Source organism: Lycorma delicatula, chromosome 9 (assembly GCF_047948215.1).
Source record: "Lycorma delicatula isolate Av1 chromosome 9, ASM4794821v1, whole genome shotgun sequence".
In the NCBI taxonomy this organism is placed as follows: Eukaryota; Metazoa; Arthropoda; class Insecta; order Hemiptera; family Fulgoridae; genus Lycorma; species Lycorma delicatula.
The window spans coordinates 6,789,295-7,077,652 of record NC_134463.1 but is presented as its reverse complement, the minus strand read 5'-3'; the positions used below and the strand labels follow the sequence as shown (position 1 = coordinate 7,077,652).

Genomic DNA, 288,358 nt, shown 5'->3' with positions numbered 1-288,358 from the left:
TATTATATATTTATGTAATGAATTTGGGTACCTTTTTTTTGGAAATAAAATAAAGAAAATAAATTTTAAAATCAATCTTAAAAACAAGTAGGCTTACTAAATTAAAAAATAAGTTAATTAATGAAGTTAAGTTATTGAAAATTATATGGAGATTAATTTCGGATTATTTCTGAAACAAATAATTTAATGAAAATGATCACATCGTATAAATTAAAGGTATGAGAATTGTTTTAATATAGATTTTATAATATCAATAAATATTTTGAAATCCCATATGTAAGATTTATTAAATAATAATAAATATTTTAAAATTTATAAAGTTTTTTGGATTATTTTATTTATTTGACATTAAATTAAAATTTTTATGATAAAAACATTATTTTGTCAAATGTGATCTGACGTGATATTTTTTATTTTGTGATGTGATGTGATTGTAAATGTGATTTTGATTATTTTATTAATATATTTTTTTTATTTCACCGTTAAAACTCTATTTTTAAATAAAACTAAATCATATTTAGTAGGCTAGTTAGGTTAATCAAGCTAACCTATAATTACTTAGTTTGGGAGCTTTTATGGATCAGCTATCAGGTGATTCAAGTAAAAACAACGACGCGTTGATAAATAATTCGAGTATGAGTGTTCTGACAAATAGAAAAAGAGAACCTTTGATATGTTTGGAAAGGAATCCTACAAACATTGCATTTAACACACGCTACAAAATTCTCACTTCATATTCGCACGGCACAAGCTCCTTTCTTATGTTGTGACTTAATCTTTACTTAAAAAATAATAAATAAAAATGTAGTAGAATCTCCGTGCCGTGTTCAAAATGAAAGACAAAACTTCTAATACTGTTGCCTCAAATATATTGTTGTTTTAATTTTTATCCACAACGGAACGGAGACGGTATATGCGTTTCGGGTAAAACGTTGTGTGTGTTAGCATTTTCCTCAAAAACTACTGGACCGATTTCGATACGGTTTTTTGCATTACATAGATATCACCTCATTGCAATAAATAGGTATCTCCTCGGAGCAGGTTCTTGGATTAGTTTTCGGTTATAAGCCGCCAGGGAGCGCTGTAGTAGATATGTTTCTTCAAAACGGCTTTTGAATCTTTCTAAGTCTTTATAACTCCAGCAAGGCTATATTATTGTGTGGATTATTAAATAATTTGCGCCGGTCAAGTATATTAAACTTTCATTATCACCATCAGCCTATAAATGTGAGAAAACCTTAAAAAACGTGAAATAATTACGTAACTGTATTTTTACCTTGTAATGCTCTGTGAAATTATTTTAAAGACAAAAAAATTTAAGATTTTGATCGATCGTCTAGCGTGACCCGTACACTGCATAGAAAAGCTTTAGTTATCATCACAGTCACGCAAGACAGTTAATCAGAATCTTAAATTTTATTGTCTTAAAAACAATATCACAGAGGATTGCAAGGTAATAATACAGTTATTTAATTCACGTTTTTTAAGGTTTTTTCGTCGTGGGATTTTTAAAATTATAATTTAATTTATTATAAATTGCATCGTACCATGCGAATTAAAAAAAAAATAACCGAAAGAAAAAGCAGGTTTAATCTTTTGTCCAGTAAACTCATTTTTAAGCTGAATGAGGAAGTTTTTAAAAAAAATAAAAAATTTACCGCTAAACTCATTGGTCGGTTCAGCGGTAAATACTCTGTTTTAAGATATGACAAACAGATAAGAAGTCAATCATATTAATTGTTATTTTTAGTTTAAATAAATTAATTATGAAAGTGTATTTAACCTTTTTTATAAAACCACATAAAAACAGAAACACAAATACAATTCTAAATAATGAGCAACCAGGGGAGTCCTCTGAAACCAAGCAGAAAACAGGTATCAACTATAAAATCCGCGTAAAAGCTAAAATTTAATTTAGATTTAGTAAATTATTAGCGTAATTTAATAACGAGGTATGACAAAAAATATCAATTGAAATGATTTTCTACAGATGTTTCAAAGAAAGGTACGGTATTACTTTTGGTCACAAGTGGGTTGGAGAGGTGAAAATGAATTTTCTTTACGTTTTGAAGTATGAGAAGTACGAAAATTCCATTTAATTAAATTGGGTTTCCTTGTATATTTATGGGTCTATGTATAAAATCTTCAAACTTACAAGATCAATTCACTAAAATTCAGATATGATGTAGTGGTGTATTTGAAGTTGTGCATGTAAAACTTTGATGAAGATTGGTCACATCGTTCTTGAGCAATGCTCAATTTAAGGACGAAAAAATTTGAGCGGAGCAAGTTAGAAGCGTGGTTTTTTATAACGATGCAAGTTGGAATAATGAGGCCGAGCCTCCGTGGCGCGAGTGGTAGCATATCGACCTTTCACCAGGAGGTCCTAGGTTCGAATCCCGGTCAAGCATGGCATTTATCACACACGCTACAAAACACTCATCTCATCCTCTGCGGAAATAATTGCTTGAGTGCGGACCCGGAGGTTAAACAAACCAAAAAAACAGTTGGAATGATGACGTTCTTTTGTTTGAGCTATCCATTATTAGCAAAATTAGAAAATACTAAATTTTTGTTTAATCTTTAAAAGACTTGCTTTATACTTTTTAGTCGTACTTTAATCAAATTATTATCATACAATGCATGAATTTAATTTGTAGGTTAATTTGGATTTCAAAAAGTAACATCATATATTGAAATTTCTAATACATTTATAAAATATCGAACAAATTTTCTAATATACAAACTAACTATACTATACAAACTAACGAAAGTTACTTTGAAGTTTTTGCATAGTGAAGTTTTACAGTAAAGTTTTTATTTCATTTATGAAGTATGTTAAATTATTTCACCTGTACCCTTGATTTACCTCCACATGGGGGGATAACTGCAAAAGTAATGGTGGAATATCGTATTGCCACCCAACCTTACAACTGTACAAAATTTCATCAATCGGCAATGTCAGGAAGTATGTCAAATTACGGATGCAAGATTTGAGGATAAACATGAAAAAAAAACATTGTGAGTTAAAGAAAAGCAAGTAAAAAAATAATAAATAAATAAAACATTAAACCAAATTAAATTAACGAAAAACCATCTTTAAACGATTTTTTTTTTGTAATGTGTGTGGATAATTTAACCAGTTCTGGTAGATTTTCTATATTTTTTTAACGTGTCTATTATTTAGTTTGGATATGTTAAAGTCTTAAAAAAGTTGTTTTTTTGTTCAAGTTTAGTTAACGAGCAAAAAAAAATTTTAAATGATAATAATTTTAACAATAAACATCACCAAATATAATTTTATTTTCTAAATATTTTTTTCTTTAATATAAGTGGATTCCAGTACCCTCTGATAGACGCAGAATTTTATTACTATTTAATTTTCCTAAAAATCTAGTTTTGTAAAATGATTTTACGTTAGAAAAACGAAAAACCTAACGATGACTTCTCCAATTGCTAAAACTTGTGTTCTAGCGAGGTTTGTTTACTGGTTATTTATAAATGAAGACCCGTCATGTTGAGTTATAAATGTTTCTTAATTAAAAACTCTAAAATTAAAAAAATAACTTTTTATAACTTCAGTTTGTTTTTTTTTTTAATAGAATGTTTGATTAACGCGAACTCCTGAATCAGTTTTAATATTGCTAAAACAGAAACGCAGAAAGGAAGGAATAAAGAAGGGGAATGTAAGAAGGAAAAGGAAGGGGTAAAGACATGATATATAGTCAAAGACTGATGGAAGATACGAAGTGAAGAACTCTTCTTAGATACACGTAGTGTAGAGGCTTTTGCAGAGAAGAAACTTTCTCCCTTTGAAGGATAGGATAATTAATAGCAGCGATGTAATTTCAAAGTAACAACTCTTGCTCGACTGTCTGTCTTTCTGTCGGTCGGTACGTCTGTCTGTCACGGCGAGGACAAGAGAAGAGAAAGATGCCTTATCTGTCAGACAATACAAATCAGCAAGCGTCCGCCCACTCATAAAGCGAAACCGCTAACAAATGATGTTAGATATTTTCTCGGCAATGTACTGTATTATATTAAAATTAGCTAAAAGTTAATATTTATTAGCAAACACGCAGTCATCAGTAATCGCATAAAACAAACAATTCTATAAAGTAATATTACGAATAATTATTTATATGTGTAAAAGACGCTTTGTTAATTTCACAAAAAAAAATTAATTAAGGTTAAAGTCTTACTGTTACTTCTGCACTATAAGTAGTATAACTAATTTCAAATTTTTAAAAACTATTTTCTCAAAAGCAGTTTGTATAATTCTCCTTAAAATGTATTAGTTATCGCTTAAACATTTTCCAAACAATTTTCTTCCTTCTTCTTTCAAGCCTTTGGATATCATTTATACGATCCGAGCCTCTTCCAAGTCCCTCCGTCTTTAATCTTTCAATCGTGCAATATACCTTTCCTGTACCCAATTTTTTTCCTGCGCCGATAGGTCTTCCAAGGACCACGCAAATACCGTTTCATGTAGTTTCCTTTTTTCCAGACGTTCTTCATTCTTTCGGACCATTAGCTCTTCTTTCTTCAGTCCGTTCTCCTCTCCTGAGTTTTGTCTTTTCACTTACAGTAACCTTTAATTCAATTTTTTTTCTGTTTTCTTTTCGATCTAGTTATTTTCTGTAACTTTGAACTTTTTGAGCTCTTCTTTCACCCGTTTAACAAAGCAGTTCCAGAATATATTGGAAATCTGTTTGTTTAGCCTTGATCGGTTCATTCAGACCATTTGTCCATCGAATATCAGTAGTCGTTTTCTTATTGTTTCCAAGTCTTCATAATTTTATCTCTTTATTTGATCTCACTCTGTGGCCTTTTTTTGTTCTTCTTGGGCCATAAATTCCTTCTTAAAATTCTTTTTTCTATCTTGAGCAGATTTTCTATTCCAATTATAGTTGTAGCATTCTTGCCGTACAAGATACCCGTCTTACAACCGCGGTATTATTCCTTAATTTTGTATTTATAGAAAGGTCCGTTTTATTGTAAATATTTTTTGTGTCAAGTTTAGGTGTTCTAATTTTGTTTTTTGTCTCAATCACTAAACTATCTATTCCACTCTACTAAATATTTCTCCGAAATATTTAAAATGGTCCGTCATCTTAATTTTGCCTTTCTTTCTATTTTTTTGTAGGGGGATATCATTTATTTAAAAAAATTATATTTTATTTAATCGAAACCTGTTTTATTTCATAACCAACTCTATTTTTCTGTCACAATTTTACTCTCCTTACTATTATTTTCATCCTTTCTGCTTTCCTCAACTTTTACCCGCTTTCTTTTATTAGTGGCCACATTTCATAGACCTATTTCATTGTTGGTAACATAGTAATTAAATAATTTTTCTTTGTTCTCTTTCCTAGTGCCGTTCCCAATAATCTCAATATTTTCTCTAAATACGGATCGAGTTTAAAACATTTGTTTAATTCATCAAGAAAATTAGGCGTAGATATATTCATACACTTACTTAAAGTACCCGAATACGATTCACAGATTTACATCCCCCAAGACTAACTTTTTTTATTTCACCATTTTCAAAAAAATTAATATTTTTATCTACCCAGAATTTCACATGAGCATTCTACGTTTTCGTCATTTAACTGTGAAATTGTACGCAGGAATTCTTTAAGGCAGATTTTTAAAACCGTATCTCTTTAATGTATTCTTTAAGTAAAATGTACATAGCGTGTCAATACGAAACCTAATCGTAAAAAAAAATTAATCTAATGATGTAAAGTATAATTAAATATTTTAAAACTAATTTTTATGAAAACCGTTAACGTATTTTAAAAACCCTAGAATTTGGTACCGAAATTAAAATTCCTGAACAGATTTTCATATTATAAAATCAGTCACGACGGATGTGACAAGAAAGATATAGTATGCGCGATTCTTTTTTATATATCTTTTAAAGTAATTAAATTTATTTAACTAGCGTACTCTTTTGTCTAAAAGAATTTTCGTTAAAATAATAACCAAAAAACACCGGGTTTTCTTTTAAACCACCTTTTAAATGATAAAAAAAGGTTACGCGTAAATTCAGTTTATTCCGGTGAATATTCCTAACACGATGGATAAAAATAAAAAAAATTCGGCACAGATGCTATGTACAAAAATATACTACGGGATTTTATTTTAAATCCTTAAGAGATAAAGAAGGTCTCTTAAACTGGATAAAGAGGTTTCATATTACCAGTTTGTATTCAAAAGGCGGTAAGAATATTTAACAACAGTTTCATGAGAAGGACAAAATGATAATATTAGATAGACATTTTTACAGCATTCAGTTCACGTTTCGAATTTCATATTCACTTTCTTATACAAATTGAACTGCAGGTAGAAATTTCTTGAGTTTAAAAAGGCAAAAAAAAGAGCTTAATTTTTTTAGTATCTTTCCATGCGATAAATTTATTCGTCAATTAATTGTTTTATGAAGTTCTAAAACTTCCGGTTTATCGTGCTGATCAACGAATGAAATAACTAATTATATTAAAAAATTATATAGAATGTAAAAAAAGAATATTGGAATTTTAAAACTATTTAATACCTCTTAACTTTGACTTCAATAAATTATAAATAAAATGAAGAGCAACTCCTACAGTTTTTCCCAAAAAAATTTCAATGCGAGCACTTCTCGTCACGCCGCACACATCCATCGATAGGAGAATTCATCCCGTACCTTAATCAGCATGTCTGGATTAATGGAAGCGACAGCTGTTTCAATCCTGTGCCTCAAATCAGAAAAATCACTACGTAGCGGAGGTACATACATATGATTCTTTATAAATAGCCAAAGAAAAAATCACATGGGGTCAAATCGGATGACCTTGGAAGTCACCACAAAATCTGTTATCAGGTCGATGCCCGCCGATCCAGACCAGAGGAAAAACGTCAATCAACCGATCTCGTCCAGAGTTATGCCAGTGAGGAGGCGCACATTCTTGTTGAAAAAATAAAATTGTCTGGTTTATCTTGCAAGTGAGAAAAGAGCGGTCTACGTGGGATATCCAAATAACCGATTCCAGTTACTCTTCCTTCAGCGAAGAAGAATGGTCCGTAAATTTACTGTCGACATATTGCACAGAAAACATTAATTTTTGAGAGTCTCTTTCGTATTATAAGAGTTTACAGGGATTTTCTGATTACCAAATACGAACAGTACGCGTGTTAACTTTACCACTAAGATGAAATGTTGACGCATCACTAAACAAAATACGACTGAGGACGTCGTCATCTTCATGCTCCACCATTTTGATTCATAACTCAATACGCTCAGCGTAGTGGTAAGCTTTAAAGCGTGACACAGCTGTAAATGGTATGGACACATATGTAAGCGTTTCCTTAAAACATACCGCACTGACATCATCGGTACTGCTAAATTTTTTCTTCTTTTTCCCCGCCCTCCCAGAAGACGGATCCGCAACTAAACATAAACTCGGCTCCGAGGAGTGCCATAGCCTCTAACTACCTTGTCGAGAACAAAGTTCCCGCCAATTAGCCGGGACTCGGTCTTTTAGGCGCCATGCCTCTAACGAGGGGAACCCAAAGGATCCCCCACCTGGACTAGGTCTTGCTTTCCCCCAACGTGAAAGGGAGTCCCCACATGATCATCGTAACCGGGAGACACCGAGGCCTCCCACCCTCGCCCTTTTGGGGCTGCCCCTTAGAGACATCATGATGTTCCTACGAAGAAGCAGTTCCAGATGTAGATGGAGCCATCTTACATCGTTGACCCCCAGGCGCATGACCGTGTGACTTGCAGGATAAGCACCTAGGGTCCTGGTGGCAGTTCCTGCGTAAATAGCCAGCCTTACCGCATGTAAGACAGTGGCCGCTTTTGTCTGCGCCAGAACTTGGCCCTGGTACTGCTAGTTTGCGGCTAACCTTTCTAACGCGTATTTTAGAATTACACAGGAATGATTCCCTGTGACACGTTCAACATTTTCTTCAGATACCCTCAGTCGTCCAGTACCTTTCCTTTTAGACAGACATCCCACCGTTTTAAATTGATTACGCCATCGACGAATGTTATTGTCATTTGAAGGATTGTGATATTGTCTACTGAACGCGCATTGAACCGTAATTGCAGATTCAGATTCGGCAAACTACACATTCATATTCAGCAAATACAAAAGGTTTTCTGTTCAGGAGTCGCCACTGTTGCTAGTGGCGCGATCAAGCGGAACGATAGAAAATCAATCTACGATCATGCGCGCAAATATAACTGTCTTTTTCTCTGATTCTAGCCTTAAATCAACACGATACACCTCATCCTTGAGATATAAAAAATTAAAACCCCGATACTCTTTTTTATAGCGTTTGTAAGGATTATATTTTTGTTTTGACTCTAACAGGACATTATCTTGTTGCTTCTAACTACAACAAATAAAGTAATTATAAATAAACGTATATAAAATAAACGCAAATGAATATAACGTAAATCTGTTTATAATTTTAGGGCTAAAGAAACTAACCGTTACAAATAATATAATAGTAGTTTTGTTCTCTCTTTTCTTCAATAATAAATAATACAAAAAATAATCCACTTTAGTAAAAATTGACAACAGAGTGAAGTTTTTTCACCTTTAGATTTTTACTTAATTTTTTATCCTATTTATTTGATAGCATAACACATACACCTGGTCTATATATCTGCAATTTTTTGATAACGCTCCAATAATCAAATATTTTTCATCGATCGCTCAATGAATGGAAGCCATACTGTGGCTGCAAGTAATTAGGGGTTAAAGCTTATTATATAGCATCTGAAAAATTAAGAGACCACACAAATTACTTTTTAATTTTATCAAAACAAAATAAAAGGATTGAATGTCATTGAACTTTTCACGATACTTTTATATTTTTCATTTTACATCAAATTAATTTTAATTTATCGCGAAACAAATTATTGAGTGGAAAATTTAAATAATATTTCACTTATATAATTGTTTAAAATTTTTCCGTAAGTGAATATAGAATTGCATTTAATTACTAAATACTTCAGCAAATTTTGATGTTTAGAATTATACTAAACAGAACATTCATTAAAAAGTTATTTAAATTTTGTGGAATTAATCTATCTAATTTGTGTATGTAAATCTAATTTGTAAATACATCCTTTTAAATATATTCGAATCACGATTTTATAAAGTAATCTTAATCGGACTAACCTTTTCTTATTTATCGAACACGGAAATTTTAAATTATATTCACTTACAAAGCTTACCTTTCTGTAAAAAAAAAAATCCTTTCGGCACGCCGGAAGGCGGAGGTAGATTTCACCGGTGGTAAGTAGGGGATAAAAAAGATTTCCACCTTAAAATTAAGAAAAACTTCAAATTTATTCGATACGACAATGGTTGCACGTGAAAAAAGTTTCACATGTTTAGCATAAGACAAGCCAGTCTTCTTATAATTCCAGCAAAATCTTGGTCATCCCTTGCCGTTGATCATATCAAATATTGTTTCAGACAAAGGTCTTAGGTAATGTTTAGAGAACTAATGACCACTTTAAACCGACTCGATACTGTGCCTGTTAAGGGAGATATGATGTTTTTTTCCCTCAAAACCCCATTTTTTCCACCCCTTGGGTTTGTGATACCCAAAAATTTACTTACATAAGTTTTAAGCCCTTATCCAAAAAATATTAGAAGTTTAAACGAATTTGACATTTTAATAGGAACTTTAAACGAATTCGATATTTTACTTAATAAGATAGTTATAGCGACATTTTGTTTTTTTCAAAACAAAAAAAAACAAATCAAAAAAAGTCCCCCATTTCCATTCTTATGGTCCGATTTTTGCCGTTAAACTCGACCGAGATTTTGGGTCGAGTTTTTTTTTAGGGAACAATTTGAAAGTGATTGGTGCAAAATTACAGTAGTTATCGTGTCCACAAGAAAGTGAAATATATATATAAACTTTGAGCTCACGGTGGTTTGGGGTCTGGGGGATGTGAAACGCGAAGATATATTGAAATTTTCCGGAAATCGAATCGTGGTACTTCAGAAATAAATGCAATAATTTAGGTAACGAAACTGGACGATTTTAACGCACAATAATTTCACAAAAGCGCTTAAAAAATATTTTTTTACAATTATGATTAATAATGTCCTAATAAATAGTTTTTAATTTTTTTGTCATTTTAAAGCAAATTAATTCACGCGTGGAATAAATAAAATTATGGACAAATAATAATAATCTATTACTTTTATAAGCTTAGTAAAATCATATGATTATATCGAATATTATTTATTATACATTTTATATTTATATATAAATATAGGCGCGCAGATAGAGAACAGTTTCATGAGAAATTATCGTAGGACAAACTATGAAACTTGGTCTCCGAATCACCATTTCCACCACAACCTCCACTAGATTATTTATTATCATACCGGTTAATTTCTGTGCCCTCATGGAGAAGGAAAATGTGGAAATAAGAGAAAGAGGGAGAGTGAATACAAGCTGTAAAGAAGGGGGAGGGACGCATTGATTTCCAAAACAGCTGGCACACAGCCAACTCCCACAAATTTACCCCTACTACGATGAATTCGAGGTGAAAAACACCATCGCTAACGTGTGGAAAGTCATTTCCTCTCGAGTGGAATACGTCTTCTAGGTTCTTACCTCCTCCTAGACTTATTTATTTCTCGGGGAAATTCCGTTGAGAAACAGCAACGAAATTTAAGTCGCCGGCTAGATTATATATCATTCCTTTATGCCGCCAGTTTTCATGTCATGCCGGATTAAATATCAGTGTAAAGTGAAATTAATAAATCCATACTAACATAGAAATTGTTGTCGGAGAAAAAATATTACACAATTTTATTTACAATATTTAATTTCTTTCCACTTAAGTAATAGTAAAGAAAGAATGTTTCTCTTTCAACATTTATTCTCTAGTTTCTTATAAACGAACGTTTTGTAATTTATTAATCTCACAGCCCCAACTCTTTAATTTCAACAAATCTTTAGCCACACATACACACATATATATATATATATATATATATATATATATATATATATATATTTATATACACAGCTTTTTTTCTTCTTATATTACAATTTAGTATGGGGTACTAAAGTGTAATATACACTTATAGGGGAAATGGTGTCTTTTTTTTTTTTACTATCAAATTTACAATTACATTAGATCTGAGGAAAATTTAACAGATGAACACCTATAAATAAGTATTTAAACACAAAATTCGTTATTTTATTAAGAAACTTTTGAATTTTTTTTTATCAGTAATGGTAAATCTTCTTTTCTTGAGATTTAATTATTAAAAGTAGAATATTTAAAATAAGAATATGTAAAAGAATAACAAAAAGAATAGAATAGAAAAGAAGAACAATAGAATATGTAAAATAAGAAAAATAAAAACCGTCATCAAATTATTTTATTCGACGTTTAAGAATCATTTAATTTTCCTTATTTCTTTAACCGAAAAGAAAAATGGGAAAACTATTTCAGAATAATGGTTTTTGAATTAAGATTCATAATGAGGTGTTGTTTCCGAAAATTTCTTTCACAGGACGAAAAGGAAACGAAATAGCGGGAATGTTAATGACGTGTTCTTTCATTAAATCAGCAGTTGGAAGATAAAATTGGTAGAGTGTGAGCGAGGGGAAATAGGGAAACGGGGGGAGTAAGAAGAATCATCGGAAGGATTTGGATAGGACGCGGGTAGTAACGGCGAAATGGAGGTTGACAAGCTACCAATAAGCTTGCAGCTTCCTGAAGGAATTCCATTTAATCCCCTCTTTCTCTTCCTCTTCTTCCCTCAGGAATAATGAGAGAACAGCATTACCTTTACGCATTCCTTTCTCTCTTCTTTTTCTTTTCGATGTTTTTCTTTTTTCTACAAAAATCTACTAACAAATTCGGTGAGAGGAAAAAAAGGAATAAAAGGAAAAAGAGTAGTCTCTGAATTTTATGAATGCCCGATCTAAATTGTAGAGTTGTTTATTCGTTAACCCTACCCACTTCAGACTCGGTTCAGAATGATTATTTTCAAAGAGAATTCTCAAGTAATAATATATCTGATTCGGTTTAACTTGATTACAGATTAACGGTTTTGCTTTATATTTTTAGCTCGTACAACCGGTGATACTGATACAGCGATTTGTTCAGTTTGTATTCTAATTTAAAAATTTAACTGAACTGTATAATAACTAAAGATCAAAGAATAAAATAAATAAATTTCTTTTGTAAAAGTAAATAAGTGATTTCTTCTACAGATTACTAATGTCAATATTCTAAACATTGACTACGTAAAATAATGATGAAAAAATATAAAAAAACCTGTCTTATTATCTCCAGGAATCAATCGTGTTTAAATCTGATAAAAGTACACGAATAATTTAATAATTAAACTAAATCATCGGTATAATAAAATAAAATAATTATTTGTATCCATTTTTCCGTTCGTTATAAATAACTTAGATAATAATATGAGATAAACTTTTTGTAAATGAATGTACATTCGTGAAAACGAGTTAATATATCGTTATAAAACTATATTATTACTCGTCAAAGTTTAGAAAGCTCAGTGCTAACAAGTGTAGTGGGAATAGATTGCTAGACCACGACTGCTTCCTTGCTGTATACGATGACCTGTAACGGTATATTACAACTTTTACTTTTTACAACTTTTTTAACTCCTTCACTATACTATTAGCAGTCCCAATTTATCGTTTAATTATAAAATAGTTTACTACTAATTAAATACGAATTAAACCCATAATTATATTTTACACTTCTTTTATTCATATTAAAGAAAAATGTCTATCTTTTAATCACACTTATTACATCGAATAACTCTTATTTTTTTTTACAAACATCAAAACAAACCTTATAATAGAATTAAAAAATAAAGAAAATATAAGGTAAATTTCCGTTTTTAGGTTGGCAATAAGGTTTTAATCTTAAGCATTTAGAATTTAACCATTTTACTTAATTATTCCTCGACAATTATTATGGGAACATTTTAACATGAATTGTTTATTATAGATTATAGAATGTTGCTAGGTTTCTGTTTGAAAAATGAATTTTTTTACCAAATATAAATAACAAAATATATAAACATTTTATTCTGATCGGTACATAATAAAATATTATCCGAGAAAAGTAAATATGTTATTCAACGGATAAGAAAAAAGAATTTTACTAACACTTTCCTACCGTCACAAAATATACAATTAATTATAAAATTAAAAAAAAAAAACAGAAGTTGTTAAATATCACATTAATAATTTAATATATAAATAGATGAAATAATAGTAAATTAAACATGTAAAGATATAAAATAACTATAAATAAAGGCGTATATGAAAATTATTTTAACACGTATTTATGTACACGTAAATGGAGATTCAAAACTATCTGGGTTCTTTTTTTATTTTTTAATTAGTATTTAATTAATAACAGTACTGTTTTTTTTTAACCTTTTTTTTATTCCAATCAATTAGTGACAACATGTTTTAAATAAGTTTGTAAAAAAGGTAACGGAAATATTTCACGATGCTTTAAGAAGTATGCTGAAATATTGTGTTGAGTTAACTGAAAAAAATTCTGTTGTTCGGTTTCATAGAATATACTTTACGTCATTCATACTTCAGATTATCAAATTTCATTATCAAAAAGAGGGTAAAAAATAGCATTTATTCAAAAGAATAATATACAAAAAAAAATAATGTAATAATAATAATAATGTACAAAAAAGATACAGCTATTTAAAACAAAATAAGTACTTAAGAATAGAAAATATTTTGTTGCTTTTTTAATGATTACATACGTAGTGTTGGGTGGTTACCAATAAAAATAATTTTTTCTTAGGAGAGGTGAAGATTCCAGAAATGTTTTAAAAATTATAATATCTGAACGACGAAGCGGGAATTTTTAAGGTAATAAAAATTATTATTAAAGAACAAAAGCTCGTTCATTCTTGACAGAATTTCTAATCGTATTGTTAACATAAGTCTTTCTGATTTTTACTGAAATAAAAATACTCTTTTGACCAGAGTTTACTTCTTGAAAAAATAAAACCCGTTTCACATTCTGCACAAAGAAAGACTGCTTAGTTCAATAGAAAATTATGAAATCTCTTTAGCTTTAATCTCAGATTTCAGTAAATTCTTTGACGGTAAAGTTCAAATTCGTGTTGTATTCATTCTTTTCTGATATACAATTTAAAATTTGGAGCGGGAAGTAAACTGTGAACAGCACTAACAATTTTTACAAGTGTCGACTTTTTTACAGACGTGATCTTGATAAATGCTCATCACGATTCTTAGATTTTAACAGTAAAGCTTTTGATAGAGTAAATATTTTCAAATCAGCTCTTTTCGAGTCACGTGACATAATAAATCTCATTAAGAATGGCTCCGCTCTCATCTGATAGATAGGTAATTATGTATTTAAATAGAAGGCATTTCGAATATACCACAGAATTCCATTTAGGAATACTTAATTTTTTTAAAAATGTATGTCAAATAACCTTTGTTGTCTTCAAAATTTATATTGTCAATCTTAACGTGAACTTCTGCCGATACACATATATGATGCGACTTTCGGGATCAATGATGCTATTTTGAATGACCTTGTTCTCAATACGAATCATCTATTAGGACATATATAAAGCGCTTTTAAAAAAAAAATCTACAAATTAATATTAAAAAACCAAAAAATAAAAATTCAATGTTAATAAATAGTTTAGTGAATTTCATCCGAGCAGCAAAATATAATTATTTGGACAAGCGGAGCGAGATACGGCATTGAAACCTAGCGTAATCTTTAGATCTAATGTCAAAAACTTTTACCCAAAATTCATCATAAACCATCTCTCAGTTTGTTTATCAAATATAATATTACCCACAAATTTTTGGACAGAGAAAAGTTTGATAAACGGGGCGTTAAGGCCTCGTTTATATCTTCTATTGAAGACATTATTTATAAAGAGAACTATTAGCCCGCCTGATCAATAACCAAGAGTAGTAGCTGTTCGCTTTGAAAATTATACACATTAAACTTAGCTGTATTTTGTGGGGGTAACAATATATTAGAAAATCGGAAACATTTCGTGCTCAAGAAAACAATTTTCTTAACAACCGGGTTTCGTTATTACTATACATACGAATAAATCGGAAGGACTGACTTTAGAAGATAAAGCTGTAGTATATATTGGCAAAAGAGAAATTTACTTAGGGCTTACACATGTATCCTTATTAAGAATAGTAAAAACACTTAAGGATTGATTTAAAGATAGGTTTTTGAAAGATAGTTTTTGATGATATCAAGTTAAAGACTTGATATCATCAAAAACTAGCATGTTGATAAGCAAAACTAAATAAATACGATTGAGAATAAATTTATGTATCCTAACAATATGTTTTTTTTTTTTTTTTACATAGATTTAATCGACTGCTGTATATTTTACCGTGAAAGACCGATATCTGGAAAACGTCGATATTCTCCGATGAATGTCGACACACACAAAACACGTCGGTGAAAGACCGAAATATTTGCTTATTCGGACCTTCGCCGGTATATGTCGACAAATACAGATAAGCTCTCGTGGGGAGTCGAAACGAAAACTTGACGTAATAACGTGACGTTGATAACATGGACGACATAAAAACAGGCACATAATTACACCAATTTTCTCCCATAACTCGACTATTTGTTAACCGATTTAAAAATATTAATGTCATTTTTTTCAAAATAACAGACTTAATATTTTAGCCATAACATAAATTTTGATAAAACTAATATTTATGGAGATATAACGGATTGAAAAATAAACGTGGCCGCCATTTTGTAATTTGCGAAGATATTTAAGACCTGATTTTTTGCTAATTTTAAAATGTTATTACCAATACGCTTACCATATTTTAATATGATTCGTCTAACCGAACTCGAGATATAAAGTTGTATATAAAAATAACAAAATGACAGACAGGAGAGAGAACGAAGGAGAAATTGCCATCTTTCCTAAAGATATTTTTTTAGTTTTACAAGTAGAATTCGAAAAAGTATAGCCAGTCCACCATTTTAGAAATAATCTGTATTATTAGTAATACCATAACTGTGTTTCTCTAAAAACAATACGCTTTCTTAAAACCAAGACTTTATTACGGAATAATTTTGATAGGTGGTACATCAGAATCCAGATTCTTAATATGTTCTTACAAATAAAAAGCTTGTGCATTTCTGCCCAAGAAACTCGACTTTTCATTTACAACGACCACATTATTTCTTAGTCAAAAACGAACTGATTTTCTCAGTCAACGCACTACATACGTTCGATTAGTGAGTAGACATTGTGATAGCGAGTAGTATATTGTCTGTTGTCAACCTTAAATTGAACGTAAGTGAAGAACCCTCAACCGACCTCATAAAATTCTTACAAGCACAACTTCAGATACACTATTAACAGCATATCAAAATTTCAATTAAAATAATCTAGCAGTTTTGGAGATTTTCGAGTCACAAAATTTTATACATGAATGGTATTTGCTTAATCCTCATACTTCAAAACATAAAGAAAATTCATTTTCATTCCCTAATCCCACCATGCGACTGAAAAATACCTCAAATTGAGATTATTTTGTTTGTTGTCGACCTTAACTTGAACATAACGGAGGAAATATTCAACCAATCTTCATTGAATGTTCACATACACAACTATACTACAGCACCTCTAGATTTCAATGAAATTATCTAGTAGTTTTGGAGGTTATATAAGCAAACAACATTTTAAGTGAATGGTATTTTCATACTCGTACCGTAAAACGTAAAGAAAATTCAATTTCAACCCCCATTCACACCGTGCGACCAAAAGAAATACCGTACTTTTTTTCGAGAAGTCGTTAAAAACAATCAGGATATTCTTCTCTTTATATATGATATTTTTATAAATGTAGGATTATCTTATACACAAAGTAGGATAAGAGTTCTAGAATTCAGAATAGTTATATACACAATGAACTAAACTCAGCGTGACCACAGCAGGATGTTAGTCCATCGGCTATAATAAACATCAGCGAAAGTACTTTACAATGGGGGAGGGGTCAAATTACATAACAATGTAGAACCGGTAATTAGAAATGTATCAGATAAACCCTCGTTTAGCTTTCATCTTACAGTTTTTTAATAAAAAATTCATTTCAACAACAGAATTTATTGCTATTAGCAGCCTATAAGGAATTCCTTGCATATATTAATAATTTTATAAAGAATTAATTAATAAACGTAGTCTATCTCATTTCTTTCTCATTTTACAAATAAAGTCCGTTGATATTGATTTTGTTCTGGTTATTCTTTTAATCTATACTTCTTTTATATATGTGCAGTAAGAATTGTTATTAATTTTTATTGTTTTTAAACTTTGCTGCATTAAATATCAATTAAAGTAGCGTTTAAAGTAAGCATTTAATCTGCCTTTTTTGCATTATATGGTGTCATTTGCTCTCGTCACGTTGTTTAAAAAATTAAATATCAACAGGATCGTCAGATGTAAGGTCCTTACATTTTAATAAAGTAACATGAAACATGTTAAATAAAACGCATACGTAACAGATACAGAGTGTAAAGTGTCCTGACATTTACGTAAAATATAAAAATAAAACTAAAACATTAAACATAGAGAAAATTGAAATGCACGAAAAAACGTTGGAAAATACCGTGTAAATTTGAGAACTCTATGTTTGGATATAACTTGCCTTCACATAAAGGATATCAGTCAAACATAATACATATTGACTTCGTGGAAGGCTTACCATAAACAAGTTAGTAGTCCGCTGGTATGTAGGTAAGCAAATATTTTTTCTTCTTTGCCATTTTCTAAATTAGCAGCAATATTACTTCTTAATCTGTATCATTTTCTAAGGTTTTCATACATTTTACACTCGTAAAAGTAAATACTTCACAGAAAGTGATTTATCACATACACTGAATATCGGTCTTTCTTCCTGGGTTAACAAATATGAATCTATTATTCGTGTGTGACCGATTCTCAGTCTGCCATCGCCACTTGTTCCCGACAAATCAGTTTCGCCGTTTCATTTTTACGGGGTAATTTTAATCTCATCTAATTTCGTATATAGTTTTCTCTATTCACAACTCCAATGTTTCTGTTAGTGTTAGAAGATTTTTATCTTTCTTCAGACCGCTAATTCTCAAACTTATTCGTCCATCGCCCGCACAAAGAATCAAAAATTTTCTAGCATATCCCAACATTTTTAAACTTACCATCTGTTAAAAATAACAACGGCAATTGTTGTTTTTAAGATGAACCCTTAAAAAATAGCAATTTCAATTATTGTTTTTATACGTGGCATATTCTATTTCTGAGTTGAAACTTACATTTTAAATGAGAGCAATTACAACGTATATTTAATCACATTTGGAAGTATTTTTAATAAAATTGCTTTCAAAAAATTTACAGTTATATCTATATAGTTATATAACAAGAACAGTGATAAATTCAACATAACAATACAATAATTAAAAAAAAGCGTTCAGTTGAAAAATTACTCTTAAATGAATGTGTTTTATTTTTTGGATTTTTGGATCGATGATGTGTTTTAACGAGATTGTTAACATCAGGCTTGAATTTACTTAAAAACACCGCGTTTACACAGTCGCCGCGTTCAGTAACACGCAACCGATTTCTCTTTTTGGTTAGCTACGTTGCTACAGCACTTAATCCACGTTCAAACAAATACGACGATGGGAATGATATCAGAAATCGTCGAACAATCGACCATAATCCATGTACAGTTGCGGGATTGGCGTTTGCAGCCAAGATTCTTGGTACCCGTTTTTGAATTTTATTTTTATCTATTCATTAGTTGTCTGTTCTATAAGTTGCTCTTTTAACCGGGATGATTCTGCTGTGATGACATTTGAAAAAGAATCCAACACCCAGTCTGGTATGTGCATATTTAAAATGTCCTGGAATCGTTCTTTGAAATCACCGTGGAAGTCTCCGAGTTTGGAAGTAAACAAGCAAGTCGTCGTCGTTAAAGGATGCTGCTGATAATTTGGGGAAGTTATTAAATTCACGCGTGCCGATATTTCTCTTGTGTAATAGTAGTTTGGCTACCAATGCAGCAATGACATTTTTTGTTTTAATCAAGTACAAGTCGTCGCCTTGAAGCTGGAAGTTAACATCATTAAACAAATTATATATGTCTGTCAAATATAGGTCCGTCCATTGGAGGTGTTGCCTTCGGGTAATATCGGCCTATAGGACGGTTTCAAGAGAAGCGACAGAGGTCCTAGCTGGACTGCCACCCACAGATCTCATCATTACGCAGCGTTGGCTAAAGAAACTGGGCCTGCTGCTTACAGACGAAAAGAAGCGTCGGACCCAGGAAAAACAGAACGAGACGATACAAATGTGGCAGGAGCGATGGGATCAGGCCACGAATGGCAGTTGGACACACCAACTTATAGGAGACATCAACTTATAGGGGCGGTGTCGTAGAGGCCATGGCTCACTAGGATATGAACTAACACAGTTCCTGACGGATCATGGAGGCTTCCAATCATACCTTTATCGATTTAGACGACCACACTGACACCTGCCCGGAATACGAGACCGCGTTACACGTCTTCTTTGTCTGCCGTAGATTTTCTGATGTAAGAAATGAGATGCTGAGCAGACTGAACCGAACGCGTATGTTTCGCCCTGACGAAAAAAGCACTCACGTTTTGTAGAAATGTTCTGTGTAGCGAAGAGCTTGTTGTATAGCAATGAACTCTGCCGTGTAAACATCGGCCATATCTGGCAGTTTCCACGAATGAGCTTCATCATTTATGTATACAGAGCATCCAACACCGTGTTCCGTATTAGAATCATCAGTATAAATTTTTATATATCCTTCATAGCTACTAATAATTGACGATAATTTTTATTAGATGATTACTGCTAGTTTCTCTTTTATTTCTTCATAAGATAGATCTAATCTTGTTTTTACAGTTGGTAAAAGGTCGGTAAAAATGGATAAAAGGTAAAAATAATAATTATTATTATTATCGTACTCTAGCACAATGATCGTAATAGTTACCAAAGGACAGAGCGTTTCATATATAACAGCGTCAGTAGTAAAGATAAATATTGAATTGTAACTGAACTATTGCATTGAAAGTTTACTTTAATGGTTTTTGAACCACAAAGAGCCGTCTAAATGTTAAAGAAATACTAAGCTCTTAGATTATAATTATAAAATCAGCTTACAACAGCTTCCACAACTAAACATTTTAATTATCGTAAAATATATGCAAGATGAGTGCCCAATACGCTAATCATATCACAAATCTGAGTGGATAAAAGTGGTGCGGTTGAAAGTTTGGTCGAAACAGTTATACTTTAACGCTAACAATTCCTAAATGCTGTTCCTAGCCACCATTTTGTTTTTTGATTCTAATTAATCAAACCATCTTAGGTCGGTGATTTCATACACTTAATAGCTTACAGGTGTAATTATAACACAAACAAGTGATGCAGACGCCTATTAGCCTCAAATTAAGAAAGCTGCGCAAAATAAACTACCAAAAATATTACTCAATCAGATAAGAGAAATTTCAAACCGATAAAATTTTAAAAACATTTTATCGAATAACCGAACTGTTGCCTACACTGCATTATTTTGGGAAACAAAACAAAATTTTAATAAAAACCGATAAAATGATCTTAATTTTTTTTTTTTTGTATGGAATTTAAAATATTTATGACTTTCTGGAGAGTAAAAGGACATCGAGCATCTAATTTTATTCGTCTTAAAAAAAATACAATAGAATAAAGAATAAAAAATAAATTTTACTTCACATTTAATATATTAATTCAGTTTTTCTTTAAGCAATAATCATATCATTGAAACGGCAGTGATATGAAATCGTTTGCCAGTTTGATAAAAACAAAAAATGTATGATTATAAAAGTAACCCCAAACAAAATAAATTAATGAAAAAGACGCTAATAATTAAATTCTGCTTCAACACGTTTCTGTACTTCATCGCACCTATTACATAATTAATTAAAATAACCCTGTTCTCCCCGTTTAAATAACCCGTAACTTCATCTTCCAATACATGTTTTATTGAAACATTTCGTTCTAAATTCTTTTAATATAGGATATCATCCGGTAAAATTAAATAATGTTTTCTGTTTCTCCCAACAGAACATAATTCTGCATCGGCTTCTATAGGGGTTTTATTTAGATCCAACCGGCCCGTCCTGATTTCAAGCACGATATTAATACATTTTGAATCTTACTCATTTGTATAACTTTTTTCCCCGAGATCCTGATTCAGCTTTCCACAATTAATCCACCGTGCTCTTTTCAACCGACAGGCTGATCTAAACGTTATCCAAACTAAATGGCTATTTATTTTTCCCGATAATATTCTCATCTACAGATCAAGGGACGTATTAAGCCAAGTTTCAAACCGGTCCAGGTTCTGTTCTTCGAAAGATGTTTTCCACTTTATAAGGGAATCTGGCCTGTGATATTTTAAAAAAGAGAGTCAAGAGATACAACGAGAAAGATTTTAAAGATAATTAAAAGAGATTTTTTAAATAAGATAATGATTATCATGGGAAGATCTCTTGTTAAATTATTGTTTTTATTTTAGTTTTAACATGGTCTTAATTTTGGTCAAACAAAATGAAAAGATGATCGTGTAAAATTAAATTAATAAAATATTTTTTAAAAAAATATCGTAATAGGAGTTTTTTATCCTACTTTTAATGATCAATCACTGATATTGTCAATATTTTTAGCTCATATAAATCAGCGTACAAAATTTACTAATAGTATTCTGTTGTATATAGTTCAATTCTTCACAACATTTTTTGCTGCCTAATCTTTCTATCCGTAGATGGATTGGGTTCACTCTAGGCGTACATTTTGTGTGTGTGTGTGTGTGGGGGGGGGGGGGTATGTGTGTGTGTGCGTGTGTGTGTGGACAACAAATGTAAACTCAGTACAAACTGCCGCATCCAGATCACCTCTAGTGTCCAAATACACGGCATAACTTAGAGTGAAAATTGGAGGTCTAAGTACAAACAGATGATTCAGTAGGAAACGGAAATAATTTGGTAACTGATTCTAGAGCTTGATATAAGGAAAAACGTTCATATACGTTAAAATGTTCATGTATTAAATAAAAATTCATATAAGTTTGGACACATATGTCCGAAAACGCTTCGTTATCGACTTAGGGCTATTAAAAAATTTCGCCCTATTTCAGTTCCCCTGGTTGAGAAGTCACATTGAAATTTTTAAGGCGTTATTAAGGGGGTAAACCGCTGATTTCATAAGGTTTTCGACCTAAAAGCATCTAATGAAATAAATCAGATCCCTGAACTGTATCTCCTATAGTTTTCATGATATCCGGCGTAAACAGAAAAATTCACTGACGAAAAACATTTTTTTTATGTTTTAAGCACAATAACTTTGTTAAACGACTAATAAATGCGTAGATTCTATTATCAAAACTTGTACAGAATTTAATGCTGAGAAAACATATTAATAAAGTCAATGAAAACGACAAAAATCAACTTTTTATTTTTAAAAGAAAACTTAACGAAAGTTACTAGATATGGTAAAAATCGTAACTATTTGAAACAGATTTAAATAAAACATCAGATAACAGTAACAATTGTCAGAAAATAATTTACAGAATAGCCAAACAGAAAATAAAATACGGTTAATTTACAAACAGAAAGACAAGAGTACAATAAAAATAATATATTTCTAAATAAAATTATAATTTTTAAAAGTGAAAACTTAGAACACGAGCCAACAACAGATTTTGTACTCCCGTTTACTTGCAAATTAATTGGTTGTCGTGGCAGTAGAAAAACATTTGAGGTTAACTATTTATATACTGGCGCTAACAAAAATTTCGAATTTATATACTGGGTTTCTACTAATGTAGATAAAATATTATTAAAATTAATTAATTTAAAAAAAAAAACGGAATTTAAAAAAAATAATAGAAGAATTAAAAGAAAAAATAAATAATAAATTAGACGAATTAATTTAAAAAAAAAACCCTTTCGACACGCCGGAAGGCGGAGGTAGATTTCACCGGTTCTAAGTAGGGGATAAAAAGATGTCCACCTTGAAGTTAAGAAAAACTTTAAATTTACTCAATACGACAATGGTTGAATGTAAAAAATGTTTCACATGTTTAGCAAACTGCAAGCCTCATCTTCTTACAAATCCAGCAAAGTTTTGGTCACTCATGTGGTAAGGGGTAGCTTATATCAAAAATTGTTTCAGACAAAAGTTTTAGGTAATGTTTAGAGGACTAACGAGCACTTTAAACCGATCCGATACTGTGCCTATTAAGGGAGATATGATGTTTTTTTGTCCTCAAAACCCCATTTTTTCCACCCCCTGGACCAATGGTTGGTGATATCAAAAAACTTTACTTAGATAGGTTTTAGGCCCTTATTCAAAAAATAGTAGGAAGTTTAAACGAATTCGATATTTTACTTAATAAGAATGTTTTGCGATATTTTGTTTTTTTTTTCGAAAAAGCCCCTCATTTCCATCCCCGTGGTCCGATTTTGCTCATTAACGTTCAGTGTATTGCTAGAGACAAGATGGTGTTTTCGCTAGATGAACGTGTTGTTTTCATTGTTGAGTCGTACTTCAGTACGAAATCAGCGGTTGCAGTGCAAGATTTGTTTCGCCATAAGTACCCAGATAAACCGGCTCCTAACAAAACATCAGTATTCAGGTTAGTTGCAAAATTTAGAGAGACCGGTTCTGTTAATAACAAGGAACACAAAAGATCTGCGTCGGTGTTGAATACAGATACAGTCGCTGAAATCAAAGACCGATTACTCGCCTCGCCAAATAAATCGATCAGACGTTTGTCTGCTGAAATAAATTTGTCTAAATCGACTGTTCATCGGGCGACCAAATGATTACAATTACGACCTTATCGCATTCAAACGGTTCATCGACTTCTTGAGCCCGACAAAGAAAAACGGCTACAATATTGTCAACGGTTCCGTCGATTTCTGCGCGAGGGAATTAACGTTATGGATTCGTTATTTTTCACAGATGAAGCACGGTTTCATTTGGATGGCTACGTAAACAGCCAAAACAGTAGAATTTGGAGCGCTGAAAATTCCCACGTTTATCACGAAAAACAATTACGCCCGCAGAAGTCGGGCGTGTGGTGCGCGATTTCGCGGAAGAAAATAATCGGTCCTATTTTTTTTCGAGTACACCGTTAATGCAGAACGATATCAGGATATTTTATTTCAGTTCATCGCACTCTTGGAAGAGGAAGACAGACACTGCCGGCTACAACATGACGGTGCGACATCCCACTACGCAGGTTCAACTTCTGATTTCGTCGAGAAATTATTTTGTAATCGTGTTATCGGTCGAGGCTTGTGGGCATCAAGATCTCCGGATTTGACTGCGGCGGATTTTTTTCTACGGGGTTACCTCAAAGAAAATGCTTACAGCAACAAACCACGAACACTTGAACGATTGAAAGTCAATATTGAACAAGCTGTATTAAATATCCAGCCACAAACTTTGAAAAAAGTTGCAAGAAACGCTATAAAAAGAATTGAAGCTTGTATTCAAGAAGATGGCGGCCACTTCCAACAGTTACTCTAAATGAAAGGTAATGGATGGTAATAATAAAAATTACATTTACATTTACACATGCCTTTTTATTATTGAAATACCTACCAATATAAGGTTGGGTTGCGTTTTATATGGGACACCCTGTAACATAGTTTGACGTTTAATAGGCTTTTTCTTAACATCTCCCTATTATCCAACATTTTCGCTTATCAGACGCTTTGCCGGCCCTTTTATGTCAGATAAGCGAGAGTCTACTGTAGCATGGAAATATTTAAATAAAAATTGCAGCGTTATATTTTGATTTATTTCATTTTAAATTTTACGGATGAGTTAAGACATTTTATACATAAACGGATTAAATTAAATACGTAAATGAGAAATAGAGTTATTTTTAAATTATATTGATAAAAACTATTTTAATATTTAAAGTTTAAAAAATGTACACTATTGTTTTCCGGTTATCTTAAAGGCATTAATATAAAAATTAAAATCGGTTATTCATATCGAATGATAAATTTTCAGATTCTTTTTTTTGTAGCACCGATATATCCCCTCTTTGCATTAACCACTGAGAATACAAAACCCAAGTTCCATTACATTAAAATTGTATTTCCATCGCTTTACATGTTTGCAAATTATTAATGGATGTGCAAAATATAATATACGGTACTCTTAAACGTCATTGAATCCATCTCTCCCAAAAAGAAAAAATATACATATATGTATACATAAAATATACGTACATTATTTAAAATAATATTTCCTGTTATTTTTAAGCACGTTTTTACAAATTAATGAACTACTACTACAAATAATGAAGATTTTAAGAGAGTTCCAATAAAAATAAAAAATAAAAATAATAATAATTTTGTTTGATTATAAAATCTATGAACATAAAACGAATATTTTCCGAAACAGGCTAAACTTTCATTTTAATTATTTTAATATTCACTAAACTAACCACAAAAATGTAAAGAAAAAATAAGTAAGAATTATATTACACAACACATTCATGCATACCACAGCTTTTTAAAGTTATTTTAAATCTTATAAAAAATAAATACGATCCAATGCGGTAATAATTCTGGAAAAGTGCCAGATTTTTATATAAATGAAACTAGTGGTACACTATTTACAAAAAAATAAATAAAAAAGTTCGATTTTTTTATCGAGAAAAAAATATAAATTTTTTTAAAGTATTAATTATAACAAATACATTTTTTTATATACCTGGAAAAAATGTTTTTGTCATATATATATATATATATATATATATATATAGAAAATACATTTACATCGGTTAAACTGTTCCAGAAACAATAAGTAAATATGATCATATATCACAAGTAGAGAGGCTTCCATCGAAGCTCCTCAAAAATTACATACTAATAATCAATTCAGAGACCAGTACCATCGGTTGCACAACAGAAGACAAAAATAATCATAAGAAATCATAAACAAGAGAAATAATGAAAATAAAATAAAAAATAAAACAAGAATAGAACCAAGTGAAATAGCGAGATGATGCGCAACACTCGATTGATGCAGTTCTATCTCAATTCACATAGTTTCGTAGGTCCAACACATGAAGTCGTTTTAGCTACTGTCTAGAAGGTTCACAGTCAAAATTTTCGCACGGTTGTTTAGCCGCAGCGCAGTTTGTATTTTGTCCGAAACGCTGTATTTCTCTCGGAAGTACGGAAACTCAGATATTCGTGGATCTTACTGATTTTCACGAACCACGGTTCCTCTGTTATCCTCCTCACTAATTTTTTTTTGCTGTATAATTTCAACGGTGCTGTTGCTTGTACCCCAGAGCTAGAACCCACAGATCTAAATCGGTTTCAGAATCTCTGTATTCAACAATTGTATATTAGTTAATGACATATGTGATCTGCTCAGCGACCGTACATTTTCAGGATTGTACATAACTATAAAAGCTTTCTTAACAAAATTTGTGAAATGAAATTATTTTATATATGCGTAGAAATAGCTATTTATACATTTGAAATTTAAGCTGTCCGTAATGTCTTCATTCAAAGTTTTTTCACTAAACCAGCCTCCTGGTAAATTTTTTTTTATCGAAATTCAGGAAATTTATCGAAAGATCAGGAAAGATTTTATTCAAAAAAGAAAGATTTGAAACAAATTTCTTTGGAAATTTTCTTTTTCATTTTGAAATGGGAGCAAGGATTAGTCCTCCTTTTAGTAAAACTGTTTTTTATTATTTAATCGGTGAATATATATTTTATCGAAAATTTTCAGTAGATGAAAATTAAACGGAGCTTCCTTGTTCCATTTTGGGAACAGTTTTTGTGACTAAATCATAAAGGTGAGTGTATTTTAATCAAATATTTCAGGGACATTAATCTATATATATATATATATATATATATAAATATGTCGCATGTGATTCATAATCAACGCCCAGCAAAAACTACAGAAAAAAAATTCATGAAAATTTGTACACAAGTTCTTCTTACGGTGTAAGTGCACACTAAGAAAGAATTTCTTGAAATTACGAGTTTAAAGAGTTAAAACGGAGTAACCATGAAATTTATTTATTTTTTTAATTTCTCGATAAGAAGTTAAGTTATTAATTTGATTTTTGGTGTGTGTAATCTTCATGTGAATATCTAAACACCAATTTCTAAATTCTTTGAAATTCATATTCCAAAGGGTTAAAATGGATTATTGAATTTTTTTTGAAAACCGGCAATTTTTTTAATTTCTCAGTAAAAAAAATGATCAACTTGATTTCAACTCAACTTTTCAAATCAACTTGATTTTTGGTGTGTGTATTCTTCATGTACAGTAAATATCTAAAATCTAATTTCTAAATTTTTCGAAATTAGATCTTGAAAGGGATAAAAAAAAAGTAAAACAATTTGAACAATGATTGCAATTTTCCCCATTTCCGACTATACTAAACGAGATATTAAGTAGATTTGGGTTTGAAAATACTCTTCAGATAAAATTATCTAAAAACCATTCTCCAGTTTTTTAAATTTCGATTTTTTAAGGGGTGCAACGGTATGCGGCGCGGCTGGTCAACCAACACAGCCACTACCACTGTTACTGTACCTGCGACGCGACTGGCTGCACGTGCCTCCGGTTACTTGACTAAAATAGATAAAATAAACAAAATTTACCGCGCTGGGAAACGCAAATAACTACATAACGCGGGCGAAGCTGCAATGGCGATGCTAATTTATACATTTTTTATTTTTATTTTTTTTAAACAATTTTTGAAATTTCGATTGAGGGTTCCACTTTAGATAAAATATGGTATCTGGGTAATTCAGCTTATGTAATTTTTTACGTAGATTTTTTACGTTATTATGGAGAAGTTAATTGCTGTTGGGCTTTTTCTCCTTCAAGTTAATTTTAGACGTGAAATTCATCGATTCTTTGTTCCGAGAGAATAGTCAGTGGATATATAATTAAAAAAAGAAAAAGTGAATAATTTTACATGTTTACTGTAGTGAGTAGAATACAGCGCCTACATATCACAGTCTAAAAATGCCTTTTCAGTTTTTATAATGATTTTAGTGTCGCGGGGGGGGGGTGAAAAAATGATATAATTTTTATAATGTGTCAGAATTATTAATTCTATCTCTAATTATTCTCGGTATCAGTGTTGTTTCGCCCATCTTGAACAGCGGTGCAAAATTTTTATCGCTAACTCTTTTCGTAGTTACGTCCAAAAATAAAACTTATTTAATTTTTTTTAACGTGGGTACACATTTTGTTGACGGAATTTTTAATGAACGTGTCCTAAATGCTCACGGTGAATATCAAGAAGGATTTCCTATTACAAAAAACAAAATTGACGATGCGAATTTTGCAACGCCGGTGAAGTTATTCTGAACAAATCTGAAAGATAAAGCTCTATCTGAGTCATTTTAGATCGTAGAGAGCGTCTTATAAACAGCAACGAAACAAATTTTGAACAATTAGTTTTATACTATGTTATCTTTTTCATTTTCATAATTTATTTTGCGTAGTTAATTATTACTAGTCTTTTCTAACACGTTTTCCTCTGTTTAATTTTAAATAAAGATTCAATATCTCTTAAACTTTTATTTATTTTTCAGTTAATTTCATTTTTATAAATCTTTTCAGCATTAAATTTTCTACTGTTTTTTTTTAATACAAATTTTTACTTATTTTTAGAACATTTATATTTTGTTTTAAGTATTTCGTGGTATATTCTGCTAGTAAAAATAAAGAAAAAATTTGATATAAAAATTAGTCCGAAAAGGCTTCAGTCTCCAGTTGTAGCCTGCAAAATTTCCATTGATTTCTGCTCCAACCGTAAAATGAAGTCGTACATAAATTCTTTGAACTTAAACAAAGAGGTAAATTTGATAATTTCATATGGTACTCGATCAGAAAAATTGAATATAATAGGTCCCAGAACTGTACAAGTAATTTATAAGAAACCTATTATTTGGTATTTTTCTACCACATTTCGATCGGCTTTGTATTTGTTTTTTTTTTTTTAAACAAATTTCTTGAACTCCTCTTCACATTCAGTAACTCACATAGATTTTCTGAAACACAATTCTCTACTAATCTTGTTATAAACAATATTTTATTTGTTTACTGTCAATCTAATACATTTTTTTTGGGGCTTTAAATAATTATTTCAAAAACTACTGAAGTTTTGAAATCCATGTTTTGTTTTGCGTTTTAATTTTCCACGTCAAAAACGAAATAACCATTAAAATTTTCCTTCTTCGGCAATTTATTTTACCGTTGGACCATAAATCGGGATGAAATTTTCCCCTTGTCGTAATTAAAAAACAAATCGTTCTCGACCGACATTTACAACAACGTTGTTCGTCATTTTAAAGAATGTATACGTCTGTAAAGTTTAATATAAAATTATAAAGTTCCTGTATCGTTTACATAATATAAGCATAAACATATACGCGTGTATATGTTTAAAGATTTTATCGTATTTCAGACAAAAAATGTTTCTTACGGTTATTTTAAATACGATTTAAAATAACGCTAAAAACCTTTCGATTCCATCGACTTCAAATATCGGTGGGATGAATTATTCATATTAGATTAATTAACCAAGAAGTACAAAACTAAGCGGTAAATGCAGTATAAATTAATTATTTATAATTAAGCTAAGTTTTAGTAATAACAAGAGTTAGAAACTTTAGATGTATTTATTTTACCCTTGGGAAAGAAATTCTCGATCGCGCCCCGAAACACGCACACAAAACCACAAATCCAGTGCCCTATAAGATAATCAAGAGGGTATTTCAAGAGAGAACTATGACCTCTTTAACCCCCCTCCCCTTCGCAACAGTTGTCCTGTAATAGGCCGCGTGTAATAAGAACACGGTTTAACAAAGAATAAAGGATAGAATCGGTCAAGAGAGGGAGTTCAGCAAAAACTTACGAGATTGGAGATCGGGTCACTCTGTTGATTGCTCGCTCAGATGGCCAGTAATCTGTTAACTTCATCAAACTACGGTACAAACAATTTCTTCAATTTCTTGATTGTAGCCGCTGACCTAACTAAAATCAATACAACATAACCTTACGACAATTTAAACTACATACGCGCAGGCGCGTGAACTACATATATATTTATTTAATACTAGCACCTTTACAAGAAGAGATATTGACTAGTCGCATAATTTTACGAACAATAAGAAAAACATTTATGCAATTTTTACAAGCTGAACATTATGAAAAAAATGAAAAATAGTTTTAACTCCGCTAGTTATATTCTACGATTAGTTTAACGATTGAAGATTAATAATAATAATCGTAAAAATGTCAACTGTTTTACTCTCCAATCACTCTTCATTTGATTTTATTACTGAAATCTGTCTGCAAAAAATTGAAGAAAAGTATACTGTTTGAATATTTCTTACCCTTAAGACAAATTAACGCTTGCGTCAAACGAAAAAAAAATTCTAAAAATATTACCGATTAACATTCTTTATTCTCACCAAATTTAGCGGTTTTTTGTATCGACAATTAAATTTAATATTTATTTCAGTCAGAAATGTTTTTTAACACGCTCATATAAAAAGTGTTTTTTATTTTAGTTTTAAAAAAATGGTGAGTTTTTTACTGCTAAACTGAATAAAAAATAAGCTGGCGAAATATTGTATTACTTTCCCGGCTATAAATATTAAAAATTAAAAGAGTTTAAGTCAAAAAACAAAAAACAGATTTAGGTATATTTTTTAGAGATGAGAAATAAATTTGAAGAAAAAATTTCTAAAACTATTTATACATAGGTTATGGTTAACAAAGTTGCTTAAATAAAATTTTCTCTAATCTAACATGACCTCAAATAAAGGCTAAAATAAGAAAAAGTAAATTTTCAAAAAACCTTTATGCGTTTTATATACAGGATCTATAATTACAAAAAAAAGTATACGTTTCTTGATAGCTCTATTATTCTACGAAGTATAAATTTTTAAAACGTTTTTGAAAAATATTTAAACCGAAGGGAGATTAAAGAAAAAGACAAAAAAAACGCATTTCAATTCTAAAAGGTGAAGATTGATTTTAGAAAATTTTAAAGGTGAGGGTCGATTTCGAATAACTTTTTTTTGATTAAATCGAAATTGGATTTTCGCAATATCCTTCAGCCTCTTATAACGTTTAATATGATCGATTCCCAACGTATAGAAATATTTGAGCCAAATTTGAAGAAAATCGATTACGTTAATCCTGAGATATAACGCAAAAAGCAATGCTACACACCTGCATGCATACATATGTACATATGTTTTTTTGATCTAGATGAACCCTAAAAGTCTAGTTGGACCCTAAAACATAATATTTACAAAAATCCCGATACCTTATTTTTGAGATGATCGCTTTACTTATCCTTTAACATATTCTACCTGTATTCCCCGGGAAAGGCAAATTATCGGGAAAAGAATTACAATTTCTTTATTTTCAGTTAAGGAAAGGTTAAAGATAACTAACTATATTGAAAACTGTTCGTACACTGATTAATCATTTTTTTGCAGACCCTTTACTATAAATTGTTTACACTGACGCGAAATAATCGGTAACATTTTTTTTTTTTTCATTTGTACATACAGTTCCATCCGTAAGATAAAATATTTGTTTTTTTTATTTTTAATTATTATATATATTATCTTAGTCTATCAAACAGATACATCAGAATTTTTTTTATTTTTAGAAACGGGAGTTATTTTAAAAAAATTTCGAAATCGTTAATCGAAAAACGCTGCAATTTCGGAAAAACTATGAGAAAGAATTAGTTATAATAGGGAATAATATTAGATTTTATTTTATCGTGTTTTGCAGGAGCGTAAATCAAAAAAAGGACCTTTTCTCCAGTTTTTGAAACCAGATATTACTCGATAAAAATTTAAATTATATGTTAACAAAAAACTGATTGCTCAATAAAACAAAAACGACAAGCGATTTCTTACAGTGATTATAAAAGGAGTAATTAACCTTCGCCTTATCGGAAAATATATAAAGAAGACTAGTATAGTAGTTACATAATTTTTACAACAAAAATAATAAAAAAATTACATTAACAATTTAATTTTAAATAAAATGTAAATGACATTACTTTAGCCATGTCATAACTGTAAATAAATCAGAGTACTTATATATGGATAATAACGATAATGAATCGACGTACCGAAGCGTCGTAATAGAAATATTTAAAATATCTGAGAATAAATATAACAAAATTAATTGATTCGTAAACGAAAAATTAAAAATATTTCTTTATTTATTCTGTTTCTAACGAGCACAAACTTTTCGCAACATTTTTCACTTGTTTTAAAAGATATGATAAATAGAATTTCTTTATTTTAATCGGTCAATTTATTAAAAAAAAGTTTTTAAAACATTTAAAAGACTTAATTCTATACCCGTTGGAAAAGGTAATACCGCACCGTAATGCAAGCTGATAATTTATTGTATGTTTTTATTTCCTCCACTAAATTTAATAAAAAATACTAAAAATAAGTAATAATAGTAAATTAATAAAAATTATCACCTCGCATTACGGTGCGCAAGCGTACTGCCGGGTTAATTGTCTGCAATAACTCGATTGCTTGTCGACGGATTTTTACGAATGGGGTGTCATTTTGTTAAAAATAAAATGCTTAATAAACTTTGTAAAGATTTGATCAAACAATTAATTACAAAGATATTGAAAACTAAAAAATTAGGGTGGCCGCCATTTTGAAATTTTTGAAGATGACTTCAAAATTCTTTATTTTGTCAAATAAGACACTAGCCTTAGATTTGACAAATTTAATTAAAGTAGGTTTACCCGTTCCTGAGAAATAATTATTTGTTATAAATTACAAAACGGTTTCCGAAAGGAAAACAAACCAAAATAGAACTTATGTCGAAATGAACATTTTTGCTCACTTTGGTGTCCTGAATCAGTTCCTGAAGTTCGGCGAATACGTCCCGGAACACTCCGTATATAAATAAATTGAATAATATAATAAAGACTTTTTTCTTACTGTAAATTAGTAGAGGAAAAACTGTGAGTTGTATTCACATAATTGAAAATAAGGTAAAGGTAACCTCACCCAAGGATGACACCTTTCAGGTATTTAAATTCCATATATAAATTTAGAAACTATAGATAATAAATACAACATGATATATATATATATATATATTATCAAAATGATTGATTTTTTGTTAATCATTGTCAATAATTTGTTTATTGAGTGAATATAATAGCCGAACTATATACTGAAACAAATTAATATTTAATAAGGATAAAGATAAAAATCCCATATTTTAAATACTGTAAACAGATTAGCTATTAGCAGTAAACATATTAGATAGAAAATTGTACAAAAGTTGAAACGGACACTTTTTTTTGTTGTAAAAAAAGAGTTTTTTAATACGTTAATGTAAAACATGAAATCTCTCATTTTTTATACCGGATGATTCAAAAAGGACTTCACAGCTTTAAAGGCATATAAAAATTTATTCAGATAACTTACTGATTCGGCTGAGATCTCATTTCATATCAAAACATCAAGTTTTATCTCACGTTAGTACCGAATTCGGCCACCGGCACTGTCACTATTTTTTTTTTTTTAACCTCCGGGACCAACGTTAGGTACTTCAGCAGATAAGATGAATGATTTGCAGCGTTTGTGAAAATGCCATGCCTGACCGGGATTCGAACACACGATCTCCGGATGAAAGGCCGAGACGCTACTATACGCACCACGGAGGCCGGCATCACCGGTATTATTAAAAATGGATTTTACTGGTGCGGAATGAGCTGCTGTGCGTTCTGGTGAGGTGTCATTTTGATAATAGAATTAAGCAGTCGGCGGAGTTGCGGCCGCTGCCAACGGGTACGGTATTCCTTGTCCCGGGTGGTGCGGTCGCGCTTCGATGGGAGCATTTGTACGAGCACGCGACACTGTCGGCGGGACGTGGCTGTGTGCCGCTTCGGTGGCATGCAGCGGCGTTCCGACGGCGGTTAATGAAGAAGGTGAATGTCACGCGGGACTCCGCGATGGAGCTGAGTGGGAGTAGGCGTTAATTCTCGTCTCCCCGGCAGACCGGAACGGAGTCCGTTAGCTTTGCACTCATGTTGAGTTACTGTTAGCGAGGGGGGTTCTTTAAGGGAACTAGGACCAAATTTCCCTGTGATTAACACTTTTAGTGAGAGAGTTATTGTAGGGGTTAGTTTACCTCGAATCTGAGATATTCAATGAATCGGCTCATTAATGGTTTAAACTAGGCACGGGGTCTTCATTCCGCGGTTAGGCTTCTAGCTTAGTTCCTGAGGGCGACGTGGTAGCTGCAGGTGTCCGTTGTCTTCTTCTGAAGGCATAAACTTAAAACTATCTCGGGGTGAATTTACCGACGCAGATGTCCCTCGGGGCATCTGCATCGGTGGCATCTCTGCGGGGCCTGAACTGAACGCTGTGGTGCGCAATCAGTTTGAGGGCGAGAAGATGTTCTCCGTTAAAGCCACTACTGGCTAGGAACGGAGGGGGTGGTGTAGCGACCGGACACGCTACGAGGCGGGATCTTCTCCCCTCAGGGGGGGGGGGAATCGAAATGTGCGTTCTGGTTTCACTATTTGCAGTTCCACTTAATTTTCGTAGAGAGTTTGGCAGGGAGCCTCGTAGTAGGCGTACAATTTACTCTTGGCACCAAACCTTTGTTGAGACAGGTTGTTCTGTTAACCATACAAAATCTTCAGGACGCCCACGCGTCCCTGAAGCTGCTGTAGAACAACTCAGAGAAAGCCTTACTCGTAGTCCAAAGACATCAATTCGACGTGCGTCGCGTGAGACTGGCATTCCACAAACGATTGTTTGGCGCTTATTACGTAAACTATTGCGCTTGAAAGCCACACAAACTAGCCGTAGTTAGTTCAACGCATTAACAATAACGTTCAACGTTGCTCGGCTCAGTTTTGTGTGGAAATGATTGATAGAATTGCAAACGATACATTTTTAGAACATTAAATTTTTAATTATGTGTCAACGTTTCACAACAGTAACAAGGTAATAGTGACTCATAACTCCCGAAAACGGGTAGCACAAACCCTCGTAAAACTTTCCAACACAATCATAATAGCCCTAAGGTCAATGGTTTTTGTGCCCTAAACAAACAAATACTGTACACCCCGTTCTTCTTCCACGAGACAATTGTAAATAGTATCGTTTATCTGGACGTGTCTGAAAATTTCCTAATCGCTCAATTAGATGATAATAATGACCAAGATGGGTGCCATTACTATCAATAAGTCGGGACACTACCTTACAATCGCCTAGAAGGCCGAGATTTTCTTGACACTTGATTCCCAGGTCGGTGGATCGGTCGTTAAGTTCCAATCGCATGGCCACCTCGCTCCCCAGATTTAATCCGGCTAGATTTTTACTTGTGGGATTTTATTAAAGATCGGATTTAAGTACCACCTTTGCCTGCTGACCTTGTTTGGCCAAGAATTTGAATTAACGCCGCAGTCGCATAGGTAACGCCAGATTTGCTGGCTACAGTATGGAATGAAATCGACTTCAGGCGGGAAGTCGCATTACAAACGGAAGACATATCGAATCAAAGTAAATATTGGTTAACAAACGATGTGTTTTTTTATGAAATTGAGACCATAACCGAATCTGTAAGTCACCTAAATAGATTCTGATATGATTTTATAGTTGTAAGGTCCTTTTTTAATTACCCGGTACATGAACACAGTTTAATTTAATTTTTTAGTTATAGGTAATAATGATTTAAAATATAATAATAATAATGATTTTTTAAAAAATAAACATAAAAAGATCTTTTAAAAATAAGAGGGATGGTAAATTTTACAATAATTCTAACTAAATTTCTGATCTAAAGAGCTATTTTCTATTTTGTTATTACAATTTTCTTCATTTTTATTTTTGATGTTTCAAAAATATGCTGGCGGATGAATATTTAAATTACAGAATAACAATAGCCGCCGCTTTTGAATGGCTTGTCTCTTGCTTTATATTATACATAGACACAAGTTCACATTTTTATTGAATGTATGTATGTATGTGTGTGTGTGTGTGTGTGTGTGTGTGTGTGTGTGTGTGTGTGTGTGTGTGTGTGTGTGTGTGTGTGTGTGTGTGTGTGTGTGTGTGTGTGTGTGTGTGTGTGTGTGTGTGTGTGTGTGTGTGTGTGTGTGTGTGTGTGTGTGTGTGTGTGTGTGTGTGTGTGTGTGTGTGTGTGTGTGTGTGTGTGTGTGTGTGTGTGTGTGTGTGTGTGTGTGTGTGTGTGTGTGTGTGTGTGTGTGTGTGTGTGTGTGTGTGTGTGTGTGTGTGTGTGTGTGTGTGTGTGTGTGTGTGTGACCGTACTTATGCGTGTAAGTGAATAAACAAACACATACCGAATACAGAAAATGAATACATATATATATATATAAATGTATGTATGTACCACTGATACCACTGATAAATCCGCATCATTTAACCATAGTGGAATGCGTTTTACATTGCAAATTTTTGGAGTAACAGATTTTATAGCGCGGTACAAAATACATTAGAATCTCGGCTTGACAAATTTCCTTTTACATTCAACTTCCTCAGAGAATTTCAAAAAGAAAAAATTATATCGGAATATATGTTCCTAATAAAAACGTATAAATCTATATCATTCATAAAATATATTTGTAATATGGTACATCATTTATAAAATTGTAGAATTTTATTGCCCGCGCATATATACATTTTTTTTTTTTTTTGAGAGCGAAAAACATTTTCGCGTCGACATCGTCCGGAATAAAAAGGTTTTATATTTTAAAAAATACCTAACTACAAACGGTCTAAAAATTTAAACAAATAACTCTCAACTAATATCACAGCTAAAAATTGTCTTAAAATACATTTTAAATTAATATCACAGCCGTAAACATAGAATTAGAATAAGCGTAAATATAATAAAGAAGAAAAAAACAAAATATATATATAAAATTTAACCAAAAATAAATAGAATTTTACGAAGTCCGAGAGGGGTGTAAAAGGCCACTTCTCGGATAACAGAAAGACTAAGAACATAAAAACTATCACATAAAAACAAAATATTAAAAAAGAAATAAAACTTAAAACTAATTTCACTAAAAACTTACAAAATAATCACAGTCGGAAACTTTAAAATACGATAAAATTATTTTAAAGAAACATGGAAATAAACACAAAAAACAATATACAATTTACATAAACATAGAATTTAACAAAATCAGAGAGGGGTGTAAAGTCCCCTTTTCGGATAACAGGATAAGATCCAACACAAAAACAGACACATTAAAAACTTTTCCAATACAAAACCTATAACCCAACAATATCAAATTTTATGTATAAGACCAACACGACGAAAAAATAGAAACATCCGGTCTGAAACTTTATTATCATTGCCCAAGATTTGACGGATATTTCTGGACAATTTAAATTTACGACGCAACGCCGCATAACATGCATATATACATAAATAAACACATACTCACACGCATTCTCAAAAGTACGATGCATAAATACATTTTTATCAAATTTTATATACAGTATTAACGTATTTGTAAATTAGAAATAGAACTTTATAAAATTAATTTAAAAAAAAAACACTGTTACTTAATGAATATCTAATAATGTAACTGTTTACTATTTCCCCTCTACTTCTAAACTTAGATATATTCTATGAAAAGGTTTATAAACGGTAAAGAAAGAGGTCTTCAAAATCGAAACGGCATTGGATTTAGCAGATTATCGTTTCAGCTAACAACCCGCTTACCACAAGTCTAAAGGTCAACGGTCGAGGATAGCGTAATTCAGTTAAGTTTATCGCTTCATATGATAGGTTTGCGTGAAAAATTTTGTGAATCCTGTAGGTTAAAACTGTGAAAAGAATGTAAATTTTCGTTATCACAGTTTATTATTTTAAGATAGTGAATCCTTCCAAAGGTTTTTGTACGACCACAATGTTTCACTAAAACCTAAGAAATCTCCGGATTGCGAAAATCAAATGACATTAAATGAAAAGAGGAAAGTGTTTCGTTGTCACAAAAGAATTCATACGGTTGATTCTCACCGGAAAAAATTAAAAAAAAAGGATGACCAAAAAATATCACAAAATAAAAACATTTGGTTTTTCTATCAAAATTATTTTCTTTTTTTATTACAGTAAAACTATTGCACGAAGATGTAACGAAATTGATGTATCTTCTCGTAAATTTGTAGACTGAATTCATACCGTAATGAAGTTTGTGTGTTCACTGTCTTACAGGAGTCTTCAGTGATCGGTGAGCAGGAATAACTGTTGAAATACATGAAGCAAAAACTAGGTCGTAGAAAATATAACAGAGATAGGCTGATTTACGGTATCTGGATTTTCGGAGGTATTGAGCACGGCAGAAAAAAATTATTTTTAATTAACTTTCAACCCGGCGGTAGTGAAACATTATTAGCAATACTAAGTAGTACATTTTGCCTGGCACTACTATCATCAGTCAAAATTAAACATCTTATAGTTTACGGATTGAAAGTTACAACTACCTAACAGCTTATCACTCGGGAAATTTTGTCGATCCGGTCACCGGGAACCGTATGCAAATTATTAAAAAAAAATATGACGTGAAGTTCAAGCAAATATGGCTAGGTACGGTAACCAAAAGCATCATTTAATCGGCAACCGGACCGAACTTTTGTTACGTCGACTCAATCCATACTACAAAACGCGAATTCACGCCTTTTTAAAAGCAATAGAATAGCTTTAGAACGGTTTCGAGCACCAGCAGTAGCCAGACACACTGCCTTCGACAGACGATTCTAAACCTTCTTTTAACATGGTTAATTATGGATTTTTTTTTAAGAGTTTACCACTTAAAATAAATGATTTTTAATTGTTCATATTTGGTTTAGATTAATATATATCAATATCAAAGAGTTTGGAGACGGGGATATTGTAAACAGTTATCTCTAATAAATCATCATAAATTACAAAGTGTTGTTGCAAGGGCTCTGAGAGGAAAATATGAACAAAAGTTAAATATTTATGTATACGATTTATAATGGAAACTTACATGAATTAAATCGAATAACTTTAAGAAAATTAAAAAACTACTACTGATAAAATAATATTTAATATGAAGTAAATTTCCTTTCGTAAAAAACAAAAAACAGAATACGTTTAACTGAACTGTTTTACTGAAGCGTAAACTAAAATATATTTCTCTAGAATTAAAATAAACTTACTTGACATATAAATTGATTCGTGTTAATTAAATTGACTTAAACTATACCTTTAAAAACAATACTCTCCGTTAGTATATTATGAAGTTAATAAAGGTGAGTGGACTTAATTCACTTGTTATGTATGGAAAACCGCACGTTAATCAACACTACACTAAACGACCACGACCGCTTACACGTACTTTCATACACAGCTGGAGTCTACAGACTGACGTTTAAAACCACCGCATGCTCGATCTGATGTCTATTACAAGCAGTCGCTTAACCTAAATGACGGAAACCGACGCATGCGCATATCAAGTAGAGATATCAGATTCCTTGCCGTAGATATCATCTACGGCAATTTAGTGTTTCACTAAATGTGTATTATTATTCATTTATTTCATATTACAACTACACATCGACCGATTTTCATACATTAATATTAACATTTAGGAAAAATAGGCTATAAAATGTAATACAGCAAAAACATTTTTTTATACGTAAATATAATATAAAAAAAATCCCTTTCGGCACACCGAAACGCGGAGGTAGACTTCACCGGTGCTAGGTAAGGAATAAAAAATATTTTCACCTTAAAATTAATAAAAACTACAAATTTACTCAATACAACAATGGCTGCATTTGAAAAAAAGTTTCACATGTTTAGCATACGACAAGCCCCATCTTCTTGCAATTTCTTCTTGTTATTTCTAAGAATTTTTATACCGTTTTAGTGTCGAGTAGTGTTAAATTTTAAGTTAACCGTAACGTTATGGACCTAACATATATACTTGAGTAATTATTATTAATTTTAAAAAAAATTTTTTCATAGCGTCACGAATAATTAACACATCACTCGACTAATTGCAGTCATTCGTACAAATTAAACTGTATATTAAACTATTATTATTATTAAATTTGTTTCCAGAACAATTTTAGTATTATTATGCCTTATCTTAAAATTTTCTTATCTACAAACAAATATCTTTTTTTTAAAATCAGACATTATTAATGTAGAAATAATCTGCAAGCCTTATTAAAGAAATAAGTTGAAAATTTAATTTTTAATTTTAAAAGATTTTTTTAAATTTTAAATAATACTTAAATTTGATTTTAATTTTTACATCCTTGTACGAAGTAAATTGTGATCACGAAAATTTTCGGTTTTCAGGTTTCAACGGAAATATTCATTTTGACCATCCCTGAATCCATTTTCACTAGTTTTGGCGTGACATATGTACGAACGTATGTATCAAAAACGATTAGCCGTAGAACGTTAAACTTTTGGATTTAGGACTGTTGTAACATCTGAATCAAAAGTGTCCAAAAAGCCCAACATCCATAAATATTTGGATTTTGGACTTTTTCTTAACTGCAGTTATAATCATCATTGAAAGCTTTTCAACGATATATCATAGGTGGTACTTATTTTCATTGGTTCCAGAGTTGGAAAAAGTACATTTTTTAAAGTAAAATAAAAATTACAAAACATTTTAGATTTTGGTGACTCCGCATACTGACATCGTACGAATCAACAAAACATAACCTACGCTCCCTTCACACACTAACCTAGTCTAATTAACTCAAGTAGCTTATAATATACATACATAACGTTAATTAGACGAAGTTAGCGAGCGTAGGTTACGTTGATATAACCCACCGGGTTGGTCTAATGGTGAACGCGTCTTCCCAAATCAGCTGATTTGGAAGTCGAGATTTCTAGCTTTCAAGTCCTAGTAAAAGCAATTACTTTTATACGGATTTGAATACTAGATCGTGGATACCGGTGTTCTTTGACGGTTGGGTTTCAATTAACCACTCATCTCAGGAACGGTAGAACTGAGACTGTACAAGACTACACTTCATTTACACTCTTACATATCATCCTCATTCATCCTCTGAAGTAATACCTGAACGGTAATTCCCGGAGGCTAAACAAGATGATTTCAGAACACAAAGTCAACATCATTTAAACAATCAACCTACGCTCGCTAACAGACATAATTTTTGTTTAATACATTGTAATAATCCGTTTAATACCTTGTTTTTTTTTTTATAAAGAACTTGCTCAAAAAAAGTGGAGGTGCGATAAAATAACAAGTACCTTTATTCCTAATGAAACAATCTACAATGATTTTTAAACGATATCATAAAAGGAGAAGGTTTCAAAATCCGCCTCGTATGTTGGTCTTTTTACAAACTTTTCGAAGAAAACTACGGTATTGCTTTTGATCACATAGTTAGAAACGTGGTTCATTATGATAATTTTCCCACCTCTACTCCCCTGGGCCGGACCGACTTGATGGTATTACGCCACCTAGGGGAGTGTCCGTTACTCTAATTAGCCCTCCCCACCTTCCGGCAATATACCGGCATGGCAGGTCGGGCTAACCGGCCTCAATCTTTTGAGGTTTCTTTCATTTTTGTCCTTTATGACACCACACCATACCTCAATGCCGTGGTGTGGCCCGTGGATCTTTTGATATTTTTTATTCCTACCAAACACACCCAAGGAGTCCTCAGCAGATCAGTGAAACCAGCACACCTCAGCATGCTGGCTCTCACTGCTGAAGCTGTCCACCCCACCTAACAAACTAGTACCCCATATTTCTTTCATCTATGTTCTTTTGCTTTAAAACTGTTCTTATGTAACCAGCAACCTTTTTCCATTTTACCTCACTATCTCACTGTTTCCTTCGGCGTTTTCCCTAATACCTGCATACTGCCTTAACTCCTGCCATTTGTGGCACCTCAAAATGGTATGCTCAACATCATCTTGTTCTACACAGTACATACACATAGGCTGATCTCTTTTGGCAATTTTATGAAGATTTGCATTGAAACAACCATGCCCTGTTAAAAATTGTGTAACATAATAATCCATTTCACCGTGACGCCTACTTGTCCAAATTAATATGTCAGGTATTAATAATCTAGTCCGATTAGCTACCCCTGCATCCAGCCATCTTTGCTGCCATAAGTTATATATCTCTTCTTTTACTTCATTATCTGTTCTGCCTAAGTATTTCTCAACTCTGTATTTAGCGATATGATCTATAGGGAAAACTCCAGAAAGGACACAGAGGGCCTCATAAGAGACCGTTCTGTAGGCCGATACAACTCCTAAGAGTACCCCTCTGTGTATCTTCTTCATTCTATCTCTATTCCTTCCAATATTGAATGCTGACCACCGTGCCGGAACGGCATACAACAATGCAGAAGTCACTGTCGACGCAAGAAGTCTTCTCTTCGAAGCCCTTGGTGCTCTCTTCTTTGACATTAACGCATTCAAACTTCTCATCGTTCTTTCTGCACTATCAAATATTTTTAAAACATGTTCTGTAAAACGACAGTACTTCTGCAATGTGACTCCCAAATATTTTAGTATCTGTACGTCCTCTATTCTGTGACCATCGATGTGTATATCAACCGATTCTAGTACCCTACATCCGGTGAACTTGACATATTTACATTTATTCACAGATAATTGTAACCCACTTGTACGCAACCATCTAGCTACTATTTCTAGTGACAGGTTTGTCTTATCTTTAACTTCTTCCATTGTTTTAGCTTGTACGAGCACAGCTAAATCATCAGCATAAGCAATAAGCTGTACCCCTTCTGGATATCTTAAACTAAGTATGCCATCTAAGACCAGGACCCATAGTAATGTGCCCAATTATGATACTGCAAGTTTAAAGGTTGACGTTTCTTTATTTCCGGTATCTATTGTTAACAATATTAAACCAAATTAAACAAAAAAAATTAAAACCAAATTAGATTAGCAAAAAGACGGTTTTCTTCCGTAGGGCCTTGCAAGGTTTTTTTTACTTATTTATATAAATTATTTATTTCTTATTTTAAAAGACTTCACTTTCACCAGAGTTATCAGTAAATTACTACAAGACTATAAGGGAACTTCCCCTACAATTTTATTCTTTTTTAAATTATGGAACTCGGTGTGTTTCATAAAAATGTTACGATTGAATTCTCTACAATAAAAATAAACTACATACAGGTTGGGTAGAAAATATGCTTTTCTATTTTAAGTCACAACAAAAATTATAATATACAGCGATGAAAAGTAAAACCTGTTGTTTTAGCTATAAAAAATGAATAACCATACTGAAAAACTATTATAATTTGTTTTATTAAATATTAAATCGTACAAAAATTCCCTTATAAAGTCAAATTGGATTTTACAACAACAAAAACGTTATCGTTACCAATTATCATTTCAATAAAAAGGAGAAAAAATGAGAAAATAATTTTAAAAATATATAAAGGAATAGGATTGGGGCGGTCGTGTCATTTAAATGAGATTTAAAAATAAAATGAATGATATTAAAATAAACAGAAAAATATATATAATAATCTTTAATCAATGATGAGGTCTTGTGAAAAGATATAAAAATCGTGTGTATGTATATTATATATATATACTTTTATAAAAATAAATCAAAAGGTGTTTTGATATTTCATATTTTATAAAATCACCAAACTGAACTAGTTTCCCAAAAGCCCGTCAGGTAGCTCCCTTATACTCTCTTTCTCTACTATAAGCCTACGGGATTTATTCTCCGTGCGTTAGTAAAGGTGTTAATTTCCTTTGATTTATGCCTCTACCTCTATTTACCAGTCAACTCTCCATAACACATTCACCCCCATGCCTTAACAGCCCTTCTTTATCATCATATTTTTCTTCTTCTCTTTTCATTTTCTACATTTATTTTTACCTTGTACTCAATAACGAACGACTACGGTTTTATATATATATATATATATATATATATATATATATATATCACCGCCAACGCCTTAGTTAATAAACTTCTCATCCAGTAAAATTGCTTGGAAAAATAAACCCTAGAGATTATTACAACATAAATTATACGTTATAACTAAAGAAAAATGTGAAGTTTAATAAAATTAACCGTAAAATATTACTTAAATTATCTGTTTCTTTAATTTTCTCTAAATTAAAGAATTAATGAAGATAACAATTTTATTACTGATTATTTTTGTTAAAAAAAGAAGTATATATATATATATATATATATTTCGTACATTATTATAAGTATTTTTTTTTTTTTCATTAAAATAGAAACTTATTATTAAATGAAGAAGTTTCTCTTATATTGTTTTTCATATATCCGTGTTATTTATTCATCAAGTTTTTAGAATCAACTGTATTCAAATATTAAACTAAATAATTTTTAATTTTCTGTTTAATATGATACATATCCCCCATTAAGTTAAAGCAATACGAATAACTCTGTTTTAAAATATAGATGGTACATCTGTCTCCTCAGACAGATGTACCCCTTATCTATTTTGCTTTATATATATTTGTGTGCTTCTATAGCTATGATTCACGTAAAACATCTGAGATACAAGTGGTGCCTACTTACGTTTGCTTTCTCTCAGTAAACAGTAAAATGATATTTATTAAACAGCCAATTCCTACAACAAACACAGTGAAGTGTCTTTTTTTTATTTTTTATTTTTTATTTTTGTATATCTGAATATCAGCAGCATTTCGGTGGATATATTGATGTGCATTTGTATATTCTGCTCGATGAATAAAATGTCATGAAATCATTTCACTCTTAAGTTTCCCTTAATACAGAATATTCAAAAAGTGACGCGACCTTATGGAAGAATGTTTCCTTCTTTTGTTGCGTGTTTAATTGAGGAAAAACGGGTTACACAATGCAGCAGAGAATATTCATCGTCTCCCGATACATTAAATGTGCCGGTTATGCCCAGACCCGTAATATCTTCACAGAAAGTACGGTGTGGATGCACCAAACAAGTTCTCTATCAAGCGGCTGTACAAGTTTCAAGAGACAGAAAATGTAGCAGATGCAGCCAAAAATGGTCGACCGAAAGACCTCACAACAGAAAAGTTGATTGACGTGCAAGCTGCATAGAAGTCTTTGCTATTCCCTATCTACCCAGTCTGGTCTCTCCGTTGGAACTGCGCAAACAGCACCGCGAAAGTGTTTAAAGATTCATCCGTACAGAATTCGTTTTGTTTACGAGTTGTTACCTGCCTGCAGACACTGGAAAACATGTAGCTTTCTGTTAGCGGTTCATGTCATCTGAAACGTCAGATGAGGAAGAACTCGATGATTGGTTTCTGGTCTCACGAGGCACGGTTAGTTATACCATGACAGATTCGTGAATGCACAGAATTCACGCATTTGGTGTAAGGAAAATCCATATAAGCTGCACGAGTCTACTCTTCACGGAAAAAGTGGATGTTTAGTCTGCAATTTTCATGACGTTCTTTCATGGTACTATGAACAGTGACCGCTAAATACAGATGGTGCAACAGTTTGTTAAACGCTATACCTGCAGACCGGCAAGAGTACACGAGGTTTCAGCAGAACAATGCTACGGCTACTAAACACCCAACAACATTATGACTTTCCGCGATCAGTGTTCTCATAAACAAGTGATTTCGAAGGGGTTGTGGCCCCCTCGGTCTCCTGATTTATCCCCTCCTGACCTTTTACTTGTGGTTATACCTTAAGGATGCCGCTTACAAAACTTATCCTCACACCGTTTCTGAATTGCGAATCAAAACAGAACCAAAGTATCGCTGCAATTTCTCAAAAAACGTGTGTTACAACATGAGCCACAAACGTGGGCCGACGGGATCACAAACGTGTGTGTGTTACATGTATTTAAGATCATGCAACTTTGTATTCGATTATGTGAACCGCATAATAGAGGCCAGTTTCACGAACTAATGTGACTTATTCATTTTTCTATAAGCTTGCATCACTTTTTGAATACTCTGTATGTCTGGCATACGATACTTGTTCTTTACAATAGATATGCTAATTTCGGCAGTAACATGCTTCTGGTAATAGATCATCTTTAATCGTTTCGCTCGGATACTAGAATCGCATCTCTGATTAGTGAATTTGATTACATGAATATTTTCCTATGAAAATTTAACTATATATTTGATCAATTATACTATACTTAAATTAAGATTATATATATATATATATATATATATATATATATATTGGTGGGAGTAGTCGTAAAGATTTTACGCAGGAAGAAAGTAATATAAGATTTAAATTTGACACAGCCTTAAATTTAAGGATTTATTTTATAATTTTAATAACTACGGTATTTAAAGAGAGTTTTTAATTTAATTTATTTTTTTTATAACCATATCCTTTGGCTGGCCCTATCTCATGAAAATATTAACAAAAAAACGGATGAATTAATAAGGCACTTCTTCTAGATATTGTAGAAATTTTAACCTTTATACCGGACTAGTTGATACCTTCAATATCTTAAAATTTCCCAAAACTTGGGAAAAGTATGTCTTGATAAGTAAAAACAAAAATCTACCGGTTAGTTACAATCCACAATACCTTCTGATCCGATTGTCCGATTGCAGTGAAAAAAGTAAATTCAAATAAATTTGAATTTTTATTTAATTTTCTGTTCATAAATCAAACTGTTGCAGAATGGATCGATCCTAAAAATGTTACCAGCAGGAAAACGTCGACTTGTATTTGGTTTAAAACTATAATAAAAATAAAATATTTTATTAAATTTCCAATATTATCGCAAAAAAATGTCAACTGAATGACGTATGGCTGAGATATGACATGTTTAATGACAAATATTATTATAATAGAAACCGATTAATAACCACACATATTATTATTAACAGTTGACAATAATGTTCTAAACGTTACAAAACAGCCGGCCTCCACGGCGTGAGTGGTAGAGTCTCGGCCTTTCATCCGGAGGTGCCGGGTTCCAAATCCGGTCAGGCATGGCATTTTCACACACACACACTACAAAATTGTTCATTACATCCTTTGAAGCAATAGCTAAAAGTGGTCCTGGAGGGTAAACAGGAGAGGAGGAAAAAACCCGTTACAAAACAAAACCAGCGTATTTTTATCGTATAATTTTTTTTTTAAATATTTATAATTAATAAGTTTTTGTAATTTTAAATATATTAATAAAATATGCTTATTAAAAGAATGGAAATGCGATTAATTAAATTAAAAAAATAATTAATTTATAAACTATAAATTTAAGTACAAAAATACTAATGGAACACTTCATTACTAATATTAAATAAACTTTTTGACATTTAAGAAAATAAATATTTCTCTTTATTTATTTATTTATAAATTTTTTTCTTAGTTAACTGAATTGAATTATTTAATTTACATTATTATATAAAGACCGCACTTTCTTACTTATATATCTTACATTAATAATGAACATTCTTTTATTTTCTATAATTAATACGTTTGGCGATCCGTAGAAAATAAAAAAATTAAAGCGACAGATAAATTATTTAAAGAAGATAATATAATAAATTGATAAAAGAGTAAGATTTGTGGATTAATGAAAGAATTTGTTAGAGTAGCGATCTAGATTATAATGAAACCAAGGGATGAATGTTAGGCTTGGCTAATGTTGGAATCTGCATAGCAATTTATCCCTTTGATCTTCTTTTGAAGTAACCCCCAACTTACTCATCATAGTCAACTTACTCATCGCATAGTGAAAGCTTATATAAGCTTAAATACATACACACACACTCAAAATTACACCGTCGCATACATGTACGAACTGCTTAGACTGCAAAATAGTTCGACTAGCAAGTAGACTAGAAACAATAAAATACCATGTCGAGAAGTGCGATGTAACAGTACGCAATAAAAATAAACAAAGAAGTGACGTAGAGAGGATGTAAAGAAAGAAAACAACGTACAATATTAAAATAAAATAAAATAAAAAAAAACAAGTTTCGTTTTGTGCAAACAACATTGATTATCTTTTCTCAACTCTTACAATCTTTCTCTCACCCCCAACATTCTCTTTCTCTTTTCTCTCTCCTTTATCATTTCCCTTCCTTTTTCCGCCAATATATTTATGTTTTTCTTCTTCCTATCACTTTTTTGCTTATTTTTATTAAACCAATTTACAGGTGAAAAATTTGAATCTGAAATCCGTTTTACTTTATATTCGCGTTACTTAATGTTGTACTTTAAAAAATATAAAATTAAAAAACATTCTACTAGGTTTTTTTTATTATAAAAACAACGAAGAGCCTTTTTCTCGGACAAGTGATTAATAAAGGTAAACTAAAAAGAAAAAATAATTTTAAAAAATCTTCATTTAATTATTTTTCTTATTCAAAAAAAACACAAAAATAATAATAAAAAGAAGAAGGAAAAAAGAAACAAAAAAAAATTAAATTAGAACTTTATTTTAATATAAACCAACACTTCCTTTATTTTTTATTTTTTCATTTATTCAACTCATCATTATTATTTAATTTTTTTTTTTTTTTATTTACCAGATAATTTAATTAAAAATATATTCATGTATTAAATAAAGTAAAGAAATTTTAAAATTAATTATATCTACCAATCAGTGTGTTTTTATTTTTAATTTAATAATCGCATATTTAATAATTGAAATTGTTTGAAAAGATAATGAATTTAATTACTTACCAATTATTTAATTTTTATAACACCAAGGCTATCGTGAAAAAAATATTCGTTTATTTTAAAGTCGTTTATTTTAATATAGCTTTTGGTTATATTTTATATATATATATATATTTTTTTTTTTTTAAACTGACTAGAAACGTTAATGGTGAGTTCACCCATTTTCCACTAGGATCGCTATCATGTAGAAAAAATAAAAAATAAATAAAAAAAATATATCGCCGATGAAAATATAAAGTTAATAAACTTTCTTACTCTGTTTACTATTTTAAACGCAACTACATAAACACTTTTACATATAAAATTTCTAGATTAAAAAAATTCATATATATTTATGTTATGCATTTAGTTATATATACATGTACATTAACTTCTTAATACGATTTTTTTTTCAAATCGACTAAATAAGGCGAAAGATTATACATGTACAGAAGTCATATAATACTTGATTTACGTAATTTTTTCTTTACTAAATGAATTAATTTACCACTGAAGCTTGTAACTGGGTATATGGAATTGTAAATTAGTAGTGTATGAAAAATACCGTGTCTGACCGAGATTCGAACCCGGGACCACCACGGATAATTCCTCAATACTGTTTTATTCTGGCTGGCAACCTGTAATAGCTACCATCGGATGATAATGAAATGTATTTCATTGTAATGTGTGAAAAATTGCCGTGCCTGACCGGGATCGAATCCCATACCTCAGGATGAAAGTCAGAGACGCTACCACAACTCTGCCACGGATGTTGGCTGTTAAAAACAATAAAACTTTACCTGCCGTAATAAATGTATTGAAAATATAAAATTAAAATAACAAAATATAACGCGTAATGATATACGATAATACAGAGTCATTCAATAGAATGGAGTGGTAGCGTCTCGGCCTTTCATCCGAAGGTCCCGGGTTCGAATCCCGGTCAGGATCGGTATTTTTCATTTGCTACAACATTCCATTTCCATATCCCATCATCAAACTTCAAGCTTATGTAATAATATTATCGAGAACAAGAATAAGAATAATAAAAGACGCAAATAGCTATGGAGGCAAAACACTTGGTAAGAGGGTATGTTACTTTCAGAACAGTAAGTTGGGTAACCGTGTTGTGAACTTTGATCAACTGTTCGAGTAAAAGTTTATAATCTAAAAATCATTTTACGATGGCGAATCCTCTTGAAGTCTGCGAAATACAGCTGTTCAACAGCTGTATTCCGCAGACTGATTTCTTCAGGCTGTTGAATAGCCTGCAGAAATCCATTTTTTGCTTTCCAAAAGTAAAAAACTGGTTAAAATTTACTTACATATGATGAAATAATATTTAAAATATTGTATGAACTTCAAAATGATTTACAAGCGGGTAAAAAAATTTAAAGACGCTCGAACCTCAATAACTGACTAGCATCGTTGCGGACGCCCGTTTGAAGTTTCAACTCCTGCACGCTTGAAATTCGCATGGGCTCTCTCGATGACCCGACGGAATACAATTCAAATTATATCTGAAAAATTACAAATAACTGTGCGACAGTTCATAACATTATCATCAACAAGTTCAAGTACAGTAAAACAAGCGCAAGATGGGTTTCCAAGAAAACTGTCAGCTCATCGTAAAGAAACGAGAGTTCGCAAGTACGCAGAGAGAAACAACGATATCGCGGGAAGTTATGTTTTTTACACAGTATCTTAACCTGAGTAACCCCAGATATGGATTCATCGTTATGAACCAGAATGAAAAAAAAACAGAGCCTGAATTGAAAGCAAACGAGTTCACTTATCAAGAAAAAATTCCGAACCGTAATATTTTTGGGATCAAAGGCTCGAGTTTTTAGAAGTTTCTAATTTTTTTCAGAATTTAACACCTGCATAAGTTAATACACACACCATTCATTATCTATATACGATTTTATTATTAAATATGAATAATAAACACTAAACATAATTTATTTCGTTTAAAAGTCCATGAAACCTGTTTATAAAAGAAAAATTTAAAAAACTTTTTTCCTGGGGAAATCATCACTTGAAACATTTTTGTTACAACCAATATACTAGGCATTGTATTACGACATGCAGAGTAAGTAGATTACGTTCTAGAAAATAGTATAGAACATAAAACAACCGTAAAGGAAGACAAAATGTACGAAACAATGGCTAGTTTAAAATAAATTGTGTTCAATTTATCATAAAAAATTAATAGTTTTTTATAAGAATAAAAATTAATAGGAATAAAATTCACACGATTATTTTTAAAAAAAATTTTTAAATTCTGAAAGAAAATTCCATTCTTCTCTAGTAAATGTAATTTACCAGCCTTTCCTTTCTCTGAGATTTTCCTTCTCTGCTGTTATTTCTAGCTGAAGATAGAGTTCATTTTATACACAGACTAGTAAAGTGTAGTATAATATATATATATATATATATATAGAATACATAGAAGTATACATAGAATAGTAAATATAAATATATAAGGAAACCCCATTTTAAGTGAACGGTATTTCTGTATGCCTCACACCTCAAAACATAAAGAAAATTCAATTTTAGCCACCATTCCCAAATTAACGAAAATCCAAAAATAAAAGAAATTAATATATTTTTCAATGTAGATTCCAAAAGGCTTTAAAAAAATAAATTTAAATTCTTTAAAATCAAGTTTATAATAAGTTCAGCGAATTTTATTTTCTACTATAAGACTATATAAAAAAATTATCAGATTGTCTCATGAAAAAATGGAGAGAATTTCAAAAAATATTCTTCTACAAACGAAAAGGAAAAAGTTTATATAAATATTCATCCGAAAACGCTTCATTTTCCAATTATATCTTACAAAGAATTTTCCCTTTTCTGTTCCAAGGGTTGAATGAAGCCATACTGAAATTACGGAGTAATTTTGAAGATATCATAAATTTTTTGATCGGCAAAATTATCAAAACAAATCCCAGATCCCAAAACTGTGCAGTAATTTTTTAGAAAATTATTATTATAAATTACTTCGCAATTTTTTACGTTTGATGTGTACAATAAGCTCATTAAATTTCCAATAAATACATAAAATTTGGTAAAAAATTTAATTTTCAGAAAATCTATATCTAAAACAAAAAGTCAACTAAACATGAAGACTGAAACTTGGCAAAAAATACTGCATCATAATTCTAAACCGATTCAAAAATAATTTTAACATCAGAAATCATCTGAAATAAAATAAATTATTCAAAATAAATAAATAAAAATGTATTTCAAACTTACTGATACATAAATGTACGAAAATGTACTGCTTCACTGTTTACACAATATTCTGCTCAATTTAAATTCCTCGGGTAGTTTTCTTAAAGTATTAAGCTTAGTTACGTACGAGTATAAATTGATTATATTTTATATAGACACACATATGAATCATAACTTTTAACCTCAAGTACCTCAACTACAACTAATAAAAAAATATTTTTATTTTTTGGAATTTCAAATACCTCGTTTTAAAATTTTCATTGATTTTCTACTGTTTTTTTTTTTCTGTTATAAAAAACCTTCTGTTTCTTTCTTACTTTCATATATCTAGATTACTATTCTGTCATAAAATGTAAATTTTGTGGTTTACGTTTTACGATTTAAACAATTTTTTTATATAAAAAATAAAAAAATTAAAAACAACTCGCTTCTAAATTCTTTTAAAGACTTTTCGAAGATAATCAGCATCTTTTTTTCTCTTCTCCACCACCACCTCTTCCTATTCTTCACTCTCATCTTATTCTTCTTTCAATAGCATTAACCAATTAGAAACTCAACTAAAGAAGATGCTAATGTAATTAGCTCCGAAAAATCTTTGTAAGAACAAGTTCTATTAATTTAAAAGCGAGTCGTTTAAAATTTTCAAGTATTATTAATGCTACGTCATGCTATTTGAAAAACAGAAATAATTTTTAAATTTAAAATACGTATAATGTTTTATTTAAAGAGATTTTTCTTCATTTTTTTTTCTTTTATTCATAAAAAGATAAAAATATCTTCCTTCTTTAATTACTTTCCCTGAGTTTTTTTTTTCATCTGGGAAAACTAGTTTCGCAATAACGATAGTCTTATAAGATTAACTTTATCTCTAGATAAAATAACAAATTTTATTATTTAATTTACGTATTTTGAAATGTATTTTACAGATAAACGAAACGGTTCTAATTGTTTTCATCTCTCAACAATAAAAAGATTTGCCCTAATAATCGCAAGTTGAATAAGTTAGATCTTTAGGGAACCAAAAATTAGACCGCAGAAAAGTTACATCAAGGAGTTAAAACTTCTTCTCTTTTGCATATTAAATTTATCCCTCGAGTGAAATAAGTTTAAGACAATGTTATAGTCCAAGTTGGACTATTCCCAAGAAGTAAAAAAAAAAAATTAATAAGAGTAAAAAGAAAATGTTCTATTTTTATAAATGTAGTTAGCAGGAGAAAAATATCTTTAAAGAATATATATTGACGTTTAAATTTAAACAGACTATACGGGCCATCTGTAAATTATGTAAGAATAAAATTATGATTTATAAATTCTTATCTCCCTTTCCAAATGTGAGAATTCATGAAATTTCAGAAGATCCCGTTTATTAGTCTGTTCTTAAATAATATATATAGTTTAAGAATAAAATTTTAAATTTCGGTTAAAAAATCTTTTTCAGAGATAGATTAATACATTTTAGAATAGTTACGGTTTATCGTTTACCGTAATGTATATACTCGCATGTTACGTTCCTACAACGCCGATGGTTGCTTATAACGTCGATGGTTATAGGTGACTTTTTTTCTTTTTTTTTTCTCTCAGCTCCCCTGGGCCGGACCTACTTGTTGGTATTACGCCACCCAGGGGAGTGTCTTTATACTCAAATAGGCCTCCCCACCTACCGGCTATATACCGGCATGGCAGGTCGGCCTACCGGTTAACTTTTTTTGAGAGTTCTTTATTATTATTGGCCTTTTGGACACCACGCCATACCTAGTGTGTCGTGACGTGGTGCCGGGTCTTTTCGGTATTCAGCGTGCTGTTACCTGACTGTTACCCACGGAGTCCTTGGTGGCTCATCAGTGCCAACACACCGCAGCATGCTGGACCTCACCAGCAAGGCTGTCCACCCGGTCCTTGTCTTCTGTCCCAACACCTTGTCTTCTCTCATCGGAGTATTTCTGTAGTACGACTTGTCTAACAAAACTAGCAAAATTATTCCGGTTTGACTCGCTTCTTAGCACGTATTCAATTGTTGTCTCTGGAGTTATACCTGTGAGTGCCTTACTATGTCTAAGTGTGTCCCACCTATTAAGGTCACCTAACGGGTGACCTGATTCAAGACGAAGACAAAGCAAGCTAAAATGGCAAGCTACTCTTAACAGTAACAGGAACCCGACCAAGCTTACTAAGGAGAAATGGGTTTCCCTTTCCGTCTTCACCGAGTCAAATACATTGTCAAGCCCGTTGAAATTCAAATAAGATTCAGCCAAACAAATGACACCTTAATTCTATTGACCGCAGAAACTGGCTGTTTTATAAACATCATTACTTCCAGGAAAAAGCAATCCTGTAAAGCAACAATCTAAATTTAACATTAACATATGTAATATTTTTATTTCTAAACATTATTATTTTTCTAATTTACATACTTTCCTGATTTTATCTCACTGCTATATAAGAGATAACGTCTTTTTCGTTCTTTACCGATAACTGTAAAAATTATTGAATCAATCATTACGAAGTTTTAACTATAGCTTTCTTATGACCCATCAGAATGTTTGAAACATTTGAAATCTAACCAATCTCGCAATTATATGAATCATAAATTAATAAAAACCTTTTCAGCACACCGGAAGGCGGATGTAGATCGGTGCTAAATAGGGGATAAAAAAGATTTTCACCCTAAAGTTAAGAAAAACTTTTCAAATTTACTCAATACAATGGTTGCATGTAAAAAAAAATTCACAAGTTTAGCTTAAGACAATCCCCATCTTCTTACAATTCCAGCAACACTTTGGTCATCCCTTGCCGTAAGAGTTGGTTGTATCAAAAACCAACTCTATTAAGGGAGGTATGATTACCTATTAAGGGAGGTATGATTTTTTTGCCTTCGAAACCCCATTATTCCACCCCCTGGACCAGTGGTTGGTGATATCGAAAAACCTTACCGAAATAAGTTTTATTACCTTATCCAAAGAATAGTAGGAACTTTAAACGAATTCGATATTTTACTTAATAAAAAAGTTATAGCGATATTGTTTTTTCGAAAAAGCGCCCCTATTTCCACCCCCATGGTCCGATTTTGGCCGTTAAAAAACTCGACCGAGATTTTGGGACGAGTTATTTTTAAGGAAAAATTTGAAAGTTATTGGCGTAAAATTACGGCAATTATCGTGTCCACAAGAAAGTATAAACGTTTGAGCTGACGGAGTTTTTGGGGTCTGGGAGATGTGTAACGCTAAGATATGTCAAAATTTTCCGGAAGTCGAATCACGGTATCAATACAATAGGTAGTTTTCTTACGAAATCTACCTAAAAAATTGTATAAATAAATAACCTAAAACTTCTTTTACTAAATTTAATGTAACTGTCAATATCGCTAGATATTCTTTATATCGATCATCGTCTATGTAAATATCGACTTCTGTAGAAAGTTAAGTGTTTTACTAAATTTTATGTCGTCTATTCTGGCGCTGACCTTTTTTTTGGTTTGTTTTACCTCCGGGTCCGCGCACTCGAGCAATTCATTCCGCAGAGGATGACATGAATGTTTTTGTAGCGTGTGTGAAAAATGCCATGCCTGACCGGGATTCGAACCCAGGACCTCCGGGTGAAAATCTGGCGCTGACCTGCGAGAACACATCCTCACATGAGTAAAGTAATAATCTGTAGATTTTTATATCCTGAACTAAGAAGTTCGATCGGGTTAAACCATACACATAATCGGCTCGGATCAAATTTCAGTTTGGTATTAATATTTTCATAATTCCTAGGTCAGTGACGTCATAGAAAGGAAGAAGAAGTTTTAGGTCTAGTAGAAACTATGATCATAGACAACGTGAATCTACGTCAAAGCGTTCTCAAACACTTGAAAAGTATCGTATACGCACGGTTCAAAATTAAATTCAACCTTTGAGAAATATAAGTTATAAATAGCGATAACTCTTGAGAACAAGAACCCACAAATAATAAAACTATTTCCAATTTTTGAAATTCTTTACGCGTAAATCCCGGACGAAACCGCGACGGGAGATACTAGAATATATATATATATATATTTGTTTGTTTCTAATAATTACATTGTAAGTTAATTTTTCCAGATGGCAGTTGTTTTGCCCCAATTTTGTGTTATTTCATTAATTTTTCTTCCGCTTATAGATTCCTTTGTAATACCATATTTTTGTTATCGTTTGATGTTTGCGTTCACAAAATTTTTTTTGCGTCTTTTTTATGTCCATTCTATTAAAGCGTTCATAACTTTTCTAAAATAAAATAATAAAACCCACGTTATCTGGAATTAAAAAATATATATATATATAAATTTTAATAATATAATTCAAGTGAAAAATTAGTAAATCAACATCGATATAAAATTCATTTAACTATTTTACGATGGAAGTTTGTAAATATGATCCTATCTACCTACCACGTCATCATTATTACTATCTCTTTTTGGAAAAAAATTAAAATTATCAAATAAATGGTTAATTTTTATTTAATTTATCAAATTATACCTTATCTTAGAATAATTCTTAGAATAAATGTGATTTTTACTGAAATATTTGTTCTGAAAATGAAACAGAATTTACATAAAAAATAATAACATTTAATAATCTAGAAAAAGGACAAAAAAAGTTTAATCTTTTTCGTTTAAAACAAGGGTTGAAATCCCCTATCGATTTCAAAGTGAGAAAAAAATAACGTAGAGATTTTTTTCTACTCTACATCCTCTATAATCTATTTATCTCAAAGTACAGCTCTTGTTTTATTTGTTTTACATGATTTTTTTTTTTTTTTTTTTGTAGGGTTAGAGAAGGTTTTGATTCAATTATTTAATCTTAATTAAAGTCCTAATAAAAGTATTCTAACTTAAGTAATTTATATCGATGTATTATTACACGGCTTATGAATGTTCTTTTTTTTCACTGAACAAAATTCATTAATTATTCTGTTGGAAAAAAAGTCAGTTTTTAACTTTTTTATCATATTAAATAATATAATTTAAAAACTCACTGTTCAGCATTCATCATATATAATAAAGAAGTAAAAATCAGCACTTTTAATACTGTTACCTACAAATATAATAATAATTAGAACTGTTTTTAACACTGAGTTAGGTAACGATAAAAAATCTTTTAAAAGGATTTTGAGTTTAAATGATTAAAAAAAAAGACAAAAATTTAAAAATATAGTAAAATACTAGGCTATTTATTTTTATTCACGTGAAATATTGATTTATTTACCTATACTAGTAATCTTAAATCTTAGTCGATTCGAATCTTAATCTCTTTACTCGTAACACGATTAAATAGCGAAGGGTAATCTTATTCTTCTGTTAACTTAGTAAACGTTTTATAGAATAACATTAATTTATGTAATTTACCAAAAAATAAATAAAAATACGACGTAGATTAGTATTTTTTTTTTTTTTGTCTTCAGTCATTTGACTGGTTTGATGCAGCTCTCCAAGATTCCCTATCTAGTGCTAGACGTTTCATTTCAGTATACCCTCTACATCCTACATCCCTAACAATTTGTTTTACATATTCCAAACGTGGCCTGCCTACACAATTTTTTCCTTCTACCTGTCCTTCCAATATCAAAGCGACTATTCCAGGACGCCTTAGTATGTAGCCTATAAGTCTGTCTCTTCTTTTAACTATATTTTTCCAAACGCTTCTTTCTTCATCTATTTGCCGCAATACCTCTTCATTTGTCGCTTTATCCACCCGTCTGATTTTTAACATTCTCCTACAGCACCGCATTTCAAAAGCTTCTAACCTTTTCTTCTCAGATATTCCGATCGTCCAAGTTTCACTTCCATATAAAGCGACACTCCAAACATACACTTTCAAAAATCTTTTCCTGACATTTAAATTCATTTTTGATGTAAACAAAGTATATTTCTTACTGAAGGCTCGTTTAGCTTGTGCTATTCGGCAATTTATATCGCTCCTGCTTCGTCCATCTTTAGTAATTCTACTTCCCAAATAACAAAATTCTTCTACCTCCATAATCTTTTCTCCTCCTATTTTCACATTCAGCGGTCCATCTTTGTTATTTTTACTACATTTCATTATTTTTGTTTTGTTCTTGTTTATTTTCACGCGATAGTTCTTGTGTAGGACTTCATCTATGCCGTTCATTGTTTCTTCTAAATCCTTTTTATTCTCGGCTAGAATTACTATATCATCGGCAAATCTGATCTTTATTTTTATCTTTTCGCCTTGTACTGTTACTCCGAATCTAAATTGTTCTTTAACATCATTAACTGCTAGTTCCGTGTAAAGATTAAAAAGTAACGGGGATAGGGAACATCCTTGTCGGACTTCCTTTCTTATTACGGCTTCTTTCTTATGTTCTTCAATTGTTACTGTTGCTGTTTGGTTCCTGTACATGTTAGCAATTCTTCTATCTCTATATTTGAACCATAATTTTTTTTAAATGCTGAACATTTTATTCCAGTCTACGTTATCGAATGCCTTTTCTAGGTTTATAAACGCCAAGTATGTCGGTTTGTTTTTCTTTAATCTTCCTTCTACTATTAATCTGAGGCCTAAAATTGCTTCCCTTGTCCCTATACTTTTCCTGAAACCAAATTGGTCTTCTCCTAACACTTCTTCCACTCTCCTCTCAATTCTTCTGTATAAAATTCTAGTTAAGATTTTTGATTCGTGACTAGTTAAACTAATTGTTCTGTATTCTTCACATTTATCTACCCCTGCTTTCTTTGGTATCATGACTATAACACTTTTTTTGAAGTCTGACGGAAATTCCCCTTTTTCATAAATATGATTAGTATATCAAAACAAATTATAAAAAGAAATCGTTTTTAAGAAAATATGTAACCATCTACACGGAAGAATGGCATGTTCCACAGTAAAACTGGCATACGACTCTGTGAATATATCCCAGGTTAGTTTTTCGAAAAAGAAGAAGAATATTTTTATGGAAAATATGTTTTTTTTAATATGACATTATGAGCCGGTAACTCTTTCTATGCGAATACCGTTAGACCTCTCCAAAATAAGATTGTACAGAGATTTCCATCTAAATTTAACATTGAAATAAAACATTGTAGAATTTTAATCAAATTTAACATTGTTGTTTTTTTAAATCCGGCTTTTCTAATTACTATAATTTCTGTTGTTTACTGTTTTGGAAAACCTATTTTGAACGGATAACGGTTTTCAGTAGTATTTTAAATTATTAAAGAAATTTTTAATAAATTTGTAAGCACACAAGATATGATTTAGTTTCTAAAGGCAGAAGATAATTAGGAATGCTTATTATGAACCTAAAAATCCTAAAAAAAAAAAATAATAAAAATTGTTAAACTATCTCATTTTTTCCTGCTTATAACCTTAACATGAATCCAGTACAAATTTTCTTAACATTACTTCAAAATTTCATTAAAAAAATTATAAAATCTAGTATCTATTCTGATGATATTTTAACCGCCAAAATAAATTCCAGCAATATTTTTTTTTTAACTCGATAAAACTACCTATCTCTTTTGACTGTCCGTAAAATTGTGGCTTTCCTTAATCCACCACAACAAATGATTTTTTCTTTAAGTGTAACATAAATAATTCCCGTAACCCGCAAAATATCGAGTCAAATTTAACGTTTTTTTTTCTTTCTTTCATATAAGCTGTGAAAAAGCATTTAGATTATTAGCATTACATAAAACCATTTACAGCGTAGTACATTACTATAGCATAAGAATACGATAAGAAATATTTGTGATTTTTTGAAAAAAAGCCAAGCTCGACCAGAATCGAAACCTTCCAGGTGAAAGGTGAACACACCTATTATTCCGCCTACTACGGAGGTAAGCGGTTTAATAAGACAAATGAAACAAAACCGTATACGTGCCGGTACATAAAGAATTTTACGATTAATTTTATTTCGTATTTTTCAACGCAAGAGATTTCAAAATTTGGAGAAATACAAAAATCCACAGGAAGGGTTTTATGAATTTTTTAGAGTAATTCCTCTATTATTTCTTGTCATTATAGCTCTAGAATCAGTTAAAAAGTAGGATACGGGTTTTTTTGCGTTTTTCGATGTTTCATGACCCAGCGACTCAAAAAAAAAACTGCGTACGAAGTTACGTATGTAGATATCTTTTTCTTTTTCTGTTTAGCCTCCTGAACCGCCGTAAGATATTACCACCTGAACGACGTAAAAGCATGAATGACGTTGTCATGTACGAATATAAATGAAGTGTGATCTTGTACAGTCTCAGGTCGACAATTACTATCCCACCGGACCGGTCTAGTGGATAACTCGTCATCGTAAATCAGCCGATTTCGAAGTCGAGAGTTCTATAGTTCAAATCCTAATAAAGGCGGTTACTTTTCTACGGATTTGAATACTAGATCGTGGATACCGGTGTTCTTCGGGGGTTGGGTTTAAATTAACCACGCATCTCAGGAACGGTCGACCTGAGGTTTTACAACACTACACTTCATTTACATTCATACATATCACCCTTTGAAGTAATATCTTACGGTGGTTCCGGAGGCCAAACAGAAAAAAAGGCCGACCGTTCCTGAGACGTATGTGGTTAATTGAAATCCAACCGCAAAGAACAACGGTATCCACAATCTAGTATTCAGATCCGTATAAAAGTAGCCTTTACTAGGATTTGAACCTTAGAACTTCGCCTTCGAAACGAGTTGATTTGCGTTGACGAATTCACCACTAGACCAACCCGGTGGGTATGTACGCATTTACGTACTTGTAAACGTATCGTACGTGTGCTGACATGTTTGAAGCTCAATAACTTTACACCGGATAAAGTCATTTTGATGAAATTTGGCAAAAGGCTCTTGAATATAAGGCAATTTGTCGATGAAAATTTAGAGTCAATACTTCCGGTGGGGGGATACATAATATTTTGGGGGTCGGTTTTCTCAAAACATTTTGCAAACATAACCTCATTTTATATTAACCTCAATACTTGCGAACATTCAATCTTACCGTTTAAAAAATGTTTTGCCGCTAAATTCTCCCCTTCCCTAAAAATCGAAAAAAGCAATCTTTTTATTTATCGCATATTTTTAATCGAGTTTGTTTGTCTTCTTAAGCATTATAGTAGTACAAGCAACCCAAAAAAAAAAATATTTTCGTGCAATACTGGGGACGCGGGAGCCGATCAAAGTTTACAAATATTGATCTTTTAAATTTTTCCACTATATAAGAATAAATAACCGACACCAGGAAAGTATAACAGCTTTGTTGTCAGATTTTCAGTAAATAAAATAAAATTCCAAATCAAATAAAGACAAACGAAAAGGAATGGCTTGCAACCGATAAATTTTTTGATCGTGACAAGAGATTTCTACTTATATTGGTTTTCTAATAAATATTACAAGAGCCGGGAAATTAAAAATAAAATAAAAGAACTAAATTCAAATTTTTTTTATTTTATTTAATCGACTCAAACGTACATTGCGTTGAATCCTAAGTATTTTAATTACAAAAAGAATTGGAAATGGTTTTACTGTCTGTAAGGAATTTGATGAAAAGGATAGATAGATAGATATATAGTATGTAATTCATTTACCGCAGTCGATACTGTTTAAATGACAGTATTAACTTCAAAAATTATCAGAATAAATTTTTTTAATGTTTATTTTTTATTCTTTAAAATGAAAAAACTTTCAAATATTTTGTTATTAGTTGAATTCAATCTTTTATTTTATCCACAATTTACTCTAAATAAAATAAAAACAATTAAAAAATGTAATTTATTACACAAAAAACAAAACGATCGGGCAGTCGGTTAAACAATTCTGATACAGAGTTCTAAATCGTCTGACCATTATTTTAGCTGCCTAGAATATTTTCATAATTCGTCATCTTCGTAGTAAAATTCCACGTATTAACAACGGTTTGCTAAAATCGTAGTAGCAAAAAAATTTATATTTTAACAAAAATACATAAGAAATAAAGAATTTGTTAAAAATCGTACCCTCAGATAATACCGGGTCTTCAAAAAGAAGGAGTAGGTTTTCGTAGGAAACTTTCATTTGATAATACTCAGGCTAAATATAAACCAAATCCATAGCGATGTATTTTAACAAGTTTCTTAATAACGGGATATGGTATTCATCCGTGAAATATATACCGAGTGTACTTAGAAAGAATACGAAGAACGATTATTATGCCGGGTGATAAACATTCCATTTTAGTCCTACAGATATTACCTAAGGCCAGCATCGCAATTACTTCCCGTGTGACAAATAAGGATGTAATTTTACCAGTCTACAAACCCTATAGTAGAGATCTGCATGAACTTTTTTTGGCATAACTAGACACCTCCGTACAATAACACCGATGATAGATGCAGGATTTTCTTGAGAAAACCCTTCAATCCCGTTATTAAATGGCCGTTTAGTATCTGAAGAAAAAAATTTTATTCCAGCATTTACGTAAACGGGTCTGCCAAAACATTATCCCGTAATGAGTTTCTTCCACCCGTAATAAATAGACGGAAATCATTCGACGAGTTTTGATCGGATGAGGACTCATTTTCTACATAGGTATTTGCTCTTATTTAAAATATTTTTTTTGGTAGATTTCCCTTTTTTCCCCGTCTTATACTCGGGACTTTTTATGGGGTTTTCATCAGACGATTCGTGTGAAGTATTTCCGAACTTGTGCAGTGACTGCTTCCTTAATATTTGTGTGACTTGGTGTGGGCGTTGAATTCTTCCTTTAGTCTTGTCCAGTAGCTGAACAAAAATTCCAGCCAGCATTAAGGTGTTTTACGGTAAAAGAAAAGTTCATAATCTAATACGCATATACATATACTTGAATATAAGAAAACAATAATATATGAGATAATCTAGAATGAATAAAATGTGTGTGTGTATATATATATATATATATATATATATATATATATACTGTTTTCGCTTTCTTTGGCGCATATTCAACTGCTTCTACCCACAGTTTGGTCTGTGGCTTTTAATGATGAATCCATGTTTTATCTACCGTTACAAAACGTCAAGAAACTCAATCGCGTATATACAACATGTCGTTCGAAAAGTTCTCAGCCTAACAAAGAAAACACAAAATTTTTCAGGATTTTTTTCAACGTAGTCAACTTGCAATTCGATACATTTAGACCAACGACTTTCCGACTTTTTATTTCGCTAAGTGTAATTATATTTGTCCCGCTCAATAAAATAAGTGGTTGTTTCAGCTTTGATATCGTTTGAGTTGAATCTTCGTCCGGCCATCATCTTAAGGTTTGGAAAGAAGTCACCGCCAGGAGACAAATCCAGTGATTACATGTTGAAAGATTTCGAAGCGTATATCATGGAGGTTTTTACCGATAACTCAAATTTACCGTCAAAAGCTAAGAAAAAGGATCCTTTAAGTTAGAATTAACTCTTTTTGTGAGTCGATCGATAGTATACCTTTTAAAATAAAATAGTTTATAATACCTCAAACTTCAATTTTATCCATTTTTCAGAAAATGTCAAAACTTATTTGCTTTACTCGATCGCCACAAACAAGCAACCACATGCACGCGTCCACAAAGCCTTCTAAAGGATCATACTTGATAAATATCATAATTAGTTGGTTACCCCTAAGTCTGGCCGATTAATTTTCCAAATGACCCGTATATATATATATATATATATATATATACGCATATACGCATATACGCACAGAATTTGCTGCTGTGCCGAGTCATGTTTACATACAGAAGACGCAGATCTTAACCGATTTTGACGAAACTTGGTGGGGTTGATGTAAACCTACTGGGAATAGATTTACAAGCCAAAAAACGAGGTTTTTTGGTACATTTTCAGCTTTTATCTTTCTACTGCGGACAGTTTTTAACTGATTTTGATGAAATTTTATAGAATGATGTAAATCAGTTAGAAATAGAACCATACTGATTTTCAAGCGAATTAATTCAATTTAAACTTTTCGTGGTTAACTAAACCCGGCAATCCTCCCTTTTGTTGCACTTATTGAGACAGAGATTTTTTTCTAATGCAAAAATTATTTAATTTTTAAGTATTTACCTAATTTAAACTTTAATCAATGTTGATAAAAAAAGTTTTTTACATATTTTGCATAATTTTTATTCCAAGCACACTATAATAACGTAATGAATGTAATGTCATCACAACAATTTTTTTTCTATTTTTTTTTTATTTATAAAGATGATTATCACTTAATCTATGAACAGTAAACCTCGCATATCTTATACTGAATTGTCGACCACAGTTGACTGTGTAGAGTTTACACAGTGCCAAAAATAATTCTTTTTTATAAGCAATATCGTAAATAATCTTTAAAAGGACAGCTGACGCCATTGACATATAACAACAAAAAGGAGATACTTTCGCTGTATCATATATTTGTTTTTTTTTTATTTCTTTCAATTTCTCCTTTTAAATTACAGTATATCTATAAAATATAAACGCTAAATATTTACAAGTATCGACAAAGATCATGAACTAACAATCGATGTTCTTCTCAGCAGGTTTACTAACCGTCATTTTGAACCATAAAATTTTATTAATATTTGAACATACACAACATACCGCCTAATATCAAGGAACCTTACTGGAAAAGATTCATAAAAATCGGAAAATACGTTCAGCTGTCATAAACAGATAAAATGCTTAAAAGTTCGAGTTAAAATAGGACCTACCACCCCTCGATAGAAATTATACACAACCTTTTTAACCTCCTATTTAGTAACACTTCCCTGCTCCTCATAGAGATGCTAGCGCCCCGAGTCAAATAATTACTTTGATCTGTACAGCTCTATACAGAGCGTATACAAAATCTCGTCCAATATTTTGACACTGTTTCCTAACTAAAAAAATCCAATAAATATAGATCCAGAATAATAATAAATATAGGGCCTTTTTGAATGTCTATCCACCAATTTTTACTAGTATTTTAAATAAAATTTTATATCCACAGAACGGATTACTATTTTAATGAATTCTGAAATCTTTTCTACTAAATAAATATGGAAATTATATGTTGGAAAATTTCAAAATGGTAGTCATCTTAATTTTTCAGCCAACAATAATTAAAAAATGACAAATATTAAGAATTAATTATTAGCTAAAATTTTAAGCGTTTCAGAGATTTCATTTTTTTGTGTCCCAAAAGCCGCTTGACCGAGAAATACAATATTTGTATTTATGTCATATGACTAATGTTATTTTAAAAATTTCATATTTTTAGATTGATAACACTGTTTCCATATTATACTGTTTCCATTTTTTTTCACGGTGATTTAGTAGTTCATCGTTCATTTTTACCAGTGTTGATTTGTAAATTAATCGTGAACCGTAAACCAACGACTGAAAAACGTGATTTTTCTCTTACAATGTTGGTGGAAGACCAACAAAAATTGTGATGAAGTCGTTTCGCAGTTTGAAGAAAGATTTTCTCAAACTCCAGCACCATCCAGACAAGAGATCTACGACCTGAATAAATGACTTGAGACAACCGGAAACGTACATGATTTGCCAAGGAATGGAAGGCCTGTAACAACCATTGCCGAATCAATTATTCAGAGTCCAAAGAAATCTTTTTCGTAAAAGATCTTCTAAGCTGGATATTGCTCGAAGTAGTGTGAATCGCATTTTGAAAGCATTGAAACTAAAAGCTTATCGTCCACAATTCCATCAAGGTTTAATAGAAGATGACTTCGATAGACGTCTTGACTTCTGTTAACGGTTTTTAATATGCTGTGAGGCAGAGCCTAACTTTTAAAATCTCATTTTGCAAACGGATAAAGCTTCCTTTAAACTAAACGGTAGTATCAATCGCCATTACTGTGTGTACTGGAGTGACACAAATCCGCACGAAGTACTTGAGCAAAAATTAAATGTTCCAGACATTAATGTGTGGGTTGATGTTTAGAGTAGTGGCAAAAAGTACGGTCCGTACTTTTTCGCTGCATTGAAAGCGGTAATTCTTACCTTTAAATGTTACAAGACAAAATGTACTTAAAATGTACTTTTATCTGAGCGACAAAACAATCTTTTGTTTAAAAATATTAATTTAATTTGGCAACAAGATGGTGTTCCACCGCATTACAGTTTATCGGTAAAAGAATGTACTGGCTGCAACTTTGACGAGTGGAACGGAAGACACGGTAGAATTGAACGACCACCAAGATCGTGTGATCTTACACAGTTAGACTTTTCAGTTTCAGGAATTTTGAAAAATAATGTTTTCTCTGAAAGCCTTGCAAGAAAGATTTGCAACAGTTGAAATAAATAACCGAAGATGAATTTGAAGCGTTAAACGCAAACAAAGATTTGTGTTAAAAAAATTTGTTACAAGTGTAAAAAACCGCTGATAATTGAACCGCATGAAAAGCATTTTGAGCGACTCTTGTAAGGTTTTTAAAAAATGTACAATAAATTTTAGTACGCATAAAAAATTTATTGTTGATTTAATAGCACGTGTATTGTTTTGAACTTTTGAAATATTGTATTTCTCGGTCAAGCGACTTAAGAGGCACTCGATATTTCTGAATTGCAGTAAAGGAGATAAAAATTACACCAAAATTATTTTGTAAGTTTGAGCATAGACGACGTGATAATTTATAATTCTAATTTGGCTATCTGAGATCCGATCTGGAAAAAAAAATGTCATTTTATTCATAATAAAACACTTAAAAACAGAAAATAGCAGAGACGGATGAAAAGCTTTTTCGTATTTATATTTGTAGGAAATGTTTTCTTGTTCTTATGTTTGGAAAATACCGTCAAATCAAATTATTGGACGAACCTTTTTAGACTGAATATAAAAGGTGATTTACGTAGTGTTACCAGCATTTTCTGAGCTCATTTTACTAGCAAAAATAATGGAAAAAAGTTCATATAAACATGCGTCTGGAAACACACCGTCAGCAAGTTATTGATAGCGAAAGATTTCGCTCTGATTCCTGGGAAAAGAGTAAAATAGAACCGTACTAAAATTTTAGAAAACTAAAAGATTACATGGTTTCTTATGGTTTTTGATCTGAAAAATTTAATAAAATAGGTCCCAGAACCATATCTCCAATAGTTTTCATAATATTCGACGTAAAACAGAAAAAAAATGTCTAAAAATACTTTTTTTTAAGTCTGTAATACAAAAACTTTGTTAAATAACTGATAAATGTGTAACATTTATCATCAAAACTTGTAGTGAAATTAATTCTGAGATTGTATGTACGAGTACAGTATATAAAAGCAGTAGCTTATCATTAAAAAGTAAATTATTATAATAATGTTATATCTTAAGACATATAAGAAATATAAATGAAATTTCCTTAAAGAAAGATCGTTTTAATATTTAATTATTTAATATTTGAAACCTCAGACGAAAGTTCTATGTACGTATGCGTGTGAGCGCACGCACACGCACACACATACACATAAAACATAACTGTAATGAGAGCCACAAAAAAGGAAGAAAAGAAAAAATTCCTGAATAAGTAATGAGAAATGATCTTATAAAGAAAGAACATCAGATAGTAATAATATATACCTTCCTTTTATAAAGAGGACTAAAAAAAAGATAAAAAATACTGAAATATTTTGCTGAAAAGAGCAAAAAGGTAAACTACGTTACTTAAGTACCGACATACCATATTTCTCTAACAGTAAGATTATTTGCATTCTTGCTGCATAGAAATTATTCTCGCCATTATATAAACTTTTCATCTTCAATAAAACTCTTTCAAGACAAATATTTAAGACTAAAAACATATTTTAAAACCTTTGAAATGAAAAGCTAAAAGGAAATACTAGGTCTACAGAATTTATCATCACAATCAACTTCTTTTTTTCTTTTTTTTTTAACAACAATCAAAATAATTAATAAGCTTTTAGTATCCGATTCAAGATTCTAATTTTTTTTAATTTTACTTTTTATTAATGTAAATTATTTTTCAGCAAAAAATATATTCAAACATACAAGAAAGAACATTGTTAAACGGTTATTAAATAAATTAAAAATTAAAAAATGCGTAAAAACCGTTTAAAAATATCACATAAAATCTAGATCTAAATGAAAAACAAAATTAATTTTAAAAGTTATAATATGGAGTATTTATATAAAAATGTTTTTAAAATAAAAATACCATCAAATATTGAAGTTTTAGTAAATTTTAGGTAACTTTAAAGCGTAAAGTTAGGTTAAAAACATCTAAAATAATGAAACTTCAATTGAGATTCCCATTAAGGTTGGAGAGGGAATCTGAGTTTAAAGATTTTACGCTTTCGACTGGGATTGCCAATGAGACAATAGTTTTTCTGATTTTTTTTTATATACTACTTTAGTACCTACCGATAAAAGCCTTTTAATAATCGAAATGAAGATCTAAATTTTAAGTACATTCTACGTAAATTTTTTTCGAGTGTTTTCTTTTTTTTCAGTATATACTACATGTTAACCTATGAACCAATGTTCATAAATTGTATAAAAAAGTCCAGACTACATTTAAAACCGCAGGAAAATTTTTATATATCATCAGCTATAACATTAAGTCAATTACATAATTATAAAAATAATAAACTTTTTCATTCCTCAAAGCGTTCAAAATATTCCATTATCACGACAGAAATGAAATTACTTCAAGTCTAATCAGATTTTTAATTAGGCTGGAAAAATATTTCTTTCCCTTTCTTTAAAATGTACGGTGTAATGAAACTTTCTTTAAATTATACGATGACTTTTTTTTTCAAAGTAAATCTTAAAATCACTACATGTAATTTTTTGCACTTTTCACATACGGTGAAATATATCTGTGTATATACATACATATATATTATAAAACGACATGTCCTGGCTGACTCATTTATCAACGCCTAGCAAAAACTACTGAAGGTAAATTGATAAAAGTTCTTATACAGGTTCTTCTTGCGGTGTAACTGCACAATAAGAAAGGATTTTTTGAAATTCCGAGTTTAAAGGGAGTAACAACAAAAATTTGTTTTTAATTTCTTGATAAAAAATGAAGATACAACGTGTAAATCATATGAATATCTAAAAATCAATTTCTAGGTTTTTAGAAATTTAATTTTGAAAGGGGGTAAGGAAAGGTAAAAATATTTCGAACAGTGATTGCAAATTTTACCCGTTTTTGACTAACAAGATATACACTAGATTTGGGCTTTGTTCTTTACTCTTCAGATAAATATCTCTCTTCTTTTTCTGTTTACCCTCCGGAACCACCGTAAGGTATTACTTCAGAGGATGAATAAGGATCAGATAAATATCTAAAAACCATTTTCGGGTTTTTTTAATTGCGATTTTTTTAAGGGGTGCAACAGGGAACGGCGCGGCGGCTCAACCAACACAGCCACTGCCACTGTTACTGTATGTGCGACACGACTGGCTGCACCTACCTCCAGTTACTTGTTTAAAAAGCATAAAATTAAAAAAAACTTTTAATTTAAAAAAAATGAGAAATGAAGTACGGTCATCTCTTTGTGTCGTTTGTCAGGTAACGCTAAGAACCGGGCAAAGCGCATTTTTACCCGTACGAAGGACGGGTAATCGGCTACAACTATTACTTTTAAAATTGAGGCTGACTATTTTGAAATCGGCATTCTTCAGGTCACTCAAAGTTTCGGGTCTAGTATTAACCAAACTGTAGCTCTGAAGAAATTACATTACACCGATAGTTTTTACCGATTGAACAGGCTTTAATTTTTATTTATTATTATTCTCACAAGCACGAGTTTAATGATCACAGGGAGGTCCAGGGAGCAGAGCCCTCATCGACTAAACACGCCTTGACCGCTACGGCAAACGCAAGTAACCATGTAACTTGGGCCAAGCCGCGACGGGAATGCTAATATATCCTTCCAGTATTATAAAATTGTAAATAAAATTCTGGAAATACAAAAATTTCAGTAAACCGAAATCTAATTGATTTCGGTCAATTTTAATTGAGAGTGTAGTTGTCAATTAAAGATATTCATTAAAAAAAAAAAAAAAAAAGATTGATCCTTTTACTTCATTATTACAACAGAAATAGGTTGTGGCGGTTTCCTCGTCAAAGGTCTGTGTATTTTAGTTACCACAGTTACTGCTATTCTGCCTTGTAATTTAGTGTCATTTTTAAGATCTCTGTAAAGCCAAAATACCTTAATTGTTATTTATCAGTATTATCCGCACAACCAAGAAGGTAACGAACAATGCCTCCCACGGCCCGGAGCTTTTGGGAGGCACCGGGATTCGCCAGGACCGACTTGGACCTCGGAGGTCCAGGGAAGCGAGACGGTCAGCCGAACGAAGCGAGTCCCCACTGGATAGTATATATACCTTTTATTTATTATTTCTTTGTCATTCTACGGCATAAACATTACTCGTCTTTTCTTTTGTGTGTAAATGATTTAATAATGTATTCAATAATGAGGAACTCTCCGCAAAAGCGCTCCTTATCTTAAGTATTCTTAAAAATGTTATTTTGTTTTGATCGTTAATTTGCGTTTAATTTGCCCGCGTGTATATTTGTATTCACCACCCCCTATGTATCTAGACCTATAATCACTTTACCTTTGTCGCTTGTACAAAACAGATCGTATTTTTTTATTTTACAAACAGTTTAAATATTTACAAATGTAGTTAAAATGAATCAGAAAAGTTCTCATTAGATTTACGGTAAATACGAAACAAAAATTTATTATGTGATTTGTTAACGATCCAGTGTATGTGTGTGTTTCATAAAATATAAAAATGTCTAGTCTGAAAAAGAATGAAGTCTTTTAATAGTCTTAATACGCGGAATGCGCACAGTTGCATACAATCATTCTTAATCGTAGACCTCCTTAGCGGAATCACAGCATCTCAGTCACAATAAGGTTCCCGAATTCGAATTCTGGTAAGGCGTGAAAATTCAGGTCGTACTCTAAAGCACACGTTTTAAGTTCATGAAGTAAATGAAAAATTATAAAAAGGAAAATACATTTAGAGTATTATTAAATATATATTAATTATTGAAGAACGTTTTTAATAGATAATGCATTATATTCAACTTATAAATTCCTTTCGTCTTAGATTTTAATTAAATCAAACAGCCTTAAGTTGAGTAAAATAACAAAGAAATAATCATAAAATCGTTTACAAAAAAAAAGATCTAAAAGTAAACGCACACCTCTATTGTTAAACGATCGCTTCAATATTATGAAAACAACAGTGAGATATAAAACAACATAAAGAAAACTCTAAGTATATTTGTATAATAAAATAAAAACGGAAAATTAAAAAATTGTCCAACTTTGCTGTAAGTAGTCGCAACAAGATAAAGTTGAGTTTGTACAACTTAATGTAGTCATACTTAATGTATGACTGTAGGCTAGATAAAGTACAAAATTTTTGAATAACAAGATGTAATGTATGCACGAATAGAAATTTAAAAATAACTTTTTAAGCTTCTTCATTCCCTCCTATTTTTATACGGTTCTTGAATTTTGTTTACGAAAACGAATAATAAAAACCAAAAAATTTATTCTTATTAATAATTTTCGATCACGAAAAAATAAAGAAGTGTAATACTTATTATTCCATTTCATTTATTATTTTTCAAATTATACTTCAGAAAATTAAACAGGATAAAAATCGTTGAATTAACTTAAGGAACTTGAAGATTAACCGCTGGATTAATAAAATTAAAAAAAAACACTGCTGATTAAGCAACCGATCTATAATTAAGATATGTAGGGTACTTTTAACCCTCTATCCTTCAGCGATTACACGATAAAATTCTTCATTTTACTTATCCGCTTAAGATTTCAAAGGATATAACCTGAGGATTTTTTTTTCAGATTTCGTTATTCTTAATTTTTCTTTTATTAATATAGCTAAAAGTATTATCAGAAAATATATAAAAAAGATATTTCTGTAAAAAAGAATTACAGTAACATCCGTTAAAATTAAAATAATAATAATAATAATAATGGTGATACAAAAGTAGACGAAACTTTTATGGCCTTCAACTTTAGCCCTTTTAATAAAATGTATAATCAGCGAGTATATGCAAATAAAATTTATTCTTTTAAAAATTGAAACTTTGTTTAATTTTGCATGAAAATATTGAAGTATTTTGAGAAATATTTAGTCAAAAAATCATTTTTATCATTACAAAAAGCAATAAGACGCACGTTGTTTATTTCTACATTATGAACCCGTAATCGTAAAGGTTGTTGTTACACGAGGTAATAATTAAACCAAAAACCGGCAAAACTATTCTGAAAATAACAATTATCTCATGCCAAGCTTACTAAAGAAGGTTTGAAAATTCTTAATGCCTTTTTCATCGAGTCGAAAATACCGTTACATGTCAGTACGACAAGCCACTGAGATGAAAGAGATGCTTAGAGCTTTACAAGCGGTACCGCAACTCTGTTTCCTAAATGAACTGGTTTTTAATATATTTAACATAATAACTCTCAGAAAAAGCAACTCTTTAGACGAAAGTTTATTAGCGTTATGATATTGACAATAAAATCTTGACAAAGGCTCGGTTAATTGCACTGATAATTCCTAAATCGGTATTAATTCTAAATCTCAGATTTGATTCCTTGTTAAATTGTATTTTATAATAAATCTAAATATCTTTTAATAATGGTTTCTCAATCGCAATCAAAATAAGAAGAATAAAAAAAGGTGATAAATAAAAGATAACTGCAATGAATCCATAGAACACTTATGTTTAATAAAAATCATCGTAACTTATGAGATGGTAAATTGCGCATTCAACAAAATATTAATAGTTTATTACATCAGAAACATTTCGGGGAATAAATTATGAAAAATAATAAAAGATAAAATGACAATTTATTCCGAGCTTGAAAGATTAGTTCCCGAAAGTATTAAATTAAACCGCAATAGACCCGATTTCAAACTTTCGGGAAGTTAACTGCTATCGACATTAATAACAAGTAATGATCTTTATAGTAGTCAGTCGTATTAATTACAAACGGTTAAGTAATTGTTAGAATATAAAATAACAATATTATGTAAAATATTTTTTTTTAAGATGAAAATTTTTCATCGGTCTTTAAATTTCGACTTTTTGAAGTTTGTACTAAATTAAAGACCAAATATCCAAGATTTTGAAAATAAGGAATTTAAAGTTAAAAAAGTTTGTTTTATTTTTAATGAGCTTTCTAATTCGGTTTTATTTCTTTTAAGTTTATTTTATTCTTTTATTTCTAAGTACCTATAAAAATAAGCACATAAAAACTATAAAAACATGAAAAAAACTTTTAAAAAAACGTGAAAGGTGAAATCTAAAATAATAAAAATTAAAAAAAAATACAGAAAAATTACCATATAAGAGATTACTACCGATCGTGAAATAAGATTCTCCAGAATTTAAAAACATATATTTTATCTTAAGTTTATACAATCGTAAAAAGTATAAAAGGATTTTCTAGAATCTGTTTTATTTTAAAACTACTTTTACAATTAGAACATGTAAACTCAAATTTTTAAACGATTATTTTTAAGTTTCAAGAGAAAATATTTATATCAGATTATTATTACATTATAACAATCAAATACTATGTAATAATATCGACAAATAAATTAAATTTACAAAAAATTTGCTTTGTAATTTTTTTTTCAAATATTTAGTGAAAGACAAATTAAAGTAACTCCCACAGATGAACTTTCCCAACAATATAAAAAAGTCATCTAAATTGAAGAATCAGGTGAAAAGTAAGAATTAAATAAAATCACTACTTTTTTCTTTAGTAAGTTAAAAATTTGTTTTTTTTTTAGAGATTACGTAAGTATTAAAAGTATTATATCAAATATTTAGCGTCGGTTTACACTGCCTTCTGGTTATTATAAGTAATAGTTTAATTCAAATTTCCCTTCCTTATTTTACTTTAGTTAGATTGTTTAGCGTATTTTTATTTAGAAAAAAGTTTTTAATACCGTAAATAATTTTTTCTAATATTTTGTTTTGTAATGTAATTATATGAAATGAAAATGCAGAAAAGAATTTTAGTTATCGCAATAAAATATATTTACTTTTGATAATGAAATAAATAGATATTATATAATATTATGTATTTATTAAAATTTATGCTCATCTAGCGAAATATAATACGTTACTTACATAATACTTATAAATATAATAAATACCTGTTATAAAATAAACCGAAAACATCCTGTTACATTGTAAAATAATTTTTAATAAAAAACCAAAGTTTAATGTATATCAGAACTAAATAGTTCTATAAAGACACAATATGTAGTAAAGCACGCACCAAATAACCGGTGAAATTTTAAGCGAAGCTTAATAAGAACAAATCTCACGAGATGAATACGGCTAACTTACTGACTGAGCCCAAACATTTGCAACGATTGAAAATTTCCCTACGTATAAAACTGAATTTCCCTTTAGCTTTATGTTTATCCCTTTTTTTTACAATAAACGATGTAAAATTACACACTATTTTTTTTTTTTTTTTTTTTCATTTCATAACAGCTCTTAAGTAACAAAATTAAATCTTTACTGCAGGATTCAGGCACTAACCTTAGCTAAAACAAAGTTTCATTTGTTAAAAAAAAAAAGTTTATTAAAGTTTGTTTGTATAAAATAAAACTTTTTTTTTAATTCTGTATTTTACAATACTCTTTATTACGAACCACTAGTTCTTCCTCGTTGAAAAATCAAGTAGAAAAAAATAAATAAAATGAATATTTTATAACGGTAGTTTTTTCATTAATAATAAAGTAAAAACAAAGTTTAAAAAATAAAAAATTTTATATAAATAAAACGCTAAATTTTTATACATAAACATGTTAATTTGTTTTATATATATATAAACGAAATAATAATAACTTTTAACGAGATATAACTTTTAAAATTAATTTCACCCTTATAAAAACTGCAGTTAATTATTATTACCGTTAATTAATCATCAAAAATAAAAATATGGAATTATACAGTCGGTTTGATGTTTAAGCATGCCTACTTCTGAATTGCAGATCTCAGATTAATTCTAAATAAGTGTTGATAAAAGACATCTGCAGCATGTGTAGAAGATCTTAACTCTTTCAGCTCTAAATACATATTATGCAATAAAAAACTTAATTTATTTTATGGATTTTAAAGAGCGTAAATGATAAATAATAACTTCTTAAATCCTGACTTTTATGTAAAGTTGATATCATCTGGCATCAGTGGAAATTTCAATCACCATCAAAACCAGAAAGCTGCATAAATTTTTTTCTTATATCTTTACTGATTTTTTATTTATATCGGTTTTTGAATTTAAAATAATAAATGTAAATATTATTAACCTGATATTATATTAATTTCAGAGACCTGAAATTACATTGAAGCGGGGTTCCAAAGAAATTTTAAAACCTCTGCTGCGTTCGTTGATTTATCAGCCGCTTACGACACTGTCTGGAGAGAAGGCATGATTTGTAAGGTCCTCCGTGTAATCCCATGCAAACTAGGAGCTCGCCTCCTTAACGACAGAATGTTCCAAGTTATCATGGGATCCGATATAAGGTCACCGAGGAAACTCAAGAATAGCCTGCCACAAAGGTCGGTACTTGCGCCTTTCCTTTTCAGCCTCTATGTTGCGGACATGCCAGAGACAAGATCTAAAAAGCATGGCTCCGCCGATGACTGGGGGCTAACAATAAAATAGAGATCATTTGAAGAGTCGGAGGAGGTCCTGATGGCTGACGTGGAGAAACTGGGGAGGTACTTCCGGAGATGGCGCCTCCAACCGAATGCTAGTAAAACAAGGTGTCATGCTTCCATCTGAGTAACAAGTTTGCTAATAGGGAGCTTAAAATTCTATTCGAGGATAGAACAGTGTGGCTTTTTCACAATAAGACACCGAAATACCTAAGCGTGACACTTGATAGAACGCTTTCATTTAAGGAGCACCTAATAAAAACTGCAGGGAAATTGAGAGCGAGAAACAACATCATACATAAGCTCTGTGGAACGACGTGGGGAGCATCGGTTTTTACTTTGCACACATCGGCTCTGAGCCTGGTCTTCTCGGCTGCTGAATATCGTGCGCCAGTGTGGCTTAACCGTCCTTATGTTCATAGAATTGATGCTCAACTTAATGACACTATGAGAATGATTGCCGGGGTTATCAGGTCTACTCCCGTGGAACGGCTCCCGGTATTGAGCCACATACCATCCCCGAACCTGCGTCGTATGAACGCTCTTGTAAGAGAGTACAAGAAGATTATGGACGATCGAAACCTGCCGATACATGAGGACATTGAGGATGCCAATGCGGTCGCCTTCGGTCTAGAAAGCCACCTATCAAAACAGCAATTGCTGCCACAGACGACGGATTTGACCTAACTGACGCCTGGTGTCGAGAATGGACCGCAAAGCAGAATAACCAAATCCCATGTATTATTCAAAAGCCGCCGGGTTTTGACTTGCCACGTAAGACATGGTCAACGCTAAACAGGATACGCATTCGGCATGGTAGATGCGCCTATTTCCTGCATAAATGGGGTAAAACACCGACGCCCCTTTGTGAGTGGGGTGAAAATCAAACTATCAGACACATCACAGAATTTTACCCAAGGACAGCTTATGAAGGGAATCCTGAAGATTATCTGATGGCGACTACAGAATCGATAGCATATATTAGTTTGTTTATAATTTTGACTGTAATTGGCGTTATGTTTTAGTGCCATACGCTAAATTTGTATATTAATGACTAATTATTTTTATTTTAAGTGACATATTTTATATATATATATATATATTACGTTTCAAAATGAATATCGGGGTTTTAAAGCTAAGTAATATTTCTCAAGTTTCACGTATATTGATTACATGAAATGAAAGATTAATACATGATACATTGATGCATGAAATGAAAGCAACTCAAACAGTTTTAGCTGAACGCAAGCTCATAAATTATTTCCTGTACGTTCCGCTTGAAAGCGCTTGTAGCAAAGATGGCGACCCCCAAGAGAAAGCGTTCTGTGTTTTGCAGTTTGCCAGGCGTAAACCTATTGTCGTATGTTCGCGGCTCGATCAGGATATTGAGAGATTGGCAATTGAAAATGTTTATATAATAACAATTTATTACTTAAGAACATAAGTAAAATAAGAAAAATCAGTAATAACAATGACAATAAGAATAAGGAACGAATATAATAAACAACTCACAATAATAATCAAAATAATAATAATGCCAACAGCAAACAATAATAATAATAATAAATGACAATAATAAACAAATAATAATCATAGTAATCACAACCGCAACAATAATAATGATAGATAGTGATTACATACAAAACAGAATTTAAATTAACCGTCAAGATTTATTGACAGGTAGTCAAATACTGAAAACCAGAATTCAGTCCCACTGATAAAAAATATTAGCAGACCGCTAATCTTAACACTTTTAACAACTAGTCTTGTATTAACAACAATAGTACAATATAGACAAGTATAAGGTTCTTTGACTGCAAATATCTTTGCTGTTCGTAAACAAAACAACCCTAAACAATTTACGAATGAAATTTAGTACATTATATGTTTCACTTATAATCTATCAGTAACTCATCCAACCATTTCTTGTTTTCATTTACTGTTCACACTGGAATTACTTACGACGTCACTTTAATCGCAACTAACGTGTAAGCCTAGAAATTCGCCTCTTCACTGACCCCTCGCAGAATACTCTCGCTTCAAACTCGCCTAACTCCTCGATTAGAACTCTCGCAAAACTCATCGTAGTACTCTCTTCGCAGATTGAGTGTCAATTGATCTTCCCCGGATTATATACTCCTATCCTCTTTACTTACAGGACCGGAACCAACTCCCATGAAATTTCAAACCTGGGTCCGATAACTCTTCCCACGGAACAACCTTTTTTTAGGTGTGTCAGTGGAGAGTATTACAAAGGACGATTGTTAAAGGACCTGTTACCTTTACTAAAATGGTACCTTTTAACCCCTTTTTGATTCCTCCCATTATTATATTTTCTACTACCATCTTTCTAATCGGTAGGAATCCGTTGCTCAGGTCCGTTATATCGGTCTTGTTACACTATAATTTACTGTTCAACGTGCGTTCCGTTTGAAGTTACGTTGTGATTGGGACTGATAATAACATTCGTAGACGGTATAAATATTTTGAAACCACTGGCTGTATTTGTAAAGGGAAGAATACAGGACGACCGGATGTATCCGAAGACAATATCGAACGTGTAAGAGAGTCTTTTGTGCGCAATCCTACCAAAATCCGTTTGCCGCGAATTAACAATTTCAGTATCCTCTGTATGGAGGATTTTAAGGAAACGCTAAAAACTGCGTCCGTATCGTTTACAGTTGTAACCAACTCTACAGATTATGATTTACCGGCTAGCTTCACGATGACGATGAAGACTTCCTTTACCGTATCGTATTCAGTATCGAATCGACATTATATGTTAATAAATACTCATAACGTGCTTATCTGGGAATCAGAAAATCTTATCGAAATATTGCAGTGTAATCGAGACTCCCCTAAGTTGAATGTTTTTTATACCGTATCCCGACGGTAAGTTTACGTTCTTTTTCGCGAAAGCAAGTGTGTCTGGAATGAACTATCTTGATGTGCTACAATTATAGCTTCGCTCAAACGCAATACGAACCACAGAACTTTATTTGGCAACAAGGTTGGTGCGCCTCCTCACTGGCATGACGCTGTACGTGACTGGTTGAATGAAATTCTCTCCGAGGCGCTAAATCAGTCGCCGGGAACCAGATGACAGAGCTTATTTGCCGTGGCCTCCATTTTCGCTCGATCTGACCCTGTGCGATTTTTTTCTTTGGGGGTTTATAAAAGATCAAGTGTATAAGCCACCGTTACCAGCCGACCTACCAAACTTGAGATACAGGATTGAAACTGCTGTCGCATCAATTGTTCCAAGTTACTTGATTAAAGTACGGGATGAACTCTCCTATCGGCTGGCTGTGCGTCGTGTAGCGAACGGTCTTATATTGAATACTTATAGGAAAAACTGTTTCTCTTTCATTTCATGTAAAATTTATCACTGCTAGTAAAACTAAATATTGCATAACTTTAAAACCCCGATATTCATTTTGGAACACACAGTATATCATGCAAATTCATTTCATTATGTATTTTAGATACGAAAAATTATTATTTTTTTTTAAATTACAAAAACTTAACGTTAGTCCTATCTACTAAATACAAACGCTTAAGAAAAAAACAATAAATATGCTATCTTGTATAGATTAACATTATGAAACTGTGGCTGAACCAGAAACATGGACTGCTATAGAATATTTACTACAAAAAAAGAAGACGGAATGAAAATAAATCAAAAGAAAGAGAGGAAACTTTTGTGGAAGATTCTAGGACCAACTAAAATAAATGGAGATATATAATGTAAAATAGAGTATGTAGCATATTACGATCTTCTTACGCCAGTAGAATACTATGAAAACCAGAAAACAACAACAAACTGGTTTAAAAAAGTTAAGGAAGACATGGAAAAGGAAATAACAGAATTGAAGATATTGAAAGTGGGAGTAATTTTAGAAATATAATAAAATGAATGAAGAATCCTCAGGTTGTCTTCATTTGATGTTTTCTTTTGAAACGGAGTGAAAAAAGAAGGAAAGCTCGTGAACTTAGAATACGAAAATATTGGGAAGAAAGGTAAAAAAAAACATCAGAAGAAGTTTCATAATTGTAAGCTTTTGACTGGTCGTATCAAACTACAACGAATTCAAAAAAAAAATTCTGCTCTTACTTCACTTTGTATGTTGTACGTATTTATTTATTACAAAACTAAAAAAAAAAAACCGTAAAAATAACAGTCTTTGTTGACATAAAAGCAAGTAAACATTTTTCACACTGCAATTTAGAATATGGTTTTATTTACGTATTTCTTTTTGTTTCTAAAACTTTAGGCTAGGACCCTCTCGGTTGATCGTAACAATTAACATCTGCGGTTCATGGAGGTTCTTTTCTTAACTGTCGAAGAATAGTGATTACCTGATGAAGATCAAATTCTTTTGTGAGAGAGAAAGTATTTTTCTAGCATTCAAATGTACATGACGTATGTCAGTTCTTAAACCATATGTCTTCTACCGAAGTCGTTTACAATTTCAGCGGAATATTAATCAGTTATTTACACAACCTATATACATCATTTGGAACGCAATACAAAGACGGTATCATTTAGACCTTACATTAATTTTTCATAATTATATTAACATACTATGCAAATCATAATCGTGTACGGTTATAGTCAATAATAACATCCGGACTAGAAACTTGTTTGCTTCTCTTTCCCGCATCTTGATCGGAGCCTACCAAAATATTTTGATATCCTAACAGATTTATTCTCAAACCACTGGACTGTTTTGGCATTGTTAGTAACTTGATACAACGTAAAAGTTTGCGTGAAACTGAGGATAACTTTCACGTAAACATTTCAACTTTTGAAGCAAGCTTACAGAGATAATACTCTGGGTCGTACGCGATGTTACGAACGGTTTTTACGATTTAAAAGTGGTCGTCAGTCGATTGAAGATGACCCTCGACCGGGAAGGCCATCGACTTCAACCGGTGACACCCGCATTCAGAAAATCGACGATTTGGTGCGTGAAAATCGCCGATTGACTGTCAGGGAACTTGCAGAAAGGGTTAGGGTCTCGATTGGATCGTGCCGTGACATTTTGACTGAAAAATTGAACGCGCATCGAGTTGCGGCAAAGTTTGTTCCTCGTTTAATGACCGAACAACAAAAAAAACATCGAGTGGACGTTTGCGGGAAACTTTTTGAACAAGCCGATGACGATGAAACATTCATGCAAAGGATCGTAACTAGAGACGAAAGCTGGATTTACGGCTACGATATCGAGACAAAAGTTCAGTCATCAAAAAATCGCTACTGACACTCAAATAACAATAACACGAAAACTAAACAAGATATCAACAATCCAAGAACATGTGGTTACAGAGAAGGTTATGCGGAATACAATGCTGCCAACCGTACGTTATTAAATATCTCCATCGGTGCGTAATGTTCTGTTTTTTTCTGAACCGACCTCGTATATTTCCAAATTAAAATGATTTCAGAAACACCAGTCCTAGTAATCGCTTTTAAAACCTGTTTGTGAGGATCGATAGTAAATACGATTTTAAAATACACGGCGTCCTCTGAAATAAACCCTCGTTTCATCTACGAATAGTTTTTCTTCAACATCAACTTTAGCAAGGTTAGCGTTAAATTTATTTTTATAAACGATGTAATTTTATATAAGCTGTCGTCCTTTTTGACAGGAAATGGAATACATATAATTTTATCATAAAGATGTAAATAAGTCCTCGGTTTGTCAGATCTGATTCGAACCGTAACACCTGTAACGATTGAAACTGCAATCTTTTCAGTCCAGTACATATTATAAGCCGTCACACGAATAATTTCAAACATAATTTAAATGCCTAGAAGTCTCTCAAAATTGCATTATTATTTTTATTTAACTAAACATCAGCCTGTTGCGGTAACTATAAATTTGTCTGATTAAGACATATTTTCAATCGTACTGTGGACGTAAACACATTTAAAAATATTAGTATACGATGCAGACTTCATTTGAATGATCAGAGAAATAAGATTCACAAACAGGACTTTCTTACCCCATCAAATTTATTTCTGCTGTTTAATTTGGTTTGTTTTCTGCGCGTATAGTAATTTATTGAATACGATTGAGCTCGTTAAATCACTGAAAATTGATCAACTCGAACGGGTGATCGAATTCGTCGAGTAGATTTTGGATCACAGTGAACAGATAAGATTTAATCAGGAGGATAATGAATTTGGTTGAAGTAATTTTTAATTAGGACGATGGACCGATCAAGTTACCATTTAAAGAACCTACATAAAATAAATCTTCAAAACCGTTTTTGTTTATTTCTATTTCGATGTTAGTAGTTATTTTACAAAAGTTAAATTTTCTTAGCATGGCACCGTTGGTATTTTATATAAAATATGTAAATAATATATTGTACATATGTATTATTGTATATTCATCCATCATCAGGAATAATCGATTAATTATAAAATTTATAGTTGCACATTTATCTGATAATATCAACATTTTTAGCATTAGATCTTACATATTAATGAGAATCCCTTCCGGACAAGACTTTTTTATTTAACTTATTTACATTTTTTTAATTATATTTACCTACTTTTAATTACTATTTTACTTTTAATTATATTCTATTTATTTTAATTTTTTAATTAATTTACTTTTAATACTTGGCAATCAACTGTAACGAATATACAAATTTTGATCATTAATTTTGTTTCATTTTAATTTCTATTCTACCATTTAAATTCACAACTATAAATTTTATAATTAATCCATTATTTCTGATGATATCCGATTAAAATCCGAGAGGCACGAATAATTTAACATTCACTATTATTGGCAAATTGAACCTTTATTATTTATATATTTTATATATACCTCAATCCAATTTTTTTTTAATTTGATCTTAAAATTTTCTTCTATCTATATTGTTATATTTATAGACTTCAACTTCCATTTTCACCGATGAGAACCATTAGACAGATTCTCATCAAGTAAATAATATAATATCTTATAAAAATCAAAAGATATTTTTTGTTGGTGCTGCCGTTATTAGCGATTAACATACAGGAAAACAGTTTGTAATAAAGTTTAAAAAGTAAGTTTTTAAATTTTAAAATCTCAGTTTTATCCGCTATAAATATTTCATACGAAGAAAAATAATCATTATATGATTTTATATATATATATATATATATATATATATATATATATATATATATATATATATATAAAATCATTATATATATATATAAAATCATTATATATATATATAAAATCAGAGGAAACTTACTAAATCACCTACCTTCAATACAGAAAATATATAACAAAGATGGAGCTTTGTTCATTTTCACCGTGATGAGAATGATGCCAAATGATGTTATACAGTCAATAATATTTTTTTTTTTAATTAATTAATCTTATTTGTACAGTCTCTAAAATCAGAATTTTTTTTTCTGAGCGAAGAGCGAGCGCTTTTGCGTTATCATCGCCTGGACACGATATATTTGATATAAAGATATATCACATAATACATCTCAAAATAATAAAATTACCATCTGCTTTACGGCAAATGGCATGAACAGCTGAAGCACACTACAGTAATTCAAATATTGATTATAAACGGACGGCCCTAAGAAATCGTAAAACGTATAACATTTCACTATCCCCTAGAATAATTTGCATGTTAGCTCCTAGGTTAAACCTGCGACGCAACGCCGCATAACAAATACAATCCACACGGAAACGGTGTACAGTTAGTTGTCGCAGTGGCAGTGAATACAAACGGGCGCATCGGTGTGAGTCGTTGAGATAACCACGAGCGAGTTTAGTGTGCCCTATTTGCAAACGGCAAATAATAACGTCCTCTAGACGGTTAATCCTGCATGTGGAGCTCCACGGTGATATAATGTTCTTAACAGGATGAAGTCTATTGTTAATATTAGCATCCCGTTCACTTTGCCAGTCATCATGAACCACCCTCTTTAGAAAACAGACGAGATCGTCCGAAGCGACGCGATTGGTGAATGGAGGCTGGAAACAAGCCTCCTTTGCCGCACCATCAGCGCGTTCATCGCCTGGAATTCCAATACGGCTGGTAATCCAGCACACTGCTGTATTACGCGATTCATTTGTGAAATAACACACTGAATCTCTCAGACAACAAGATGTCTTGGAGTACACGTCACTAATCGCCAGTGTAAGCCGCTCGTGAAATCTGAGCAAACAAGAACATGTCGAAATGTTGAGATAATTATATGTAAGGTTATCTCTAAAGTAAAGACCGTTTCATTCTGAAGAAATTTATTGTGAAAACTTTTGTAAATATTTTTTATTTCTCTTAAACTACTTCTCTATATAATCGCCACATGAATTAATACATTTATCGTAGCGATAAATCAGCTTCAATATACCGTCGTCGTATTCTTCTACCGCCAGTCCATTTAGTCACTGATTAACAGCATTTTTAAGTTCATCGTCATCCGCGAATCGCTTACCGCTCACAAATTCTTTCAATTTTCCAAACAAATGGTAATCGGAAGGAGCTAAGTCCGTACTATGCGGTGGGTGATCGTAAATTTCTCATCCAAATGTTCTCAGTAAATCACGTGTCGGACCCGCAACATATGGACGTGCATTATCATGCAGCAGGACGACGCCGTCGGTCAGCTGCCCACGTTGCAGATTTTTAATGGCGCCCCGTAACTCACGTAGAGTTTCGCAGTAGGCTTCTGCATTTATTGTCGTTCCAGGTGGCATGAAATCGATCAGCAGTATGCCAAACCGATCCCAAAAGACTGTGGCCATCAGTTTGCGTCCAAATGGCTATGGCTTGACCTTTTTTTGTCTGGTCGGTGTTGAGGATGACGCCATTCACTTGACTGCCGTTTTCTCTCTGGCGTGTAATAAATATGAAATCCGTTTCATCGTCGGTAACGACTGAATTAAGGAGCTCATCGCCTTTTTCTGTATAGCGCTTCAAACATTCCATAGCAGATCCCATTCGGATTTTTTGTGACGTTCTGTTAAGAAGTGCGGCACCCAACGTTCACAGACCTTTCTGAAGTCTAAATGGTCATGAACAATGCGACCGATAACAGCTCTTGAAACGTCAGGAAAAAGAAGAGCAAGATTGGAAATCGTTGAGCGACGATCTTTTCTGATTTCATCATCGACACGTTTCAACAAGTCCTCGGTGATTATCGAGGGCCTGCCCGAACGTTCTTCATCGCGCACATTAATTCTATTATTTCTAAACCTTTCACACCATTTTCGGACGTTTCTTTCATTCGTTACATTATCACCGTACACAGCAACCAACTGCTTATGAATTCAGCCGGCTTAACGTTTTGATCGTGTAAAAAACGTATGGCTCCACGTATTCACAGTCGGCGGCAACATCGATTTCCCGTATCATTTTATAACGTAATAACTCACACGTAATCAAAGATACTATAACGCAACAACTAACTGACAACAATGCAGCGAGTACATTATTGGCATGGCTATGAACACAGGTTTGTCAACCTTAAAGAGAGAAATTTCCCAGAAGTCTTTAATTTAGAGATATCCCTCGTAGTTCTGTTTTCATTCTCTTTTTTTTTTTGGATTTCATCGACATACTTCTCACTAATTTAAATTCTACGTTTATCCCGTTTTTTCATACTAAGTGCTCAGTTCTTACTTGATTACAAGCCCGACCCCTTGAACATGTCACATTTTGTTTGGTTTCCTTCATTAAATTAACTGACTGCCTCAAACAAACAAAAACCTCAATGTTGTTAGACCCAAAAAATCTGTTTTAGGTACAACTGACCAAAAAGTATTGTTGAGGCTCGCGTTGCGTTTTTCGTTTCTCCTGCAAGACATTTTTCCTTGGAGGAGGATCGGTCAGATCACGGTAAACCTTTTTTACACGTTTCATAGCAATTTCAGGAAGGTGAAAATGTTCAGTATGTATGTATGGTTTATTCTCCGCCTTTGCTTGAACGTCCAGCCAGCCATTAGAAACCACCAGTCGCCAAAAACCGCGTAGGTAGTTATCGTTGTACAAAAGTTTTTTCTTCTGCTTACCCGTTATTTGTAATCAAAACACAATTTTAAAAAGGAATTCCAGAGAACTTTTTAACATAAAAACAAAAATTTGATAAGATTTAATTTTTTTAATGCGGTGTTAAATAACAAAATATAAGTGAATAAAAATTCAGCTGTGGTATCCTCTATTCCACTGTTAGTTCAAATGACGTCAAGCATTATCGATAGGTGTAACAAATTGAAGTCACGTATTTTCAGATTATTGCTTTGAGGTAATTTTCTTTTTGAATCATCTACATAATACCAAAAAAACGTAATTGACATATAGTATTTTCATTAACTCTGCTTCTTATTTTTTAAACGCCAAGGCGCATCATTATGAAACGTAGAAATTTTTATTGGAGTTTTTTAATTAATTTCCTCATAGGATACTAAAATAAACATTTAAAAAAACTGCAATAATCAACAGAAAAAATAAATTCATGCAAGAATTTATAATTTAAAAAAAAAGTTGAGTTCGATAATAGCGGCTAACATCAGTCTTATAGATAATTTCATACCTATGCTACGTCACCATTGTAAAAACGAATCCAACGATACCTTATTTTTCAAAATCTATTCAGTCCTTCTAGAGAACTAATGAACACCATTAAATACGTAGGACACGTGAAACTTATTTTGGCAGGGCAAAAAAAGTAGTAAATAAAATTTTATGAACAATATCGGTTGATAAAAATCTGAAAAATGGGCCTAATGTTTATTTTAAAACGTATTTAATTAGCCAGTAGGACTGCTGTAAATTGTACATAAAAGTGAATCTTCACGCAATATTGTTAAGAAACTGCTCAAAAACTTAATTTTTTGGCTTTTTCAAAATTCCATAAACTTAACTAATCAAAAACATATAAATTTGAAAAAATAATATTTAATTTTCATTTGTATAATCTGAACTAATTAAAACAATTTTGATATCGAAAAATTACAGTCGCCGATTATGATCGGATTAACCGTATAAGACTGTAGCATTTAAGTCGTTCTCATTTTGTCATCAAAATAGCGTTACAGCGCGTAAAATGAAAGATAAAGCTTTTCTTTGAATTCACATATCTCACGCTGAGAAATCATAAAAATTTGACTTTGGAGGCTCGTTTTAAATTTTTTTTCTTAATTAATTAGCGATTATATTAATTAATAAGAAACCTTTTGCACAGATCTTCGCAAAAAGATCGACTTTTCGTTTCCGACGCCCTCACAATTTCGCAGTCAGAAACGCACTGATTTTGTTCAACGCACAACATACATTCGATTAACCGGTAGAACCTACACGCTAGCATCAAGTTTCAACTCCCTACTACTTTTTCGTTTTACTCTCCGCACTTTTTTCACATAAAAATGACTTAACATGGCATGTTTTATAATAATCGATGAATAAAACATTAGAGAAATACCGTAGTAACCCAATACACACTAACGTACCGGTCATTTTAAACATTTTCCATAACATATTAAAAATACAAGCAATGCTTATAATTATAATTTAATCTAACCATACTTAAACTACGCTCGTTAACCTTGAATAATACGTTAATATGTAAAATATGTTTTAAATGTTTAAAATTAACTGTATAAATCAACAAATTTTAGAATAGAAAGTTTTCTCTGTTTTATTCCTCAATTATTATAATTATACAACATGCTACATTAAGTAATTTTCATGTAAAAAATGCGAAAAAAAGTAGGGGGCGTAAAACGAAAACTACCTAACTCACTCACCACTGTGACTCGCTGCATAATTGCGTATGAAAAATATCACTAAAAGTCCACATAACCTCAACAGAGGATACGTTGTTTGTCCATCTTAAATTGATCATAACTCAAGAACTAAACCGATCTTCAAAAAATTTTCACATGCACTACTACAGCACATCTAAATTCCAATGAAATTGATCAAGTAGTTTTGGAGATTTTTAAGCCGTAAAACTTTATACGTGAATGGTATTTTGGACATTTTCGAGCCACTAAATTGTATACATCTTATACTCCTTATATCGCAAAACGTAAAGAAAATCAATTATCACCGCCTCCCCCAATCACCCGTGCGACTGAAAGTAATACCGTACTTTTATTCGAAAAATCGGTATAATCAGAATTCTTCATAGAAGTGAGAAAAATAAAAGTAGTTGTCAAACGTATCTTCGCATTTCAGATTATGAAAAAAATTAATTTCTACAATTTGATCGTAGAATTTAATTGTAGTTCGTTTCTTAATATCAATCGCGGAACGGTTTAAATCTCTAAATTAAGTTATTACGGTTGTTAAAATTTTCTTAAAATATTATTGGTTGCTATCATTTTATTATTGAACACTTTACACATTTTATAGAGCTGATTCTTTGCGAGAAACTAGTTTTTTTTAGAAACTGCTTTTCATTAAAGGCTCGTTCGTCGACTTTAAAAACCGTTCATCATAATCTTTCAAAAATCATCAAATTTTTGAATAAATCTATTTGCTGCTGGAACGATTGCTGATCATTTTTCTCCTCGAACTTAAAGTTGCCAAATTCCATGAAGTTATTTAAAATTACGCAGTACGTACTTAAAATTTTCCCTCGACACGTATATTAACAGCACTACAGTTAATTATATATACGGGACTCTATAAAGATCCGCGAATTTAAAGATCTTTATAGATGTATAAGCTTAAAATTTACCGGCTAGTAAAACTGCGCGCATTATGACGTCATGAAAATTACACAACCTACGCTTGTTTTTTTTGTTTAGCTCAGGAACCACCGTACAGTATTACTTCAGAGGACGCTGTCAGAATGTAACTGACGTGTACTCTACGATAGACAATCGCTTCTCGGCCTCTTGGCTAATACTAAGAAACTTGAACCAATAACTAAGATAGCAAAATGATGTTGCTTATAATATATCACTTTGACAAACAACGATGACAAAGTCTGTAAGAAAGCCATCTTCTAAGAAGTGCATCATCCAACAGTTACGACTAATCGTATTGTTCTATGCCATCGATTCTCGAACCTTTTAGCCCACCACCGACATTGAGAATCAAACATTTTCTAGCAGCACCAAAATTTTTAAGCTTACAATCTGTAAAAGATAATACTTGCAATGGGTGTTTATTTTTAAATGCCGCATATCCTATTTGAGTTGAAACTTATATTTTAGTTTGAAACATCTAGAAAACCTAATTTTTACTTTTTTTTTGTTTTTTGATCAGCCATCACCTTCCTAGACCACCTGAATGCCCTCAATTTACTGTGGGCCTACCCCCCCCCCCCCTCGAAGACCACCAGAGCACACAAGGGGGTGTCATCATCCACTTTGAGAATGAATGTTCTTTAATAACTAACTAATCATTTATAAATGCTTAATCGATACAATTTTTTAATCGTTAATGCATAATACCATAACATCACATTTCCATAATGTATATAACACTAAACAGGGTGTAACTTGAAAACTAAAGTTGATAGAGAAACATTCTATTAACATTTCTGAATTCAAGGGGGAACATATAAACAGAAATCACTTCTACTTGCTTTGAAACAAAAAAATTATCAAATCTTGTTTAATTATTATTATTATTATACCTAAGAGGGTCAAATAGTTAATCTCAGATTTTAATTTTCATCAATAATATTTATAATGCTAATATAAAAATATTAAATTTTAAAGAACAGCAAAAAGACAAGCACGGTTCCAAAAATAAAATCAAGAAAATATTCTCAATACTTAAACTTTCGGTTTATCAGTACCTGAAGCTTTACTTGCCTCTTACAAAGTTTCATATAAAATAGCCTCAGATTTTAAAAATGAGGCAAACATAGAGTGGAAAAATTGCATCAGAATATGCACCAACGGTGCTCATTCAATGTCTGGAGGATTCCAAAGTATACAAGCACTTGTAAAACAAAAATCTCCACAGCGTGTCTGGACACATTGCATGATCCGCAGAGCTCTGGCTTCCAAAGAAATGACTTCTGGTCTGAATATTGTGCTAACGGCGGTTGTAACCGTAGTAAATTATATAAAAGTAAGACCCCTAAAATCAAGAATCTTTTTTTCTGCATTTTGGAAACACATGGATGCAGTACAGTCAGCATTACTATTTTAGTGCAAGGCAAGATGATTATCGCATGGGAATTTTTTGCTGTGTTTAAGAATTATGAGATGAAATCACCATTTTTCTAGAAGAGGAAAACCGACCAGAAAGCAAGAAGTTTCAAGACGGTTTATTTGCGATGCAATTGAGCTACTTGGTAGACATATTCGAGAAATTAAATACCCTGAATCTACAACTCCAGGGAGCAAATACACATATGTTGGATACAAGTAATAAAGTTAATGCTTTTTGCAGAAAATTACATTGTAGAGCAGAAATTTAAAGAAAAACCCCAGAAATATTTGCGATTGCAGATAAATGTATTAAAACTTACAAGGTTGAAAAACTTGTGAAAGTTGTTTTTGTAATCATTGAAAATCATTTAGCCATGCTAGCAAAGAATTCTAACTTGGTAGCAAGCTAAGAGTGGGTTAGGGATCCGATTCAAAATACTACCAAAGGGCTCTCAACTGCCGAAGAAGAAATCTTCATAGATTTCACAAGTGGCGAAATCAAAAGAAAATTTAGTAATAAATCACTCTTCGAATTTTGCAAGGATGGATGATGAGTTTTCTGCGCTGAAAACAAGAGTATTTCATACACTATTACCATTTTCAACATCCTACATTTGCGAAACCAAATTTTCTGCGGTGGCTGCTTTGAAGACAAAATATAGATCTCAGCTAAATATAGAAAAAGAACTCTGAGTAACTATTTCTAATAAAAAGCATCCCTTCAAAAACCTTTGCTCGGCAAGACAGACCAAAGGAGTCGCTAATAATTATTGATAATTATTAAATACATTGTGCAGTACTGATGCAATCCTATTTATAAGTGTATCACATCACTGCAAATGTATATTTTATTATTTATTATGTCAGAACGTATTCCGTTTTGCTTTCCTTTCAGTAAATAATTAATTTTTTTAAATATTTTCTTTTCGATATGCTCACATCCCCCATTTAGTGTTATCACACCCCCCTGGGGAGCACATCCCACAGGTTTTGGAACACTATTTTACAGTAATATTTTTTACTGCTATGATGTAGTAGAGGTTAGTAATTATGGCCAATTTGTGGTTGGGATCAAGACATTGGTTATTCATTACATACCTTTTTTACATTATGATAAAATTTGCATAAAATTATCATGTTTATAGTAAAACAGTTGAAATGCAACAAAATAAATAATGAACAATAATAATAACAATCATTTTCTATGATTTAAATATAATTAGAAATTAATGAATTCACAATAAACTAAGGCTAACATTGGACTACATATATACGCAATTGAGCTATTACTTCTGCAAACCATTATATTTCAGTTTATATGTAAAAATTGGTAATACATATTGAATAAAATCTATAGAAAATGAATGAGGTTAATAAAATACAAATAAGATTTAATAACTTAGAACATTCTGACATTGTACGAGATAATAATTTCCAACCAGTCAGCAGTGGAGGTCAAAATGAGATATAGATATCTTACTGTTTTTCAACATTGCTGATAATTCTTAAGATTTAAATAAATCATTATTATAATACTGAAAATCAAATAATGCAAAATGTAGATTTTTTTTAAGTCCACTATTTATTTGTTATTTTATTTACAATTGACAATTGTATGTATCTTAAAATAATTACTCAAGAACCTTGTTATAAAAGACTAGGGCTATCAAACACAATTTAACACGTTATGAAAAAGTCTTTCCATCTATTAATTTCAGAGGCCTCTCGACGTGTAATAATTATTTTATTTGGCTTTCTTTCAAAATAGTACAATTCCTGCAGCCGGTAGAATATTAATATGGAGTGTGTAAATCAAATATTGATGCTTCTAAATTACCTTGCTATAAATAAGAAAAATTTCAGAGATCTGCAGGTTTTAGCTCTGACGGAATTATTTAGTTATTTGTGTACTTCAACCTCCTTCTTTGTAATGACTACATTGAAATGATGGCCTCAAACTTAATAAGATATGAATGACAGACAGTTAATGGATGATACCTTTAATCTAAAAATCAGAGGGTCTTTTTTTTAACAGAGGTAGTCAGTCTCACTGAGTCCCGTATAATGGAAGAAGTAAAACATTATTTTTTAGATTTGCACTTCTCCACAAACAAGTGATACATTACACGTATATATTCAGATCAGGTTGAAGATAATTCCGATCGAGATTATCTGCTCTTGAATAATGTCTCTGATAAGCTGAGAAAGATTTAATGTGACTAATTACATCACTATCATCTATTTTACTGGCTAAGCCTTTTTTCTGCAATTATTGTTCAACAGCAAACACCTCCATTTTAGTGAGGGCTTTGTATAACCTTTCCCAGGTTACCTGGAAGGTACTTAAAAACAGTTTACACACTTGTGTACTTTCATCCGAACTCCTAATAAAATTTGCAAAAGTATTTGCCTTAGCATTTCTGGAATAGTTAAGTAGGCGGTGTCTCTTACATTTTTTTTCTTTTTGTTCAGCAACCTGAACAAGTCTTAGAAAAGTCACCAAGTCTCTACAAAGATTCAAAACAGTTTTTAACGACATCTTCACTAACATTCTCTTTACACTTTCTGAAGTACTTGCAATCAAACTCTGAATAAACTCCTTCTTGACAACAACAGAATTTTTAGTATTATTATTTGCCTTACCAGAATTACAAAGCTGCTTTTTTATATTTATTTTCCACAAATGTTCCTCGAGTCCTTTTTCTTCCTCGTTGTTCAGTACACTTCGTCTTACTTTTCCTGCAAATGGATCTGAATATGCTGGTACACCCAAAAACAGTTTTTTCCTTTCTTGAAGTTATTTCTTACAGTTTACTACTCTTTGTAGTAACTTAGAGTAATTAACTATAATTGTCAGAAATGGTTTCTTATAAATAAAATTACTCAAAATTCATACGTAATTAAACTACAGTTTTCAAATTAAATTACAGAACTTTCTCTGGAACATTAACCTGCTCCTACACAAAAATATAATTTACATTTGCATAAACATTTTGATAAAATAGTACTGGTACTTAACAATCGTACAATTATTATTAACGTATTTCTTTGTTAACTTAGATCTATCTCTCTTTATGAATATTTGGTTTGTGAAAGCTGCTTCTAAATCTATGATCACTGGTTATTTTATTTTATCGATTGTTAAGAAACATTTTGTTTTTGTACCAATTTCCATAAATAAATAAATTGGTGTAATCCTCTTATACGTAACCTAAATTCTTGATTCTAGTTTATAAACTAAGTAAAAGAGAACTTACCTTCATTTTCATCGTCAGATGTTGAACTCTTCCAGGAAGATATTCATTGTGACTTTCCATTATAATTAACAAAAACAAATTCCAAAAGAACATTTTGTTTTTTACACTTTGTAAACTCCAGAATGGCTACATTAACTTTTAAGTAACAAGTATCTAATAATTTGTCTCGGTTGCATAATAATACTAGTTACACCAAAATTTGAAAAGAATATTATTCACACCCTGACATTCTTTTCAAACAAAAAAAAAAAGGATCATAACTGACTGAATCTCTTCAATCAAAGTGTATTTCACAAACCTCAGAGTTAAAGACGACCATCTAAGCCTTTCATCTGAGCCCATGGGTTCGAATCTTGATCATCTTTGATATTTACTATACAATAAAAAAAACTTCCACATTAGATATCCCAGCATAATTTCAAATAAAAATGGCCAAAAAAAGAAATATATACCAATAGTTGAATTTAATGTAGATTATGTGGTACTTAAAAATACTCTTGTTTAGCCAATTTTGGAAAATTACAAATAACATTACTATTTCAATGTGTTTTTCTTTTTTGGCGTTTTTTAGTGAAGACAGTAATTACAGAATTTCTGTGTAGATATGACATCACACTAAATTTCTGTTCCTCAATTTGGTTATAAGACAGTAGCTCACAAAAAACTTACGATACTGATGAATGAAAAAAAAAGGTATAATGAAAAACAATCCCAGAATACATCACTATGAATACCTAAATTACAAATCCCATTTTGTATTAAAATGTTAGATGTTTCGGACACTGCCAGACTTTTTCTGGTTCCTCCACATTTTGCTGAAGGTGCGTAAGTGGAAAATTTTGTCACAGACTATAACTACGGCATAATTCCAGTTAAGTTAAAATGTCTAGATAAATTTTAGAATTTTTTAACAGGTTTCAACTTTTCTTACTTCTTTCAAAACTCTGATACAAAAATGGCCACTTACCAATAACTATTTAGTCGACAAACTATGATCTACACTTCACAGTTAATCAGAGATGGTGCAATCTAATTGTCCGAAATTTGTAACAATAATTCTAAGGAAGAAAAATCAGAAATATAGGGAAAAAATCCATATGTATGTTATACATTTAATTACAAAAAAAAACCAGTATTTTGGCAAGTCATAATACATTATCAAAATGGATCAGGGCATTTCTTTTCAAGAAACATTGAAATTTTGATATCCATGACATATTGTGTTTAAAACTTATAAATTCATGTAAATTGTTATTATGGACTTATGTTGATCTTCTATATAAGTATAATCGCATCACATCTGAAATATTTTTTTTATACTATTATTGATTAAACATTTAATACACTCTAATACTTCTATCTAAGAACATTTAATTTATCCCTCAATATACTTTATAAAAACATTCAGAGTAACACAAAATAACAAGAGGTCCAACACTGTTATAAACTACAGAAACAGATTACATAACAATGAAATAGGACAATTCAAATGAAGGTCTAGAGAGCCAACACTTCCATCAACAAAAATAAAATATAAATTAATCAACAGCAAATTTCAAAAAAAAAAAGAAGAAAACAGAAGGAAAATATTTTAAAAACAACCAGGAGATATATCATCAAGCTTCCTGGTTAATTGCATCAGAAATATTCAATCATTTGTTCAACAACATAACCATCATTTATTTGTTCTGCTTATCACTTCCAACTTAATAAATGCTGAGCGAGTGCATGCCTGAGGTTTAATAGTAATAAAAACATACGATTAGTTCTGAATTTAATAAGTTATAAATTTATTTCATTATTTTTTTTTTTTATTTATTTTACTGCATCTAAATTTCTGAAAAGATATTTAAATGTAATACTCACTTTTTTTTTTATAATGCCATTTTCAATTTTTTATAAAATCCTCATTGAAATGTTTTAAACTATAAAACAGCATTGCATTTCACAATCTTCCATTACTCTACTTATTATATAATGAAAACAAGTTACAGCCATTTCTCACTCCTTTCTTCTGCAGAGTGCCTTCCTTGGCCGGTTTTCTATTGTCGCAAATGGCTTCGATGGCATGTAGGACTTTAAAACCTTATGATAGCCAAAACCTTATGGTAGCCCTGAAAAGGACTCAGGTTTCTGAAGTGATAACATTAAACAGCCGTTTTTGCATTAGCTCTGAGATCTGTTGGGTCTGGAAACTGGCCTCCGGTTATGTCAACTCGGCTGTAGACAGGGAGTTGGGGGCTTGTCCATTGAAATCAGACTGAGCTTCCCCTCCTCAGTGGCAGTTAGGTCCCCACTGCAGCATGACAGTGGTAGTCCCCAGAGCCCCACAGTGTCAGGTCTAGGTCGACTAGTTGGTAGTCTACCATCGGCCCAGCAAAGGCGATTTTTCCTGAGAAATCTCACACTGAGCTGGCTAATGCAGCTGAGTCTGCCGGTCAGGGCGACTGAAGTAGGAAGGTAGGATCTGCGCCCAGCGGCTCCTATGATAGGCCGACCAGGCCTGCTGTTCCGGCAGGCGGTCCCATGTTGAATGACATGGGCACCAGGGAACTTCTTCTGTCTTCTTGGTCTTCTCCAGAGGTGGTCAACAACAAATTCAAATTCACTCTGGTGTATGCTCTCTTACTGGAGTCTGCAAGTGGTGGGGCCACAGCACTGCTATGATGGGAGATTGTGCAGTCAGCTATATGGTGGAATGACGCATGTGCAAACACATACATATACTGTACTCCCGCTGAAATTTGAGCTGTTAAGTGTTGCACCCACTGATATTAAGCCAGGAATATATGTGCTAACACTATAAATACTGTGCAAAATTGTTTTAACTGCAAATTTGCTCCTTTTTCTACAATTCAATCCTAATATATTTTAATTAAGTTTTTTCTTCATCTTCCTTTAAATTTAATCTATGGGTTACAACTTGCTCATCTACTCTTACTTTTTTCCTGAATTTGTTTTCAGCAGCTTGTATTATTCTATAAATTGTCTAATCAGTACTTGGAAAGGATTATATCTGTATTTAAAACAAAAAATATCCTGGAAATGGATTTAAATAACTGCCAAATTTTTGAATTTTTACAAATCCTGAAATAGTAGAAATGTTTTAATCATTAATGCATTTATTATTTCTACCAAATTGTACCCAATAATTAAAACTTTTTAGCATTTTGCAACAGACAAACTAAACCAACCTTTAAATAACAAAGATGATATTAACAATTAGTCTACATATATAATTATTCCTTCGATAAACATTAATAATCAGACAGCAGCTATTTTTTTATAAAAATTACCATTATTTTTAGTTGTTCTAATGTTGTTATTACCATAAAGAATTGAGTTCTAATACCTACCTATATTTATTTTTCCGTACTTAATTTACGTTACATCTACTACTATGCATAAAGTTTATGCATAAATTTTGTGAAGATGCCACAATGATGTTTATGAAAACAAATTTATCTAAGTGCAAAATGACTTACCTGTTAGGCAAAGTACGAGGTCGGTTCAGAAAATAACTGAACATTTTTAATTACACAACGGAGATATTTATTTAATGACGTGCAGTTGACAGCATTGTGTTCCGCATAAACTCCCCTGTAACCAAATGTCCTTGGATTGTTGATATCTCATTAGTTTTTGTGTTATTGTTATTTGAGTGCAACATGTTTAAGTGCACAATTTTACTAAGTTTACTAATGCACAATTTTCAGGAGCAATTTGCATTAAACTGGGGGGAAACTTTTACAGAAACATTTCAACTTTTGAAACACTTATGATGCTCTGGTCGTACGCAATGTTATGAATGGTTTTCACAATTTAAAAGTGGTCATCAGTCAATCAATGATGACCCTCGACTAGGAAAGCCATCTTCAAATGATGACATACACATATTCAAAAAATAACTATCCGGTGCATGCATATAGTCGATTGACTATCATAGAACTTGCAGAAGGTTAGCATCTCAACTGGATCACGCCATGACATTTTGACTGAAAAATTGAACATGCATTGGGAGTTGCAGCAATGTTTGTTCCTCGTTTAATGACCAAACAGCACAAAGAATATCAACTGGACATTTGTCTGCAACTTCTTGAACAAGCCAATGACGATGAAACATTCATGTAAAAGATCATAACATAGAAAGGGGGGTTTGTCTTTTCTGTTTTTCCCTCACAATTTTTTTTTTTTTTTTTACGTTACATATTAGTAATCACTCATGTTATAATTAAATGCTTATTATTATAAACATAATCTTATAAATTAACCTTAGCTTAAAGCGAGCGTAGGTTAAGTTAGGTTACATTATTTTCTCTGCAAATACCATGTAACTAACATGGGCAAATTACTAATACATAACGTAAAAATAAACCATTGTGGGGAAAAACAGAAAAGACCCAATAAAGGGAAACAAAAGCTGGGTTTACGATTACAAGATCGAGACAAAAGTTCAATCATATTCTCACGTACAGGCATTAAGCTTGCACAATATAAGATAAATCATCTAAAAAGTCAACTAATACCCAGCAAATAATGGTAAGTAGAAAAATTATAATTAACATAAATATTTATTTGTAAATTCTCTTTTATAAATATGCAAACAATTTTTAAATTTCTTTTAAAATGTTTTATATTTTTCAATTTATAATGGTAGTATTTTCTAAATGGGTCTTTCTTATAAAACAGATTTAAAGTAATGTATAGTGCAAAAATTAAAATAAATAGTGAAAATTAAAAAATAACATTCTATGAGTCGGAGCGTGGAATGTTAGAAGTTTAAAAAAGGTTGGTAGGCTAGAAAATTTAAAAACTGAAATGGATAGGATAAATGTGGATGTAGTAGGAATTAATGAGGTTCGGTGGGAAGAGGAAGGCGACTTTTGGTCAGGTGATTTAAGAATAATTAACTCAGCTTCAAATAATGGGCAGGCAGGAGTAGGTTTCATAATGAACAAGAAGATAGGGAAGAGAGTAGAGTATTTCAAAACTCATACCGATAGAATCATTGTAATAAGGATAAAATCAAAACCTAAACAGACAACGATTGTTAACGTCTATATGCCTACAAGCGCCCATGATGATGATGATGAGGTAAAGTGTGTATACGAAGAGATTGATGAAGCAATTAAACACGTAAAAGGAGATGAAAATTTAATAATAGTTGGAGATTGGAATGCAAGCATTGGAAAAGGCAAGGAAGGAAATATAGTGGGTGAATACGGGCTGGGCAAAAGGAATGAAAGCGGGGACCGACTTATAGAGTTTTGCACGAAGTATAATTTAATAATTGCCAATACCCAATCTAAAAATCATAATAGAATATACACTTCGAAAAAGCCAGGTGATACTGCAAAGTATCAGATAGATTATATCATGGTTAAGCAAAGATTTAGAAATCAACTCGTTGACTACAAAACTTACCCTGGAGCAGACATTGATAGCAACCATAATTTGGTGATAATGAAATATAGATTGGGGTTTAAAAACCTGAAGAAAAGGTGTCAGATGAATCTGTGGAATTTAGAGAAGCTTGAGGAAGAGGAGGTAAAGAAGATTTTTGAGGAGGAATTCGCAAGAGGTCTGAGTAAAAAAGATAAGGTAGAAAATGTAGAAGTAGAATGGGAGAATGTTAAAAAGGAAATTCTTAAATCAGCAGAAGCGAACTTGAATAAAGAGAACTGGTAGAAAACCTTGGGTTTCAGACGATATATTGCAGCTGATGGATGAACGTAGAAAATATAAGAATGCTAGTGATGAAGAAAGTAAAAGGAACTATCGGCAATTAAGAAATGCTATAAACAGGAAGTGCAAACTGGCGAAAGAAGAGTGGATTAAAGAAAAGTGTTCAGAAGTGGAAAGAGAAATGAACATTGGTAAAATAGACGGAGCATACAGGAAAGTTAAGGAAAATTTTGGGGTACATAAATTAAAATCTAATAATGTGTTAAACAAAGATGGTACACCTATATATAATACGAAAGGTAAAGTCGATAGATGGGTGGAATATATTGAAGAGTTATACGGAGGAAATGAATTAGAAAATAGTGTTATAGAGGAAGAAGAGGAAGTTGAGGAGGATAAAATGGGAGAAACAATACTGAGATCTGAATTTAAGAGAGCATTAAAAGATTTAAATGGCAGAAAGGCTCCTGGAATAGACTGAATACCTGTAGAATTACTGCGCAGTGCAGGTGGGGAAGCGATTGATAGATTATACAAACTGGTGTGTAATATTTATGAAAAAGGGGAATTTCCATCAGAATTCAAAAAAAGTGTTATAGTCATGATACCAAAGAAAGCAGGGGCAGATAAATGTGAGGAATACAGAACAATTAGTTTAACTAGTCATGCATCAAAAATCTTAACTAGAATTCTATACAGAAGAATTGAGAGGAGAGTGGAAGAAGTGTTAAGAGAAGACCGATTTGGTTTCAGGAAAAGTATAGGGACAAGGAAAGCAATTTTAGGCCTCAGATTAATAGTAGAAAGAAGATTAAAGAAAAACACAAACCGACATACTTGGCGTTTATAGACCTAGAAAAGGCATTCGATAACGTAGACTGTAATAAAATGTTCAGCATTTAAAAAAAATTAGGGTTCAAATACAGAGATAGAAGAGCAATTGCTAACATGTACAGGAACCAAACAGCAACACTAATAATTGAAGAACATAAGAAAGAAGCTGTAATAAGAATAGGAGTCCAACAAGGATGTTCCCTATCTCCTTTACTTTTTAATCTTTACATGGAACTAGCGGTTAATGATGTTAAAGAACAATTTAGATTCGGAGTAACAGTACAAGGTGAAAAGATAAAGATGCTACGATTTGCTGATGATATAGTAATTCTAGCCGAGAATAAAAAGGATTTAGAAGAAACAATGAACGGCATAGATGAAGTCCTACACAAGAACTATCGCCTGAAAATAAACAAGAACAAAACAAAAGTAATGAAATGTAGTAGAAATAACAAAGATGGACCGCTGAATGTGAAAATAGGAGGAGAAAATATTATGGAGGTAGAAGAATTTTGTTATTTGGGAAGTAGAATTACTAAAGATGGACAAAGCAGGAGCGATATAAAATGCTGAATAGCACAAGCTAAACGAGCCTTCAGTAAGAAATATACTTTGTTTACATCAAAAATTAATTTAAATGTCAGGAAAAGATTTTTGAAAGTATATGTTTGGAGTGTCGCTTTATATGGAAGTGGAAACTGGAAGATCGGAGTATCTGAGAAGAAAAGATTAGAAGCTTTTGAAATGCGGTGCTATAGGAGAATGTTTAAAATCAGACGGGTGGATAAAGCGACAAATGAAGAGGTATTGCAGCAAATAGATGAAGAAAGAAGCGTTTGGAAAAATATAGTTAAAAGAAGAGACAGACTTATAGGCCACATACTAAAGCATCCTGGAATATTCGCTTTAATATTGGAAGGACAGATAGAAGGAAAAAATTGTGTAGGCAGGCCACCTTTGGAATATGTAAAACAAATTGTTAGGGATGTAGGATGTAGAGGGTATACTGAAATGAAACGACTAGCACTAGATAAGGAATCTGTCAAATGACTTCAAAAAAAAAAAAATGGAGCAAAACATTTTACCACAATAACAAAAAAGTGAAAAGCAGTGTTTGTAAAACTTCTCTTTCTAAATTAGTTTAAATTTTTTTTAAATATTAATGAAAGAAGACAAACATTCAATAAAAAAATATAAAACTTTTTTTTAATTTTTATATATAAATTTACATTGACTAATGCATCTATTTGAAAAGACTGTTTAATTGAAATGGTGATTTAACTTTTTTTGTTAACTGTCTTTCCAGCATTTTCTCTTTAAAACATTTCAAACTTTTTACAAAAGTAATAAATACTAATCATTTTCTCAAAACCAAAAGAAAAAATTCAAAACATTTTGCAAAGTTTTTTCGTTACAGCAGCATATTTTAAGGCATTACACACTTTAGTTAAAATTTGAAAGTTGTTAAAGCTGTTGTTTTTATTACTTTAGATTAAATAGCAATATTTCTTCCTTGTATATGTAAGCTGTGTTAACAAGCAAAAGTGAGCAAAACACCATACAGAATGTTTTTCAGCCTGGAGTCATGTTCACCTTTCCATAATGATCTGAAACAATTTATATCAACCCACCACCATAATACACATCCAAAAGATTTTAACATCAGCAATATTTTTTGTAGCTTTTATTGAGAAATTTAATATATCAGTTGTACACATTTTATATCAACAATAAGTAATTCTTAGAGTCGTAATAAATCAAACTTGAGTCAAAATTTTTTAAGTTGTTGTAAATCAAGACCACTAGCAAAGCATATGTGACTTGAAAAATAATCTTAACATTTTTGCTGTTGCAAATAGATCTCTTCGTTAAAGGAAGCACACCTATGTTAAGATCATATTTCAATCCTTTGCACAATTATTCTTCATTCTGAGATGTATACATCATTCCAGATTTGTGTGTGTAATTGCAACACTAGCAATCAATTTGATTTATTACTCAGTGTAAAATTTGGTATTTCTTATCCTGACCCCACAGAAGACACCCTCCATGTGACAGTTTTGGTCGCCATGCCACCCTCTCTGTACCAAGACCTTATGGGCTTTACCGGAGGTCATCTTCAGAACCTCGGCAAAAGGCATCTCTCAGCCTTGTTCATGCCTCAGTCAGGATGCCACTGATGCGAATACCACATGTGATATTCTCATTGGTGTACTACTAGAAAATGAACTCTTTAAAAAACAAAACACAAATATGTTGTCTTTAACGAGACTGAGCGACATGAAGAAACTGAAATTAAAAACGCAACTACCTACCTGATGGGTAAACGTAGAGTTCAACACACAATCATAACACAAAATAAGAAATATAAATAAAACTAAATAAACAAACATCAAACCTTGTAACACAAACAAAACCAAAACACAGTTAAGATCAGGCAGAACCCTAAATTCCCTTGGCAATCCATTCTCTTGCCATCTTATGTTGATGACTCTCACAACTCAATTTTGCATTCTGGTGGCTCGGAACCCAACTCCCCCTCCCCAAGCTTCCTTTGTCTAACAGTAACCCATTGTAGGCATAAGCCACAATGAGACATCCGCTGGGCAATCTCAGCCGAAGGAAATCAAACTCCACCACCCACAACATTGGACCCAACATACTGCCCCTGAGGACAATCCTTGGACGTCTTGCCTACTTCATGCCTGCCCTCACAAAGCAGCAATCTCAATGCCTGAACTAACTTAGCATTACTTGCAGTACACTATCAGTAATTGATAAATGACAGAAGGCCACCACAGGTTATTTAATGCAATGGAGATTTCCAGGAAATTTCCCAGGACTTATTTGTCCTACCTAGCTCTTGCCACACTCATCACAATTTAGTGAATGGTAAGTCTGACTATCTAATACTCTGATAGTCAAACTTCTATCACTCGATACCTACGTAGAATCTTTTAAATGTATGAAGGGAAAATACACCAAGAAAATTTATTGCCAATCATTTCACACACACACACCTCTGTTACAAGAGTTAGCATCAATCTTAACCACCCTTTGCTTCTTTCTAACCAATTGTTAACACTAATGCCCAATACTATTTACGGTTTTCTATTTCAGATACTCTACAAACATACCACTAGCTGATTCATTCAATCATTAATGTTACAAAATCCACAGATAAAATTAACTACATCTCAGGAAAATGGTTTCCATAGAATAAAAAATAAAAACACAGAATTTTAAAATATTCAGTTAAGACTTAACATTCCTCTAGTACTTATTTGCATAAAACGTCAACTATTATATCACATCCATTACGCAATCATAATATGAATACTTGGATTCCATTAAATTTCAATCACCATGTTCAATAAAGGACAAGGAAAACCACTTGGCATACTTTTCAGTTATATTACACATTTTAAGTAAATATAGTTCAAGTAAATAAAAACAAGCGACATTTTTCTTCAAAAAAAAAATTTATTATATGAATCTTAAAACATTTTATTAAAATAATTAGTACATTAAAAAAAAAATCACTTTACAATTTTAATTTCCAAAAAAATTACAAATAAAAATATCTTCCAAAAAACACAGAACCATTATTTTATTTTGTAGTAATCTTCAACCAGATGTTAATTAATGATGATTTTTATAATGCATATTAATAATGCATCAAAACCAGTTACCAAACCTATGTAAGGAGAAAATAATATCAACCAAAAACAATGATACAAACATTTTGCTGCATAACCTATACTAAATTAAAAGAAAAAACTTCCATTAAATCAACACCTCTTAAGCCTTTAGAAACAAACTGATATATAGAAAAAAAAAATTAAACAAATGCTTCAATGACAACCAACTGATTACAGATAGTCAGATTGTCATTATAGTTTTTTATGCATCAAACACTTCATTTCAAGAATAATTACATAATTATTTGCTTTTTTGATGAAATATCAGTGAAAAAATGGGTTATGGGAATTTTATATTTCTCAACTTATCACAATCCAGGGACCACAAAAAACAAAAAAAAAGTAGGGCTTACGTTTGTAAATATATATGTTGAAATGTTTGAAGCTTAAAGCTTAAAACTAAGACTAGATAAACCAATTTTGATGAATCTTGGTACAGTGACTCAAGTATGTTGGGCAATTTGTTGGTAAAATTTTGGTTTCAGTCTTCAGCAGGAGATACAATTTTGAGGGCCAATTTTCTGAAAATTTTGCAAACATAGACCCATTTTATATTAAGCTCAGATGAAGCATGCATGCCTCTTAAGTCTTAAAAAAAATTGCCCTAAATTGTTCCCCTTCACCAAAAAAGTTATCTTTTTATTTATTGCAATTTTTCACAACTATTTTGGCTTATTAGAATTTTTGATAATAACATTACAATAAAATTTACTCATAATTTACCCTGACACCTCCAAAAAAGAAGTCTTAGGTATTATTTATTGGTTTACAATTTTTTTGGGTGATTTTGGAGGGGACGTTGAAAGAAAATAAAAAAGTACCTAATTTTTTTAATTTTTTAAACTTCTTTTGTTTATTTAAACAAAATGATAATTTTAAACAAATTTATCATTTTATCATTTTAAATTGACAATACTTATTCAAAGATTACCCCATCCCACAAAAGAAAACTTGGGTAAATCTTTTTCATCTACTATTATTTTTTCACTATATAAGAATAAATACCTAATGTCAGGCACGTATTACAACTTTGTTGTCAACTTTTAAGATAATAACATTACCATTTTCATTCTGTGCAGTGGTAAGACGCATTTTAGGAGAGCAATGGGTTGTAAACTCAAATTGTGAAATTTCATACTATTCTGATTCTAATTTAACAATTATTTAATAATAGCATAGACAGTATAAAATTCAATCACTAACGTCTGAGAAAGACTGAAAAACCTTTTTACTTCAAATTCTAATAAAAAAAAATTTGATTTCAGATTATACGTACTAATATTTTTAAAAAAATTACTTTTTTCATAAAATCTATTCAAATTAGCTGCAAATGAAACAATACATAGAAAACAATTTTCTGATTTCATAAACCTTGACACAAATAGTTGTTTTAAGTTACTAATTGCAATTCAACTTTTTTTTAAACATGTTAAATACAAAACCTAAAGAAATGCATGAAACTGAATCTCAAAACTTGTCTAGTTTTTAGAAAAATTAAAAAAATTTTAGACAAATATCTTAGAATACACATTTCTATATTCACACGCTTCAATTTATTTTCAAAACCCTATTAATACTTCTTACAGTCTTAAGATAAATATTGTTATTCAAAAATAAAAGTGTTAATGCTATCTTAGTACTACCCTAATTAAACTGGTCAATAATGATTTTGCTAAAAGGTCAATTTTTCATAATCTTACGTATTTTTGGGTCCCAACTTTGAATAAGACATCAGAATTTCTCTGTCGCCTCAGTTTTTGTAATTGTCCTTCCCACTTTCTACTAAGTATATTTGCATGAAAAATGCAAGTAAAATATCTATTTATTGCAGCAATTAAGTTACTAAATAAAAGATAATTTATTTGATTTGATAAACAGCAATGAAAAATTAATATATTTACAGTAATTAAATGATTACAAATGGTACACACACGATTCATGCCTCATCTTCTTCTAAATGAAATTAAATAACCCGGTGTGAAGTGTATATGTATTCTGTTTCAAGATTCACTGTTGCATGTTATACGTAAAGAGTTAACAACATACCATGTTGGCTAGGAAAAATCTCAATTACATCAGTTGAATGCAAGCTCTCACGTGCAGCTAATTTTCCTACAAAATTTTATTTTTCCCTGTAGTCAGTGTAAATGACATATGACTGAAGGTTATTAAATCTTGTACTACATGTTAGCAAGTATACTGCAGTGAACTCTATAATATAAATGCCATGTTGCATTAACCATCCATCCAGTTTCTGCTTCAATTATGGTGACATGACATTAGTCTCAGAAAAAATATAACTTCACTGATAAAAAAAATTATATAAATTATATTTTGGATGTAAAGTGATAGGTCCCGAGCTCTTCATATTTACTGCAATTCTTGTCAGTGATCCAGTTGTCGAGATCCATTCAACCAGTTGATTGAATGGTTCAATTAACCACACATCTCATCTTAGGTATGGTCAACCTTCTTTCTTTCTTTCTTTTTCCTGTTTAGCCTCTAGTAATTACCATTCAAATAATACTTCAGAGGATGAATGAGGATGATAGATTTGAGTGTAAATGAAGTGTAGAGTCTTGTACAATCTCAATTCAACCATTCCTGAGATGTGTGGTTAACTGAAACCCAACCACCAAAGAACACCTGTAGTATTCAAATCCATGTAAAAATAACTGACTTTACTAGGAATTGAAGGTTGCAACTCCTGACTTCCAAATCAGCTGATTTGGGAAGACGCATTCGCCATTAGACCAACCCGGCTGGTTAGGTATAGTCAAGAAACTGTACAAGACTGCACTTGATTTACATTCATATTCATCATCCTCATTCATCCTCTGAAGTTATACCTTACAGTGGTTACAAAGACTAAACAGAAAAAGAGTTTGGAGAGAACAGAAGGATTGCTATTAGATACTAAGACTACTATTTTTTATAACGAATATATCTGGGATCACAGCTAAGACTAGACATACAATTAAATATCCAAATTATTTTCTTTCAAATAAATTTGTTCCCTGAATAATTAAAAAAGTGAATGATTTTAAAATAAAAGTAAAGAAGAAATTAAATGTTAATCATTAGTATTTTATGGCTATCATATTGAATGTTATAATTAAGTGAAAGTAGGTAATAAGAATTAGTGGGTAATACAAAACAACCCAGAAGCAGCAGTAAGCTATGTAAAGTTTTGTAGTGGCTATTTCTGAATTCTGGGAAATTCCATTCTTCCACTATTATGAAGTTTATGCAGCTAGTATGGTGATGGGAAGGATGAGTAATTTTTCAGTCTAATTCAGATAATATAACAGATTTTTTGCTGCTACATACAGTTGCATACATGTGAGTTAACTCATGTGTTAAAATCAATTCATTTTCAGCGAGCATGTTGTGGAGATTTTTGAGTAATGTCAGGCTTTAAAAAGAAAATTTTATCCATTTGGGACAAATTAAATATATTGAGGAATTTGAAAATAAGCGATCTAATTCTGACAAGTGTAAAACTCAAGGGCTTTTTACTTCCTCTATCAACGATTTGGAAGAACTGTGATAAATTAGCTTTCAAAAAAAATCTGATGATCTGACGTAAAGATGCCGAGTGACAAATGGCCACTAATAAAACCTGGTTATGAATGGGAAAATATACTTAATGCTGATAAAACAGCCTCATTTATAAATTAACTATGAACAAAAACATTTAAAGGAAAAAAATATTTTTGAGTGTATTAGAAAGTACGGCTAACTTTTCTGTCTTCAAATAAGACGAACTGAAAATAAAAAACTTATCATTGGAAAATCAAGAAACCAGTTTTATTTAAAAAATGTTTAAAAACTTCTGATTAAGTATTTAGCCAATACAAAGACATGGATGACTTATAACTGAGAAAAACAAAGAGAAAAATTTTACTGCTAATTGATAACTATCGAGCACGACCAGTACTGAATTTAATCCAATTTTTTTGAATCTATCAGAGGGTAAGATAATGTATCTTCAAGTACAATTCAAAATAGTTTTAAAAAAATCTGGTCTTGCAATAATTTCAGAAGAAGATTACGAGCCAGAAGATGAACTACAACTCTCAGAATGGATTCAGACCATGGATTCCAAAAATGTATTTAACAGATATAATATGGATGATTAAGTGCATGCTGACAACACTGTATTAATAACCAAAAATTCAGCAGATGAAGAAATGGCAAAGAAGTGAAACACAGGTCAATCGACAATGAAAGTGAAAAGATGACTGAGAATCCAGTCATTCCAACCATGCAGCTCAAGACAGTTTAGAATTGCTTAAGAAATCTTGTGAAACAAATAATGTCAGTGATGAGTTTATAAAATGATTAAATAATATAAAAATAAAAACAAACAACTTTATATTGCAAACATTTTTTTTTTTGTTAGGTTAATAAAATATTTAACATTTACAGTCGCACGTAATAATTCTACTTTTTAAGTATAGTATTAAAGTGTCATTAATATAAATTACTTAATTATTTAAGTACTTAACATGACACACAGTGAATCTGAATGTTTCTTCTTCCAGTAAAAGGGCTTAATTGACTGTAATGATGGAATCTTTACTAGAAGCTTTGGGTCATATGCACAATCCTGATGAATGATATATTGACTCAGGAAAAATAGTTTGAAAGTAATCCTTCATATTAAAAACAATATCCCATAATCCTTTAGTTCAAGAGATCTCACTGGAGTCATATGAATATATGAAACTCACATTGGATGCGATTCAGTATGAGAAACATTTGTGGAAACCTGAAAGTGAACACTGTTAACCTGGTTTACAAATGAGGTATGTTAAACTCTTGTGTGACTGGAAGCAGAGGTAGAATCATTGCATTAAAAAGTATGGCCAAAAAGAAAAAATCAACAGTAGAAGAGAAGTTTGCAAGTCCAATACTAATAAAACCTGAAAGTCTACTTTCCACCACTACACATTAAGCTAGATTTAACGAATAATTTCATTAAAGCAATGGATCATGATAAGACTGGATTTCTCTTTCTAAAGAAGCAAGTTCACTAATATAAATGATGCTAAGATAAAGGAAGATATATTTGATGGCAAATGAACGCTATTGAATTTGAAGTTAGTCTGAATGACTGTGAAGATTGTTACATGAAAATTTTTTAAAAAGGTTGTAACAACTTCCTTGGAACTCATAAAGCAGATAACTACATATAACTGAGCCTAGAAACTACTTGAATGTAATGTCAAAGAACCATTTCTTAAAATTCTTGACTGGTTTTTTCCCTACCAATCTTGAAGCTGTGAGTGACAGACATGGAAAACACTTTCACTAGGAAATATCCACCATGGAAACATGCTACCAGGGGAAATGGAATCCAAGAATGTTGGCTGATAACTGCTGGAATTTCAAGATTCCACATCGTTTGATGTACCTAAAACAAACTACACCAGAAAATCCAAAAGAAGCAAATTTTAGACATGTAGAAATTGCACGTATAATATTGAATTACGATCTTCACAAAGCTTTTTTCTTACAACAAAAATTTATAATTATAAAAACCTATGCATGAAAGACATTTCTATGGTTTAAAAATAATCATTTACATATTTCAAATCAGCCCTCAAAAATAATATAAGATTCAGGTATTAACAATCTTGTAATAAACAAAAAACAAAATTTTATTGTCCAGCATTATGAAACACAAAAATAATTTTAAAAAAAAATCACTGGATCCTGTTTCATTACACGTAAAAAAGCTGCTCAATTGCAACTTCCTATAACAAAATCATAATGATGATGCAATCAAAAAATTTTATTTAATTACAAGTAGATACAGTAAAACTCTGCTTACATTAAGTATATGAATAATAAATCACATTTCATAACTGTACATAGAAAACTAATCACATGTGTTTACAAAATTGGCATTTTAGTATTAAAGCACACTAAGTACTTGCTGATAAGCTGCTGGTTCAAAAACTAGTAGTTTTCAATTTAACCAAGTTTTTAATCTTGAGAAGTTATTTTGAAAATTGTGACAAAATGTACCAATTGTCCATATGTTTCCATATTTTAAAAATTGACAAACGTTTTTAGTCTTAAAATCTTCATACCATAATCATTTTTAATATTTCATATGGCCTAATTTATTTTGTTACCAATTTATTTCCACCTAAAAACTTACAGTTAAAATTTAAATAATCTTCATTTTTTACCCTACTTTTAAACTTGTTTAATATTAATAATTGATGTATAACAGCTATAATTTTCTGAATAAATTAAAATGAAATCTGCATTTCTAGTTATAAAATAAGTCATGTTTTTTCTAACTTAGATTGATAACCTAAATTTTAGCATCTGTTCTTACGAAAAAATAATACTCAGGAAACTTAGTAAAAAAAAATTACAATTAACACTTTAGTACAAGTATTTAAATGTATATATAAGTAAAAACACATTCAAAACATATTGCAACAATTACTAAACCAAGCACAAAGTTAAAACTGCTTTTTAAGAATTAGTAAATGACAGACAATCATTCCAATTATTGAGAAAATTGATACAGAAGCGTTTTTTTAATACTGAAAAAATGAACATATATACTTATGACACCAGTCGTGATTTCAAAGTGCTGCATTTACTTGAAGATTAAGTCACTGGAATCTCGCACAAGAGCAGGGTCATGATATGGACACTAACCATTAAGGGGTTAAAACAGCACATTCTGATATTTTTCTAGATGTGGTAACATTAATAACATTGAACTAACAAAATTACACTACTTTAACTATTAGTTAATGCACTAACCAGGTAAGATAAAATTAATTTTTAATGAGTTAAGAACTTCTGATACATTAATCCTTTGAATATTTCTACTCTTTCTTCCAAAACTCCCTGACTTTTAATTAATAATGATGATCAAATATTCTTAGTACCTTCCATTTCCCCAATTCTATTCTCAACTTAATTCCAGTTATACATTCTAGTATGGAAATTGTATACCCTTAAATAAAATTACAGCAGCTATATCAACTGTCCACTCCACAATCATGTAACAGCATATGTTCATGATCTTACTTATCTGGATAATAATACTTGCTTAGAAGTAAAGTGGCATAAGTAAAAATAATATATTGTTATGTATTGTTAATTACAATACAATTTCAATAAGTTATTACAAATTCAATATAATTTTTAATTAAATAATTAGTTAGGAAACCTTATACAGTTTATCATTAACCTTTTTACTGCATTACTTCTATTTTGTCATAGTTTAAGCAATTTTTCTTGGAAAGAAATCTGAATAAATACAGGTAGACAGTTGCTTCATATTCACCTCATCCATCCCACTAATCAACCAATTTCTCCTCTCTTGTTACTGGTTGTGTTGTAAACAATTCTTCAAATGAATTTACTTCATACTTTATCCTTCTATAATATCTCCCATAAATAATACTTTTTAACACTCTCAACAAAAAGTTTATTAACTCCATAATGTTTGTTTTAGTCATTACACCATGACATTTAATTCAACATTTTTAAGAAAAGGTTCATTAACTTTGTTTATATAAAAAGTCTTGATTTTAATCATTACATCTTGATGTTTAATTCAAAATTATTTTGCTTCACTTGGAGCATTATCAGACAGTTTGTAATCAGAAAATTTGTTATAAAATCCAACTTGAACAAAAAAAGATCCTTATTACTGTTTTCTTTACAATATGTAAACCCAACAATCAGCATCTGTCAATCAATCATGTGTACACCTGCGTGTAAATGTAGGTCAGCACAGTAGCATGCAAATTAATCCAAGCACAGATGTTATTTAATAAAATTAATTTTATTTAGAAAAAAATCATACCTGTACATTTGTGAATATTTAATTAATATGTCATCCTTTATTCTTAAATCACTTCACGTACACAATTTATCAATTCAAAAAGTATCTTTTTTATTTATTCATCATGAAACCATATTGATGCTATAAACTGAGAACAATTTTTGTGGTAAAATTAATTTTTAAACGACTGCTCAAAGATTCTGAATTAGGTTTAAGTCTGGGGGGAGTTGCCTGGCCCAGGAGCACTTTACTGTTTTGTTCTTCAAAAAAGATCCCCTATTTTGGCAGTATGGCATGGCACCAAATTTTGTTAGAATACTCCATTAGTTTTGAAGTTGTATCACAACCCATCCTTTCCTTCAGGATTTTGATATATTCATAAATTTTCAATATAGCAACTGCTGGAAGTAATAAACAAGAGCATTCAAATGTGAAACAACCCTAAACCACTATTTTACCATGTGTTTTCATCTTTTACTTTTCTAATATATGAATGGCCCTGATCATAAAAGTATGACTCATCAGAAAACTTACATTTTTCCAGTCTTCTTAAGTCGAGTTAGCGTTGCTTTAACCTACAAGAGCCTTTTTTTGCACATTGCTGGACTTAAAAGCTGCTTTTTAGCTGGTCAATGAGCTTTCCATCCTACTGTAATAAGTTTACGTCTAACAACTGACAGAGGCAAATCCGTTCCACTGGCTGACAATTCTCTATTTAAGTCCACAGCAGATCAAGTTTTCTTTTTGTTACTAATAAGTGAACCTGTGTTGGAGTAGTTTCTCTTCTATAGCCACATTTGCCTTTGTTTTTAAGATGAAAAAGAACCAGTTTCTTTACATATAGCAATCATTGTTCTAGCCCAACACCACATTCAGATGCTATTTATTTGTCTGTCATATTGGTAAGCTCAGAGAGAAACAATTTTCAAACACTTTCTTGGAGTTACATTCATTATTATATATTCAATCCACACAGAACAGATGATTTTGTAATAAAAAAAATTTAACTTGAAAATTGTTCAAACTGCCAAAATGCAACACCCTCACATTAAACATAAAGAATGGGTGTGGTCAAGCAATGTAGCCACAACAAAAAAATTAATTCCCCATGTTCAGATTAATTTGCACACTACTGTATACATATCTATGTGTGTATGTGTATGCATGTGTGTTAGTATGCATATATGTACATGTGTATGTATCGATTTTAAATATTCATACATCCTGTTCATAGTGAAGATAAAACTGTCTCATTAGTAAAATAAATTTGAGTGTTTTATTATAATACAATACGTATGCTATTTACATGCGTGTACACACACACACGTATTCAATTAGCATCTAGCACTGATAAGGTTTGAATGAGTATTACTATCTGTTCTGTTCAGTTGTTGTTATTATATCTAAGAATCATATTCTGTTTTTACATTCCAGTAAGTCAAAGAATGAAATCTTGTTCCAAAATTTCAAACAATAAATGTAGCTGATGAAATTACACTTTTTACTGACAAATTTTAGAATTTTTTTTGGAAATATGCGTAGGAACACCTACCTGTTCCTGTCAACTCATGATTATAAGTTTTACATTTTTATAATTGTTACTAACAAAATTTTTATGAAATAGAAATTTGTAAACACTCTAAAACAACTGTTCCTAACATGAATTGCTCTATAAAGAATTTGTGTGCTCTAAACCTGATGTGAAAAGAAGTTTTTGACCCAGGGAGTTACTGTGACTGCATATTTTTTTATCACTGCATATAACGCATAGGATTAATACCAAAGGCAAATCAAAATAGTCGCTAGCTTTGAGTCATAGAGGTTGTTTTTTTTTTTTATAAGAGTAATAAACACTGCTCCAATTATAGAAAAAATTTTATTTATGAAATTCTGTATTATAAAACATTTTATATTAATAAATTCATAAAGTAAACGGATATATTATAAATACATTAATGATGACCATAAAAAATTACAGTAAGAATTGGACAGTAGCTCAATATTTTACTCTTGGATGTAGAACACTGTACACGTTCAAAACTTTTCAGGCAACAATTGCAAATTCATGCAATTCATTTCAAGTATATGAAAATTAATTTCATATACTAAATGAATTAATGAATCCATTTCAAGTAAAATTGTGAATTATGAGACTAGCCAGAATATGCATTCCAGAGATGAATGTGCCATTAGACTATAATCAAATTATGCAGAAAGATGGTTAACAAGAAAATTATAAATGTGAAATCAAGGTGTATATAATATCTAATAGTAAATAAATTACATTAAAAAGCTGTCTTGTAAAAAAAAAAAAATATACTAATGCATCAATTTACTGGATCAACCGACTGTTTTTTCAACTGCATCAAATACGTTGTTCAATGAGCACATCTAAAAATAATATGGTGATATTATACAAAGAAACACACAAAAACAGAGAAACTTTACCTCAATGCTACATCCACAGGATTTTGTTACAAGATATGATTACTTAATTTTTACTTTTTTATTACTTACTACTTACAATAAATAAGCCAAAAAAATTATATCCAAAACAACTTAAGGCAAAAGAAATTAATTTATAATAAAAGAAAATTGCAAGTATTATACAAAACTATCTCAATTTTAAATCAAATAATGATCACTAAACCCATAAAATATACTACTAATGTAAATATATCACATCACTTCAAAAATGTAAATTTGTCTTTTTATGCGAGAATATGGCACGTGACATTTCAAAACAGCATTATTAATCCTTAACAACTCTGAATGCAAAGTATTTTTACAATTTTGACATAATGACCACAATCTGAAATATTTTCCCCACGAAATATAAATAATAAACCAATAAAACTAACTCATTTCCACTACCCAAAATGTAATTAATAAAAAAGAAAGTTACCCATAATTATTAGCGTAATTGAACTTTTTTCTTTTTTTTCTTAACTGTTAACCAAAAGTAAAAATGTCTTCGGGACTGAAAAAAAATTACTAATGATCACTTAATATATCGTATCAACTAAACACTGAATTAAGTAATAATAAAGCTTTACCAATGATTTACAGCGAAGATATAGAATCTTGAACAAGTAACAAAGATATCCACCCACAACAAAATAATGGATAGTTTTAAAATCATCTGAAACCCTACCAACTTACCCCTTAACAACTACCAAATTTAATTTATTGTACAGTTTTTCATGCTTTTTCATGGTCATATATTTACTCACGAGTTTAGGTCAAAAATTTAAGCAAAATCTAGTCTAGATTTTATTTAAAAAGAATTAATAATCTCACAAGAAACTTTTCATAAACTTTTTTTGGCTTTTACCTTTTTAACTAAAATTTTAATTGTGTGCAAATAAACAGTTTATTTCATTTACTACTGTTTTTTACAGCTTTCATTATAATGGTGTGGAGATTTTATCCTCAACCAGCTGGGTGATTTTGTTGTTAGATTCATTAACTTTCAAGAATAGCAACTAATAGGTAATATTTATAGTATTTTATTACCTTTTTTTTTAATCTCAACTGTTTTATTCAAAGCAAAAATGAATATCAAACAAAAAAATTAATTAGAAAAGGAGATTAAAGAAAGATAACATTTTACAGTCCTTTTTTTCTAAATGGGACATCTCCCTGCTAGGACTAACTCTTTACAATAAAATCCATTAATAAACAGAATTACAGTTTGCACATAAATTTCTCTATAAAACGTTTCTTGACAACAAAATAAAAAAGTAGAAGAAAGCACGGGCAGAGAAAATAAACAGTACTATACCGTTTTAAAGTAAAATGCCATTACTCAGCAATACTGGTTTTGCTGACAAGTCACACTAGGCAAATATTAACAATGTTTGTAACAAAAATATTGCAACCTTTAACTATGGAAAAGAAGTAGAGAAATTTAATATGCTAATTAACAATAATCCAATTAAGATTATAATACAACTAGTGGTAACTAAGAAGCTAATGCAAAGTGGGGAATGGATAAGTAGGAAAATTCCCATACTTGTTACACAAAACAACTTACCAAAATATAAATATGCTTCATAAAGATATCTGACATTCCATACGAAGTTAACAAACTTAAGACATTTGTTTGCCTCAATATTTCCATATATTTTAATTTCACAAGTTTGTGAAAAATTTTAAGAGTTCAAAATTAACTTACAATTTTTTTTACTTAATTCAAGTTTGTAGTAAATTTCAATTTCTGGAACAGAGAATTTTTATGCCTTTAAGGATCACCAGTATCAGTAACGTCCTTCAAATTTTTCTCCCTGAATTCAATGCAATAGAGAAATTCAATTTATTTTTCTTATAAAATATTACGTTATCCTTAAATAAATGTCATTAAAATCTCAATACATCCACTTCCTCTTTTGAGATAAGTGTGCAAAATCTGTTTTTTCCTAAACTTAAGAAAAATGAAAATTCATGAGTTCAACATTCACACCTTAATATCTGCCATTAAAAGTTTGAATGAAAATATGTTACAAAAAATGCTCTTCTAAACCTGGTTCACTGAATATAAATGGAAAATAAGGGAGTTGTGCAAATTATATATAATTATATATATATATATATATATATATATATATATATATACATATATTTTACATTTGTAATCAAATATTTCCTAATCATGAAGTCAAGAATTGTCAATGTGACAAACAACTTTTTTGAAATTAGTTTTGATCACTTTACATATCCACAAACTTTTAAAAAATATATAAATATATGAGCGACTAGTGTTTGTCATATTTGTAAGGAATGTCAGTCACGTCATGAAAACTATGTATTGACATAATTTCCTTCTCACACAAATAAAAAGAAAAACCAATTAATGAGCAAAAAAAGGTTAATTATCATAACACTAATATATTACCATATCTACTAAATACCACAAACCATGAGAAAAACAGAAACCTTTTATAAGTAATCCAAAGATTTCTTAACATAATCCAGTGTAATATTTTATTCATCCAGTCAACAGATTTCTTCATTCTTCAGTCTTCACATTTTATAACTGTTCATCTTTTATTATATTATTTTTTCTATGTAAAGGATTACATAATTTAATCATTGTTGTTTTAAAAAGATAACCTAAAAAAATTAAAAACTTTTTATTCTAACTTACCTGATACTTCATTATGTCCCTGGAACATTTAATACAATAACAACCCTAATGTAATATGATTACCATTTCTCCCATTGTATGTAAAACAAAACTCAAAAACCTGACATTTTAAAAAAAACCCTAGGATAATATAAACTTTTTTAAATTCAGAAACCCCAGAGAAAATTTATTAAATATTGATTACTCTTTTAATTAAAAAAAAATAAATAAAATAAAAAATACATTTCAATACTCTCCTTAAAGAATGACAAGTTAGAAAAGTGACTGTGAGCACAAATCTGATCATGAATATAAATTGTCCTATTTAACTATTAGATATCCTATAATTTTATTCTTGAATTTAAGTTTGTAAAATATTTTTCTAATAATCACTCTAATCTATTATTAATCTCAAATTTCTAAATTTATTTTCTTTACTTGTCCTTTTTGTGCCCTTTAGAAAAGTACTATCTATGGCAGAACTCCTAATGTTTAACAAGAAAATACAAAAGATAATTTAGAACCAAGATTTATAATAATAATGATATAAAAAATAATAATTAGAAGAATTATTAAGAAATTTAATTCAAGTTTAAAATGAACCCAGAAAAATTTTTTTATCACTAAGATAATTTATTTTTTATTGCTCTGTTTAGGTAATTTGAAATCCATTGTTCATTTTAGTTAACACCGGTATACCACCTGTATTTAAATACTATGTTAAAATAATAAAACTGGATAATGTCATTACAAGAAAATATTCAAATTTCATATATTAGGAAACAATAGATTAACACTTAACTTTCCTACACATGTAATATAGTTTTACATATGAATTTTCCATTTACCTCGCTTTCCCTAACTGAATAAGCATCCTTGGACAGGCATATAGACATCACACTACTAAGGTACAATAAACGTGGTGCCTTGCTGGCCACCCAAGGTGCCCGTGCCACCAAACAGATGGGAGCCACAGCAACTAAACAAATTCCATTCAATGATTTCTATAATGGGCAGTTTAACTGCCTCTGATTAAGGCTGACAATATTACATTTTCAAGCTCCCAAGATAAGTGGTTAATACTTTCATTGCCAGGATCATTTGCTACTACCCAAAACTGCCACTGCAGCTTTAAAAGTATTTATTTTAAGGTTTGAAATACCAACAACATCCACAGAAAATGAAACTAAAATGCATTGAATCAATGTTATAGACTGATAAATATAGATTTTACTAATCCCATTTTATCTGCCTTTTATTTAGCTATTCTATTATTTAGTCCATATTATTCGGTTGAAAATGGTAAATATTTGTAAAACATAAAAACTGATCAAATGAAACTGATGTCAGTATTAATTTCAGGTGTGATCACTATGAAGTTTTTATATTATGAATGAAATAAAAAAAGTTTCAGTTAAATACAACAAAGTTAATATTACGTTGTCAATAATATTAATAAAATATGAATTCACAGGATTCAGTGTTTTATTATATCGATCTTTATTTATTATTTGAGTGTTCATACTTTGTTTTTGTTTTCAGAAACAGGGGGTAATATAAAAAAGAAGCTTTTTAGCTTGCTAATTTTTTTAAAGGCAAGTTCTATAATTTTATTCTTTAAACCCACTCATTAATCAAAGTTTTTGACACCTTTTAATCACAAGCCTAGAGCAGCAGGTACCTCGGTGCACTACACCATGATGTTATAAATGTATGATTTAATCTTATGTAATGAATGCAATTGACCAATTATCAATTCTGAAGTGGGATTTAACTGGGATTTATAATTAAGAAGTTATTACAAACTTAACAAAAACTGCTAAATAATGAAACCTTCACTTAACTAATTAACAAATATAAACCTGTAACAATTAAAACTTTTATTGCTTATTTACGTTGGCACAATTTTTAGAGGTACATACATCAAGAGCATAGCACTCTGCTGGCAACTTTGCAAACATAAAGCAAAAGCCAGTTTCTAATTGCTGGAAAATGTGGGCCACTAATTTTTAAACAGGGGGGTCTAACTGCACAGGAATATTCGTTTTACCAGCGCAAAAGTATTTATTATTTCATTGTTGGCTTATTTTGTCTACTTGTTCATAATTTTATGACAGTTCTGTAAATTTTTAATTAGTAAATATTTAAGTTTATTGATAAATTTTAAAGCAAATTGATTTCATACAAATCTAGTAATTTAAACTGTTTTTAAAAGTTCTGAACAAATAATTTTGTCACTGTAATAAAATAATATTATCAAGGGAGTAATCATATTGTCTAATAATGATATGCTGAAGGGATTAAATGATTAACTCACAAATTACCAGATACATCATCGAAAAAAGTCATCAATTTATATTAAATCTATCCTTACCCTTAGGAAATCCCAATCAAAATTTTAAAAAATGTTTCCTATAAAAGTCTACAATCTAAATATTTTTATATCAACTCTTCTTTACTACAAAGCATCTTTAAGAGTTATGATTTCTGTAAACCTTTTTAAACGCTTATTTTAAACACAAACACTTACTTCCATATTCAACCTCAAAAATAGTCGTAGAAAATATTCTTTTTGAGAGTACTGAAATGATATTTTAATTTTATCAATAATTAAAAAAATTTTGTGTTAAAAAAATTGCCCTCTAGCTGCACTGTAATGTCTGCATACCCCTGCCTGCGTCTACACCCCTTCTATTTTCACTCTCTTTCTGCAGCCTGAAGGCCGCAAAACTCAGGCACAGCTTACAGTTTTCTCATTCCCGCAACCGCAACACCGCTACAAACCGCAATGCTCGGCAACACCCCAACACAGCAAACACCACACTGCTAAACTGCATCCTCTCCTGCCTGCGGCATTAAAACAGACCGTTAGGTTGTTTATGTACTTATTTTTTTAATTCTCAAGTGTTTATTTGCACTGAATAAAACAAAGATAATTATTCATCAATGCAAATCAATCAACCCCCAATATTATTTCCTCTCCAAAACATCCCTCAATACTCAAGAAAAATAAACCAGGGATGCAAACTGGAGTAATAAAATCATCAACTATTGCCCTGCATTCTTTTCTTTTTTTTTTAAATTATATGAACTACTAGAAAAAAATGTTAAGATTAATAAAGCAAAATAGTAATATTATTTCATATGCTAACATAAAAACATAAATTATACAAAACAAATTAAATTAGCTAGCAATTTATCACAGGGCAAATTCCACAACAGCTTAATTTGCTAAAAAAAAAAAAAGATAAGCGTACGCAAATTCTTAAGCAGCATTTTACTCACTTCAATCTGTTGATTTACCTAGATGTAAATAAGCATACCGCCTTCTAACTGAATAATTATAACTTATGGTTAAAATCAACATGAAATTCACTTGTTATCTGCTGAAGTTTTCTCCTTTCATAAAAATTTTTTTAAATTTCAATTGCCTCAAAAGAAATTTAAGTAAATTCTTCTATATCCTACATCCTGTTTAACTTTACACGACAAAATATCAAATATCACCATTTATAATAACCGCTAAAACTACAAGAAGAGGGCAACACACAATGTTTGTCAAATATTTACTTCTTGTCCATTAAAGATCGACCCAATTCAAAATTAAACATTAATAAAATGTGTACAAAAATAAACCCTTTAATACTTATCTTTAAACACATTCAATTTGATTTACTAATATTCCTTAATTGGAAGACATATTCTTTAAAGTACCAATAAAGTAAAACTAGTCTAGTCACATTGTATCTTTACCTATGAATTTGAAATTTATGTAATTAACTTTACAAACGGTAAAAACTCATGAGCAATCTCATATATATCCGAATCAATTTTGTTTTTAACTAAGCAGAATTTCATTTTAGTACTAAAATTTATGTTTAAAAAAAAGAGCATCCTGTTTTTACTAATTTATAGTTAACTAGAAAAATCCCTATAAACTACCTACCTACCTAATCACTATCTTTGTCTTCACCCTGACTGTCACAACCTAATCACCTATCTTTGTCTTCACACAGACTGGTAGTTACCAATCCTTGTCAGAAATTTTCCAATTAACAGCCATTTTCAATCAGTAGCTATTTCAGTCAGGAATGGTATTGAGAAAAACTAAGTTCCTCCTTAATAAGAAAATATGTAAATACAAATTAAACATTACAATGGAGTAAATTGTTTAAATTACATTTAGAAAGTGATAATTAAAAGAAAACTAATATTTTTAAAACTACTAAGGAGAGGAAGCAATTACAGTAACAATTATGTAATAACATGACTACACAACTGAGACTGCTCATAGAAGAATGAGCCAACTAATCATTCCTGTGAGTTTTGCAATGCATCATGCAATAACAGAAAATATTTAATGGCATTTTTTTAATGACAAATATATAAATTCAAGTGAAACAAAATCTTTGGTTTTAATATTGTACATATTTTCTTACATTACTTGATTGAACCCAATAATGTCAAGTTTAAAAATGTAAAAAAAAAATAAGATTGCCAAGGGCAAAAAAAAAGATTAGTTACTATTAGGAAGTTAACAAATTTTTTCAGCAATGAAGTTTTTAGTTAATAGATGTGATGTTTCTCATTAAGATTAATGTGGTTTATTAAAAAAAAATTTTTTTTAATATTTTTGTTTACTGTTCCCTAAGCTGTTATAAATCAAATCTGGGCCAACTTTTAATTCTCAACAAAATGAAATTGAGCAATTAACAGAAAGCTGACTTTAATAAAAAAAGACCACTCTTAATTGTTTTTTTACTTTATTACAAAGATTTTTAGGCTTCAAACTCAATGACAAAGAATAATTGCCAAACATAGGGAAATATTAGATTTTCAATAAACTCTAGATTCATTCCTAGGGAACTGTATGATTTTAAGAAACACTTTTATACTTAAAAATTACATGATAGGTATAAAAGTGACTTAGAAAATTCTGTCTACAAATGGACATTTAGAATAGAATGTGATTCCCATTCAACAGTTTGATATCAAATAGGTAGTTTTTTGTCTGTTGCTTAATATAGGGGAATGGTGAGAGAGTATAGTTAAACACATACTATTCATATCAGATAAACATAAGTTGATTCTGTGAACTACTGTAACAGTGATGATGCAGTTAACCTCAATTCTGCGCAAGGCTAAAAAAAAAATAATTCTGTTTTAATAATTAATTTTAATTTTATTCTTAAGTGTCAAATTGGCTTTCAAAAATGCAAAATCCCTGCTTTTTATTTTGTTTTATTTTTTTAAGAAAAATAAAAACTTTTCTAGGAACAGATTTTCAAATTCAAAAGAAATTCAAATTCTACCTACTTCTACCTCCAGAGTTTTAAGCTTCTCTTAATAAAAACATCACTTAAACCCTTTTCATTTTCTCATTAACAGTAATTAAGTCGGCAGTATTTCAAAGTCTACTGATTTAACTTTTAACGAGGTTAAGTTTAGCTGTCATGGATTCGTAAAAAACCTGTTTATTACAACAAAGAAGAAAGCTATCTTGCTACCCACATGACCTTCATGAGAAAGATAGCAGCACTATGCTGTTACACTACATTTAACGACCTATTTATAAAAGATTTATTAGTTATCTAAATTTATGCACAGAATGAAAAAACAAGAAAGTTGTTTATAAAAGTTTTTCTTTATATACATAAATAAACATGAACCTTTTCTAAATATTACAGAAATAGGCTTCCAGAAGATCTCCCCTGAACTATGATGAAGTTCCTTCCTCAACGGCATTGCTGAAAGATTTAAGTAGTTTGAAAATTTTGCTATTTTGTGAAAAATAGTATATTTGATCTGTTGTGCTTGTTTAGTATGAATTTTTTGTCAATCAAGTTTTTTTTTAAATCATACTGTTCAAATGTATTTGAACACTAATAAAATACTACACGAATACTGACAGTACATCTACAAAAACACACTGACAACATTACTAAGAACAGAATGAATCATCAGAAAACATACTCTGGAAGAAAGTCTTCAACAAACACTTAAGTTATATTCAAAACAAATTTGTTACTAGTTTAAACCCAATACCATGCTTAGTATAATACCTTTTTACATATCTACACATCGGGAAATTAGATAGTCCTCTCCGTTTTAACAATGGTATAGTTTGTCTCTTAATTTTTTATGAGTAGGATTTAGTTATAAAAACTTGTAAATGAAAAATGCAATTCTGTTTAACTGTAACAGGCAATATTCTTACAAGTTATTCTGATTAAATGGGGATCATAATCCTTCAATGATTAAAATTAAATCATTTAATATAAGAAAAAACTAACAGCAGTGAAATAAAAACATATCTCGAGGAACCAAACACATCACGAATGAAAAATGTTCTGGATAAGTGAAGGGTGAAAAAAAAGTTTTTCCTAACATAATTTGTCAGAAATTTTTTTTGACAAATGCTTTGGTATTAATAAGCAATTTGCTATAGACAATATAACAGGCCCTCCTGATCACCTAACCTAGTGACGAAAAGGATGAAATGAAATAAAATGACAGTATGTATACAAATTTTCAGAAAATAGGTCAATAAAATTATTCTAGCACGATATTATTCCACTAACATATGAAAATCCAGTAATTTTTCATTAAAGTAAAATCATCATCACTAAAAAATTATAAGATAAAATAAAAATTTAACATTAATTATATCATCCTACTGTTTCAAAATAATATTTAATTTCTTAGAAACATGTTGACTAACTTTATAATGTACAACACCATTTATATCTTTTAATTTAGAAGAAATCAAACAAATTAGGGACATTCCATTTGAAATCGCCAGAAAATATTCTATTTTAAACTTGACGCTTCCAAGTCCAAATAAAAATTAATAGGAATGTTTTTTAATATAACTGTTTGTTCACTAAAACTCAGAAATGTTATAGCTCTAACTAGTTGCAAGTTTTTTACCAAACCTTAATACCTTTAAAAGCAAACCCTGTTCTACTTGAAATTATAAATTTGGACTTTTTCTAAAATGAAGAAATAACCTTACTCATATAAATGTTAAAATATTGTTATTAAAAAGCTAATTATATTAAATTTAAAATTTTATAAATTTTTATTTTTCAACAAAAAGAATGTTATAGTTGATTGCTATATTATATACATATACAAATTTGAAAATTGGATTAAACTGGAATGACTATTATAAAATTTTATAACTTACTTAGGAAAAGAAATAGTAGTAACGATACTAGACATAAAGCATAATAAGAAAACTGCCAAAGTTAACAATTGCAAGTTGTTAGACAGTGGTAAGAATGCTCATGTTATTATAGGAAACACTCAAACAACATAACTGAGAAACTCACATTATTTACTTGTTAACTAACAACAGTACAGATTATCTCTTACTTTTTTAATCAGCTTTAAAGTAGATAAATATTATTCAATTAAAACTTGCATTAGAAAATAACATAAATTTGTTTACTCCAACAGTCAAACTGAATAAAGGTATAATAGTAATTTTATTGTTCACACATATTTGCATGCGTGCAAAATTATTGCAGCATACATGTTTGGAAAAAGTTTTTTCCATGTTTTCCAAAATTCACGGTCAAAATTAAATCAGAGTATTAGGCAATTTTAAATTTAACAATTCTTTTGTATTTTACTTTAAAATGCATGTCAAAACAAGTGTATTTTCCCAACTTTAAAATGAGTTCAAGATCAACATTTTAGCCAAAACAGGACACAGGAATACCACTTTAGATATGAAAGTTCGTAAAAAAAATGCTTTAGATTTTTATAACAAAAATTAATCAAAGATGTTTATACGGGCCTGAAATTTCAAGTTCCACAATTCCAATTATATGTACAAACTACTATTTCCATCATATTGTTTTTGACATTTACAAATTCAAGATGAAGTTACAAATGATTTAAAAACATTGAATGATACATTAACAAAAATTAGATATAATTGTTAATTTATAATATTTTTAAAACAGGAAATAAACAGGTAACTTTCCATTCACAAAAATCAGATTAGATGATAGACTACTGCAAGTCAGATAATGGAGACTTTATATTAAAAAAATTAACCTTTCTCTAATCTTTCTTTATTGAATGACATCATTATAAAAGAATTTTTCAACAATATATTTATTGATGAGAAATGCAGAACATATTTTTCATTGAAGAAGATACTTACTTTTAATGAATTAATCATTAGAATCCACAAACGTTGTAATTTCTTTCAGAGAAAAATATCAACAAAATAATAGTTATATTATTAAAAATGTGCTAGGATACAAGGAGGTAAGCCAACATTAAATACACTTCCACTTTACTTAATTTAGATCATAATTATACATGTATTAAAAAAAAGTTAAGATACAAACCTAATTTAGATGAAAAAAAAAATTACATTAAGATTAACTTAGATTTAACACTAAAATTATTTTAAACAAATGAACAAAAAAAGATTGTATTACATGGATAAACAAAACATTAACTTCTGTAAACATATAATCCATTTAATGTTTTAAGATAATATTTTCCTATAACTGCCATAGATACTTAAAATTGACAAACAAGCTGTAGTATTTTAGAAAGAAAAAACAATAAATTTAAATAGATAACCCTGTAAATTCATAATTCTATAATCAATTTAAAGATTTTATAAACAGTATGAAAAAAAATTTATTGTGTTAGAGAAAATAAAAGTTATACGCAAAGAAAAAACAACATTAACTATTGTCCAATAAATGTTGAAAGTAACATTTACTCATAATGACAATGATAAATAAGTATACAAATACATTGTTTTAATCTATCAAACCTATTATTTACTAATACAAGCATCAATATTTAAGGCAATCGTCTAATTATACAACAATTAACCATATTAACAGAGGCTGAATGATTGAATCTGTTTTACACCAATTATTGTTACACATCTATTATTAATAACGTAATGAATTAAAAATTATTAGTTTGTCCAATGACCAGAAAATGTTAGAAGTAATTATCACTAAAAAATAATAATAATATCAACAAAGCAATAACATATGTTCATTGATCAATCATTTCAGTCTATCAACTTATAATAATTAATTTATAATACATTAGGTTTAAACACATAAATTACTAATGTTTGAAATAAAGTAGTACCTTTAAAAAAAAAAAAATCAGCAGTTACACTAGTCCAAAAATATGCTCTGCATTGACAATCATTAAGCATCCTTTCTTTCTCCTATAGAAAAAAGTAAAGAAGAAAATTAGACAAGAATTATAATAAAGCCGTACAATATTTATTACTTTTTTTTTTATAAATTTGTAATTTAAAAATGTAAATGAATAGTAAAAAAATAAATTTAATAAGAAACTGGTAGGAATAATTTTGCAGAAGTCATTGGTACCAAATAATCATAAATAACTGTTATCACGTCATACAGATGTTTGTACAACATTTAGACATTATGAAGACCATACCATAAGAAGTGCATGGTTCATGCATCACTACCACAAAACACAGGTCACGTCAAATGATCCTGACCAATTCAAGTTCAGCTGCTTTCAGTAACTTGTTGTCACAATCAATGTACTCCTTGTTTTAAAAACTTGTAAATGTACTCATTTTTTGTTTCTCTCTTTCTGTTTAACCTCAGAACCACCATAAGGTATTACTTAAGAGGATGAATGAGAATGATATGCAAATTAAATGAAGTGTAGTCTTGTACAACAATCTCAGGTCGACCATTCCTGAGATGTATGATTAATTGAAACCAAACTACCAAAGAACAGCAGTATCCACAACCTAGTATGCAACTCCATACAGAAGTAACCTGTCTAAAATTTGAACCTTAAACAAACATGTCCGACTGTCAACAAAAATTATGTGGTGTATCATGCTTATCATGCTGTTGAATTAAGTAGAATCAGCATCACAATAACAGCCATCAGGGATCAAAATGGTTTACTCCTTATCAAACAATGGTAATGAAACAAGTTTTGATGTGCACTGCAAAACACTCAAGTGATTGCAATGGGCAATTCAGAAAAACTGTAAACTGATCAAAACTTCAAATGGAAAGTTTTGGATCATATGCATGTAAGTTTTGGATATGCAATATCCACACCTTCACATACTACTGAAGAACTTGTTTTAAAGTACAAATTTTCTGAGTAACATATGAGCTGAAGGAAATAAGAACATTTTTGAATGGACTAATGGTAGTCAAATATAATAAGGATATTTAACACTCAAAACAAATTACTTTTGCACAGTAAATGTTCAGGCTAATTATATGGATAAATGGTTTATTAAATGGTCAATAATGATATAAAAATTAAGTGTTGTCAAATTTCTGTCCGTACTTTCTTATTCTACAATTATTTTCAGTATGAAGGGAATGATGTCAATGTTGAATTACCACTTGGGAGGCAAAAGGTAATAAACTTACACTTCCACATGTGTAAAAAAAGGTTTTAAGGGCAGCATTACTTGAAAACAATTGATTTTAGGATTTTTCATGTAAACTGTAGTCTGAAATTCTCGCTTTAAAATGATGTCTAAATCACGTTTCTATGTTAACTAGAAATTAATTTATACTTTTTTTTGTACTGTTTATATTATCAACATTAGAATATTCAGTCATGATTTTAATGACCGTTTTACTGTATTTTTTCCATAGCTGTTCACATTTTTTTCTTTATTTCCTAGTATTTTAGGTCGGCATTATAAACAGCTGAGATTCTGCTAACCTCAACTGCTAGCATAAAAAAATTGAAGACCATTCTTTTCAGCCATCAAGTGCTCAGAGAATTCCTGTTTCATCTGGAAATTTAACAAAACAGAGTTCTAGTTTTAAGTTGTAATTACAAGAGCATTTGGATACTTATGATAATAAATCTTTAGAATACAATATTATAAATTTGAAACAGCTGGAAAATATGATGAAAGACATTGCTGTATGTAAGCATTGTAGCAAGCTTGTCATTAGAAAAGAAATCTGTTATTGAGCTGATACAAGATTTTTTTTGTTCTAATTGTAAAGAATTCTTTAATTGTGAAAGCATTGATGTAAAAATGAAAAAGACATCAAAAAGGTATTACATTTAAAACTTGCGACTTGTTTATAGTTTACAAACAATGGGAAAAATATATACTTCAGCACAGTTATTTGTGGTATTATGAATTTAGCACCACCTCCTACACATTATGGTGATCATGAGTTTGTTTTGGGAACTGTTATGCAACAGACCATTCATTCAAAGTCAATGAAAAATAGTGTTGAGGAAGCAGTAGTAATGATTGGGGAAACAGAGATCTGTTTGTTGCTGTTGATGGCTCATGGCAGAGAAGAGGCCTCACCTTGTTAATCGTTGTCATAACTGCGACTTCTGTTTATAGTAGTAAAATCCTGTTGACTGTGGGAAAGTTGACAGTTATCTAAATATTGCAGTTGTTCAGGTAGAAATAATAATGAACATGAAGAATTGTACTGCTAATTATTTGGGCATTAGTGGAGAGATGGAGCATACACATATAAAATATACCTATGCAATTCGAAGGAATTTGCATAGTATTGCTACGATGAAGCAAACTGTACGGGCAGAACTCTTTCACATTGGTTCTTCAAATGAAAACTCATGTATCAGTTGTAGCCCTACAGATGCAAAGACCTGGTGCAAGTATAATCAAATGCTTCAGAAAAAAGAATATGATCACAGGCAGCACTTTCATCTTCCTGCCATAGAAAAGTGTTTGAAAGGGAAATCTCAAAACCAAAATGAATTGTTGAACAATGTTACTTGGACTCTACTCTTGAAACGGACACTTGTTACGTTACCAACATTTCAATTTAGGGGTTTTGATGCTATTCCTTGTTTCAATGATAGCTATATTAGTACATGTAAGGTGGGTCATGGAACTTACAGGACTCAGTGCTGGGAAGTATCTAGTAGAAGCAATGAAAGACCTTGATAGGAGGATATTCCAAGGTAAAAAAGGAGTATCTGACCTCAAATTAAAAGCCTGAGAAGCCCGCATTGTGGTAAAAAAACATCTGGAAGACTTGTATGCAGAAGAGAAAGGTTCAGATGAACCAATATATGAACCTGGTGCTTAATAGAACACTACAGAAAAGATTGCTGATTAACAAACAAAATGAAGGCTCTATCTAAATTATAAGCTGAGAAATCATGCAAATGGTTAACATTACGAAGATAGGAAGAATTACTGCCCTTAAATAGCTGATGATATTTAAAATTTACATTTACTTGGTAAAAAAATTGCATTACATTACTCATATTACTACTAATACCTACTAATACTACTCAGTAAAATAGCAGTATGCAAATTTGTAATTAAACAACATTTCAAAAAGCTATTTCTTTGCCAGTGCACCTTAGTTCTACTTATCAATCTAATGAAGAAAACAAAATCAAAATATTATACAAAAATTACAAGAGACCTGTCACTCACTTTCACTTTGATCGGGAACGAGACTTAGACCCAGACCTTGAACGGCTATGAGATCTTCCCCGTGAACTCTTGCTATCTGAACGAGAACGGCTGTGACTGCGAGAACGTGAACGACTGTAAGAACGACGTCGAGAACGTGACCTTGAACGACTGCGTGAACGACGTCGAGAACGTGACCTTGACCTAATTAAAAACAGAAATTCTACGGTTAAAAAGAAACAAAAAATCATTTTTGGTAACCAGCCAAAAAGTAAATATTTAAATCCACCAAGCTATTTACATAAATTAGCTATTACAATATTTTTTACTTACATAACTTATTAAGATTTAACATCAAACAAAAGCTAGCAAACAAAGAGAATCAAAATTAATAATCTTAACAAGTCACAAAATTTTAAAATAAATACCCACAAAACACAAACTATAAATAAAATAACCACATCACAGAATTTTTCAGTAACTATTAAAAATAAATATCACTTAATTTAAAAAAAAAATCTTATCCTAAAAATACCTAAAAAAAATATTGGTAATCCACGAGAAAATATTACCATTTATAACTTAATATATTAAATAACAAAAGCACGTAGTACACAAACAGTGCAACTACACCAGTAATAACTTCATCAACCCAAAGAAGTTATTTTATTAAACACTAACTGTTAGGTAGCATTTATCGTTACTTTACTTCTCCTACTTTAATTTTCCATTATGTTCTACACCCTGCCACATCTCTGATATTTTGGACCAATCAGGAGATGCAATATGCAACCGCAAACAGGATAACACTAACCTTGTGCAAATAAATATCAGCAATTTCAAACCTTGAAGTTTTTGGATTTCAAATACATCAACACTCTAATAAACCATTTTTTATGCGATTCTAAGGTTTGCTGCTAATGTTTAAGAACAAATAAACTTACTTAAATAAACTAACTGAGATTTAGATTCCACACAAGATTACCAGTGACTGATGTGAGATTATTTTTACCTGGACTGCCACGCAATAATAAGTTTATAAAAAGCTACCCATTTTACTATTATATGAAGAATGGCAGCAAACCACAATCTAAACATTGGAAATCAAAGAAAACTCTTCTAACTCAAGGGGGGCTACTGAAAGTAGAGAAAATTTAAGATGAAGAAAAACAATTTTACATTAACAATAACAATAATTAAATCAAAATGAAGAGATTTTTGGGGCTCATCTGTAATCAGGTTAAAAAATAAATAAATCTTACAAGCATAGAATGTGCATGCACATTGCTAAGTACATGAACCAAGTAACATTAAACCATTTTTAACAAACTGGTTTCTCTAGGTTGCTGCACTTGCTCAACATATGAATTTATTTCCCTATAAAACATGCAACAAATTAGCCAATTTCTAAAATTCAATGAACATTTTTTTTAAATGTTTTTTATTACTTTCTTTATTCTTTTTTAATACTCATAATTAACAATAAGTATATCAAATGTTAAGAAATAATAAATGATTTAAGAAAAATTAAAATGTTAACAAAAAGGCAAAATAAGCCACAAGTATAATGGGCTTATCCCTCTTAATTTAGGCTTAGCTTAGACAAATTAAAATAGACTATACTGGAAAAGTTATAGCTTGCACACTGAGAGCAGTCAAATTAATTCATATCTTCTGTATAGAAATAACCACAAATATATTTAAAAAGCAGATAAAACTTATCTAACTTCAGCGCAGCATATAAAGACTAATTGTCAGTCAAAATAAACCATAATGTAATTCTAAAATTTTACTGAATTAGGCAAGTTCTGGAAATAGTTTAATTTTCTCCCAGATAAATATAAAAGGCAAATGAATCCACAGCAAAATCTAATTTATTTGAATTAAGTCAGACTTTCCAAGGTGTCCATCAACAATTGATTCAAATTAATCGATTCAATTAGAATTTTTAATTAATTTTCCTTTCAGAAGTAAATAATGTTTATCAATTATGTAATTTAATTCTTTAACAAAGCAAGACAGTAATCAGTAAATCATCAGGTATCAGCAGCAGGTAATCATAATCAAGTATCAGCAAGACAGGGGTGTAAAGCTAGTTCGTTCGCCTTCACCTGGTGCACTCTGGGTAACGCTAAATGAGCTAGCAGATACTGGCGGTCAGACAAACCAAGAAGATAGGTTCTTCTGACCATGCAGACACAAGCCTACAAAATTACAAACTGCAGACCATGTCACCGGATATACCCAACAGCCCTTTTGGAGACTTGCAGACAAAAAAATCTTGAACCATTGGTCCAAATTTGCCACATAAATATAAGAAGCATAAATTATTATAAGAGCCTGTATTCATCAAAACTACTGAAGAATGACAATATTGATCTGGTCGCAATCCAGGAAATGCATTTTAACACTAAGGAACAATTACGGAAAAGGGACAAAATATCTGGATAAGAATTACTTGGTGCCACGTACCATAATGCATACGGCGTCACTACTTACATTAGACACAATATAGAAAACATCACTCTCATCTCCACCTCCACAGGTAATTAAATTCATAATGTTGTAGTTAAAATCGGAAGTATAACAGTGTCCAATATCTATAAACCAACAGCTGTCTCGTGGCCAACCTCAGTAACCCAAATGCAAACTTTCCCTGTGGTCTACTTGGGTGATTTTAACAGGCATCACAAGCAGTGGAAGTATGGGGATTGTGATGCGAACGGTGAGGCTTTGGTGAAATAGGCTGAAGATGAGCATCTTTGCTTGTCTTTGATGCTAAGGACAAATTTACTTTTAAATCAACAGCTTGGAGGCATAAGAATAACCCAGATATATGTTCCAGCACAACTGACAGCAAAAGTCGGCCACTGCTAGTCACCTGAAAAGTTCTCTGCGACTTAACCCACAGCCAGTATCATCCAGTTATTATACAGGTAGGTAGCCACAGCCACATTCCACTCATGACCTCTGTACCCCACCCTAGATGAAACTTCAAAAAGGGTATTGAGAAAACTTTTCTAGCGATCTGGATAAATGCCTAGGCTGGATACCACCATCAGCAAAAACTATAGCAAATTTATTGGAGCAGTAACAAGTACCACTAAGAAGTACAACTCTAGAGTTTCGCAGAGAATATATCCCAAGGTGGTCCCAACACAGCAAAGTTCTCTACTGAAGCTTCCTTGAGATGGGCAATATCAAGAGGTGGCAGATGAGCTTCTCCATAGCCTCGATGCCACAAGACAACAGAAATGGTCAGAAACAGTGGGAAGTCGTAACTTTCAGACCTCGAGTCGTCATGCATGGACTCTGCTAAGAAAATTAGGAAGCGGAGTTCCTATTCAGAGACAAAAAGCAAATGTCTCCCCAAACACCGTATCATCCCACATAGTGGCAACGTACACAGCACCAAGAGACAGGACACACACAATTGAGATAAAACATGAACTAAGAAACTTGAGGGAGAGGCGAGAAAGACTAGGTATGCTCATCCTTTTACACTTGGAAGAGACTGAGTCGGCGCTCAAAGATATTGCTCCAGGAAAAGCACCAGGATTCAATGGCATCCAGAATTCCTACTAAACCATGGAAAATACACAAAACTTTGACTGGCCAAATTCTTCACTGACATAATCCAGACCGGCAGCATATCCAGAGTTCAAACAATCGAAGGTAGTAGCCATCTTAAAACCACGGAAACCAGCAAACTTACCTAAGAGCTACAGGCCTATAGTATTGCTATCAGTGACATATAAATTACTAGAAAGGCTTATCTACAACAGAATCTCGGAGAATGTCTGACATTATACAGATTGAACAAACAAAGCAGGCTTTAGACTAAAACGAAGTTGAACCAACCAAGTTTTCTCACTCACAACATACATACATTGAAGCGGAAATCCAAAGAAATCTTAAAACCTCTGCTGCATTCATTGATTTATCAGCCACTTACGACACTGGAGAGAAGCCATGATTTGTAAGGTCCTCCGTGTAATCCCATGCAAATTAACAGCTCGCCTGCTTAATAACATGCTGAAGAAGAGAATGTTCCAACTTATCCTGGGATCTGATATAAGCTCACCAAGGAAACTAAACAATGCTCTGTCACAAGGGTTGTTACTTGCAACTCTCCTTTTCAGCCTCTATGTTGCAGACATGCCAGAGACAAGATCTAAAAAGCATGGCTACACCGATGTCTGGGTGCAAACAAAAAAATGTAATCATTTAAAGAGTCAAGAGAAGGTGCTGATGGCCAACCTGGAGAAACTGGGAAGTTACTTCTAAAGATGGTGCCTCTAACCAAATGCTAGTAAAACAGAGGTACCATGCTTCCATCTAAGAAACAAGTTTGCTAACAGGGTGCTTAAAATTCTATTCGAGGATACGTGGCTCTTTCACAATAAGACACCAAAATAGCTAGGCGTGACACTTGATAGAACCTTTTCATTTAAGTAGCACCTAATGAAAACTGCAAGGAAATTAAGAGCGAGAAACATCATGCATAAGCTCTGTGGAATGACATCGGGAGCATTGGCTTCCACTTTGCGCACATCAGCTCTGAGCCTGGTTTTCTCGGCTGCTGAATATTGTGTGCCAGTGTGGCTTAAGACCCCTTATGTTCATAGAATTGATGCTCAACTTAATTAATGACACTATGAGAATGATTGCCAGGGTTATCAGGTCCACTCCCGTGGAATGGACCCCAGTATTGAGCCACATACCATCCCTGAATCTGCGCCGTATAAACGCTCTTGTAAGAGTACAAGATAATGGACAATCGAAACCTACCACTAGAGGACACTGAAGATGCCAATCATGGTCGCCTTCGACCTAGAAAGCCATCTATCAAAACAGCAATTGCTGTCATAGAGGAAGAATTCAACCTGACTGATGCCTGGCAACAAGAATTTACCACACAAAGTAGAATAACCAAATTCCATGTATTACTCAAAAGCCGCCAGGTTTTGACTTGTCATGTACAACATGGTCAACATTAAACAGAATACGAACTCAGCATGGTAGGTGCGCCTATTGTCTGAGTAAATGAGGTAAAACACAAGACTTGTTTTCGCAGACCTCTTTGCAAGTGTAGTGAAAATCAAACCGTTAAACACATCTCAGAAGTTTGCCCTAGGATACCTTCAGCTTATATTAATTTGTTAGGTGTTTGTAATTTTTGACTGTAATTGGTGTTGTGTCTTGGTGCCATACGCTAAATAAAGTACCAGTGATTAGAAAGAGAGTAATAAAGAGCTATTAACAAAGAACTAAAAAAAATGCTTCAACATTATTTTTATTGAATGTGCATTATAGCTATTTCACACCCTAATCAAGAATGCAATAAAACTAGTTTATCATCAACTATTAACTTTATGGTGATCACCTATCTTTTTTACAGCTTTGTTCCTGTGAGCATTCTTCTAGGTTGCTTTAGGCCCAATACTTTTATATCTTTATTTGAGACTCATACTTATTTGAAGAAAGCTGAGTGCTCAATAATAAAATAAATATTTTTTATCAAATGTATCAACTCTTAAAATTACAAATAATTTTTTTTTTGTTAATTTATATCGTTTATTTATTTATATTTAATTTGTAAATTAAGCCTAATTTTTAAAATTAAGATAAAATTTTCTATAATTTGGGGCTGTTCTACAATGGTAGTCTGATTTATTCTCAATGACTATTCAATTTGTAATTGTGCAGTGAAAATAATCCACATATAGGCAGGCATTATATATTTTCTAACTATGATAAACTTTGATAATCACTTTTTAAAATTTTTTCTCTATAACAAAAATGCATCCAACAAATCAGATGTACACATACACTGCAAATGACAAAGTAGCAGCAACTTTCAAAGTTCAAATTAGAATTCATAATATTTTATCTGCAATAAAATATTATTCAATATATATATACTAAAAGTGTTTTTTCAGCAACTTTTCAGGGGGAAAACTGCACAGTTAATATCAGAATTAGATAAAAAATATATAAACAGACATTCTAGATTGACGTTCAAAGCCAGTAAAAACAAATTATTGTAACAGCATTCCAAACTTTAAAGAAAAAAGCAAATTTCTGTCACTAAGTGTTATAGTGAGAGTAACCCCCTCCCACTTCTTTTTCTTACAAGATTGAGAATATATTGTGTTCCACATATTCATTGTAAACTTGTATTAAAATTAACTACAAAAATAAGGAAAAACAATATCCAGATGATGTCACAATATTTTGTTTAAGAAGTCATGTCTAGCAGATGTAAATCATTTAAGAATTCTACATGCTAATTTATTTACAAAACTCTGGCATTAGTTGATCTTCAATTTAGTGCTAACAGTGACTAAACGTACTTCAGATTTCATGCTCTTCATATTATTTTCTTCATTATTGTTAATTAATACGCCTGCCTGCAAGGTCTACATCTCAATAGCAACAATGTATACTTCAATTTTCTGAAAAGTTTTACTATAAAATTATAAGATAACCTTAAAAATAACTTAATGTCAATACTTAGTTAATTGACAAAGTTAATACAAAGTTAAAAACTGAAATTGATGTACTCACAGGCATGTAAATTTATTACTTACAAAAGAAAAACTGCATGATTTATCACATCACACAATATTAATTTTATATATAAAAGTGTATACAACTGTATAGTGAGCTACTTTTCTCTCTCCCTCTTTCTCTTTCATATATCTCCAACCAGTTTTCCAGCTATTACCAGGTTTGGGTGTTTATATAGACAAACGCATAGCTGCAGACTTCTTTCTCTATGTAACATACTAACTGGGTTGTTTTGTTACAAATAAATATGTTTATAATAAAAGTATCTGACAGTTTGTTATGACCAGGGGCAGACCTGCTTACTCAGAATCCCTATCAAAAGAATCTTCTTTACAGGAAATAGTTTACCTTTCCTGTTATCAGTCTTCATTTATTCATGGGCAAAAACAAACTAGCAGTAACAATATATTAAAGAATTAAACATACCAGCTACATCCAACAGCTATTGACTAGAAACTATATGGTTAAGATAACTTAGTTTTTCATTAAAATACAAATATTGTTGGTGTCCTATCATTATTTAATCTGTCGAATTACAAATAAGGATGAGGTTTTGCCACCATAGTGGATATTAGGACAATGTATGTCATGAAACAAGTTTTTTAACAGCTGTACCAGAGCATTCTGCTTAACATTAATTGAAATTAAAAGTAAGAATTGCTTTATAGAGCGAGTCTGAAGTATAGAAAACCCCTCAGTAACTTTAAAACCATTCCAGATAGAATACTGTAACTTTCAGGATAGGTATTGGTCAACTAGTTTACCTTTTGATTAGAAGTAGAATTTTAACCCCTTCTTGGGGGATGACCCACCATTTGTTAATTCAAATATTTTCAAGGATAACATTTGTGTGATACATAATTTTAAAGGTCTCCAAGACAAAATAGTATAAATAAAAAGTTAGTACGATTCTGTATCCAAAATGGTAGCAGGATAGTTTGATAAATAAATTTATAAAAGTAAGATTAAATAGATATTATCAAATAAATTATTTATTAATAGACTATTTATTAAGCATAACATTTCCTTATTTACTTACATTCATTTTAATAAATGTTCAAAATGTCCTCCTACCCAAATGCCCAGGTGCCAGTTGGTTGTAAAAGGATGATATTGCACTATTCAATGATTCCCTAGTAATATTTTGTTGTTTCTCAAATTCTATTTTGTAAATTATTGATAAATCTTGGGTCTTATGATAAACAATAGTTTTTGAGTGGTCTCATAGAAACTAATCTGACAGTGACAAGTCAGGTAATCTCACTAGCCTCCATTTGACTCCTTCGGCCAACACATCTTCCAAAAAAAATGCATTTAAAATTTCACATACCTAAAGACCAAAATGAGACTAGGCACCATCTTGTTGAAACCAAATATTTTGGAAGTTGGGGCCAACATTTTGAATGTTTGGAATGACATGGTCAAGAGGCAAAACCTCATATTTCACTGTTTAAATTTCTATCAGTAATATAGGTCCTATCAATCATCCACCAACAATACCTGCCCATATATTTACTTTGACTGGATACTGTGTTGATGTCTCATGATAATAATTTGGTGTAACATCAGTCCAGTAATGACAATTATGGTAATTTACATTGCCATTTAAAAAAAATGTGGCAATCACTAAAAACTATGCTGTTTAATAAATTAGAATCTGCACAAACATTGAACATCACAATTTCAAACACTACAGAAATCAAGTGTCTTTGACCGTAGACATCTTCATTAAGTTCTTGCAACTGATGAATTTTCAAGAGTTTGACATTTTTACTTTTTAATGTTCGAATAACTTTAGAACATAACTTTAAAGTTATGTTCTCATGCTTTTATAAGTCAATTAATGAAGATTCTCAATAAATCCTCATATAATTCCTTAATTTATTATTGTTGCACATCTAGGCCTCCCTGGTTTTTCCTATTATTAATGCTCCCAGTTTCTTCAAATCATCTGATAAATTTTTGATACTGTAGCTTTTGAAATAGGGCTACAATTATTAAATGCTGCCTTGAGCAATTTACAACCTTCATTGTATGACCTAACTCTTAAGCCCCTCATCATTAAAAGTGTGACCCTCTCCTGTTCACTAAGCGACATATTCATACGATATTAGCAGGTAGCACAAAAAAAATTAATTCAGTAAAAACAATTAGAAAAAATAAAAAAGATTAAATAACAAAAAAGGCTTACAAATGTGGTAAGGTAAACCAAAATCAATTAGCCAACCGATAAAAAATTCTCATAAACTTTAAGTGTAGTAATGAAACATTAAATTGAATATTACACAACAGTGAAGTAAACTTCATTTCTGCAGTAATGATAAAGAGACCATCAATGATCAGCTGATCAGCATGATTGGGTGATATTTTTATTTATTTATTTATTTATTTATTTACTCATTAAATTGCAACAAAAACTAAAAAATAAAATTATTTTAATTTTATAAGATATAAATTTACGTTTAAAAATAAATTTTAAATTAGATTAAATTTTTTATTTAATTCAGTTTTTTCTTTTAATTTTATTATATTTAACTTTCTAAATTTAGTAATTCTCAAAATCCAACTTTATTCTTCCACCATTTTGGGTACAATTCTCGTACTAACTTTTTATTTATACTATTTTCTTGTCTTAGAGAGACCTTTAAAATGATATATCACACAAAAGGTGTTACCATTGTAAATATTTGAGTCAACTCAACAAGGAGTTGAAATTCCATTTCTTGTCAAAATGTAAAGTAGTTGGCAGATACCTTATCATGAAAGTTACAGTATTCTGTTTGGAAGTTTTAAAATTGTTGAGGGGTTTCCATACTTTTGACTCTCTGTAAAAAATAATTACATCAAATGAATGGAAGGGATACAGCAGTTTAACACATCCTAAATATCCAACTTTGAAGGTAGACCACTGTATCTTCTTTAAAAGTTGACTCGCTCTATAAAAAGCAATTAATTCAAATGAATGGAAAGTATAAACAGCAGTTTGAAACATCCTGAATATCCAATTTCATTACTCATTACAATTTGTCACTGGTGAAATGAAGCTTATATGCAAAGAACTATTCTAATTAAAGATGAAATCCTAAATAAAACAAAAATGTGTTGTACCGGTCATGCAATTTTGGACAGCTACTTATATGAATTAATATAGAAAAAGAAAGTAAAAATGAAAACTGTACGTTTCAGAAAATGTTAAGATTCTCGCCAAATAAATAATTTTATAAATCTGATAGTAAAGTTTCAGTTAATGAATCTGAACTTTCATTAATGGTGCGGCATTGTTAATTGATAACTTTAAATATGAAAAAATTAAAATCACTATACAGACCAGAGTTAACACGAAAGCCATGACATGTTAAACAGATAAAATTATCTACAAATACAATTCTGCAATTCTGAAGAGAATTTAGAAATGGCAGAAGTAGCTCAAAATTTAACTGCATTTCTTCTGGATTTGTCACAAGTCTATTTACAGTCCCTATAGGAAGAAATAATTCTAGAAAGTAAACTCTACCTACATAAAAATTTAATTTTCAAATATGGTGAACTGAAAATTTCAAAGCCATAATATAAAAATATAATACAGCTGAGTAAAATTTTTCTGAACTTAAATTTTTTAATTGTAATCAAACATTAAATTTTGAAGAAAACAAATTATTTTACAGCTTCAAAGAAGAAAAGCCGAAGTTACGAAAAACCAAATGCTGTACAACAAAACATGTACATAGCCTACAGAACAATTTTTTCCTCTTGCCCATTATACATCAGCAGCCAACACAAATATTAAAAAAAAAGAAGCAAAAGAAAAATATCAAATTCGATATACTGACTTTTACCGTTATGTATGTATGATAACAATGTGTGTAATGTATTACACAACTCAATAAAAGATTCTATAATATGTATTCTACAACTCACACACCACAATTTTCACCAAGAATAGAAAAAGGAGATATTAAGTATATAAGTATACACAATAAACTCTAAAAGTATGTATTCCATTTCATAACAAACATATAATTTTTTTTTTTTAAGTGACCTAAAAGAAAAAATAATAAATTAATATGTGAAAAGTTTTTATAGTTAAATATAGAGAGAAAAATGGGCATAAGAAAAAACCGCTAATGACCGAACACAGTATCAAAGACGCAGCAGTTTAAACAATTACTAATGTCGTAAGATAATTACAAAAACTAAAATAAAATATAACGCAAACAATTTAAAATACATAACTCTTTTCATGAAATTTAGACTTTTATCAATTTAAAATTCATACATTAAAAATTATATTTACTAAATAACCCTATAGGCACAACAATAAAATCAAACAAAAAAAAAATTTAATTACACTATAATCAAATTTTTGATATAATATATCATAATTTTACAATAATTAAGCTAGTTGAAATTATTTTTATATAAGAATATATTAACATATAGAGTAAATAAATAGAAAAAAAAACTCACTTATTATTATAAGCATTTGGGTAGAAACCGCTCCTGAAATATTAAAAAAAATGTAAATTGGTACCAAAAATATTCATCAATAATACTTTTTTCAGTCATTTTTCTTGTAATTTAAAAGGAATAGAACACTAAACTAATATACTAAAAGTAAAAAAGTCTAACGAACAGAAAAATATAATCATTTTCTTTAAAATCAGATGTAAACATTAACAAAATTTTGAGTAATTAAAAATAAAATGTAAAATAGTCTGTGCAAGAATTTAAAAAAAAAAATTTAAAGGATCTTTTATACACTAATCTAAAAAATTACATTAACCCTTTCCCGTTAATTTACTTTTCAAATATCTTAAATTAAAAAAAATCCTTCATATTAACACACATTCAAACAGTACCTTAGTGTGCTTTACATAAAACAGCATCATAATTATAATAAAAGATCATACTTCTTAAATTGCTTCAAAAAATATTTGACCTTTTCAGTTGTACTCCACTCATGTACTCAAATTCTAAAAACATACAATTACAGAAGTAATAACTCCTGCTAACCTTTAATACTGTCTTTGGTCATCGTTTATTTTAAAATTAAAAAGTATTGCACTTCAGTTTATAAACATAAACATTGTTTCTTCTTCATTGCATAAATAAACGTCTGATCAAAAAACCATTCAGAACAAGTCTTGTAAAATTCAATAAATAAATACAGCATATACATAGCTGCCAATATATTCCAGTATAATATGCTCATTTCACTTTCACGCAATCACTAAGAGATTGCAAACTAAACAATATATCAAAATACAAACACACTTTATGTACTATACCCAATACACAAATTTTGAATGTATGGTTCATCACTACTTACCACTAATTAATTACTGAAAAATCCACAATTAAAATAACTTTTGTTTAATCTAATAACATTAAAAACCAAAATTAAATCACAGATACTGAGGGAATTAATAATCATTTAATATGAGCCCAAAGACCTACTTCTATGATCTTCAAAATGCAATAAGATGATAGATACATAAATTTCCAGCTTAAATAAAATTATAATCCATAATAGTTGACTATTTTCAAGAACCAATTTTACAACACCAGTCGAATTGCTTTCTCTGAAAAATACCAAATTAACCCAAGATTTAACTGAGAGGTCATTTGTACAGTAGTCAATAAAAATTAGGTTTACTAGATGAGAAAACCATTAAGTCACCTAAGCCATTAAACAAATATTTCCCAATGTACAAGATCAGCAAAATATGCAATTACTTCTATTCATATCAACTCCTTAGCTGATTCAATGGTTGACTAATTTGTTATTTTAAACAAACACTCTCGCTGTAACCATCAAACTATTATTAACAAGTGAACTATTCAGTTAGACAAAATAAATACTGTCATTAAACCATAATGCTACTTGGAAGGGTTCTCTTTTTTTTGGGACTGATTCTCTTTTTAAAGATAGCAATTCCTTTCATAAACAATAACTCTTTCTTGATAAGAGTAAAAATTAATCAATTACACATTTAACACTTTTCACCTACAAAGCCAATTGACCTTTTTCTTGCCTGATGAATGATATAAATTATTTCCAACTATCAATCTGAATGCCCATTCACTAATCCTTTTGTCTTCCTTTTACAGTTTACAGTTGCAACTGTATCATAATTTTATCAGAATTTTTTTTATAACATTTTTTTTAACCTGATCAAAGGAAACAATAGAGTGAATTTATAATACTTTTATGCTATTATTAAATGAAGGTTCTTTTTTAGAAAAATAAGTACGAAGGATATCTCTAAAGTAAAGACTGCTGGGAAATTTCCTTAGCCCAATGATATAATATTTAAATGCCTACACAGCTGACTTAGAAATCATATTTAAATCCCCTAACAGTATGCTGGCGAACACAGTAAAACATAAAAAATCAGCCAGTAAATATTTTTCACTGAAAATGTCCCACAGTTTCAATTACATTTGTTTTTCTCTCTGTTAGCCTTCTACATACATCTAGAGAAGAGTAGCAATTACCTAAAAACAATGTGTGACCTCGGTCCAACACTAGTTCATACATGTAGATCACAACATTACTACTAGCAGAAAGATTAGTCATATGACCTACATAAACAATAGCCTGCACTAGATTCACAAATTTTGTAAAATTTTATTCCAAATCTTGATCAATTAGATTTATTGCGGTGCACAAATGAAAGGCGACCTCTGCATTTTATTAGACTTTCATCCAAAGCTACGTTCTAAGGGAGATGTAATTCGGAAAATTTTGTAGAAAATGTTGTATGATAGGCCAATTTTTTTTAGTTTATCATTTACATTGTTGTCAGTAATGAAATGCAAGAAACATGAAATTAGCTTAATTCTCTCTCTGCTCATTGTTTCGCGAAATATGGGTGTGTTAATGCATCTATTTTTACTCCAAAATACCATTGGAGTAGTACCAGTAGTCTGCAGTAGTTTGAAACCATTTATCGTTATCTTTCAACTATTTCCTAACGGGATTGTTTAGTTCCTTCATAGCAGATGCATTAGTTTCGTCAAAAATTTTATCAAGGTTCCACATGTTCTGAAAATATTTGAAGTTCTGAAGGTATATCTGACTGAAACTTATTCAATACATCTTCACAAACACAACTATGTTTCATAAAAAAAATATATAATGGAGTTATTATAATGAATTTTTTTATGCGTCGCAGTACATATGCGCTTAGAATGGCCCGGTGCATCATTATCACTGCTTCTCTCACTAACTTAATTACTAGATTCACTAGAACTATTACTACAACTTTCTTCAGACTTTGATTCATCATCAGAAAATTCACTACATTCATTATCACTGTTTGAAATGCTTTCTCAACACTTTGTCAATTCTTCTTCATCTTCATCACAAAACCTTTTCTCTGCCATAATGACTACTGAGGTCATCAAAAAAATACAAACAGATTATTTTATTTTGATAAGAAGCAGTGAGCAATGCTAGAATGGGGGATTTATGAAATTCACATGTCAGCACTTCATTTTAGAACACATTGCAATGGCATCTATGAGCTACAAACTAAAATATATACATGTATATGGAGCACTGCATTATTGCAACCTGAGATTGTCAAATGACTTGTGCCAAAAAATCGTGTGACAACCTCTGGGCATCATATGATTCAAATAGGTTGAGGTTGGCTAACCTGTGTTGTTCATGGCCATGCTAATAACATACATATAGCATTGTTGTCTGTAAGTTGTTCCGTTATAGTATCTTTCATTAAGTATGAGTTATTATGTTATAAAATGAATAGGAAAATCAATGTTGTCATCTACTGTGAAATATATGTAGTCATCTTTTCATTTTTTTAAACCATCAAAACATTATGCCAGCTGAAATGCATAGGCAGTTGGTTGCTGTGTACAGTGACAATGTAATGAATGAAAGAAATAACCAAACATGGTGTGAAAGGTTTAGAAATAACAGAATTAATGTGCATGAAGAATGTTCGGGGAGGCCCTCATCATCACCGAGGACTTGTTGAAACGCGTTGATGATGAAATCGAAAAATATGTCACACAACGATTTCTAACCTGTCCTTTCTTTTTCCTGATGTTTTAAGAGCTGTTATTAGTTGCATTATTCATGATCATTTTGGTTTAAGAAAAGGTTTGCGCACGTTGGGTGCCGCATGTCTTAAAGGAATATCACAAAAAAATCCAAATGGGATCTCCTTTGGAAGGAATTTTTGATGTGCTACACAGAAAAAATTGATGAGTTCCTTAATTCAATTGTTACCAGCAATCAAACATGGATTTTGTATTACACACCAGAGAAAAAACACCAGTCAAGTGAATGGAGTCATCTTCAATCACCAACTAAGGTCAAGCCACAGCCATTTGGATGCAAACTGGTAGCTAGTCTTTTGGAATTAGTTTGGCATACTGCTGATTGTTTCATGCCACATGAAATGACTATAAATGCAGAAGCCTACTGCAAAACACAGCGCGCCATTCAAAATCGCCAACGTGGGCGGTTGACCGTCGGCATCGTCCTGCTGCACGATAATGCATCTTGCAGGCCTGACATGTGATTTACTGAGAACATTTGGATGGGAAATTTACGATCATCCACCATATAGTCTTGGACTTAGCTCCTTCTGATTACTATCTGTTTGGGAAATTGAAAGAATTTTTGAGTGGTAAGCAATTCGCAGGTAACGATGAACTTAAATATGCTGTTAATCAATGACTAAATGGACTGGTGGCAGAAGAAAACGATGAGAGTATATTGAAACTGGTGATCACTACAATAAATGTCTTAGAAATAAAAAAATAATAAACCTTTTTAACAATGAAACTGTCTTTACTTTAGAGATAACCTATCATATTATTTAATTTTTAAATTTATCATTTTATTTTGGTTGAATCAACACTTAAAAGATTTTTGGAAGCAAAAATAATGAATTTTCATAACTTAACAAAATTATCAAAACTAGAAATTACTGATATTTTGATTTAACTGATGACTTTTAGTAGTGGAACTATAGATTTTCGTACACAAAAACTTATGTAATGGGCAGAGTAATAATTTTATATCTCAAATACTTTACAAGTTCATACTTAAAGTGGATAAATTTCTGTAAAATAGCACAATTGGTATTTTATAATAATATATAAATAATGAAAATTCAGCTTAACAACAATCACAAATATTTAAATATATTCTAGAGCACTTTCGGACCTTCATCCATCCTCCTCAAGAATATCCATATAACTAAGTACAAAAATGTTACAAATATTCATTTAAAATAGTATAAAACAGAATAAAATGAAATAAAATTTTAAAAAACCAAATTTTTTATATATACATAAAAATTGATTGTCATTGTATAAGACTGACTGGCAAAACATAATGGGCTTTTGTCCAGTCGAACAGAAGTAGACATGAGAACTAAGTAAAATAATCTGGATAAAGGAATAATCTTCCTCGTGTAAAGCTCTTAATGTAGACCTCCCAGGGCCCTTCCTATAGGATAAACCCAACTGGTTCTACATTTCCTTAAGTATATATCAAAGCTTAATTCTGTTTTTCTTCATGCATAAAGTAAAATTGGTTTGGAAAAAAATGATTCAGATGTCACTGGCACCATGTATGCCAGCATATAAGTATAGTATAGTTAGGTTAAGTATACGTATCTTTCATAAGTTTAAGGACACCTTAGAAAAACTGTTTATGTCAATTTGTCTTTAAACTAATTAACTGCATACACATCTTATATGTGTCTCTGAGAAACAGCTTTAAAAAATACATCTTTGGTGAAATCCACAAACTTCTAAGTTAGATGCTTCAAATTTTATGGAGTCATTTAAATATTTTAAATGAGCTAAAATTAGCCCGGTTTTTTATAAAGAAATTACTATTTCTCGTAAAATATGTAACCTAGGCTAATGAGTGTGATATTATTTTAAAGCTGTGTTTTAGAGTTTTTCAATAGAGTAATAACAAAAATTCTAAAAAAATTATTTTTTGAAGTGATTTTAAAATTTTCATGAAATTTTTGTTTTTAAGAGAGTAATGTTAAAAATGTACAAATCACTTTAAAGTGTCAGGCATACAAACCGAAATTAAAAATGTCAAGTTGACACTATTATCAGCTGTTTCCCACCAAAATAGTGATGAATTATAATTTGTTTCTTTGATGTTAGGTTGGTGAAAAGGTTTTTATTAACAATGGGTAAGAAAAGTGTTAGTGTATAAGTAAAATGGCAAGTAATCAGTCTCTGAAAAGCAAATAAAACATGTGTACAGCAATCTGTTAAAAAATATCGTGATCAAGAAACTGTCGTTGATCTTTCACAATCTGGTCGACCACAAAAAAACATCAATGAGGCAAGACAGAGCAATTATAAAGTTATCAAAACTTAATCAGTCTGCTAGTTTGCCTGATAAAGCGACAGAAGTAGCACAAAATCATGGAATTCAGGTTAATACTGCCACTCTTTCTAGACGTTTAAAAGAATCTGGAATGGAATCACATTTCGCATTAGCAAAGCCTCTTTTAAGCATTGTCCACAAGTCAAAACGTCGTCAGTTTTGCAAGCAAACAAAGAACTGGTTGAAAGAAGCTTGGTGAAGGGTTGTCTTTTCTGATGAAAGCAGATTGATGAAAAGTTTCTACCAGCCTGCATCACTCCTGCAGTGCAAGGTGGAGATGCTGTATTGGTGTGGGGTTGCATAACTTGAGAGGGCGCTGGACACCTTAAAATAATGGACGGGACAATGAAGAGCATACAGTGCATAAAAACAATGGAAGAATTCATGCTTCCTAGTGTCCATAACCTGTTGGGTGAGAATTTCATCTTCCAGCAAGACAACGCACCTTGTCATAAATCACAAGTTGCCAAGGCATGGTTTGATGCAAATGATGTGGAACTATGCCTGCTCAAAGTCCTGACCTAAATCCTTGGATGGCACTGCAACTTGCTAAAAGAAAACCTAAAAATAAGGCTGAGTTACGACTTCAAATCGCAAGTCTGTGGCAACAGGTGATGAAAGAAAAATGTCTGGAATAGATTTTGAATCAATGACTGATAATAGTTGACTAAAATCGTATGGAGGTCAAAAAAAATACTAAACATTTTAAAAATGATGTAGCATTATCTGTTATTTTTATTTTTAATTTTTACTTGTATAAAATAAAGATTTTATCATGAAATACTGATTTTTCGGTTATTTTTAACTTGTCAAACTTATGAAAGATACTGTAGTTGGGTATTGCACCTCAGATGAACTTCAATGGTTATGATATCGCCACTGTGCAAAGTAACAGGTTCGAATCCCGGTCAGGCATGGCATTTTCATACATGCTACAAATCATTCATCTCATTCTCTAAGCGTACCTAATGGTGGATGTGGAGGTTAAACAAAAAAAAAAGTATAGTATAGGTAAATATAGTGTAGCTGGGAATGGGTGAAGTATAGTATAAGTTTTTTGATCTGAAAAATCGAATAACACAGGTTGCGAACTATATTTCCCATAATTTTCATGATATCAAACGTAAAACAGAAATATTCAATGACAAAACACATTTTTTTTAGATTTAAACTACTTTGTTGAATACATAATCATAGCATGTTTATGTTATAAATGTGTAACATTTAACATAAATGTGTAAATTAAATTACCAAAAACTTTGAGAGAATTAATTATGAGAAAATTGGGTTTAATAAATTCTATGAAAAACAAAAAAATATTTTACTTTTATTATTAAAAACAAAACAGAACAATTCTTACAGAAAAATGTTACGAATTTGTAAAAATTAAAAACAATTTGTTATTACAAGGGTGAATCAAATATAAACAGGACCTTTGTTCCTGATTGTCTATAGTTGATAGGATTGGGTGTGCGCTTCTAGTATGCTTAGGTGGGGTCATTACGAGTGAGAAGAGCCAGCCGCCCACTCTATACTCCCAACAAGTTCGTCAGTAATGCTCACGATGTCGGAGCAACAGGTGCACCCCTCCACTGCACAACAATTAAAAAATTTCTTGCTCGTGAAGGAGTTCAAGCGACGAAAATTTTCCAAGATTGACTGCACAGTTCGGGGACCAAACATTGTCCAAGGACTTATGTTTGCCTGGCATAAAAGAGTTCAAGGAAGAACAAGACCAAGTGGAAAATCAGAAACACGATCACCGTCCTCAAACCGGCATTACAGATGAAAACATTCAGGTAGTTCGAGACATTCTTGAAGACAATAGAAGAGTGAGAGTATCTGAAATTGCAGAACAGGTCAAGATTATGGGTGCTATCAAGCAATCACAAGCGACCTACAGTTCTGTAAAGTGTGTACCACGTGGGTCCCTTGCCTTTTGACTGCAGATCAGAATTTGAAACGTTTGGAGCTCTATCAAAGGCTTACAGCAAGGTTTGCATAAGATGATGCATCGTTGAGTTGGATCGTAATCTGCAACGAAATGTAGGTCCACCACTACAACTCCCCAGTCAAAACAAGCCACTATGGAGCGGTGGAGAAAAGAGGAGGCAGCCCCAGTGAAAGCAAAGACTCGACTGGCAAGGTTCATTCAACCATTTTTTTCAACCCGGCGAGGCATTTTGTACATTGATTTTTTTCATCAATCAATGCTGCTTGACCAACTAATTCGAGAGCCATCCTCCACAACGCAAGGCCCCACACTGCAGCTCTAACTGTCTCAAAACTAGAAGAAATCCACTAGACTAAACTTGATTATCCTCCCTACAGCCCGGACCTATCACCCTGCAATTTGTTTGGACCGCTTAAAGAAGCTCTACAACGATTTTAAGATGACAAGGGCATGGAGGGATTCGTGTACAATTGGCTCCTGACACAACCAGCTTCATTATAATTTATGTGGAATTTATAAAATAAAGTGTAATGATTGTGACTATATATAATACTAATAGGTATTTTAAAACTAGATTTTTACTACAAATTAGAAATTATAAAAATGGTAAATTGGGTTTATCTAATGTTGCTTATTATTATCTGATATTCTTATACCTTATTATCTGATATTCTGACAAATTTGGAAATAGTGGAAATCAAGAAATTTAATTTAAATAATAATATTAAAAGTTTGGACATTTTGGAGAGATTTTATATTTGTAAATACAAAAGAATTTCCAACTCAATCAACTTTCAGACAGAAAATGAAGATAACACTCAAAAGCAGCAACAGACTACAACACATTTTTAGATAAAAATAGATATAATTATACTGTATAAATAATTTAATTCAAAACCACTCAGTAATGTAACATTGGCTAGACAGGTTACATATTATAATTTTGTTATCTATTTATTATATTTTAAATTTAATTTTTTTAAATTTTTAATGACATCATATTTACCAATATGTAGTTATTACATTAATTGACGTTATGTTTTTGTATATATATTTTTATTTTTCAGATTTAATTTTAAAAAGTTATGTTTGATATGTAATTTTGTATAAACTATATCTTTTATATACAACTGATGATGCAGGATCCTGCGAAAGTGCTTTTGGAATAAGAATAAAAATAAGGTAAGTGTAATTTCATTTACTTAGTAATTTTGTACTTGGGTTGTTCAGATTGGTTTTTATAAAAAAATACAATATATTGGTAGCGAGGAATATGGGTCTTATAAGTACTGATTTTAGAAAAATATATATAATAATGCAATACCAAAATTCAAACTGAAATCTAACAATTTTAACAATATTTACATACAGTAGAGTAATAGAGTGAAATTTTTAAGGCGCATAGGGACTATAAAAACCAACAAAACTAAAAAAATTAATAAAGATAATTAACTCAAAAGTTATGGGATAATCAATCATATTAATAACAAGCACAGCATCAAATGCAGAGAGTGTAATTTTCAAAGTCTAGGAATGTCCTATTTAGAAAATTTGTAGAATTACATTTAAAATTCAAAAATAAAGAGTTGATCAATGACCAGAACCTGTAGAAACTATGGATACTATAGATACTATGATATTTATCATCCTGCAGATACTATGATATTTAAATTTTTTTATAAAAAAATCTTTACAAAACTTAAGTAAAAAAAAGAAAAAACTGTCTAATTTTTTTTCTATATTTTTTGTAGCAGTAGAGCTACCAAGTATAATACTACTTTCTTTTTTTGACATTTATGGAAATGAATGAATGTATATCATCTGCCTTACAAGATTAATTATACATTTGAATTGTTTTTCTTTCAGATGAAGTTGAATTATAAATCTTGTACATTTAGTTACATTTAATTTCATAATAAAACAGAATTTATAATAATTATTACATAATAAAACAGAATCAATAATAATTATTAATTAATAACTTTATTTCAACTGAGATTGTGGCTAATTCATAATTTTTTTCTGCAGAAAAACTATTTTAATTTCCACAAATGACACTACTAATAAAAAAATGTATGATGAATTTAAACGGTAAAGTAAATAGTAATGGCATTCTCCAATATGTTTTTATGAATGTATAAACCAATGTATGAACAGGTGTAATTTTGATATGCAACAATTCTGATGGATGGCAGAGGGAAAATAAAAGAGTAAAATAGGAAATACTGACTGCAGGCAAAAATATAAAAATATTGATTGCTGGCAAAATGAGATTAAACCCTTTAAAATAAACAATCTAGGCTATGGTAAAACTATTACAAAGTTTGAAAATTTAATTTGGCAAAAGAAGACTAAGAAACTCAACTTTGATCCATTCCAAAGATTGGAGTGTCATATTACTAAAAACATTAACTATTTAACTGGAGACAAAAAAATCATAAATGTAGTAAGAAGCTTGTGTGGCTGTTTGCTAGATCTTCCCTTTTTTTGATGAACCACCATTTACTCTGAAAATCCAATATTTTTAAGGCTGATCATATTAAATAAAAATAAATATAGTGATCATTCATTAATGTCTTGACTTGCTGATGTCCTAAAAGCATGGACATTCACAATTTGTAACTACAAATGTATTTATTATTACTTGAGTTATTCATTAATTGAACAACTTAATAGGCAACAGAAGCAAACAAATTAATATACTTGCACAGATAATCATCACTTAGCTGCCTATACGGCAACGTATTGCAATATCAAATAAAATAGTCACATTAATTACAAAACATAATCAGGTTCTATTCTATATAACTACAAGACACTAAGTAAAGATATTGAGGTAAGAGCACTTAAAACATACAATAAAATAAGAGTTTATTCTTTAGTACTGATGAAGAAAAAAAATAAAATTAAAGTAAACTTTCAGGCCCAACTGCCAAAGTACTTCCATTTAATTAAACAGTTACAAGACTTAATCGGCAGAAATTTTAATATATTGCAAATCCCATGTAAACTAAAGCTAACTAAAATAAAAAAAAACAGAAAATGGACAGCAACCCCACTCACTTATTATTGGATTCCTAATTATTAATACGTTTAGTTGTTTAAAATTATTTAAATGTCTTTCAGTTAATGAAATATAAACCAACAATGGCAATCAGACTTGAGTTCTATTAGCAGCTAGAACTAGAATTGTTACTTCTTAGCAAGTAGTAACAATTGAAGGATGGTGTGCTATTATGCTATTATAGTGCTAACAACAAATAACAGATAAACTTTTTTTTCACTATCATCCCTTCATAAAGTAAAACTTTAGTTAATGATGAAAAGCAAATAGCAACACGGTTATAAACAAAATTATACTAAAATAAATTATGACTTTAATGACTACTACAAAATAGACATTAACAAAAAGTAAATATATTATCCACTTTAGTAAATATTCATCTTTAAAAAATACACTAATAACTAATCAAAATTATTATTATTAATTAAACTCTATACACGCAAATCTATAATGTTAAACGTATTTTAAAATTTTATCTGCAAAAACAAATTTTGCTTGTACAGATGAAGCATCACTGTTTAACCAAATTATCTGGGAACAAAATATCCAGATAAATTTAAAAAACAAATTCATGTAATTTTTTATTGGATATTTTCTTTATATAAAATGAACAAATCACAAAATAATATTATTGCAATTTCAATAAAATCACAAATTAGAATGAGTATAACTGCATATTAAAAATGCAGAACAAAACGTTATACACTCAAATAGGTTAATCCAATAATGTAATGTACAAATTTCCTGCAGCTCTACCTATATTTGAATTTTATTTATTCATAAAGTACACGTTTTCTACTTTTAACAACTGTACTTCCTCCTTGCTTTAACTATAATCAATTTAAGTCTTATAATAAGAAGCTGAACACTATTTTCAACAGCAGCCTCTGCCTACAGCACCAGTGCTATGATGCTGCTCAAGTATCTAATGATTTAATTTGTCATTACATATAAATGAAGTTATTTAAATTATCATTCATTACTGACATGAGTTGTACACTTCAAAAAAAAATAAAATCCTAGTATAGATATAATCCTGGTAATTGATATAGTTCTTCAAACTTCTCCAATAATCTTATTATATTTACAGTAAAATGTGTACACAAAAAATCATTAAAACCAATTTTCAAACTTATAATTATTAATGAGCCAGACAAGTTTAAAAAAAAATTAGTTTGCAGCAAGTAGAAATATTTATAAAGCACTTATCTACTTACCAACTTTATAATTTTGCATTACAATTTCAATAAAACTTTAAAAGATAGAAGAAAAATTATATTAAAACCATTAAAACAGATTTAATAATGAAAATTGCACAAACTTTATTAGATAGTCATTCGGATAACCAATAATCTACAAAAACAGTTTATTATGTCAATAAGCAACTTGGAAAATGATTAACTAATTGTGCAAGTTAATAAAAATGATTTAGATATATATGCTGGGAAAGGGTTAAGGTAATAAATACATAATTTAAAAAAAACCATAAATCAGTTGTTAAAATTACCTTCTCCTGCGTCCACGTCTATATGGAGATGAAGGACGTCCGTAACGAGCCATTTGCACACGCAATTCCCTTCCATCCAACAAACGGCCATCCATTGCATCTAATGCATCTTCAGCATCCCTCTTATCATAAAATCTGAAAATTTTTTAAATACATTTTACATTTAATTATTAACACAAAATACTTACGTAAAAACTGAACTAATTATTTTGATAATTTATATGACCGAGGAAAATAAACTTGTAATATTTGAGAACAATGTTGAGAAGAATTTGGACCTCTGAAGAATGGAGATAAAGGAGTAATGAATGAGATGTACAATGATGATGAAGAAATTGTGAAGGTGGTGCGGATGAATAAGGCAAGATTGGTGGGTCGATGTGGTCACTCTGACCAGCACGGTGACCAAGATCAGGTGGTTAATAAAATGTAAATAAGGTGTATAATTTACAACTGTAGTTTGTCCTCACCATGTAACACCAAATTCATTGAATAGAAAGACAATAAATGCTAATATATGCCTAATGTGTTAAGTAAAAAGGGAGATCAGAAAGGTAAGGAGAAAAATGGATCTTTGTAAACTTATCCATTATTTAATGGTCGACATCTACATTTATAAGATTTCAAACTAGATACTTTACTAATATTAATTTATACATTAGTTCCACAAAGTTAAGAACTCCATTGTGTAGCGTCTGTAAAAATTTCAAATACATATTTACCTTCACACAGTAATTACCAAATTAACTCTGTTAAATATCTATCTAAATATGTAAACTATACGTTGCTATATTTTTTACTACTCCATTTTGCATGTTCTACTTCTTACACAAAACCATGATGTCTATAATATCTTTGTCTTGTCTATATCTTTGCTAGTATGGTACAAAGTAAAACATTTATTTAATTCAAAGATATAACCTATGCAAAACTGATTAATTAATCTCTTTCTTCATGCAGTAATCAAATAACAGACTAGTACCCAATAATAGCCGCTATGATAGATAAGGGGTATTCCACTTTAAATCAACAAATTTTCACAAATTTTAGCGCATCACTATTTTTGATTTTGATATTGGTGTATAACTACTACCCACCTTGTAGTGGACAAAAAATATTTTTTTTATATTTTAAAAAAATGTTTTTCTTGAGTAATAGATTATTTGTTAACTTGCCAGCAAGTAAAAACAGCAATTTGTCACTTTTCCATGAGTTATAGCATTCTTATTTTACATTGCAAAGAGGTCAAAAAGAGCTTTTTGGAAAGAATAAAAAATTGAACTTCATCTTGGCGTTCTCAAAATTCATTTTGTTACATAACCAAATCTTGTAATGTTTACTGAAGTTATGTTTACAAATTTTTTTTTTTTTTCAAATTTTGGGCTCAAAATAAATAATGATGGCCTTAGGGGTAACAAGCTTGGAGTTTTTTTACCTTTAAACTCTTACGTACTAGTAGTACTTATAAAAAAAATTGGACTGTTACTGAGTGTCCTTCATTAAAAAAAATGGCCACCAGATGTTAAGCTTTAGAAAATGTCTCATTTTTAAGACCCAAAAACCATATGTGGGACAGGCGGCAAAAATCTGAAATGTTTACAGCAGTAAGCACTTTTTATGTACTTTAAAACCATATAAAATTTATTTTTTACCCAAAGGGGTTGACGAATAATGAAGCCATCAAAACCACTAAACACACAGTTCCTTCTAACCGTGAACAATGTATCCAAAAACTTCACCGCATGTATTTTTTCAGATAATAATGCAGGCCTACTATACAAAATATTTTTATATATCTATAATGAGATAGCTTATATTCTAAATAGTTTGTTATTTAGTAATAAGTATGACTCGCACAAACTAATGTTTGAACACGAAAGTGAAGAGACACGCATGCTCATGAATGTTTGCATAATCCTAAATGTAAACATTGCAGAAGGCTCAGTTACCGTTTAGATTTCAATATGATATGGTGTATTACTGTTGCTAGTGTTAATACTGTGGTTAGGTAATGTATACTTGTTTATAAAAGTAATTTTAATAGTAGTGAAATTCTCTTTTATGCAACATCTTTTATTTTTAATTTTATTAATTAGAGAAATTTTTATTTTAGCTGAAGAGAAACTGCGATAAGACAAAGTGAGGTGCAATTGGTAGTTTTATAATTTATACTTTTTTCTTTTTCTGTTTAGCCTCCGAAACCACAGTCAGGATTGCTTCGGAGGATGATATGGAGTGTAAATGAAGTGTATAGTCTAAGGTCGACCCATTTGTGAGATTTACGGTTAATTATCCACGATCTAGTATTCAAATCCGTATAAAAGTAACTAACTGCCTTTACAAGGATTTGGACCTTAGAACTCAACTTCGAAATCAGCTGATAGGCGAAGATGAATTCACCACAAGACCAACCCGGTGGGTTTTATAATTTATACTAACTGTATTATTATAGTAAGAACCCTTGCATTTTATAAAAACTGATTAAGGAGTGTTCAATTGGCATTCACACTGAAACAGTATGTCACAAATTGAGTTACAATAGAACTGCAGTATTGCACAATATTTCAGAGTTTACTGAATAGCAAATAACATTGATATCTTTAAGAAGTAGATGTACTGAAACATAAAATAAATGTACTTTTCATAAAACCGAATATTTAGATAAATATTTTCATATTAATGGAAAAAGTTGCTCTGACCCATTTAGCTGTCACACTAAATCAGTTAAGAATCTCTTCGAGAAATATATTTGACACTTTCAACAAGCAATCTAAATTTAAAATTAATTCCAGGCAGAGCACTGTGTACAAAATGCTTGAACAAAATAAAAAAACCACAGGATGACACAGAAAGCGAACTGGAATGTCAAGATGTATCTGAGCCTCAATCTGTTATAGTACAGTCTGTGAATAAAGCTTGTTCAGCACTTGGCACTTTCTCCGTTAAGATTCCAATATTATAGAACCGTGCAAAGTAACTTCAAAAATAAAGTTACAAAAACAGTGAAGTCAGTTCAACAGTAAATTAAACGATTCCTTTAATTTAAATATTTCTGGTCTAAGGACCATGTATTGGTATTGGTGGAACTGTAAAATTAACAGTAACCAAAAGCAAGCCTTTAAAGAACAGTCAAATTGTTACACCTTCTGAAATGTACAATTATTGTAAAGACAATATTAAAAAAAAATATTAACATTTATTTTCTGTTCTAATAAAGATATTCAAGAGACTGAACACCTCAGTGCTCATTAGGTAACCACAACAGTCCAAGAAACAAGAACCTTTCATCACAATTATGTTCAAACAAGTCAGAAATGTATTCTCAAAGTCCAGGCGACTTCTCAATCAGAAACATTTACATTAATATTGATACAAAAGGACATTAGTGTTTCTAAAATTATGTTTGTCATAAAAATTATGTTTGCTGCACATACTACGGCAAGTGGTGGTTAAGTAAAGTCATTGAGGTCAAAATACATGAAAATGAAAAAGAATATCGAATACACTTTTTCCATTGACAGGGTCCTGGTACTTCATTCAAGAAATCATTGAGGGATTATCAAACATGGGTTCAACTGGAAAATACTTTAAAGATTCAGTTCTTTCTATCAACTCCTGGAATAGGGCACATTACACAAAAGATGAATGAGGACTTACCAATTCTACTCAATAAAAAAATGGCAGGAGCATTATGTTATGTTAGTTAAGTTTGTTATCAAAAAGTGCAAGATTTATTCATAACTTCATTAGCAGGAGTAAAATAAGGTAAAAGTAATTGAACAACTTGTTAATGTATTTGAATTTTCATTTTGTAATTATTTATCATTCTGTAATTGACTATTTATCATTTTGTAATTCACTATTAATTATCAATTTATTCATGCATGGATAATTATTCACTAATTATCAATTTTTGGATACGTTGTTTACGGTTAGAAAGAATGTTTCTAGCGGTTTTGTTGGTTTCATTACTCGTCAATCCCATTGAGTAATAAAATAAATTTTATATGGTTTTAAGGTGCATAAAAAGTACTTACTGCCATAAACATTACAGATTTTTTCCACCTATCCCACGTGTGGTTTCTGGACCCCAAAAATGAGACATTTTCAAAATCTTATGATTTGGTAACCATTTGTTTTAATTAAAGACACTTGGTAACAGACCATTTTTTTATTTATAAGTACTACTAATACCTAAAAGTTAAAAGGTAAAAACCAGGCCTGTTACACTAAGTCCTTCCTTATTTATCTTGTACTCAAAATTGAAAAACAATTTATAAATGTTAACTTCAATAAGCATTTGAGAAAGCCAAGATGAAGTTCCATCTTTACTCTTTCCAAAAAGCCTTTTTTAATCCTCTGTACAATGTAAAATAAGAATGCTACAGGTCATGGAAAAAGTGACGAAAATTGCCGTTTTTACCAGTTGGCGAGTTCGAAAATAGTCTCTTTCTCAAGGAAAGAACTTTTTAAAAATATCACAAAAAATATTTTTTGGCCACTACAACATGGATAGTTATATACCAAATATCCTCAAAATCAAAAATAGTGATGCGCTGATAATTTTTTTAATTAAAATGGAATACCCCATAATAGTGAATTTTATAGCATATAAAAAATGCTGTGCGTCTGACACACAATCCAGAACCTCCAGATAAGGCTGAAACCCTGCCATTCTTCCAGAGATTTGATTTGCAGATTTTCAATTTGTAAAATAATATAGCAATAACCACTCTATAATCTACAATATTCTTTTGAACTAGTAATAACTGCATATCAAGAAGATATTACTATTTCATGCTGTCTGCCTCCTCCACTAGTCTTAAAAATAAAGTATCTCTCTTCTAGTATGAAGTCACAAAAGTGCTGTACACATTTTGGGCTTCAACTCCAGTTAAATCCCAGCTAAAAAAAAAACTGATGATGTAATTAAAACGAATAAAACATTCCGTCTCAATCATCAGTTTAAAACCTACAATGAGTTTCAGAAAATTTTGAAACATTCCCTACTACCAAGCTGTTTTGCAAGTGGAAAAAAGTTAAGAAAATTACGGCCAGGAAGAGTAAGACAGCAACTGGCCCTTTGGTACAAAAAATATGTAACCTGAACTGCAATTACTGACAATTATTAAAAATAAATTATATTTAAAAATATTAACAAATATACTTCTTATCTATACTATTATGTAAAGCGGAAGAGGATTTTTGTTCAGGATAACAAAAAAAAAAAACTACAGGTTCAATCGCAACCACATTTTTACCAATGTTTCTTGGCGCAACTGAGAAGGTTTCTGGATATATTTCATCTTGTAAAATTTCTAACGTATAAATATATATATAAAATGTAGTATTGTAGATTTGCCAGCTGAAGCACACAAACTTTAATGAATTGTGAACTGTAGTGTCATCACTGTGTGAGACAGGTTTGAACTGAATAATTATGAAATTTCTAAATTTTTTAAATGCGAGTTTTAAGGATTAAAATGGATTTTTGAAACCCTGTTATTTTTTAATTTCTTGGTTAACAAATGATGAAATCAACCTGATTTTTGGAAGTGCAATCTTCATGTTAATAAACCAAGTTCTATATTTTTGAAATTCAACCCTGAGATGAAGGTAAAAAAAATCTTGAACAATGACTGTAAATTTTCCAAATCCAGATTGTAGTAAATATAAGCTATTCAGTAGATCTGGGCTAGCAAATACTCTTCAGATAAATATTTAAAAACCATTTTAGGGTTCTGTTTAATTTAAATTTTTTGTTAAGGTGTGTGAAGGTATATATGGCTCAACCAGCACAGCCACTGCCACCGTTACTGTATGTTTAATTGGCTGCATGTGCCTCCAGTTACTTGACTAAAAAAATAAAAAGATTGATCACTACAGAAAATGCATGCAGCCATACAGCATGGTCGAAAATGTGGTGGGGAAGCTAGTTTTACATAAAAGCAATAGTTTAAAATTACTTTAAATAGTAATATAAATTGAAACTAATACTAGTGCTTGTGCATTAACTGGCATGCATATTTTTTTTACTTATACTGTAATTATACAAACATATAAAGCTATTATTTTAGATATTAAAGCCAAAGTTATTACATACTATTATTAATATTATTATAAAAGAAATATTTACAAAAAAATATATTCATATTTTTTACTAAAAAAATAAGGTTGCTAAGGTATCCTTCAAAGGATACCTTAGCTACAATATTAACTTAAAGGATAAGTTTCTAACATCTAGATAAATCCATTACCAGTGAGAATTAAAGAAATATAGTTAAAACAACCAAAGAAGATGAGATCTACCTTCTTTTCTATGCAGCAATGCTGATTTCTAAGAATAAAAAAAGCCAAACTTTAAAACTTTGTAAATTCCCTTCATCAACTAAACTTAAAATTGTTATTTGCTTTTATTGAAGCCTTTAAAGATTCATGTAGAGTAAAGAAGAGAAGACAACAGAATCTTCTAATTGAAATGGTGATATATTTCAAAAATTGTTTCAATTTTTTTGACTTCAAAACACATGTACACAGTATGCAATCTAGCACACATCTGACTGAAACACATTCAAACCATAGATTTTCTACAGCAATGTCAGCAAGTTGATGCAACCATTTCTAGGAAAGTATATACTTTATACTTACTGCTTAGGGATCATCAGTTCCCTGTTAGTTCTTATTTGCATAAAAACAAAAAAAAATAAAATGTATGTAGTACTTCACATTATATATGTGCCAATATGTAGGAGTATGATAAAAGGAGAAAATTAGGAACAATTACAACTCTTGTGAATTGGTATGAAAGGTATAATAATATGCATATCCTCGTTATAAGACATGAAGTTACTATGATGCATGCAACTAAGTATCAGCAAATATAATGGAAAATGGGGAAAGAGGGTTTGTATGTTAACAGAAGATAGAAAATGTAGGTTTATATGACAAAGTAGAGATAATACTAAATTTAAATTCCCATTGGTGGGTTACAGAAACCTGCTAATGTGGTTTAAAGAAAAAATACATAAAATATACCACACACTAGCAAACTCAATAAATTGGGACCATTAAGAAAAAAATTCAAGACACTAGTAAATTAAATTTACATTCTTTTGTGAAAATTCCTGTTCTGAAAACTGTAACACTTTGTCAATAAATACAAAGATTTTTATATAAATATAAATTATTTTTTATACTTGTGCAAAAAAATAATATTCTTTAAAAAAAACCTCCATCATTTAAACCTTATGTAGGGCGGATGGATCAATCATCAAAGATTTAAATTATTTTTTAAAAAGTGACTACATGATTGTAATTAATTAAACAAGGTAATTATTAAAACATTTTATGTAAAAAAAAAAAATGTTTACAATAGTTTCGGGATTAAGATGTATTGGTAGATGTATACTGATTTACATTCATACACTTATTACATCCCGAATTTAGTTTCCGGGAATTAGGTCCCCACATACTGCAATACTGACCATCATTCCAATAAACAAAGCTAACTGAATGCAATAAAAATAATTTAATGTAAGGTACCTTAAAAAAGTTGAAGTTTTAATAAATTGCTATGATAACTAACCACAATGAAAATAATTGTCTTCACATTTATCAAATTGCTGAAATGCTTCCACAACCTACCGGGTTTACGCATACAATGCTTCCACAAAAAAATACATTTAAATGGCTAGTTAGATTTAATCGCGCGTTTACACTTCCTTCTTAACTAGTAATATTAAAACTATACATCACACCTAAATGGGCTTTATTTAATCACATAAGCACAGAACCATAAACAAATTTGCTAATTTTTAACAATAGACACGAGCTAACCACCATTAGCAAATCGATCTCTCAGCACACGTTAAAGATGCACAACTTATAAAACGCAAACAAGCATTCCTCATTTGCAATAAATTGGAGTAATTACTATCGACAAAAAAATATACTCACCTAACAAAGGCAAACCCACGGCTCTCCCTAGAAAATCTGTCTCGAGGAATGTATATGTCTCCTACCTCTCCACATCTTTCGAAAACACGACGCAAGTCTTCTGGAGTCGTTCGATAAGTTAAATTATCAACTTTCAATGATACCATACCCTCAATACGAGGAGGTGGCCTACCGTAGCTCATTTTGTACCTTTAAATTAAGAACTGACACTAATTTCTGACAAAAGCAACGCAAGAAACGCCGCCACAGACGCTTGCTGATAACAAAATGGCGGATCACATAAGCAGCAACGGCTTCACTTACGATGACGACACTACTAAAGCCAACAAAAGTATTGCAAAGTAATTTTTTTCCAAATAAACAACTAAAATCATCGTATATGTTTATTTGATTTGAAAAATAATAATTTTTATTATAGTCTTTTTTACACAGCCAGTTTTTTAACAAAACTAAATTAATTATAAAAAATAAACACCAATTTGATTACTAATTTGAAAAGTACACAGCAACAACGTACATCAATTGCAAAGCTATTCATATAATAGATTTTCAAGACTTCAACAAACTTACCTGACAAATGCAAACCCTCTGCTTTGCCTAGAAAACCTATCTTTAGGTATATATACATCTCCAATGCTTCCATATTTACTAAATATACACCTCAAATCATCAGAAGTAGTTCTGTAAGTCAAATTACTAACTTTCAACGAAACCATACCATCTAGTTTGGGTGGCGGTCTTCCATAACTCATAATTAACCTTTGGTACTAATTATCATGAAATAATATTAGCCTCCTAAGAGGTACTTCAGAACTTATAAATCATCCGTAAGTACAATATTTAAGTAAAACAAACCAAAAATTATTGCAACAACAATCAACGCCTTATTCCATGATCTTGGCGGTAGATATGATATTTACATGACGTCAAACGAACGACAAATCAAATTGAATCCCGCGTTAATTTTTTAATTTCTTATTCACGTCTACACACATTATACAACACTACGAATAAAGTTGACCCTTATAAAGTCTTATTTTTACATTATTTTTCTTCTTTTACATTAATTTAAAATAAATATTTATATTAAAGAAATTATCCCCAAAAAATACTTATTTTATGGACGTAATTAAATATTTATGACTGACTGTTTGGTGAGTACGCTTTGGTCTCTTTTCATTTCGAACTGTTTAGCGAGCTGATCTGCGTACTAGTTCATTCAATCAGTCCTGAATCTAAATTATGACAGTCTAAAAACTAAAGTTTAGGTGTTTGTCATGAACAGTAACAAATTTTTTTTACGGACTTCGAAGAAAAGTACGGTAATACTTTTGGTCATATGGTAGTAGAGGGTAAATGAATTTTGAGGTAAGCGAAAACGAAAATACCATATACTTAAAATGGTGGGGGTTTCCTTATATATATAGGCCTATGTACCAAATTTTGTGGTTCGAATATGTCAAAAACTATTCCATCAATTTCATTGAATTTTAGTTATGCTGTAGTAGTGTATCTGAAGTTGTGCATATGAAAATTTGATGGTTGGTTCAAAACGTTGAGGTTATGTTGACTGTGTAGTGGTGTTTTTACATGCGCTTATGTAATGAGTCACAGTGGTGAGTAAGCTGAAACTTTTTTTTTCTATTTTACTGTGCAAAATTGATTTTTTTATGTGTAACCAAGTTTTAAACTCCAAAGTTTTTTTGTAAAATTTTAGATAGAATGAGTAGATACTTTTTCACAATGAAAAGTAAGTCTTGTGCAAAACTCCACAAGATTTTTTTTTAATATTCAAAAACAGTAATAAAAAGATTATAAATTGATTTTTGCTTACCCTTTCTTGTAGCAAACTATGAAATTGAAATGCCATGGATATTAACTTTTTTCAAGATAAAAACAAATGATTAAATCTGATAAAAATGGTAATTCTATAAACATTTATTTTGTTCAGATCCATACACAATCATACAAGTAATAGATAGATGTACTATTGTGCCATACGTTTAAAAAAATAAACTGCTTCAGCATTTAATTTAAAGGAACAAGGGAAACTATGGAAAAATTATTTTTACAATACAGCCTAAATTAAAAATAATTATTTTGAAAAACAGTAATGGTAAAAATTATCACATAAATGAAAAAAATCAGTACTTATGATTTATACTAATACCAGACATACTTATGTAACAGTTCATTTTTACCACTCTGAAAAGTTGTTCTAACTTTCTGAAGGAGCCCCATGTTGTATTATTTCAGATGAAGATATGCATAGGAATAATAAGATTTAATAACAAAAATATTAACATTTGTGAATGACTCGCTTTAATTCTTTAGAAGGACTTGCAGGACTAATCAGTTACTTCTTCATTGCACTTTCCAATAATGATGTTGATAATAACACCAATCTTAAAACGCTTAGGAAAATTCTTAAGTATGTATTTGAGAATACAGACAGAAAATCTGCCCCATATATTTATTTGTACAGAGTTCTTCAGTCTAGTTGTCAGCTGACAAAAGGTATTATACACCAGTCTAATAAAATATTTGCTACTACCACGAAAGCTGTACTTTATAAAATGAGTCCTACTTCCATACAAAAGTGCATAACTAAAAATTAAAAGTTCTTTGCCTAACAGTTGATAGCATTAGTGAATCAAAGAATTATGCATCTGTGTATAGTCAAACTTCATTTTGATAGGGGTTTTGGATAATTAATAAAGATCTAGCTTAGAATTCTTATTTAAATTGTGATTATTTAAGAAATAAATTAACTTATCCAATGAGGAATAGTTCAATAACAACAAAAGCTCACGCCACACAACCACAAACACACACATTAATCAATCCTGAAAATATAGATACAATGAGTATCAGTTTTCTAAAATAAAATTAATACAGTAGATTATGATAAACTTTAAGCAGTTTCTAGAAAGCATGTTAGTCAAAAACTTGGTTATGATTGGTATAAAAGCAAAGATATTACTAAAAAAAAGAAAAATATATGACTTGATCAAATCAAGATGTAGTACATAATCAGGCAAAACATGTTGACCTCATCACTAACCAATTTGACAAATAGAGATTTGAAAACCAACAGAGATCATGCTACTTATAAAAAAAAAATTGCTATTACTTAATGTTTATCAGTAACAACAATATGATTCACATATATCCACTTTAGCTATTACTAAGGGATTTAAGTAACTGATTCAGAACATCAAAATAAACAAAAATTTTGTTTTTTTCCAATAAAAAATTGATATATTTTAACAAAATTTGGTGTAAGTGTACCAAATACTTACAAAAAAATTAACAAGTTTGAAAATTATTGAGATATGGCTAAGATGAATTGCAAAACTTTTACATGCCTGTTCCATTATTACCATAACAAATTTTTATTATATTTAATTCAGTACTGAAGTAAATGAAAACAAGCTGATCATCAAGCAATCTGAACAAATGAGATGTCATTTTGTTCACAACAAAGGGCTTAACATTTGATTTAATAAAGCACAATTCAACAGAACAAATATTTATAGAACTATTAATGATGATTAACCACCATTAATTTTGAATGGGTGAATGTTAATTTATTTATTTTGAAGATGTTAGATATATGTACACCCAAGTTTCATTACAAATTAAAAAACACAAATGCCAAAAAAGCATTTTTGACAAACATTGCTCTTTAATATAGGACAATTAGAGCGTGTGGGTGACCATTTTTTATATAGTATAATTTTTTTCAGATTTTTTAAATTTATTTAAACATAGCTTATGACAATCCTGGTAACGTAACGATTCCAATGTGGTATCATACATTTAAATCGGTTCAGCTGCTACTGTGGAGCAAACATAGATATACCCTAAATATAATACACTCCTTTTTGGGCAATCATGTAAAAAAACACAAAATGGCAGTCAGGAGGAAAATGAATCAAGAGGAAATTCAATTTTTTGTTTATTTTAATGTCCTGAATCAATTCCTTAAATCTGTCCACACGACTGTTTCATTAATTCTGATCTCTGAATCAGTCTTAAGTTTGGCTAACACCTTTCCCCTGATATCTGGTATACAGCTTTAATTTTAATACAGTATTTTTTCATAATTTTCCTTTTATTTGAATAAAAAAATTAAGCATTTAGCCCTGATAAGTCAACCTCTGATTTTTTTAATTATGTCTTATGTTTCAAAATCTCTATTTATAAACCAACAGTTACAAAAGATTTCATGTAGCTGACTATATAGTCCATAATAGTCTGGTTGAAGCCATATCATCATAATTAAGTATATTTGTTTCTTAATGGTAATTCCTGAATCTTCAAGTGAACTATTAGAAAACGTTTATTGGTAACAGAAACAAATCAATCAATTTATATGATATTTGAAGATGAATTTGTCAAGTTTGTTATATCGTACATTCATATCATACATTCTCATTCATATTTATGAAACTAAATAAGCTCATCTATAAACTGCTGACCTGAAACCACTTTTTAACCAGACAAAACAACAATGTTGTGTTTACCTTTCTATAATTTTACAGCCTGGAGAGATTTTATAGTTTTTGTTAAATAATCATTTTTCATCTTTTTTTCTTTCAAAATTAAAGAAAATTTATTTATATTGCTTATGTATTCTCAATAGACTTATACAATCAGTAATATATTTAAAATGTATTAACACAAAAAATGTTAATAAAGAAATTACAAGGTAAGTGATAAACACTTTGTGATAAACAAAGTTAAAATTTAACACTTTATTAAGTTAAAATTTAGCACTTTTATTAATAAGAAAATATTAAAATTATAACAAATGATATATAATTCTATTTCTTAATTTTTTCATCGTCGTTTTCTTCCTTTTGCTTTTTTATGGGGATTTCGTCTTCCTTTACCAGCTGCTGGTTTTTTACTACCCGATGGTTTACCAATACCATGCTTTTTCCCTTGTTTCTTTCCACCTTTCCCTTTAAATTTTTTCTTTTCTTCAGCTCGCCTACAAAATACAATTTTATAAATGTTACAGAATACAAAAACAGTAACACACATAATTATATTAATTAAAAACAATGATTGCATATAATGTGAATCATTATTGAAAAATTATACAAAAATTACCCCTTTGCATTCTTTTGTTGAATACAGTTTGACATCATAATTTACTGGTACCGCTCCTTTGTTGAGTATGGCTCTATATTTTTAAACTAATCACAGCTTTGCACAGATATTCAAAAATAAATTGACATCTGCTTGTAAGATCATAAAACCCATGTAATATCGATATTCAATAGAATTGAAAATATGTAATTTTATGCTTAATTACGTACTCAATGTAACGTTATGTACTCAATGAGTCAGCATAGCATCTACCACTGGTTCTGGTAGCTTTTTAACTGATTCTGATATTGAAAATGATAATATTGATAAAGAATCTGATTACCAATTCATATTTTAAATAAAATACTTGATAATAAACACAAGAATTATGCTATGTGCTCCAATCGTTCAGTCAAAGGTGGTAGAAGAGAGTGTATTTTGACGTGAAACAGCTTCTAGAAACTTTACACCCAAAAAATTGTTTCAAGAAATATCACTGTGAAAAAATTATCTTAAATGACATGAGGGTCCTATTTTTTGATTGAATGAAGGTTTTTGTGAAAAAAATTAATTTTTTTTTACATAAGCAATTTTACCATATAAATAGGTAATAAATAAATTTAATTAACAGCTGACAAGGAACCACGTGATGAAAAAATTGCACACCAATGGTACTACCTGATTTTATAATTGGAGGGTAAAGTGTTAAAAGTAGTTTAGGAGATAATACTTATAACTAGAAGTGACCCTTCTGGCAAGTCTTCTACAAAAAGTTCTAATTAAAAAGCTTTAATTAAACAAAATCATCGTTTGATAGAGAAGATAATCTCATGATTCTAAAAGCTATGATTTCAAAAACCTTGAGAATTGGGGTTGAGCCACATGGCTGCAAGATTTGATTCAGTTACTGACAAAGAAAGATAAAAAAAAAAAATTATCGGCTGGAAATCGCTCAGGACAATCAAGAACTGTTAGAATAAACTTGGAATGTTTAAAAACATTACTAGGGATGAAACATGAGTTTAAGATTATGCAAAAAAAAGTCCAATTTTCACAGTGGAAGAAGCTGCAAACAAGCCAGCTCTTATAGCTGCAAGAGCTGTAAACCAAGAAAGTATAACAGTATTACAACATGAACATTGAAGCAATCCTTACTCTTTTCTTCAACCCTATATAGTCCTGTCCTGGCTCTCTTTTATTTCTTGCTGTTCTCTAAATTGAAAAATCCTCTAAAAAGAAGATTTGATAGCATGGGAGAAATTAAAAATGCTATGAAGCAGCTGTAACTGTAACCTATTAAAAAATAAATAAAATACACGAAGTGGTTTCAAAAGTGGAATCATTGGCAAAAGATGTGGCTTTCAAAGAAAATTACTTTAAAGGGGATATCACCATTGACTCTTACACCAGTTACAGTCCAAGGTCAGATACTTTCCAGACAGACCTCATACATAGTAATTCATCTGCATGTATTTGATGATGACTGTTTAACAATCAAAATGACCAACTGATTTTAGATTTTATGAATTTTTTTTAAACCATTTTCAGCCTTTCTTGTTTCTTAATTTATATAACACAATAATAGTTCCATATTTATGGGACTATATTAATAGTCATATATACTACTATTGTCATTGATGGTCTTGTATTTATACTAACTGCTCTCTGGAGGGTATGTTGGAGTTGGTGTCTATAGTTCTCTTTTCAGTTTTTATTTATCTATAGGATGACATTAAACTAATTTTGATTGAGAGCTGGAGGCAATTAACATTGCTTTAAAAAAAGGTGTTGGCCAGAAATGAGATTCCCAAGAAAGTAGTATTGTTTATAAATCTAAATTTGCCCTCCAAGAGATCTCGTCATTTTATCTCCCAATTATGTCAAGAATATCTGAAATTAAGCCGTCTATTGATAGATTAGGTGAAATTGATATTTCAGTTATCTTTCAATAGATACAATCTCACACTATGAATTGAAGAAGATGAGAAGGCTGACTTGGCAAAGCGAGGAACCACAATAATGATGACTAAAACATGTAACTTGTCTTACCACTCCATTAAAAATGTTATAAACTGAAGGTTTAAACGAAAGTTCTTAAATTATCTAACAACTCAGGCCGGAGGTAAACAGTATATAGCTCTAATTAATGGCAAAAATGTAATTCCTGACAACCCTCAAAGGGAATCTGCAGCAGTATTCAGGATGACTGCAAGTCATGACTGCCTTGCAGAACATCTTTTCAGGATTAAAATCCTCAAATCTCCTATGTATGTTATCTGTAGAAGTACTTGATAGCTTTAAAATTGCAAAATGATAACAATGACTTACATGTTTACATTAACATGTGTTCAGAAACATGTTTTTGTGACAAACTTTTTTTTTTCAAAAAACAAAATTATTAGCGCATAAAATTATAGTCAAGTTAGGGGTTTTATGTTATTTGATGTAATAAAATTAATATTAGTTTTTGTAACTAGAAATAAAATCATTCATTGTATCTTCTCAAAAGAACTTTATTGACATCATTAACATATGTCAACTGATTTCTTGTCTTTACATATGCCAACAATAAATAAAAATTATAATTTTAAAATTACTGAAAGTAATATTAAATATTAACTAAAATACCATCAAAACTACCAGATGAATTTGACACATGAACTTAACAACAATTCTATTACAATATGATTAACTATGCTTTTTATAAACAATCAAGGTGCCACTTTAAGAAAGTACCATGAAAATAAATAACTAATAATTTTAGTTGTTTAAATGACAGTAATTTGAATTTTGGTTTGGTTTACAAATAATAAAATTCTCTAACATAAGACAATTTTTGAAAAGTTCATCAATTTCCAATTGACTTTTATTAAAATTAATTTTCTCGGTGTTAAATTCTCTACAAATATCATTGAAAATTTTTTTTTGTTTAATGCAACTTTACTAAACTTAAAAAGTTTGTTTTTCAACAATTTTCTTGAAAACTAATAAACACATAGTTCTGGGACCTCTTTTATTTATTAATTTTCAAAGTAAAATACAACAAAAAATTATTCTGGAACCATAATTTATAACCCAAGAATACTTGTATTATCTTTAATTCTTTTGATAATTGTAGTAATTTGAAAATAAGTAATTTCAAGACAAATTAGTATGAATTTTTTGCTTCTAATAATGTAAAACGGTTGAACGTTATCATCGCCCGGAAAATAAATAAATAAAAGTAATTAAAGTTGTTAGATAAAATTAAAACTTAAAACTACTATCACAAAAACAAAATCCGGAAACCCATTCTCGAATAACAAAAACACTAACATGTAACTTAAAACTACGTTAAAAACTATCACATTAAAAATAAATAAAACTTAAAACTAAAAAAGGAGATAAAACTTAAAACTATTACGTTTAAAGTCTTACAACTAATATCACAAAAATCTTACAACTAATATCACACACGAATTTAAAAAAACAAACAAAAAAATATGAATATATTTATATAGAAAAAAAAAAAAAAAAAAAAAATTCCGATAGGGAGTGTAAAAGGCTCGCTACTCGGATAACAAAAACAATACATAGGACAATACATACAATTACGAAAGAGTACATACTTATTAAATTTTTTGCATTAACCCTATACTACGTAAAAATATAAACATCCGGTTTAAAACCTCCTTATCGTCACGCAAGATACCACGGATGTTACTAGGTAGTTTAAATTTACGACGCAATGCCGCATAACATATGCAGTCCATGAGTATGTGGCGCACAGTCACGCGGCAGTTGCATCTTGCGCATAGAGGTGGTTGTCCTCTTGTAAACAGGTACTCGTGTGTGACTCTCGTGTGTCCTATCCGCAATCGACAGAGAACTACTTCCTCACGCCGGGGTTTTCTGTATGAGGAGTTCCATGGTAACACAGAATCTTTAATCTGACGGAGTTTATTATCAACGGTAGCTGTCCAATCACCTTGCCACCTTGTTCTTAATAATTGTTTTACATAGTTAATGAAATCAGAAGTAGCAACTCGGGTGGTGAAAGGAGGCTGGTTACATGCTTCTTTGGCAGCGGAATCTGCATGTTCATTACCTGGAATCCCTACATGGCTAGGGACCCAGCAAAAACTTAATTCTGTGTTGCGATTATTCAACTCAGCGATTGCGTTGTAAATTTCAATGACGATAGGATGTTTGGAATAAAAGTTTTTTAAGGCTTGGAGAGCACTACACGAGTCACTGCAAATAAGAATTTTTCTATATTTAGGGTTAATGATGTTTAGAGCCTTATTTATAGCGTATAGTTCAGCGGTAAACACACTCGTAATACCGGGTAGACCAAACATATAAGTTCTCTCATTAACAACAAATGCACACCCAACTGTATCATTTTGTTTCGATCCATCAGTGTATACAACCGCGTCTGGTTTCATCTTGGAGAGAACACACTAAAACATTTGCTGAAAGACAATAGATGGTGTTGATTGTTTATTGTATGTGGTCAGGTCAAAATTAAAATTTATAAGGTTTATTCTCCACGGAGGATATGAGCAAGGATATATAGGAAAGAATGACGGTTTGTCAACATTTATATGCTGCAGCAGACGCCAGGTACGGATACCTACCGGTGCAGTACGACATGGATGGTCCTCATACTTTCCTAGATTAGGATTTCTAAAGACTGACTCAAGAGCCGGGTGATTTGGTTGTCCTCTGAGACGAGCAAAATACGATAATAAAAGCTGGTCTTGTCTATCCCAAAGTGATGGTTCACCACAGTCTACCAGTAAGCTTGCGACAGGACTAGATCTAAACGCGCCTGTGGCAAGCCGAAGGAAAGCATGATGTACACTATCCAGCATTTTAAGCACGGTTTGACGAGCTGATGAGTAGGCCACACAACCGTAATCTAAACGGGAGCGAACAAAGGAATAGTAAAAACGTATCATACATGATCTATCGGCTCCCCAGTTGGTGTTAGTAAGGACTCGCATCATATCTAGAATTTTGGAACATTTTGTTTTCAATTCTTTTAAATGTTTGACCCAAGTAACACGGCTATCAAAAATTAAACCTAAAAACTTAACGTAAGTAGAGATAGTAATAGTCTCACCGTTAAGAAAAATTTGCGGAATAGAAGGGTTTCATAGCCGAGAAAAAACTACACATTTTGTTTTTTCGGATGAAAATGTGAAACCAGTAATCTTGGACCAAGCTTCAAGGTGATATATAGTGTTCTGCAGTAGTCTCTCTGCTGTAGGTGCCGAACGGCTTGCAATGTAGATAGCAAAGTCGTCAGCAAATAGAGAGCATGAGACAGGAGCCTGAACACATTTGGTAATATCATTTATGGCTACAGAAAATAAGGTGGCACTTAATACACTACCTTGGGGCACTCCATTCTCCAAGATGACACTATCTGAGAGCGAATCATCCACACGAACACGAGCCGTTCGGTGATTTAAGAATCCCCGGATAAAAGCAAGCATATTGCCCTTGATTCCCCATTTTTTGAGAGTGTTAAGAATACCACGTCGCCAGGCTGTGTCATACGCCTTTTTTATATCGAAGAAGATAGGACGAGGTGCTGCCGATTTAGGAAAGCGTTTTGTATGGCTGTTTCCAGTGACACTAAATGGTCAATAGAAGATCGTCCTTGTCAAAAACCACACTGTTCTGGAGATAGAAAGCCATGTTTCTCCAAGTACCATGTAAGTCTGCGGTTTACTATTCTCTCCATTATTTTACACAAAACGCTTGTTAATGAAATAGGGCGATAGCTTGAGGGGTTCGTCTGGTCTTTACCAGGTTTTAGTACTGGTATAATAAATGCTTCTGACCAGCCGGGTGGGAAGACTTGTTCGGAGAATAAACCGTTGAAAATATTCAAAAGTTGTTGTAGTGCCGAATTAGGAAGGTGTGAAAGCATGGAAAGGCGAATGTTGTCCGGTCCAGGGGAAGTGTCCCGTGAATTTTTAAGTGCATGTAACAATTCTTTAAATACGAATGGAGTGTTTAATTCACCAACCGAATCACCAATGTTTAACGACAACACCTCCATTTGTATCTTGTACCGTTGAAAATCGTTATTATATGATGAGGTGAGAGACACCGAGCGGAAAGATTTTGCTAGACTATTTGCCACTTCCGAGGATGATGAAAGGAGTTCTCCTTCATCAATAAGACCAAGAATAGATTGTTTTGGTGATCCGAAGATTGCACGAATTTTCTTCCATACAGTAGACGTGGAAGTAGTGCGTGAGATAGTGCTCACGTATTTCGTCCATGAATTCCTCTTAGCGTCCAAGAATACTCGACGGCACACCGCTCTAGCCCTGCGGTATAAATTTAGATGTTCTGTTGTAGGCCTACGATTAAATTTACGTAGTGCCTGCCGTCGATTCCTAATAGCATTTTTGCATTCATCGTTCCACCATGGAACAAAAGGACGTCTAGGATTACCCGATGTTTGTGGGATATATCTGTTGGCATTCTTAAGTATCATGGACGTAAAAGAAGAATATTGGTCGAGGATGTTCGCTCCATCGTCATACTGAGATTGGAATGCTTTACGGTATCCGTTCCAATCTGCCTTTTCAACAATCCATCTCCGTGGCCTTCTTTTAATCTCGCAGTCTACACCGAAACTAATAATAATTGGTCTATGATCACTGCCGTGAAAGTCATCACAAATCGACCAATTAAAATGAGGGAGTACATTCGGTGAGCATATGGAAAGATCAAGGTTAGATACAGCACCAGTTGATAAGGACATAAATGTGTGTGATCCATTATTCAGTAGGCAAAGGTCAAAATCTTGTCTCAATCTGTTTATCATATTTCCTCGAGTGGAGCAGAAGGTTGAGCCCCAGGAAATATGATGGGTATTGAAGTCTCCTACTATTAACGATGGAGATGGTATTTGTGTGAGGAGATTCGAGACATCTAAAACACTGAACTCAGTGTTCGGTGAGAGATACAGATTGCAGATATGCAATTTGAAGGGAATAGAGACCTTTACTGCAACAGCAGGAATGACAGTGGTTAGTTGAATTCTTGTAGCTGACACCCCATTCTTCGTGAAAATCGCTACTCCACCACTCTCCCTTCTGTCTACTAGGCAGTCGTATCTCTCGCAGAAGTATCCTCTAAGTGTAATTCGGTCATGTTGTAGAAGGTGAGTTTCCTGGAAACACATGATTAGTGGATCATGTGTGTGCGCCAGTACTCTAATATCTTCAATGCGGGACCGAATACCTCTAACATTCCACTGAATAATGTTCATAAGTGTAAAAAACAAATAAAAAAATAAATTTCGGAAACTATATAAAAATTAGTTGTACGTGATTCGGTTTTTCTTTTTTGTATTTTTTATTTTAAAGAACTCCGATGCCCTAGGGTCGGGTGGTTCTTCAACCATATCCTCCAGTATATGAGGTGATGGTGGAGGAGATTTATTTGAATGGGATGCTGTAGTTGACATCCCAGAAGAGATAGTTATGTGGGTTCCCTTTATGAAGAGCTTATTAGGTGGCTTACTGCCAGCTGTGATAGTCGCTATTCGTGGCGGTACGACTTTGGGAATAGGAACTTTCGTATGTATCATACTGTTTGATTCACTAGCTGGGACGGAGGACTTTTTATTCATTTTTGTCAGCTCTGAGATAGTGGCTGTAAGTGAAGCTACTTGATCAGATAGCATCTGAACAAGTTTTTTAAGCTCATTGCAGGATTCGCACTGCTGATTATTAGCATTTGTAGGAATTTGGTTAGTTGTAGCGGTGGCAAAAGATACGTCTGGTTTAACCAGGTTCCGTGAGTTGTTTATCTTTTTATATTCTCTACGTGCAGCCGGAAAAGATAGTTTTTGCTCCGTACAGATTTTGAGAATTGCCTTTTCTTCTTTAAAAGTTGGGCAATCTCGGGAGCGGGCTGTATGTGGACCACTGCAGTTTGCGCATTTTTCACTTTCTTCGCAGTTAGTGTCATTGTGTCCTTCTTTAGAACATCGAGCACAGATCTCCGTTTTTGTACAAGATGTTGTAGTATGACCAAAACCTTGGCATCTGAAACATCGCCGTGGGTTGGGTATGAATGGTCGTACCCGAACCGAGAGGTAACCCACTTTAATCTTTTCTGGTGGAACAGGAAGATTGAATGTTAATATAAGAGACGGTGTCGGTTCTTCTGTTCCGTTCTGCCGTTTCATTATACGTTTCACTTCAACAACATCTTGGTGGCAAAGCTCATCAACTATTTCATTGCTATGTATATCTAAGAGGTCTCGACAAAAAATTTCACCCCTGCTCGTATTTAAAGTTTTGTGGCTTTCAGCACTTATATTTATACCACCCATATTACGGAGATGTAAGATTGATCGACTCTGTTCGTCGTTGAATGTTTCAACCAGAATCGATCCGTCGCGTAATTTCCTGATGTTCTTTGGGGAGCCACTTGCACCTGTTAGAGTTTTATTTATAAGGAAAGGTGAAACCTTTTGGAGGGAGCCACCTTCCTGACTATTTCGGAGAACAATGAATCGAATATTTTTAGTGTTCAAGTCTAAAGATTTGTAGTTCTCTTCCATAGGACTTTTATCGTCGTCAGACAAAGCTGACCGAGGTCTCTTCGCAAGACATAATTTGGTGGTTTTTTCAGATGGACCACCAACCATCATTGTGTTTATTGTTGGAATTGAAATTTTGGTCCCATGAGTACCGGCGAAAGATGGACCACTCCAGCAGAGCGCACGCGTACTGGAGCTAGAGCTAAGTACAACTGGGTTCGCCCTGGTGCCCAGAGGACATCGTTCAAGACTCACTATGTAGAGCCATTCACCCATCGGCACGATTTGTTCCCACCTTGGGTTACGGTTGCGTTTCGTAAGATGTCGCAACACCACCGAGTGTTAATGTAAGAAATATCAGTGTAGGATGTTGTTGTGTAATTGTGTAAGTGTGTATGTTGTAATTTATGTAGTGTTCTTGGTGTAGTGTATGTGTATAATGTAAAGTGTTCTGCAGCTCACTGTATAGTGGGAAGAATAGCTGCAGAGGCTAGGCCCGTGGGGACGCCAACCCCCAAAGTCTTAAAGAATAAGACTCCCCGTCGGGGGGGCTCTAATAATGTTAAACCGTATCACAAATGAGAAGCCACTTAATTGTAAAAAATCAAACAATTTTTTAAACCATACTTATCCTGGATCCACAACAGAAAATCATTAGCTATAAAAGTTACAAAATTAAAAATTTTGATACTCCCACTAAAAATAAAAGGAAGGAAATATAGTGGGTGAATACGGGCTGAGCAAAAAGAAAGAAAGAGGGGACAGACTTATAGAGTTTTGGACGAAGTATAATTTAGTAATTGCAACACCCAGTTTAAAAATCATACTAGAAGAATATACAGATGGAAATAGCCAGATGATACTGCAAGTATCAGATATATATCATGGTTAAGCAGAGATTTAGAAATAAACTTGTTGACTGCAAAGCTTACCCTGGAGCAGACATTGATAATGACCATAATTTAGTGATAATGAAATGTAGATTGGGGTTTAAAATCCTGAAGAAAAGGTGTCGCATGAATCAGTGGAATTTAGAGAAGCTTGAGGAAGAGGAATTAAAGAAGATTTTTGAGGAGGACATCACTAGAGGTCTGAGTAAAAAAGATAAGGTAGAAAATGTAGAAGAATGTTAAAAAGGAAATTCTTAAATTAGCAGAAGCAAACTTAGGCAGAACAAAGAGAACTGATAGAAAAACTTGGATTTCAGACGATATATTGCAGCTAATGGATGAACATAGATAATATAAGAATGCTAGTGATGGAGAAAGTAAAAGGAACCATCAACAATTAAGAAATACTACAAACAAGAAGTGCAAACTAGCAAATGAAGAATGGATTAAAGAAAAGTGTTCAGAAGTGGAAAGAGAAATGAACAATGATAAAATAGATGGAGCATACAGGAAAGTTTTGTGGTACATAAATTAAAATTTAATAATGTGTTAAACAAAGATGGTACACCAATTTATAGAACGAAAGGAAAAGTCGATAGGTGGGTGGAATATACTGAAGACTTTTATATGGAGGAAATGAATTATAAAATGAGGAAGAAGAGGAAGTTGAACAGGATGAAAGGAGAGGCATAATACTGAGATCTGAATTTAAGAGGGCATTAAAAGATTTGAATGGCAGAAAGGCTCCTGGAATAGATGGAATACCTGCAGAATTACTGTGCAGTGCAGGTGAGGAAGTGATTGATAGATTATACAAACTGATGTGTAATATTTATGAAAAAGGGGAAGTTTCATCACTCTTCAAAAAGAGTGTTATAATCATGATACCAAAGAAAGCAGGAGCAGATAAATGTGAAGAATACAGAACAATTAGTTTAACTAGTCGTGCATAAAAAATCTTAACTAGAATTCTGTACAGAAAAATTGAGGGGAGTGGAAGAAGTGTTACGAGAAGACCAATTTGGTTTCAGGAAAAGTATAGGGACAAGGAAAGCAATTTTAGAGCTCAGATTAATAATAGAAGGATAGAAGAATAAAGAAAAGCAAACCTGTTGGTTGCATTTGTAGACCTAGAAAAGGCATATGATAACGTAGACTGGAATAAAATGTTCAGCATTTTAAAAAAATTAGGGTTTAAATACAGAGATAGAAGAACGAATGCTAACATTTACAGGAACCAAACAGTAACAGTAATGATTGAAGAACATAAAAAAGGGAGTCTGACAAGGATGTTCCCTATCACCGTTACTTTTTAATCTTTACATAAAACTAGCAGTTAATGATGTTAAAGAATAATTTAGATCCAAAGTAACCATACAAGGTGAAAAGATAAAGATGCTACGATTTGCTGATGATATAGTAATTCTTGCTGAGAGTAAAAAAGATTTAGAACAAACAATGAACGACATGGATGAAGTCCTACGCAAGAACTATCACATGAAAATAAACAAGAACAAAACGAAAGTAATGAAATGTAATAGAAATAATGAAGACAGACCACTGAATGTAAAAATAGGAAGCGAAACAATTATAGAGGTAGAAGAATTTTGTAATTTGGGAAGTAGAATTACTAAAAATGGATGAAGCAGGAGCGATATAAAATTCCAAATAGCACAGGTGAAATGAGCCTTCAGCCAGAAATATAATTAGTTTACATCAAAAATTAATTTAAACGTCAGGAAAAGATATTTGAAAGTATACGTTTGGAGGGCAGCTTTATATGGAAGTGAAACTTGGAAGATTGGAGTACCAATTGAGAAGAAAAGATTAGAAGCTTTTGAATATGGTGCCACAGACTAATGTTAAAAATCAGATGGATGGATAAATGAAGAGGTGTTGCGGCAAATTGATGAAGAAAGAAGCATTTGGAAAAATATAGTTAAAAGAAGAGACAGATTCATAAGCCACATATTAAGGCACCCTGGAATAGTCGCTTTAATATTGTAGGGACAGGTAGAAGGAAAAAATTGTGCAGGCAACATTTGGAATATGTAAAACAAATTGTTAGGGATATAGGATGTAGGGCATATACTGAAGGGAAACAACTAGCACTAGATAGGGAATCTTGGAGAGCTGCATCAAACCAGTCAAATGACTGAAGACAAAAAAAAATGTTATATGTTTATATAAGTCATTCAGTTTTATATTCTACTTACAAAACACCCTATTCAATACAAAAGGCAAGTAAAATGATGATCATATGTTAATCAGTTAATGAAAATCAATGTTAAATCTATTCAGGAGTTCAGCCAGTAGACTTTCACTAAAAAAGGACGCAAAAATTTTAACATTTAATTAAGATATATTAAGACTTAAGCCCATATTTTACATACTCCCTATACTTGTGATTTAAATAAAAATGCACAGCAACAACAGCATAGTTGCAAAGCAGAATGGAGAACTAAGTACAGATAAGTAACTATTGTATATAATTGTACATTATGAAAATAATGTATATATACGAAAAGAATAATTTAGCATGTAAGAACGAACATTCTAAGATTTTTATTATTATAGCAATAAGAAATATTTAAAATACTTACTGTGACTGTTCCTCAAATATCTGTTTATTGACAGCTTTACTAATATCCAATTTCGGTTTCTTGTTTAATATACTATTTATAATACCTAAATTAGATTCCTTTTCTTCAGCAGCAGGCTAAAACAAAAAGAGAAAAACACTAAGTGCAAATGATTCTGAGTACCAGGGTAATTAAATCAATTTACAACCTAGCACCTGGATAAATAAATAATCAATTTTCCAGGTTCCATAGCACCTGGAATATCTCAAGAGAACAGTATCCTAGAAATCAAATACGATGTCAAGTAAAGATTAATCACTACTAAAGACAAGTTTAATTAATTAGTTCCCATAGATCACTGAAGACAGCAATGCTGGGTATAGTTTTAAGGCATATTGTTGACATTTATTAATGGCAAATCTCCATATCTAGTACCAATTAAATTCATTTATTTTTAAAATATACATATTCAAAAACAGAAAACTTTGTATACGATTTATTAGAGTTGTACTTGAATTGTAGACGAAATTAAATTAAAGCTACCAATAGTTAATTAAAACACTTGTCGATTTTTTTTTTAAAAACATACAAACAATAATTTAATACCATTTTAGTAATAATTTCAGTAATTCCAACGTGAATTCAGCTTAGCTTGAATTGTCCAAAAATAAAAAAAGTATTCTTGTTTTTTTATATAAAAGAAGATAAACATGGTAACTCACAGTTTTGTTTAACTAAATATAAATTTTATCACAACCTCGGTATATTTTAAATATCGCTTACATTTTTCCAGATGCTATTATAATTAATATGTAATATATTAATCAGTTATGGCAAAAAAATAATATTTACTGAAATCTGTATATAAAAAATGTAACTTTTGTCATTTGATCATAACAGTTTTTTTATATCTTACTATTAAAAAAACTGATACAATCAAGCCTATATCTTCACTTTTAATAATTAATGTTTTGCTTACCACACAACAAAATTCCTTTTAATAAAACATGATCACGATGTTAATTGTAACCATTATTAAAATATATTTTATCAACATTAAATATTTCTGGAAGAAGGAAGGTTGCCAATCATTTACAGATTTGGAATATTTTTTACCTTTAATGATTTATCATCTATTAAGAATGAAATAGTAAAAACAAAAGTGCATATTATTTTACATAACAATGGTAGAAGCATTTAAAATTTTAGCAAAACAACCTTTTCGTGACTTAGTCTGTTGACATTCATTTTAGCAAATATTTCAATTAAAAATAAAAAGGACAATTTCTTTTTAATTTTAAGGTTATTCTATGCAAACATTTTCTACATGAAGATGGCTGTCCTGCTACAATATGATGAATTATTTACAAGTATAATCAATCTATACTTGCATTTACAATATGATATACACCATTAATGTTTTAGTATAATTCTTTTATATCTTCAACTGTAACACTGTTGAGTATAGTATTTCTATAAATTTAATTTGTTTTAGAAGTATATTTACTATGAAAATTCTGAAAAAAAAGATTACTTCTTAAAAACACTATTACTTTATTAAAATAATTACCACAGGTGCAATTTTCCTCTTTTTAGTTCCTGGTAGTTTTTTTTCTTTAGCTTTCTCTTTAGGAAGACGTGGTTGAAATTTACCGATTGAAGCTGTTGAAATTCTTGCAAGTCCTTCTGCAGTCTCCAACTATAAAAACAAAAAATGAGAGTACGAATTTCTAAATAAAAAATTAATTTTACTTTATCAATAATTAATAGTTACTAATAATATGATATTTATATAGAACAATTATTACCATGAAGAAAGAATCAGGAAGTCTGAATTTATCTGGTATGCATTTCAACCATTAAGCTAGCATAGAACTGAGCAAACAGAAAGAAAGGATCTACTTTCAAAATAGCTTTAAAAATATAAAAGTTGTATGTGGAAGATTTTGAATGTGTACTTTTTCAATTATTTGTTTTTTAAGTTGACTCATAATTATTTACTAAACCTTAATTTGACACCAACCTCAAAATATAGTACTTTTTTAAATAACTGAGTTAAGTATCATTGTTCAATTTAATTTTTAGTGCATTTCTTTAATTAGATTTATTCACTTTAAAAAGTTTATTTCATTTTACATTTTTTGACTAAAATATGGAATAGCCATACATAAACAGATTTTTGCAAGTAATACAAAAGCAAAAAATCTGTCTCTTGTAATATTAATAAAGGAATCCAGAAAAATTATGCACAGAGTCCTTAATCAAGCATAACCTAAAACCTAATATGCAATATAGTAAATATAACATTTTTACTTAATTGTATGAAGTAAAGAATGTACTATGATCATGAATAATTTCGGTTTTCAGATTTCAATGAAAATATCCATTTTGATCATCCCTGAATCCATTTTAACTAGTTTCGGCGTGATGTCTGTACATACGTTTGTATCTCCCATAATTGAAAAACCAGTCGTAGGATATTGAAATTTTTGACTTAGGACTGTTGTAACATCTAGTTGTGCACCTCCCCTTTTGATTGCAATCAACTGAACCAAAAGTGTCCAAAAAAGCCCAAAATCAAAAAAATAACCCGATTTTGGGTTTTTTCTTAATTGCAGTAGCCCTCATTGAGAGCTTTTCAACAATATATCATACATACATGGTACTTATTTTCATTGGTTCCCAGAGTTATAGCCAAATAAAATTTTAATTAATGAAATATTTGGATCTTACAAGGCACATCAGATCAAATCAGATTTAAAAAAAAGGAGATGAAGTCTTTCATCTCCTTTTTTTTAAATCTAAATATATTGATTTATTAATAATTATTAACCTCCTAATTGTAAAAAAAATGTACGATAAATAAAAATTCAATAACAATAAAAAAAAATGAAAAAATATAAAGTTATTAATAAAATAAAATTTTACATACTTTTCATTTCAAAAAAATGTGTATATGTAATTCAATAGGCGTACAAGGAAGTCATGTGGTGTTCACATCAGATATTTTAACCAAACTTCCACAACTAACTTTTTTTTTTTTAAGTAATATCTAAAATTAATTTGAAAGTAGAATTGCACCAAGGTGTTTTATCATTATGCTGCAACAATCCAACACAAAGTATTGAGGATGGCAAAAAAATAAAATATACTTCTAAATCCTTCATGAAGACAACAAATTTTTAATTTAAACAAATTTTAACTTTAGTTAAAAAATATTAATCTAAGTTAAAAATTTGACCACAGAGGAACTTCTCTACAGATTAAAAAACTTCAGATACACTACTACAGCATATCTAAATTTAAATGAAATAGATACAATAGTTTTTGAGATTTTGGAACAATTAAGTGTAACTCAAGAATAACTCAACCAATCTTCATTCTGCACAACTTCAGATACACTACTACAGCATATCTAAATCTCAGTGAAATTCTTGAGTAATTTTGGATATTTTTGAGCTACAAAATTTTATACACGAATGGTGTTTTCAGTAAAAAAAAAAAACCCATTGCAATTGTGGTTCATTAGGTAAGGCTTATACATTACTGATTCTATATGAAAATGATTCTTATATTATTCCAAAAAAGGAAAACTGAAAAAAAACTACTATAATTTATAGGTGTTGGTTATTTTAGATGAGAAGATAAAAATAACTAGATAACTGCAGGGAGGGGTTCTTTAATTCTGAAATTAAAAATGAATGAAATATGAATTGTTAAAACTACATACAAAAATTAAGAAATTTTTATTATAACTACCAAATAAATATTATTTAATTAATTATTTTAAATTTATTATACCCTAACATTTTATACTTCAGGACAGCCCTTGTATTTATAACTATTCTTTCACTAGCAATATTGCATAAATTTTGCATTACAATATGACATACAAAAACATTTGTTAAAGGAATTTATTGAATACATCATTTTATTCAGAAAACCAGAAAAAATAAATCTTATACATTTTAAAATTATTTAAAAATAACTTTTGCAAATAATCTGCAAATTTTCAGAATTTTATTCAAAATTATCATGGGGGGTCAACTGTATTAACATTTTAATGTTGAAAATGTCTCAGCATAGAGTATTTATATTTAAACCTGTCACATTATTATTGTATGAGTACAAACAGAAAGTGGGTTAGTTATTATCCATGGTTTCAGATAGCTGCAACAAGCCTTGGAATGTTCATCTACAAATAAGAAGAAGAAAAATGAGAGGGTTGTAGACATTTTAATGAAGCAACGAGTCATCAAAGCAAACAAAATATTAAATAATAATATTATTCTAACTACAACTGATATTATCATTACCTGTGCTGATGTTAATTTTTCTGTAGGTGGTACTCCCATGTGAGGTACTTTGATATTATGTGCTGTAGCAATATTACGTAATCTCTGGTATTCATTTTTAGCAACTTTCTCCCTTTGAGTAGCAATTTTCTTTTCAAACTGATCCTCATAAGGATCTGCATTAGCTGGAACTTCAAGGAGCCAATTTTTCTCTTTTTCAGCAGCAGCTCTTCGAAATCCATGTACAGGAACCCATTTCTGCAAAGAGATAAGCACACTTTAACATATGATTTGGTACAAATCAGCAAATAGTAAATACATGAAAAAAAATTATTAGAAGAAAATGTAAATGAAAACTATCTGTATTCTTTTAAATTTTCTTCTAGTAATTTTCCTTTATGTATTTACCATTAATCACTACTCTGTATCATATATCCATCAATATTTACAATAATCATGAACATTTTCAGATATTTTGAAATCGTAATGATGTTAAAACATACAACAGAAAAAGACATCAATTACCTTAAGAATATCATCCCATGTAACTTTAGCCTTCTTCTTTTTCTGCAAACCTTTCTCTTTAGCAAATACTTCCCATTTAGATAGTTGCCTTGGTTTCGGCAAAGGTTTTTCTCTTGGAAGAATATATGATTGTTGTGGTAATTTTACTACTGTAGCTTCTTCAACTTTTTCAAATGGAAGTTCCCATAATCTATTTATTAATAATTGAGTATTATCACGTGCCAAATTCAATAAATACTCATCTTTTTTATTTGACCTAAAAAAAATAAGTCGGTAAATAAAACAATTTTAAATTAAATGTTCATATGAAATTCCTTTTAACACCTCTACCAGTCATATAAGTAAAAAAAAAATATTTAAATACATATATATAAATATTATATGTACAAAGAAAAATAGACATCCATTTTTTTATTAACAAAAAGATCAACTTCAAATAAATAGAATAACTGACAATAGATAATCAACAGTAGTTATTCAGAGGATTAATTTTACAAAATACATAAACATTTTTTGTAAAGAATTCAGGCAACAGAACCAAGATATCAGGCAAACCATGAGCCAGGGATACCATACATGCATATTATCAGTGGATATTTAGTGATGACATCGAGTTAAATGTTCTAGTTTAGATGCTGCAGAGAGAGAAATTATTTCATGTCTGAACAAGTATTTAGTTACACATGGTTGCATACTGCATACAGTGGCTCAACCTCTCCAGTACAACAATAATAATTAAAATAATATTATTTGCAATATTTTTGTCTATAAGTGGCAGTAAATATTACAACACAGTAATTTGTTATAATAAAATCACCTATAAATAACAAAATCTATTCAATATAATGTTTTAAAAATTTATGTTGAAATGTTTTCAGTTATTTTCTGGTGGCAGCTGATAGCAGTTTTCTTGACTTAAGAAAATATGAATTTAGAATGTAATTGAAAATTGTCTGAGATCATAATTGTGTCTGTTCATTTAACATACTGTTGCTGAATGATTTTGTGTGTGAATATATTTCATAATATTTGATTGTGTTAAGATACATCCTTTTTTGTATAAATGTTTAATACCAAATTTGTTGTTAAAGTTGGTGAAACTTTTTTGATCTACAATGTGATTGGCAAATGTTAATGCTATGTGTTTTTATGAGTTACTTGTATCTGAAGCTGTATCTTGTTCGTCCAGTATAGAATATTACATAGTTAGTGCAACTCAGTTTATACAATAAAAGGCATTGTATCTGATGACTATGTTTTGTATGTAACCGTTTACTTAATTTTCTTTCAAAGGCTCATTATATCTATCTTTTTAAATTTGTAAGATATTTTTTCAGTCTTTGTTTATGAAAATTACTGTAATATATTTTTTGTTTTTGTTATCTTTAATTTTATTTTTAATTTTATTCAGGAGTGAGTTAATGAATGTGCTGCTCTCTTTATATGTGGTAAGGGTATGTACAGTAAGTATATAGTACTTCTAAAAGTTTACTGAGATTAAGCGTGTCCATAATCTTACAATAATATTTAAATTATATAATTTCTGTATATTTCAGACATTAGCTCTAGTTGGTTGTTTTATATGATAGTAAGGTGAAGAACATTTATTTGATTATTTTTTCATATTCACGTGTAAAGTTTAATTTATGGGAAAATATATATGCTTAGTTAATTTATGGTTCGATATGTACCCATTTATTTTATATAAATAAGAATCTTCAAAAAACAACTTTATTACCAAACACAGCAACAGAAAAACCCAAAAAAGAAATATTATAACCCAAAAGAAACATTTAAACCAGCATACAAGCCTAATAACCACATTAAAAAACAAAAATAATAATAAAATAATTACTCTATGTACAATTTAAAAAATTAAATGTATTTACATAGAAAGAAAGAAATAGATCCTTCAAAACTAGATTTCTTGAACATTATAAAAATTACAAAAATAATAAATTAGGTTTATCTAACATGGCAGACCAGCTAATAACCAATAAACATTCTACTTCTGATATTAACACAAATTTAGAAATATCAGAAATTAATAAAGATGACAAATATATTGCATACATAAATACAAACAAAATTTCAGTTTTATAAACCATCAGATGGAGTTTGAGGGAGACGGTCTTAAAAAAATTGAAACTAGAGTGAAAAACAGAAGCACCAGTTATAAAAATAGCTTCTTTGAAAGCATTATAAAATAAGCTTCCACAACCTACTTAAATAAATCTGACTCGGTTTGGCATAAAAAAATTAATAGCAATAGATTATATTATTTTGAATAAAACCAATACTTCAGCAAAAAAAAAATACCAATACATTTAATTAGATATTTAAAATATCTAAATATTTAATAAAAATATCCATCTTTACACAGTTTTTTTTCTAAACAGTGTTCATAATAATGGTTTTTAAATTTGATTCTTTGACTTGTCTGTGGTACAACCCTTAAAAAATCAAGTCCCGCAGAAGAATATAATGGTTTTGGTGGGTAAACAGAGAGACTGAATCAATTAGATTGGAAACCACAACCATGAACATGCTACACACTTATTCTAACAAAGATGATGAATGAAATGATAAGTGGAAAAATAACAGCTTAAATTTAACTTGCTCAATAATTTTTAATGGACGATGCCATTGTAATAAGAAAAATACAGTAAAGAGAACTTTATTTAATCAAATTCTGTGTTCTTTTTTGGTCTTGGGTCTCTGTAAGCTTCCATCAGGATGACTGAGCTTTCATTTCAATTTATAACATGTTTGAGTAATTCTGAATCATTAAGAATGCCAAGATAACAAACTGGCAGCAGATAACAATTGTTTTGCAATGTTACTTTTGTTGAAAATTAAATCATCAGTTTTAGGACAAATTTTGCTGCTACTCATTTCATATCTAAAATTCAGACAAAATTATTTCACACAAGCCATAAGAGATTCCCATCTCTTCCATTTTCTATAATAGTGATTCTATAATTAATGATCAGAATATCCTTTATTTTGTCCGATATTTTTATCTACTGTTTTGTGCTAGAACATCCATCCAATCCTGTTATCGACTTCAGAGCCTTCTTGAAACCATTTTCATTTTTCAAACAAAATAAACCACCTCTAGTAATAAAATACATCCTAATTATAATTATACATATATATATATATATATATAACATAAACGCAATGCAACATATGAGAGATATCTCTAAAGTAAAGATCGCTGGGAAATCTCTCTCTCTTAAAGTTGGCGAACCTGTGTTGTTCATTGCCACGCTAGTAATGTACACACTGCATTGTTGTGTGTAAGTTGTCGTGTTGTATCTTTGATTACGTGTGAGTTATTGCATTATAAAATAAACAGGAAAATTCATGTTATCGCCAACTACGAAATACATAGTTTCATACATTTTGTAAACCATCAAAACATTAAGCCGGCTGAAAGTCATAGGCAGTTGGTTGCTGTGTACAGTGATAATGTAATAAATGAAAGAAACGTCCAAAAATGGCGTGAAAGGTTTAGAAATAACAGAATTAATGTGCATGATGAAGAACGTTCTGGGAGGCCCTCAATAATCACAAAGGACTTGTTGAGACATGTTGATGATGAAATCAGAAAAGATGATCGCTCAACAATTTCCAACCTGGCCTTTCTTTTTCCTGATGTTTCAAGAGCTGTTATCAGTCGCATTGTTCATGATCATTTAGGCTTCAGAAAAGTTGGTGCATGTTGGGAGTTGCACATCTTAACAGAACATAACAAAAAAATCCAAGTGGGATCTGCTTTGGAATTTTTGATGCGCTACACAGAAAAAGGTGATGAGTTCCTTAATTAAATTGTTACTGGCGATGAAACATGGATTTTGTATTACATGTCAGAGAGAAAACAGCAGTCAAGTGAATGGCATCATCCTCAATCACCAAACTGCACAAACAGAGGTCAAACCACAATCATTTGGATGCAAACTGATGCCCACAGTCTTTTGGGATCGGTCTGGCACACTGCTGATCGATTTCATGCCACATGAAACGACTATAAATGCAGAAGCTCGCTGTGAAACTCTAAATAAGTTACGGCATGCCATTCAAAATCAGCAGCATGGGCAGCTGACTGACGGTGTCATCCTGCTGCACGATAATGCACCTCCACATGTTGGCGATTAATACATTTGGATGGGAAATTTAGGATCACCCACCATATAGTATGGACTTAGCTCCTTCAGATTACTATTTGTTTGGGAAATGAAAAGAATTTTTGAGTGGTAAGCAATTCAGGTGACAATGAACTTAAAAATGATGTTAATCAGTGGCTAAATGGACTGATGGCGAAAGAATACAATGAGGGTGTATTGATGCTGGTGTATCGCTACAATAAATGTCATTCATGTGGTGATTATATAGAGAAGTAGTACAAGTTATGTAGTTTAAGAGAAATAAAAAATATTTATAGAGTTTTCAGAATAAATTTTTTTTACAATGAAACGGTCTTTACTTTAGAGATAACCTCTCGTACATTTGACAAATAGGAAGAAAATTAAGATTAAGATACAAAGAACATATCAGAGCTTTTAAAAATCAAAAACAAGATCCTAATTATGCAACGTTTTTAATAAAAGAAGGACATATATACCCCAATTAAAATGGAAGAATCAATGAAATTAATTCACAATTGTATTAAAGGAAGAATGAATATTTTAGAAAATTTAGACATTTTCAAATTAAAAAGTACAATCAAGCATATATCCTTTTCAAGAACCTCAATTTACTGCAAATAGATAAATAAAATTAAAAGATAAGTATAAACATTAATAACAAATAAATACTAAGAAGGCCAGATAAATATGAAGGCCATGACATCAAATAAAGGAAGGATCGTTGACTAAACATTATATAAAGACTAATAGAAATTTAAAAATACCAGTACAATAAGTTTTGACAATGCAGTTATTCTGAAACGTGTCAAAATATAATAAAAGAATGACACTAAGAAAGGTAAACAGTATTCAACACAGAAATCACAGTGTTCTAAACAGAAAATATAATAATAATTATCTTAATTACAACAATAAAGTACACAAAAAGAATGGTCATACTACTAAATTAAAAATCAATTTAGGATTAAGAAGTATATTTCATTGCAGAAACAATTAGGGATTTGTTTAGATGAGTATATCTAATGTTGTTTCTGGCGTTCATGAAAAGTGACATTATCTATGTTACAATTACATGTTTTATTGTCCACTTCTTATCAGAAGTATTTGGCGTTCTTTTACATTGTACATTACCTATCTATCTTTGTGCTCAGCCTTTTGATCTATTTTCTTTGTGCACATAATTTTCTTGTTAATCATAATCTTTTTGTCAGTTTGTTACAAAAATGGGTAAAATTTTTGATGATCAATTTTTCAGTGAATGTAAATAATTTTGTTTACAGTATCTCTATTAAATTACCTAAGATAATGAGAACCTGCTTGGAATGATTACAAAACAATAAATTATTTTTCAAAGAACAGATATGCAAAGTTGAAACATGCAAAAAACCAATACGGATGTTGAATTCAAGTCTTCTGATGGTCTGCATTGGCGTTGTTCTGATTCAAAGTGCCATAAAGAGTATGACTTCAGGGTGGTCACATTTTTTTCGGATCAAAACGATTAATTTCTCAGATTTTTAAATTTATTTATTCTTGGGCTCATGAGGTTAATAAAAAAGAATTTTTACAGTTTAACTGGGCAATAAAAGTTCACAATTCAGCAGTACTGCTGTAGTTGGCAGGAAAAACTTTTGTCGGGATATTTAAAAGTAGCATTTACTGACATCTATTAAACATTGGGGAACTTGAGATCTATGTTGAAAACTATGAGACTATCAGTGTGTCAGAAGTACAATGTTGGTCGCATTGTGCAACTGTAGTGGGTATTTGAGGGGCTGGAAATCTGTACTTATCATTGTTTTATGGTACCTATTAAAGATCAGTCACCAGATACTCTTTTATCAGTGTTGAATGATTACGTTTTAGGCGAGTCCATTTTTGTATCTGAAATCTGGAAGGCATATATTAACATTCATGGCCAACAACATACGTGCATTTTACTGTCAACCAATCAGAAAATTTTTGTCGGCCCATCAGGTGCATGCATTAATCGAATAGAGTCCAGATAGCAAAAAGCCAATCAAAAGCATAAAGAACGATACGCTCACACAGAATGCTATTCCAGTCGTACATCTTTATGTGGCACAAGTTGTACGGTGAAAATTCACCGTTTTTTTATTTTTGGAAAAATCAGTGAAGAGTGTCCTTGTTTTTAATTGTGTTTGTATGTCAATTGTTTTGATTGTCTAATAAAAATTCAGTTTTGTTTGTGGCGTCAAAAAATACGGAGATGGACTCATCTAAATAAGAATAAACAGTTAAACGTAATAAAAATGATAAATTAGACAAATGAAACTGACAAAATAAACAACTCGGCTATTTTATAAAAAATAAACTAAAATAAAAACAATAAAAAAATGCCAAAAACAAAAGAATATTACCTCAGTTCTTTCATGTTGATTTCGTTCGTGTCAATTGCTAACAACGTTCCTAAATCATACTCAAGATCCAATAACTTTTCAACATTAGTTGATTTATACTTTCCCTTTTCTTTTGCAACTTTATTGAAAGCTTCAGTGACAATATCTACATCCATTTTTAATAAAAATGTTACAAAGAAAGAGCACTTAACCTACCAAACACATGTGTGAAGAAAACATAAGACAGGAATCAAAAGTTTACTTTGATGATTATCGATACTATTGAATCGAGATATTTGAAACTGACCTCGTTATCGATTTTGGCAGAATTATTATTTTCAATTATGTTTAAGAAATGAAAAACGATTATAAATTTTTTGTTGAAAAAATTATTTTCTCCATGTTGAATACTGCTTACCTTTCTTAGCATCTTAACTCTTTTATCATTTGTTTCTGAAGTCAAAATACTACTGTACTAAATACAATAAGTTTTGACAGTGTAGTGGTTCCAAAACGCTTCAAGTGATAAAAGAATGAAGGTAAGAAAGGTAAGCAGTACTGATCATAGAAACTCTAGGGATCTTAGTAGAAAAGATAATAGTAATTATTATATTAATAACAACAATTTTAAATATTTTCTGTATTATTTTGATTCTAACATATGATAATTATTTAATAATAGCTCATTTTATGAAAACAAACCGTGCTATCATTTTTTTTTCCAGTAAAATAATGTATCAAAAACATTAAAAAGTGTTTATTTTCTGAAACAGAAAAGAATAAATACTAAATATATATATATATATAATATTTTTATCTAAAATTTCATTCTTTTCATGACTTTTTTTTTAGCATGTATCTTTGTTATTGTTATTCATACAAGATAAAGGAAGAGTGCGATATTTTATTAAAGAAAATTAAAAAAATCTTTTTTAATGTTACGATATCAAGAAACAAACTACATATATTTTATTAACGTAACTGCTAAACAATAACTAATTTGACATTTTTTTGATCAACCAGTCTGCATAACTATGACCTCTGTCAATCAAATTATATATAAAAACATTTAACTTTTTTGTATGGAAAGTTGTCAACATAAATTTTCTATGGAAAAGATAAAACTCTTTGGTGTTATTGTTCTCTTCTTTGAAAATAAAAATACAATTTTGCCTTTAGTTCAACAAAATTTGTTTCGTATGGTGATTAATTCACACTGGAATACAATATTTTCTTTTGTTTTTAACAGTGTATAGTATTATAAAAAATGAATTATTACAGAAGAGTTACAGAACCTTCTTGTACTTAATACTAAATTATATTAATGTTTTTTCTCAAAACTAATAGCAGCTTTATCAGAATGTTCATTGGTTTTAGTTTATGTCACATTAGTGTAAGATAAAAACAGTACCTTACAGAATATCCCGGCTTCTTGCTTTCCTTTTCATCCAACTAATACCATTATTCTTTTACATAAAATAGTTATAATGCATTAAACAAGAATTACAGCAAATGACCATGAAGAGTAAAGAAATCAAGTTAATCAATTACAATATTTTATTCATGAGAGTCGATTAGGATTTTTAAAAATGTTTATTTTTTTGTTAAAGGTAAACCAACTAAAATTAAACTTACCATATTTTTTACTTATGTCAAAGCATTTTCAACTATGTATGCAGTTGCCAGTGAAAATTTAATCATTCTGTAAAGTAAATAAATTGCAATTAATTAATCTATTTACACATTTTCATGTTAAAATTGGATGAGTTTGTTTACAAGTTATACTATATATTAAATACACCTGCCATTCATAGGTAAAATAGATATGAAAACAAAAATATGCTCAATTAGAAGGAAACAACATGCTTGTATGGAAGAAAAGAATCCCATATATATATATACACACATACAGTGAGAGAGAGGGGGGGGGGGGTGTTTCTGAAATGGTGGGCTGGCTATACTTTTTCGGATTCTACTTGTAAAACTAAACAAAAAACATCTGTAGGAGAAATGGCAATTTCTCCTTCGTTCTCCCCCTGTCTGCCATTTTTATATAAAAGTTTATATCCCAAGTTTGGATAGACAAATCACATTAATATTTGGTAAGCATCTCGGTAATAAAGTTTTACACTTAGAAAAAAAATCAGGACTTAAATACCTTTGCAAATTACAAAATGGTGGCCCTATTTATTTTTCAATTCATTATATCTCCATAAATATAAGCTTTATCAATATGTATGTTTTGCTAAAATATTAAGCCTTTTATTTTGAACAAAATGACATTTTATTTTTTTAATCTGGTTAACAAATAGTTGAGTTAACAAACAGCAGAAAATTGATGTAATTTTGTGTCTGTTTTTATGTCCTCCACTTTACGTTCTATTCGATTAAATATTGTTTTTATTTATTGTTAATTCTAATATTGTAAATTAGTATCAAATTAAGTAGTAATTTTCTCACAATAAAATTTTAATAATAAAACAATTGATATTAATTTTTCATGTTTGAATAATTTTACACAGTAACTATTACTGCTGATCATGTTAACAATATAAAAATGAAGCTTCTTTCAACAGGAATGGTGTTCAAAACTATCACAACCAGCATATCTGGAGCAACGAGAATCCCCATGTTACCTTCCAAAGTAGCTATCAACAAAGATTTTTCCTGAACATACAGGCAGATATTTTCAATGATTATCTTTTGGGTTTTGTCATTCTACCAAATCAATTAAATGGAAAAAAAACTATCTTGCTCATTTGCCAAAAATCTTCCACATTTTTTTGAACCTCTACAATTAAGAGGAAATATATGGTTTCACCACGATGGAGATTCAGCACATTTCAGTCAGTTGGTATCAGATTTGCTGCATGAAATTTTCCATGAAAAAATGGATAAGCTGTGGAAGGCCAGTGTGCTGGACTGCCCAGGGGGTGATCACTTGACTTAAACTCTCTTGATTTCTACATGTGAGGCCATTTGAAACATATTGTTTATTCAACTCCAATACTGAACATTGAGGATTTTCAACAAATGATCCAAAATGGATTTCAAGAAATCAGAAATACTCCCAGACGTTTTGAACGGTTAAGACAATTTCTCAGAAAAAGAGTGGAGACTTGTGTAATCTCTAATGGTGGACACTTTCAAAATCAATTATAACTTTTAACAATTGCTAACAGTTTATTTTTAAAAAAGTATACCTAATGTTGTACAACAATTAACGTAAGATTATCACAAGTAGTTGTTTTATTTTTTTAATTATTAGGTCTATTATTGTGAGAAAATTATTACTTAATTTGACATTGATTTACAATATTGGAATTAACAATAAATATTTAACTGAATTGAATGTAAAGTGGAGGACATGAAAACAGACACAAAATTACATCAATTTTCTGCCACATTTTGGCTATTTGTTAACCAATTTAAAAAAATAAAATGTCATTTTGTTCAAAATAAAAGGCTTAATATTTTAGCAAAACATACATTTTTATAAAACTTATATTTATGGAAATATAACAGATTAAAAAATAAACATGGCCACCATTTTGTAATTTGCAAAGGTATTTAAGTTCTCTTTTTTTGTTAAGTGTAAAACTTTATTACTGAGATGATTACCAAATATTAATGTGATTTGTCTATCCAAACTTGGAATACAAATTTTTATATAAAAATGGCAGACAGGGGGAGAACGAAGGAGAAATTGCCATTTTTCCTAAGGATATTTTTTCTTTAGTTTTACAAGTAGAATCCGAAAAGTATAGCCAACCACCATTTTAGAAACACTGCATATACTGCAGTACTTGCAATAATCCTTTGAAATGATTACTATTAATTTCACAATATTTATTTATAAACAGAAAAAAAATTACTTTCTAACTATTTGCAATAAACAAATTTGAATAAACATTTAGGCATGAAAGAATATGGAATAATTTAAAAAAATTAAATTTGTAAAAATGTACAAAAAGAAGGTTTAAAAGAAATTACAAACTAATTACGTAGAGAAAAAAATCACAATTTTTTTTTTTGTAATTATTTTATTTCACCAATTGGTTTATATGAGTTTGAAATACTTATTATTAATACCCAACAAAGAGAGCACTACTGTATGGAAATATTTTTTTAATACTTAACATAATAACTAAAAAAAACTAACTTAATTTTATATAATTGTAAAATAAATATATGTTACACACCAATAAAACAAACTGATTTTTTAAATAAATAATAAATAAAAAAATAAAAAAATTAGTAAATAAAAAATCTAACAAAAATGTTAATACTGTCTCATACTTTTTTAACAGATGATTTCAAGAATGAAAAACAACTTGATAATTCATCACCTACATTAAAATTAACAATGTTACTCGATTATTCTTTTGTTTTTAGGAATGCAAGTGCAACGAGAAATTTATGTGTAATTTTTAAAACAAATTTTTAGTCAATTTCTTCTTTGATTGATTGGCATATTTAAATTCTGGTATTGTTTATTAATCTTTTTTTATTATAATTATTATTATCTTCTGTTAAAAGTATTATTAATAATATAAACAGTTATTACTTATCTTTCAAAAACAAATCAATAGATAAAATATCATAATTTTTAGTTCATAAACAAAAAAATGGCAATCATTAAATTATCAATAAAGGGAAAAGAAAATCTGTCTTGATGCAAATATGATTACTTAATGAGCTCTCCTAGTAAGCAATTTCAGAAGGTTTAATCTCTTATATTTTTTTTGTTTACAAATGAAAAGCTTCTAACGCTTTTAGCTAAAATTTTAAATAAAATAAAAATAGAACAAAATTTCAGTTGTCACTAAAAAAAAATACTGGACGGTTTTGATGTTTTCAGTTTCATTCTATGTTATATCTATATCTTTAATATTAAATCCAAAGTTATATCAATTATGCAGTATTATGTATTCGAATCTTCAATTTAATCTTATCTAAAAACTGAATTTGTAAAAAATGAAATTTATTTACACTAAAATTTTTATTCTTAATATAAAACATTTTTTTTAAAAAGCTAATACTAAATAATAGCATAGTGAATGGAATTTTTAACATAAACTTAAATTTTTATCTTTTTACCTAATGTTTACCATGCATTTGAAGACTTAGTACAAAAAGTCAGTAGTACAAATACTACTGAAAATATATTTCATAGTTTTGAATGCAGTCTTATGTATGTACTAGTAAATACTAGTTTATAGTATTTTAATTTTTTATTTTAATTTTTTTTTTATAACAGAATAGCTCTCTTTCTCACCACAGTAGTTTTAATAGTACGTAATTATTTCAGGCGTGGTGAGACTTCTAACACCTTAAGTCATGGGGGAATCCATTGAAGATCTGGATTATGACTGCATCTACAATATGTTCTTAACAAAGATTATTCTAAAGAACTTGGCGTCAATCCCTGGTAAGTAAGACAATGTTTTGAACTATTTCACTGGTGGCTTAAGCACAAAATTCTAATTTCCTGCCAAGTTCACTTTACAAGGTCTAATGCTTATAATCCATCTACAGTTAAAAGCTCTGAAAATAAACTGAAATTCCAATTTCTAAAATCAATTTTTTCTTGTACATAGTATGAAGAAAAATTTCCTGATTACTTAATCAGAAAAAATGTATTTCTCTACATAAAGGTTATTATACTATAAATATCACATATTTACAAGAATTATTTGCTTTTATAAACTTATTTACAAAATATTTGTAAAAATTAGCTGTTTTTCTGCAGTGTGTTTCTACTGTAAGCTTTTGCTGGCCACAATGGAATTTGAGGCAATGTAGCTGCTGAGGAAGCTTTTATGTATATTTATACTCCACACTATGAACTATACAAAAACAGCATGTTAAAGAAATGCAAGATTGAATGTATTATGCATTAAAATATAGTATTTAAGGGTGTTTTCTTACTAGATAGGCTCCATTAACAACAAATATAGGTAATTCCATTGAAAGAGCTGATCACTCAAGTGATCTTCAGCTAGAAAAAATTTTGTGATGTTGAACAAATTTAAATTCTTTAAATAATTGTTTAATCACTGACAATAGGATAGAACAATACTGTATTTACACCTAAATACAGTATTAATGTAAAAAATATTTTCCAAATCTTGATAATAAAAAGCATCACACTGCAACCTTGGCATGATCCCAACTTCTACTTTTCAGATTTAATAAGCTTTATAAGAAAGGTCCTTAGTAGTGAAGAGTTAAAAATAGGGTGAAAGCATACACGACAAAAAAATGGCATAACTGATAAAACACAAGAACAATCATTGTGTAAGAAATAAATATAGAAAGAAAAGCAAAAACTATCCAAAGAGGAACAATTTTACACTTGGATGAATGTTCTGAAGATCATCCAAGCTTTTTATTGAACTTGTGAACTAAGTTCAGGATTAGTTTTATAATAATTATCAAAGTAGAAAACTCAATTTAAATTTAACACTTCTACTATTTACTATTTTTCACTTTCAGATCGTCAACGGGTACTCAGATGGACCAGGAAACTGACAACTTGTAACCGAACACTAGATGAACGAAAATTAAGAAATGATTTTATGTACTATTTAACATTAAATGTTCAGACTGGAGAACTGAGACCTCCATTTACTGAAGATCCTCCAGCTGGTCCTTTGCCTGCTATGGCTCAGTTGTTGGTGAGACAAAATTTGACAATTTACTAAACTCACTTTTTAGTAGAAAATAAATTTGTAAGATGTCACCTTTAAAGAATTTATTTTCCTTTGGATAGTCCTCTCCCTGAAGTGTATATTACTCTTAATTATTGGTAGTGATCCTTTTGTGTGCTGTATTTGTATATACTCTAGTGATACTCCTAATATCTTGCTTGGCTAACTGCCATGGAATTGTTACATATTATTAGCTCCTTCCATATATTGGCAATTCATTCGTTTATTTTTTTAAGTTTATATGCAATTTTAATTTTTGTATGGGATCCCATTACAACCCTATACGTGTTACTTTACTTAATTTGCTTCATAAGTGCTTGTTAAACAAAGACTGTTATCTTTGTTTACTATACTTTAGATTATTTGTATCATTTGTAAGTTTTATTAAAGGATTCCACTTTGAAGCATGGGAGCTGAAATCCTTACCTCTCGTGGCATTTATTTTACAAAACTAATACATTTTTCACTAAATTTCCTTCCAAGTTTTTCTCATTGTCAGTAAGATGGTATTTGGCAAGAAGTTGTAGTTATTTTTGGTATTTCTGAAAATATACTCTTTCTATCAACTGTGATACAATCTGTATCACAGTTGATAGAACTTTTTGTTTTAAAAGCAGGTGCCAATTATACACTTTATTTTCTTATATTGGTGCACTTCACAGCACTGCTTGAAAGCATGTGATACAGCAGCTACAAAATTTGAGAAATGCTCTGAGATAAATCTGCTACTCAAGGCCCCTCACTTTCATCAAATTAGAAAATTACTACTGCATTTACAAAGCGTATATATGGCTACTGTAAAAGAATGGTGCAGAGCTTAAGGCATGAATTAGAGAAAAAAAAACTATTGTTCTATCATCATTCCCATATGAAATGGTTTCATACAAAATAACTTCAATTTGCGCATGCTCTTTGTCTCTTGATAAATGTTCAATTGACATTCTTTTTCTACCCATACATGATATTATGGTTAATTTCTTCCTTAATTATTTCAGTTCACATAATTTTTACTAGCAATGTTTTTGTGCCGCACAAGGGTAAGGTCTGGATTTCTTGGAAGACACAATATTAGGGCCTTCTTGGCATAAAAAATCTGGCTTTTCATCCAAAAATTTTGAAGAACTAATTTTTTGGAAAAATTATTCAGTTTTTGAAAAAGTACTTTTTCAATTTTAATTCAGTTGAGGAAAGCAATAGTCATTAAACATTTTTTAGAAAAGAAAAAGGCTCAAACATTTGATTTTTCATCAAACCACACCAAACATTAACTTGGTTTCATGTGTTTTCTAAAAATTGTTTCCAAATCCCATCATGTGCTTTCTAAAAATTGTTACCAAATCCCAATATTTGTGAATTGCATCTATTAAGACATATATTAAGGTGAAAAGCAACTTCATCTGTAAAAATTAGTTTAAAAAAAGACAGAGAATTTCCAAAAAAAAGTATCTAATACACCACGACTTAATATTGGTATAAAAAAATTAAAAGCATCACTCATATTAAAGATTCCTGCAAAGATATTATACTCAAAAAACGTGTTATTGGATTTCGCATAGGTTTCATGCGCATGTCCATTCATCCGGTGTATTGTTGAATCAGCATTGTTAGTAGTACAAAGAATGTTTTCCTGTAAGGTTGGAGTTGAAAATGGGCCTTACAACTGAGGAAGAAGTTTTCATTGTGAAGTATTTTTGCTAATACAGAAATGGCAATCAAGGCAGGCAGGGTTTGAAGTTAGTGACTGGTAGTGTATTCTGTCAACAGAAGGGAAGTCTGGTGACTGTGTGTCCACAAATGAGAAGTGGCCTAAAGGAAGTGTTTGACGAACATCCTTTAAAATAAACATCAGCAATACGTTGCTTCAGCGATTGTTTAGACATAAGTGCTGAATTCAGGTTTGACAATAAAAAGAATACAGAATAACAGCTCAAGTACTGTATAGTTGGCACATTTTGTAAATTTAAGAAATTGATAGAAAACTAAATTTCTGAAACGTAGTGAAATTAAATTCATATCATTTGATATGAAATTCAAATAAAATGCTATGCAAAAGTACTGATATTTACTCTGCAGTGAGGAATGTATTTTGGAAGATGGTTCAAAATTTATCAGCTCCTTGATTACTGTCTTGGTCACATTTTTATTTCTAATTAATAAATCTTGGCCTAAAATTCAAGAATGTAACAAAAAACTACATGAACAATGGATGTAAATAATAAAACAATGGACTACAGGCTCACATTCAACTTGGATATCTGAAAACTTCCAGAATATTATAACAAATAAGGATCATTATGTATTTTAATAATTCTATTTTCATGAACATGGAATGTGCATTTTCTTCCAAACTTTGTCTCCACTTTCATCCTGGTTTCCTATTAAATAAATAGAGCAGCTTTCCCACAACAATTGAAGGCAGCTTTCCCATCATATTTGTCTTTAACAATTTTATAAGTTCAAGTGTTACTAAAGCAGATGTTACACATGCAAAGTTAGTGTGCTTATTCACTAGTTTGTGCTATGCGCATGATGCAGATGCAGATGCGAGCCATCTACAAAGGAATACTTTATGAAGAAAACAATGTCCTTACAAGATAAAATCCTTCTTGTTGCTTGCCTAAAATGGTTTTGTAAAAATTCAGTTTTTAACATTTGTCCAGTATTAAAGAGAAATTAATCTGAAATGATATTTATGAAATTGTAACTTGAACAAACTGTAACATTTACTTTTATTAATATAACAATTATCTTGTTAATTAACTGTTAATTGTCAATTATCTTGAGTAATACTAATAGGTTAGCGGAAAAACACACTTAAGACATTATTTGTATTATTCTTTGATAGCCAGGAGGCGCCGAGGCGACTGCAGAGGCACTAGAGATGGAGGCAAGAAAAGGTTGCTGGGGTGATGATGTAGATGGAGCAAGCGGAGAACGTCCAATGTTGATGAGACAGTCGCCAGACGGTGGAGCATTTTTGGCAGCTCAACCAATACCAAAATGCGGTGCATTTTGTTATCTAGCAGTCGTATCAAAGAAGAAAGAGGATTCACCTTGAAACCACTCAAAACAAAAAAAAATTCATTCGCTTATATACACACACACACACACACACACGCACAATATACACATACTCCTCGTATACTCACACAAACAGGCACCACAGAGATTGGATATGTTAAATTTTTTTAACACATGTTCATTGCAGCCAGTAACACTTCTATTGTAACATACATTCAACAATAACATTATTGTAATTTGTAATAATAAATTTAACACTTTAAAAATAGGAAAAATGATTTGAAAATATTTCATGTTTTAAAAACATTTTTTGAACTTTTAAAATATTTTTATATTAATATCCACTGTATTTTATTGATTATTAATCATATTAAATACAGTAATAACAGAATTTGCCAATTGAAAGAATTCCTTTTCAATTTTTTTTAATTTGTAATTTTTAAATTAAAAAAAAAATTTATCGTGGACTGGTAACTGGATGATCTTGATAATCAGATCTTAAGATCAGATAATTCTTTTCTGGTAAAGTTATGAAACTAATGCAAAAAAAGTTTCATTTAAAGAAAATGTGAAAAGATTTGTGAGGAAACAATGAATTAACTGTGATATTTTATAACCCTCTGAGAACAATTAAAATATTAGTGTCATTGCCATTACATTATTACATTTTTTTGGAAGAATTTGGTAAAATAAAAGCTGTAAAGTTAGTAAAAATAAAACTGTAAATTGGTAAAAATCTACAAAAATAAACAGGTTGATTCTTGTAACATATATATATTACTATTTTTATATTGATATATTCAAGAACAAAAATTTGACCACAAAGCTAATTTACATAACTTGGTGTTCAGATTCTAAATTTACATTACTTAGTGTTCAGATTCTAAATTTACATTACTTAGTGTTCAGATTCTAAATTTTAAATAAGTTAAATGACAATTTTAATTTTATGGAACATAAATTTATTACAGAAAAGCAAAATACCAGGGCATTTTATAAGCATATAATCTATATTTATAAAATAGTTTTTTTGTTTTCCAATTTGCTAACTCTCTGGAGCAAATTAACTTTTTTATAATACTCAGCTTTTTGGTCTATTTTTATTATATTAAAGTTTAAGATGTCAGATTCTGGTGTTTGCATACTGTAGAAATGTTTTTATGTATAAAATATATGCTATATTAAAATTTCCAAATTTTTCATGATTTTTTTCAATTCATCTACATCTTTACTATCCAGACATGAAAGGGAAACTTAGTATTTGTAGTTGAATTATGATCTATTGCATTCACGCAACATTGGCAGTCCTGTGAGTTGTGGTGTTGCATTAACGCAATGTTTGGAAAAGTAAATTGTAAACTGTAAACATATGACTGATAATTACATGAAACATTAATTATAATACATATTAATAATCTTCAGTTCAATACTGTTGTCTGTAATGTAATTTTTTTTTACATTTTACTTTTGTAAAATGTGAAATAACAGTCGACATGTAAAAACACTTAAGCATTTCTGATAAATAACAGTTTGACTAGTTTCATTTGTCTGTGTTAATTTTGTGTATTTGGCTAATTTTAATTTCTGTTGATAAAATATAAAAACAGCAGTATCAATGCTACTTACAGATAACATCCACCACAACTTTTTACCTCTTGCTCAGATCCTGTAATCTACTCCTCTGTTACCTTGAAAAAGTCTGTGAAAAATACCTTCAGAAAAGTTTTCTCTAAGTGTGTCTTCCAGTTACTATTAAATTCTTTTTCATCAGTTTACTTAGTTGTAAAAATTAAATAAATTATCAGAGAAAATATGATTTTTAATTACTTCCAACAAATCACTACTACTTATATCTGTCCTTCGTTATACAATTTTTTCTTAATATGGCTCAATCCTGTAGGAATAACATCAATTGGCTAAATTTGACATAAAATTCATTATAATATTGGAGTTTTTAAAATTGTTTTTAAAATTGAGTTTTTTGGGTTGTCAAATAAATTCAGTTTTTAATTTCATCAACTGTATATTGATGTTGGCTTGTACAAAAGGGGGTAGTATACCTAAGCTTATTGGCATCTTAACTCAGTACATTTTATTTGGGGAAGTAACAGACAGCCTATCAGAAGAATTCCAAGAAATCTTTTAAGTCTGGACAAATTAAAAGCTATGGTTCCTTAGCGTAAGAGATAAAAAAGTAATAATGTCCAGGAACACATCAAAAATTAAATTGAATGTTTCAATAACTGTTAACCACCATATTAGTTCACTGGTTTCACTACTGTCTAGAACTTTTAATGTAGTTTGTACTTTTTGTTTTCTGTTCAGTACTAATGGAATTATGGATTCAAAAAAGAATCAGCAATATCCAAAGTAATGAGATCACTGCTCATCATTAACAATTTGGTTATCAATATTTTCTTTATATTTTTGTCTTCAGGTGGTATAATTACTGCATTGATCAGTGCTGCAAACAGCTCTTCTGTAACATTCTTATTGAATAATCATTGCAGAACATACTGGTCAATGTAATGTCAATTATGCTTACCTGCTTGATTACAGATTGCACAACTAGGAAATAAAAAAACATTTTGTCAAATTATATGGTATGCTAATTGTGACAAAACTATATTATGAAATAAAGTATTTTACGTACAAGCAAGGTGCTGCTGCGCTCAATCATGTTCAGTGCAATAGTAGTACTATCATCTTGCTTTTACAAAGTATAGTGATATAAAAATTTTGGTTTTCAGATTTCAGTGGAAGTATCCATTTTTACTAGTTTTGGTGAAATGTATCTATGAATCTCGCACAACTCAAAAATGATTAGCTGCAGCATGTTAAAATTTTTTATTTAGGCCTTGTAACATCTAGTTTTACACCTCCCCTTTTGATTGTAATTGACTGGACCAAAAGTGTCCAAAAACCCAAAATCCAACAAAATATGATCAAGGTTGTGGTTTTTCAATATATTTGTTTCAGCATCTACATAACTTTTTTATATTTTGATATTGATTTTGAGAGGATATATGTTCATACCAAACCATGCTCATTTAATTCAAATCTAATAAAGTTGCTCTTTCCACAGAAGTAAGCTCTCATAAATTACTCTGGATTACAGATCAAAAACAGTTGATTTTTTGTAGTTTTAAAACAAGATTACACAGGAGGGTTATTGTCTGTAAAAAGCAAGAAAGAAAGTACAAATAAAGATTTACACAAATTTTTTCTATCTTTCTTTGTGGCATCCAAATTATACCAGTAATGTTCACAGCCTCTAATGTGCAGCTAAGAATAATATATTAGTAGTTTCCAGTGGTGAAATGTGAATTTTTTCAGCCTCTTATAAATTCAGTTACAAATTCAGCCTTTTGTAAATTCAGTTATTTACAATATCACATGTGGTTTGGATTGAACATAGATAGTTCAAAAGAACTATCTATACAGATGCACAGCAACAAAATATTTTGTCAAAATATCACTTAAAATGTGCAGATGAAATTTATTTGAAGCACTTTTTGTTGTAGTGAGTAACAAGATGTATCATCAGGGGCAATTGTTATTGTGATGAGATATTTCATCAAAATCCAGTAACGAGTGCAAAAAATATGTGGTATTTTGCACATTGTCTGTTTTAAAAAACCCATAAATAATTAAGATTCTTTACGATGTATTTATTTATGTGATGCTCTTAGCTGCTGTTTTATTCAATAGAACAGCTCTGGTGTAAAAAGCAACCTGGAAATTTGAATGTACATTTTGCTTACAAAAGCATGTTCAATGTACCTCTTGATATCCATTTTGACTAGTTTTGGAGTGACATCTGTACATATGTATGCATAACTCAAAAATGATTTAGCTATAGAATGTTGAGAGCATTACGCAACTTTACAAAATTTAACCTTTCCCCCTTTTTCCTTCCCTTCTCTTCTTTCCTTTCTCGCAAAAATATTTCTTTTAATATAACTAATACACATATATTCTGACAATGAGCCAAATCTGACCATAAATACAATTTTCTGAATTATCTCAACCCCAGTGCCACCTAGCTGGTATAAATTAATTCAGAAACCTTCACGGACATGTGCATAACTCACCAAAGTTTCATCAGAATTGGATGAATGGTATAGGAACACATACAGGACAAACAACATTCATTTTTATATATATATATATATTTGCAAACCTGGCAATGCTTTACTATTGCTAGTTTGATAAAACATTAAAAAAACTGAACATTACAGAATCCACACAACCTAACTTTTCACTTTATCCCCTTTCTCCATTTCTCTTTCCCCCTTCTTCCTTTTTTTCTTTCTCCCACATGTAAGTCGGTGCAAATATGAACATTGCCTTTATATATATATATATATAGAAGAAACTCTGTTTGTATATTTGTTTTGTAAAAATCTTGACATCAATGCCATCTAGCATGTTTAATTTTTGCATTTTTTTTTTATGTAACTAATATATATTCTGAGTATGAGCCAAATTGGACCATAAATACAATTTTTTGAAATATCTCAACACCAGCGCCACCTAGCAGGTTCAAACTAATTCAGAAACCTTCGCTGGCATGCGCACAACTCCTCACCAAAGTTTCATTGCAATTGGATATGAATGGTATAGGAACACATAAAACATTCATTTCTAAATATATATAAGATTAATTAAAACCTGTGATTGAAAAAAGATTTTTACAATAAATAATAATAATTCAATAATAACAAAAAAAAATTGAAAAAATATGTAATTTAATAGCCGTACAAGGAAGTCATTTTTTTTTTTTTCATTGAAGCTAATCAGTCACAAAGTATCAAGTTTTATTACGTAATGATAAAAAAAATAATTGAATGCAATCATAAATTGGAATCACTTTAATTAAAAAACTATAATATACATAAATAAGATAATTTAAAAAAAAAATAATATAACAGAATCATCAATTGTAAAAATACTTAATATTTAATTTACTGCAATAAAATTATGAACTTGTCTTGTTAGAAATTTCACTTTTTAAGTATTTAATCAGTTTGTTAGAAACATCTTCTTCACGAAATGAATCGACTGTAATTTTATTTAACAATTCTTCTGGGTTTGCTTTACCCACATCCTTTAAGGTATCTGGAAAAATGTAAAATAATTCATATTCAAACAAAATATAAGCATGCAAAAGTAGCAGTGCTTATTAAGCAATAAAGTAGCAAAATAATATAGACTTAAATTCTACCACTACTTTATTCATACTCTCAATTACTTAATTAATCTTACTGTAACTATAAACTGAAAATAATTATAACTACTTTTTTTGTTTTGCAATTAGGATATATTAATTTAGAAAAATCCCTTATCCATCACTTATGGTTCTGTCAAGACTCCTGACTGCATGAGTAGTCTATCTTTTACCATCATCATAATCTCATTCCATCCATCTGAGAAATGTATAAATTATCTCTTATCACATAATTTACTATCATCTGATTAAACATCAGTTCAAATATTTGCATGTCAAAGTTTGAAAAAACTCTCCACCAAGTTTTATGAAAAAAAAACCTTTGCAAAAGAAGTGAAAAAAATTCTGTGTTGAGAAAAATTAGGGTCATAAGAAACAACTCGGAGTCAAATTTCCAGACTTCAAAAATGTTTATATTAACATAACATTTTAATGAACGTGAAATTCAAGATTTTCTGATAACATGTTTAGCCCCAAGGGAGATTTTTCATTTCAAAGTTAGCACTTTGCGTTAAAGGGAAGTCCAAATTAAGAGAACAAGCCTACGTGGGTTCAGCAGTTTTTCTGTTTAGTCAGAACATGTTAGTCTTAACATAAATTCTGTAATTCCTGATCCCACCAAGTGTGAAGTGATAGCCCTCATCTGATAAAGCACTATTGCTATGATGAAACATCTGTGAAATTGTTTCTGTTTATGGTGATGTGATGTGATAAAATAACAAAATGGTTTACCATTCGTACACAAAAGAGAAAAAAAAATAGAATCTGTATTAAATGTACAATAAATTCAAAAAACTTCACCTAATTAATTTAACTGCTATAAATATTTTTCTAAAAGCACTTTTCTCCAGTTCTGTATGATGCATTATGGTGATTTGAAAAAATATGCCGTTTTGTGATTATTATTATTCTTTAATTTTTATTGAGATTTTTATTAGTTTTTGTTATAAAATGATTGAAGGAAATGATTTACAGGAAAAATAGGAACAGAATGTATCATCTATCACCATAATGCATCATACACAACTGGAGTGCTTTTAGAAAAATATTTATAGTAGTTAAATTAATTAGGTGAAATTTTTTTTAATTTATTGTGCATTTAAACCAAATAGATTATGATTAATTGTATTAAAATATCAAGAAACAGTAGCGCAAGTTTTTAACAGGATTTAAGCTGAACAAAGTGAAAGTAAAACAAAGGCATTTTTGTCCCGCTTTCATCTCAATACAATATTTTAGAATGGTTGGAAAAATTAAGTTTTACCACCAAAACACAAAAATGAAAAAGCCAGAATTTATTGCTGATCAAATTAATATTGATTAATCATTTTTTTTTTCTTTTCAGTACAAACCTTCATACTTTGGTCTATATTTTTTCTGAACATACAGTACTTTGCTAATACATAACTGTTATAATATAACATTATATTAAAAACAATGAGGAATTTATCAATAAAAACGAATGACTGACCCAAAACAGTGTTACGAATTTCTTCATTAGTATCATCCATATGTATAAGTAACGTATTATGTAATAGTCCAACAATATGATCACCACAAACCGCAGTTGGTTCTTTATAAACCACTCTAATTATTTTTAATGAAGCTAATCGTACTACATCACTTACATCATCCAATCTTTTTAATACAACTGAAAAAAACATTTTTTAGGAATGTAAAATCATCAGAAAGCTTTTTGGCTTCATCTTAAATAAACACTTTATTTAATATCTGTATTATTCCCTGCAAGTATTCAAAAAAATTATACATATTTTCTTTATGTTTATAACATTACACGAGTAAATTATAATTGATATATATGTTGATTGTATTTTTTTTACTGTTAATTATTCCTAGAGCTATTATTTTTAGGAAAGTAAGACACTGTAAACAATAACCCACCTGTAGGTTGCATGCTGATAGGAAGAATTTGTAAGATTAAACAAGTCAGTAGTAGTCGTGATGAAAAAGAAAGTGAGATAATTATACAAAAATAAAAAATAAATTTTTTTTATTATATCAACCAAATCTTGCAATAAATAACTTTAACCTTTAAAAAAAGTTCCACAGATTACTCAACATTTTCATGTCAAAAATTATCAAATACAAGAAATTAACACTATAATAACCCAGTCAAATAGAAACCAATATATATATATAAAACACATTTATTGAGTTTATTCTGATACAACTTCATAAAAATAAATAAAATTACAAAACATAATTGTATGGAACACCATTGTTTGTTTGTGTGTAATCTGGCTTTTGACAATATCCTAAATACAAATCTTTTTATTTTGAAAAAAATTATAATTAGTTACTAATCCCTGGAATCACAATAGAACAATACTTGTCATATATGAGAACTACACAAGTTAAAAAATATTTTGGAGTTAAGTTAATAATTATATAAATGTGGTTTGGTTCGCCTTCAAAATAATGAAACTACACAGAAATAAAATATCATTCAGCAATCTTTTGGAATACACAACCCCTTCTAGAAAATTCTGCAGTCCATAAAAGATAAGTGAAAGAGTAATTTCATTAATTAATAATAGAAAAGTTAACCAAAGATGAAATATATTTACCAGGTATTAATGTGTTTACATGTTCTTCACTCAAAATATTTCCATATTTTGCACCACGTATTAGCATCTGTAATGATTCTAAACTATATAAACGAGTTTTAATGACGCTGTCTTCAACTAAACTAAGAAGATGTGGTAAAAACAGATTGAGCATATCACTTGAAATTTTATTCGAAGAAAATTTCATCATGTTATATAAACCTTGACTGAGACATGCAGCAGATGCTGTTCTTAGAGCTTCTGCTGAACGACCAGCTTTCCAGACCAACTGTTTTATCAAAACCTCTGAAACAAAAGTATAATCACTTTTTAGTTTAAATTATGATTATTTGTAATTATTATAACTAGTATTACAATTAAAAATATTAATAGATGCTACTTCTTTAACTTTTACATCAACTTACTTCACTATAATCAAATTAGCACCTTGCTTTGACAAATGTGAATAAAGTTTATAAGATCTAAAAACTGCTACTACAATATTGTTGTAAGTATTTTCATGAACAAAAATAAATGCATTTCATTAATTGTACTATCTAATAACAAAAAATATTTAAACCTATGTCTATCAGGTCTATATTAAACTTTTATACATAACTCAATGACTAACATTAGTTGAATCATTTTTTAATATTTTTGACTAAATTGACTAATTAGATGATTAAGTTTTATCGGATGATATTTACATTATAAAAAAAACTTTAAATTGTCAACTATTAAGATTGACTTTTGAAGAAAAAAATGATAAAATACTGAAATTACGCAGAATATTTGAATAATATGTCCTGTATGGAAATGCTTCAAGAACACAAAAAAGGGACCTGCCTCTAGTTGTTTTTAGTAGGAACTTTTTGTGGTACCTAATAATTTAATTTTTTTTTTTTAATTTACAAAATGCTGGGTGCTGGAACTTCTTCACTAGCAAAAATTTAAACAGATACAATTTATTCCTAATTCCCAGGTTATTTCATAAAATATTTGCACTACTTGTGTATTTTAAACTATTGCAGAAAAAGTTTAACCAGTTGACGCAAAGAAAATTCAATATTGTTGCAAAATTTGGCAGAAAATCATTACTATTAAACATACATTTTTATTTTAATTAATCATGGTAAGGATATTCTTTGCACAATCAAATAAACAGTGCAACCATATGATGTAAAATCTACAAAATTAATTTGGATATATAAATTATTATTGTCTCTAAGTTACTAAAACTAATAAAAAAATTAAATAAACAAAAAAAAATTAATAATTATTTGGAAATAATTCAAAATATGACTCTAATTGGGTGTAGAAGGAATAAGAAATTGCTTACTAGGAATTGCGCGTAAAAAAAAAAATTATATCCATAAAAATGGAAGAGACTGCTGAAAAGCTATAACAATGAATAAATTAAATAAAAATTTAACAAAGCATATTTACCTGTCAACAAAACTTCAAAAAAATATTTTTTATCATCTAAAATAGATATCAGTTTATCATTTTGTAAAATATCAAATATTGCCCATAAGATTTTTAAAACAACTTCTGGATCTATGCCTTCTTCCATTGCAGATTTTAAAATTATTAAAATTATATCCAAACTAGCCACTACACCATATTCTGTAAATAATTTAAAAGAAAATTGGTAAACAACAAATTATTAGTAATAGACTAATTGAGTTACTTAGCTGCTACTTCTAAAACATAACTGGCATCACAATGAAGAAGTGAAATAAACAGTCTATATCATTACTGAATCTATTTATATATATGTTGGTCAAATTTTATCTGCTGACTAATTTATTACCTGGCAAAGTTCAGTCCTAAAAATTTCCTTATTACATTCATGTGATATTTACAAAAAAAAAAAAAATACAAACACATTTGATTTAGTTATTTTAAACCAAATCTTCATACTTGTACAATATTTTATAAAAAAATATTTTATAATTATTAATCTAGTTACATCAATAATAAATTCAGAATAAGAAAAAGCACTGTTAACTTATATGGCAGAGCTAAAACTGAATGTGTAAGTTTTCTAACTTAATTCATTAAAGTGCAAATAATGTAGAACATGACTTATTTGAACAGAAAAAGGATATACGAGGTCTGTAAATAAAGTAATGAGACTAACTTTTTTTGGCAGCCAAAATGGTAACACTGTAAAGTTACTAGTAAACATATGGTTATATGAACAGCTGATTTATATTAGGTATTAATATTTTTAGTTTATTGTTGCCACGTGAGAAGTAAACTTTTTGTGAAACGAGTTTTTGTTGTTACAAAAATGAGTGATACTGATTACGAGCAACGTTGTGCAATCAAGTTTTGTGTTCAACTTCATGAGAATGCTACTGAAACTTTTTCAAAATTCAAAAAAATACATATGTTTGAGATGATGCTCTGTCACAAGTCCAAGTTTTTAGGTGGTTTAAAGAATTTCAGATGGTCGGGAATCAGTTATGGACAATCCACGCTCTGGAAAACCATTAACGTCCAAAAGTGACGACAATGTTGAGCAAATCAGGGGCGAAATGAAACTGATCCTGATTTTCTGAAAACATGTTATTATTGGTGATGGATATTTGAGTACGACCCAGAAAAAAAACACCAGAGCAAGGAGTAGCAAACTTCACAAATGTCCCAAATGAGCAAATAAAAAATCAAAACCATGCTAATTTGTTTCTTCAACAGTAATGACATTGTCCATAAGGAGTTTTTTCCTATAGGAAAATCAATAAATCAATATGTTTACCGAGAAATTCTTGAAAGACTGTGGAAAAGAGTTGCCCACATAAGATCAACCATCAAAGACAACTGGATGCTGCATCATGACAATGCACCTTGTCACACTGGACTCTCAATTAATATGTTTTTGGCAAAGAAAAACATTCCTGTAGTTACTCAACCATCTTATTCACCTGACTTGAATTCCTGCAACTTTTTCCTATTCCCAACTTTAAAAAACACCTCAAAGGACAACATTTTGGAACAGTAGAAAACATTAAAAAAATGTAACCAACCATCTGAAGGATATTCCGGTTTCTAAGTTCCAACACTACTATGAAGAGTGGGAAAACCGTTTGAAGCCTTGCTTGGCTAAAAAAAGGGAACTATTTCAAAGGTGTTGAGTCCATGTATAATTGGATTGTAAATAAAATGTTTTTCTGAATCAGTTTCATTACTTTATTTACAGACCTTGTGTGTGTGTGTGTGTGTGTGTGTGTATATATATTTTAGCTAATTATATAATATAAACTTATTCAACCTCTCTACAAAGCACAGAATTAAAGAACACTCTTACCTTATTTTTTTTCATTTTCAAAGCACTTTTGAGCCTAAGCCCATCTTCAGTAATTTTTTCTTTTTTACAATTACATATTAAAATACATGATGATACGTTAACATTTTTGGAACAAATATTTGTCTAGTCAATAAAAGTTTTTTTTTTTAATTTAAAATCGTTAACATACTGTCAATAATGTCAATACTGTAATGTACTGTACTGTCAGTATGTCAATATAACACTGTACTGTATTGATATATTGACAGTATGTTAAAGATTTTAAATAATAATGTTTTAAATTTTAACGTTTGACTTGCATGCTGGGTTGACAATACACACACAACAATGAATTATGACAATTTGGAGAAAAATTAAATAACCACTAACAAATAATTAACAACAGAAATTAAAATTTGCTATGATTCAATTATGGTTGGTAATTAAACTATTTAAATGTATAAATTTTTGAAATGACAAAGAAAACCAAATGTTTTCATAAAATTTGTTTTAGTTTGGTGTTTTAAAAGTTTAGTTTTAAAAAATTTAAATTAAACCATAGCTCCAACCCTAAGAAAATATAACAAATAAAATAAAAATTATTTTCAAACATCTCCATAAGCTAAAGAACATATTTATAAGCAATATTTTAATAAATGTACTTTATATAAAGTGTTACACCAGGAAAAACCACAAAATTTTGTAGAAAATTTAACTGAGAAAATTGATTAAATCAAGTCTTAAAAAAAATATTAACATGAGAAATTCAATTCTAATTAAAAGCATACAACGTTCAAGCTAACCGAGAAAAGTCAGAATGCAGTTTAATATAATATTTTATTTGAAAATCAGCTCATTACTGTAAATTTTTAACTCAATTTTATTAATTGGCATTACTGGCTATGAAGTGAAATTTAATTTAAATATGATTTACTGTTGTCCACACAGTATTATGCACTAGACATTTTGATATTCCAAAAACTACTGTAGAATGAACATTACATTTTCATGGATTTCATATATGAAAAACAGTGCCTTCAGACAAAAGATAATTTGCGCGACTCCAATTTTGTGAATGGATTACGTTGTTATTAATTACAATTACATACTTTCATGACTACTGTCTATACATGAAGCTACTTTTATCGGTGACATTATCAACAGCATCACAAACCCAAATTATCATCACTGATCAAGGGAATCCATATGCTATAATGGATAAAAATTTTCAGTATAGATTTAAAGAGCCAAGTTAATTAATTGATCAATAAACAAGTTAAATGGGCCTCTCAAACTGGAAAATTCATCTCACTTGGCAAAGTTGTACTGAAAATGGCTGACTACCAAAATGACTAGACATGTACATTCAATTCAACAGAGTATGTGTATATTCTACTTATCATTAACAGAATTTTAAATTAACACATTTTTGTTGAAGGATTGTTTCTGGAAGATTTGTTAATTGGCTACCAAGGTTTCCAAAAACTCATAATTATTACTTACATAGTTGGATTAAAAGTGAATTTTATAAACTAAAAATGAATATGAGAGATGAACTGACCGCTTGAGTATTACATATTTCTGCTCTTGTAAAGATTCATGAAAATGTTTTGAGATGAGAAACATAAAATTTTTGAAATGAATTAACAAGTGCATCGGTTTTAATGGTGGAACTTTTGAGCACTCTAGAAGCTAATGACATTTTGTTTTATTTTCACAATATTTTAGCATACGGGTTGGTAATCTTTATTTTTGTGTGATTATAATTTAGACTTTTAATTGAAATTTCTGCAATTGTAAATAAAGTTTAATTTCGCAAGCTGTAATCATCTTTATTGAATATCTACATTACTTGGAATATTGAATACCTATTACATTAATTTTCTCAGCATTAAATTCTCTACAAAATTTTTTTACAAAGCTGTTGTAAAACCGAAAAATAGTGGTTTTGACTTCAATTTTTTGATGTCCATTTTTCATTTTTCTAAAAAAAAATAGAAAATTTTAGAACAGTTTTAGAAATTTTTTTTTAATAATTTTCTGAACAAATAGAATAAAGATATGCATAACTAGTGTCCAAGAATTTTTAGTGTTGAATATTACCTATGGAGAAAATATGGGGGGAATTCTTTAAGCGGGTGTAACTCAAAACATTTTCAAGACCTATGCTTGTATGATTTTAACTCTGTAAGATCACCTCTTCTAATATTATACTTTGGAGGACACACTATATATGACTGCAAATCATCCTTTAATAAATTAATTTAACCTTTAATAATTTTTCTGTAAATTTATTTTTAATGGTAATATTATGCGTGCGCTTAATTATATAACATCCATATTTTTAATACAGATATAGGGCTAACAATCAGATCATCCAAACTTTTACAACTAAATTTATCAGTCTTACAAATATACATGTGGGCGTAATGTTTAGGATCCAATTTTTTATCAAATTAACAACTTTAACAAGTCAGAATGAGCTTCCATGAGGTGCACCTTCTTGAACAAACAGGTGAAATTTGTCCACAAAATGAAAAATAAAGTCATACCCCACTATCAACTCACTAGATCATATCTAGAGTTGAAACTTTGAACCTGGTCTCCCACCACAGGTGACCCTTGATATTCAACCATGAAAGGTATTTTAAGGAATACTACACCAGCTGATCCAAGCAACACCAGAGTTCAATTGTAAGCACTGGAATGCTCTATTACTGTTTAGATGAACAAAAAGAATATGAGATCCAAAATCAAGCCAAAGAAAATCACGTACAATTCCATACACAGCGTACATAATGGGTTACACTCCTGCATAATGGGAAACTAAAAATAATAAAAGACTTGTGGACCAACACAAAATTCTCATCATGGGACTGTAGATAATAAGAATCACTGACCAGGATGCTATGGAACCTCAAGGATATAGACTGTACAAAGATGTTCGCAGGAAGAGAGTGATGAAAAGTGTCCCTCAGTTTGGAACAGGCTTTTTGGTCAACCTCAAAATAATAATCTCCATACAATAATTCAAGTCACATTCTCCAAGAATCTCAATAATCACTCTAAAAGCATCTAATAAAATCTACATCTTAATAAACGTCCACGCCCCCACTAATAAACAAATCGCCAAAAAAACACTGTAAAGAAACAGAAAAGGTCCGGGACCTACTCGACCAGACCATAAATAACATCTACAAAGATCACATTAAACAACTAATAGGAGACTACCATGACATCATCATGAAAATACCATGACATCACTGGAAAATCTGCCTGCCCAAAAGAGAACAAATGAAAGCGGATAGAGACTCATTGTTCTCTGCAGAAACCACAAAATCCACATAATTAAAAAATCCACATATTTCAAGAGGAAACCTCAAAACTCAAAACCTGGAAACATCTTGACTATACTACAGGAGAATGACTACTAGATCATGTCTTGAGGAATAGACATAAATCTTCTGAGGAATAGACATAGGCTCACATCAGCAGTCAAAATTAAAATTAAATCCACTCCCTAAAGGAAGCACCAAAACCAAGCCCCTAAAACTAAGAGAAAAACAGATGCTGCCCAACTAATCTAGAATGAAAATCTCCAAAACGCAATAAAAAAACAACAATCATGGATGAACTCAAAAACCTAGTCAACAACCTTAAAAAAATTGCAGAAGAATTGGCCCCAATAAAACCAAAAAAAAAGTTATCAATGATGGAACGGTGAGTGCGACAAAACAGTGGAGAAGAGACATCAAGCATGGTTATTACATAGATCCCAAAAATCAGAAACATCCTTCCAAAATCTAGTAAAATAAAGAAAATAAACCACCCAAATTCTAACAAAAATAAACAGACATCATTATAAAGATACACTGATATCAATAGAAGAAGAATTCAAAAAAATGCAGTCGAGAGACTATCACAAACCTTCAAAAAACAACTCCAAAAATACAAATCCCCCAACCCTATTAAAGAAAGAAGAAAACCATAATCTGGCTAATATCAAGAAAAACAATGTGGAACACCTAGCTAAATATTTCAACAAACTATTAAATTATGTAGAACAGATAGAACTCCTAAACTTCAATGCCGGCCCCCAATAACAATACCACCCCCCTCCCATAATAAAAGTCTACAAAGTACTGTGAGAGATGAAAAATTAAAAAGCGGCAGGAGAAGATCATACATTTGTAGAGGTCTGGGAACATGCAGGAAAACCAGCAAAGATTACCCTTCATCAACAACTTGTCAACATCTGGATCAAACAACTACCAGAACACTGGACAACAGCCCTCATCCACCAACTACACAAAAAATCAGACAAAGCAGACCCTAACAACTACAGGGGAATCTCACTCCTAGACACAGAAAAAAAAATTCTTTCAAGAATCATCCTCAACAGGATTTTCAGACCCTGAAGCTGTCCACACTAGATCATGAGTCTCAAGCTAATAATGGATTACAACAGAAAAAGAAGCAAAGATATGGTGATAATATTTGTGGACTTTAATAATGATCTGACTAAAGTAATCCTATGCAATCATAAAAGATGAAAATATATATATATATATATATATATATATATATATATATATATATATGCACATGTGATGGAATAATTTATTGCTACACTATTTTGAATTCATGCAGCAACAATACTGATGATCTCCTACCTATATTGAGTAGTTACAGAAAAAAGAAACTGCAAAATTTATTATAACAATTTTAATATAAACAACATGAACGAGACCATACACAGCATATGATGGAGCCAATATCAAGTAAATGTCTCTTGCAGTTTGTCTCTCTTGGTAACTATCTTTTGTCATTATTTCAATTCTCTCCCTACTATCAAAGTCTGGGTATCATCATCATTTCTTACCCTACATGTCTCCATTCTCCTCTATTTCTAACTAAACTTTCAAGTTCCTGACAGCTCCCATTTCCATTTAGATGATCTATAATTTTTAAGTTTTCACACTTGTAATTTTTTCACCTCCTACTGATCAGTCTAACACTATTTTAATCAATCATCCCATAATATCTCTCTGACATTAGCTTTCCTTTTCTGAACTGTTCTGATTAACCCATTATTCATTTATTTTCTATTATTTCTCTATTTTTCACTCCATCTGTTCAATTAATTTTCTTCACCTCCATGCCCTTATTTCAAAAGTTTCCACCTTTCATAGTGTCTGTGTTTTACAATATTTTTACAGATTACATAAAATTTGCTGATTATATGAAGCAACTGAGGTACACAGCTGCTTCCTCAACTGTGCAACAATACCAGTAAAATGAAAATATTCAGTACAACACAATAATAAATAGAACCCAATTACAAAACAAATGCAAAGAATTTAATTACCAAGTTCAGCCAAGATGAACTTAAATACATGTAACTGTGGACTATATAAAGTCCAATGAAATACACTAGTTTGAATTTGCTGTAACAAATGTCTGGTGCATTGTTTATGTAATTCTTCAACATTATTTAAACCACCATTTTCATATAATTTTTCAAGGATCCCTAAAACAATTGATAAAAATATATCATGATTAGAAATATATAATTAAATTACACTTTCTTATCAGTCTATCTTGGTAATAATAGGATATTAACTAATCATTATAAATGTTACCCAAAATTAATTGTAATAGAATGCAAAAATAATTAGTCAAATTGCTATTTAATGTGGCTACAATACACGCAAAACTTGATAAACAGCACTTCGATATATGTCAGTGCTATATCTTCTGATTACTGCTGCTAAAGTGAACTTATTTTCTTTTTCACTTTCATAATTCCTCCTCTCTGTTCTCTGATTGTCTTAATCGGTTCTGGAGGTAAATAACTAATTAAAAAATATGTCTGGTGCTGTTGTTGTGTGTAATATTATGTATATGCTTAATACATATTAGCAGGTAAAACAACCAATATTTTAATATATACAATGAACAAATGATCCCTTCTATCACACTATTTGGTGAGTTCATACACGTATAGAAAAGGAACATTTGATACATCTACCAAATTGTTTTCTAAAAGATCATTACTTTTTTTAAACTTTCACAACATTAGAGTTTACTTTTACTCATTTTCAGAAGAATATGTCATTTGGTGTGATCATATATCAAAGCAACACAAATTGGGCAATGATTATCCAAGAGATATTCTAGGGTTTAGGTATATAGCTATATGAAAACATTTTATTACAGATTTTCAAAACAAATGAATACAACACACATATTTGAAAGAGATAAAAACTGATTTCAAGCTTAACAGGGTCCTACAAATTTGACTTTAAATAAAGAATTAAACTTGATCTTAAAATAAGAAGGTTATTTACAAATAAAAAAAAGTCAGATATCTTGTTACTGAGTTTTTTCGGGAATGTTATGGATTAACTGGTGGTATATTATACCTCTATTAATTATATGATTAACCAATACCAAGAAATTAAAATGTAAGTGAAAACTAACTGGAATTACAAAATTCTTTAAGGGAAAATAAATTTTTCATTATTATTATTTTCTACTTAATCTATATTATTTTATTTTACTGGCAAGTATAAAACATACTATAACAACTTACTTTATCTTATTATAAAATTAATATATATTAACTTAGCAAAAACAATTATTTTGTTATTGTATTTGTCCATATTCCCTTCTGTACTAATATCTCAAAGACAAAAGTATAAATACTGTTTATCACCAAGAGTACAGAATTTGATAATGCTTACCTTATGCTTATTATTTTTTTCTAGTAGCGCTTTCGAGGTGCTATTAGAAAAAAATAATTAGCGTACGGTAAGAAGCATTATCGAATTCTGTACTCTTGGTGGTAAACGGTTTTTATACTTTTGTCTTTGATATATACATATATAAATATATATATATTTTTTTAAAATCAATTCTTTCATGAACCATACTCCTCTGTACCAATACAATTTAATTTATATTTAATAGATCAACCCAAGTACAGAACAACTGAAATAGGATTACTTACCTTATTTCATTACATAAACAGAAGAGCTTTGTGAGCTTAATTCACATCATCAGCTGCATTACATTTATACACATATTTCAAAAACATCATAACCTCGCAAAATATATAATATCATACCAATTATTAATTTATATTTTATTTTAAACATTGTTTAAACTAATTAAATATTATTAAAATCATTTAAATTAAATTTAAACATTTTAAATATGAATTAGGCAAAAAATAATTTCACCTGTTTATCAAAAACAAGTCCTCAGTTGTAAGAACTTTTTTAAATGAATTTGATATTTTACTTAATAAGAAGGTTATAACGATATTTTGTTTTTTCAATAAACCCCCCATTTTCACCTCCATGGTCCGATTTTGAACTTGACCGACATTTTGGGTCATTATATTTTATGTATCAATTTGAAAGTGATTGGCGAAAAATTTGGCAGTTATTGTGTTCACAAGAAAGTGAAATATGTATAGATATATATGTGAATATATCTATAAATTTTTGAACTGATGGTGGTTTTGGGATCTGGGAGATATGAAACGCGAAGATATGCCAAAAGTTTCTGGAAGTCAAATCATGGTACTCATTGCAATAGGTAGCTTTCTTATGAAATCTACCTAAAACTGAATATCAGGAATTTTAATTCACAGTGTCAATTTTGAAAAATATATTGTCTTACTAGTTTTATGTTAATGTTCACATAAAAATTGCCAAAATTCTATTAACAAAAAAATCATTATATTTTCTGTTTATTTAGATGTTAAATACTACATAACAGCTTTGATAGTTTTTTATCCCTTCTCCATTCAATGCTATTGAGATTGAACAATTGATATTGTCACTGATACTGACATCTGTTTAACAATGGATGTCAAGTTATTTGCCTAAATAGTTTTAAAATAAGATCTGCCAAGACATTTTCTCTGGTAAACCTATAAATTAACCTAATAAAAATCTAAGATTTAACAAATACAAATCTTCTCTAAAAATTCATAATTTCTGAATGTGGATGAGCATGTGTTCTTATAGTATATTTCAACTAATATCAAAATGTTTTTTTATAATAAATACATCATAGAATTCACATTTCAATATCACACAAAATAAATAAGTAAAATAAACAAATCATGTTAAGATGTTCATAAATAATACTAAAAACTTTGGAAGAGAAAAATTAACAACTAAATTTGTTTTATCAGTATTAATATATCCTTTCAAATATCACTAAACAAATTCTCTTACTAAAGAACTTGATATATTACCTTTTGCATCTTTTTTTATATCTTCATTCCCTGTGATGCCTTGTATATAGACAAGAACATTAAATAACTGCTGTAAAACAGTGTTGCACCATTCTTTAGGACAATTTCTTAAAAGTCCTGATATAAGATTTAATAACTGCTCCTGTTCTTTAACCTGAAAATATAACAATACCCTTTTTAACTAGTAACATTAAACAAATTTAAAATCAAATTTTGTCATACTGGTATTGAAATTCAATGACATAAATATTTTTTTATCATATAAAAACACACATATAATTTAACCTGGAAATACCCCACCCTACTGGCAGGAAATACCAATTAGACCATGTAGCAATGGACAAAAGCTATCCTAGAGAAATCTATAATGTAAAAGTATTAAAAGGGAGTTGACATACGACTCAAATTTAAAAAATAAAACTAACCAAAAAGGAAGTCTAAAAGCAATAATAAATCCCAAGACAAAAGAAAATACGCCCACAAAAATAATAATCACACATCAAAAGTATCAACTAAAACCATACTGAATAGACTAGAAGTATTGACCAGTAAACTCAACAGATCAATGAAGAAATTGTTCCTCCAAATACAAAGAAAAATACATCAGTGGTGGAACAAAGAATGTGATGATATCCTAGAAAAACACCCCCAGTCTGACTAAACCATCAAAACAGGAAGACCAGAGAATCCTATAAAAACCTTCAAGAGGAAAGAAAAAACGCAGCGAAAAACAAAAGGAGAGTCAAATGCGAGCATCAAAAATCTATCCTAGATACTATTGAAGAAGAATTTAACAAAAATAACACTAAAGGCTTTTATAAAACTTTTAAATTTCACCTCTCTAAATATTCCTCTCCAATCCTAATGCTTAAAAATAAGGAACGGAAATTGGCACACAATAATTCAAAGAACACAGAAATATTAGCAGACTACTTTTAAAATTAAAACTGTGAAGAATCCCAAAACCTCTTAAATTTCTACCTTCAAACAAAAAATAAAACATATTTGGAAAATACTGTCCCTCCAACATAAAAGAAGTAAGATCCCAAATAAAAGAAGCAAGTTCCAAAAGAAGTAAGAAGTAAGGTTCCCAAGAAAAAAGCAGTTTCCTTAAAGCAGGTTTCCTTAAAAATTACAAAGCTGCAGGAGAAAATCAATTAACAGCGGAACTGTGAAAAAATGCTAATGATCAAACAACTGAAAATCTCCATAAACATTTAAAAGAAATTTGGAAATACAGAGGAACTGCTCAAGAACTGGCCTGAACCAACCCTCTGCACAAGAAAATAAACAAGACAGATCCCAACAATTACACAGGAATCTCGATGTAACCTACAAGACAGGCGCTAATGCCAAGTTTTCCGCCTGGGGTTCACCACTCACTGACCCCAGAGGTGCTGTATGTTGAAGCCACGTACCCCTACTAACGAGGCAGAACAACCACCGACTTTCTTTTTCGAACTGCGGGAAAGTTACATCGCCATCACCTTGGTGACTGTGATCTGCTTAGGTGTACAAGTAGTTAGACTGTCTGGCTTGAGGCCAATATGAGTGATCATAGGCTTATAACCTATGAAATTGCTTACGGTGGCAGTCCAAGAGTTCCAGACTCGGGTTGCTAACACCTAAGGGGCATGGATCAGTACAGGCTGCAATGTAAGTGTGCAGCAGACTTACAGGGATTGGATTGGCACATGGAGCACAGGGAGGAAGTGGAATTGATGGATGAACAACTCGGCTGGGCCATCAAGACTGGTTGCGATAAGAGTCCTACAGCGCCCTCGGCCAATGGTTGGACCTTTGGTAGTAACCATTCCGCTGATCTGCGAGTGTCTGGCTGGAGCCATCATGACCTCTGCTTCTGAGGAGCCATCTGTTAACTGCAGGCAAAGACCTGGGAAAAAGTGGTGATCCTCTGACCTTAGCATGCTGCGTGCAAGAGTTAGGTCCGCTAGGAGAAGATAGCAGCATCGCCCCCTAACAGGGATTATCATTGACGACATGTGCGCTGAGAGTCTGCGGATCTACCAGCACGTCCATAGTGAGTATGTTCATGCCATTGAGGAAGCCAAACTCAAGTTTTGGTAAGACTCCGTGCGCGAGTTGCAGTGCAACCCCTGGCAGTTCACAAAGTCATGTTACCGTCCAAAGCTATTGCACGTGCTCTCCAGTGTTTGATGCAGGTTTGGTGGTTGGAACCACACTTTAACATCTGTGGCGAATTACCAGGTGTTCCTGGATAATCTGTTTCCAGATGATCCGAAGAGTGAAGTAGAAGTCAGCGTTAGAGTGGGTGAGACACCATTCCCTGGTGTTCAGGGTGTGGAACCCATAGATATAGACAGAGTGGTTTCTCAAATGGCACTGAGAAAGGCACCAGTAATTGACCAACTTCACCTGGATATTTTCTACCATCTGCTGTCTGTCATAAGAGAGCTGCCTGGCAGGCTGTTCTTAGGATGCCTAAGCTGGGGTTGCTTTGCAAATTGTTGGAAGGTGGCTTTGCTGAGCGTGCTCTTAAAATCAGGAAAAGGTCCAAGTGAGGTCGGCAGTTATCGAACCATCAGCCTCTTGTAAGTAATTGGCAAATTGCTTGAATTGGCTGCTTGTGGAACAGCTCTGGGAAAACATCAATATGAGCTCTCTTCTAAATCGAGACCAATATGATTTCATGGAAGGGATTGGCACCAAGGATTGCATCTTAAATGCTCTTGCTGAGGTGGAAAGCACCGACTGTAAATATGTTTTGACAATTTTTATTGACATAGAGACAGGCATTTCCTTCCTTGTGTTGGAGTACTGTCCTCTATGAGTTGGAACGCCGCAATTTTCCCGTAGCCCTGCAGGCCATAGTACATGATTACTTGGCTGATCGCACAGCTCTGTTTAAGGACGTGCACATAGTTGCGAAAAAATCTGTTACCAGGGGAAGCCTGCAGGGTTCTGTTCTCAGCCCCTGGCTGAAGAGCCTGGTATTCAACGGATTTCTGGGACTGACATTCTCAGAAGGGAAATGGCCCAGGCTTTCACCGATGACTGTCTCCTGTTAGTTCATGGTAATTCACGACTGCAGCAGAAGATCGAGCATAAACGGCTTTGTCAACCACAGAGGGCTAGATGGACATTCAAAATTTAAAGATTTCTGTGCCCAAAATGAAGTTCATGCTTCTCAAGGATACAGACAAATTATCATATACTCGTAACCCCCATAATAAGTATAAAGGCTGTGTAATCAGCCAAGTTTGAATTCATAAGTACCAAGGTGTTTTGTTTGATGAGAAGTTGTAGTTTAGCATCACATTAAACAAGTAGTGGTGGATGCCATCTCTGTGATGCACAAGCTTAGGAGGATTGCTTGAAAGGATTACGGGCTGTCAGGTCGTCATTTGTACATGGTGTACCAAGGTGTTTTCAAAAGCATAACCTCTTTTGCGGCATCCATTTGGGCACACAGATTGCAAAGAAAACGAGCACTTATTCAAAATTTAAGGAGTACCCAGCACAGAACCTTAATTGTACGCACTAGTATTTTTAAAACAACCTCCTATGAGGCTACCACTGTATTAGGAAAGGCTCTCCCAATTGATTTAGTGGTGAAAGTTTGGGCCACCATGTGGAGATTGTGAAGAGACAGGGAGGCCGAGATATTTGGGATGTGGTTTTGAGCCGAGCCTGTACCGGAGCAGAACAGTGATCTCAATGCACCAATTCTAAATTTTTAATAGTTGCCCATCTCCTGCCTGTGGAGGAGGCTTTACAGCCTCACGATGGAAGCATGGCAGCAAGAATGGCACACATACCCCGACTAAGGGAAGGTCTTTGTATAGATATATACTGGATCTGGGGGATGGTATGCCCCTCCTTCGTTTTTAAGGGCAACGGGAGCCTGAGTGCTCTCCAACCATGTATAATAAAACCAATATTTGTTTCAGTTCCACCTGGCAGATAATAAGCTGTGCGTCTGCGAGGAGGTCCAATCGAACAAACACATGATGTTCGATTGCCTAGCTCTTGAGGAGGCCAGAACTCAGGCCGCCCTGGAACATAGAGGTCAAGGGGAAAATCGACCACTCACAAGCAACGAGTCAAAATGGCGAGAGCCCATTCTCAGACCATGTGGGAGTTCCTTGATGCGGTTGCTTTGTTCAACCGACATCAGTAGTTCACCTAAGGGAAAAGACTCCTACCACGCTACTGTAGGAAGCTAACTGAGAAATATGGCTGGCTACCAGTCAAATTAAGGCTCCAAGTGCTTTAATGGACAGGTACTTGCTGGCATGCAGCGGCCTAGGCATGGTAGTGAATTGCTGTCTTTGACGAGATTAATTTAATTATCGATAGTCATATATGTTTCAGTAGTTGCACCTACCCATTTTAGTTATATATAACAAATGGGCAGTGGGACATTCAAGCAAATGGTGTATGTCACCACGCTTATTCCGCTCATGCTTTTAGGTTAGCTCTAGGAGCTAGTTAGGACACTGGTCGCTAAACTCCCTTTCAAGGCTCAGTAGCCATTTGTGGCACAGACATTCGGTCGTATGCTTTAGGCGACCAAAAGGGATGGTGGCAGGAGAAATGCCAAGCAAACCAAAACATATAACCTACATGATATTATCTAACATTCTTTTGTGTAGAATCCAAGGCCAACCAAACACGAAATTGTATGATGTTCATAGCATCACATTCCAAAAAAAAAATATTAACAGTAACATTAAAATACTCTCAGACTGAGTAGTATTACCAAGGAAGAGGGAGTTAAACAAAGGTGCTGCCTATTAACATCTTATATGTTTAATGTCTTTTAAGGATCTGATCAAAAATGCATTGAAGAAGAGTCAATGTAATAGTTAAGAGAATAAATTATATAAGGTTCCCAGATGACACGGTTTTATTTTATAAAATAAAGCACAGTATATTCAAAATTAGAAGAACATTTAACAGAAAGAAACAATTTCTATATAGTAAGTTAGAGTTGAAAAAGTACCCTGTGAAATGTTATCTTCAAAATATACTTCTGTATGGATGTGAAATATTGATATAAAAAAAGAAAAAAAAAGTAGGAGATTTTTGAAATTTGGAGATTGAAGACAAACGATTATATGGATAAACAAACTGAAAGATAAAGAAGTAATGAGAACAGTTAGTGCAAGTTGAAGATTAAGCAGAACAATTCAGAATCACAAAGCAAACAGGCCAAGACATGTGATGAAAGGAAAATAATTTAATAGAACAGTCCTAGAAGAATCAGGAGAAGGAAAAAAGAAGAGAGGCCAGAAAAAAATAAAAATTGCAAAAGGAAATGTGGCTCTCTTAAAAATTTAGCTTGGAAGAGGAGAATGAAGATAGATATGATAAAGGGAACTTGCCTCAGGGTAGATAACCTGATGGTGATGATGATGATGATAACAACATGAAAAAAAAAGCAAATAGTACAAGTAATAAAAAATTATACAAGTAAATGTGATAAACTAGTAAATTTAGGATTGGACACACAGATGCAAAGGTCAACTAAATGATAAGTGGTATAAAGAACAAAATGATAAAAAATGACAAATGTAGTAAAACAACTGATTTACAACACTACTGTGAGAAATTTGTTTTTATAGACATCTGGATTTCATTCCATGAAGACCAGATGCTATGATCTGCTGAATGTATAAACTGCTTAGATCTATTTATATTTTACTACCTTTCAGAGAAGTTAAAGAACAAAAAAAAAAGCACAGTAGCATCTGGATTCTAAGTACATGTTTTTATTTTGTCAATTTCTTAATAACAGATTATTGATTTTATCAAATTAATTAAAAAATAAAACTGAATTTAAACAATTTAATCCTTTTATAGTAAATAGGATCACTAAGTTGAGTGCTACAATACATGTACATTCTGTTATTTCTTTATCTGTATTTTATTATTAATTTCACATAAATATGCAATTTATTTATTACTTTTAAAAGTTATTTGACCATAAATAAGGTTAAGATAATTTTGAAATTTAGAATGCTTTTGTGAATAGTGCAATTAATTATATTCAGTTGATTCATACAAGTATTATAATACAAAAAGTCTTAGGTTCTTTTCAAGCTGTTATACCAGCTCAAAGAATATTTACTGAAAGTAACACTACAAATACATAATAGCTCAGCAACTTGGTCGGTCACCTGCTCATTCATTCTAGTAATAAAGAAGATCAAAATTGAATGCCTACCTCTAAAGCAGATGGACACAAAATCTATTAACCACCATCAATTATAAAATATAAATACACTGATACTTTACCTTATTAGTATAACATATCTCTCCTCTATCAATTATGTTTGCAATTTCTTTAATTTTAGGTGTAGTAGTTCCTTTTGGTGAATATTTTATTGCACATGCTAGAACTCCTAAATTTCCATAGTTTGCACCATCTTCTATAGCAGGCAAAATCTGTCCACAATATACTTCAGGAAGCACAAAATAACCAATTAATTCTGCAGATTTTTGTATCTGTAATAAAATAAATACATCAGAAAAAATTAATAAGTAATAAAAAACAATCACTGAATAAACTGTATTATTCTAATATACATAAAAAATGGTTTTATTAAATACATATTAAAACAGTTTATATTTATATAAATGTGACAATTTTATTTATAAGTTTTTACTAATATTTTTTTTATGCCATTAGGTTTTTGCTGATTTTTCAGAATGTTTAAAATCTAAAAATTCAACAAACCCCTTTTTTTAATAAAATTAAAACTTTTTTGTTAAATATATTTTTTCATCTTAAAAATATTTAGTCACTTAAAAAAATGATAATAATATTATTAGATGTTAAATAACTAATTAATAGAAAAAATAATAATAAAATTTTATTAACATTAAAAAACCTGAAAATAAACATCACATAAAATTCCTACATATTTGTATATTTTTTGAATATCATACCTGCTTGTAAGAATGAAGTTATCATATAATGGTGATTCCAAAACTGATTTATCATTGGCTTGTAATGCATGAGTGAATGAAATTTAAATGGTAATTTTGCTATTCTATGCAGCAAGCAGTTCCAGGCTGGATGGCAGCATGGGGGGGTTAATGTTCGGTGTGTTAGAAAGGGTGAACCAGCTTGTTTAGCTCCTCTGCTCTGTTCTGTGGTCAGTACAGCCATGAATGAGCAAGAGGTTCTGTTTTCTGTTGCAGAATGTATAATCATAAAGTTTTTAACTAATGAAGGCGTTACACCCACAAAATTTTTAACTTAATTTAAAGGTACAGATTGGGGACGCTACACTGTCCAGAACTGAGTGAATGGGCCAGACAATTTAAGGATGGGCAAGAAAATGAAGGTCATGATCAACACCCAAGGTCAAGTCTCACAGTTGACAACATACATGCTGTTCAAGCTTATGGAAGGTGATAACCGGTTCACTGTTGAAGAAATCGCATCAAAAGTGGGTATCAACTATGGGAGTGTGCAATCCATTACCACTGATCATCTTGGCTTTAGAAAGATTAGTGCTTGATGGGTTCCAAGGTTGTTGACCGAAAATCAAAAACAGGTCAGGTTGGAAATTTGTGAGAGACTTCTGAATTGTTTTCAGCAAGGAGGATTTTTTTTAGGCACATCATCACATGTGATGAGACACGGGTCCATCGTTAAACTCCGCAATCAAAAATGGCGAGTAAGGAGTGGCAAAGCAAGGATGAGGACTATCCCCAGTAAAGGCCAAAACCCATCTGTCAGCCGGAAAAGTTCTTACAATGATGAGAGTTTTACTCATTGATTTTCTCCACAATCAATGAACAGTGAATGCGGCTTACTACTGCCAGCTGCTACAGCCAACAAAAGCTACCTATCGAAACAAAAGGTGGGGTATGCCTACCAGAGATGTCATCCTCCTCCATGACAACACCAGACCACCACCACGGTTTTGACAAGAGATAATTTGAAAAAAACACACTGGGAGACCCTCAACCATTCTCCCTACAGTTCAGATTTGTCCCCCTGTGACTATTTTTTGATTGCTCCCTTGAAAGAATTGCTTGGAAGGGAATGATTCAAAAACAATGAAAACATCGAGGAGCGCGTGCACAATTGGTTGACAATTCGTCCTCAAACTTTTTATGAACAAAGAATATTCAAGCTTCCAAATTGTTGGCAAAAGTCTGAAGATCGTGCAGAAGATGATATAGAAAAATGATGAAGGAATGAATTGCGTATATTATTAATCAATAAATTTATAAAAAGAAATTATTTATATTTGATTCACCCTCATATCATAGTATAAATCTGTCATAAAATCTGTTGATGAAACTGTCATTATTACCCCTAACAACTGTGAAATGGATGGTGTGATTAGGTTTTTTCCAGTAGAGCACAGAGCATAAAGAGATCTACCAATGACTGCAGTATGTTTAAGGTAAGTAATAATGCATTATATTTAACAGAGGGAATGAATGGATACTCATAAATGAATGAATAAACGTTTATAGCTATAAAAGTTCAAGCAAAACATTAGAGTTCGACTATTTATGAACCACATGAGAACTTGATTATGGATGATGAAACCCAGTAACATTAAAAGTTAAGAGTGAATGCTGAAAAATCTTTGGAAATAATAAAAAATAAACAGTTTGGAATACTCACAAAGGGTATTTTTCTACCACAAATTACAAAAAGGTTACTTGAGCAATTTAAGTGGAAGATTTATCATCCTTTACAGTCCAGATATGGCAACAAATGGCTACCATACCATCTCTTCACTGTGATTAACTAACTAGTCTAGTAGTTACTCATCATAAAACTAGACTTAGGTCTAGTTAGTTGTTTTGAAAGCAATGAAGAGCTCATTTTATGGAGGTTAATAACTGTCTGGATACCTGGGTAATGGAGTTCTTCAATTAACATCTACAAAAGCTGGTATCACAGTACAACAGATAAATAAATGGGAAATAAATTTGTTTTCTCCTCTATAACATCCTCTACATTAATTGTTATAATTGGTCAAACTGTTAATATTTACTTAATGAATGCATAGTTTATGCTTAAATGTTTTTAGCTGACTGCTCAAAAAAAGGTCGCCAGAGCATCATAATGTCATATAGTGTAAAACACAAATTTTTTTTAAGAAAAGAAATCAATTCATCCTTGTAATAAATGAACAAACATTTATTTCTAAATATATAGTTTGTGGTTTGTCAGAACTACATAAACTTATATTTAATGCAAATTTTTCTATTAAAGGAAAATACAAAAATAAAAATAAAAAATAATTACATTTTCAACAACTCGTTTATCTTCATCACAAAAAGCTTTGTACATAGCTGGTAGTATCTTAGATATATGCTGAGTAATTTTCTGTTCAGCATGTTGAATAGTTGTACATAATAATTGCGCTGATTTAACTTTAATATCAACTTTCCAATCGGTCAATTCATTAACAATAGCAGGTAGATATTTGGACATCTCACGTTGAACTAATTCACGACAGCCAATATTTGGACGTCTAACTGTTAACAAGAAAAAGAAGACAGATTAGATAGAAGATAGATAGATTACATCTTATTTTCTAAATTATATTAACAACAATCTGAAAATTATTACAGCCTATATAATAGTCGATATCACATATCAGGCACGAAACAAAATGACATGAGTATTAGCATAACCTAAAAAATTCTTCTATAGTAACAGAAATGGAGTTATGGAGTATCAGAAAGACAAAAAATATAGGATGTTAATTGAAGATGGCTTTAAAGAATATAGTATGGCTTTAAAGAAAAGTGGAACTATATGAGAGTAGAACCCGTGTTAGGAATGAATAAACAAGTTTTTCAGAAAATTTTTTTTTTAGCATAATCTCCTTTAGGAGGATACACTTTTCCCAATGTTATTGCTGTTTTTTAAATCCTCTAAAAAATATAATTTGTCAAACTCTCCAAAAGGGTTCTGTATCAAGATGACCTCTTCGTTTGAGACAATTTTTTTTCCTGTAAGCTAAATTGTCATGTTTGGGAACAAAAATAATTTGCAGAGAGCCAGGTTGGGCAAGTACAGTTGATGTGGCAGCAGCAATTCATAGTGCAATTCATGCAATTTGGCAGTGATGATTTCGGATGAGTGAGCTGGTGCGTTGTCATGATGAAACAGCACTTGTTTCTGTTTGAACTTATGATTGAATTGGTCCAATAAGTTACTGTAGTACTGCCCCATGATTGTGCTTCCTTTTTGCAGACAGTTTATGAGGATTATTCCCTTTGCATCCCAAAAAATCGTAGCCATGATCTTTCCAGTTGACGGGACCGTCTGCTTTCTTTGGAGCAGATCAGCCTGGAAAAACCCATTGTTTTGATTGCCATTTGGTCTCTGGGGTACAGTAATGGATCCAGGTTTTATCAATGGTGACAACTCGATATAAAAACTCCAGCGGATTTCGCTTAAAGAGCTCCCAAAACTGCTTCAAAGTTGACAGCTGTATCCACTTGTCCGAAATGAGCAATTGCATCAACCATCAGTGTGAAAGCTTTCTCATCTTAACTTATCATGTAAAATGTTTATTGCTGTTTTGTATGACACACCTACTACCTCTACTACTTCACGCACTTTCATTCAGCGATCAGCAAGAATCACATTATGGACCTTTTCAACAATTTCCTCAGTAACTACATCTGCTGGACGCTCATCAAAAACAGACAAATGGCCCCATTTGAATTCATTAAATATCTCAGAGCTGTCAAAGATGGTGAAGAGGCCCTGTGTACAGAATCCAACTTCACTTTTATTTCTTTGCAAATATTCCCATCCAAAAATAAAAAGCAAATTATGAATTGATATTGTTATTTTTCAACTATATCAAAAACACCAAAATGCATCATTTGATAGATGGTAGTATACTGTAGTAATGCCAACTTCCCTCAGCAATGCCATCTGTCTTCAAACATGGGTACTTATTGATCTGTCCTTGAATAAGTTAACAGGATATAAAATATAAAATAAAAATTTGTAGATAAAAAAAATTTGCTAATTCTCATTTTCAGAGTTAAAGACACTAAAAATCTTTTTATTTCTTTGTTGCTTCCCTGTATTGTTATGAACAATGTGCCTGCCAAATTTCAAATCACCATGGCATCAGGGAAGTGCTCTTTTTTATAATGGGTAAAGATAGAGAAAATGGCAATTTTTATTAAATATGAGGAGGCAGCTGAAAAAATAATACCAAATAGAAAGGCTGGCAAATAGAAAGAGATGCATGATAAGGATTTCCAAGGACTACATCAAAAGCCGGGTGATTTGGCTGTCCTTTACGATGGGTAAAATAAAATGCTAAAACCTGGTCCCATCTCTTCTACAGTGATGGCTTACTGCAGTCAACAAGGGTGCTTACAACAGGGCAACCTGTAGCAAGCCGAAGGAAAGCATAATGTACATCATCCAGCATTTTAAGCATGGTATTGCACACTGAAGAGTAGGCAACACAACCATAATCTAAATGGGAATGAACAAGGAATAAAAAATGTAAAAAAATGAATGTCATCAAGGTCCTTCTGTAAATTCAGATCTGAAAATTACAGGGTTCTAAATCCAGCAGGTATGAATTAAGGGTGTGCAGTGAGTTCAAATTTCAACTTCACAAGACCTTTGGTAGAAGCATTCTTTCTATATGGTTGAACATTATCATGTTGTAGGATTATTGCCTTAGTTGTCAGGTGATATAAGTCACTTTGAATCATCTATCCATTTTTTTTTTGTTTCTCATTGTTCAGACTCAGTTTCAGTGCATGTTATTAAAAATTTATTTAAGGACTTTAAAATTCTTTCTATCCTCCTGTTAGCTGCATTCAGCTCTGTACACTTCACACAGCTCCTTTTGGATGCACTCGGCTCCTGACGATTCAGCATAACATTTCATATATGATTCAATCATACTTACAAAATATATATATATATATATATATATTCAGATAAAAATAATTGAATATAAATTACAAAGGCTTATTTATTCATGAACCAGCACTACTAATGGATTAGAATAATTATATCTAATCAAGTTACTACATCAAGACGGTGATTATCCTACATTCATTGATCATAGAAACAGGTCAACAACTGCAAGCGAGGTTTAATCTCAGTAGCTACTGGTAGTAGAACTTTTATAGTATTTTATTCTATTCAGTGTAGTTTAATCAACAGTATCACTCTAGTTTTCACTTTTTTGGCTGTTAAAACACCGTTGCATTTTGTTTTAAGATAACAAGCATAATTGACTTTGGCAGTGGCTAGTAAAAAAGAACATATAATTGGAATTCAATGAGAATATGGCAGATTAGTAATGGGGGAATGTAGCATGGGACAATGTGCAACAGTCCAGTATTTTTAACTCTTTTTATGAACAACTGTATGTTAAAGTTAAGCTGTCCCTTGTATGTAAATTTTCTTTATCTTCAATAAAAAAAGATTATAAATTATAAAGAGATGTACGTTCTTTTTATTTTTAATTATAATTAAGAACACTGTAAAGAAAGTTGTATAACTATTTATTTTTACTACCTCCATTTGGATACCAAGAAACCTCCTCAGGCAGAAAATCTAGTTTATCTTTAATATCATTCTCATTCTCTGTAACCCACTGTGATCCAGCAATTTCCCATAGTTTCCATGCTTCTTCTGCTTGGGAATGAATTTCATCACACAAACTTAACAAAAAAAAAAGTATCTATTACTATAGTAGACATGTCACCTTATTTATGCTCTGTTAATGAAACTAAATACATTCACCACAAGATAAATGACAACATTACTGTTAAAACAATATGAAGTTACTGAAATAAAATTTGAATTTTATTGAAATTAAAGATAATAGTGGTAATGAATTTTTCATAGAGGCACTTATAAACTGAATATTTAATATCAGTTTGCACTATTAGCTTGCTGATAATGTACACTGCCACAGCTAGCAATGCAGAGAGTCTGAAATCAATTCCAAGTTGAATTAAAAAGTAAACATTTTATAATTTTATCATAATTCATAATTAGAAGTATAATTAAATTCAAATTCAAAAATAAATAAAAATTTTAAATTCTAATTATAAACAATCACAGTAGAGTAATGCAATGTATAACAATATTATTGTGAACAAACAATAATAATTATCATTTTGTTGAATTAATTATGTCCATTTGCTTATATTAACTGTTCAATCATATTTATCTGCAGGGATTCCCTGCTTAAACAAAAAATACTATATATCTGCATACATTTCTTTATGATATTAAATTAAAAAAATAATAATAATAATTTTATTAAATAATTATAATAATAATAATATTTAATATGATTTAATAATTTTATTTTATATTAATTAACAAATCAAAACATAACCAAAACATTGTGGTACCATGTAATGCACAGGCCTAAGCAGAATTTACCAACTCAAATATATAAAATATGTATGTTATAATTAAAGGTTAATGCTAGTTCTATGATCCATGATCCCAGTAAAAATAAACAATATAGAATGTGACATAGTAGACAGCCATGTGAAGATGAACATGAACAAGTTGCCTTGATATAATCAAAATATTCTGGCTGTATATAAACAGCTACATGGGGCTATGTAAATGAACTTCAAGCTACATGCATCTCAGCAAGTTGATTTGAATTACATTAACATGGTGTTTGGCAAAAATAAATAAAATGTAAAAATACAAATATCTCCTGCCCTCACCTACTGTAAAAGTGATAAACATAGAAAAAGTAGCACGAGATTAATCTACAATTAAAATGTAGATATAAAAATTAACAATTTACTAATAAATATTATAAAGCTAGCAAGGAATTACTCTGACCACCAAGAGCTTCATCCTTTACAGACTACTTCTTAGAAGCTAAATTAAGTGAAACATTAAAGTACCAAAGTGTGGAAATAAAGAATAATGTAAAAAAATTATTCTACGCTTTGAGTTAAGCATCTGTGTTGATAATCGTAACTCCCAACCCTCCCAGTCAACTGTAAATGGCATCAATGTGACCCATATTCAGATGTTGAATAAAATTTCATAAAAATCAGTTAATCCTGTCTGAAAATATCGAGCAAAACAATAACTGACAAAAAAATTAGACTTATCCCTCAACTTTGAATGAAATCCCCAAATGTATAACCAGTGTCACTAATGACCAGAAACAACAAAAGAGAAAAAAGGGGATTTTGTACTACCACTTTATAAGTTTGAATCAAACCATACACTTCAAAAAGTTAGCTACTTCAAGGGTATTTATTATTTGAAAGCATTTACCTGCAATTAATTAAATTTTACAGATATGGGAATATTAATGTCCATAACTCCCTGCCCCCTTGATTAGTTATGGCAAAAATTAAATGTCATTAACCTATTAACAGAAGCATATTCTGAACAGAAGTCATATGGAAATTTCAGTCCTGCCAGTCTAGAGATACCAAGCAAAAAACAAGCCAACATGCATAAAATTTAATTCTGGAAGGATGTATGCATGTACACCCAGAATTTTTCAATGCTAAAATTGTATTTTTTGGATAGAAGCCATGAAACATAAAATCTTCACTCTGACATAAAAAATTTGACCCAATTAGTACACACTTTGCCTTACATAAAATACATACATGCAGAAAAATAAACAGATAATTGTAAATTCTACTCAGATTTTATTTTATTCGATTTTTGCTAAAATGACATCCAAGAGAGAAAACCCTTTTTTATGAAAAAATATACTTTTCTAAGCTAAATAATATTTTTAAGGATTACATAATTTTAAGTTTTCATTAAGCCTCTCCATCATATTTCATTAAAAAAGGAAGAAAACAAGTGAAGTAAAGGAAGAAGAAGTTTGAAGCTTAAACAGATATAAAAGCAGTTTTATGTTTCTAGATATAAATTTAAATATACCTGGTTAACATTAATGGTATAAGTTTATGCCAATATGAATATCTATCATATAACTTAATTAACCACATTCCAACAACTTCAGCCACTGTCTTACGAACTATTGGATTCTGATCAAACAAACGTTCAGCTAAAGCAGTGGTAACATCAGAGACTGATTTATTATTTCCATTGCATATAATATCACCTAAAAATAAGATAAACAATTAATTATTCATATATTTTTATTACAAAAACAACAAAAGGAGATCATATAAAAATCAATAATAATTTAAATTAACTTTAAAAGGACTATTTTAAATTAAACTTGAAATTTTAAGACAATTTTACATTATGAATAGAATGACTGACTAATAATTAAACAAATAATAATTGTTTTAATCATTTACTTAGAAAATTACAGTTGCTTAAATAAATAACAAGAGTTTTTAAAAATAATTAGATACATGTTTTAATTTTTACACAACGTAAAACAAATTCCTAGTCTGAATGGGTTTAGCCCAGAACCTTCTAAATGAATGGCAAAACCTTCCCTCAAGGTTTTCCCACTAGTGCCACAGATCCCAATTAAACATTTTTTTTGCATGAAAAAAATTGTTTATTTTCATACATTACAGAGTTAAAAAAGTAATGAAAAATGTTTTGTCCATGAAGGTCAGTATTAAATTTTAAATAAAATAAATTTTACTCACCACACCAATCCATCAAAGAGTGTCTTGAGTAAATGATTAATAATTCAGTTAAATACTTATACATACATCACACATTTCAGGTAAAGATTAAATAAATAGATCTTAAATATCTACCAAATAAAAATCCCATCAATTTTCTTTCTGTTCTGTTTGTTTTGATTGGTACATATTAATACATTAGAAAGTAAATGCATAAGAACGGGTACATATGCTACTCTGTGGATAAAAAAAATCTGATGTGGACACCACATGACTTCCTTGTATACTTATTAAATTATATATACACATTTTTAAAAGTACACAAAATTATTACTGCAGTTAAGAAAGACAAAAACTCCAAAATCCAAACTTTTTGTAATTGTCCCCATATTTGCCTGGATGACTTAAGGGAAACCATGGTAAACCCTAATCAAAGCAGCATCAGAGAATTCATAATTAAATAAATTAATGAATAACCCCTTATTTCCCATGTGTAAAATATGATATAAAAAGAATTACAATATATAAAAATTAGTAAAGTGAATAAAAAAAAGTAATTATAACTGAGCCTTTTTTTTTTTTTTTAGTAAAAACTGTAAACAAAGCGAATAAAACATTAAGTTTTAGTATTTCTGACTGGCTTATAGTAATTACTAAATTCAATTAAATAAACAATAGTAATTAATTAAAATTTAAAGTAATACAGAACGATTTTCAAGGTAGCACAAGATCAGAAAAAATCTGACAACTCAGAGGTGATATAGTCTGTTTAATCAACTGGTTTCAATAAACATCCTGATTAAAAGAAGGTAGTTGGTAACAGCTCAAATTTTATTTATAGATATAATATTTAAAAATTTTATTTTTATCAATGTTTCTTTATTTGGGATAGCAAATTTAATCTAAAACTTATAATTTATATATGAATACTCTAAATTATCAAATATATGAAACCAAATATACAAAAATACTTTTATTTGATCAACAAAAAAGCATCATATCATACTGATCATGTCAAGGATGGTAATATTGTACAAAACATAATCTTTAATAACAAAACAAAATCAATCAACTTTTATATTAAAATAGATAAAAAATCTGTAATATTAACAAAACAATCTTAAATAATTAAAACAATTTATCTTAAAATAAATTTAATTCAGTTTGTTGTTAAAAATGAACAGCTATTAATAATTTTCATACTGAATCATTGTGAGATTAATAACTAAATCAAGTTAACACACACATGATAGTTATGTAAAAGCCTCTGAACTGATATAACAGATCTGCAAATATATGAAACGTCCATTATTGTACTGCTAAAATCTCAGTGACTGCTTTTAAGTTTCCATTATTTTATCATAAATGCTTTAAACAACTTACTACAATATGTATTTTTCTTACAAAATTTTGGTCTTAAGTAAATTGTAGAATTACATCAATAATGAACATGTCTGATCATACAGCTAAATTAAGTTCCTGTTCTTAGAAACATGAACAGTTGCATAAGTATATTATAAAAATTGAAATTTTGGAATACAGTACACTACAAATTGTACAGCACTTACCTAAACTTTTTATTGCAGCTACCCTTATTCTGTAATGTTGGTGATACATAACCAGCAATATGGGTTTAATTAAGGATTCAGACTGCATGTGAAAATGTTGTGGAATTGCTTTACTCAAATCAGCGGCGCACTCGCAACTTTCCTTTTTAACTTTTGGGTATGGATCAATGATAGTTTTCTTTAATATTTCTATATAATCATCAAGGTAGTGCACAAGTATTGAACCATACTTTAAAACTATACGATGAAGAAGTATTACTATCAATAACCTAACTTCTTCAGAAGGCTCTTTGATTTCGATGCCACCCATTCGTTCTCGTAATTCTGGAAAAATAAACCCCAAAATCCCATCATCCATGGGCACTTGTTCTATTACTTGGGTTATTAATGAAACAGCATATTCTCTACAAGATTCAGAATCATCTCGAATGCATCTAATCAAATACTTTTGAACAGTTTTATAATGTTGTAAAATAGTATTTTCATCCGATGAATTGTCAATTAACTCTTTTTTAATAGTTTCCAATGCATTTTTTCTTTGTCTTTTGTTAGTACTTTGAAGAGCATTGCAATGTTTATGCAATAATATTTCCTTAACCTCTACCGAATCCATTTAAAACTCCAAGAGCAAACAACATATCAACAACTGCCTTAACATCGTATCACCTAGGTTACCAAAGAGAACCCATCCTAGCGTTATCAATTAAATCACCTTTCCCTGTTAATATAAATGTACATTGTTCTGTTTCAATAATTGCGATACAATAATCTATTTATTTATCTGCATACAAATAAATTTTAATACATATACGAAAAAAACCGAAACATATACACTGGAGATTTTACCGATTAAAGATCTTTCTTTGTTTGAACTATATCGATAATCAAACTATTCTATTTACTCTCTCACTACTATTTTGTTTTCAGTCGATTATCGATAGATCACTTCCCATTTCGACATGGCTTAAGTTACAATCGCTCACTGATCTCTATATATCTGGATATAGGATCTTTGAATAGAATACAATTACGTGTTCAATATTGAAGCGCTCCAGAATGAGTAGCTCAAAACTAAATAAAACTTATGCTTGCGCGACTACAATCGTAATTGTAGGACGTTTATTTTACGCGTCAGATAATCAAATGAACTGTCATTTTCGCAGCACAAGCAGAAATTTACGAAAAGCTAGAGAAAATTTCAGAATTTTTTTAAAGTAATTAAATATCTGATATATTTACGGAACTAAAAGAAAATATATGAACAATTAAAAGGTTTAAAACGCGGTTTTATCACTACTCTTACATTTACTTCTGCTCATACGCAGTTTTATTTTATTTAGTTTTAACTACTCATTTGGTAGCGCTAGTTAATGCTTCAAATTTTACTAATTTCAATATGTCCTCTATCAGTTATATAGATATCAGTACTATCGCTTCAGTGTTTGCTTTTGCGCACTCGCACAGTTTGAATTATATTCTTATCAATATCAATTGTGTGTAAACATATGTTACGGTTATCGGTATTAAGTATTATTTGTTTTAAAATAGAATGTTTTTAAAATGATTCATTATCTATTCAAACAGAGATTTAAGCTTCACAATCGCATTTGTAAAATAATAAGTGTTTGTTTTTTCGTACTGTGATACAGTTATCAAAGAAGTTGCGTGATAGTAGGGTAATTGATTTAACCTATAAATTAAAATGCCTTTGTCAAGAATCTTTAAGAAAGCTTCCAACTTCATCCTGCGGTCGCAGGATAATTCTTCTTCTGCACCATCTTATAGTGATGGAGAAGTTGTTTTCTGTAAGTTATCACTTATGTGATTTATTAAGGTGTCTTTTTAACAACAGGTATTTGTCAATGTATAACATACACTTGAACAGTATTTTTTTTTTTTTTATTTAAATGAAAGTCCAAAAAATTTGAATTTTTTTGTTCACCGTGCTTGAAAAAATATAAAATGGACCTATTTATACGAACTGTGTTACACAATTATTTAACATAAACATAAAACATATAGCTTATTTTTAACTAGCTTTTGCTGTAAATCAAGGTTTCTTCAGATACTGCCTTTGAGTGTACCTTTTGTTTCTGTGTCATTACATATGGCACTGGTATTTGAATTAAGCTTTCAAAGACTTTTGTTTTTTTAGTTGTGTGATAATTATAACTAAACTCGAATAAAGTTTTTATTAATTTACATTAAATGGTTCTGAATGGTAGTCTGTTTAAAACATGTTTTCTAAATCATTATAAAAATATAAACTAAAATTATAATATAAAACATTGGACTTTGCAGTCCTTCATATGCTCATTTGCAGAGACAGATAATACTGTTCTCACCTGACAACAGCTGATGTTGCTCAAGTTTTTTTTATTTTAGGCTGATACATTTTTAAAATATGCCTGAGAAGTCTGTTGGGTTTGTTTGTGATAAGAGTGGGCTTCTTTTTTGTTTATATGTATATAAAAATCATGGTTTTTATCAATATTAGTGGATTTATACCTATGAGATTGTTGATTGTTGCTATGGAGAGCTCTTAAATGTTCATAATATCCTATATTAAAGCTGGGTTTCAGTTAACCAATCGAAGATATATTGTGCAGTCAGTAGATCAGATTATATGATATTCTATGGACATTGTGTTTGGTGATTGTGTACTCTGTTAGTAAATAATTGTTTTTTTGTTGTTCTGAAGTCCACATTTATCCAGACGTGTTTTAATTGTGAACTATTTTCTCAGAGAGTTTGTATATGTGTATTAATGTTAGTGTGATTTATTTTTAAGTTTGTTCATTTTTGTTTTTATTTTTATTTATTCTGTAGAGTTTGTGGGTTTTTTATATTGTTGAGTTCCATGTGATCTTCAATTGCTATGTGTGCATGTGTTGAGCAGTTCTTGATCATATCTCTAAAGCAAACAGATACCTAAGGTTTGACGTATAGTTTTACAATTTATAATCTGTTAATTTGCATAATTTTGGAGAAATTGTTGCACCACCTCCAAAATTACTATGATATCAGAATTATATTTATTTTGATAATGAGCAAAAATTGTTCATATTTATTTCACAAAACAAATAACTCAAGTATATCTTGTTTATAAACAGAAAATTTCCACCTTTTGTATACTATTGTTGATTATATTACTTTGTGTGGTTGGCGTCATTAAATTTTTAACTGGCAGATTATGTCTTTATAAAAAGAGGTGTTTTTTTTAATTCTAATTTGAATTTAATTCAAGTCTTATGTATCCTGAAATTGTTTAGTGTACTATATTCTTAAGCATGTAAATTAGCATGGTTGGCGTGATAAAACTACTACTTAAAATAATTGATTGATGAAATTTTCCTTAAAATAGCATTTGTGTTAATTTTCTTTCAGGTAAAAACAATGTATGTGTTCATCCACCTGCTCTTGTTAGACAAGAAACAGACATTTTACATCATCCTGGATATTTAACCGTGACTTGTCAAGTAATTGATGATAGACGTACATTGTTTTTGTCATGGATACCAAATACTACTTTACGTAGGCACCCATCTACAGTTGAGCAACGCTCACTTTCTGTTACCAGGTGAAATTTAAACTTATCCTTTTGACTTTCTCAATTTTTTTTTATGAGAATGTAGTCTATCTTTAATATGATCTCAGTCAAAATTGTGAAAATTGTAGGTTGTAGTTTAGCAGTGCTCTGATGTAACTAAATTTGAATCGTAACTAATTTGATGAATCGTAAATTTTAAAAGAGGTCTGTCGTGACCATTGTTGGTACTGTTGTACCTCTGGTTTTCTGTATTTGTAAAACAATTGTCACTGAAAATTTCTTACATTAAGTGGAAAAAAATTTGAAGAAGTTTTAACTGTTTTTCTGTAATTATTTTCAGACCATTGAGGAAAGATAGATTTCCTCATAGAATTGATAGATTCTGTAATTTTTACTATTAAATTTTTTTTATTATATTGCCATTTCTTCTGAATCAAATCTCTGGTATTTGAAAGGTAAAAATTTGGTAACTTATACAAAAAATATCTGCTCGAAGGTTAATTTTTTATATTAGAAATGTGCAAAATGACCTCAGTGATAACTTTTTTGAAAAATGGACTAAAAATTTTGTTCATTTTTCCATCATTAATAACTGAAAAGTTCTCAGATTACTAAAAAACATTCCAATTGGGGTAAGTTAAGAAAATAATAAACTTAAAACGAGTCTTTTATCAAGTTTTTACAAATTTGTACTGATTAACTTTGTGGTTGTAAAGTCACAATGATTTTTTGTTTTACAGTGTAATCATTGTACTCTTAATTTATTTATAATTGAAACCGTCATTTTTTCTTTCATAATATCACACTAACTCTTTATTAGATTTTTTTAAGGTGAATTTAAAATTTGGTAGTTGTATTTATGTATCTACTGATTTTTATTCATATACTATTTATTTGTTACCCATTTATATATATGTAAATAATAAAGATAAAGGATTGTAAATTCTTTGTAAATATTCCTGTGCTTCCACAGAAAAAAGTAATATTTTCTAGTGTGTCTTATTATGTCTTTGGTTTCATATCAGTGTTTATGTACCTTCTGAATTTTTTATTAACGGTAACATATGGTGTTAAAAGAGTTAAAGTTTTGTGGTGTTAAAAGTTAAAAGTACTTGTGGTGACCATTTTTGTTACAGTCCGCACACCTATTTTTGTTATTGTAAGGGTTTATGAAAAAAATCATAACTAAAAAATTATTGGTCTTTGAAGGATAAACAACAAGCAATTTAATCTTATTTTCTCAAGGTAAAAGATTGGTCCAACAACATTATATTTTTATTTTAGATTGCAGGATTCACATTGCAAAGATGGAGAAGTCCGAAGATCATCAGCAAGTTCTTTAATATTTCCAAATCATTCAAGAAGGAATTCATCTGGTAGTTATGAAACTGAATGTAGCGGTTGTTTTCCAGAAAATCAAACAAATCTTTCGCCATTATCACCCCAATTACATTTAAAAATTAAAGAAGGAAGAATATATAGAAGTTCAAGTTTGTCTTCCAATTCTGATAACAATTCATTAAGTTTAACTCCCACTGAAAGTGTAAAAGATTGCGTTATTATGTCACCAAATTGTGATGAAGTAGAAGAAGAAGAAGAAGAAGAAGAAGAAGAAGAGGTGGCTGTAAAAAAAGAAATTAATAAATTAGATAATAATTCGATCTCTGAATCATTTGTGACACATAATAATATTATTATCAATAACTGTGATGATGATTTAATTGTTAAAAATAGTAGTAGTACTAGTTTGTTAACTGTGGATAGTTCAATTAATATATCTTCTGATTTTAATATTCATGTAGCAGAAGAAAAAGAAGTAGATTTATCATTGATGAATACAGAGTCGTCTTCAGATGCAAGTGCATATCTTAACAATAAAACATTAGAAAATAATGGTAGTGATAATTTAAAAAGTGATACTGTGTCAGTTGCTTTAAATAGTAATAGCAATACTGATCAAAGTAATGTGCCAAATAAAAAGTCATCAAGTAATTTAGTAAATAATGTTGATGATGTCGATGGAAATAATTTTGATCTGATCGATGGTGATCTGGGTAAAAGTAACATTAGTATTGAAGTTCCTAATAAAAGTGTAGATAATAATAATTGTAGAAGTAACAATAATGATTTTAGTGATAAAAAAGAAAATAATAATAGTACAAGCTCAAATGAATCTGATGAAAATTCTGATGTACATGATTCAAAATGTAGTCAGGCATCAGTTAATAACTTACGACAAAAATTAAGTAATGCCCAGTATACTTTTAGCAGACCAGATGGTATAGTATATGTTGATACTTTACTTTTACATGAAAATCCACATTTATTAAGTAATAGTAGTTCTAGTAGTAACAACATTAGCAGCAATTTTATTAGTAGTATTAATAGTAGTAAAGAAAACTGCCAACAAAATAATTATGAATTTGTTAAAAAAAGAAACTTTGATAATTTAAAAGTTGATGATGCGAAAAGTTTACCGTTAAGAAGTTATGAAGAAAATTTTGCACCGTCATGGATGAGTTCACCAGAACTACTGGCTTTAAAACATAATTTAAATTTTCCAGAAAGTGCTACTGCTTCACCAGTTGTAAGACGTACACAACGATGTTGTAGAAAGTTTTGCGTTGATTTAAGTAAGTAGAAGTACATCCTTTTTTTTTTTTTTTTTTTTAACTATGTCCATGTCACAAATTTAATAACTGTTTGATTGACATGAATGAATTTTTAAAATAGACTTTATTTGAAAATAAATTTTTACTATAACTTATAGAATGCATGAATTATTATTAATTTAATATTAAGAATTTCTTCAATAAAGTAAGAACATTTATTAACCAATCGATTTCACAAGGAGTATTTAAATTTTTTCTATTGTTCAATAATTTTTTATTACAAAATTTTTCTATTACTATATTTAATTTTTCAACCACATAATATGGTTTGCTTTTTAGAAGTGCTTGTTTTGGACAATTAGACATGTCTTAGTATATGGCATTTATTTTTTTAAAGGTGTAGAGATCGTTAGCATGGATATAGAGAACTGCCTCTAAAACACAAATGGAAGGATTTATAATAGGATTTCATAAGAAGTCACATTCCCCAGGCCCCAAAACGTCAGTTCAAAATTTATATATATATATATATATATATATATATATATATAAATTTATATCAATTTCTTGTGGATACAATAATTGTCGTACTTTTGCTCCAATCACTTTCAAATTGATATATAAAATATAACGACCCAGAATTATGGTCGAGTTCATTAATGGGCAAAATCAGACGGGGGCTTTTTTGAAAAAACAAAATATTATATTTTTAAAATATTAATATTATATTTTTCATATTAGGTAAAATATCAAATTCATTTAAAGTTCCTACTATTCTTTGGATAAGGGCTTAAAACTTATCTAAGTAAGGCTTTTTGATATCACCAACCATTGGCCCAGGGGGTTGAAAAAATGGGGTTTCGAAGATAAAAAAATCATGCCTACCTTAATAGGCACAGTATCAAATTGGTTTAAAGTGATCGTTCTAAAAAAGTGGTTTATAAATCGGTTTAAAGTGGTCATTCTGTGTCCTAAAAAATGTACAAAATTTTTATATCAATATTTTATCAGTTTATTAAATCTTTCCATTTTAGTTTAATCCAGCAGCAATGTTTCAGGGAAGCAAACAATTACTTGTTATCATCCAGTTTATATTCAGAGCTGACCTCCAGTCATTGACTTTTACTGAATGAATTCATTACAACTGAACTGAATTCTCATCATGATGTTAGCTCTAAGGGAGAGTGGATTGATAACACAAAAGTATCCAGTTTATCTACTGCTGCTTTATTTAATAAAAGTGTGTATAGATAATTACAGGTCTTATTTGTGAAATGATGTGTGTGTCTATAGTTTTGTTACATCCTTGGGTTCACTCAGATAGGATGTTTCATCAGAACGAAACAGCAATTTTGTCATGAGTATAAGTTAAGAAAAAATTGAGATTGATGGAGTGATAATTAAAATTTTTGGCTAGACCTAAATTTGTCACTCTTCCACAATGAGATTAGTACTAAGTTTAACTTATATGTTGCATTGATTTTACTCATTTTTATTGGTAAAAACTGAGACCATCTTATATAATTTTGTTTTTGTTATTTCAAGGTGAAATGAGATCATTAAGACTTTTCTTTAGCGATGCTGAAAGTACAAAAGGTCAACTAGTCATAGCTTCTAGAGAATGCCAATATAAGATATTACATTTTCATCATAGCGGCTTAGAAAGATTAGCTACTGTATTGCAACAATGGCATTTATTAACTGTTGTTCCACATTGTGATAATTTACCATATCGTCATTTTATGGTTTGCAGGTATTGATTAGAAGATAATATTTAAAAATTTATGCTAACAATTTTATATTTTTAATTATAGTTTTGATTATTTTAATAACAATTTTATAAGATTTTTAAGGTTTAAAAAATCTTTTGAATGATTTTCATCTTTACATTTTATAATCAGAAATTCTGTATTTACGTTTTTAATCACAAATCTTCACTTAATACTTGGGTTGGGCCATCTGAATGATTCTTTTATCACTGTTAAGAATTGGTTTAGGCTTAAATTTATCCAAACAAATTCATTATTTCAGGTTACATATGAACAGAAAAAGCTGATTTTACAAAATTTATTAAATGAACTAGATAACAAAATGATTGAAAATTTTGTGATTTGTTATATGGTCCCGTAAAATATTTACAAGTATGCCAGCTCTTGACAAAAATTAAGTAGTTAACATTTACTCGCTTAAGATGAATGTTAAAAAAAGTTAAAGATTATAAATTCCTTCTCTTACTCCTTTGGTTTTTAATTTTCATGCTCAGTTTGAAAATATAGTTTCAAAACAAATTTCATAGAAAATTTTTTCAAATTTCTAGTGAGTTTCTTTCCCATCATCTTATTGAACAATAGTTTTTTTATTTATCTACTCGGGTTGAATTTTAGTAAAAGGTTTCAGGGTGACATTTTTAAATATTTTTTTTTACAATTCTGACAATAGTTCTCAAACTAGTAAAGGATAAGAATCTCTTATCTAGAACAGCACCAGGTAATTCAATTTGTTTTATACATTCTGATTAAGAAATTCTAAATTTTTATGTCTGGAAAATCTTGCTTCCACTATCTATATTATACTTAGAGATTGCAAAAGTGGTTTTACCCCCTGATTAATGTATAAATTATTATGTTTGCTTTATACTTCTGTTTTTTTCCTCTTATTATAATAATTGGTACTTAAGTGCGTTAGAACAATATTATATCTTCTGATGGATAATGCAACTTTGAAATGTTTTTTAAATCTGTGTTTTCTCATATATTTGTTCCTGAAAATCACAAATATGTGTAATATTCTTTAAAATTTTGAATGTAATCCTTAATCATCATAAAAATTAGTTCTTTACCTGAAATGAAGTATATTATTATAACAAGACATAAAAAACAGTGTTTTAACATACAGATTGACAAAATGCATCAGGTTAAAAATTAAAAAACGAATCTTTTAGCAGCTACACCTGCCGATAAATTTTTCATCCTTGTCAACACTTTGCTGTATGTACATTTTACAATGTTCAAAGCAGTGTTGAAGTCTTTGGCTGAGGGTTTCTGTGACACTTAGTGATTCTTTTCCATCTGCCGTGAATATAAATTAGGTTCCCTTCAACAGTTTTTTGATTAGATGAGTATATGGATCTAATTATCACCACAAAAAAATTGTGGTTTCCTTACAAAACTGCTAGGAAATGTTGTTGTCTTTGTGGAGAATCCATCAAGATATTCATATTTTTTTCAAGGGAGTATTGTTTAATTCCCATTTAGTCATGATGATGATTTCGATATTCAAGAAAACAATGAATTAAACTAGACCTTGAATTTTGATTTTATTATGTGTGATTTTTTTTCATTTGCTATGATTCAAAAGTTTGAACATTTATGATTCTACAATTCTTGAATGAAGGTCCATGTTTATTACTAGGTGTGATGGAGAGCATTGTTTTTAGGCATTCATAAATTAATTTTGATTTAGAATTCATTAGAAAAAATATTTTCAATAAAAATTTCTCATTAGGAAAAAGTATTATTTTTTATTTATTACAGTAAACAGAATTATTTAATTTTTCCAAGTTGGATTGTTAAAATTGACACATTATTACTGAATATCTTGCAAATAATTGTCTGATTTTTCTCTAGGCAAGGCAAATCCAGAACAAAATTTTTTGAAACTTGCTTTTATTGATTTAGGAAACAATTGGCTGATTGTATAGAACTGTGCTTTTTTATTTTTCACTGCAGTTCTTAATAATTGATTTAACATTTTTTCCTGTTATTACTATCTAAAAATGAATTAATTAAATTTGTATTAAAGTTTCCTTTTTTTTAGGCCAGCCGTTCATGACAATGAATTACATCCTGAGGAAGGAAAAGTTGGTATGGTAACAATGGCTGATTGGCTAGAAATGCTTAATCCTCTCGGTCAAGTTGAGGATGATCTTGCATTAAGAAAGGTAATTTCAGGGCTTTATTAGTAATGTAATTTTGGATTTTTAAGGTAACTATAGGCTTTTAATAATACTAGGCTAATTCTGGTTTGATAGATTTACCAGTAACTTTTTCTATTTTTTTTAATTTTATGGGATAAGAGATTTTATGTCAACTTCCCTTGTAGTTTTTTTTTGATTCTTTTTTTTGTAGTTTTATGATGAATATTACATTATGTAATAATAAACAAATGATACTAATATATTTTTGCCTTCTTTCCACTTCCAAAAGTTTGCATTGAGTAGTGTTACTAGTTGATTAATGACAATGACAATATGTTAATTTCATGTAGTATTCATTTTATACTTATTTCTTTTACATGTTAATGTATTTATATTTTCCTTCAACATTCAGTGCTTGAAAATGTTAATAAGGGTTCAAGAGAGAATGTCCCTTGGGGATGTATTTTTTCATAAGGGGCAATTAGCTCTAATGTAAATATCTAAATGAAAGTTCAGAAGCAGCTGCTAGAGTATATGATGTGGAAATGGATAAATAGTGCAGAATTTGAGCAATCTGTTGTGATATATAGCTGCAGTGAAATTTTACAAATTCAGTAACATGATATTTAATCCGCTGAAATGGTCTAGTGGTGAACACATCTTCCCAAATCAGCTGATTTGGAAATCAAGAGTTCTAGCATTCAAGTCCTAGTAAAGTCAGTTGTTTTACACGGATTTGAATACTAGACCATGGATACCGGTGTTCTTAGGTGGTTGGGTTTCAATTAACCACATATCTCAGGAACGGTCGAACTGAGACTGTATAAGACTACACTTCATTTACACTCATACATTTCATCCTCTGAAGTATTATCTGAACGGTAATTACCAGAGGCTAAACAGGAAAAAGAAAGAAAAAATAACATGATATTTGTTCTGTTAATTCTATAAGTCCACTCATTTTGTTGAATGGACTTTTTCTCTGATATGTATTTGCAAAGATGAATTAGATCTTAAAACAACAAAGATCTTACAACTGTGCAGAGATTTAATGAAATGTACATTGTAGGAAATAACTGATGAAAAAGAGAGTTGTATGTTGCACTCAAAAAGTGGGAAAGGCACTAGGTTTCAAATCTGGACTTGACTTCTTTAGAAGTGATTGATACTGCTTAACCGTAAATAAGTTTAGTTTTTTTAATAGAGATAATTTTAAAACTTTTAGATTGTAAAAGGTAATTCTGTGAATTGGGCCATTTTAAAAATAGAGCAAATAATTAAAATGGACCTTTAAAAAAAATTATTTGGACCAAACAAAAAAATGTAAAAAAAATTTTCTTTTTTTTTTGTTTATTGAAAATAATATTATCGATTGACCTTAATGTCATTGCAAGCATTCAGTAAGCATTGTGTGAAAACTGTTTTCACAAAGAAGTCGCGTCTAATGGGATTTGATCAGCTGCTCCCCAAGTTTGTAGTTCACCTTCCTTCAGAGTAAACAACTTAAATTTTATAAGGATAGTAATGAAGAACTTGTAAATCTTCTGTATGAATAAGAGTGAAAGTCTTAGTAGTGCCATTTGCAAGGACAAGCTGATCTGCAAGAAGTATTCCTATTTTTTCTCTTATTTTACAGTATATAATGTTCTTCCCCTACCACCTCTTTTCATAGGTGTTGAGTCTGTTTCGCCTGTTTTTTAAAACTGGTGACTTAGGACTTTACTGCATATGCAGACAGAATTGGACAGTTTCAATGTAAAAATGAATATGTAAAGCACATCAAGCAAACAAAAATTCTTGGGCTAATTTTATAATATACTACTATGGTCTTCCAGAAAATAAGACTCATTTGCGTATTGCATGGGCATGGCTTCACTCACAACAATGGGTTAAGGCCAGCTGGTCTCAGTTTTGTTCTGCTAGTGTTGTATAAAATTTTGTTGCTGTACTAGACACAGAGTGATTTTGCATGTGTTCATAATGAATAAAAATAATGATAATCCCACCAAGGTGTGAATTATGTTCGTGAAGTAGTTGTGAGGATTGGTCATATGTTTTTTGAGTGCACAAGGTGTTCATCCTATGGAAACTCATCCTCACAGTGTAATGAATGAAGGAAATGATTTCATTTATTTACAGCAGGAAGAACATCTGTTCATGACTAGCAACACTCAGTATGCCCTACTCTCATTACTGAGCATCTGAAACAGCAGATGTTCACAGTTTCTATTACATGAAATTGTGATGGTTACCTAAATTACCATAAAATTTGTGCTTGATGGGTTCCAAGAATGTTGACAGACAATCACAAAAAAATGCATGTCTACTGCTCAGTCATTCCTAGAGCAATACCGTAGAAATGGCAATGAAATGCCGAATCACATAATGACTAGTGACGAAACATGAGTTTTGCACTACTCAGAAAGTAAATATCAATCACTTCACTGGCATCATTCTCAATCACTTTCGAAGTAAAAAAGTTCAAACACTTTCAAAACATAAAATGATGGCTACAATTTTTTGGGATCATCACGAACTCTTACATGTGGTGAGTTAATTCCTCATGGAGAGACAATTAAGGCTGACTCTTATTCAGAGATTTTGATGAAACTTTGTCACGCAATTCAAAATTACTGGCATGATCTTTTGACTCGTGGAGTGTGCTAGCATCATGGCAATGCACATCCTCATGCCATAAAAAAAAAGCTTGTCAACTTCTCAAAGGTCTCAGTTGAGATTCTCTTGATCATCTGCCATATAATCCAGATCTCTCTCCAGGTGATTTCCACCTGTTTACAACACCGAAGAAGTTTTTTAGTGGCAACCGCTGTAATGTGACAAAAAAGTCAAGACAGCTGTTCGTGAGTGGCTTAATGGACTGGCAGCAGACTTCTTTGAAAATGATATATAAAAACTAGTGGCATGAGTTGATAAATGCTTGAACTAAGGAAGTGGTTATGTAAAAAAATAGCATAAAAAATGTAGATTTTGATGCATGTATTAAGTTAAAATAAATTTGTTATAAAATAAAAATGGTTCTTACTTTCTAAACAACCCTTGTATTACAGAAAATCTGTACTGTTCACCACCTACATCTATCTCCATTGAGTGGGAAGTGACTAATGGTAGTTGTCATTTCACCATTATCTTAAGTAATTAATTCAATTTAGTTTTTGAAATCACCCGATTCACTGAGTCACTCTTTATTTCATGTTTTAGTACTTGGTTTACTTGACTTTGATAAATATTTACTGTATTTTTTAATAACATAATGTTATTAAATTATAATATAATTGTATTACATCTTTAGTCTGTATACTCTGTTTACAAAACATACACATTTCCTTATGGTAAAACATTTTTTAAAAAATGTTTTAATAAAACTAATTGAAATGTGTAATGTTACTAAACATTATCTCTAGATCAGTCTCTCTGTAGCTTGAGTGTCCTCTTCCTCTCTCTTGCCTATTTTATTCTTCATCCCTTCTTCTTTAGATATATAAACTTTGAGATTGTATCAACTATTAAACTCACTCCATATTGGGCACCACATGGGCATACTCTAGCAGCCAGCAAGTATCTACTTCTCTGTTGGGATTGTATACTGGATTGCTGGATTAACTCTCACTTACAATGTTGTCCAGCAACTCTGTTATCCAAGAATCGTACAAACAACAAAATTAAGTGTTTTATCAGGTAGATCTATATCCTTTACAGATCTGCCTGATAAAGGGACATTCATATTACATTTACTGTAATAGATTTAGAAATTGGAAAAATTCTGGGAAAATATGAGACATGAATGTAGGAATTAAAGTAAAAAGAAAGATAAAACTGTTGGCATTTGCTGGTATTGTAGTATTGAGTATTGATAGAAGGGAATTGGTAAGAGTCATAGAAATTAGGTTTGGATAAAGTTTTTAAATTAATAAAAAAGTAGAATTTTATGTTAATTCAAAAAGATGTTAAAAAGTCAGAAAAGCTAGAAACTAGTGGTATAATATTAATATTTTAAATAGGTAAGCAAATGGAAGAACTGCTACCACCCAGTATAATGATAACAAATAACATCGAGAAAGAAATTATTTCTAGATTCAGTCAGTTACTTGATGCATGTATACATTCAACAATATGTTAAAAATTAGAACATTACAAAGAAAATCTAAAGTCAGTTTATATTAGATGATGGTGGTCATTTAAATGTTTAAACTTATGTGACTACATGAAGCAGAGAAATTGGGACCAGTGCTGAACAGTAACAATGAAGGCTGAGAAAATCACAGAAATTTAGTAATGCATTGAACTGATATTTTTATAGAAATAAAGTATGACGTAAGATTTAGCATATGTTGACAAACATTTTTTTTCTTTGTAAAATTGATTTTGTTAAATTAATTTGAAGAAACCTTTGGATAAACCCAAACTGAGGTGAGAAGTTTTCAGTTACTGTTTGGATTTAGTGTTTTTATTCTGCAACTTTAAAATAATAAAAAAAATAATGAGCTTGTTAATTCTGCACGTCAGTAATTTATCTGTCCAGCTTTACAGTCAGAAAATAGTGACTATATTTAGAACTTGTTTGTATTGTAACTTAAATGTAATATTGATGACTGAAAAGTTGTTGAAATATATTTAATTTATTATCACTGTCATTCCTTCTCCTTTGAAATGTTGAAGTAAAGAGGAATTTTAGTATTTATAATTTTAGAAGGTACTTAGGAATGGATTTTTTTGTATTTTATAATTAATAAATAAAATATGTTTTCGTAGTATAATAAAAATTAAATTAATTCTATCAAAATTATTTTAGGGCATATTTCTTGGTGGATTAGACCCTAGTTTACGTAAATTAGTTTGGCCTTTCCTGCTTCATTGCTTTTCTTATCAGTCTACTACAGCTGAACGTGAACAAATAATGACTATAAGAAGGCAAGAATATGAACAAATTACGTAAGTATTGATTTTATTAATAATTTCATTATTGTAAACATTCTTTTCTTAAACATTTATCACATTTTCATGGAGGTTTAGATTTAATATAAAAATTTTCTTGAGTAATAGTTGTAGTAAAAACAAGATAACTGGGAAGTGTGTTGCTTGTAATTTTTATGGATAATTTTAAAATTTAAAGAAGACAAAACTCAAAGAAGATCAAAGTGTAAAGTAATGAAGTTGATGACAAGCGGATGAGAAGATAAGCGGATGATGAAGGTCTGTTCAGTAAATAACTGAACTTTATTTTTTAATCTTTATTATTAATTTTACAGATTATTGTTCCTTATCTCCTTCAAAGTACTCCCAACCCCTATTCACACACTTTTCCCAGCGGTGTTTTCACTTCACGAAGCAGTCCTGGCTAGTATCATTTGAAATGGCCTTTAAGATCCATGACAAATTTGCTTTAATTTGTCATCAATCGTTTCAAAATGGCGTCCTTTCATCACAGATTTTATTTTTGGAAATAAAAAAAATCGCAAGGAACCAGGTCCGGCAAGTAGGGCGGCTGAGGGAGGGCAATCATTTGATTCTTGACACAAAGCTGAAATGTGTGGGTGTATTGTTGTGGTGAAGAAATTGTGAGTTGTCTCACCACAACTCTGGTCTCTTTTTACAGATTTTTTCACATAACCCTTGTAAAACGGCTTGATAGTATGCACAGTTCGCTGTTTCACCTTGAGGCAAGAATTAAAAATGCACAGTTCCATTAAAATTGAACAAAAAACAGAGAGCATCACTTTGACACTGGATCAGTGTCATTGGACATGTTTTCTTGGGGCATGGAGATCCTTTGCTAATCCATTGGAATGATTGAACTTTTGTCTCAATGTCACAGCTGTAAACCCAGCTTTCATTTCCCATTATGATCCTTTGCATGAATGTTTCATTGTCATCAGTTTGTTCAAGAAGTTACCGACAAATATCCACCTGATGTTCTTTTTGCTGTTTGGTAATCAAATGAGTAACAAACTTAGCTGCAACTCGATGCATGTTCAATTTTTCAGTCAGAATGTCGTGGCATGATCCAGTTGAGACGCTAACCTCTTCTGCAGATTCTCTGACAGTCAGTTGGATATTTTTATTACCAGATTATTGATTTTCCAAACATGGATGTCATCGGTTGAAGTCGAAGGCCTTCCTCGTTGATCATCTTTGATTGACTGACGACCACTTTTAATTCATGAGAAACATTCGTAACATTGTGTGTGACCCAGAGCAACATCTCTGTAAGCTTGTTTCAAAAGTTGAAATATTTCTGTGAAAGTTTTCCCCAGTTTTATACAAAATTTTATGTTGTATTGTTGCTCCCGAAAAGCACATTATAAAAATCGCTACTAAATTTAAACATGTTGCAGTCAAATAACAACAACATGAAAACTAAAGAGACATCAACAATCCAAGAACATGGGATTACAGAGGAGATTATGCAGCAAAACACAATGCTGCCAACTGCAAATCACTAAATATCTCCATTGGCATGTAATTAAAAATATTTGGTTATTTTCTGAACAGACTTTGTGCACAGTACATTATAAAAAGGGTATAATTAATAGTAGCATGTTCTGGATAAAAAAAGACGAAACAAAAGGAATAAGTATATCAAAAGTAAGGAATATACTGTAAATTAATGATTAATTTTAATGTTGTGGCTTGTTCATTTTAAATTTCATTAAAGAAAAAAAATAATAACAAATCATTAACACTGAGGTATTTTTTTGTTACAGAAATCGTCGTTTATCATTAGAAGGTGCTGCAAAAGAAAGATTTTTGCGTAATATTCAGTGTGTTGTTGAAAAAGATGTTATTCGAACTGATAGAGGTAACCCTTATTACGCTGGAGAAAGTAATCCACATCTTGAAACAATGAAGTAAGCTTTATAATGTTTATTTATTTTAATTTGATTTTTCTAGTGGTATATATTCCATAGCACAGTAGTCTTAATTAAAATTATAATACATTGAATTCCATAAAACTTTTGATTAAAAAATAATGCAACAGACATATTATAAATAAGAGAAATACATGAAGTTTACTGTATTTTATAACTACAATCACACAGTTGTTTTCAATAGATTTGTCATTGTTTGTAACTTTTTTTTTAACTGGGACCACCTTTAGGTTTTGTGGTTCAGAGAATGAGATAAATGACAATTTTTATAGCGTATGAAAATGACATCCCTGATGGGGATTTGAACCCGGGACCTCCGGATGAAAGACCAAGATGCATCATTTGTAACTTGGATCACATCTGTATTACTTTAGTTGTAAGCTGAATCTGAAGAAAACAAACTGTTGATGTGTTAATACCCATTAAAAACCACTATACTAATGTAGTGGTAACATCACATTTAAATGTTTCTTATTGTATACTATGCCATATAACTGCTTTTGATTTTTCTTTGTGGTTGTACTTGCGTGGCTATTTTGTTTATCAGCATAATGTAATATATATATATATATACACAGATGCCAATATATATACATTTTGTTTATATTAGGATTCAATTTACAGTAAAAGAAGTATAGATGATATTCAGTTTCTGCCCTTCTCTGGACTAAACTCCTTGTGTAATTATTGAAATTGCAGTCATCTTTGCCTTTAACGTCTTATCTGCCACTATGTATTTGTACACTGGTTTTTTTTTTTTGACAACCTCAGCAGAAAAAATCAAGTAGGGTAGATTTGGTATAAGCATGGCAGTCAACTGTTGGACCACTTCTTCCTATCTGATATCCAGAAAATATTATGTTAAGGTAGACTCAGACATAATCCCCAGTATGATAGAATGCCATCTTATTGAAAAATCACACACACTTCATAGCATATCAAACAACTGCAGCATAACTAGGTACACAATAGTTCTGATGGAGTCATTACCAAAGTAGAGTGGTCCACTGACATTTTTGTGCCTTAAACTATCAGATGTTTACTATATCACCATATCAGATGTTTACCTTTCAGTCTCCAGTATGGTTGACAACATTCCTGGGATTCTCTCTTCAACTATATATTGGTATTTTGTTTGTACAGTACATTAACAATGTGATACATTTCCTAATTCAAACAGTAAAAATACACTCAGTATATATTTTCACACTTTTATTTTATTCTCATGAATTGATTGATTAGTTTGGATCATAATTTTATGGTACTGTAGTAATAATAGTATTATATAATAAAAGAACAGTACAGTTACATGCAGCACACTCTTGTTACTTAAGCTTGTCAGTGACAAACTAAAAAAAGAAAAACTTTGTGACTTTAGCTACAAACTGCATCTCCCTACAGTAAAATGTTATTATTATATAATTTTGTAATTAGTAAAAAAAGATTTATGAAAATTGTTCTGTTCTATCAGTGTATATGATATTATAGTCTCAACCTTACTTTATTTTATTTTTATTTTATTGTATTTCATTAGTTTAATTTTTAAAGTATTTTAATGAAATTATTGTCTTTTAAGGATCCAAAAATATTAAGTAATCTGTAAAGAAAAAATCTCTCTTTTTAGATTGTTTTTTTTTTTTTTTAATATTAATGATTTTATACTTTCAGAAACATCCTGCTGAACTATGCAGTTTATGATGCTGGCCTTGGTTATTTACAAGGTATGTCAGATCTTCTGGCCCCATTATTAGCTGAAATTGGTACAGAAGCAGATACATTCTGGTGTTTTGTTGGTCTAATGAGACGTACAATATTTGTTTGTACTCCAACAGATTCAGATATGGAACGTAACTTGGTTAGTTTTTAATTGTATTATTTTTAATTATTAGTAATTATGGCTTATAAAAGTTAATAATAAAATTGGATATAGAAAATAATAAATCACCCAGAATACAAATGTTTCTGTGTTGTTTGTTTAACAATAAAAATACATTTAATTTTTTTAAATGTATTTTTATTGTAAGGTGGTATATATAAGATGTATTATAAGGTGGTTCTCTTCAAAATAATTGGTAATAAAGCTACATTTAAACAATTATTTGTATTGAAAAATTTTAGAATTTTTAATTTCTGAATTGTTGAAAATTTAGTCTTTACACTTATTACCTGAGTGGTTCAATGCGAGTATTTGGTTACAATGAATAAGTATTGGCAATCAGTTGCAAAGGAGATGCATATATTATTATCTTTCACTTGCCAAAGTAATGAAAGAAATGAAATCAATACATAAAGATCAACCAAATCGTATTCTCCTACTAAAATTTTTGCATAGTGGAACCTAAAGTATTGAGTCTAAATAATTTAATCTGGATGCGGGTTTCTAATAATATTTTTATTATTCTAACCACACTGAAATTTGGAGTTTCTTATACAGTAATGACTTGTAATAAAGATAGAGTATAGTCTAGTAAAAATTGTACACATGCTATGAAGAATCTGACCAGAATTAAAGTTTGAAAACAGAGATTAATTAGCAGTGTTGTTTTCCAAAAAAAAAAGTGTAGGTAAAAATCAAGAATTAAGAAAACAAGACTAGAAGAGAAATTTGAGGCTGCTGAAGGTGCCAGAAACCCTTTCTATGGGGTCATTTTAGTAAACGTATTTGTTCTCAGAAATCTGGTTTTATTATTTGGGTACTTTTCCTTATTTGTTAAAAAGTATTATTTTTGCTAATTTGTTAACTGATTTCAATGTAATTTGCTTTTAATGAATAAGTGTGTTACAATAAAGGTGGTTCAGAAATATTAAAAAAGAGTCTGTTATTAAAGTTATAACTGTTAGTATGACTTAATTTTTTATTTAGGTTAATTTTTTATCAGAAATTTTTTTTTAATTTTATATTTTTATATATTTGAGTCTATCTATTAGACTTTTAAAGAAAAATCAACAGGTTGCTCAAACAAGAAATTGCTCTCTCTAAAGAATGGCTTTTTTTAAGAGGTGGAGGAACCCCAATTACAGGCGCTTGGGCAGTGTTGGGCTCGCTAACAGGTTTCGCAAGATGTTATTAAAGGCATATGTGTTCCTGCACACTACCGACTAAACCTCCACCCCTGGCTAATCACCCTTCCTGGTACAGCTGGTGTGCATTAATTCAGGAAGGGGGAATACGCCCTCACACACATTCAGACACCACAGTCAACAGACATGGACCACACATTCACAAGATACCAAACATCAGACTAAAATCTCACCACACACTCCACGACATCCAATCATCACTCAGAAAACATACTTCACGCTACATACTCAACACATTACACCAAAGCCAGCACATCCAATCACATAAACACAGTCAATTGCATACTTACCTCACGGGTTACCATCGGATGCAGGAGTGGAGTGCCCACAACCTCGTCGCACCCAGACAACACCATATGCTCTCAGCCGCTAGCCTGTCAGAGGGACCCTCTGAGTCCCTCTGGGTCGTCAGAGGGTGCTCCTGCACCCTCTGACGACCCCTTCTTCCAACCCTGTGAGACTCCTCCCAGACGTACAGCTCCTCCATGATCTTCCTAGCAAGCCTTGCTACAGCCGTCCAGTTTTCCTCACTTTGCAACATAATCTGCTGCAGTTCCTCTGGGAGGAACCCTTCTATCTATGGTGTCCAATATTTCCCTCCTCACATCCTCAAATTGGTGGCAGCAAAAGAAGACATGATATGCTGTCTCTTCCTCGTCTGTACACACTGGACAACTAACGGAGTGATCTAGCTTAAACCTAAAAAGGTATTCTCTGAATCCCCTATGGCTTGCTAGAAACTGTATGGGACAGTAATCCAGCAAGCCATGGGCCCTCTCGCACCAACTTCTCAGGTCCTCAATTATGCAGTGTGTCCATCAGTCTCTTACCGCATCTGCCATTCTCTCCTCATTTCTTCCATAATGGAGCTAAACACTTCTTTTTTCTGCAGGTGTTGATGCCCGTTGCTCTTTAATCTTTTTTCTGCAGGTGATATCCAGATTGACAGGTAATATTCTTGTCAACACTTCAACTGTCTTTCAAGAAACTGTGCAATATGCAGCTGTAATATGGAGGCAGCTCCTTCTGTATATTGATTCAAGAGCACCCCTGTATATGCCGTATCTAGTGACCTCCTCACCTAATCTTAGTACCGTAAAGTAACTTGGAGTATATCACTCCAGACAGCAGCCTTCTCCTCTGCTGCCTCAATCCTCCACAGTTATCATTTGGCCCTCAAGCACCATCTTCAATGTTGGTCTTCACGTGGTTGTTGTAATCACAACAATCTTCGTAACTGGAGCCATAGTTAACCCCACTCTGGCCATCCAGGTTTTGATTGTTGTGTATGAGCCTTGTATCTGGGTGATGGACTCTTTCAGGGTACTCAGCTCCACCACAGGGGCCAATTCGTCTGCATAACATACTATCATAACTACTATCATAATAGTGACACGTGGCAGTAGAGAAGTGTGAAATATGCCTTCATACACTATATTCCAAAGGGCCAACCCAAGGATCGACCCTTGTGGAATTCCTTTATCTACGCACCATTTGACCACTCCATCCTTCACTTTGCAGATCAATTTGCACTCACTGAGGTAGGAGAGAATTATCCTTTTCAGATATGAGGGGACTCTCATGCTCTCCAGCACTGTCCTTATGGTATCATGGGTCACACAGTTAAATGCATTGCGAACATCAAGCGCCATGAGCATGCAGATCTTCCTTTCTCCAGTAATTCTCCTTGCCATACCAACAACTTCCGACACCATGTCCAAAGCAGATCTTCCTCTGCGAAAACCAAATTGTTTATCCGAAAGTCCCCCTGCATCCCCAATAACTCTGGTCAGCCTCTCCAGCAGTATGCGCTCAATTATCTTTAGCATGGTGTTGATCATCGTTAGTGGTCTATAAGAGGACGGCAGCAACAGATCTCTCCACAGTTTGGGAACCAAGACCAGGTGCTGCCGTCTCCACCTTGTGAGGGAACACTCCTCATCTAAACAATTATTGTATTCCTTCAAAAAGGCATCAGGGTCTGCCCCAACAGTCCCCTTAATTGCCAAATTTGGCAAAAGGTCTGGTCCTGGCACCTTATCCAGGGGCATCCGTTTCACTGCTGCTGTAATCTCCTCTCTGGTGAAAAGTGGAGGGGAATTCACATCGTCCTCAACTTTCGCAACAATTCCATCCCCATGAGGGAACAGTCCCTCAATTATGTTCTGAACCTCTCCAGTGTCCAATGATAAGGGGACTCTAGCTTTTAGTGCCCTTTTAACGACAATTTTAAATGAATTCCCCCATGGGTCTGTATCAATTTCTGAGATGAATTGCTTTCAAGATGCCCTTTTAGAGTCTCTAATAATCTTATTGAGCTTGCTTCAGCACAACGCATTTACTTAAGAACATCAGTCACTGTACCAGTTAACTGCATTCTAGAAACTCCACAATTCCTGCACATAATTTTCACCCCTGAAATTAATTATTCCTCCTAGTTATAACTGTAACTACCTGATTGTGTGTCCACTGTTTTTAAAAAAAAATTATATTTAGCTTCTATGTCTTATGTTATTAGGCATTGAATAACCAAAGAAAATTTTTTTTTAGATTTAAGTGTTATGTTAAATTTGTGCTTTACAGACTTACTTGAGAGAACTCATTAGAGAAATGGTTCCTGATTTTTATGCACATTTACAGCGGCATACTGATGCTATGGAATTATTGTTTTGTCATCGATGGATCCTTCTGTAAGTTTACCAATTTTACTTTATTGTTAATTTTTTTTTTCACTTTAATAAATGATGTACTATTTATGATATTGTTTTTCTAAAATCAATCCTTTCAAGAATCATATTCCTCTGCACTATATAAATTATATTAATCTGATCAACCTAAGTACAGAATAATAAAATAGGATGACACCTACCTTATTCCATAATTCAAGCAAGAGCGTTTTCTCGAGTCCCTCACATCATCAGTTGCTCTATATAATTTTTTAAATCATCTGTAATAAATTACACATTAAAATTGAAATTAAAAATCCTATACTATACATAAGATTTAAAATGTAAAATTATTAAAAGATCCTTTGCCAAACTAAAATCAAAACAGAAATTAAACTACAAATTTTTTAAATTCAAAGTTTTTTAAAAATTTTAATTAAAATTAAAGTTAAAAATTGCATATATATATATATATATGTATATAAAATATGAAGTCATTTAATAAAGTTAGGTTAAGAAGTCAAAATTAAAATGAATAATGAAAACAAAATAGAAATCCGTGTGGACTAGCTAGCCAAAGTTACATGACACATAACTTCATAACTGTGTTGTAGTGTCCTACATTTGCGTTTATTGATAGGAATTGTTTATATTGTAAGTGTACCAGGTTAATTTTTGAGCTTTAGCTAGTTTATTTCTTCTTATTTGGATCAAGGTTTTTTCACTTAGGTTGCTTGTTACTATTTCTCCGAGATATTTAAATTGGGTTACTATTTTGATTTTATTATTGCTTATGATTACTTATCGTAATCGTGCTGGTTTTTGGGGCATAATTTCTGCCTTTTCGAATTAAATTTTGAGGCCAGTTTTATTTGGAACGTTTTGAAGTTCTAATATCTGAGATTTAGTTTCATCGATGTCATTTGTTAGCAGTGCCAAGTCGTTGGCAAAATCAAGACAGTTTGTTTTGATTTAACAGACTATTTTTACTTTTGGAGGGCACGCTTTTACTTTTTTGATCATTTCCCTTATTACCATATCTAGGGCACAGTAGAATAATAGCAGTGAGAGCATATCACCTTGGTGCAGTCCTTTTGATCTCAAAAGGTTCCAAGAGTTCACCTCTGAATTTTACCTTTGACTTAGTGTTTGTGAGGGTCAGTTTTATCGTATTTATTAATTTGATATGTATTCTGAGGTATCTAAGAATTTTTAGTAGGGTTTCTCTGTGAATGCAGTCATATGTTTTCTTGAAATCTACAAATGTTATTACCATGTCTTTGTTTCTTTTCTTGTTGATACGAACTAGATTCTTATCATCAGTTGCATACATTTATATATATACATATATTATATATATATATATATATTACAAAAATCATCATAAACTAGCAAACCATGATAACATACCACTTATTCACTTACAATTTTATTTTATGTTAAAAATATTTTTAAACCAATTAAATTTAGCTTATACTTTAAAATCTTATATAAAAAACTTTTAAAACTTTTATTTAAATTAATTTTTTTTTAAATCATAATCAAAACAAGAGATAAAAAACATAAAATATAAAAAATTGTTTAAAATTATAAAGATTATTCAATTAAAATCAATTAAGTTAAAATTAAAATGTGAAAATATAATTAAAACAAAGATAAAAATTAAATAATTAAAAATCAAAATTTTTTAAATAAAAACAAAAACTTAAGCAAAGCAAAATCATGGGCCAGCCATTTCACTGAATTTACTCTACTAACCATATTGAAAGATCAATTACTTACCACTATCATGAAAATAGGTAGTGGTAATATCTACTGCAGCCTTTATAATACCATCATCCGTGTATACTATCTGAAGGTTAATCATATTAAATGTATTTTTTTATTTATATGTGTAATACCTTTCTAAAAAGGTAAAAACCCCTATTATTCCCTATCCATATTGCATTTTTTGAGTTCTAATATTTTTAAGTTTGTCTGGATATCTGATATTGTGTGTTTATTTTTAATCAAATGATCTGATACATTCAAGAAACCCAGTTTACCTTTATTATAACTTCTAAAATGTTCCGTGAATCTAGTTTTAAAAGATCTAGTGGTCTTCCCAATATAAATATGGTCACAATCATTACATATGATTTTATAAATACCACTCAAATTGTATACATCAGAAGTATTATTATGTATATTACATATTAAATGTTTTAATTTGTGGTTATTAGTCTGGTATGCAGGTTTGAACTTATTATTATCATAAACATTTCTAATGTATTCGACTATTTTATCAGTATATATGTATTTTACTAGGTGTGTAAGAAAAGTAATGGGATTGGTAACACTGAGCGATCTGGCAACACTGTGTCTAGCAGTCTGTGCTAGACCAGTTTGTTCATCCCTTCCACATGCTCAGTACGAGTTTTAACTCCGTTCAGCCAACACATTATTTTTGACAGCACCATCAGTGAAGTTGTGTTTTCGTTGTGTTACAGCACAATGAAAACACGGAATTTACAGCAACGTTGTGCAATCAAGTTTTGTGTTAAACTTGGGGAATCCATGAGTGTGACCTTTGAAAAGTTGAAACAGGCCTATGGGGAACATTGCTTATCAAGATCACAAGTTTTCCACTGGCACAAATCATTTTTGGAAGGCTGAGAACACGTTGAAGATCAACCTCGCTCAGGGAGACCTTCAACTTCAAAATCTGATGAAAACGTTGAGCGTGTGAGGGTTCTTGTGAGATCAGACTGTCGTTTAACAATAAGGATGATGAGTGAACAGTTAAATTTAAACACTTTCACCATACATCAAATTTTGACAGACGATTTGGACATGCGAAAAGTTTGTGCGAAATTGGTGCCGAAAAACCTCACAACAGAACAGAAGGACAATCAAAGAAACATGTGCATTGATCTTCTTGAGAGAATTGACAATGACCAAGAATTCTTCAATCGAGTGATCGCAGGTGATGAATCCTGGATATTTGATCGATCCTGAAACAAAGCGGCAAAGCAAAGAGTGGCACACTCCGTCAACTCCTCGACCGAAAAAATGTCAAATGAGCAAATCAAAGATCTAAACCATGCTGATTTGCATTTTTGATAGTAGGGGTATCGTGCATAAAAAATTTGTTCCTCCAGGACAAACTGTCAACTAACTGTTTTACAAAGGTGTCCTTAAAAGGCTCAGGAAAAAAGTGTTTCGTGTGAGACCAGACATTGTAGACAAGTTGATGTTTCATCATGACAATGCCCCGTGTCACACAGCCATTTCCATCAGGGAATTTTTGACCTCAAAGCACATTCCTACAGTTCCTCAACCCCCCTATTAACCTGATTTGAGTCCTTGTGACTTTTTCTTTTTCCCGAAATTGAAATATGTCTTAAAATGATGTAATTTTGGAACTCTGGAGAACATTCAAAAGTCTTTGACCGACCAGTTAAAAGCCCTATCAGTTGAAGCCTTCCAGCGCTGCTACCAGAGTGGGAACATTGACTCCGCCGGTGTATAGCTGCCCAAGGGAACTACTTTGAAGGGGATAATATTGTTGTTTGAAAAAATAAAAACTTTGGTAAGTAAAAAGTCAGTCTCATTACTTTTCTCACACACCTCGTAAATATACATTGTCATTTTTTTGTGTGTTATTTATTGGTTTAAATTTGTATTATTTTTCATTTTTATCATTGAAAATTGAAACTGTCAAGTCTTTGTTTATTAACACTGTTTGGATTTTATTAATCTGACCTGGTTTTTTGGAAAATGTCTCAGGTTTTTCCTTTACTTTCTGTAAATGTCCACATTTTTATAACATAAACATCGTATATTAAGAAAAAAAGAATTTTGTGTAATCCTATGTGCACCTATCTTTATATTTTTATTTCTAATTAATATGTAATATTATAATAGATTAATTGCTTATTCATTATTTGCATTTAACTTTATTTTTTATTTATATACAGATGTTTCAAGAGAGAATTCCCTGAAGAAATGGCTTTAAAAATGTGGGAAGCATGTTGGGCCAATTACTTAACTGATTACTTCAATTTATTTTTATGTCTTGCTATTGTATCTGCATATGCTGATGATGTTATTGCTCAGGATTTACGTACTGATGAAATGTTATTACACTTTAGTTCTCTAGCTATGTTTATGGATGGTGAACTTATACTTAGAAAGGTAATAATAGATTTACTTAGGTTTTTAATCACTTTTCTGTTTAATTTTTTATTAAAAAAAATTACTTTAGCTGTAGGTAGTATGTATCTTGCTTTAAATCTTACTCTACAATGTATAAAACAGGACATTACATATTTATAGATGTATATACAACATTTTCAAGAGAGAATTCCCAGAAGAAATGGCTTCTAAAATATGGGAAGCATGCGGGCCAATTAATTTAACTGATTATTTCAATTTATTTTTATGTCTTGCATATTATTTTTTAAAACTCAAACCAAATTATTATTATACTCTATTTAAATATCAATAAATAAATATACACCACACAATTTTTTTCAAAGAGCAGAAGGGTATTTTTAGTTATAAATCTGTATATAATAAATGTTATTGATTCAGTCATTTATTGATCATTTTAATGCAATCATTTATTGTCCATTAGCTTATTAAACTAATAAGAATGTTCTTAACTATTCATGACCTTTATGTGCCTAAACTGAAAAATTATGATTCAAGAATTTTTGGCTTTGGCAGAGGATCAGATGTGTTCTGGCATCAAAAATTCATAACCTGTAACATTTAGAATTCATTTTTGAAGATTTACTTGATCTGCCAACTATTATTATTTCAGTTGTAACAAGGTTTAATTTATATTTTTATTATATTTTACAGGCAAGAGGATTACTATATCAATTTCGGCAAAAGCCTGTCATTCCATGTACCTTAGCTGGTTTATGTATGCAATGTGGTCCAGGTATGTGGGATTCTGGTCATGCACCAACTGTTGTTTGTCAAGGTACTGATTGTTGTAAACAAAACCCTTGCCCTTATCGGGGTACAACTAGTTCATTAAATTAGTTATCTCATGAATATAAAATCTCTGACCTGTATAACTTTAATTAATTTTTAAAGTTATAACTGTGTTTTTTTTAGTATTACTATTATTATATTATAATGAAGTATTAATATAATTTATTATTTTTAAATTTTGATTGTTTTGAATGAAATATATTAATTTACCATTAGAATAGTATTATAACACCTATTAGTAATGTACAGTTTTTAATCATTTTTTTGAAGTGAAGCTTAATACAGGCATTGGGATGGGGAGTTAACTGAGAAAAAACAAGCATCACGTGCTAGCTGATAACACAGTTCATTCAAGAATCGTGTTCAAAGAATGATACTATTACTCTTTTACAAACTGTTTTTATCAAGCTCATATTTAAATATTTCATCACAGATTGGATTTAACCATTTACAGATTTAACAGATTGGATTTCATTGTTAGTTCATATTTATAAAAAATTTTATCATTTGTGTATATTGTAATATATTTTATTTTGTAACATTAATAATTCGTATAATATTGCATAAGAAGCTTTGCTTCCATAGTGTGTCCAGTCACCGATACGCTCGTTTTAATTTTTTTATTCTATGCTCCTAAGGAAGTTAGAAGTGTAATGTGATAAAATCAGATTAATAATTTTCAATCATTTCAGTGTTATTATGGATGGTACATCTCCACACAGCAACCATCTGGCCCACATTGTAGATGATACACAGAATTTATTTATCTGTTATTTCTTAGTGATTCCACTCTATATCATATAGCATGTTTACATGATACAGATCATATTGCTCTATTTATTACAGAATGGAAAAGTATTAATAGATTGCTGTGGAACTCTAACATTTTTTTTATGAAGACTTATTTTTCATTTACTAGACTAGTTATTACATTTCTGTTTCTTCCTATTCACTGGCAATCTCTTATCTTTTACAACTGACACATATAATTATCTGTTTTTTATACTACATTTTTTAATTTAATATGGAAGATATTTTTACCCTCTACTCTTTCTTCTAAAATCAGTTTGACTAACCCTGGATGGTTTGATGTATGGTCCACACATTCAGTCAATGTCTAATTTTTATCAGAAAAGCTATTCTCTATTTCTTTTTTCTCATTCCTTGTCCTCCCAGTTTTCCATAAATCACTACATTCCTTATAGATATTTAAAAAAATTTATAATTCCAAGATTTAGTAACTAGTAACTTTTATTTAACACAGAGAAAGCATATTCCTAGCTTTTAATTAATTTATGTTACCCTTCCTTTGTAATTTCGCAACATAAATATAATCCTGTAAATTTTTCTATATAATATTGAAATTCTCATTGCTCTTTCTCATTAAGTCTTATATGATAGTTCATTATGCAACAAGCCTATAAGGATAGCCATTGATGTATGAATGTGAAGTAAGTTATGACATAAGCCTTGGTTAGTATCATAAGTTTCTTAAGAGTGCATTAATGGCTATTATAGGGAGTTGCATACCATATTTTTTCTACAACTGAAAAAATATTGGGATTATTGATTTAAATCAATCCTAGAATTGTTTATGGAATTAACATAAACATTCGTTATGAAATATTTTTTTTAATTTTTCAAAAAATATAAAATTGAATATAACTTCTCCTCTTATTTATTTATTTCTTACTTATATAAAACACTTTTTTCAACAGAGTCCAATATTTTATTCAGTTCTTCAATTTTATTTTTGATTGACTCGTCTACGTACCTTTCAATCACTGCTGTAGATTTCCACTCCCCATGTCACTTAAGAATCAAAATAACCCCTCCATCATTAACTAACAGAGTTGCAGTAATTTTTTTAAAACAATGACCTGTGTATGAGTTTGCATCTGGAAGATTCAGATATGTAGCTATTTGCTTACTCTTATTTCCCATTTTGTTAATGCTGACATTTTGCACAGTGCATATTCCTTTCACGTAGTTTAAAAAGAAAACAGAATTTTTAGAGTCCTTATGATGTAAATTTAAGTACTTCTTACGTGTGTTGTAATAATTTTCCTGATAAAGTGAATGTTCGCAAAGTTTTATTTTTTTGTATTTAGTACAAATAACTAGAAGTGCTGATCCAAGATCCTTTACATCATTAGATTTTATGTTGTGCAGTTCTTGTCTTCAACAAGCTTCCATTATTCAAAAAATCAGTATTATCTAGAAAAAAGTAAATTGTATTCAAATCTTTTGTAAAATTCCCAGATTAGAAAGAATGTATGGAATAAATTTGATGAATATTTAGTAAGTTTCTATTAAATTAAAAAAAAGGAATTATTACTTATGAAGAAAAAAGAATGTTCATTAACCAAATTGGAACCTCTGCCTCTGACCCAAGCTGACATCGAGACCAGGGTGGTAGTGGTCCGGTATCAACTACTGGCATCTGCTCTGTAAAACAAACTTTACCCATGTACAAAAATTAAAATGACTAAATAAATAATTAAATCGCTTACAAGCATAAAATTCAAAACATTTCTATAAAAAATGCAGTGCCTTCAAAATAAAAGTATCGAATGTATAATAGGCCTATTTAGACTTTATTTAAAGTGTTACTCATGAAATTTACTTACCATTGTCAAAAGAAACTGGTCGTCAGGTGCTTCATTTAGAAATTTTTTTATTTCTAAAAATCAAAATGATTCAGATTTTTTTCTTCTTGTTGCCTTCTGATTTTCTTTTAAAAAAAGAAGTCAGCTTAGCGTATTTTGTTGTATGTTGCATTTTCAAATTTAGAATAAATTTTATTATTAAATAATAATGCATTAAATTGTACCCACTTCTGATTGGTCAGTGGTTGAAAAGTATAGGCTTTTGATTGATTGAACACCTATATCATAAAGAAATTCTGTTTCATAATGACCCTCATTAAGATACAGGTTACAGCCATGTAATTCAAACATTATAATACAGCCGTAGAAAAGGTAGTATTTAGTTACCTATAGATAATATATATTATATTAAACTATATACCCAGTGTTTCTGAAAACCTGGAAAATTTCTGATGATCTAGTATCCTAGAAATTGAAGGATGTGAGATAAGAATAAAATTCTGTTAGCTGGAAGTCATGTTTTAATAAACTTATTATATAATTACCAAAATTAAACACCCAGTTGGTATAGTTAATATACCTATCCACAGGGTGTATGTATGTTTACTTATATTAGTGGTCCATGTTAATGACTTATTATTAGCAGTTGATATCACTTGAAATTTCTAAGAAAAAAATTATAGATCAAACAATATAACCAGAAATTGTCATTTAATTGTATTTTTGTTGAAAATGATTTGTTTTATTACAAAAAAATTTTTTATTAAAATTACCTCTCCATTCAACTTTTTGATTTTATTCTTAATGAACATTTTACATTACTTACGCTTTATAAAATACTATAATTTGATATTGTGTTTAGTTTAGATAAATTTGGAACATAGAAGTGAAGTATTCTGTAAAATTTTGTTTATTAAATCAGCTTCATTTAATTTTGTTTTAAAATTATTTTTCTGTTCTGCATTACTTTGAAAATATTCTTTATGTTGTTAAGAAATTGTATATTTATAATGATGAAAAATGGATAGTTAGTACTATTTTAATTAATTATTTTCAGTACTTTTATGATATCGTGACAGAAGTTAATGTTTTATTACTTCAACTTCTAAACAAAAATTTAGAAGTTGAAGTAATATTTATTTATTATTATTATTTTGATTTTATTATTAAATTGTTACATATCAAAATATCTCATATTAAGACATTGTTGAGATAATGCTCCTGTCATTCATCAGGTCAAAAATAAATGTTAAAAGGTACTAAAATTATTACTTTTGTAATAAAATTAATTACACTTTCTTATGATGTATTTTGATTAAATCAGCAGTCATAAATTTCCATCATTTTATTAATAATTAACAAATATTTTAATTTTTTTTTTTTAAGTATCATCCAAGTAGCATCAATCTTTTAAGACAAAATTTTGGATGTCAGAGCTTTTTTGGGGTGAAGTCTGGGTTTGTATCAACAAACCCAGACTTCCCCACTCCATCTTATCTTTTAACAGTTACTTTTTGGTAAAAAAGTAAAGTTTGGTAGTTTTTAATTGCTCCCTTTTATCACCATTTTTACACATCTAACAAAGTGAAAATAATGGTGCTTTACAAACAGATATGGAAAGACAAATTGTAAGATTTACATTTATTTTTTTACTATTGTTTCACGCCAGCAAATTATTGGAAATAGTGTGTTGTCTTAAATATATCAGTATTATTATTATAATTCAAATATCTTATTTCTTTGAGGTCACTTGCATATCATTGAATTTATATTTATCATGCGTTTTATATGGTTTAAGAGGGTTCAATTGATAACATTACAGAATTTTTCAAAATTTTAATAACTTAATATTATATAATTAAAAGTAACTATTGTATAACCTCTTGTTCTAGGAATGTTACTCCTCATCATTTCATGACAGATAGGGTGGGATGGTGAAATATGTATTTGCGTTTGTGCACATGCACACAGATGCATTCCTTATGAGGGCAGCCTAAACTTGCTAAAAATGCATTTTATTTTACTGAATTATCCCTGTTAGTGTAGTTCAATTCAGTGATTACTAATTTATGAGAATGTAATAGAGGTAGATAAATAAAATAATCACAAAACAAAAATTCTTAGGCATCTATGTCGTAATTTGGCTCTGTATATGTATTGGCCATTCTTATATTTGCATTATCAAATTTCATATTTAAAACCAATAGTTTTATAAATTTGTTTTAAAGAACCATAATTTTCTGAATAAACAGCAGTATAACTATTATGGTACCATAAACAATAAGCTTATAAGCAACCTGATATGAAATACAAGTCATAAAAATGGCATAGAATATGCCATTTGTATACTAAAAACATAATTTGTACTTCACTTAACTTTATTAGTAAAAAGAGTACAAAGAAATGCTACTTATGAATATGAATGACTTATGTTTAAGTACTGTATCTCAGACCAGTAATTATTTTGTGACAGGAAATCAGTAATAGATGAAGTAACATGAATACGTTATTAACCATCTTGTCAAATGGTTAATAACGTATTTAAGAATGCTTTACGTTTTTGAATATGTAAATACTTAATCTTACTTTACTTATTTTGAATACATAAAGTATTGAATAATACTTTACACATTCAAAATAAGAAGCGTACCCATGTCAATAAACAGCAATATCATGATAATATTTTAGGGATTAGTCAAAAAAAACTAATTTTCTGTACCCTATAGGTAGAATAAAATATCTTCTAAAATTCTTATAAATCTCACATCTAATGGTAATTTTTTTTTCCATGTGTATATATATATATATATATATATATATATATATATATATATTTCATCTAGAGGTCCTTGGTTTGAATTCCAATCATACGCTGCAAAATTCCATTTCCATATCCCACACATAAGCTTCAAGATATTAACATAGTGGTCAATATGTTAATGAATTATTTAATTTTTTTTAAATTTATATTCATATTTCATGCTATCTGTCTTTTATATACCACTGTCGTGTTTAACAATCTTGCCTTAGTTGTCAACATTTTATGTAATTATACTGGTAAATCATTCCTTAGAGAAAGACATTATTGCATAAGAGGAGTTTTACTATAATTTTATATCTTATAACATTTTACTATGTTATATTTTATTATTAAAAATTTATCTTGTTTAATTGAGTTATATTGTATTTTATAAATGATTAGTTTATAAGTAAAATCATGTTGAAGGTGTTAACAGCAGTGCTTTACGATAATGTACAAGTGAAAAAGTATTTAGTGTTTTTGTGTATATTCATTATTTATCCATTATGGCCTCTCTTAATTGAATAAAAATTTAATTTTAATTTAGTTGTATTAGAAATAACAATTTTTTAGTTGGTTACTTTATTAATAGTGGATATGATTAGTTATATATAATATACATTTGATCCCTGCTACAGTAATCGAATTATTATTTAAATCCTACCACAGATTGAATGATTATAAGTTGTCTTTTTTTTATTTAACAATTCCCACTCTATGTAATATTTCAGTAAATGTTTCAAAATTCTTTCATAAAATTTCATGCAGTATGTTTTTTATGCAAACTATTAATGCATTTATTAGTAGGTTATAGATTTTTAGTTGAAAAAATAATCAAAGTGACGTTTACTTTTCTTTTCAAATTTTTATTAAACTAAAATTGAAATAGCTATATTTAAATGGCATGTAAATTTACCATTTTTTTTTCTACAGTATAGTATACTTTAACTATATATAACATTTCTACACCATAAATTAGTATAAATTAAATGAATAATTGGAATTTTTCATCTTTTTTTAACTACACTAGTCACGTCCAATTTTTTAATAATCCAAGCACATCTAGACTGAAATAAAGCTATGTCAAAGTCAAAATTGATGTATGTATTATAATCCAATTAGTTAAGTTTATCGTATATAAGGAAAAATCCATATTATTAGAAGAAAATTTGTATACTAAAAACATAATTTGTACTTCACTTAACTTTATTAGTAAAAAGAGTACAAAGAAATGCTACTTATGAATATGAATGACTTATGTTTAAGTACTGTATCTCAGACCAGTAATTATTTTGTGACAGGAAATCAGTAATAGATGAAGTAACATGAATTGTTAGTAGTTAAAAGTAAAAAAAAAATTAGAGTATTAAACCTCTATTTATGTAAAAATATCCTTTTTTTAGTGTAGTTATATTTAGCATTGCATATGGTTCTTTTTTTATTTTACTCTGAATTTTTAAACAAAATTTATATAATATTACTGTAAGTAATTTGTTTTACAAATAAATTTCTAAAATTTTAAATACTTAGTTGTATATTATAAGAGTAAAGTAATTTTATATTCATTGTAATTAACTCTGGCACTAACTATTCATTAGTGTTCTGAAGGATTTTTTTTATTTTATAACAGAAATGAAAACACATCTGAGTATACTGTATTAATTATTTGATATGAATGTAGTGTGAATTTTAGTGCTTTTTAGTTTAAGAAATGCATTTTGAATAATTTATTTAATATGTATAATTTTACTTGATTTCAGGACTTCTTTGTACAATTTAGACTTGCCACAAGCTCTCTTTTAAATTACAAAAAAAAGTATGTATACTGTTTAAGAGAGCAAATGATTTATTAAATTTTTATTTATATTGTAGTATTAATGTTACCATAGTATTAATTTTATTACTAGTTTCTCAGGTAGTATTTGTGTCTTTAAATTATTTAATCACATCTACAAAAAATTATCATACTTCCATAACAGATTTCTTATAATCTAGTCATCATTTTTAACAATTGTAAAGACCAAAAAAGTAAAAAGTTGTTAGCAAATTGCTTATGAATGCATAATGAAACAAGCTATTGTGGGTTATTAAATTAAGTATTAAAATCAATTAGGATTAAAAAAGAACAGAAGGCAAGTTTTTTTGATTGCGTAAACAGTTAAACAGATGTGAAGTTGAAATGAAGGAATTATACTAGATATACTTGATCTGAAAATAAATCCATCACTCAAATTTTGAGTGACTGTAGTTTAGAACTAATTTTTCAGATGCTATCAACTGTAGTACCAAAGGCTGTCCGTACTGAAAGTATTATTTCCCCTATTTGATTCATTGGTGTATTAATATTGTGTTTCACTTTTTAATTACATCATTCTTTTTTCTGTAGTATACTTTTTAGGAATCTGTTTTTTAGTTAATTTGATATCAGTAATTTTACACTATTTTTGTTAGTATTTAAGATTATTAAGAATATACAATTTTGTTATATTATTTATATGTGTAGTGTAATGATACTGTAGTTATTTAAAGTGAATAAAGTTGCACTTACACTTGAGCAAACATTTGCGTGAGGTTTGTAGAACAACTCTGCATATAGAACAATACGACACCTTGTTTTAGATTGGAAAATGAAATTTTCTTTCTGGGAGCAGTAAAGAAAAAGTGAAACCACTTACTGATATCCAGAGTATAAAAAAAGTAAATAAAAAAAATACATAGTTTAAATGTTTCAAAGTAGTGAAAAGAAAGAACAACTACTTACTGCTTGCCATAATGTAAAAAAATAAATAATAAAAATATAATATGTAATTATGAAGAAAAAATCAATGTTTTACGTTCTGGTAATCCATTTGATTTTTGATAAATATAAAAACCAAAATAATATCAGTCCCACTTATTTGTTAATTTCATATCAACACTGTATATCTGTTTCTTCTGCCAAATATATTTTTTTTCCAATACTGTAATTTCATACATAAATTAATCTAAATGTAGATTGTAAAAGTATAATCTAAAATCTGTATGTATTAAAACAAAAAACTATTACCTAGTGCAGTAAATTAAGATCAATGTGAAATAATAGTAATAAGTTTGGGTGATCAGTAGTGATCATTTTGTTTTAAAAATGTTATATTTTGAAACCATTTTATACCACAGTCTATTTTTGTGGGGTTCTATCTGAGTACTCTACAGTTTAGAAATTTATGGACCTTATAATTCTTTTGCTTTAGCAGATTAATTTCAGTAAAACATAGTTATCAATAGAGAAACTACGTAAGTTATCTTGCCTTGAAGATTAAATCCTTGCTGGGAATTGAACTTGAGATCAGTAATATATCCTTAATGATAGATTTGCCGGTGATTAATTTGTTTTTCTTTTGGTACTACTGTCGATGCTGTTTTAAGATTAGTTAAATTGAATATTGTTATTTTTCATTTTATATATTTTTAAAATCACAAGTTATCATATAGTACAAATCTTTTTTCTCTTTTTTCCAAAGATTTCTTTTATACTAGTCATGTTTTGAAAAAAAAAAATTATTTTAAAACAAGTGATAGTAATATAATAACTAATAGATCTTTGTTTATTTTAATAACTTGTTATTAAATTCTAAGCTACTAACCAAAATATATATCATAAGACATTAAATTTTATGTAAAAAAGAATTATTCTGTTTTATTTGAATTATGTTAGATTATGTAAATATTTGATTTTTTAATGAATGAAACTAGAACCTCAGTTTTTTTTTAAATTACATGATTATTTTTTAAAAGTAAGGTATTAAACCTTTAATAAATTCAGCGCCAGTGCCACCTTATTTTTAGAAAATATAAATGATCCAATGTGACAAACATGTTTGTTTTTGTTCATTATAAAAAAACCAACAGAATGGTTATTGGCTTGAAATAAAATTAATACATTTATAGAGTTCAGTAATATATCCAGCATGACCCATCAGCCTGCGTTGCTTTAATGCAACATATTGTCATGGGCAGGTCGGTGAACATCTTAAATGAGGACTTGCTTTTACCACATTAAAACTTCTCATAACTGGAATAATATGCTCAGGGCATGTTTTAGATAAGGGAAAATTCCTAATGTGCAATAAAAACACTTTTTTTAATTTTAGAATTAGTAAACTAGTAATTTTCAGATCAAGCCGATTGTGGAACCTTCTTTGATGAAGTGAGGTGACATTCATGAATCTTTCTGGTTTTTGTTTGTACTGGCACCATTCTTAGATTAATGTTAATAAGCCATAAATGTTTTTTTTAGGTTTCCATAATCATAAATGGTTGATCACTATGCTCTTCAAATGCATTACTATATAAGAGAATGCTAACAAGTTCTTTTTTTTAATAATCTGATACCTGTTTTTCTGATTAGATAATGCTTTTCATAAGTAGCATCTTGTTAAGGTTTGTCTCTTTGGCATTATATGTTTATTCCCTCACAAACTCTACTGCTATTTTAAGATCTGTTTTTGAATCAAACAGCGTAATTTATATCAGATATTTGCTTCCAACCATTTAATCATTAACTCTATAATATTATAGTTATATTTCTAGCCAAAACTTTTAATTATCATCTAGGTTAATAGCCAAAATCATTACCTTATATATAATAGGTCGTGATAAAGAGATATCCCCATTTCTTGTTGAATAAAGTAGACATATCTAGATTATATTAACCAGACATTAATGTTTAACAGTTGCACGTTTCATTATTTTACAATGAGTTTGACACTGTTAAGTTTTATAAAAAAATTTTATACTTTTTCTTTTCCTTTCTTACAGTCAGGCAGATTTTTTTATTTATTGCAACAGTTTGTAAAATTCATATTTTTCATACTTGTACTATGGCTTCCAGGTTTTAGTTGTTAATTTAATATGTTTTTATTTACATCTACAGCCGATTTAACACACAAACATAGCATGTGTGCTGAAAATACTAAAGGCAATAATGTATAAAATTGAAAAATAACTTATAATAATCATAACAATAAAACACCAAATGAAATTTCACCACTCAACATAGTACAATTTTGTTATGACTAGTCATAAACAGTAAAACCCTTTGCTTGGGTTCTGAGATTTTTCTTCAGTAGTCTACAACAAACTGGTCACATTACTACGTGTCATGTATATGGCCAAACTGGTCATGTATACTACGTGTAACATTATACTACACATAAGTCATTGAGGTTTAATATATTTACAATACACTGTACTGTGATTTTTCTAATATACAAATAATAAAGCTCAAAAAACTGAATTGTGCATCTGTTATACATTAAAAAATACAGTGAAATTAAATAAACACAAAAGAAAAAGATTTTAAAAATAACTGAATTTTTATTATTTTTTTCTGATTCTTGGTATTTTCTGAATCCAGATATGAGAAGTTCAGATGTGAGAGATTTAATTATATTTAAAAGTAGATAAAGCCTTTCATTTTATCATCTTCACTATATACTTCTTTTTTATATCATGATGAAATTACAATGGGAATGAACTCTGTTCTTGAACCATCGCCATTGTTCCTGTCTCTACCCCAAAGCGATTAAATTAGGTTCAATACTTGAAACTATTGAATATATATCTGCAATGTTACAACCCATGAGTAAGACCCTGGCCTCCTTAAGAATATCTATTTCTCTTTCTATTATAAAGATTACCTATTCTTTGAAGATTTAAAAAAAAAAAGTTCTGTTGTATCCTCACATACTGATATAATGAACACATATGTGCCATATTTAGTTCTTAAGATAATTTAGAAATTTTTATATTAATTTTTAAAACTATGTATGTATCAATTTTATGATTTATGAAGTATTTATCTGCACATTAAATCACATTATGTTTATTTATTATGATAATTTCAACTGACACTGTTGTTTAATAGTAATTGTTTTATTTAGAAGGATGACACCCATTCAGCAGTCAATAATCTTGGCATATGTTGATATGGTTATCGTGTTAATCATCAACAAACAAGAAAGAAGTATCACTCTACCGTATTTTTTAAATTTCTTTTTGTTGTAATAATGATTATTTTTTTTACTTTTTCTTAACTTGCTTTTTTCTTATGAGAAAGGATGAAAGTCAATTTGACACAAACATTAGCATTCAGATAACTATATTTTTATATATTCTACTTTTCCTGAAAATGATTCGTATATAACAGCAATATGACGCCCTTTCACCCAAGTTATATCTGTGGTTAAGTTATACAGTACTCTCTTCAAACATTTTGTACTGTACAAGTGTAATGCACATTATTTTTGGACTAAATAATTTGGCATTGTATACAATTGACTCAACCTAACAATCGCCCAATTTAATATTTAAGTTAAATTAGACGAGGTTAGCAAACATTAGGTTATATTTGCTGATATCGTACAAAGTTCAGAAACTCGTTTACTTTCATTTGTGTAATTTAATCACATTAACATTTCATTAAAACCTATCAATAACTGAAATCAGTTAACACAAATTTCACTGAAGTATATTTAAGAACGAATAATAAATATTTGATATGGATATTGTAAAAAAGAAAAAATTGGCGCAAGTGGTGGCATCTCAGCCTTTCATCTGGAAGTCCCAGGTTTGAATCCCGGTCAGGAATGGCATTTTCACACATGCTACAAATCATTCATTTCATCCTCTGAAGGAATACCTAACGATGGTCTTGGAAGTTCTTTATAAGTAAGAAACTACAATAAAGCGGCACCTTTTTTTTGTATATTTACAATCATTATGGTGAAAACGAAGCACCATATATGCTAATACTATTGACTTTTGAATGCATCTCATATTACTAAATAATTACCATTAATTCAACTGTAGATTTTTATTTTATTTTATTTTGTTATTTATAATTATTTATTATATTAGGTAATTATTATTATTTATTATTATACTTGCTGTTGACAGTTGTTTTGTTATAATAATAATAATTAATATCATTGTGATCTGTTTTTATTTTATTCATTTTTCCTATTTTATTTCTATATTCTAAATTAAATGATGTATTGAAATACTGTGAAAAATGTGAGTCATAAAACATTGTTTTTCATAATACAACCACGAACAAAGATGGATTTATATTATGTCATCATAACTCATTGATTTTTAAGAAATTAATGTCATTTAAATTTTAAAATATTTTTTCATGAAGTTGCATGCCGAACATGCAGTCAGTTTCATAATAGTTGCACTATTATGGAACACATAATGTTTATGTCTTAATTTAATGTAATAACAGTTTTTAAAAGGAACAATGGAATCTTTTCTTAACAGCCCTTGATTTTTTTAAACTTAATCTAATGATGGTTTCCATTTTCAATTTTTCATAGTCAACCACCCTTAAATAAAACTGAATTATTATTTATACAGAAAAAAAGTTTCTCATCATTATTTAATTTAGTCAGCGATTCACTTTTAAAATTGCTTATCTTTTAATGAACTAAAAAGTTGAAATTTGAGTAAATTGTAGCAAAATTTAAATTAAATTTGTTAAAAACTTTGAACTTTATTTCTCAAAAAAAAAACTTCTTTCTGAAAATTCTTAAAAATTCTAACAATTTCACTGGTTTTTCAAGTTAATACTGAAATTTTACTTTTTTTTGTTACAGTTTATTGTATATTATAATATTTTTTTTTATTCATAATTCTTATGTATTGTTTTCATTTAGTGATTTCTTTAATTAAATATGACTTCTGTTTTACACCTAATTTATTTTATTTTCCACCTTAAATTCTAGATTTACACTGGATTTCATTCACTAAATGTTATTGATATTTTTAGCAAATATGTATTTTTTCTTCCATAACTTTAACTGCTTAATTAATAACTATTGGCTTTAGTTCAAATTATGCTGTAAATTCAGTTTCAAACTTCATTTCATGGTATGATGTTATTGGCCATGTTATTGATGTTATCAAACAAGTAAACACTTGTTTGATGTTTGGATGTGTTTAACTTATTTAGTGCATTGTGGAATACAGTTTACAGTCGACCAATTCTAACTTCAAGCGATACAAAAATAATATTTATTTTGTGATGGAAATTATTATAAAATAGTAATTAACCGACTATTTACAGTACAAGGTACCTATACAGTAACCAGGTTCTGTGTACACAGGTGTACAGGTGCACTATTTATAATATTGTTCTGTGCTTCTCATTGTCATTATGTTTACATAATGGAACATTTACTTACTTTCTAGTTATTCTTTAAAAAAATGTTTAATTTTCTTTATAGAATTTTTATCAGTGACTTTTTGTTTTCTGTTGCTCATTTGTGAAGTTAACTTCCAGTCAAATGAGAGGATACAGTTTCTGTGTGTATTTAAACAGATGTGAAGAATTTATTAACACTATAACAGTTCAATCGAAATGATGGCACTTATAGTATTGATTTTATAAGAAGATGGACTAGTTTGAATCAAGTTTTTTAGATTTTAGTAAGGTTTGTGGGTAGGCTGTACTCCTTAATTGTTGATGGTGACATAAGTATTTTCATAATAAATTTTTATTTAATTTATTCAGTATTCACATTTCAGATACAAGAAAGTCACTATGATTTACAGAATGCCACCTTTTAAATATACAGTAAATAGATTTACTATTCTTTCTGACTGCATTTAGGAAATAAGAGACAATTGTAGCATTAAATATTCTCCACAGGTGTCCCACCAAAGAGATGGGTCTTTAAGGTGAACTTGCCCATGTTTCCCTGTATTGTACTTGGCTTATATCATTCCACCTTGATGTATGTAAAGGCCACTAAATTAAAGTATTATACAAGTTATTGCATTATATATTACGTTATACAGTTTTGTATAATCTTTTTTTAATTTATGAAAATGAAGTGTGAAAAACAAAAAAAAGAGGATTTAATATTTTCTTATAATCCAGTATTTCAGATAATGGTTGTTTTAATAACTTTTTTACTTTTTTTTTAATTGTTTAAAAACTGTAATGTGTTCTTTTTTATTCTAACCTACCTTCCTTCTTTCTTAGTGGTTACCATACTTAATTTTTATGTACAATACACACCGGTAAATTTCACTAATTGATGTCTCCAATTAGTTTATTAGATTATTTTATATTATTGAAAGAATTTTATCACATGAGAAATATCTTGATGTTTCATTTGATAAAAACTTAATTTTTTATTGAACCATTAGTGTTAATAAAATTCTTCATGTCTGTTTAAATTATATGATAATGCTTACATTTATGTATTGTACTCTAAAAATTTCTATTAAAATGTAATGACATATCTAAATGTTGGTAAATTATTTAAGTCTGAATAATAAAAGAATGTATTTTAAACTGAATATTTATGATTAAAATTATTGGTATTATTAATGTCATTCATAACTTAATGCTACTTACACCTGTACATAATTCATGTGTGAATTATTATTCTATTAAAAGAAAAATGTTTATAATATGTTATGCTTGTTAAAAGTAATGTTATTTAAAATATTTGTTATATAAAAACAATGTTATCAAATTATGGCCTAATAAACATTTAAAGAAAGTTACATCCATATTGTTCTTTTATCTAACATTTAAATGTTTAAATAAATATTTGCCATTTCCTGTATATATATATATATATATATATATATATATATATATATATAGGGAGTATTTTTTATGCAATTGATTGAATCCATTTATTAGTTTTAAAAAAAATTTTAATTTATATATAAAATTATATGTTAAATCAATTTTGACATTTTTTAATATAGTGCATTTTATTTTATTATTGTGTATGAATATATGTTTTAACACGTTTAAAAAGACTGCAAATATATATATATATTAGACGCTAATATATAATAATACTAAACACTAATATATTACAAAATAAAACTATGTAACTGCTGTGTTAGATAAATAAATGGATGAATACTATTCAAGAAAATTGAGCTTTAGTGCAATGAAAGTACTTCAGTTATTTAAAATTCCAAAATTAATTGGATTTAGGATGGAGGAATTTTAACATTATTTGTACAGTTGTCGTCTTAAGAACTCACCAAAAAACTTAAAATTTAGCACAGATATTTCTATTATATATATATATATATATATATATATCCATATCATATACATCCAAATACATATCCCAGCTTTGGGATCAAAATTATCCCAAAAAATAATTTTTTACTCCATCAGATAAAAGGGCATCACAATGATTTTTTTTTGTTGAACAATACTGCTCTAAATCAGGCCACCCTATTGAAGTAAATAGACTTCATTTTTAATTATTCTTCAATAAATAACATTTAAGCTCAAAAAGGGGTTGAATGGGATCTGAATTTAAAATGTAATTTGTTTAAACTTTAGTATTAATGTAGACGACGCGTGGAAGGAACATTTTTTTTTAAAAAAAGGCATCCCAAAGGACAAGAATTTTAGAAATTGTTTGAATTATTTATATTTTATCTATTTTTCAATTTGTGGCTGTTAAATGGGACTTGAATTTTTTATTAAAACTTTTTTAATTTTTTTCTCAATTATACTTTTAATAATGAAATATCATTTGATCAAGAAGTCAAATCAGAACCATTTTTATATTGAACATTTTGATCTTTTTTGTAATTGTACTTTAAATGTTGCACAATTAAGGTGTTAATATTTAAAATCCCTATGGTTTATTGAAACAAAAATCTGTTAAGGATAAAGCTGGGAAAGTTGAGAAATCCTTTATCGGTTTGTTTTAATCTGATAATTAATTGTTTAATTAAACTGTTATTTTTTTATACATTTAATTAAACTGTTATTTGATATTTTTAATTGCGTACACAAACAATGTAAAACCTCTTTTTAAAATATCATTTTCAAAAATTTTTAGAATGCTACTTGTTGCAGAAGGTTTGATATATCACAGTTTCCGTATATATATATATACATATATATATATATATATATATATATATATATATATATGTGTGTATATATATATATACACACACACACACACATCACCTTTTTCAGCAGTAGTGCAGAAATATAAAACATCATCTGAGTATAACTTCTGTTTTAATATGTTATTTTAATATAACTATTATAATTAGTTTTCTAAACGAATAAAACAATATTAAATTACTAGGTAATAATATTTCAGATATTATGGCTAACCCATATTTGCATTTAATTATTGAATGCAATATTCTAGTGAAGTAATAATTATAGTCATTGAATTTGGCCCATATTTTCAACTGATGTTCAATCAATACATTTTATTAATAATTGAAAGGTGTTAAAGAAAGATTTATCAGAGTTTGCAGAATAAAATAAAATTGCAATAATCAGATATAAAGTTGTAGAACAAAGTGGAAGTTATTATTGTCAAAGTTTAATATTTTGATATGGTGATTGACTGAATGGGTAGTTTCAAATTCCAGAGTTCATAAGCCTTGAAATGTGTAGTTATCCCTCACACATCATAGTTATATTTCCTCTCTGCAGCTCTGATTTAATCAGAGGTTAGATATAGTATTTACTGAATGTTTTTTTTTTTTAAATGATTGTTGTTTAATGTATTTTTCTATGTCTAGCTGTATTGTGTAGGTTTTTAGTAAAAAAAAATTTAATTAAAAAAGTTGTATTTTATACATAAAATAGCATTTATTATAGCAGTTTTAAATAAATTTAATTTTTTTTAAAGAATTAAGATAGCTTGTCTCTTTCATTTGTTATTTTTTTTAAATTTTGCTTTTAATTAATTAATGCTTTTTGGTGACATTAGAAAATATATTTAAAAATTTGTAATTATATTGTGAGCATACAACAAAAACCAATTAAGTCCTACTTGCATAAATGTTGGGAAATGAATTTTAAAGTTTCCAATCAAATTAAAAATCAGAAACAGGATAAACTGCTACAAAAACAATTTTTTCTATTTACAACAGACAAGAACTAAATAAATAGGTCGAATTCACTAATAAAATTAATTATTTTACCATAAAAAATTTGTTAGGGAGAATTTATGGTAAAATTGGACTTAGTAGATTTTAAACAGCTGAAAACAGTACAAGAATTGGTTCACAAAGTTGGTGAGAAAATTATTTATTAATTAAAAAATCAATGTACAGTCAAAATTAATAACAATGTCATTTTAAAAATAATCATGAATGAATGAAACACACAAAAATAAGATTTTCTTCACTTAAAATTAATTGCTAAAAAAGGGGGATGATTCTACTACCTTGCTGAAATTAAACAGCAGCTGAATGATTAAAAAAAGTGATGATAAAAAAATAATAATAAATCATAAAAATAAAAGTACTCTTAACATGAATTTTTGTTGATAATTTAAGAAAAAAATGAAGATGTTAATAAGTAAGTTTGGATCCAGAAAAAATTTAACATTTTATTATTTTGCTAAAAATTTAATAATAATAACATAATAAAAAACAATAAACAAAAGATGACCATAAAAAATTAGTTTGGTATAAACAAAACTTTTATTTTTAACTAAAAATAATGACCTAATAATTTCATAACATTGTGTATTCTATTCAAAAAAATAAATTAAGGAATTGTCCAATAAAATTATTGTAAAGTTCTCTTTATAATTACTAAAGAATTTAAAAATTACAAAACTACACAATAATTATATCATTATGAACAATAATAATATTACAAACATTAAAAAAAAAACTGAAATGATTACAAATAAGTAATTGTAAAACATTTAGTAACAACAATATAACAAATTCTAAAATGAAAATACAGCTAATGCATACAGAAAGATAATAATAATAATTATATATATTACTTGTATACTGGATAGGCAACCAATATATATAAAAAAGAGTTAAAGAGTTTTATATATAAATGTATTGCCTATACAACTGTTTTATAGCCTTTGGTGGAATAGGTGAACATCCTTTTCCAAATAATTTTATTGTTTTAAAATTATCTGTGCGTCTCTTTGTATTGAACTGAACTCTGATTATCTTTGGTTACCTTAAAGCATTTAACCAAAAACCAATTCTCCTTCAGCGTTTGTTTTTCTATTCTTAAACAATCTGGATACTGTACACAAATTGAAGAAATCCATTATTGCAAGTTCCAAATTATAATTTTTACTTTTGCATTGCATAGACCTTGTGATAACAGAAAATGTGTAACCGGTCTTCAGTGTAAAAATATCAGTAAATTTTTTTGCAGATTCAATACCGCTACGCATTTACTCTGCCTCCATGTGGCTGTGACCGCTTGCTAAAAATTTCTGTTTTGTTACTGTTTGTAATTTGCACATTATACCATAATAAAGCCAAAATATTTTGGTTATGGTTCTGTCCTCCACACATGTCCAAAAGCAAAGAGACCTCGGTGACTTGTTCAGGTAAACTTCTTAAGTATTTAAATAAACAAGAACCTATTTCTGAATTACCTCTTCTCCCCTAAATTTCAGTCCAGCAGTAACAATAAACAACATTTGGTGGTGCTGCCACCAAATCGTAAATCGTAAATGGTTTAATTGTAAACACATAATTTTCTATTATAATACATTTGATTTGCCAGTACTGTAGTTTTTGTGGAACAGCCTGCAAGTCAAATGTAATGGACATAAACTTAGGATCTTCAACTGCACAGGCTTTGTCCAATGTCTTTTCTGTTTGACATTCTATCCTGTATTTATGTGCACATATCTTTCTTGAAGAAGCCTTTCTTGTGGCTTTGCATTATTAAACGTGAACAGATTTACCAAAAAAAAAGATATATCATTTTTACCAAATATTCTTTTATATTTAATAATTGAAGCAAAAGGCTTTTTATCCTTTTCACATTTTTTTAAAGGTTGTACATTTTTGTTATGCTTAAATTGCAATCTAAATGGCTGTAGTTTTTCTACAGTAATGAGAGTCTGTTACTGGAAAACTTTTAATATGTTTCTTAACATCTTCAACTACTTTTAGATCTGTTTTTTTAACAAGAGACCACCTGCCTGTCCGATGTTGACCTTTGTATACGCCATTATCTCCTTTATTCTTAAAAGTATTTCTAACAACATCATTGCTGATACACAATGTTTTAATGAAAAAAGATTGACAAACACATAACTTCTGGCCTTTTATTTCAATATAGTACCTTTACATCACTTCTTTGAGACATGTTTCCCTCAGATGAAGAGCTTATGCTATCAGATTCAGGTATGTTTGGTGGATCTAATTCAGAATCTGATCCAGACAGTTATTTTAATCAATTCATTAATGTGAATCTGTTCTTCATCCAGGCTAGATGATATACAAGATGCTACTTCACTATTCTCAATTATGTTCTCATTTATCTCTCCATCAAAATCTGGTTTATTGCCAGCTTTAAAACAAATTGGTTTTTGCTGAATGAATATCTGCTGAGTAAGCCATTGAGGCAAAACCAGTCAAAATCATTTGGTTTTTGTTGTTCACTGTGCAAGGAAATAAGATACAGCAAAAAAACCAGTTGTCATTCAATCGATTTTGCCTGGCACAGTGCTGTAATGCAGTTTTCATGAAAATCAGATGAAGAAACTTAATGGATTTTAGTCTATAAAAACTGCTTAAATTGGCTATAAATAATTTGATGGGTGTTAGAATCTCAGGAACCAATTGAGATAGGACATAACTGATTTTTGCTGTAGATAGTGTTAAGACTCTTTCTCCTTTTCTTCTTATTACTTATAAATATGTAAACTGTCTAGTTCTTCTTATGCATTTGTAAAAGTAAGTAAATGTTTATACTCAGCTAGCCTATTTTACCAGCTGATATTTTATACTTATAATTTATCTAATTAATAATGTATTGTTCAGTCTAAATTTAAATTTCATTCTGTCATCATACAATTTCATCAACTTGTATCTTTATCAACAATGTAATATTCATATAATACAAAACTTAAAATAAGTATTAAAGATGTAATGATCATTACAACATATTAAAATTATATTTAACTATTAATTGGACAATGACCTTTATTTATTAGAAATATGAACCAGAAATACTGTTGAACCAGATAGAAATATGAACCAGATAGAGCATGAAATACTGAACTTATATTTTCAATTTATTACTGTAAATATATTGGGAAAATTCTGTTTTTCCTGATGTGTGTGTTAGAAAGTATTCTGCTATGAGAAATAAAATTATGAAAGTATAGTTGGAAAAACTATGGAAATATCAATATAAAATACAAAGAGAAAACTCACAAATATATTAAATATATGTACTCTCATTTGTTCTTAACTTCTCTTGATCTTAATACACTTGGATAGATTTGAATAAAAATTAACTCCCTTGCATTAATTAATCAAACTACAAGCCTGTTAACTGTGAGATTAATTAAAAAGACAAAAGGGAAAAGATTGGATTAAGAAATTGTAACTCTATTATTAAATAATTGAGTACATTAAAGTACAGTGATTTATTATAAAATATACAATAACTACTTTTATAAAAAAAAGATTGCTCTTTGATTAATGTTTGCAGCTTAAAATGCATGATTCCACTTAAAATACTACTAGATTTTTTGCTTCATTTTTTTTTGAGATATTTTTAATTCATTATGAAAAGTCGTATTTTCATATTCTATATGGCTTGATTGAATGTTAATGTTATAATTAAAGTTGTAATTTTTTTAGTAAATGTAAATGTTTTTTAGTAAAACCTTACCATTCAGTTGTTAAAATACAACCATTTTTTAAATGTTAATTTGAAATAATTTTACATATAAAAAAAATTCAAGTTCTCTTCCATTTATCTGTCAATGTCTTTAGTAGAGAGAAATAAAAACATTCTTCATCGATCACAAAAAGAGAAATATTTTTAAAATTTATTTTTTCTATATTACTATATATATATTATCTATATTTCTATATTAAGTGAATTATCTGAGCAGTTCATCTCAACTTAACAATTGATTGAGATATACTGTCAAGTTTATAGTGTACTCACCCCTTTTAAGTATAGTCGTCATGAGGTAAAATTATCAAAAAATACTTTCTGCCATAAACTTAATATAATATGAAAATACTCATGTCACTTTAATATTGTCCCTTCTTGAAAAAATACTGAATATATCAGAAGAATTTGTTGATCAATAACAAATTTTACCATAACAGTACATAGATTCAATTTAATTTAAATTGTTTAAATTTGTTTTTAAGTGTGAATATAAACCCACACTTTCTTTCACATTACCTTTGTTTTCTTTTTCATTATGTGCATTGAGTTGTTTTTGAAACTACAATTATTGTTAAATTTATTTAAAAAAGTAGTTTCTATTTTTCTACATAAAATCACATTATTGTATTTTTATTAATTCACACTCTATTAGTTAATATAAAATAGAAGTTAAACTTTCAAGCATTTATTAAATGTGGATGATATTTTCCCAGTTTTTTCATAATTTTAAACTTTGCAGTTATATTTTATTATCATTAAATTAAAAATATTAAGTAAATTAGTGTAAATTAATTATACATTACACATTTTATAAATGGATATTTTAAACTATTCTATAAATGCATGTATTATATTAAATAAATTTTATCAGTAAAGATACATACACATTAATCTCATTTTAAATGTATTAAATTTATAAAATTTATTATTTGTATCAATAAAAGTACACTTAAAATTCAACAGTTCTTTACAGTTGTTTTATATCTGAAATTATATTCTAATTTTAGCTATGAAAGAGCTTGGAATGATTAAGATCAGTATTAGACAGGTTTTTCATAATCTTTGTCCTTTATCTCTTACAGAAAAGGTTGAATACTTTCTTTTTTTACAGCGAGAATAAATTATTTATGAAATGCATTTTACGAGGCAGTGGAAGCAAAAGCAATAATTATCAATAGCAAATGGATTCTGAAGTGCAGAGATAACCAACTAGTAGGTAAGTACCAGAACTCTGAATGAAAGGCTTATGAAGATTACAAAACTGGATTTTGAGAAGAATACAGGACAAACTGTTATTGGAGAACAAAGCAGCACCACTGAAATAACTTAAAGTTTGGCATGGAAATTTTACAGAAACAGATAAAACATATTCGTCATTAAATTATTGGCACATACCACCATCAAACGCCATTAAATGCCATTTACGCACACCCCACTAATGGGGCAGCGTCGGACTCACACAGGTTCTGCTAGATGTTACAAAGAGTATGTGTACCTGCACCCTACTGACTAAAACTTGTCTCACTGATTCTCCCCCCTGGGGTTGTCCCTGCAATTATGCATACTTGGCCCTGAGAGGTGCGATTGAGCTCAGGGGATCCAGAGTCCCTGTGCAAAATCTGCACACTTTTGTTGAAAGCAGATGCTCAGGCCGGCACCACATAAAGCAATATAGATCTCACCACTAGCAGGATCATCTTCCTGACTCTGTCTGGACCCTGCTCTTACCGTCATCAGTCTGCTCAGACTGAACATGACACCTTCGGCTTTATGCATGACCTCCCTAACGTATTTGTTGAAAAAGCCCCTCTTAAACCAAATGCTGAGATACTTAACTTCCCGGATTCTCTCTGCCACGATCCAAAGGTGCACCTCTGAAAAAATCCATACTAAGGCTGCCGGTATGTCATCCGGTCCCAGACTCCTCTTGATGCCGATTCTTCCAGCAACCCATCGCAGCTCACCGATTATTGTGGAGACAAGTTACTCTCTTCCAGTCCTCTTCTTTACAGAGAAACAGTTGTAAGACAGCACGCAGAGCCTGTCCTCTACTTGGCCGAGGGAGGGACCTCCACAAGCTTCTTCATAACAACCTGGTAGGCCCTCCCCCACTGGTTCTCTTCTAAGTTCACCAACAGCTTAGACCAACACTGACCGACCGGTACCATGCAACCAATTCATCCATATTAGCCGAATCCCACCGTGTCTCTCTCTGAAGACTTCTGGCCGCTATAGTTTCAGCCCTCAGCTTCCCTAATCTCAGGACCACCAGTATACGCTTCTCCTGATGGTCCCTTCCAGGGGTCTCCTGCAACAGCATTAGTCACCCAGTATCCTCATAAAATCTTCTGGGCAGACATGGTACGCCCTAACCTTGCTGCAGTCGCCTCAACTGTCTTCCTTGTCTGAACGGTGGTAGGTCTCCACCCAGCTGGTGGATTGGGTCAAAAACTCCATTCTTGCTGTATGGAAAAGGCTCCTATTAAAGCTCAGGTTTTCCCCTATCGGGTTGGGATGTACAGAGAAGGCAATTGCCTGATGACCATAAGCGAAATCTTCCTCAACCAGCCTCCAATCCTGAATGCGTGGCACAAACATGTCTGAAGCCACCATGAGATCGACCACCGAGCCTCTCCCCCTGCCAATAAACATGGGAGCACCTCTAGTGTTAAGGGCCACCATACTAACTGAAGCCAACATGGAGGCTAAGGCATACCTCCTAGCCGTAGACCTTAGCCTTCCAATTTCCATGCACTTAGAATTAAAATCGCTAGTAATGACTGCAGGTTTCTGTAGATTCCTGATGAGTCCTTCCAAAGCAACAAGGAAATCACCAAATGCATTATCCCCACACTATTGGGGGAGATATAGGCACTCGACGGCCAGTCTTTCCACAAGCCACATATTTTTGCAGCTTGATATGAAAAGGGGAGTAAGTAATTAATGTAATTGAATGTTTTTGGGTAATCAATTTAAATGGAAACTGTTTTTGGGAAATTATTCTATTTTTTCAGTGGTCAATAATACTTCTTATAAATGTTTGTTATCCTCACAACAAAATAACATATTTCAAGGCAAATCTATCTTAGAAACTGTTGAAAAACAATGGTATGGATGGATTTCTTTTGACATTCTGAATCGCCAGATAGATTTCCTAACTGAATCTTTCTTAATACTTTAAATTCTTCTCCTGTGCTTTTGATTATATTACATAATAAAAACGCTATTCTTGATGACATGGATACAGCACGGATCAGTTTTATTACTTGAATATCAAAATTATTTGTACCTAAAAGATTATGTATTGTTCAGGAAATTTATTAAGGAGAAAAGTATTCATAGTAATTATAAATTCATATGGTGTTGACACTATTGAAACAGCTGAACAAAGATTCTGGTCTACCTGTACAGTTCCAAGTTTATTTCACACCTAGTTATTAATTATACTTTGTTTACTTGAAGCTGATATTATTTAAATTTATTATTTTTATTATTAATAAACTTTTTTTCATTAGGTTTTATTATACAGAAATACCATCTATGAAACTTCCAAGTAGCTTAATAATAAGTTTTCCTTCTCCATATTGTATTTAATATCAGTTCTAATACAAAACAGTCAAGTTGCATTACAACAAGTTTTTTTGTGATTTGCAGTCGTCTTATGAAAGTGATGTTTTCGAAGGCAATTCAGACAACGATTCCGATTAAATTACAGCTGAATTTCATAGAAATACAGGTTAGTGAAATTCTATTTACATTTTTTTCCTAATATTTATACACTTGTTGATACATTCTGAACTTCACATTCTACACTTGTTTATGATAATCGGTTTATGTTTCAAATATTTTCTTATTACAGCGATTTTTATTTATGTTTGTTTCAGATTCAGCCAAGCCAAACTTCAGCTGCACAAACTACACTTCAGTCAGATAGAACTAATCATAGCCAATGACTGATAGAACTCATCAGTCTGAAACTGATGAACTTCCAAGTATTCATGGATTTATTGGTGATAAGTGTAATGTAATCACAGACTTTCCACAGCTTGATGAAAACAGTATGGTAGATGATATATTTTCATATTTCATCAATACTGATACTATTAATTTATTGAAGCAGCAGACAAACCTATGTGCTATTGAATCTAGAATGAGTAAATGGGAAGTTCAGTTCTGGAGGTAAAAAAAAAATTATTGGGAAGCCTAGCTGGTAAGGAGCATATTCTGTTCACAGAAAAATTTTAAACAAGTCCTTTTCTTGTGAAGGAGCTGCCAGAAATGAGAACAGGTCTCTAAAAGAGCCAAAACTTCAGAAAGGAAACCAAATTTTTCGATAGAATGGGAACTTGTTAGCTGTGTGCTGGCGAGACAAAAGAGAGGTGCATTTGCTCAGTACAAGACATTATGCTGAGATAATATACAATGACAGAATGGGAAGAGAAAAAACAAAGCCATCCTGTATTATTGGTTATAATAAAGATAAGTATGGAGTTGATCTTTCAGATCAACGTATGTCATATGGAGCCTTTGAACATAAGTCTGTGAAATAGTGGAGGAAGCTAACCTTCCATTTACTACTAATTGTTTAGTAAATTTCAACATCTTACTCAATAAAATGCACAGAAAAGCAATGACTATTACAGA

The 288,358-nt window shown here is 30.4% G+C and overlaps 5 protein-coding genes across 10 annotated transcripts; 2 read left to right on the top strand and 3 right to left on the bottom strand.

Annotated features, from left to right (window-relative positions):
• Nucleotides 1–124,471: 124,471 nt before the first annotated feature.
• On the bottom strand, nt 124,472–160,498 carry SC35 (SR family splicing factor SC35). Of its 3 annotated transcripts, XM_075375182.1 has the most exons (5): nt 160,209–160,497; nt 152,253–152,387; nt 139,796–139,828; nt 128,777–128,959; nt 124,473–125,542 (listed from the first exon to the last, which is right to left on the bottom strand). In XM_075375182.1, exons 1-4 carry the CDS (start codon nt 160,388–160,390, stop codon nt 128,779–128,781), a joined length of 531 nt encoding a protein of 176 aa, XP_075231297.1. In that variant the 5' UTR covers nt 160,391–160,497; the 3' UTR covers nt 124,473–125,542; nt 128,777–128,778. The 3 variants fall into 3 exon arrangements, with proteins under 3 accessions (XP_075231299.1, XP_075231297.1, XP_075231298.1); XM_075375184.1 differs by lacking the exon at nt 139,796–139,828 and having other exon boundaries at nt 124,472–125,542; XM_075375183.1 differs by lacking the exon at nt 124,473–125,542 and having other exon boundaries at nt 128,773–128,959; nt 160,209–160,498.
• A 900-nt stretch (nt 160,499–161,398) lies between these two features.
• On the top strand, nt 161,399–200,145 carry LOC142329988 (uncharacterized). 2 transcript variants are annotated; one of them, XM_075374982.1, is made up of 4 exons: nt 161,399–161,576; nt 193,983–194,102; nt 195,170–195,351; nt 198,230–200,145. In XM_075374982.1, exons 2-4 carry the CDS (start codon nt 194,012–194,014, stop codon nt 198,440–198,442), a joined length of 486 nt encoding a protein of 161 aa, XP_075231097.1. In that variant the 5' UTR covers nt 161,399–161,576; nt 193,983–194,011; the 3' UTR covers nt 198,443–200,145. The 2 variants fall into 2 exon arrangements, with proteins under 2 accessions (XP_075231097.1, XP_075231099.1); XM_075374984.1 differs by lacking the exon at nt 161,399–161,576 and adding an exon at nt 161,626–161,824.
• Nucleotides 164,928–188,922, bottom strand: LOC142330261 (ribosome biogenesis regulatory protein homolog). Its single transcript, XM_075375448.1, has 6 exons — nt 188,693–188,922; nt 182,161–182,416; nt 181,657–181,893; nt 178,911–179,039; nt 177,362–177,477; nt 164,928–165,207 (listed from the first exon to the last, which is right to left on the bottom strand). Exons 1-6 carry the CDS (start codon nt 188,845–188,847, stop codon nt 165,054–165,056), a joined length of 1,047 nt encoding a protein of 348 aa, XP_075231563.1. The 5' UTR covers nt 188,848–188,922; the 3' UTR covers nt 164,928–165,053.
• Nucleotides 200,146–203,264: 3,119 nt separating the features above from the next.
• On the bottom strand, nt 203,265–235,790 carry Dnaaf5 (Dynein axonemal assembly factor 5). 3 transcript variants are annotated; one of them, XM_075375163.1, is made up of 11 exons: nt 234,914–235,790; nt 232,678–232,861; nt 230,305–230,450; nt 227,035–227,267; nt 224,049–224,258; nt 217,767–217,920; nt 214,863–215,024; nt 207,649–207,828; nt 206,224–206,508; nt 205,107–205,286; nt 203,265–203,526 (listed from the first exon to the last, which is right to left on the bottom strand). In XM_075375163.1, exons 1-11 carry the CDS (start codon nt 235,524–235,526, stop codon nt 203,387–203,389), a joined length of 2,487 nt encoding a protein of 828 aa, XP_075231278.1. In that variant the 5' UTR covers nt 235,527–235,790; the 3' UTR covers nt 203,265–203,386. The 3 variants fall into 3 exon arrangements, with proteins under 3 accessions (XP_075231278.1, XP_075231280.1, XP_075231279.1); XM_075375165.1 differs by lacking the exon at nt 205,107–205,286; XM_075375164.1 differs by lacking the exon at nt 214,863–215,024.
• Nucleotides 235,791–236,474: 684 nt separating this feature from the next.
• Nucleotides 236,475–262,676, top strand: TBC1D16 (TBC1 domain family member 16). The gene is made up of 11 exons (XM_075375218.1): nt 236,475–236,718; nt 238,301–238,493; nt 239,748–241,096; nt 242,621–242,828; nt 244,892–245,015; nt 249,802–249,941; nt 251,714–251,857; nt 253,547–253,733; nt 257,543–257,649; nt 261,585–261,801; nt 262,474–262,676. Exons 1-11 carry the CDS (start codon nt 236,616–236,618, stop codon nt 262,657–262,659), a joined length of 2,958 nt encoding a protein of 985 aa, XP_075231333.1. The 5' UTR covers nt 236,475–236,615; the 3' UTR covers nt 262,660–262,676.
• Nucleotides 262,677–288,358: the final 25,682 nt, after the last annotated feature.

Bases quoted from the DNA above. Each gene is read 5' to 3' on its own strand.
- TBC1D16 (XM_075375218.1), top strand. From the start codon at position 236,616: ATGCCTTTGTCAAGAATCTTTAAGAAAGCTTCCAACTTCATCCTGCGG. The intron at 242,829-244,891 runs GTATTGATTAGA...CCTTTTTTTTAG, and splicing joins CGTCATTTTATGGTTTGCAG to GCCAGCCGTTCATGACAATG. The intron at 253,734-257,542 runs GTTAGTTTTTAA...TGTGCTTTACAG, and splicing joins CAGATATGGAACGTAACTTG to ACTTACTTGAGAGAACTCAT.
- LOC142330261 (XM_075375448.1), bottom strand. From the start codon at position 188,847: ATGGATGTAGATATTGTCACTGAAGCTTTCAATAAAGTTGCAAAAGAA. The intron at 179,040-181,656 runs GTAATGATAATA...TTGTTTTTATAG, and splicing joins AAAAATTAACATCAGCACAG to TTGGAGACTGCAGAAGGACT. The intron at 165,208-177,361 runs GTAAGTATTTTA...TGTATTTTGTAG, and splicing joins ATATTTGAGGAACAGTCACA to GCGAGCTGAAGAAAAGAAAA.
- Dnaaf5 (XM_075375163.1), bottom strand. From the start codon at position 235,526: ATGGATTCGGTAGAGGTTAAGGAAATATTATTGCATAAACATTGCAAT. The intron at 215,025-217,766 runs GTAATATATCAA...CAATTGTTTTAG, and splicing joins TATAAAAAAAGATGCAAAAG to GGATCCTTGAAAAATTATAT. The intron at 203,527-205,106 runs GTCAGTCATTCG...ACATTTTTCCAG, and splicing joins AATTCGTAACACTGTTTTGG to ATACCTTAAAGGATGTGGGT.
- SC35 (XM_075375183.1), bottom strand. From the start codon at position 160,390: ATGAGCTACGGTAGGCCACCTCCTCGTATTGAGGGTATGGTATCATTG. The intron at 139,829-152,252 runs GTAATTTTAACA...TTAATATTTCAG, and splicing joins AGACGTGGACGCAGGAGAAG to GAGCGGTTTCTACCCAAATG. The intron at 128,960-139,795 runs GTGAGTTTTTTT...GTTTTTAATTAG, and splicing joins CCAAATGCTTATAATAATAA to GTCAAGGTCACGTTCTCGAC.
- LOC142329988 (XM_075374982.1), top strand. From the start codon at position 194,012: ATGGGGGAATCCATTGAAGATCTGGATTATGACTGCATCTACAATATG. The intron at 194,103-195,169 runs GTAAGTAAGACA...TTTCACTTTCAG, and splicing joins GAACTTGGCGTCAATCCCTG to ATCGTCAACGGGTACTCAGA. The intron at 195,352-198,229 runs GTGAGACAAAAT...ATTCTTTGATAG, and splicing joins CTGCTATGGCTCAGTTGTTG to CCAGGAGGCGCCGAGGCGAC.